Below are 288,358 nucleotides of genomic sequence, written 5' to 3'. Positions count from 1 at the left end.
TATTCACATTTGAAGCCGGAATCAGAGAGTTTGGACATTTTTTTCTTAAAAAGTGACTCCAAATGATTAATTGGTTATCAAAATAGTTGTTGATTAGTTGACACCTAATTGATTAACCGACTAATTGTTGCGGCTCTACAACAGATGCTGATAGAAAGGGAGTCAGATCTGACCTTTGACTACATTAAAACTATTATGTAGAGAAACTACAAAGCATTCAAAAAGCAGGCATCTCTGCCAGGGCTGCAAATAACTAAAAAATGTTATTTTAATTTAAAAAAATGTTTTTCTCTCTCTCTCTGTATCATACATCAGAATACATATAAGGACAGGAAACCATAAGATGTAGCAGAATATTTTCTATAAAATCCAGTTGAGAAAATAACAGAAATAATACAATGTGCTCATCTTACAATGTTAATAAATCTGGATCTACACCTGGATCCAGATCTTCACTAAAATTGAATCACTTGTTCCTTGGCTCACGGCCTAACCTTCCACCACATCTCAATAAAATCTGTCAACAAGTTTTTCCAATACCCCGCTAACTTAAAACACAACCCCGTTGGCAGATGTAAAAATTACTGTAGCTATGACTGAAAGGTTTAAAATTAATTAGGACTTATAATTAGACTGAATATAAAACCTGTACAGTCATAAATAATACGATCAAACATAAAACACTTTCATCAAAAGCTGTGTGCAGTCGTACAGTAAAGGAATGTCAGTGGCTCTCGAGGACTTCTGTTGTGATTGTAAGTCCAGGTATCTGAGTGGATTTGACTGGGGATCTTTACAGTTATTACTGTGTATTATTGGTATCGCGAGGAGAGCAGACCTGTAAGGTCTAGCACCAAACATTATAATTTGCAGGTTAGCCAATTTCAAGAGGCTGGATGGCCCAATACCTTTGGTAAGCATCCCAGAGCAGCATAGAGCAGGGCAGAGCCATGCAGGAAGAAGATGAATCAAGTTTAATAACAAAGGGTTCTAATTGCCCCCCACAACCTCATACCCCCACCTCAGCGGTGAACTCTAATTACGGTGAGAACACACTGCACTGTCACCCAATATTAAGTTGTTGAGGAGCGGGCCAAGATAATCGATAAACACTTTAGTTGTGGAGGGGGGAGAGGCAGGGAACAGAGAGAAAAGAGAGAATGAAAAAAGTAAGATGCCCCTTCCATTCAGTGGGAACCATCAGCACCCAAAGCCCTCCAGGCTCATGAGAACGCCGTTGGGACGGTCAAAGAATGATTGCAGAGCAATAATCCTGAGCACCCTCCCCCGCCCCCCCAACACCCCCACACAAACACACACACACATATACCCCAAACACTCACTCACACGTACAAACACACACACACACACATACGTTCATGTGAGCTCACAACACAATGTAGAGCCCCACCTTCCCTATGGGCTGCCTGAGCACCCGTGTGTCTGAGAGGAAAGGTGAACACGGTCACCCTAATTACAGGGGCCCCAGCTCTCTCACACACTAACACACACTCACCAGGCATAACTAAAGACAGGCCAATTAGGGCGAGAGGGAGATAAGGGAAGTTTTATTTGTATACTAATTAATCCCCTGATGAAATTCAAAAGGGAGGTGGTGGAGGGGATTGGGGGAGGGAGCGGACGGGTAATTGTGTGTTTGAGAAAAGGTTGCTTTAGGTGCGGTTATCTGAGAAGCACAGCCTTGAGATAGTTGCCCCCTAATCCCGTGCTGAGCCCCGGCACAGCACTGCAAGGTCTCTCATAATTTGATCTGTTACATACTGTATGAAATGGCAGGCTCTGACAGTGAGATCATCAGCAGCATTTATTGTCTATTTGGTCCTCCCTCTGCTAACCATAAACGAAGTTGTCATGTCAAAGAGACTGTTTTTCTTTTTTTGGTCTAGTTTGAGCAAAAAAAATAAATGGATAAATCTCAGAACAGTAAGGGTGAACTGCCAGATTATTTGTTGAACAAATTCAGTCTTAAAAATATTGTTGCAAGCACATACAGTAAGCAATGTTAGTGGCTAAAACTTCTGACCACTGAAGTATGAATTAAAGTAGCTAAAAAGTTAATAATAAACCCTTTTCAGAGCAGATCATTTCACTTGTCACAGCAGGAAAAACACAAGTGTAACTAATAATTATTATAATTTAATTTAATTAATGATTGTTGTTCTATTAAGTGTCTGCGTAAGATATTGTAGTGAGCCAGCATGAACAGTACCAGGACCCTGGAACTGTGTCACCTGAATGGAATGCAGCCATAATTAAGGGTAATTAATAACACCTGTGCTTTTTCCTGCTAAGGCATGAACAAAAAAAGTCTACTGACAAAAACTATATTTTTCTCAGCATGTATTCTCATCATTAGTTTCAATATCAGCAGCCTACTAACTGTTGATTCTGTACATCATTGTTTCCCAACACTTTTTGCTTGCGAGCTTCTAAAGCAATGAGCAGTTTTTAGAGGAGAGTGTTTTCTTGTTATCATTTCACAAACCTTTATCTTCATCTTTTACCTTTATCGTGAAACCTGTCAGGAGTGGGTCCCACCTCCAATTAGGGTAGCCACTGTAGATGAGAGAATTGTGGAAGTTAGCATTTTCATGTTTTTAACATGTAGACAAGAGTTCAGTTGATCTACAGAAAATGAATAGTTAATTAAGTCAGTTTTTTCTTGTTCCATCTCCTTAAATAGGATGATCTGTGGCTTTTCTTTGTCTTATGAGACAGTGAAAATAACATTTTTGAGTTTTGGACTGTTAGTTGGACAAAGCAAGACATGTTTTGATGTCGCCTTCGGCTTTAGGAAATTCCAATGGTCATTTCTCAAAAATATTTGACATTATAATAATAAACAATTGCTTAATGGATTGATAAATGAAGAAAATAATCATAACATTAGCACTAAGGTACAGTACCAGTCAAAGGTTTAGACATACTTTCCCATTCGTATGTTTATCAACTTTCTGACTGTGTTTATCAAACATAGTGGGAGCCACAAGAAACTACAACAACATCAGCAACAACACATGTCAAGGCAACAACACTGAGTAGTTCAGATGAAGGCTAATGGGCATATGCGTAAGTTATTTTTGTATCTAGCCGACATCAGTAAATGGCTTTCCACACTAGCTGTGGGCTAAGAGTTGACCCAGCACTTTTCACACACACATTGCTAACCCAGGGTTAACCTAAGCTCAGGAGTATAATACAGACTGTACTGCTACTAATTGGAACAAGCGACGAATGTTTACATTCCTCAATGAAGTGTGACTGCTACATTGTTTACTTTAGCCAGGTGTCACACTGGCACCATTTGGCCCATGTTTAGTCCATTTTCAGGGGGATAACCCCGAAAACTCGGGTCTTACCCTGCTCAGGAGCAGGACCAGCAAGCCCTAGACTAAAGTCAGGGTTAGCCCACTTTGGAATGTACCTGCATGAAAGCTTTCTTAGCCCCGGAGCTAACAGCTCCCTTCGCACAGGGCTAGGAAGGATCTAACAACGCTTTAAGCCCTGGGCTAAGTGCGTGTAAAAAGCTCTTAAGTTTAACACTAGCATGGTGCTAAAGTTATCTTCATATGTGCAAACTGACACGCTTTGCTAAACAATATACAATGAAAGTACATATGTGATAAATACTGTTATAGCATTTTATGAACAACAAACATAAGCTTATTTTGCCAGCTGTAAGCTAGTTACATCGTAGGCTACTTACCTGTCTAGCAAACATGAGGCTAACTGACTCACTACTGAAGTTTTTCCAAAGCCCTAAGCTGCCCCCCGCTTTTTAAATGCTACAGCAAGGTTTAATCAGTGTTTGGAATAATTAAACCGATTTTATGAGTGCATACGAGGTGAAATGTTTGTTGTTTCTGGATTTTACCTTCCCGCGACTCGAGCGCGCGGCGGTGAACGTCACGTACTATGACGTAAGAGCATGCTATATCCATGGTGCATTTTTTCTCCCTTTCAGCAAAGGTGTAAAATGCTGTTTAAGTTTATTTTTTTTAGACATTTTCACCTATATCGGATTGTAGAAAATCAGACAGGAAACGAGGGAGGAGAGAGAGGGAAGCATGACATGCATCAAGGTTTTAAAGGGTTTGTAGCTTGACAATCATAGACTGAATATAAATAAATATTGGGTGCACATGTAAGTTTGATTTTTACATATAAACATTTATGAATCTTCTGCTTTCGTTGTTAATTTACAAGTCTGCACTGTGGTTGTGCAGCATTTCCATTAGTCTATTATAATCAGGGAAAATTCGTCATGGCAACACCACCTCTTATTGCTTGGAAAGAAAGGGGACCTAGAGTGATTAATATTAAGTATATAGGCCTGAGTGTAAGATATTATGAAATGTAAGATGATAGTTGTAGGAGTAGTCCATTCATTCAGACCAAAGCTATGTGGCTCAGCCCTGATCGTCTTGATTGACAGACAAAGACTATGATGAAAAGTGGAATTGAAATAAAATTGTCACTTGGAAAAATTGGGTCTTGGTGGTGACATGCAAACGGACTTGGAAAAAGGACATTTTGAAATAAAAATAGCTGCCATGAACTAATAAAAAATCATCATATTCAATGTTGAGGTGAGTTTAGAGACCACGAGTATATTACCCCATTTCTTCCACTTGTAAAAAAGAATATAAATAATAATAATAATAAATAATTTTGACTCATAATTTTGTCACATCATTTCTCAGAAAGTATATAATAATTATGAGACACCAGCAGGTCATATTTAACTTGTCATGAATAAATGTGTGTTCAGTTTTTTTCATGAATAAATCAGTGTTCAGTTTAATTGGAATAACACAAACTAAATAAATTAATAAATAACTGCAGTATCTCATTGAACAGGAGCAGATTCCAGAGTGGAGGGTCCATCATTAATACTCCGACTTCAACCATCTTAAGACATCATCATTAACAGTCAGTCTTAAAGCAGTTCTGTAAAGATCAACCTGGCATTCAGCTGCTTCTTCAGAAGCACCGTTTCATCCCTTATTAGAGATTAGCTTCACAGGGACCCCCTGTGACGTGTTGTCACAGTGAGCCATGTTGGGTTGGGTATCAAAGTGGATGCCCCGCCGAGCTTTAGCAGAGCTCCCTCTTTATTGTGCTCATAAAGCAGACCGCATGTGGTAGGATCTTCAAAAAGTCAAACAATCTCTGTGATTTGATGGTTAAGACATAAGACATTATTGTCATTGTAGGCATACAACGAAATTATGTTTGGTAACTCTCAGTGACCAGCAGCAATAGAGAACAAGATAAAAACAAGATAACAAGATAAAAACAAGATAATAAATAATAAAAACGGTATTGCACAACAAGTTAGATGTATGTAATAAAGTGCTGGAGTGCATTAGCAGCAGTTGGGGAGTGGGGTGGGTGGGTGGTAATATTTACAGTCCACAGTCCTCAACAGCTACAGTATTGGAAGGTGGGGGGTTGATAGAGGCTACAGCTCTGGGGAAAGAGTTGTTCTTCAGTCTGTTTGTTCGGGCTTTGATGGCTCTGTATCTCAGGCGGGTGTATTCCTCATATCTGAGACCAATTCTTTGCTGATTCTTCATCATTTTGCAAAGCCCTCTGCTTCAAATTGAATTTGCCAACCAGCAGATGAAAATATTAATGATGTAATAATTCAAGCTGAAATTCTTAGTATGTGCTATATACCGTGTGATGTTGAGTGGTAAAGGGAATGAGATATGACCCTAATCAGTGAACAGGAGACACATGCGTTCATATAAATCCAGTGTATTTTTACACTTGTGGCTTATATTTTGGGTAAACCACAAGTGTAAACTGGAAAGTTTTGAGATATTGTCCCAACACAGATTAAAATTCAATCAGTGATAAATCAGTTTTAAGAAAGACATTGATGACTGAAGTATTCCCACTGTCGCATCATACCATCAAGTGGAGTACACATTTAATTTGAAGACATACGTTAGATTTAATATCACAGCACAGTGAGAAAAATAGGGATGCAAAATCAGTTGACTCTCAACAGCCAAATAACTTATAGAAAATTTGGGTCAACTTTCAGATTCTGCCGAAAAACTTATAAAGATTTAGAAGAGTGATAACATTTATCTATGACCATTTGTGTGGATTCACTTGCCAGAGAGAGGCATTGGGGGAAGATTTGAATAATTAATCCAAGTTAAACCCATTAAGAATATCCATGTGGACACTTTTTTGATGTGAAAGACAGTGTATGATCTCAGGGTGCTTTCAGATTATATCTGGCTTTACTTATGGTGTCTGTTTTCCCCTGAAGCGACAAAGATCAACTGGCTCTTGTGTTAATTCTGCAGAAGTGTACAGTACAGAGGTCTTTGCTACGGAGTTGGCAGGCTAGCTCCCCTATCAGCATTTTACAGCTCTGCACGAAGCCCGAATAAGGTCTCTCAACAAACTAGGGAATGACAAATTATTCAGTATAGCTTTCAAAAAGTGTATTTTATAAGAAAAAAAACGAGGCATGCAAGAGCTCCTACTGTCAAATGACTGAGTCATCAGTTCAAAACTTCGATTCTTATTAATATCAAAAGTTTATCAGCCTGATAAGAGTATCCCTCAAAAAAAAAAAGCTCATGTGAGAATTGCCACTTCCTACTTTCTTATTAATTCATATGAAATTAATGTTGTTTACTGATTTTCTGCAAACACATCAGTCCAATCTTCATCCATCTGATAGGTTTCCCCTCTTGAATTTCACAAAAAAAAATATATTTGGAGGTGATGCAAACTCAAGCAACAACCACAGGGTCAAAAGAGGGTTGTGAGATCTCAGAGAAACATAAATCATCAAAAATCTCTCAGAGTACTCCACAGTGAGTACCAGACAAATAGCGTCCATGTGAGCATTTGAATGAAAGGTAATTCAACACAGAGCTTGTCATGGATCGCAAAGAAAAACAACATCTAGCCATTGCCTCCTACAGCATAAGAGCTGTCAAATCCTTTTTGTTTTTGCCCAGTGGTCACTTCACTTTTCAAGGCAGAGGGCTTGTCTAAGCCCCCCCACATTGTGAGTGAGAATCAGAGAGTAGGAGGTTTGGCGTGTGAATCAGGTGAAGCTGAGGCACACCTTTGGGGCCTGAGTGTTTCTCCCAACCCAGACATCATGCCTAGCCTAAACAAACACCCAAAAAGCATATAAGTTACAAATTAATGCTAGTCAGGCATGTTGCAGAGTAGTAGAACCAGTCCTTGTTCACATATTTGTGGCTGTGCAATAAAACCAACAGAGATTAAACACGACTGAGCCAAGCCTTGTGACCTCGCAGTGATTCCTTCAGCGGTTATTAGCCAGGGGCCACAGAGGAGGGCTCTGGAGAGCATCCCACACAAGAGCCAGCGACAAGCCCTGCACAGAAAAACTGCCAGGGAAGCACAATAAAGATAATTAGCCGCACCCGTAGCCCCACCACCATCACCACCAGCAGCCCCCAGTATCCCCCAGTTATCTCACCCCCTTCCTCTTAGACTGTGTTTAACTCATCCTCTCCATCTCCTCTCCGTTCAAACACACAGGATCTGTCAGACCAAGCATCTCATACAGGGAGTACGGTAACATCAACTATAACTATTGCTTTAAGCTTAAAATAAAACAGTGTGCAGTATTACACATTGAACATTAGCACTTAAGTTCCAGGCCTCACTGCTGAACCCTCAGTGTAGGTTTTATAAGAAGCACAGGATAAAATCAGTAAAAAAAAAAAAAAAAAAAAAGCAAGGTAGTCTGGTGTTTAGCAACCCATTACTGGACCCACGACACTCCACCATTATCCCAGCCCTTCAGCCATGTTAGTTCTGTCTGAAAACAAGGTGGTGTAATTTAGAATGCATTTCAGTGCAATTAAAATTTCTCAGGCACAATTACTTATTCCCCCAGTGGGGCTGCCTCAATCAGTCTATGTGTGTAATGGGTTTACGGCCTTGACGCGGCAAGCATGTCCTGCCTATCTGCCTTGTGCTCTTCTCAAGGCTGTGGTTATTAATTGTGGCTAAAGTTGATAAATAAAATCACCAGTGCTCTTAATGCTAATTAGTGTTTGAGATAATATTTATGATTTCATAAGCACATATTTCTCCAAAGGCTCAGGCATTGTGCCCCCTATCCATCGGTCATAGGCTGTCTTGGATGTAATCTATCTTTGGGGAGAGGAGAGGCCGAAAGAGGGGCCAGAGGAAACGCAGGCAGTAAATACTAATAGTACTTAGTGGGTACTTTGGGAGCAGGAGTATTTCAGGCTATTTATTGAGCTGGGCTACTAAAGCAAAGATACACTTTTGTAGAGAGAAGTATATGATAAATAAGATAAGAAATTTGGAAACGCTGTAACACTGTACTTTAAAATAAATACTGATTAAAAATATATCTTACAAGTATTACTTTTAAGAAGTAATGGGGTAACAGTAGATTTGTTTTAACAATTTACAAATGAGACAACAAATGTGGCAAAGGAAACAAGCTGTAAACTCACCTTGTAAAGTTGATATGGTGAACGTCTTAGAAAACAGTTTCTCATTTACACATCCAGCAGATACAACATAAGCATTGATTTGGAGTCGTGTTTCGGGCAACCTGATGAATGTAAATACAATATTTTACCTTCTTTTTGCTCTTGTTATCTGGCTTTTTAGCTGCTAAATGATCCACTATATGTACCAGCCATTTGATAATTTTATCTGCTGTTTGGTGCTGGGCATGTAGCATACAGTAGGGTAAGCAGATACTTTTTTTCAGAAAAAACGCTGACACTGACAAGAGCGGTGAAAGTGAACCAAAACTGTAAATTTTGGAGTTGTAAAATGAAAACAATGACCTGAAAGAGGATAAAATGCTAGCAGCTGAGGGAAACTGAAGAGTTGGGTGATAATTCGCTGTGGGTCCGCCACTATAAGTGACACCTTACACATAATAATGTGATCCATCGTTAATTTAAAAATATTGATAAAGCAGCTTTACATACATTCTCATCTGTTTAGTTTCAATTTCACCATCATTTTTAGACTTTTCCAGAGCAGTTTTGTATAGTTTGATCCATTGTGGCTCTCCAGTACTTTGTAGCCTGCAGTGTGCTGCTGAGATGATCTTGACAGGAACCGCTTCCTCTCACTTGCCCGGCGCACAGGCATTGAGAAGCACTTCAGCTACTTTTTAACATCACAACATGCTGGTGCCAGTGGCTCACTGGTCTGACTATTGATCCAAGTCACCACATCAAGGTGAGCATCAGTGCTGCAGAGTCCATTGTGGGACCTCATCCTGAAAGAGCGGAGCTGTCCACAGCTCTAGGCGATGCCCGAAAGAGTGACAAGTGCTGAAACCACTTCAAGGGGGCTAACAGTGCCCTCAGCCCTTTCTAGTCCCCGCTTCAAAGCTGAGAGCAGCCTCTGGCAGTTCACCCCCTCCTCTGTCTCCCTCCCCTCTCTCCCTCTCTATGGTCCTCTGGGGTAGCTGGTCCTATTCTCCTCTCCCAGGGCCATCAATGTCAAAGCATGAGTGAGTCCAGTCAAAGCTCGTCCCCCCCTTCAACACACACACTTTTTTTTTTTCTCCCTTTAAGTTTTCTCTCTCCCTCTGATGCACAGGTCCCATCCCTCTGCATGACTGGCCCTCTCTGACAAGTGGAAATCACACAGATCCTACTGGCAAAAGATGGAAAGTGAAGAAGACTTCAGAAACGTGTACCCTACAGCTATCAGTGTCCTGAACTCAAGAATGAAGACACCAAGCATATCTTCTTCGCTATATACTATAAAAACTAGTGAGAACATGTTCACAAAAAATTTAAAGGGGGGTTAGAAAAAAGGTTTTGCTGCATAGTGATTTTTTTTTTACTTTCTAAGATAAATAAGTGATAAAAAAAGAGGGAAAAGAGGGAGCTTTACTTTGCCAAAAGGGACCTTGGGTTTTGCCCTGTGGGCATGGCAGCTTTCATTTTCCTCTTTCCTCCGTTCATATTCCCAACCGGTTTCCTGAGTTATGATTGAGTTTCACATATTGGAGTTATATCTGGCAGCCAGACTTGTTTATCTGCTGGGGCTGATAACTGCACTGGCCTGAGTGTGAAGCAGAAAGCGAGGGGAGGGAGATACAGAGAGACAGACCACTCATATATTCTCATCTCCTCCAGTCTTTTCTCATTGATTTAGCATGTCTTCATCAACAGTCTGACCCAGGTACAGCTTTTTTTCTTTATCTCAAACTCCAGCTTAGACCTCTGGTATGGACTCAACGGGAGCACCTGCCTTGCGTGTGTCAGTCAAAGCAGCCCAATAAAGACTAAATGAGGACAAGGACATAATTTATGTGGACATATGGACACCTTATTAAAAATGTTTTGATATATTTTAATCAAAAAGCTGTATTTCAGATGCGAGATTAAAAAGTTAGAGTTTACTCTCTATCTCTAATATCCATGTATTCTTAATAAGAGTTGCAGATTCAGTACAAACAGACATGACTTGAGTTGAGGAGCTCACCCAGGTCAGTGGGATGAAATCAGAAGAGAGTCCAGGTTTTTAGCGCGAGGGCATAACTGGAAAATCGAGATAACAGGTGACGGGGTTGCCAGGGGAGGGGCAGCACACAGTTTGACTCACTAATTATTTCACTAAAACTACGGTGCCACAACATCTTCAAGACAGATTCTGTCAAGGACTGGCTGTCTGTTGAGTCCAGTTGAAAGGAAAGTGAGACAAAGAGACTTGGGGAAGATTGAGAGAGGGGGAGAAAGGAAAAGGAGGACTGAGGGAAAGTGAAAGAGAGAGAGCAAGCAGTGCTTGCTGGACCCTGACTGCGTGCAAGGCCTCAATTATTCATGCGGCAGTGCACATGTCAAGAGCTCACAGACAAGCACAACAACAAGGCCGAGCGCAAATCAAACAGCGCATCCGTGGGCAATGCCTACAATGCACCTGGAGGAACACACCTCGGCCCATTTCTCTGTTGTTCTCAGATAAACAGAGAACAAGGCTACCTGAGCACTGCCTGATTCTCCTCAAGAGCCAAACAGCTGCTGGAATAGTTTGTGTTTGTTTGTTTTTTCCAGCACTTTATTTACCTGCTTTTTTTTTGGCAGAGATGTCAGCGTTTGCGCAGTGGGTTCCATCTTTTCATGGCTCATTAGCCCACTGTTTCATTCACTTTATTTCTCTCAAGTGGCTATCATGCCCTTAGTGTTGTGTAAATCCACTGTCTTTCTTCGCTGGTCCCCAACATGTCTACATTAACTACGGCTGAGGTTTGTCTCCTCGAGTGGTGGAGGTTTAACAGATGGCTCCAGCCTTCCATTCTCATCTTGTCTAAGTTTATCGACCACTGCTGCCCTGTCTACTCTATTTCTTCTCTCCATATTCTCCCAAGCCTTTTCTCAGCAGTCATGCAGACTTTTTTTTAAATATGATTATTGTATTGTTCAAGTCACCGAAAAATAATATGGCACCAGAAACTGCAGTTAATCATCCAGGAAATACTTCACTGTGATATAGTAGCATGTTCAATGAGTTGTAAACAATTATCATACTATTTTTTTTAAAAAAAAGCCTGATAAACATATTGAATTAATATTTTGTTTTCTCATAGTTAGTTTGACACTATATTCACGTTAGTGGTTTTCTGTTTAGGAATTGGTGTTATTTTGCCTTAACTAGTCAGTACATTTCAACAAGTCCTCCAAATTAAACAACAAAATATGCAATTAGAATACCTTCCAAAACTGTCACAAATCACTGTTGAAAAATAAATATGTTTTATGATGTGACAATACCATGTTTAAAGCTTGTTTCAGTTTACAAACAAGGATCTTCTGTGCTAAAGTCTTATGTATTGTTGACCCGCTCGTCCACCCTGACCTAATCCATTTGTGGACATTGTCGTTCTATAGTAACATCACCTGATTTTGGAATGAACCAAATCCTCTCTTCATAATGCCTGTGAGGGGTCTCAGCAACCTCAAAGCCCTGATCCACTGGCACATTCACCCAAGGGTCAGCCTTTTAGGGCCCTCTTTGACTGGCTCCCTGCTGTCTCTGACAGGGAGCGCTGACCTCAGGTCTGCCCCAGGCACACTGGATTCTGGGATAGCTGCCCCCAATCTATGGGAGGACTATGAAGCTACACTGCCAGCAGTTTTTAACTGCCATGTGTGCCTGTGTGTAAGAGCTACTTTGGGCAAAAATATCTAATTTCTCATGCAAACTTGTTTCCATAAATGTATATTATAATAAAGCATAAACACTCAAATTTCAGGAAAAACAGACTACTGATAATCTACTTCTCAAATTAATATCTGTGATATAAATTACTTCCTAAAAAAATCCCTGGACTTTCTCAATTGTATTTGCAAGGCCCTGGGAACAGCTTTTCACAGCTGAAGTCAACTTGTTCTGGAGACATTACTCACTACACTTTCCTACAATACTTAAAATACATTATTGACCCAATCCCTCAGTGTTCACATCCTCGTCTGAATTTTCACTGGCCTGACAGACATTAAATGTATATGGCACAGGTTTAACCATCGTTCTGATGTGTTCAGCTGAGCTGTGAAGTGGCTCCGGGAGACAAAAAAAAACCAAACACTTTCTTGAGGCATCTTTTTACCAGTCATTGATTCCCATTTCTTCCTTAGTAGGGAATTCTAACCTGCAGTAATGCAATAATCTAACATATTTCCTATATAGAGGCGAACCACTCAACATTAATTTAGAAGTATTTTCAAAGTAGGTTTATTTTACTGTGAATTTCACTCCAGTTTCACTCCTTGTTTGCATGGTCATTCAACATTAATATATGTTTTTGTGTGATACATGGATGGATTTTGTTTTGGTTTGAGCTGCACCAAAAGGACACTTGGAAAGAAGACTGTGACAAGTGACATTTTTCTTTCATATTTCATGTTCAACAGTAAGAAAATCTTTACGGGAAATATACCAACAATAGCATGGGTTCAGTGTGTGTACAATAAACCCACAAAGGAACACTGCCACTATTTCTGATTCCAGTGTGGATTGATGTGTTTGTTTATTGATACAACAAACATCTGGGACTGACTGAGGAGTTTGTATTAGCTAAGGGCCTTCCTTGAGTAACAATGATGTGTTTGAGAGTCATCTTTACCCACTGTCTGTGCAGGTGAGTGTTTCTCTTTCCATCTACCTGCAGTATGGATGAGTCATCTCCATCAGAGTAAGGAAAGGAGAAGACAGGGGCAAAATAAATACAAGCACTGGTATTGTTTTGGATTGGATGCCATACTGCATGTTTTCCCTACACAGAGATTTATCAGCAGGTTGATTTTCTTCCCTTAAACCCCAAACAGCCAACCATAGTATTCTCCACAGAGGCAAATAAGAAAAGTAAATTGTGTGTAGTGTGAGTTGAAAATTACATTGTGTTTATGTTTTGACATTTATTGTGAGCTCTGCACACAGGTTTGACATCTGCTCAGATAGTTGATGGGTTAATAAAACAAGACAGGCAAAATGACTGGAAATGTGTATAGAAATCAGGACTTTTGTTAATTTATGAAAAACATAAGGGAGAAATGTTCCAGCAGGTTATAAGAGGAGGAGAAGAAGATTTACATCGGATTAGTATCTGCCCAAATACTGACCTTATGATATTTTTTGACAATGTTGTAAATGTTAGTGTTTTTGTCGGTTTTTGGTGGGCTGCTGATTCAGTTTTTATTGCCACAGTGTCCCTGGTCATACTGTACCTTACATAAAATTAATCCAATGAGATCCAGGTAGTAAGGTATACAAATTTTAAATTTGTGGAAAACAGAGCAATGGTATCAGTTCAGTAATCAGTACCTGAATATTTCTGATGAGGTGAGTTGTCAGAATAGTTAGGCCCTATCTGGAAATAAGAAATTGGACCAATGACCCCTTACTTCTAATATTAGACAGCTAATGAAGTGCTTTCTAAAGTTCCTCGTAACTACTGGCTGGTTTCAAATTGATTTACTAAACCAGGTTGCACCATTATAACAGCAGAAATGTCTTAGCTAGTAAAGACGTTAGTGATGTGTAAATCTGTAGAGGTCTCTGCAGCATTACAAGTTGTAGCAAAACGTCCAAATTTCATGGGGGCAAATGAACATAACTGCCAATCCTTTGTAAATAAAGGTATTACTTAGTTTTATTTATATACATATTTATGCATTTTATATATTTATATAAGCTTACATGGAGAAATGTGTGTTTATCACATATTTTAGAATGAGTGGAAAAGATCTGATTATGCTAGCTTACCTGGTGTTACGTCTCTACGTTATTTAGTCAAATGTAATAGGCAAAATGTTTTTATAATGTGAGGTGTTACTTTTGTGAAATGTAATTTAAAATCTTCGCAGTTTACATCATTACTTAACAGCATTTTATTATGTGTCGGGTCAGATGTTTCTTTTACTCCTCACACTTAACGGGCTATATATTAGCAAGCTAATGTTACCTTTGTGATTCAGTTCAATAAGCTAACCAACAGTTAGGCTACACCTCACAGTTACTGGGTGTAAATATTCAACAGCTAATCTCTACATAGGGAGCTAGTTTATGTGGTGCAATACGTTTTAAGCAAGTGATGTGTAAATCTCCACTGACATCAGGCTATAGCTAACAAGCTTAAAATTCACTGTTTTCAAATTCACTGAATTTGCTGAAGGTGGAAAGTTTCGCTGAGTTAAAGGAAAGTACCTGTGAGCAGGATTTGTGACATCACAACTAGTTTGGAGCCAAACAAGGGCCAGTATACAACGTATACAAGTGTGACATGGAAACTTGAAGCCTCCCGTGCACTGAGAACTGACTTTTCATTGAAATAGGAGACATCTTGTGTCCAACAGTTAAACTTTTTAAATGAAAAATATTTGCATATTCATAGATTCTGGATTTTTCAATGAGAAAGAAGGAGTAGATATTTATTTATTCCAAGCAGATGATCTTTATATATCCTAAAACATATCTGGAGGGGATCTTTAAGTTTGAGCTTACAAACAGGTGGTGCAACTGGCTCCTTTGTAAGATATGTAATTACACACAAGGCCAGAGAACCGATATGTGTATTTTTGCAATCTTAGCATAGATTTTGTTTCCTCATGATCATTATTTTGTGATCACGATGGTTCATTGAGAAAGAACAGTGGTCTTTGTGATCACAAAATATGTTATTGTGATCTGAGAAGGACAACTTTCAGATCACAAAGACAGTTTTCACTGTACAATAAACAAGTTTATTGGTATAAATCAGAAGAAAACAATCTTCATCTGCCTTCTGTACAATTCATAGTAAAAATAACCTTTTAATCTCTATTGTATTTCTCATTGTTTAGTAAGTATAAACACCTCCTAAAACACACGATGAAACCTAAAAGCTATGATTAAAAATTGAAGATAGAAGGATGAGCAGCTTACACTGAAATTATGAAAATGTGTGGAGCAGTAATTAGCAGTCTCTGTGCACTGCCAGGCTAGAGTTAATCACACCCTCACTGAGGTGGCATTGGCCGGATAAAGATGAACACACACACATACACACACAAACACACACACACTCGCAGCTCTTTCCCTCATCTCTGCAAGCAAGCAAAACAGACTCACTCTTCCAAGTAAACACTGTCGGCCAGGTCGGTCTGCTGTGTGGACAGTGAAAACCGGCGCAGCGGCATGCTGCCCTGCAATGGCACCAGTGACTGCTTTATCAGCATCCCATAATTTATGTTGTGTTAATTAGGTCCCTGTGGCTGTGGCTGGCTGGTAGCAGTGGCTGGTCCCACGAAGGGGGGAAAGGATGGAGCGAGAAAGAAAAGGAAGGGGTGGTCCTCACAGACATAGTCGCATTAACATGCCCTCAGCAATGGCACCAAACTGAGATACAGGCATGTCATAATTAATGTTAGTGAATTATTAATGCGGCTGTCCTCGACATGTTTGTGTGCTGCGTGTGTGCATGTGCAAGCCCTTGTGATTTTGTATGTTTACCTGCAGCCTCTCTCGACTTTCCGAATAAAACATTCACTCTCATGCTGCCTTTTCACATTCTTCCAGTGATGAGGACAAATGTCATCATCTGGAACCCGGAGTACAGCTCAGCTGCTGTAAGGCCCCAGCTCACCCGTGCTATCCCGCTCATTAGCTCAGGCCGAGGTCAGGGGGTCAGGCAGGGTAGAGCTGAGGCACCGCGGTGCACAGGGGCCGACACACAGGCAGTCCAGCAGGCCCCGCTACTGTGTTATTAGCTCGCAGTCTGCTGCCGAGGGCCTGTGCAGGTCGCACACTATGGTCCACTGCAGCTCCTGTGAGGATACGAGTACACAAATATACACACACACTAAGCTGTGAACAGTAGAATACAAAAAAGAATACAGTCATGGAGAATACTTCCCAGAAAGGGGAGAGGAAAAACTTGCATGCACTCGCACTCACACGCACACAGAGCCCACATAAAATGGAAAGGCTGAGTGGTATTAAGATCCATATTGACAGAGTGGAATCCCATAAGCACTCCGGTTCTCTTCGTATGTCAAATATTCCTCTAGGTGCAGATCATTCAGTTTTATTACCTTGCTTTAAAATTCAATTGCACTCGAGATTTAGGTCTTTTGGTGGAATAAAACACACACACACACACACACACACACACACACACACACACACACACACACACACACGCACACACACACACGCATACATACATACATATCCACATTTTTTGTAGGTATTATTACTGACAAAGTGGAATACATATTAAATGACCAATCCTTTTCCTTTGTGACCACATAAATTTGAGTGAAGTCCATCAATATATTTGAGGAGTTAAATATATCCTTTTGTGTGTTTTTTAACTGATCATAAGCCTGTGTTATTGCTATTTACTGATTCTTTAACAAACATTATTGATAAAAATAAGCCTTTAATGGCATCAGAAAATGATTTAGTTCTTGTTGACTGTTAGTTCATATAATAAAATACCTGCCAATCAATTTGGGGAGTGTTATAAGGGGGAGTTCCCTCCCGTGGAGCTGCTTAAAATGAAGAACCTGGGCGATTTCTGTTATACATTTTCATTATGTGTGTAGATAATCTGATCTATATTGCTTGTCATTGGAGAGAAACCCAGTCTATTTTCATATATTTCACATTCAAACCTTTAGAACAGTCTGCACAACCTGACCAGAAGAGCCATGGTCACTGCTGCCGGGATCTCATGTTCCTTTAACTTATGTAATTTCATTTGATCTTGCATCGAGTGTTGCAGCACTTGTGATGCATTTCAGAAAATAAAACAGTTTCACACCCAGTCGAATACATAATTTATGCATCTGAAGCAACAAGGGAATAAATACGCCTTTTGAACACACATTACAGAGGCACGGCCTGACAAGTAGCAGTTTTATTTTTCCTTCTTACGTACTGTATATAGAATGTAAAACTCCCCCTCAAGACATTTAAATTGCTAATCACCACATAGCTTTAATATCATACAGACAATAAATAATTTAGACAAATGTCCAGTCGGCATAATTCATTAACTTTTGCTCAAATCCCTCTTTATTTCCAATCTGTCCAACCTTGAAACACTTTAATCCAGCAATGTTAAATGAGATAAAATCATAATTATGGCAGCAGTGCCTGTTATTTAAACCAGATCAAGGACAAGAAGGACTTTAGGGATGGAGGGATGTAGCATGGATAGTCATGTAGTAGTAGGAGGAGTAGGGGAGGGCTGTAAATGGGCCAAATCCACCTAGACCCTTGACACTTTGTAGAGGGTGTTCTTTAAATGCGTAGACCATGAATGTCTTTATAGACTAAAAACTAACCTTTAAATTAGCAGACAAGAAAAGTACAAACACAAATTAAACAAAATTACCATTTCAAGACAGTTGCAAATTGTTGTAAGAATCTGATCTATTTGTATACACTATGAATTTGTAACAAAATCACAAGATGCATTGATGCTGTGAGCCCGAGAGGCCTTTTGTATTTACTGTAAAACAAACATCCGTACAATTTGTCTGATGGCACTGCTGGAGCCGAATGCAACCCAATGCAACACTATTTACCAGTTGTGCATTACCATTGGGCACTGTCCAAGCATTGGAGCATTTTACGTCACCCTTGCATCAGTGAGCTTTGAATAAAAAAATAATGTTTGTCTTTTCTCTCCTGTATGTGTCTTGAGCTTCAAGTGTAAGGAAGAAGTAGGTAATGTGTAGTGTTTTGACCAAACACAATGTGCCATAGAGTATCTACAGTATGGCTCTATGGTCAGGAGTGAAGGAGTCACTGGTGGAAGGAAAACTGTTATTTGATAGCAGTCTAGTGTGCGTCCAGACGACTTTGGCTGGGTGTGGGTGGCGTGAAGAGGTGTGTTTGTGTGTGTGTGTGTGTGGGGTGGTGGATGGTGGCCAGAATAGCTGCCGTCTGTGTTTGTGCAGCAGCAGGCCAAGAGGAGCATACCTGCGTCATAGCCACAACCTTCAGTGCCCTGCCCATGCCCAGCCACCTTAGCCCGGCAGCAGAAGTACAGGAAAACCACTGCAGGAATAACAAGTCCAAGATGTTGGATAAAATCAAGTCTCTATCCACAAAAGTCAAGAATCAACATGAAGAATGTCAATGTTTGTGCAGAGAGAGAGAAAAAAGACATCTTAAAATATACATTTATTCAGAGCCTGTGCGAGATCAAACAGCAAAATTGATCTGCTCTTCCTTCAACCCTTGCACTGCTCCCTCCCCTCAATTCCCCTCCTCACCAAGTATCGACTTTTCCGCAAGGGCCATCGCCATGACGACTCCTGCATGGCCTGCTGTCGCCTCTCTTCAGGGCAGAAGCCTGACTATTATGGGATAGGGTTCATTTGATTGCCTTGGGCAAAGACGAGTTGGACCAGTGCACAGAGACTTGTTCACACTCACACAGACACACACACACACACACTCACATTCACACAATCATAAACTTCTCAACTGGACCCTTTTGTCTTACAGTAGTGAGCCACAGTTTCCCAGGGGCCCCTTCAGACCACAAACTATGGTCTAATCAAGACTGTGAATGTGAGCCAAACTAATGCTACAATTCTCCAGGATCCTCTTGCATTGATCCAACAGGAAATCAGATTACTCACTGTGACCCATCAAATCTAATTAATCGAGTATTGGTAAATGGACTGGTAAAACAACTGTCTGCATGTATATCCTTAGAAAAAATTACCTTTTCTATTAAGGGGAAACAAGAGCTATTTAAAAAAGTGTTCCTTTTATTAATCACCTTGAACAAACAGGACTTTGAAACTTGGAAAGTATACTGGGTCAGCCAAGTGAATTTGGAGATGATTTCCTCACTTTATTTTGACTGTATGGTAGGATGAAGTTGGATATTGGTGAATATTAGCTGCAGGAAAAACATTTTTTTAATCTGTTTTTATTTAATTTTTAATATATCTTTATTTTACTTTATATATTATTTGTCTTGTGTTTGTTTATTGATATAATTCTGTATTGTTTATGTTTCTTGAAAATAAAGAAACTGAAAAAAAATGAATTAATCAGTCTGTTCCTTTAAATTGCTCCTTTGCAGACACTTTTTTTTCACAGTAAAGAAATGTCAGGTCTCTTCCAAAGGCATTTTATCTTACAGAAATGATTTAGTTCAAGTTTTCAAACATCAATAATTTCCTAAAACAGATGGGTACTGTAGTTTCTAGCAAACATTGCATTTGTTTAGAGCTATTCTCAGTTATGGATTCATACACATTTTGTGCTTTTATGAATCGGTACAGTAGCAAGACAATATAAAATATGTGGGATCGACTGAAAATAAACCATTACCCATATTCATCATAATGAAGGACCATGTTGCCCAGCGCAATAGTGTGGCTTCTCAGCTTTTAATAGTTTTGAATGGAGGTCTATGACAGACAAATAATCTCTATCAGGCTTTGACTACTCAGGAAATTTAGGATGATGTAGATAATTTCATTGTTGGTTTTGGTATTTTCTTGGGATTTATTGACAATAAGAAAAATATAACATATCGTCAGCCTCATCCTTAAAAAGGTTAATTGAAAGTGACGTCTTATCTCACAGTAACAATTCAAATCAATGGTATTTATAGGTGTGAATAGTTTGGACATTATTGCCAAAGTCAAATGAAGTATGTAACATGGACAAATAGAAGAATTTCAATATATACACTATACCTGAGTAGTTTATTCACACATAAAAGAAAGACTGTGTGTCAAGAAGCTAAATGTTAATACAACATATGCCAAATAAAGTCTATATGAGACATGCTTTCATGTAAATGTAAAAGAAAGTTTTTAGACAGTGAGTCAGAGAGTTATTGTCACATGTGACACTCAAAACATCTCGATTTGAGACAAGCTGTGACACATCGTATAAGAGTAACTAGTGACTGATTCTGTTGTGAAATGCAGAAAAATTAGTGTAAAAAGAAAAATTATATAAAAAAACAAAAGATTCTTAACAAATTTATCAATCTTACAGGGAGTGGTCTTTACGGGAAGTTAATTTTATTCTGCTGTTGAGACTAGTTTCGAGAACTGGATATCCAAAGTACAATTCATGTGGCACCATAAGTGAAGAAGTGCTGTTTTGGCTGGACGGAAGCTGGGTTTGGTCCAGTGGTGCAGATATGGATGCAACAGCTCCTGTGGAGGCAGAGCTCAAATTGGTCAGAGAGGAGGATCGATACCACCAGGAACAGATAGAGAGAATGATGGGCATCCCAGGCATCTCACTGAAGTAAATTACATTAGAAACTCAGACACTGATTCATGATGAAAAAAGTAGAGGGGAAAAAACCAGCCAGAGGGAGTTTTTTCAGGATAAGTCAGCCTTTAAATTTATGGACAGAAACATCAGACTATCATTTGTATTAATCCAGTTTTGGTGGATCTTTTGGGGGTAAAGAATATTTAAAAAAAAAAATGTTACTGTAATTTCTTTGTTTGAAATAGACAGTGATGTAACAACTACATTGAAAAAAGCTGAATTTGTAATCCTAAAACCCCTTAACCCTTAAAAATTGGCTATGATTGGCTATACAACTAAATATAATGTTCCCTTCAACATGATAATAAATATATCTCTGCAGTGTCAACAACATCAAAGGACCTCTCATGTCTGCCAAAGTGGTTCGTGGAATATGGGCCAATTTTATTTTATATTTTAAATATAAAGAGTAAAGAGCGTCTGTGCTCCAATTCCTTGACCTAAAGCTCCTCCTCTGGCCAGAGCTCATCAAAATTTCTTTTTAAAGGCTGTCTGCTGGTGATCATGATCCCTGGTTCTCTGTAGTCCGTCATGTTGGGTATCCACCTCTAGCCTCTCGTGTGATGTGACAGTGTAGATGTAGGTGACCAGTGGGTGGCCCCGGCAAGAGCCAGCCCAGAGGTCAGTCGGTGACTGTCCCTACGAGGCAGCCCTGCTGCGGGTCACCTGCTGCCCGCTTTCCCTCGTTATTTATCTCTCCCTGACAGTTCATTCCTCTTCCTGTCAAAGCCCCTCCTCTTCCATCTCCCCATTTTCTCCTCTCCTCTGCTGAGTTTGGCACTGGTCCTCTGATCCTTTCGCCAATACCAGCTACCCGGGCCAAGGCGTGCTGAGTCGACCCCTTCGCATCACCCCCGTCCAGGTCGTATGACATCCAGCTTCAGGGGCCTCCCTAACGATGGGGGCCGGGCCATGGGCCTATAAGTGAAAGTCCACAGTGTGTGAGTTGCTCTGGCCGGCTGGCGGGGCTGCTCTCAGCGGTCCACCAGAGGGGTAATTACTTCCCCAAGTTGGGCTTAGAACTGGACTTCTTGCCCCCTCAAGTCTCTGTGGACTGGCCGGGACGCAGCACCCCCTTTCATTAGGAGAGCAGCTTATGGAGGGGAGAGCCTCGAAAACAGACAAAGTGAAGGCCTTCTTTGGCCGGTGATAAATTGGTTCGCCTCGCAGACAAGGGGGGTGGAGAATGACACTCAGAGGACATGAAGGGGATGAGGAAGTCACAAATACAGTGCAGGAGAGGAGGGATTTTGCCGATAAAAATATCTTAAGCTGAGGGTACAGAGGAGATGAGACACACGAGCTCCATTTGCAACCATACAGTTTTGGCCTCTATTCTGGGCTTATCAGCCAGGGAGCACACATCAAGGACAGAGCCCAAAGTGTGAAAAAGTGGTGGGCATTAACATCAATGTAGCACATGGTAATCACAGGAAAATAATTGCTATCATCTTCACTCTGTCATTTAGACACGAATATCCCTAAGCTAGTTACAGGTTTCTGTACCTTCCACTACCTCCCAGTGATCATAGCCAGTATAAAGTGACATGGTAAGGAGAAAAAGGAGTGAAGTGAACATGTAATTAGCAAGTGGTTTCATGTAAGTGCTCTTTGATTTATAATTCAGCATAGTGAGAACCCCTGCTACCCAAGGCTAGTGCTCCTCTGAATTAACGCTGCGACTGGGAGAGTCTGCAGCAAGAGGGGGGAAGAACCTGACTAATTTGTGCTCTGTTTGAGGTGGGTTTAAAAAGGGAAGGAGACGTGAGGTCCATACCTGCACCTAGTAGGCATTAGATCATAGAGTATGGCATGGAGAGGTGAGATGAACTGTTATATAGGCGTCTCTTTTTCTCTCCCTTTCATATAAACTGATTAAATGAAATTATTGTCAGAGTTGTAACTGACTTTGCAACTGAACTTTAAACAGAAAAGTTTGATATGATGAGAGTTGCTTCTTTGTAATGTGACTAATCTTTAAGATCAGCAGTAGGTGACATATACTGTTTTCATATACAGTTTTCAAGCGTAACTTGTGCGTGAGGTTATTTTCTATGGGAATTGAGCAACACGATTCCCACTTTAACAGCATCTTTGATAAGGGAGGCTTTTCTGTCAGCAGTGGCCTCGTTTTCTTCCGCTCAGCTTGGTACATACTGGATTCCCTTTGGTTCCCCATGGGTCCAATGATCCCCTGATCATCCTATATTCTGACGCCCTTATAAAGCTAATGTGCTGATTTTACGTTTTCAACCTGCCATGATCCCCCACAATCCCCTCTGTTCCCTCCGGTTCTGCTTTCACACTCAAGTGAGGATCGGCGGCCGCTTTGATCACAGTCCCCCGTTAAAGGTTTAAAACGTCTCAATTCCTGACGATTGTTGGGGCCTCTGTGGTTTACTTTAAGCATTTCCCCATGCCCCCTGTCCAAATTCACCGCTAGTAAATGAGGTACCCTCTCTCCCAGCTTCCCATCCCAGCGCTGCTTTCAAGTTCCCCCGTTTGGGTGCCGCAGCTGTAAGCCCTAGATTTTGTCTCCTCCATCTTTGTCAAGCCCATTTGCCAAATACAAAAAAGACCCAATAAGCTAGGTCTTCATTGCTGCTCTCCAAAGTAATCCCCAGATCTCCCACTCTCTCAAAAATCAATGCAAAGGTTGAGATGAGGTGAAACTCCCTTCTTAACTCATCGGGCTGGGAAGTGATAAAGTCTTAGGATCACTATTTTTGTAATCGTTGTGGCTCCATGATGAAACTAATTGTCCTATTTCATGCAGCCTTGCTGCTTTTCAAAATGTCCTTCATCAACACATAGAAGATTGTGGTACTGTGATGGTAGTCCTAAAACAAGTGTACTGTTTCTAAAGTAATTTTTGACCAAGAGGTTGTAGAAAGTCTCCAAAACAAAGTTACAGCAACAGAGCTGAGTGCTAATGGCTACCGTGTTAACAAATAACTGCCTACATACACATCAAGCAGCAACACCAGCATCCTATTGCAGTCCTCTTTCCCACCACCTGTCGAATATCAGCCCAACATTCACTCACTTTTTAGCTGATGAGAAAAATGTCTGGGTCACTTTGGCTTATAGTTGATCGACTTTCTTCACCAGCTACTCATTCACTCTGGCTCTCTGCCATTTCATGCAGAGCAGGTATCATACAGTTGGCTTGTGTGAGCTTGTTTCCTGGAAACAGGTTCCCACAATTCATAGTTCAATTACAATATACGGGTACAACATATGGACTGGAAAATATAGAAAATATTAAGGTGAAAGTGGCTAAAAACTACAAAGAGCTGAAGATTTGGTTGTTGATTTCTTTTTTTTTTTTTTTTTGTGGGATTGGAAATAATGATGAACTTTTCATTTTACCTGAGTCACCTGGTTAATTAACACCACAAATCTTGCTTAGTTGGTGTTTTAAACACTAAGATTTTTAATATTTTGATATCACCTCAGACATACCAGTTAGTCAGTTGTGGTTAAGCCAAACCAAAGTGCTGCCTCTGCATCACTGAGGTCTGGTTGTAAAAGAGGGCTAGTGCTGGGACAGCAGTAAATCTGCCAGCCAGCCTTGGCTAATGTCAGCCTGATGGAGGCTCCAAACCAGTGGGGTGGGATGTTCCGCTACAACCCTCTGCCCTATGGTCTACCGTCATAATTAATATGTTGTTGTATCAAAGTTGAAGCATTTGCCTCCGAAATGTCCCGCGCTCAGCCCCCTTATTAAAGACCTGACCTCCAAGCAGCTGAAGGTTGCTCTGCAAACTTGGCACACCCCCGAGTGAAAACATCTGCTTTCCTCACAGGCAGGACCGCCACGGACCCCATGTCTCAGCTGGTTCCCACAGCCCAGCGAGAGAGCCCTTCCCTTGTCCTCGTACACTGACCCCCACATTTATAACCCCACCCCCACCGCCGCTGAGACCCCTTAAGCCTTGGGCCCAGACCTGGACTTCTCCATCACTTTCACCCCTCCCCTGTCCACATGTAGTGCTGTGCCAGTGTGGTCACTTTACTGCTGAGAGGACTGCTCCTGTCTTGTTATCCCCACATCACAGCCTGTCGAGAGGATGGGAGGGTGTGGGGGGAGGAGGGGAGGGAGGGAAGGCATGGAGGGAGAGGGGGAGGAGGCATCTGCGCTGCTCCCACAAAGCGGCGACTGTTGGAACGCTGACAGAAGCATCTGTCATCCCCTGCCTTCACACACTCACCTGCTGTCCGAGGGCCTGACTCTTTCTATCTTCCTCCTTCGCTTTCTCTCCTCCTACCTGCCTCCATGAGCTTTCTTGGTGACTGTGAGAAGCTCTTGGACGCCTCCTTTAGAAATCCCATACACTATACCTTTTCCCACCCTTTGCTTAACGCATTAAAGCCCTCAGTGTGAGCCAAGATTTCTATTATATATACGACTGTGCTGGTAAATTTGTAGAAAAAAGGCTGTTGTAAAAGGTTCAAATATATGTTACTTTTGTCATATTCTAACCCAACAAAATTTACTTTATAAGGATCATCTTTAACAAACATCTATACAGAAGAAAATGAGCTTCTGCTTCGCCAAGTCTCTGGCAAATTAAGCAGTATTTATTAATAAATATTGCTATGGTGTTAATGAATGTACTGACCTGTCTTGCGACTACTTTATCATTCTCCAGTGGCACCCCCGTCCATTCCCCTAACATGCTGAAGGGTTGCCAGCAGTAAGGGGAAAGATGCCAGTCCATGTGTATGACACACACATAAAACACACACGAGCTCAAGGACACCATCGCTCATTCAAGTCTGGGAAGGTGCCCTTCAAATGATGCCACACAGGAGAGTGCAAAAAAAACAAAATCAATGAAATTTGAACTGGAAAAAATCTTTTTAGATTTTCATCAGCATTAATATTTAGACTGAGAAATATCAGAGGAGGTTACTTAATGATGAGGTTTCTTCCCTTTTTTTTCCCAGTTAAAGAGTTTTTGGGGGGAGATTTTCCTTACTGGAACAGATTTTTGAGCTATATAAATAAAATTGACTTGACATGACTTAAAGGTTGTTTCTTAACAGCATATTGAAATTGCAAATTAAAATCGCAGGAGGCTACTATATTTGTCTGTGCAGCAGCTCTGACTGTTACCCATCTGAGAAGTCTCATTGCCATGATGGCCAGAGGGCAGCTGTAAAGTAGGGAGGTGATTTTGAATGGCGCTGGTCATATATAAAGTTGCCTCTCTCAGTGTGTGAGAGAGGATGCCGCAAAGAAGAGAGGCAGGTTAACAAATGAGTGAGGAAGGATAGCAGGACTTTGTGGCCCTTAGAGACAGAGTGAGCTGGGATGTTCTGCCAACACCTCGTCTGCCAGGGTGAAGGATACACACTCACTTCCATGTCCACACACACACACTGTCATCTCTCTGTAGCTGCATCCCTGGCCTCCGCTGGCCGCGTGTCTGAGCAGGAACCCCACTAAGCTGGCTGGGGTCCAACACCAAGGTCTCTCACCTCACAGGCTGGGCAGGGGGCCCTGGTAGCTCCTGTGAGTTATTCCTGGGCACGGACCTGGGTTCCACCTCTCTCGTCTCCTTTTGTCTCATCCGTTCTCCTCTGGCCCATCCTCGCCTCCTCTTTTCCCTTATCCCCCTCTCTGGGACCCTGTGGCTGAGGAGCCTGTCCTTCAACTATCAGCATCATCCGTTGTCTTTAACACTTACACAAACACACACACACACACACACACACACACACACATAGACCTGCATTTATGTAAGCTTGCTCATGTATCTGTGTGGCCACAATTGTTGAGGTCACCTTCATATACTTCCACCATCTGCACTGTTTTATTAGTATATCAAACTTCAGAACCTGTTAGCTGACATATGTAAAGGTTTTTTTTGTCTTGAAATTTCACTGACCTGCCAATAACTCGTGCTGTGAAGCAAAACTTTACTCAAACCCACAGATTTGTATTTCAAATTCTGGCGGAGATCCCACATTTTCAAAAGACATCAAATCTGTCAGACTGCATTTTGGGGGAATGTGTCTAAAATGATGAACAAGACATGTCAAATATTTTAGTTTAATGGAAAGGTGCAGCCATAAAAACATGGTAATTGTGGATTTTTAATCTTTAGTCCAGTGCTTTCATCATATAGCTTTAATTAAAAGTTGAAACAAGCTGATAATATATATGTAGTAGTGTGGAAAAACAAAATGTTTATAACATTAAAGTTACTAAAAAGACAAAGAAAACTTCTTGACGTTAATGTTCCTTTACATTTCCCCTAAAAAATGTTAATTTCAATAAAGATAAAAAAAAAGATGTATAGAAGAATATTGAGTCTTGATTGAAATTAGATTTTCTGCAGGTTATAACAGAAGTAGTAGTAGTAGTCATATAACAGGAGTTTGTGAAGATATGGACCCATAGATAAAGCAATATAGTTGATCAGCTGTGGAAAGAGCTATTGTAGATACATTACATTATATACAGTGTGCTAAATGCTACTGATTTCCCTAAAACATCATTTTTTTAAATGGGTAAAACATAATTAGGCTTGCTCTTGAGTTTATTGAGCAAATATAAAATAAGACAACCAGGATAAGAACCCATTACTTGTGCTGTTGTAGTTCATTTGTGAGGCCTGATTCTGCCACTAGAGGTCCCTAAATGATAAGCAAACAGATGCAGACGTCTCTTTTTCAAAAGATGTCTATATTTTTTTAAGTGATTAAGAAATCTTACAAGAAAAATATGTTAATTATGAAGTCACGCATACACATACATTTTATTGAAATTTGGTTACAGACCTGACATGTGTAGAAAAAAAAAAAAAAAGACCAAACAAGATCAGTTTCTCTGACAGAGCTGTTAGCCATGTTGTTTTGCTCACTGATCACCACAAACATAAATGTAGACCTGCATTAGATCAAGGATAATCTGTGTTATAATTATAGACAGCCTCATAGTGAGTGGCAGCCTCAGCATCAGTACCAGGCAGGAGAGACGGGCAGCAGCAGAGCTCCCACTCTGATCTTATTTTCAGTTACCAAGAACATCTCACAACCACAACCGGACACATCAGTAAACTTACATTTTATTGGTCAAATATCTTTAGTAGAGAAATGACGTTTGTGGTGTGTTCCTAACAAGCTTCTACGGCAACGATATTGTGCGTGACTGTTTATTTTCGTTAAATTATAGGGTGAGAGCGCATGCGTAAAAGTTGACGCCCACTTTTTGCGGCCCATATATCAAAATACTCGATCTTTGTAACTGCGTGATGCTCGGCGTGTTTACTTTCACAGATACTCGCCCCTTTAACTAAAAACACATTTAGCGCAATCGTTAGTCATCAAAACAACTTCTTTTGTTAAAGTCATAGTTTCCGCTTCACCATGAAAAACACTACTAGGTATTTTTTGGATTATTTATGCGACATGGGTTGAAATCAACTATCTACGCCCCCCCCGTCCTATCAAATAATGGTACAGCCTGCCGACGTCCTGCGCGGGAGCGGAAAACGTGCTTCAGACTGTGCGGAAAAGAAGCTGTGTGTTGTCCTGGGAAATATAGTGCTACATCAACGCTTTACTAAAGAAATATTAATATTCAGTCTCCATACAGACGTCTGAACACACCACAGGTCAGTGAAGACGGTTGTTTTGGCTGCGTTAGCATTAAACAGCCGGTTAGCTTGTGTGTTTGTTGATGAGGCGCTCTGCTCTGCTCACGTCCTGTTAACTTTTAGCTTTGAGGTTTTGGTGGGTGCTATTGAAATAAGCCGTAGCACATGTAGTGATTGGGTGTTGTGCAGGAGTATTTTTGTCATATTGAACGTGACTGTCATGTTTGAATGAACTGTGGACTCTGGAGGATGTAGGTGGTGGTTAGGGGGAGGGGCACCTGCGCAGATGCACTCCAGACAGTGCAGTTTATGTGACTAGACGAGCAAATAGCTGTGTTAACGTGTGTGTGTGTGTGTGTGTGTGTGTGTGTGTGTGTGTGTGTGTGTGTGTGTTTTCTTACTTGTCTTTATTTTCCAGGCTTCTTACACATTCAACATGGCTCGAGATTGGAAACCTGGTGATCTGATTTTCGCCAAGATGAAGGGATATCCTCACTGGCCAGCAAGAGTAAGTCTATAGATTAAAGGACTGGTTCACAATTTTCAAGTCTGTCTTAAAAACAGTCAGGTGAACAAATGAACACTGAAATGGTTTTTCTTGCCATAATCATTCCTCCTGTTCATACTGGCCATTAGATGATCCCTTCATCATGCACTTACCATGTAAGTCACGGGGGACAAAATCCACAGGCCTCCTTTTGTGCAAAAATGTATTTAAAAGTTAATCTAAAGCTAATATGAAGCTTCAGACATCCAAATGAGTCAAATCAAATAGATATCTTTAAACGTTACAGTCTTTTTAGTGCCAAATTCCCCTTTTGATTACTACACAAAGAGGGAATTTTATGCTAAAAAGACTGTGAATGTGGCAGATATCCACTTGATATGACTAACTCAGACTGCTGAAACCTCATACAAGCTTCAGATCAACTTTGAAATGCGTGGACACGCTGTGGATTTTGCCCCCCATCACTTACATTGAAAGCACATTTGAAGATCGTCTAATGTTCAACATGAACAAGAGGAATAATTATAGCGAAGAAAACCTCTTTCACTGTTCATTCAGGCACCTCACTGTTGTTTTAAGACAGACTTAAAAAATTGTGAACCCCTCCCTTAACCCTGTAATTTAGGGCAGAGAAAGACAAAATTATTTATACAGCAAATATGACAAGTAAACTCAGTGTGCGTCATTTTATGAGGAACACCTGTGCAATCTAATGTAATCCGATACAGCAGCTCTGCCATAAATTCTACTTTTACGAAGCTCATACATTTTCAGTTATTGTTGACATTGTCAGACATTATTGAGGTTGCAGTGGGTTGTGGTGGTGGTGTACTGGAGTGCATTGAATTGAAAAGTATTCTGAATATTTTGCCCCCCCATGTATGTTAATGAAGTAGACAAAATGAAGTGCTCGGTGACTGTTTATGCAAACACCCACCTAACCCAAAGTCAGCAGATAACCTCACACCTACCTGACCACAGACACATACAGAAGCTCATTATCAGCCTGAGAAAGCAAAGGGTTTCCTGTTTGCTTTTGACTGTGGGCTTTCTGTGAAACTTCTGAAACTAGAGAAAAACTTTTCCCAGAGCCAAATGTGACATCCTCAGAAAGCTTGTTTGGACAGACCAGCAGTCCAAAACCCAGACATATTCAGTTTACAATCATATAAGACAAAAGAGAAAACCTCACGTTTGAGAAGCTAGAGCCAACAAGAACTTTAACAATCAATTATCAAATTATCAGCCTTTATTGTTTACTTAAAATCTGGTTTATCTTATCTCTCTGACAGATTGATGAAGTCCCAGATGGTGCTGTGAAGCCGTCCAACATCAAGTTCCCCATCTTCTTCTTCGGCACCCATGAAACGTTAGTAACTGACCACTAACAGCCTTTGTTATCTCCTTTACATTGATGGAGTTTGAGTTCATCTGGTTGAGCAAAAACCATTGAAAATATTGTAGGACAAACTTGATATCAGTGGTTATATAGTCAAATAAATCTGTGATACAGAAAACTGTATTGCCAGATTTACTTACTTATTCTAGTTTTTCAATTTAGTGATAAGATTTTACTTTACTTGCTCAGCAAAAGTTTTTAGATTGTACGCACTGAATGTGTACTGAGCTGTCATTCACTGGATTAATTGGAGGTCTTCTTTTTAAATACATAAATGTGGCTGAACAAAGTTACCTGTTTGTACTGTTGAACCATCTCAAAGTAAACACACGCTACATTTTTGATGGGTCGAAAGTATTAAATGGACAAAACATTCTTGATTATCTTCCAACAGTGCATTTCTTGGCCCAAAAGATATCTTTCCGTACCTGCCCAACAAAGAGAAGTACGCCAAACCCAACAAGAGGAAAGGCTTCAACGAAGGATTGTGGGAGATTGAGAACAACCCAAAGGTTGAGCTCACTGCACCCAAGGTACATCCTCTTCCTCACCAAAGACATTTTTTAGTATTTATCCTCAATAAGTTGGCCTTAGACTTGGATTCCCTGCACCTCAGATGTTATAACTCCCTGAGTTTTACAGTTTTTATATCTGAGTGAACTTGTGTTTACTTTTATTCCCATTTACCATCCTAAAGTTAAGGTGGACCACCTAAGTATTTTATTTTTTCAGCTGAGTTTATGAAAACAAAAACTTAATTTTTGATAATAAAATGGAACTTTATTTCACTAGATTGCAGCTATTTACTGGAGTTTTTAGACTTTATAGTGTTCTCCACAATATTCAGCAGTGGTGAACAAAGTTGACAGTGAAGAAATTAACAAGAAGTGGGAAAAAATTTAAGTGATTTGTCCAAAGCAGATATTTGTGAGGGAGTCAAAAAATAGGAAGAACATTTAACACTTTACGTAAAAATGGCCGTCTTCAAGCCAAAAGCCCAGAGCTTCAGTTGCCTTTTTCATCAGTGTTGAAATTGTTACACTTGTTCACTTGAGCACATTTCTTAACATAAAATATTTACCAGGAAGAACCTTTTTCATCCTTGTCCAGCATCACTTTATGCTATTTTCCCTGGTTATTGTATTTTTGACAAGTTGTTTCATTTAATCAATTTATTTATTTGTTCATTTTTTGTTTAAAGCCGATTCCTCCAGAATCTTTCACTGAAAAGGATTCTGACACCAGTCCAGAAGGTGAGGAGGACGCGGACGACAAAGAGATCAAATCCAAAGTAAGTTTTTGCTTTTCAAATCTGTCAGTTACAAGTAAATATTGCAGTAAACAGTCTCGGTGCTTCACTGCATCGACATGCTAGTGGTTTGTACCTGTGTTGTCAGCTTCTTTCTTCTTTTGCTGTCCCTTCTCTAATCTCTGTCTAATGTTTGTCTGCTTCATACTGAATTATCAATGCAGGCCATAGTTTATAAATTAACTGTCCTTCTGTATTGATAGATGGAAATAATATTTAAAGGTTTGTATGCTGAGAGTAGTATCTCAAACAGAAGGATACTCCCTAACTTTTCTCCCTTTTAAGACTTGTTTATCCCCACCACACTGCATCCTATGCTGTGTCTTGGGTGCATTCAGGTTCCAGGAAGTGAGGCTGAGCAGGAGACTGAGAATGAGGAGGAGGAGGAGGAGGATGAGGAGGAGGAGGAGGAGGAGGAGGAAGGGTCTCTGATCTCTGAGCAGGGTCCTCAGAACCAGGATGTACGTACTTTGCATGCTGGGATATCACAAGCGGTGTAGGTCGTCTCATCCCCTCTTTGTGGGAAAGCATGTGACACTTGGTGGTGTTGAATTGGTGGTTTGTTTCTGTTTGAGTCAGATTTCTGTTGGCGGCCACAAACTGATGTTGGTGACTGATATCTTGATTAGAGTGTCTGGGTTTGCTGTGTTCATGCCGCTGAGGTGATGATTTATGGATAGAAAGAAGTCCCTGTGTTGTCAATAAAGATGATTAAGTTTGAATAATATGAGGTTATTGGGACATTAATGTGTTGTGTGATTACAACAAAGATAATGGAAAGTGTTTTTTTTTTTCCTCTCTGTTTCACTGCTCTGAGACCACCCTGACAACTTGTGCTTTCCGTTTCCTGCCTCTTCCTGTCCCTATACTGCATAATACTACTGTGTGCAATGAGCTGACATTATTTTATTTTTGCATGGCTTTCTGTGTGCTTTGGAGAAAGGTAAGTTGTGACCGAGTTAATGTACAGGTATGTATTATGTACTTTGTTCAGGATGAGAAGGGCTCCTTTTCTATTTTTGACATGTCTCCTCACTATCTGTATATTTTAACTAACTAAATTGTGTCCCAAATTCCCTTTAAAATATAAGCAGGTTTTGAGTAATCAAGTATAGAAATCATATGTACACTGTGTCCTGCAATGCATTGAGGAAATTGAGGAGCAAGTCACAGCTGCAAAACATAAGATTAATTGCAAACGGTGGTGAAACGGCTCCAGAAAGATCTTGGAAAACAAGAAACTATTCAGTCTTCAGGAAGACATTTGGCTTCTTCTTTGTTTAATCGTAAATGATAGTTTGATTGACGCTTGACAGCTGTTAATATGAAACTGTAAAGTATACAATTTCCTGTATGCTAACTGCAAAAACCACATATTAAATTAATACATAGTACTTAGTGTGTACAATTTAGAACGTAGTCTGTAGGGCTGCAACTAACAGTTGTTTTTGTTATCGATTAAACAGCCAATTATTTTCTCAGTTAATCGATTAATCTTTTAGTCTATAAAATGTCACAATTTTCCAAAACCTAAGTGAACATATTCAAAAATGTTAACTTAGGTTTTAAGTTTATTTTTTTATATGACAAACAAAAGCATTGTATACACATTTGACAGTGAAATTTTGGGCTTTTTGCTGGAAACGTGACTGAAACGATTATTCGATTATCACAATAGTCGCTGATTAATTTTCCGATGATCGACTAGTTGATGAGTTGTCTCAGCTCTAGTAGTCTGGCAGTAGGACACAGGAATAGTTAATGAAACACTGGCACAGTTAGTACTGCACAGAGTATAATATCACAGTTATACACTAGATGTTGCTAATGATCCAAAAACACAAATTGTTGTTGTGAGGAGGATAAAGGAACTGATTAAATCATACAAGAAGCACTTAACGTATGCTAAATTGTCCACTTGTCGACATTTTTACCCAGTTTTCATTGTGTTCTCTTGCTGATATATTAAAGAGAACCAGAGAGACCGTTAGAAACGAGGGTTGTAAACTGTAAAAACTAATGAAAGCTGTCACATTTTAGGGCTCACTCCAGAAAGAGTCCACAGATGTTCCTAAACCCAAGAGAGGAAGAAAGAAAAAGGTCGGTAGAACCTATTAATGGCTTTACTTTCATCAAGACAATAATGTATAACAGTAGTTGATTGGAAGCATTTTAAAGAGCTGAGTTTTCTTAATTTCTTCAGAGTGACGCTGACCAGGAAACCGAGAAAGAAGATGCTCCTGCTAGTCCTGTCAGTCCTTCAGGTAGGCTTTATTCCCCTCGATGTTCATTGCGTTGTGTCATGAAGAAGATTAAAAGTTCAAACTGAACTTTGCGTGTGTGTGTGTTAACAGGTGGAGAGGCTCCTAAACGAAGAGGCAGGAAGCCCAAAAGTGAGAAGTTGCTTTTGCTTCAGCAGCAGGACCACCAAGGCTCAGGAAGTGAAATGTAACCACATGAATACGCACACACACACACACACGCACCTGTTATGGAAATGTCTCCCATAAGTCAGTGTTTCAGATACAGAGGACATTTTTAAAAACTGTCACAGACAAGTTGACCAGGTGACAGACCAAGTTGACAGACAAGGTGATACTATTACAACCATCATAATTACATTCTCTGTATATTGTACTTTCATTCCCTCTTATTTAGGGACTCTGTTGAGTCAGACAGAAAGAGGAAGAGGGCAGCAGAGGACAAGTCCAAGAGTGGAGAGGAGGAGAAGAGAAAGAAGAAGGAGGACAACAAAGTAAAAGATGCTGAGGGGAAGGAGCCTGAAGCCAAGAAGAAAAAGCAGTCCAAGGATGACAGCTCCTCTGGCTCCGATGATGAAGAGGCAGGTGTCCCGTCTACGCAAATAATTTCACATTTTCATCATGTTGAATATTCTGTATCAGGCTTTCATTTACATCACTTTCATGTCTTTTAATCTCAGAAAAACAAGGGCAGGAAGAAACAGCAAAACTCAGAAATAGACAAAGAGGTGCGGCGGCGGAAAGCAGAAGAATTGAGAGAGTAAGTTTTCTTACAAACGCCACAAGCTGCCGACACCCAAAGTGATGACTTCATATTGTCTGAACAACCGCCAAAAATACAAAAGTGTTTAATTTAAGATGATATGTAGCAGAGAAAAGCTAGGTAGTAACCAGCAAATGTTTCACTTTAGAAGTGACTTAAACAATTACTTGATTATCAAGATAAATAGTCCACTGTGTAACTGCTGCTTTACTGTAAAAGACATCATGATAAGTGAAGGCAGCAAACAAGCACAGAAACTTGCAAAGAGGCAGAAGCACTTTGATGGTTATGCAGCGCTGACTTTATGTTTTAAGCTGACATTTTGGCAACAGAATGCCTTCTTCAGAGTTTCCAACTGTTGCTGAAATGTCTGCTTATGCAATAAATTCAGTGCTGCATAACCGTCAAAATGCTCCTGCCTCTTTGAAAGTTTGTGTGCTTTGGTCACTGCCTACACTTATCAAAATAAATACTTTCATTTTTTTATAAATAAACTACATTGAAATTGAACAAACTCAGTAAGAGAGGAATGGATAGATTTCTGATTTGGTGTCTTGCAGACCAAACAAAGATGATGGAAAGAAAAATGAAGAGAGGACAGGAGTCAAGAAAAAGGGTGAGTACTGTTGAAGATGGAGGTACTCACATGGTACCAGTCCGAGGCAACATAAAAGTCTCCCGTTTTACTATTTGAAGCCATTAATGTGAAAAATATTGTGAAAATTAAATTCAACAATGCAGTTGAGTTGAATAGAAAAACAGGAAACACCAGCTGTGAGTTTATGTGAAGTGATCAGATGATCATCAGACCTATTAAACTTAATCTATGGTAATCTCAATTAAGACCATAAATTAAAATGAGCGCTCGTTATGGTACAATCCCATAATTAATCCTTCACATTCATCTAGAAAAACGCTGCTTTGATGTAGCTTCTCAGTTGCTCACTGACACAGATGTTAGTAATTGTATATTGTTTTATGGTTTGCTTATGTTGACTTGAGCCGACATTGACAACAAATGGTAACATGTTACTTCAGTCAGTTAAAAACAAATCTGCGGTTGTATAAAAAGCTGTTGCATATCCCAAAAAGAGATTAAAGACCCTGTTTACGCTTGGTTTTAAAATGCATCGTGGGCGATCGGATCACAAGTGGACAGCGTTAAATACAAACGACCACCAAGACGCATTGTGATCCGATCACTCAAACCACTTACCGAGGTGGTCTGGTACACATTTGACCACATATCTTTTGTAGTATAAACGCTGATGTGTCCTGATGGATCCCCGACAAGGACGTAACAGGAAAATACATCATCAATGCAGGACGTGGTGGTTGTTTTGGTGACAGCGCACCAACGCCAAATGACTTTGTCCTGCCAATCTCAACATTTGGAATAGTCTGTACATTTATATTAGTTCCTGAAACATTTTTGTTTTCTTAGCTAGCCCATACGAAACAACACGGTAACAACTGTGCACGGGGCCCTTTGACCTGTGGTGAGTGGTCAGCTGGACACCTTGGAGACGCTCGATAGACACAGGTGTGAACAGCGATGTGTCTCGGCTGTCCACTTGTGTTCGGATCACCGAAACACATTTTAAAACCAAGTGTTAACAGCCTCACAGTTATGAAACGGTTGACTTTGAAGTTACACTTCAGTTTCTGTTGCTAACTGTGTCTTTCATAGAGATGGAAACTAAACCATGTCCATTCGAATGTTGTATTTTCTCTTTTCTTTCCTACAGAAGTGTCGACTGACTCGAAACTCCAGAGACTGCACAGTGAAATCAAGATTTCACTGAAAATCGACAACCCTGTAAGTTCTATCATGAATACATCACATCTGACAGAAGCCCATCTTTCTCTACTGACAGCTTTGTAAATCGATGTTGGTCCATTTTTCCTTTCATATACTAAAGTGACAAAGACAGATGACATCTCAGTTGTTGTCCATAAAAAGTATGTAACTAAAAACATTTCACAATCCAGTGAATAACACAGTGTCTGGTAGATTCCTGTTCCAACTTTAGAAGTATACTTTCCTCTTCATGATTTTCTTGCAGTATTTTACATATACCGTCTTTAATTTGTTTAAAACTGTGATAGCATCATAACCTGAATCACCTTGCGACTCCCCTCCTTGATGTGACGACTAAACCCCTGAACTTAGTCACAGATCCACTCCCTGTATTTTGATTATCTGAGGTTTATGCATGACCTTAACAGTATAAACACAGTAATACCGTGTTGACACAATTTCTAAACAAGCTAGTTATTGACTTCAATTTACTAAAACTGGGCCATGGAGAGGCCTCAGCAGTGTGAGAGTCAGACGCTATATCCTTGACACAGTGTTAATGACCCCAAACTGACTCATGGGCAGCAGTGTTATATAGTTATGACATTAAGTGACAAAAACAAACAGAAAATATTATCCATATTACAACATCTTTTACATGTAGACTATCATGTGTGATCAAAAGCAGAAATATATTTCCAGTATTATAGTATTCATGCTTTACTGCTAAATCTGGATTCTCTAAGACTGTCACTTGTTCTGGGGAATAAAGTTGTTTTGTACCTTTAAAGGTACCCTGTGGAGTTTTGTCCTCTAGTTGGGCAGTTGTTGGGCAGTTTTTTTCATGAGTGGGTCCCTATTTTGTTTGTCACGTGCACACGAGGACGTGCGTGCGCGCAGGTGACATGATACATGTTTCTGTCAATGGTTTCACACTATTCCACTGATCTACGGTTAGTGGTAATGCACCACCAAAGGCAGGAAGGACTTATGTAACGGTTTTTAGACAAAGCAGCTTCACAAATGATTAATGAGGAAGGAAATGGATTTGATATGTTTGTTAGACCGCAGGAATACACACAATGAGTTTGGGTGGTTAACACAATGTACAATAAATGTAAACACAGCTTAAGGGTTTAACTACTTAACTTTACTAGTTGTTTGGTCCATAAAATGTCAGAAAATGGTGAAAAAGGTTGATCAATGTTACCTACAGCCCAATATGACGTCCCGACCAACAGTCCACAACCCAAAGATATTCAGTTTACTGTCATAGAAGACCAGATAAACCAGAAAATACTCAAATTTGAGAAGCTGGAATCAGAGAATTTGGATGTTTTTTTTTCTTAAATGACTCAAAACAGTTAATCGATTGTGAAAATAATTGTAAATTTATTTAATAGTTGGCAAGTTAGCTCTTTTTTAATGGTACTTAAGTAGCTAAGTTGGATAACACACTGTCTTTCAAATGGTTTTTAATACACCGTGGTAAAGTTTGATCATTTGATGCGTCTCTTCAGCCCCGTTATTGTATCTGTTGGTTTTATTTTATTTTTTTAAACTTACATTGACATCTAAATTTATCCTTCCTCCCCTGCCACCTTCCTGCTTGGCCTGTGGCCCTTCCTGCCCTCCCACCCATACTAGGATGTGAAGAAGTGCTTGGAGGCTTTGGATGAGATTGGCGCCCTTCAGGTTACGACCCAGCACCTGCAGAAGCACAGTGAACTCATCGCCACGCTCAAAAAGGTAGACTCACTGATCAATATAAAGAAAATGGCTTCAAATCTAAAGATTAAAACAAAACTAGAGTTCTTTTATGTCTTGTGAAGGTAGTAAGAAGTAATGCATGTTTTCTGTTCTAGATTCGCAGATTCAAGGCCAGCCAGGACATCATGGATAAGGCCACCATGTTGTATAACAAGTTTAAGAGCATGTTCTTGGTTGGAGAGGGTGACTGTGTGCTCAGCCAGGTGCTCAACAAGTCTTTGGCAGAGCAACGACAGCACGAAGAAGCCAAGAAAGGAGCACTGAAGAGAGTGGAGCAAGCCAGAGAAAACAACTCAGGTACCAGAAATCATAGATTTGAGTGCTTTTTTTTTTTTTTAAAGCTGATAGCTATCTATCTTCTAGTTGTACTAATATGATTTATTCTGTAATCTCTACACAAATGTCTCACACATCGAATTTTATTTTGCTCTTAATGCAACAGATACTATTTGTCATGTAATCGTTATATCCATGGAAGACTGCAGAAGAGAGAAGGCACAGATAATAAATCAAAGAACAGTTTATTCCCAACTGAAAGTCTGTTGACTAATAACAAACACATAAGTTGCTGTCAGATGTTCTGGATAGTCATTTTATGTCTGCAACAGTCATGGTTGTATGCAATGTACTAACAGGGTATGATTAGATCTATGGATGTTAAAGGGAAAGGGCAGATACACGCAAGGCGGACCTATGTGAAGCAGCTTCTACCTTATTGTTGATGTTTTCGGGGTTTTTTTTTTTTTATTGGAGTGCAATTTCACCACAAAGTTTGACATCACTTTTGTTCAGCCACTAATAATTTCACTAACAACAACTACATATACAGTATATGTCTGTTACTGCTTCAGCCAAACACACATTAATGTACAGCTGCATGCCAAAATCACAATTTTTCGTCTCTTGTTGCAATCACTGGGCAGTGATGTATGATTCATTATCTATCGCAGTAAACCATCTGAGATATGAACTATTTATGTTTATTATTAGTAGTAGTAGCAGTAGTGTTGGTGGTGTGAATGATCAGTTGTTGCATAAGAGGTAAAAATGTTCAAAATCTGTAGATGATGTATAACTGTAAGAAATGTTACCAGTGGGTTATTTTTAAGCTGGTGCTACTACAGCACATGTCAAATGTTATGGCCGTGAGAGAAGGTTCGGTCAGTTGAAATTACATCATGAGGCATGTCTGCCGGTCGTTAGTAAATCAATTATGATCGGCTGAGTCACTGATCCAAACCGATCAAAGAACTGAGACATTAAAGCTCTGTGCTTTCAGTCAGCCTCTCGTTTCTCCTCTCCAGGAGGACGTCATAGGATCTCTGTGGTCGGCATTCTCAATAGGAACACTGACTGTAATCAGAGGTCTGCAGCCACATCCCTGCTTTATTGACTCACTTCACTGATGAACATACTGTACTTCCACCGAAATGACTTCCTCTGTGAAAGGTCTCATTCTAGAGCAAGGCATGCCGAATGGATGGAAAATCGTATTTATCTCAGTATGGTTTGAAGCTAGACATGTGTCATCACATGCTCCTGTGAGTTCTCCTCTCTGCGGTGGTTTAGGTTGCGTAGCAATGTTCTGTCTGAGTCTGAGTGTCTCTGTGAACTGCCTACAGACAAGATGATGAACGGTGACATTAGCCCTGAAGAGAAGAAGCAAGAGACCGAGGGGGAGAAGCTTCTGGAAGATGCCTCGGCAGGAGAAAACCACAGGTAGTTTAACCAGCACCTACACAGACAAACACTGGTTCATCCATAGGTTTTTGCATTGGAATAAGTCACTGTTATCTGACCCAACAAGATAATTTTTAGTTTAGATTCTATCACTGTCAGCGGCATGTTTCACAAACACACTCTTGCTTCGTGACATTCAAAATCAGCCCTCAAAAATATATGAAACTAGATTTTATCTGTAGTTTTGTATGTGATTTCCCCCCCCAAAAAATATGTCACGATACTTTTCAATACAAATTTTAGCTTGAAACATGAGAATAAGACTGGCACTATTCTATATTTTCTCAAACAAAACAACAAAAACAGCAAAACCAACAATGTGTTAGTCCATCTCAATAATTCCCTACCTGTGGAATCTCATCGTTTTCTGATTTGTAATCAGTATATCTGAATTTGTCATTTATATTAATACTGTTGTAGAGTAGATGTTCACTGTAATATAAGAGCTTGTCACCAAGGGCAACAGCATGGCTCACTGATGCAATTTTAATAGTTTCTGGACATCTATGGCACAAAGGAATAGGTTGTAGACTGTAGCTACATGGCACCTGTTAGTAGGATCAATTCATTGTTGGGTTCGGTCTTTTAATGGGATCATTGACATCAAGAAAAAACAGAATATAGTTATTCTAGCACAGTACACAAATATCTAATTATTAAATATGTTTTACTGTTTGTTTTGACTGCAGTCCTCCAAAAGCTCAGGAGGAGTCCACTTGAGTGTCCAACACGCCCGAAGAGAAGAGAAGACATTTGCTGCTGTACTCATACGACCTTTGTCCAAACTGGGCTCACCAACTGGGATGTCCAGTTGCTTTTCATGACTGATAATGTTTTCATGACTGATAACGATCACTGGTTTCTAGTTCACTTACTTTTTCACCAGTGTTGCTGCTCAAAAGTTTCAGTATGTCAAACTGCTCCACTCCCAAAATTAAAACTGACTTGATATTTTATTTTTTTTTACTTGTGTAACCTTTACCTTTCAGACACCTTATGTTACATACATCGCCACATCTGTTGAATTGAGTGTAAAGAGTAATTACGTGTAAATCTGCAGCACTGTGAACTTCGATCTTGATGAGCATGCTTACACAGAAAGGGTTAGTACCATTTGGTCCCATTTTTCAATTGGAGTAGATGGTTTTGATTGTACTGTTTGTTTTTTTTTAATTACATTTACAAAATCATCAGCTTGATCTACATTTTACTTACAGATGATCTGAGGAACAGAGGATTAGCTGTAGTTAGGAGCACCTTTACCATGTCTAATAGTGGCTGTATGAACGTTCTCTAAAACATGTTTTCTAGATGCATAATCACATAAGATGCACAGATGGAAAAATCTGGAGTTTGCCAAACATTTGCCAAGATATGCTTTATTCTCAACCATGTTCAAGTGTCTCTTTTTAAATCTGTTTCTCTTTTAAACGTGAGATGTAAATAAGAGTATTTTTGTGCCTATCTGATGACCTGTTTAAGCATCCAGTAATAAAGTAGTACATATAGTATGTCATGTTGTCTTTAGTCATGTATTCATTAATTGCACACAAAAAGAAAATCATATGGTAATGTCAGACTTGGAAACGACTTTGGGGAAAAGCAAACATTGCTGCTGTTTGTATAGAGAACTTCACAAAGATTTGTCTGCATTGTCACCTGAATAGAAGAGTCTTAAATTCTCTATTGATACTATTAATACAGAACTACAGTAACTATTAATACATTAAAATAACATCCTGTTTTGCACCAGGGGATTATTTTCCATGAAAAACTTTTCAGTATCAACAGGGTGTCTGCAGTGTTCACCTAATTAAGTATTAAGACTTTTAAATATCTTTTTAATAAACATAAAATTCAATTTAGTTCCCATTTCATGTTCATCAAAGAATAACAGAAAACCAATTGGGACAATAAGGCCTACAATTATTTTTTTATTAGCTAATATGAGGCTCCAGCCATCCAATTTAGTCAAGTGAGTATCTTCCTTACTGAGAGCATTTTAGGTACAAATTTCCCTCATTTCGTGCAGCTCAACCAGGAAACACAAACAGGAATTTCTGTACAAAAGAAGGCTCTAACTTTGGAAGATATGTATTCAACTGATTTGGACTGCTAAAGCTTCACATCAGCTTCAGATAAATCTTTGAATACTTTTTTTGCACAGAATGAAGACTGTTGAATGAAGACTTTTGCCCCCATCACATTCAACAGCCATTTAAGAAGAGATCTTAAAATGGCCAGTATGAACAGGAGGAATGATTACAGCAAGCAAAGCTGCTTTCAATGTTCATATGGGCACATGGGTATTGTTTAAATGCAGACTTGGGAAAATTGTGAACCTGTCCTTTAAGTCAAGTTAAGAATGTTCATTGCTTGTGCGTTTCCATGTTCAACAATGCGAATAAGCTTTCCCATGAAAAAAATTCACAACCCAGTAAAATTAATCTTCCAGTAAATCTTACTTTATTTTCAAACAGAAAAGTATAAAATTAAAGCTCCATTGTGCAAAAACAGAAAATATACATTCCTTTAGAAATATAAAACATTTAATATACAACATGAAACCACTGATTTTAGCAGTTCACATTAGTTGAAGGCACCGTGGTCCACATAGGGATAGGCGAAGAAATCTCCCAGCTTGTTGCCACTGGCGTCATAGTGCAGCATCCGGAAACACTTGTCACAAAAGAGACACGGGACACTTGGAGCGAACTGGTCGTTGGTAGTGATCCATCTGGAAAAAAAAAAAAATTTCATATGACGTCAGTTATGTGTATTTGCTTTTAAAAAGGAAAAGCTGTCATATTGTTAACATTTTTACCAACCTGCCAATGTAAACGTGGCAAACGGAACACTTCTGGGTGAGGACTCGGTGCTTGTGAGTGAGAAGGGGATACAGCTTCTTATCCAGGCAGTCATTCTTATGGGCCAGTCTGCAATGTGTAGAGAGAAAGAGGGGGGGGGGGGGGGGTAATCGAGACCATTTCTTAGAAGCTGTGAATGGTGAGATGACAGATTTGTCTCACATTCTTGATATTAAGAACTGCTTTCATGTGTGGTTGCCCTGCTTACGCCAACAATGCATCAGCTCATAGTTATCATCTAAGAAAGTGCGATGAAATCAAATCAGCTATCAAGTCTGCGGGACGCTCGTTTAGCTCTGTCTTGTGAGAGCACTCGAATCCTGTCTGACAACAAGGTGCTTCATTTCCAAGGCTTAGCAGTAATAATACAGAGAATCAGAGAGTATCATGTTTCACAAATTTTTTAAAAAAACATCACAAATTGTGGTAATAAACCACCATATATAATTGTAGTACAACAGTAGAGTTTATTAAGGTAAAGGGTATGAGCTGGGTTAATATTTTCAAGAGCACATGGATTTCTGATTTGAAACAAGCAACTAATTCACAATTAGTTGCAACAAGCTGAAATGGTCCTGGATTGTTATATGGCTATTTTAATGTGGCAAATTTGTACTTTACTGATGAAGTTCAAGTTCATGAACCTGAAAACTATCACAGAAACTATTAGAACATTAGTGGAACAACAGAAAATCAATTAATCATCTAAGTAATTTATTTAATTCTCATTTGCTAGTTGCAGCTCCTCAAATTTGAGGATGTTCTACTTTAGTCTGCTTTATATTATTGTTTATTTTATTTTACCCAATATCTTTGGGTTTTTGACTGCTAACTGGACAAAACAAGCAATCTGAAGATGTCAGTTTGGGCTCTGGAAAACCTTTTTAACGTCTTTTTTACATTCTGCAGATAAAATAATCAAAAACTAATTGCTATATTAATTCATGAGAAAATTGATAATTAGCTGCAAACTCACTGAAAAGGGCATTTAAATGGCGCAGTATTGAAGCTCAGATTCTAGGTTTGCCTCGAGTATACAGTAGGTGTGTCTCATCGCAGCAAAAGAAATCTTTGACACTGTTGTGACGAGTAAACAGCTGTCAAAGTGACACATACTAGATGTTGGTTACAGCTATACATGTTGAGTGCATAAATTGGCAAAATCTCTGACAGCAGACAAAGTTATATCATTTAATGGTATGTACCGTTATCGCCCACATCTAAATCTAGGTGCACAAACGCAAGCATAAAGTTTGACAAATTAACAGTGAATAACCATGTTGGTGGGGCGGCATTGTCGATTCATCAGTTGATTCTTTTCTCAATTAATCAATCAGGTGTTTGGTCTATGGAATGTCAGAAAATGGTGAAAAATGACGATTGCTGTTTCCTAAAGGCCAAGATGTAACCCTAAAATGTCTTGTTTTGTACCGACAAACAGTCCACAACCCAAAGATATTAAGTTGACTATCATAGAGGACTAAAGAAACCAGAAAGTTTTTCTTTAAAAAAAAATGACTCAAAGCAATTAATTGATTATCAAAATAGCTGCCGATTAATTTTACACTAATCAATGCAGCTCTACATGTTTCATGTCATTCCCATTTGACAGATGAGAGGTGATCAGTTTAAAAACAGAAGTAGAAAAACAGAAGTAGTGCCTGTGATGTCACCTGTAGGCCTCTGAGGAAACATTTTGAAGCTTTGGGTTTATATTTATTTTGCTTCCTACCATCATTGTCAGTTGTTTGCTGCCAGAAAATTGACAGATGGGTAAAAGGTGGAAGTTCAGGTGCAGAAACCAACCAGCAGTCAGTGTGATCGGTGGAGCCACCTTGTGTCAGATGTTTTCAAATTTTGCGAACATCTATTTTTAAGACCAAAAGTATGTTCCATTTAACTCTGTGTCAAGAGCTTCTGATTTGATCAATACTCGATATCAAACAGCCACACAGATATTCTAGTTATCTCTCTGAGACGGTAACATTCATACTTATTGCACCTTCGAGTAAGAAGTACATTAGGTTTTGAAATGAACAGCAACCTGACGTCTGTGATGATGACGAGATGTTCGCAGTCGCCCTGATGACAGTAGAGGTAGGGGAAGCCCACTTTTACTCTCAAATCCACCAACCGTGTCTCCTCCATCTTGGCTTGTGTGTAAGGTGGGAAGTTGCGAGCCTTTGCCCATTCAATCGTAGTCCTGTAGAAACACCCAGAAAGTATTCATCACATTAAACTGAGATCAGTCTTAAGTTACAGGTAGCTTCATGGTCATCTCTTTAAAGAGGCTAGAGAGATTTCTGCACTGATGACTGAAATGCACTTTCGATGACAGAGCGTCTGTGTGAATGAGACCCCCGTACATAATTTTAATTAGGGAATAGATAACTGTAAGAGTGTGACTTTGGTTTGAACTTTAAAGAATGTCTGAGAACACTTTCTGTTTTGTTTTGTGGCAACACTGCCATATCAACTCTCCAAATCTTTCCAGGTTGTTAGGTCATTTCCTTTGTGGGTATGCATGCAGGTCAAGTACAATGTTCTGCCCCAAATATTTCTAAACACTGTCTCTGTGTAATTATGAACATGATTACTTTAGTAAATGTGGGCATAACTCCAGTTGGCGAAGACATCTTAATCTGAGCAGGAGTCACAAGGCATCAAAAGAGACTTAGACGCCTGTTTGGGATGTTAATAAAAGCACAACAGTGAAGGATTTGGGAATAATTTTGTTAATGACTTCCACTACTGGCCAACACGTGATACATGTTTGCGTATTAGCTGTAAGCCCAAAGAAACTGTTTTATTACAGTGGTTGTAACTGGGCTGGACTGAAAGTGATGTTTCTCCTTCCACATTTGGCTTGTTTGTTTATTTGAGGAAAATGATCCAATGTTACATATTTGTGCGTGGCAAAACTATGTGAACCTCTAGGATTATCAATTCATTTGAAGGGGAAATTAGAGTTGGATGTTTCAATCAATGGGTGACAATCAAGTGTGAGTCTGGGAGGCCCTGCCTTATTTAAAGAAGAGAAATCTGGGTCTGAGCACAACACAAGTTTGTGGAAGTGTGTCATGGGTCGGACAAAGGAGATTTCTGAGGACTGGAAAGAAGAGTTGTTGATGCTTAGCAGGCTGGAAATGGTTACAAAACCATTTCTAAAGACTTTGAACTCCACCAGTTGAATGTCAGGCAGATCGTGTACAAATGGAATACATCAAACACCATTGTTATCCTCCCCAGGAGTAGTCAAACAACAAAGATTACACCAAGAGCAGGCATGTAATAGTCTGAGAGGCCACAAGGGATCCCAGGGTAACGTCTAGGAAACAGCCTCTCTTGCAGTGGCTACAGTGAATGTTCATGAGTTCACCATCAGGAGAACATTGAACATCAATGGTGTGCATGGCAGAGTTGCAAGATGACATTGCTGCCGTCTGTGGTTTGCTCAAGACCACATGGATAATCCAGAAGGCGACTGGAAAAATGTTCTGTGGACGGATGAGACCAAAAATGAACTTTTCAGCTTGAATGACAACAATTGTTTGCTGATGAGTAAACACTGCATTCCAGCATAAGAACCTTAACCCATCTGTGAAACAAGGTGGTGGCAGTATCATAGTTTGGGCTGCTTTGCTGCCTCTGGACCAGGACAGCTTGCAGTCATTGAAGGAGCCATGAGTTTTGGGTTGTACCAGCAAATTCTACAGGAAAATGTCAAGGTATCCTTCTGTGAACTGAAGCTCAACAGAAAGTGGGTCATGCAGCAAGACACGCCTAAACACACAAGTTGTTCTATCAAAGAATGATTAGAGCAGCATTTGGTTGAAGTTACTGCTGCAAAAGGGGGTCACACCAGTTACTGAAAGCAAGGGTTCACATACTTTTGCCTCACACAAATATGTAAGACTGGGTAATTTTCCTCAATGAATAAATGAATAAGTTTAATGTTTTTGTCTCATTTGTTTAATTGGGTTCCCTTTATCTAGTTTTAGGACCTGTGTAAAAATCTGATCACATTTTAGGTCATATTTATGCAGAAATAGAGAAAATTCTAAAGGGTTCACAAACTTTCAAGCAGCACTGTATATAAGGAAAGGAATACGGAAAAGCTACACAAAAAAAGGAGGAGAAACCTCTTGAAGAGCAACAGAAGAGGGATCTGTCTTCCAGGAAAAAAGAGGCTAAAGAGGAATTTCAAACAGTCATGGAAAAGATGATATAACTGATGATCTGTCATGTAGATAGGAGATTAACATTACTCAATTAATCAGGATGTAAAACTTACATGCTGATGTCCTGACACTCGGGGAATCGCATGTCGTTGTAGAAAACTCCTTCGAAGAAAAAGAAAGCTGACTTGAAGTGATCCTGGAACAGAACACATGAAAATATTACCTCTACATTTTGCGACTTAGTCTTCTTTGCAAATATTGACTGAATTGCATATCACATAGCAAACACTCTTCATAAGTATATAAAATTCTTAGATGAAGAAATGCAGTCACAGTTAATGCACAGAGATCATTTGCCCTGAGCGAAGACATAGAGTATGACGAAATGATTAAGTTCAGATCTTGCAGAGCACTTCGGAGTCGCAGATGTACATGTGCTCACTTTGCTGATGAAGTCTGGAGCCATGTCCGGCGTGGTGCTGAACTCTCCGCACACTTGCAAGTCACTGACGCAGCAAATGGCGTCCCGGAGGTCTGCCAAGCTGTGGGAGCCCGTCATCAGCAGAGTCATGTGGGGTCTGACGTAGGTAAACTGAGCAGGGGGGGAAATGGAGAAATGGACAGTGACATTCAGTAAAAATGCCTGTAAAAGACTGAGATTTTGATGGGTTCTGTCACACTGAAAAACCCTGAGAAAGGCGGATGCTCACTCTCTTAAAAATGGCGGGGTAGTAGACGTTGATGGTTAGAATGACTTCTCCTTCAGGAACCATATCATCCGGTGCTTCTGATTTCCTACCGACAGTTAATCGCTCCTGGAAATCACACACAGAAACAGATACATGATGCATTACTGTTCAAATCTAATTCAAGCTTTTGGTCTTATTGAGCATTTCAAGAATACTCCAGCGCACCCACCAATTCATCCGCGTAGAGGTCGTGTCTATTCTTGCTGATTTTTAGTGAAGCTCTGTAATCTTGTCTCTTTTTCCTTTGTCTGTTAACAAAATCACAGAGCATTGAATTTTGATTTGTTTACAGGCTGTTAGTTAATACGACACATGGTGCTGATTGAAGCAACCGAAGAAGAGACATACACCAGTGTTGTCAGCATCGGGTCTGGAGGTACGACATCTGTGTCGGGCTGCTGATCCTCAGGATGACAACGCAGTGAATCAAGACTTGAAGAGAAAAAAAACACAAAATCATATGTGCACCAAACTGTATTCACACTATTAATCATAGTCATCATTAGTCACTAGCTATCAGATAGATTAAGGTTATTTTTTGGAAAAACTTGCCACTGTGTTCTTGCAAGAAATTTAAAAAAGAAAAAAAAATTTTTAAAAGTCTTGCTTTGTGCTGGTAAATTTATTTACAACATGACCTTGATCAAATGTATAGATAAGCATTACACCATTTTGTATGTATACATAGATTCTAGGTCAGTTAGTGAATGAAACACCTTGAAAAAACATACATTTTACCATACAAGTAGGTAATAAGACAAAGACGGCATTATTCTCTGTCAGAAGGTTAGTAAATGGTGATTAAGGGCAAAGGTGCTAATATTTGTTGTAAATCGGACTCTTACAATATACATTAATAGAGCACTACAACAACATCCATATTCAACAAGTGTCCGTGACTCATAATCTCATTAAATACTGTTTTTCATTCTTTGAATAAGAATAAAATATTTCCAAATTGGAAGAGTATTGCTGGTCTTTGTATGTATGTTTACTTAGTGGATTTGTGTTGTTCTTTTATGTGTTTCTCTCTATGTTTGACCCCTTTTTTCCTAAAACTCCTGTTACATTTCATGATATTGTATTTTAGTTGTGCCTGATAAGGTGCTATAGACTACTTTATGCTCTATATTGTTCTTTGACTATAAATCATAATTATATTTCTTATATATTTATCATTAATGTTGATTCAGATTGTCGATTCTGACACATCATAAAACAGTGATGTTTTCTGAACACACGTGAATAGAATAGAAAATGACGACAAAATTGCAATTTTTTACCCCTGTATGGTTAAACATCTGTATGAGACACAAATAAATATTAGCTTTTTAAAAAAACTGTGTTACCAAATGTTGTCTACGAGCTAAACGTTAGTTAAACGTTGGTGTGACTACCTGCAGACGGCTTTCAGTTCAGTCATCGTCTCTGCACTGACACCCATCTCTTTAGCAAAATTAGCATGAAACGTTTCCTCGTCCTCCGGCTGGTAGGAGAAGTCACTCGGCCTCAGTCTGTCCAGCCACTCGTTTCTGAACGAGCCGATATGAAATGGTTGAGTGTTTACATCAGTATATTCATAATCTGGAATATTTGTGTTAGCGTCTGTCGTTTGTTTGGACGCCATCATGTTTCCCGAAAAGCTGCGCTGTGCGCTGAGGATAGTGGGTAATGTAGTTTTTATGACAGGTCGCAACAAATTACGAAAATGGTGGGCGTAAACTTCAAAATAATTAGGGACCGAGCCCAAAAGGCAGAGGACTACTGTAAAACAGTACAGTAAACTGTAAAACAGTACTACTGTTTTTCGTGTGTTTGTTTGTTTGTTTCTTTTTTTAGTATTACGGGACTTAAACCCTAAATTTGACCCCATGCTCGAAAAAAACTCACCAAATTTGGCACGCACATCAGGTCTGCTGAAAAATTTGATAAAATGTAAAAATTAACCCCTTAAGTGCCAAAGTGTGCTCTCTAGCGCCACCTATGTAACAAATGGCCGCCACGGCCCGTAGGAATTTCGTAGAGAGATCAAACCAAAACTCAATTATTCGTCTCATCAAGACCTACAAATCATATGCTGACATCCCTCCCCTGAATCCAACAGGAAGTCCGCAATCAGCCTTTCAAAATAAGACTTTGCCCCAATTTTGGACCCCGAACAAACGCTATCTCCTCCGAGGGCGTTAATGGTATCAGCTTCAAACTTTGATACATGACTTATGACACTGTGCTGAAAAAAAGTTGTTAAAAACTTTGTGATAACTCGAACGGTTTGGATTTAATAAGCCCTGAAAGTTGCAGTGCCACATCACACCTTACAGTGTAAAACAATGGGGAGGCAATCTATGGGCATGAACTTTGTGTCAAACAGAGGCTTCTGACGTCTAAACTATATGTCTGACCACTTTCAAACCTGTATCAATGGATTCGCCGCGAAATTTCCCACTTTAAACTGACTTTCTTCTTCATGTAATCCCAGATTGACTCCATGATGTTGAGATCAGGGCTCTGTGGGGTCCATACCATACCATCTGTGGCAGGACTCATCATTCTTCTTGTTGCTGAAAATAGTTCTTTATGACTCTAACTGTATGCTTGGGGTCATTGTCATGTCATGAATAAATTTGGGACCGATCAGACACCTCCCTGATGGTATTGCGTATTGCGTGGTATAATGGATAAGAATCTAAACATCTAGGGTGCCTAAAACTTTTGCACGGTACTGTATATATATATATATATATATATATATATATATATATATATAAATTTAACGTAGATGAACGAAATTTGATAGGCACATTTATCATGTCCAGACGTACAGGTCAAAGTCTCGTGACTTATTTAAAGTTCAAATGAAGTCTGTATCTAAAACTATGTGGAAGCAGTAAATGTTCAAAAAGGTGTGGGTTCGCTCACACTCTCCATTCCTTCTAAAAATAGACTTGATGAAAATTAGAAAAACAATTTGTTTTACACACAAACTCATCAAGAGTTTTCAATTTACTAATTGAAATTCAAGTTAATGGGCCCAACACTTGCATGATTTTGATGACACAGGTGTGAGCAGGACAGACATGTCTCACCCTGCAGAAAATTCTCATCCTGTCAATCAATCTTGTATGTACGTTATGTATATATATATATATATTGTATATATACACAGACTCACACACATAAAGCCACATGTATGTACACACACACACACACACACACACACACACACACACACACACACACACACACACACACGCGCGCGTATGCACATACATATGAACAAAGACCTAGTTAAAAGCTAATTATAATTTAAAATTATCCTAATTTTATGCTAAAAGCATTCTATGATTCCACTAAAATGGTATTTAATTAATATATATATATATATATATATATATATATATATATATATATATATATATATATATATATATATATATATATATATATATATATATAGTACTGTGCAAAAGTTTTAGGCACTAAAAGTAAAGTGAGAATGCTTACAAAAATATTGCTGTAAATTGTTTTAATATATCAATTAACTTCTTACAAAGTCGAGTAAACAGCAGAAACCTAAATGAAATCAATATTTGCTGTGAGCAGCTTTGCCTTTAAAACAGCAGCATTACTCCTCGGTACACTTTAACACAGTTTTTCATGGTAACTTGCAGGTAGGTTGTTGTAACCTTCCTGGAGAAAGAATGTTCTTCTGTGGATTTATTATTTAGGCCATCTCAGGTGCTTCTTCATGTAATCCCAGATTGACTCCATGATGTTGAGATCAGGGCTCTGTGGGGTCCATACCATACCATCTGTGGCAGGACTCATCATTCTTCTTGTTGCTGAAAATAGTTCTTTATGACTCTAACTGTATGCTTGGGGTCATTGTCATGTCATGAATAAATTTGGGACCGATCAGACACCTCCCTGATGGTATTGCGTATTGCGTGGTATAATGGATAAGAATCTAAACATCTAGGGTGCCTAAAACTTTTGCACGGTACTGTATATATATATATATATATATATATATATATATATATATATATATATATATATATATATATATAAAATATATATATAAAATATATATATAAATATATATAAATAAAATATATATATAAATTTAACGTAGATGAACGAAATTTGATAGGCACATTTATCATGTCCAGACGTACAAAAAAAAGCCTCTTGGAGCCATACCCGAAGTCCAACAGGAAGTAAGCCATTCTGAATACACTATAAATTTTGCAGTTTTTGCCATTCGCAGGCGTTGTATTTTAACGACCTCCTCCTAGAGATTTGACCCGAATATGACTTCAAATTTCGTCAGTGTTATCTAAAGACCTTTGCAATCAAACTTTATCGAAATATTGAGTTTCCCTTTTACTAGACTTTGTCCAGTTTGCGCCAAATTTCACGTGCTTGATCATTGCTGCTTGCAGCTTTAATTGATTATATATTTTACCGACCTTGAACTGCTCCTTTTTGTTTGTGCAGACTTTATTACGCTACATCACCTATTAAGACCATTTCTACGAGTGTGCATTCAAAGAAAAACAGGCAGAAATAAACTTCAAAGAGTAGAGTGCGATTCAGCAGGAGAAATGAGAAAAAAAACCCCACCAGGAATAATTAGTTATGCAGAAACATCACATGCATGCGGATAATCAGAAATGGCAATGATCGCCAAGTAAAGCACTCCTTGTGCTGGAGTGGAGTAAAACCATTATCAGCTGGACGTGGAGCAGCTGTGGGGATTCGTCCCTAGATGATCTAGCCCTTAGTCCTCCTCTGCCTCCCCTTGCTCTTCTATCTCCTGTGCTTGTTTGACACCTGTCCACCAGGTGTCCTCAGTGTTAACTCTTGTGTTGTGCGCACGTCTCGTCAGCTGCAGTTGCATCTTAAAAAATCTCCAAGCATGTAATGTGCGCTTTCATGCTTTAGTCAGCTGAGTTGTCTTGCTGGACCGTTATACCCTGTCTAGCATTTTAACTCTATACATTTCCCCTTTTCTAACAGGACAATTACATTCAGACTATTTAACTACAGTGATAATTTAATACACGTGTCCAGTTATTAAATCAGCTGTGTTCTCTTCACACTCATTAATTGGTTTCACTCAGTTGCGTCAGCTTGTTTTGATTAATAAATTCGAGGCCTGCAGGTGGGTTTATCTCAATGAAACTTGGATATAATGTTTCTCGTAAAGGTTGCTCAGAAAGTGCAGAAATTGTCAGTTTGAGAGGATAAAATATCTTTATATATACCTCTGTGGTGTTGTGTGCTATGAAGAGACACATTTGTGGGCTGGCTCTGAGACATTAAACACACCCCCGTCCAGCTCCTTACCTTATAAATGCCACTGGAGGTCAAATGATCGCTTCGTCTCCAAGTGAAGAGCACTTTTCGAACAGAGGCCGACGAAACGCATTTATTCTCTGATTTGGCGACGTGTGGCGTTACTTTTTGTTATTTGACACAAATTCCAACATCAGATGGAGACGAAAGACAGTTCACTACAACAGGTAATGTTTTGCTGCAACTTCTTCTTTGATGCAATGGCCACATTTAAGTTTTCTAATAATATGATTTTATTTATTGTTAGCTTTTATCCTTTAGCGGTGTTTTCATGTTGTTTTCATCATTCAGGTGTAAGATAATTGAAGGAAAGCAAGTTGTTAAAAGTTGCCAATCCTGTCAGTGCAGGGTCAGCAGGTTTAGTCAGTCCTCTGTTCACTTGCAAAAACCTCAAATGTTGCCAGGTTTTCTTTTACTGGCCAATTAATTTACTGTGCAGTTTATCAGACAGTCCTACAGCCCTCAATAAGCTCTATGAAGTCTAATGGGGGCATGTTGACTTGGATGTCACGTTTTCTACACATTAAGTTTACACTCAAAAACAACAAGCTAAATCAATTACAGGTTTAAGCAGGTTAACGTGATCTCACCATTTAGTTCAATGGTCCAGTTTTGTGTAAAAAAAAAAGAGTCTAAATTTAGTTTTTCTTTCTTTCTTTTTCTTTCTCTTTTTTTCAGATGGATCCAAACCATCCCAGCGAGGGTGCACAGTAAGCTAAATTAAAATGCAGTTCTTTTATATAATGGGTTTTTACAGGAATATGTGCATGTCTTTTAGTAACTGACACATAAGGCTAGGTCAAAACCTATTATATGACTGGATCGTTCATGGTAAATATGTACCTTGTGACCAATTTGTTCAAGGGATAGTCAGTGGTGGTGTCTATAATGTGAATTCCTGGATTTTAAATGTTCATCTGCAATTTTCTGTAGTGGTCCCAGCAGGGGCGGAGCAGCGATTTTAAAAGTGTGGGGGTTCTAGAGGTGGGACATGAGCACGGCAACCCCCTGCCTTCGAGCCCTGTTCCAGTCTCAACATGCCAAATCAAAATGAATGCCATGCATTTAAACAATTTTCTCTACTACTGTAGTTGTAACCACTGCTTCAGCTTACCATAAAATAATTACTGAAACCATATGAGTTTAACAACTCAGCAGAGTTTATTTAGGGTCTCGTAGCAGTTTACTACTTACATCCAGTTATTTGTATGAATTACTGTACTGGAGCATAGCTATCCTTATTATACTTCAGATAATTACAGAACATCTTTATCCTACTTCCTTACATACCTTTATAGACATGAAATTAAAGGAAACTTACACTTCCATTAAAAAATTGAACCCTGGTAACAAACCAGTATCAGTAAAGAGTCAAATCAGTAGAGTCATTTCTGAGTCTGTGGACTAGTACAACCTAAACTGTCTTCAATTTTTAAAAAACGTGTCTCTTTTAGTAGGAATCCAAAGGGGACCTTTTAATTGTCTTTAACTGGGGAAATTAAATACCAAAAGTTGTCCAGGAGGTTTTGTATCAGCAGCTGTCAGTTCCTCTCCAACAGCCACAGGAAACAAGCAGTCCCTCTTCATCTGAAGTCCACCTCAAAGCTAACAGGAGAAAATCACAACTGATCAAGATCATGTTGTAATCACACAGTGATTTGAGGCTAGTGAGTGCAGAGAGTGAGCAACTAGCTCTCACAGGTCACAGCTATAACCATCTGAACCATTTTTAAGCTCAATAATAAATAGTAATGTTACTGTGGTCCGACATTAATATACAATACAAACTATAGCTCATTTTAACTTGTATTGAATGCAAAACACACATTACTCCCTAACACAAGGAGTAAAACTATGACATCTAAAGCAACACATTCCTTTGACATTTAGCTTAAAATAGCATGAACTATGTGAGTTTACATTCTGGACACAGAGGTAACTTGTACATATTCTTGCTAAAGTCCGCCTAGCATGGTGGCTAATTAGCGATTATCTTAACTCACGATTAGCGATTAGCATAATAATAAACATTTATTTGGTCGTTAAGACTTTACCATAAGGCAGGCAACACATTGCCATAAGACAGACAGATGTTACATATCTTAAATATGAATGCTCACCTTTGTCTATGACTATTTAAAAACGACAATAGAAGTGACTTTAAAAAACAAATTTGCCACCTGGTTTACATTTAGGATGGCCTATTTCATTTATGTTCAATGATGTTAGCTGAGCTGACGCATCACATAACAAGACAAAATGGCAAAAGAAAATTCTACATTACTAACTAGTTAAACAGCTATTTCATACCTCTAATCTGTTATCCTATAATCTGTTATCACAGCCAGCAGCGAGTAACAGAAGCACCGTTGCTAAATGCCCAAAGTAACTTTACTATACTTCAACTGTTTACTCTTCTCTGGCCTGGTGGGTTGGTCAAATAGCTGTGATTGGCTGGATGGCAGTTCAATTAATCTAACTTGACCAACAGGTTTTTCATGTATGGGAAACTGTTTCGTTTCATCAATGACTACCACAGGAAAAAGTGGGGGGAGGGGGGGCTGGAATTATGTTTCTGTGAAAGTGAGGGCGTCACAACACCCGTAACACCCACGGCTGCGACGCCCCTGGGTCCCAGTAATATATGTTGTTAAAGTGTACTGTAGCATATCACATGACATGGTTGATGCTTATAATAACCAGGCAATGTTTCTTAAGAAACAGAATCCTATAGAGACATCCTCACAAATTACACTATGATAAAATCTACTCATTGTAATGTAGATGCATGCACACTAGAGGTCAGTAAAGATGTCTGAATGTTGCCCTCCTCAAACAACGCATGTAAATAGTTTAACCGTCCTTTGCTTTATCCAGTTAAATATGAGCTACGGAGGAAAGAATGAAATTATCTGCACAAGCAAATATAAAATTGAGACATTTCCCAACTCAGTTTAACCCAGTAATCCAGAGCTTTATAGAAGAATATGAAGGAAATCCTGAAGTTTTCCAGAGTGACATTTGTCTGGGATTTATAATCTAAAATATTTTTTGATGTCAGTTGTTCATGTGGGGGCCAAACAATAATTTGCCACTGTTTTCCCCAGAACACCTCAAATGGATTTAGAGACAGCATTGAAGGAATGCTCCACCGCCCTCGATCTTTTTCTGAACAATAGGTTCGCTGATGCACTGGCTCTTTTAAAACCCTGGTAAGTCACTGACACTCATAAGAAATCTCCAGATTGTGCATGCCCATGTGCAGCTATTTCACACAACTGGTTTTTCTGTTAGTTAGAGGAATTTGATTATTTTTCTAATCATTTATTACTTTATCACTTGGCATCTGCATTTTGTGTAAAAAAACAAACAAAAAGAAAAAACTATTGCATTTGTCCCCTTTTTAGGAAGAGTCAGAGCATGTACCACGCAATGGGATACAGCAGCATCTTGGTGATGCAGGCAGGCATGACCTTTGACCTGAAGGACATGGATGCTGCCATGACGTCACTGAGAGAATCCCTGCAGACATGCCAGAGGTATGTTAGAGCAACAATACTGTAACAACATGTCAAGTATAGGTTCTTGCTTCCTTTAAGTTTACAATTCAACATTGGGACAACATGTGGTACAATCCTGGGTTAGAAAATTGCAGATAAATGCATTGATCACCATGTTGATTGCTGTTGACTCTATACTGTGTGTTTTGCTAACTTAGATTTAGAAAGAGAACTGGAATAGTGGAGACTCTGGCTAACCTGTGGTATAGACAACCAGGTGACAACCTGACAGAAGGTGAGTAATCTCCCACTATCTGCTGATTGTACAGCATGCTAACATACAGAAAACTCAAAGGAATCTGAATTGCAAATTGGACAATGATGCCATTTGAACCCAATGACCAGAATTTAGAGATGAGAGATTTTTTGGGGTGGGAGATTTTATACCTTTATACTTCTCTTTCCTGCTATATTACCAATGTCCTGTTTGGCTAAGTGGTATTATTTGCCCTACATTGTCTTACAAACTTTTACTCCTGTTACTGTGGATGTTGGTTTACCCTGCATACTGATTACAAACTGTTTTAATAGGGCTGCAATTAATAATAATAATAATTATTATTTTCATTACCATTTAATCTGCAGGTTATTTTCTCAGTTGTTTAGTCTATGAAATTTTAAACATTGAATAAAAATACATAGAAAGACATAGACATAGAAAATCGTCACATATGAGAAGCTGAAACTAGAAAACGTTTATAATTTTTGCCTTACAAATGATAAACAATTATCAGAAAAATTGCTGATTACTTTTCTGTTGACTAAGTGATTAATCATTTCTGCTTAAATATTCAAGTTCACAATGACACTAAGAGAAAATGCAATTAGTTGTGGCCTATAATAAATGTCAACATGTAGGCTGTTTTTTTTAAAAAAATATATATTTTCAATTCTGAATTGATGTTTGTTCAGCTATATAGCTGAGTTTTGTGAATACTTTAACAAAATGGCTCCTTCATCTATTTCTTGTAAAACTAATTACGATTTTTCACTAAATATGTGATTTAATTCGCCTCAACAGAAGAAATGCATGCAGAGCTGTGCTACGCCGAGGTTCTGCTGCAGAAAGCAGCTCTCACATTCTTAGACGAGAGTATAATCGGCTTCATCAAAGGAGGCATGAGAATCCGAAACAGTTATCAGATTTACAAGTAAGAGGCTTGGAGGTGACTTCTGTTGGGGAAACGATGCATTTATAGGTCAATGAGAATGCACATTTAAGTGTTTGTTTGCTTGTTTTTTTTTTAATCGTATGTTGTGTCTCTAACTAGGGATTGCCAGGCCATGGCAAGTGTCACAAATGAGGTGGATAAGCTGAAGAACACACATGTTCATTTCAGGGGCGGTGTCAGCATGGGCATTGGATCATTTAATCTGGTGAGAGCTCACACAGGACTCCATTGATTTTTAAAAAAAAAAAAAAAAAAAAAAAAAAAAAAAAAAAAATCATACCAGATCTTAAAGCCATGTAGCTATGTACACTATTTCAAATAGCAATGTCAGCACTGTTTTGTAAAAAAGTTGTATCATTATTAACTCATCCACTGGTCACCTTTTGTGTTATCAGATGCTGTCTCTGCTTCCATCCAGAGTCCTCAGACTGATGGAGTTTTTGGGTTTCTCAGGAGACAGGGTGGGTGTCATCAGTCTACATGCAAAAAATGGAACCCATGCTTTGTTTCAGTAAAAAAAACTTAACATGTACTAAAGGTGTTTGGTACTGGTGCACAAGTAAATGTTCTTATGTGAAGTCCTAATAATTCCACAGGAGCTTGGTTTGTCAGAGCTGAGAGAGGGAGCAGCCAATAACAGTCTGCGATCTATCCTCAGTGTCTTGACACTGCTGATGTTTCATCTCTACATTTCTGTGATTCTGGGTGAGAACAATATTCTGTCCGGATGCTGCAAGTTTTCCTCCAAATTCAAAGACCTCATTCTTTTTTATTTGCAATTATTATTTTGGGGGTTTGTATTGATCAAAATCTCTTTTTTTTTTTTTTTTTTTTTTTTTTTTTTTTTTTTTTTTCTTTTCTTTTTCTCTACCCTCCCTCCTTGATTTTCCTCCTCAAGGTACTGGTGAAGGAAACCTTACTGAGGCTGAAGCCCTGCTGGAGCCTTACATTAAAAAGTTCCCTAATGTAAGCTTTGTGTTTTTTTTTTTTTTTTTTTTTTTTAGAGTATTATTTCTGCTACTTACACATTTTAATTCCAGTTTATATGTTAAACAGCTGCAATATTTGTATAATAATGTGTGGTATGCCTCATTTAAAATTCAGTAGTGACACATTGTAGATTGAGGTGTGCAGAATCTTACAGTTAAAGCGCTGCAGCAAAACAATTTCCAAACATTGATTAACTGTATATGTAGCATCAATAGGAGTTTGATTGTATTTTATTGATTCTGACCGAGGCAGAGTTCCAAATTTTATGGTTCCCTTTGTGAAAGGCACTGCTTTTCAATTAATTTGTTTGCATCTTGTCCACAGGGAGCGCTCATCCTTTTCTACATTGCAAGAATTGCTTTGCTCAAAGGAAACTTCACATTTGTGAGTTCTGCCGCTGTGTAACTGAATGTGTCCGTAGCATCTTAATTTAATCTCAGTTCATGTAGCAGTTTTTGGTAGAGATAAACTGAAAGCTCGTACATCTGGGTTTTCCTTTAGGCCCAGGAGAAGTTCCTGGCATGCATCGAAGCACAGGAAGAGTGGCGTCAGATTCACCACCTGTGTTACTGGGAGCTGATGTGGGCCTACTCTTTCGAACAAAACTGGAGGGAGGCGTATCGTTATGCTGACCGGCTCTGCAAGGAGAGCAAGTGGTCCCAGGTAGCTAATTTAACCTTTTCTCCCTTTGCCATGTTATCAAATTTCTGATATATTAAGTTTTTTTTTTGTTGTTGTTGTTTTTTTTACCTCTTCTGACAAGCTGATTTTCTCTTTTCTTGTAGGCCGTCTATGTTTTCCAGAAAGCCGCCATCTTGAGCATGCTCCCAGAGGAAGAAGTAACTCAACTGGGAGAAAATGTGGTGGAATTATTCAGGTGTGCTAGGCGGAGGACAACAAAAAATGTATCAGTTAAAACAATAATGAAATGCATTAATCCATTAACTTTGAAACGTGGTTTATAGGAAGGTGGATGGTCTCAGACTGAGGATTGCTGGGAAGTCGATTCCAACGGAGAAGTTTGCGGCAAAGAAGGCACAGCGATACTCTTCCTCTAACCCTGTGAAACTAGTTGTCCCTGCTTTGGTGAGGACATGTTCACACTGATATTTTCAATGAAACATGTGTGATCAAACCAGTACTCAATTTTAAACAACAACAATCATCTTTATTTTTTTGTTACAGGAAATGATGTATGTGTGGAATGGATTCACAATAGTTGGCAAAAGACCTGAGTTGACTGAAAGCATCTTGACCACCTTAGAGAAAGCAGAGGAGCAGCTCAAAGATGATCCAAGTGAGAGGAACAGCATAACTTTAAACATTTTAAGGTTTTTTTTTTTGTTACTAAATGTAACTTACAGTATGTTGTGTCATGTGTAGACCCATCAGAGTATCATCTGGATGACCAGTGCGTTGTCCAGCTGCTGAAGGGCTTGTGTCTAAGACAGTTGGGGCGTCTGGTCCAGGCCGAGCTCTGCTTCAATCAAGTCATTTCCAGGTGAGGTCACAACATGGATCACTTAACACCTTTTTAATAGAGTAGGAGTTAACTACATGAGGTTGTTTAAAATTAATGCATTGATTACATCTGTAATAGCAATAGCTATAGCTATCACAACTGGAATATGTCTTATTTCTTACTGTCTACAAAGAAAATGTCATCAGAGCTATTTCTGCATAGTGCATCTTTATTGCTTTCTTTTTAAATAATTAAATGAATGCACTTCTTTAAAAAATTAAATACTGTTAAGCTAATATTTTTGCATCATAGCATCAATCTAGGGGCTCTTGTAAGTATTCTAATTTAATATTCAGTCTAATAACTTACATAAACCAGTTACTTTGTTTCTAATTCAGAAAAATAACCAGTATGTATGATTACCTGAACACAAAGAACAGTACAGTTTAGTCTTTGTTTGGGCACATAGTATTTCCCATTAGTTGGGCCATCTTATGATTAATAGATGTGAAATACTCAATACTTGAATATGTGGAAAATACTGGCCTTGGTAATTGATTTTGGCTGCCCTTCTGGATTTGTACTTATTCATCAATTTTAAGGTCAGCTATTGCATTTTTATTTGGATTGGTCAAAAATTTGCAAACTAAACTGCTTTCCACATTTTCTCTCAGCAAATAATGGCCGTCAATCAACCTGGAACATGTTTAAAAATGTACTATACATGACACACTGAACTTATTTCTCTCAAACACCAGTCAACTGCGATAGCCCTTTGCATCTGTGACAAAAGCTGAATCTAATTAATGTCACATTTTTATAATATAACCCAAATGTGTTAACTCCATTTTTTTTTTTAAGAGTGCCTCACCGGTTCATATTGTCAAAGGAGCTCTTAATTTCCATCCTTCTCCGCTATTCCTCTGTCTGGACACAGTTTACATCTAAACAGACTCTATCAACTTATGTCCTACTTCAATGTTAAATGATCCCTTTCTTGAAGCATGTGAGCAAATCCTGTCTAAATGTAAATCATGCATATTTTTGCTGTCAAAATATTTAGTCACATTGTTGACACATGATTTGAATTGTATAAACTGTTTTCTGGACAGGATGAATGGTTGAGACTATAGTACTTTTCCATTATTACTACCGTATATTTTTTAGGCCTAACATTGATGTCACCTCAATGTGGCATAGAAACAAAATGTCAGAATTGAATTCTACCACAGTTCTTGTGAGTAGTTAAACCCATTAAAGTGACTAAATTTTTTTTTTTTTTTTTTTTCAGTGAAAATTATATTAAGCATGAGAACTACCTGGTGCCATTTACATTGTATGAGCTGGGCCTTTTGCACAAGCAAAAAGGCAATATCGACAAGGCCATCGCCATGATTGAAGATGCCAAGTAAGTGTTTTCACCCCATCCAGAGTCCTTACAGTTACAGTTGGTTCCACATAATAAAATGTTTGAATTTCTTACTTCATTTTGAGAAGACATCATCTAGAAGCAAAGGGCCTGGATGAATATTGACTGCCCAAAAGCAAAATTTGGTTCCAATTTTAATGAACATGTACAATGCTGTGTTGTGGGGCAGTTGTAGTTAAAAAAAAGCCCCTTTTTAAACTGGGTTACTTAAAGGAAGGGTTTGACTTAATGGGGAATGCGCGTATTTGCTTTCTTGCTGACTTAATGACAAGATCAATTCCACTCCTGTCTTCATTAAGTATGGAGCTAGAGAAAGGAGGCAGTTAACCTAGTTTAAAGACTGGGAGCAGCTAACCTGGCTCTCTCAAAAGCTCAAAAATACTCTTACCAGCACATCTAGAGATTTTACTTTCTGTGGATCCCCTGCCCTTGTTGCAGAACAGTTATTGTGTACAACAGATTTTATCACTGGGGTGCTCCTTGAAGAATGTGGAGCTGAATGTGCCCACACATGCAGGAAGCTACTTTTTGGTTATAGTGGTATCTCTGCTACCATATTACACAAACAGCTAACAAGTGATATTTAATTTGTAGGATGAACTACAAAGACTACAACATGGAGTCGAGGCTACACTTCCGCATCCATGCAGCACTCAACACCATGGGTTCCTTTTCAGCCAAACTTCCACCTTCACGTACGCCAGCTTAAAAGACCCCATGGCTGGAAGCTCAAATATAAAAACCCGGGGGTAAGCCCGTTAGCTGCCTTCAGCCCTGTGACTGTACTTGAAATCCCCCAGATGGACACCTTGCTATAAGCCCCTTGATAACAGTATACATCCAAAAACCTGTTAGCATGGCAGAGCAGAGCTCTGAAATGCAGCCCTGTGAAATTTTGTAATGAAATAAATAATGTAATTTTAAAAACATCTTGCTTTTTAAAATCTTCAATAATATCCCGCTTGAGACTGCTCCACTTGTCTTGCTTGGGTTTTTATTCATGATATTCACTACATTTCAATATTTTAGGGATGATGTCAGGTACAGTTGTTAAAATGGTCCTGTTCTAAATCGAACAACCTTCTTGTAAATAACTCTTGATTTTCTTTTTCCAGTGCAGTGTAAATCTGTCTGCTCTGAATAAGATATTTACTGAATAAATCTTATAAATCAAACTGTCATGTGTTTTATTAATATAATGGTGATATTTGTGTACTAGTTTATAACCTTAACTGAAATACAAAATTCAACAGCTTTTTCAAAACACTTATACAGTATTGAATGATGAATTAATGTTGTTCAAGCAAATGTATACAAGACTTGATTCAAAATGCATCCTTGATTATACTATTTAAAGGGAGAAATATGCAAATTATTGCAGGGATGTAATGAAAACTGCAAGTAAGTGGGAGTAGCTAGACTGGCAGTCTAATATTTGCCTCAGCACACTGGGGAATTGTATATTGCTGTACTGTATCTGGTGACTGAAATGTTATTTTCATCCTGCTTAGCATCCATCACTGTGTCGGATAGTGAGAATATGCAAGTATAAGGCACATGCAACAGTACCATGGATGACTTGTTACTAAATTCCCTGATTAGTATTGTCTCTGGCTGAAACTGTGCTCTTAGTTAAAACTGGGATAAAAATGTGAGGGTTCATTGCAAGAAGCAGTTTTCTGAGTAACCTTGCTGAGAGTAAAACCTGGGGGAAATATTTTTACTCCTCTCCATGTTCCAGATTTTAGAGGGAACAATGTTTACTCAGCACAACTACCCAGCTAATAAACATGCTTCTTCAAACAGGCCCACGCAGCAACACCTGTAACTATAAAGTCAGTTTTATGGGTCAACTGCCACACAAACCTAATTTACAGCAAAAAGATAAACCTAACCTAAACTCACCTGTCTTAGTCATACACATATTTTAATAAATGTCAATTACTTTAATATTTTTCCTTTACAATCAAAAATACTATCATATATACACTCACCGAGCACTTTATTAGGAACACCTGTGCAATCCAATACAACAGCTCTGCCATTGATTCTACTTTTACAAAGCTCATACATATTTGATGACGTCATCAGAAAAGTGATAATTCTACTTTGTGTTTATTATTGAGGTTGCGGTGGTTAAAGGGGTGGACAAAATGTTAGCAGAAAGTAGAATCAATGGCAGAGCTGTTGTATTGGATTGCATTAGATTGCACAAGTGTTCCTAATAAAGTGCTTGGTGAGTGTATACTTTATGCATGTGTAAGAACAAGAAGAAAAACATACAGTCAGGGAATTTAATAATAAAACTGCACAAATAAACCATAAACATGATTTACAAACATCAAGGCATAAAAATCATTTCATTTCAACAATAACCACCTCTTAACATACAAGGCACATTAGCTAGACAGATAACTTAAATTATATAATATAATAACATAAATAATAATAGAAAATAAATACATTTTAAAAACAAATTAATAATAATAATAAGTCTGTACTCTTTCATAGTTTCTCCAGAGGTCATAAAATAGTTTCAGTTCTTCATAAACTCTGAGGAGAGACGATTTCTTTTTATTAGTCTCAAAGCACTGAAACAGAAACAAAGTTTCATTTTCCTCCATTTAGATGCATGGATGAAAAATTTCACCTGGAGTATCAGATTGTTCAATATCAAGTCACTCTTAATGTCCTTCATGTCAAGCATGAAAAACACAATTCTTTTGTAGCTATATAGATATGAAATTCATCTCATAAAATAAAAAAGTTAACAGTAGTACATAAATTGTTATCTTTACATTCAAAATATGTGATAATATTTTTATTATCACTGAGGCAACAATAGAACAGATGAGTTACACTTTCCTGTTCAGTCTTGCAGAAAATACATTTGTTATCAACATCTAAAAATCTTGAAATATACATGATTGTTGGATATACGTTATGTAATATTTTCAGATGTATTTCTCTACTTTTGTTTGTGATGAAGAATCTAAAGGGAACAAGCCAGGCTTTGCAACAGTTCAAATTCAAATTTTGCTTTGTTGGCAGGAATGTCACAACAACAATATTGCCAAAGCCTCAAGAATCAATGAATGAAAAATAACATTAACACAACATTAAGATTGATATATATTAATTATATATATACAGTATACCCTATGCATGTATTTGTGTGTGTGTGTGTCTATGTCATTCACTGTCCCTCAGGTTGTCGCATGTTGATACATATTGGGCAGTAAGATATGCCCTGTCTCCTTCTCCTTCTCTTCGGAGTATTTTTTAATTTTGAAAGGTCATTAAGCTCTTAGAAATCTGAAATCACAGCGTAGAACTTGTTAGACGTTGCTGCTGTCAGTGAAGGTGACCACGTGGTGTGTGTGTTGGGTGATCAGCTGACCCTGCCGGGGGAGGAAGAGGAAAGAAAGATGGAAGGGAATAGAGACGAAGCAGTAAAATGTATAAATATAGCGACGAAAGCCCTCGAAGCCGGAGATAAAGAGAAAGCGTTGAAGTTTCTCAACAAAGCGGAGAAGCTATTCCCAACTGACAGAGCCAGAGGTAACAGCTGTTTAGCCGACCAGAGCTAGCTAACCTAGCGGAGGAGTAATACCGCGGAATAACCAGTAGTTAACGTTTCTTAACATTACTCGCTGTTTAATCTCATTGTGTGTCACCTGTTGATTATTGTACATAGATTACAAATATTTGTATGACAACTGGGTCAAGAAATAGTGGTATGAAGCAAGTAAATCCTAGTAAGAGAAACATCCGAGTAAGCTAAGTTGTAGCTAGGCCTAGCGTCATGTTAGCTAACATAACTTGCGCTTCGCTCCTGAATGTCGTGGACTTTCTTTCTTAGTATATTGAGGTTATAAATGGTGAATTAAGTGACTAAGTGTTAGCCTGTAACTTTTAATAGCTATCAGCGAAGCACTGTAATGCTCCTGAATACCAACAACCAAGGCTAGCTAACCACATCTTTTAAACGTCAGTCCACTCAAACCATCCTTCATTCAGTAACGTCGCTCATTTTAACGTCTCAGAGACAAGCTAGGTGACCCTTGAAGCGTCTTTTTTGTAAGCTGTAATTTTACTTCAACTTCAAGACATATGTTGTGTAAAAAGGCCGTGGATTTGTAGAGATGTCTGTGAGGGCAGAGCAGGCAGAGTGAAGCCCGGAGAGAGATGTAGGGCGAGGTGTACATGCTGTCCAGGCCAAACAGCCTTACTGCCAATCCTTTAATTGAATGATTTACCTGAAGTATAGGCTAATCCTGGAGCCACAACTGTCTGTGAGATTACAGTAAACAGGTGTTAAGTAAGGACAGGATTGACAGAAGTGTAGTGGATAGTAGTGCTAAAAGGCTCTGTATTATATTCCTGGTGTATGAGCAGAGATAGGGGTTAATCGTTTTTCAAGTCTGTCTTAAAACAACAGTCAAGTGCCTAAATGAACTTTGAAATAGGTTTTTCTTGACATAATCATTCCTCTTGTTCATACTGGCCATTAAAAGATTGCTTCATAACGCACAAACAATATAAGTGATGGGGGACAAAATCTACAAGCCTCCTGTACAAAAATGTATTCAGAAGTTTATCTGACGCTAATATGAAGCTTCAGCTGTCCAATTTAGTCAAATCAAGTGGATATCTTTCAATTTTACAGTCTTTTTAGTGTCAAAGTTCCTCTTTTTGTTACTGTTCTTCCACCGCAGCTCAACAGGGAAACACAAAGAGGGAATTTGATGCTAAAAAGACTGTAAATATGGCAGATATCCACTTTATATGACTAACACTGCTGAAGCCTCATATAAGCTTCAGATCAACTTTTAAATTCATAAAGAGACTGTGTGGACACACTGTGGATTTTGGCCCCCATCACTTACATTGAAAGCACATGTAAAGTGGATATTTTAATAGCCAGTATGAACAGGAAGAATGATTACCACGTTCTCTTTCAGTTTTCATTTGGGCACCTGACTGTTGTTTTAAGACACTTAATATATAACCAGTCCTTTAACTTGCATGTAGTTGACAGCTGCAGTTGTTAAAATTTTAACTCATTGGTTGAAATGGAAGCTAGCAAGATTTCTGTGTCCCTTTTCTGCATGATTATGTATTTTGGCGTTAGTGTGTACAGTATAAAGAACACTAATCACCCAAGCAGCCCACAGGAGGTTATGGTTGGATGAGTTTGCACCTTGAAAAACAGAATGGCATGCAAGAAGAGCACACGTATGACAACCAGTTTTCAGTGAAAATAAGCAAATTCTACATAACTGTTTTTTTTTTTTTTTTTTGGTGCAAATCCTAACGTAACTTAAAATGTTTTTTTTAATAGGCACATGCACACTGGACTGTAGGATGTCCAATGAAATTAAATGTGAAGTGACAAGCATCACAAGACTGTGCAAAACAACACAAATATGTAGTATAAAAAGGCAGTACACAAAAGAGAAAGCATAAACGGTTTGCTTGTAGCTGTTCATATCTTTATCGTTCTTATTATCTTAATCATTGGGTTTGCTGCTGACACGAGAGTAAAAAACTACTGAGTTTTCATTGTGATAATCAAATTTTGCACCTTTGCCTTTGTCTTGGTAATTGGATGTATCTGTGCCTGTCCCTGGTGTGGCATTGCCGCATTGGTGTCCTTTTATTAAACTTCAGAGCAACTTTTCCAGATCGCAAGTTCATTCCATATAGAGAAAACACAAAGGAATGATGTGACTTCTTAATTTACACAAGTAAAACTTACTTTATATGCATTTTAATTATTCAAAAATGTCCCGGGGGATGAAACAAAGAATTCTCAGAGCAATATGCTCATGTCTCCCAACCAGAAGTTCTGACACACTTTTTAATATTTAAGAATTCACTGATATAGCAAAAAAACACACTCCTCGGACTGAAATTTGAACCTTTAGTCAGCAAGCAAGGAAGCAGTGAAAACAATAACAGGAAAACATTAACACAAGTTGTTGTGCAGTCTGTTAGTACCTGGTATGACTAGAACTCTGTCGGGCTTTGTCAGGCCTTCTGCATATACAAGGTCACAGGAAGTTGCTGGCAACTAGCACAGAGAGGATTTGCATGTGTATAAGTCTTGCATTGAGTGACCAAGGAGTTTGTTATATTCCCTGATGTTGCAGTCAAGGGGTTACCAAGACCAGGCAGGTCAAACTTGCATACCAGCATTCCTCATGGAAGCTTAGTGCACAGTAGCCATATGTGGGTTGTGCTCGTATCACAGAGCAAGACCATATTTGTCGAACTGTCTTTGACTTATCTGGCATCAGTGAACCCACGAGTTTCCATTCAACTGTGAATGTGTTCACGTTAAAGAGGGAAAATTGTAACAAGTTTCCAATGTCTTAATATATGAAAATATAACATCAAAGGGATTTTATTTGATATAAGACTTAACTATGGATCACTGTGGGCAAATTAGCTTGTTGCAGCTTCAACAATGTACTATTCAGCATGAGAAGAGCTGCAAAGCAGAGCCATAGAAATACTTAAAGTGTATACGATACACTGCTGACTTTATCAACATGTTAAGCAGCCTAGAGCGCATTGGAAAAGAGGGATTATAGTTGTGTAAGAAGGACTAGTTGTGTGCTTCTGTTTCATGTGAACGAACTGTTATGATTGATAATGCATTGATAAACAATACAGAACATTATAACAGTTAAAAGCATCTGGCTGCCAAAGCTGCTTCTGTTGCTGTAGTAACTTAGAGTATGTTTTTTTTTTTCATCACTGACCATATTTTCTACACAGATTTTAACCTTGAAGTTGAATTTAAGACTACCGTCGGGAAACTGCAAATAGAAACAAAAATACATTCCAGCAACACATTAAGCACATTTCATGTGTTGTTTTTTATGAATTAAAAGTCATTGCTACCTGTCATAAAGGTATATGGGCATATTTTGTATTTATACAATCATCATTCCTTATGGCTGCAGTGATGGGATAATGCAGTAATCTAGATTATACAAGTTACTGTCAAAGAATTGTGGTGTAGTTAATATGCAACAGTAATTTTATTGATCATTGACAACTTTGTAACGGTCAACTATCTAACCGCTGGTTGGGAGTTTGCAACTAGACGTGCTACAACATTTATTTTATCTGTGATATTTTAAATGTTCACGGAAGACAAACTGGGCCTGAAAACAAATCGTGTTGGTTTACACTCTTTTAGAATTCACATTATAAAGCCCTCAAGTTAGTTGGTGGGACATTCGGCTTTTCCTAAGTGTTGATATCGTTCTTTGACCTTGGCTGTGTAGCGCACAGTAGGTCACCATGTTGAATTACCCTGATTGTAAGTGAGCTGCCATCATGACACTACTATGCTAGGTTTTTATCCAGAGTTAAGTTGTTAATCCACTGATCTCACTTCATTGGTATTCACTGGCAGGACCCTGCTGTACAATCATATTGCGTTGCTTTACATGGGGATGATGCATGATTTGCTACACAATCTCGTCTCGATAACACATAACATGTCAGTAATTGAAAGAAAATAAATATCAAATTTGTCATGTGTGCTACTCGGGGAAAGACGACAAAGGCCTAAAGAGATGCTTTTGCTTCTGGCTTTAGTGTGTTGTGTGCAGACTGGCCCACTGAAAATGATGATGCCAATGCGATCTCTGTGCCCCAGTACTTTCACCAGGAACTGGGCCACAATGTTGAGTTTTAGCAAGACTCTGCTTGCTTCTTGATTAGATCTACTTACAAGTCATGTCTTCTACTGTGGACTCTCAGGTTTCTCTGTCTGATGATTGAAGCCAGATGTAAAAAGCACTTACTTGTTCTTAATTTGGCTCTGCACACATGCCAGATAAACAGAAAAAAATCGATTTTGTTGGGCGCTCTCCTGGCTCATGTTTAGCCTTTTTTTTGTCTTTAATGCACTAAGCTTTAAATCGAGGTCTATTTCAAGTATTTGACACTGTTCCAGCTGGCCCTTGTTTGTTAAAACACTGCGATTCTGTTTTAGACTACTTGAAAATCTGTGATCTTTTAAACTTTGTGGGTGTTAGCGCTTTGTAAAGCTGTGCAGTATAAATATATTATAAAATTTATGGCGGTGTATTAGAAATGGAACTGAATCATGATCTTAAAATCCAGCAACATGTGTGTTCATTAAACGCCTTGCATTAAAAATTGTTGGATGCTTAAACACCATATTGTCTGATTTTCTGCTGTCAGTTTGCACCTGTAAGCAATTGCTGCCCTGATGAAGACACTAATGTGTATTTCAGAATAGTTTGCGGCAGATTTACTTTAGGTAATCATTGACCGTTTGTTTGCTCTTCAAGCCTTTTCACCCTAACGTTAAAGCTTTTTCGTGTATAATGACAGTTTTCACTTAAAGAGGTACTGCACATTGACTAATGCTGACGTAGAGTCTACCGTTTGGGAGTTCTCTGTCATGAAATGTATATAAATGGTAGAATTTTAACGCCCACATCCCCCAGCCCCCACCCTTGAGTCTGTGAAATTGTGCAGCCTGCTTGCACTTATTTTCAAATATATGCCGGTTGACAGCAGCTAACAGCAGCACTGACCTGCTGGAGGAAATTTCCTCGTCTGTGAACGTCCACGGGACGAAACGCTGCCGGCATCCACAAAAACAGCAGAAATCCTCTTCGCAATTCGTCTATAACTCTCCAGCTGTCAGTTCTTGCAGTTATCAGCTAGTAAAATCTTGTTTTTAAAACGTTATATCGTGGTGTAACCGGAGCTCCGTGCGATAATTTGTCATTTAATTTATCTTTAGCTTATGACTTTCTCCTCTCTTTTTCAGGTTTGTTGGATGCATTAACGAAGAATGGGAGCTCAGCGGGTAATGGTGCATATCGTAGGAGACCAGCAGACAGCTCGGAAAGCTCCGGCGCCCAGACAGAAAGGGAAAGCCGAGAGTCTGGAGAAGCCGACTCTTCGAAAGGTTTCACCAAAGAGCAGGTTGAAGGTGTGCAAAGGTGAGAGCTGCACTGTACTCAGTCTTCATTGTATTCACTGTGTTGCTTTTACCACTGGTCAGTAATGTAATCTGTTCCTCTTCAGTTGAACGTTTCGGTGCTTTCCTACAATTTGTCACATGACAGCAGCACTGTTTCTGTCACACATGTCACACCTTTGTAGTCTCGACAGTGTTGTGCACACACACAGCTATTACTATAGGAACCTCTTGAGCTTGGTGTCTTACCCGTAACGGCGACAACGGTGACATTTAGCAGTGTGAGCTAGAAACCAGGAAACCAGCACATGTGCTAATTTTAAACCACAACAGAGAAAGAGACTACAGAGAAAAAAAGGCAGTCTTTTCCTTTTACCTACAGCATATACCATCCAATCAGATCATAAAAAATATGCAGATGGTAACTAGAGTTCATGTAGAGGTGAAGCATGCTGCTGTACTGGTTGTTTCGCAATCCAGCCTGTGTATTACAATTCAACGTAGGCATCCACCCTCTCCCCTGGTGTCTTGATACTAAATCCTTTGAGGGAAGCTTCAGTGTGTTAAAATTGCATCATGTCTTCTGAGGAAAAAGTAAGGCTTGTTGTGTACTTTGTTTACATTCATGTCTCAATTTTGACCTTATCAGTAGCCCTACTCCCTTCATACATTATAATGTTATAGTTTTAAAAGCAAAATATGACTCCAAAGTAGCTTTAATTAAAAACTAACAATGTGTTACTTGATTTTTTTTGTTGTTGTTTTACACATGTGATATTTTCATTTCATGCAATATATAACGTCAATTTAATTGAACATCAGTTTGATTATACTGTGTGATTTTTCATGAATTTGCTATTATGTGATTTTTTTTTTTTTTTAAACTATGGTTATATCACAAAATTACTTGAGCAATTCAGCCCAGCAGTAATGACTGGTTTAAGGTTGGAACAGGTGGAACAGACCCGTGTGTAATCCTCTGCAGACATTCACGCTCTGTGTGCAATTAATAAACACACTGGTTTAATCTCCTTTTGATCTTTCATAGAGATTGTTGTCATTTCTTTAAAAACATACTGGCATGGTATAAGGAGCTTTCATTTTTATTCTGTGTAGTGTCAAATTGAATTAAAAAAAATGAAATATACAGTGTCCACTATGCGTAACAATCTCATTGGGTCATATTACAAGCATTAGTAGGATGGATGTACAGTAAACATGTCGAGAGGCTTTGCTAGACCAAATTAGGCAAACCACCAGGGATGTAAAGACACCTGCTGTGGCATCAGAAGCTTGGTAAAGCTATGAAGCTATTTTTTTCTGGGTGACGTGCTTGAATATCAACATGTCACTTTTTAATGACAGTCTATGCATGCATCTGTTGGTGACAGGGAAAGAGACACTGAACATTGAAGGCAAACTCTAAGGAAGAAGACTGCAGTCATGATGTAGAGACTTTGTCACCTGCTTCTAAAATATAATCCACACTCGCAATCCACTCACTTTGTCTGCCTCTCTTTTAGAATAAAGCGGTGTAAGGACTACTATGAAGTGCTTGGTGTCAACAAAGAAGCCAATGAGGATGAGCTCAAGAAAGCCTACAGAAAACTAGCGCTTAAGTTCCATCCGGATAAAAACCACGCACCTGGAGCAACAGAGGCCTTTAAAAGTAAACCTACCTGCCAACTCTGAATATCTCAGCTTTGTATTTTAATATCTAGAAAGTGGTTTCTCTGCAACTTCTCCTTCTCTCTTTCACATCTCGACTCTGTCTTCCTCCAGAGATCGGTAATGCATATGCAGTGCTGAGCAATGCGGACAAAAGACGGCAGTATGACCTGACAGGAGGGGAGGAGCCGAGCAGCCCGGGTCACACACACGGAGGAGGCTTTGACTTCCACAGGGGCTTCGAGGCCGACATCACTCCCGAGGACCTCTTTAACATGTTCTTTGGAGGCGGCTTCCCCTCCTGTAAGTGAGCACTTGTGTTCAGAGTTATTTATTAGTATCACTTTTAATTGTCCTGTTTGTTTGAAGGAGTTAATTCATTTATTAGCGATTTAATTTATTTTCTGCAGATTACATGTAGTAGACTAATATGTTATCCTTATGCACGTTGACTTTCATGGGATCAATCAAAGCCTCAGGCATAAACAATACATTTGCAAATAAAATGTACTTTTTTTTATTTTTAAAGAATGGCATTATATTTAACAGACTAAAGCAGGGGTACTAAAATACACTTAACAAATGTCTTAACAAAGTTCCAGTAAGGGTGCATTACATAAGATTTCAGTGCAAAAACAGCATTTCTGTATTAATGAGAGATGTGTCATCTTTGTTGTGTAACCAAGACCTTAAACTTAAGCATAAAAAGGTGCAACGGCCAGGCAGAGGCACTCGTGTTCAGTAGTGAGTTCTTCACTGCATTTATGGCTGAAAATGTTTGATTTCACAATTACCCTGCTGGACTCTGGTTCAACTGGCTCAGTTCTGGGGTTCTTACCTCTGTGTTTCTGGAGTAGTTTTGTTCAAAACAGGCATGTTCAGTGTCGTTGTGGCGTGTTGCATTCCCACTCTTCCTAATGGCCACTGTTTTCATTATAAATCTAGCACAATGGTCTTGTACTTCCTTCAGGCAAAATCAACTGAGAAATACGCATTGTATTTCAGTCCAGTCATGCATTTTAAATGTGTGTTTTTCACTGTCAAACTTTCTTTTTTAGCATCGGCTAGTTTTGAACAAACCATTTTATTTTTATCAACTGGAGCTCCTACATTCTACATCAACCTTACTAACTCTGGTGACTAGTGGGCAGCTGAGTGATGACAGCTGAGGTGACGTGATAGTGGTGTGTCACTCAAAAGCAGTCCGGTTCAGGTTGTGGATAAATTTTGTTCTCGGTCCAGATTAAATTGTTGTTCGGTCCAGATCTGGACCAGATTCTGCCTTTTGAGTATACATGGACTAAAGAGACATTGGGTGGTAGAAACTTTCTCTTTAAATGCACTAAGAGTTTAATTTGTGACAAAAAACACTTGCACCTCTTTGTCGAGTTATGTTAGCAAAATAGCAAATTTTCTTGGTGTTGAACATTTCTATGTTCAAAATCAGACCAATAGATATTTTCTTAGAATGACTGGTGCATCTTTTGTTCGCACCAGCCCTTAAATTACACATCAAGTTAGATTGTATGGTAGAGCACGATGAACATACATGTATAGTCTTGAGCAGTGATCCAATTGTACTTTGTGACGTATTCCATAACATTGTGTCTGACCTCAGTCATAATATTTCTCTCTACAGCGAGCGCACACACCTTCACCAACGGCAGGGCGAGTTACAGCCATCAGACTGATTACCGACAAGAGAGAACAGAAGAAAGGGGAGATGTATGTAGATGGTTCAGATTTTGTACTTTTTTTTATTTTCAAAAAATTGTATAATTGTATTGCATTTAAGGTTATGCAGCAACAGAAACCACATGATATGACTGAACAGTATTGTGTGTGTGTTGTTGAAACTAAAGTATTCATTGTACTGTGTTTGTCTCCAGGGTGGTTTCTCAATGTTTATCCAGCTGATGCCCATTGTGGTCCTGATTTTAGTGTCAATACTGAGCCAGATGATGGTTTCCCCTCCACCCTACAGCCTCTACTCTAGACCGTAAGTGCACACAGACACACACACACACACACACACACACACACTTGTCAAATATTTAGTGGTGTCTTACTTGGGGTGTTGTTTTCCCATCTTTATCTAATCTTTGAAGTTACCTTCAGGTTTCAATAATTTGTTGGAGATGACTGAAGTTATCAGTATTTTCACAACAGTTTGTGCCTTCTCGATCCCTCCCAGGTCCACGGGTCAGACCATAAAACGGCAGACAGAAAACCTGCGCGTCGACTACTATGTCACAAGAGATTTCAAGTCGGAGTATAAGGGCTCAGCGCTGCAGCAGATTGAGAAAAATGTGGAGGACGACTATGTATCTAATGTCAGAAATAACTGTTGGAAGGAGAGACAGACCAGTGAGTAAACGTGTTCAACAGACATCTTCACATTTTATCTTTTCAGTAGTGCTCATTATCATGAACAGTTCATATTTTTATTTAATTTCTCAAGGTTTGTTTGCCTTGATATTTGACTCCAGTGAATCATAAATAATGTGTATACCTTCTCCCTTCATCAGTCACATTGTTTTTCTGCTTGTCTCATCCAGAAACAGATCTGCTGTATGCTGCTAAGGTATACAGAGACGACCGAATGCGCAAGAAAGCAGATCTCATGACCATGGATAACTGCAAGGAGCTGGACAGACTAAATAACCTATTCAGAGGCGGATGAGTTGGATGCTTTTAGATCATATAAATGTATATGAATAGATGTGTATGTTGTTTTTTTAAAGAGAGAGTCTTTACACTAGGAGCAAAAAACTTACTGAAATAATTTAGCTCTATTGTTGAAGTTTTAAAATGTCCCTCTCCTCATATCCCCCCCACCCACCCCCACCCCGCCAACTTCTCTCCTTTCTCACTTCAATCACCTTGTTGCATCTTAATGGACCAATCTACACACATTGTAGAAAGCCCCAGACTTTTTCTTTTTTCTTTTTTTTTTTTTACTCTGCTTTTCTTGTGTTTTCCTGTGGAAACGAGAAGGACAAGGACACTTGATTGTAAAGCCATTTGCTTCGAGAAGTGACAACCTGAAAGGCATTCCGCACAATCCAAATCGCTGTCTTTAAGATCAACAAACAGCCTTCGGCATCATCTGCTTGACATAAATATCAGATGGGAGACTTTATAGGTTCATCTAGAGGTGCTGTCCTCTCTCCAAATCCATTTTCTTGAAGAACACAGAAAGAAAATAAGGAAATAAAAGCTTTCCTACTCACCTCCAAGTGTGGATGAAGATCAATGGATCATGAAGAGTTACCTGTGATTTTGCTACTAGGGAACATTTTATGTTGTCCACTCTGAAATGTGAAGTTGGTTGGGACTAAACGTGGAAGGACATTCAAACGGTTATACATAAAGAGTTGTACATTTTCATTTTTGAATGTTTGAAGTTTATGCAGTTATTTAAGTAACTATAGAAGAAACAATGATTTTCTTCAATGCTCGCCTAATCATTTAAATAAAGTCAAATTATTACCATAAACTGGATACATTTGTTTCTCTGATTCAGACATTAAAGGGTTGGTTCACCCAAATTACCAAAAAGGCAAACATATTTTCCCACTTACATCTAGTGGTATGTAGCCATGCAGATAGTTTTGGTTTTATTTGGCCAAGTTTTGAAATGTTTGGGAAATGGGAAATATTTCTTTGGTACAAAGTAGTTTGTATGAAAACTGCTGACAGTGAGGTTCCTGTTCAATGTGATTTGTTAGTGCTGGGGGAGCGACAAACAAATTAACATTCAGCTCAATGGCAGAAATCTCAAAGATATTTCAAACCCGAGACAAATACACTAACTCACTGCATGCCTATTAAATCTGTTTCTTGTAATGTTGGTAAACTCACCCAGATGTTGAATGTTGTAAAAAGACAAATCTTGAAATCACTAACCAACATGAACTTGTTTTTAAAAAAATGGAAAAATATGCAGCAATATCAGACATACTGTATACCTGCAGTAGATATAATTATCTTTGAACCATGTTCATAGCCAATGTTCTGACCAGATTAGAAGTGTTTACTGTGATAAAGCATAATTATTTTCTCTGGCTAGCTTTTTAATCCTACTTTGTGAGTCATGCATCTGGGCATCATCATTTTAAAAAGCGAACCTCATCTGTGCCTGTGTATTTACAAAAACAGGAAACCGCATGGAGACACTGAATATTTTTGTCTTGAGTTGGGGTCATGGCCACAACCCACCAATCTAGAGTAAAAAAAAAAAAAAGAACTGTGTGGCCCACATTGATGAGCACTCCATCAACTACTACTAATCAACCATTGGTGGAAGAAGTACTCAGATCCTCTACTAAAGTAAAAGCAGAATCACCACAGTATATACTCCAGTACATGTACACGTCCTGCATTCAAAACCTTAGTTTAAGTAAAAGTACAAAGGTATTATCAGCTAGACTAAATGTACTAAAAATATAAAAACTAAAAGTACTTAAGGCACATTATGTAGAATGGCTCCTTTCATAATGTTATGTTTATATTATTGCTTTATAATTACTGGTGTCTTAACGTGTAAGCATTTGAATGTTGCAGCAGGTCTGGGTGGAAGTATTATAACAACTGTATATTTTGCCACTTAGTTTAATCCATAACAAATCATGTTTATAAAATGATCATATGTTTTTTAATGTAAGATCTTAATCTGTAGATTGAAAATAGTAACTACAGCTGTTGAATCAGACACAGGGAGAGATACTATGAAACTTTTTTATAATCATTTAAATGAATGGAAATGTCTAACTGCAGTTTTTGTTCTGAAGGAGATTGATTCATTTTGACTTCATCTGCATGCATATAATCTGACTGAGAATAGAAAGATTTAACAAATATATTTTGGTACTGTTGATGGTCTGGGGAGCCTGGAAATGTGACCAAGTATGTAGGTGACCTGTGGAACGATGACCTTCAATAAAACCCAAATCTTCATAGCTGTAAAAATACATTGCTGTGTGTGTGTGTTGTTTTTTTTTACAGTGCTGACATCAAAATTTCCAACATGTATTCTCAATTATTCTGTTAAAGATACTATATCTTGAATTTGACCTCAGAAATAATTTGGGGGGAACAAATTTTTGAAGAATATAAATTTTAATTTAATTTCTCTCTAAATGACAGAAAAACAACAAGAATGTACACAATTAAATGATATGACCACACTACTGAAAACACAATTCAATATTTACGTTTTAGCGTTGCAACGTGTGACATCATCTTCATTGGTTTATCAGGAGTCACGTGACTGCGACAAACCCGGAAACGAAATCCTTCAACTGCGACGGGAGCTCTCTTAATACATTCATGGGCAAGTAAGCAGACAGTACCTTCTCGGTCGTCTTAACAGTGTAATGAAAACAAGACGTGACTCTTGAAATGCCATCAAGACGACGTTTATGCAAATAATTCAGCCTCAGTTATACAAATGCGCCAGGAGACGCTGGTGTCTGGCTCCGTCGTCAGGTGGACTATGCACTGTAGCAGCCACATCTGTGTTTTCCTCTTGGCTTTGTACACCTGTGGATGTCTCCCACATGTGTCTGCTTACAAACAAGAACCAGAGACTCCAGACTGGAGGTTGACTCTGAAAACTATTCGTAACGGAATACACAAAATCGACACGTATCTTAATGCAGCGCTGGACTTGTTTGGGGGCGATGACGGGCTGTGTCATTATAAGTGTAGTGATGGTGAGTTTTCTTTCTTCTTCCTCCTCTTTAAACACCTTTCTCTGACACACCTAAACATCATCTTATTATTCACACTTGTCCTTTCCCCTGCTACACCAAGTCCAAATGAAATGTGTAGTTTATGTAACAGTTGGGAGAAAGAAGATACGCATTATCTCCCCTGGAGTAGCACAGTAAGCTATTAAAACGTCTGTACTGTTGTGGTTAGAGATAACTGACGGTGGCAGAACAGTAAACATCCTCACCTTTGCTCCTCTTTCACAGGTTACAAGCCGGTGCCTCGTCCCGGGTACAAGCAGCCGCCACCCAATGGGTGTGGCTCCCCACTGTTTGGATTTCAGGTAGTCTGACAGAGCTCCAGAGGTTGGAGGTTGTGTATATGGTACACAAAGTGGGTCACCATGTACACATCATGCCAAACTAAGCCGCTCCTGTACAGTGTATAATGTCCTCATATTTTAACGTGACAGTTTGTATTGTTTTTATTACTGCAAATTACAATATGTGTTCATAATACACACTATACGTCATGTTAGAGTATAGAGTTAAACCAATGCATCTGCTGATATTATTGGTAGATATTAGGTTCAGATATATCTGTATCAGCATACAGTACTGTGCAGAAATTTTAGGCACTAAAAGTAAAGTGACAATGCTTTCTAAACTAATGCCATTAATATTTTTTTATTTATCAATTAACTTTATACAAAGTTCGGTAAGCAGAAGAAACCTAAATAAAATCAGTATTTGGTGTGACCATGGTTTCTCTTTAAAGCACCAGCACTTCTCCTCAGTACACCTGCATACAAGTTTTTCAAGGTACTTAGCAGGTAGGTTGTTATAAGCATCTTATCTCAGTTCTCGTCATGTAATCCCAGACTGACTCCATGATGTTGAGACTGGGGCTCTGTGGGGGCCATACTATCTGTTACGGGACTCCTTCTTCTTCTTGTCACTGAAAAGGGTTCTGTATGATTCTGGCTGTGTGTTTAGGGTTGTATCAAAACATCATTAGTGCCTAAAACTTTTGTACAGTACTGTATATTTCAACAGTCAGAGCCAAAAGTATACTTTAGGTATTTAGAAACAGTGTACTTTTTCAACTGTAAAATTTCACTCACAGCATCTCTTGGTCACAGTTCTTCAAAAAGTAAATTGAAGGAATTCTTAGTAAAAATGTTTGGTTATGTTTGATACATTAAGAAATGAATATTGGATATTTTTTAAACTCTCAAATATCAATTTTATTATAAACAAATATCCAGTATCAGTTAGGATCTAGTAAAAATATTAACAAATAAACAAATGAATACCATTTAAATTTCTAATATATTCATACATTTGAGCGATGTGAGGTAGAAGAAAGAGTTGTTTTGTTTATAGTAGAAGTTAAAAAAGAAACCTACCGAGACTAAAACACTCACAGCTTACACTATCTTCTGTCATGTCTGAAATGTACATTTTACAACTAACTTATCTCTGAACCTTAATAAAATATTTTGCATTTGGAGAGATGAATGTCTCGCACCTGCAGTATCATTCTAGTGTCAGTCTAAACAGTCAAAGAGTAAACGAGCCGTTGTCTCCAGTTTGACATAGGCATCCCGTCCATGACCAAATGCTGTAACCAACATGACCGCTGCTATGACACTTGTGGACGTGAGAAGCACGACTGTGATGAGGAGTTCCAGGACTGTCTCGAGACCATCTGCAGGAATGTGCAAAAGACTCTGGGATTGGCCTACAGTGTCCAAGGTGAGAGACTGAGCTGCAGGGTTTAGGCTAGATGCAGAATGAGACGGAGGTTACATCCTGTGATCAAAATCATATTTATTCTAAGATTAATTTGGAATATTAAAAAAATTTAAAACATGTTTAAATAATTTTTTTGTGTCCCCAGTATAATAGGTATTAGTATTAGTATTATAGTATTTTTCACAAAATACATTTTAACACATCATTGTAGCAAAAGCACAGGCGTAAATAATGAAATTAATCATGGCTGACATACATTTAGCTGCCTCAGTTTCAGGGTCCTGGTATTGTGCATGCGGTTCAACATTCACACTGTCATGACTTACTGGGGTTACGTTCACATTACATGCTGGCCCAAATCCACCAAATATTTTGCCTCCAAATTACTCAGATCAGATTTTTTCACAGAAGTGTGAACAAAAAAAATCGGATTTTTTTTCATATCAGATTTTCTTTTATGCATGCGACTCACATTTCTGTTAAATCTGTGCATGTGTGGCAGTTGAGGACCTCAAACACATCACTTACAAACATGAACGTGAACCAAAACACAAAAAGAACAGGTCTGACTAAAAAATCTTGAGCATTAATGCCTGTAATGTGAACGTAGCCTGGGAAACGTCAATAAAACACCCTTAATGTTCTTAGCGACACCCGTGCTTTTCCTACTATGACAAGTTAAAATGTCTGCTGAGAAAAAAAGTCCACCAGCAGCTCATTTGCTTAAAATTATTTATATAGACAACCAGAAACATGACATGTACACTTTAGGTCTGTATTGAGTGTATTTCAGTGTGGCTCAGGGGTCAGAGTGGGTTAGTCATTAATGGCAGGGTTGGCAGTTTGATCCCTGACTTCTCCTGTCTGACATGTCGAAGTGTCCTTGAGCAAGATACTAATCCTCAGTTTTCCCTCGGGGGGTTATGCCAGTGCCTGCCCTTAGGGTGTATGTGTGTGTGTTTGTGTGTGTGGGTGAAATAGACGCATATTTTAAAGCACTTTGGATAATAGCATTATTTATATGCAGTAATTTACCAGTATCAGAACAAGATTTAATTGGGTACTTACAAATAATATGTAATACATTTACACTCATGTAAAGTAGTTTATAATCCTAATCTAATTAGCAAAATTTATGAACGACGCTATGTTTCAGTCATAGGCCTTTGTAAAAAAAAAAGAAATTAGACTTATATCTTCTAAAATGAAATAATACATTTTTGCCATGGGTCAAGGGTAATATGTGACGTTTCCTGTGTGTTCATGCAGGCAGCTGAATGAGTGTAAGAGCTGATATATCCAGCAGAGGGTGCAATAGACCTTTATTTTAAAAACTGCAAATCTGAATTTGTAGTCTGTGGTATCTTGATCAGATTGATAAATTATTTTAAATTACAGACTCAAAAAAAATCTTGTTCATAAAAGGGATTAGAAGATCTGTTTAAGTCTGATCATGATTAAGGTTTTGGAAACGCTTAGATATTTGTATTTAAGTGCAAATTTGAAGTTTTAAGTGCATTATTAAACCTGCCTATCAAAACTGTACACTATGTTTGTGATTGCACACAAAACATTTTAGATTCACTTTAAGGAAGATGATAAAAACAAATCCTTGCAGGTACTTGTTTTTAAACCAACTCAGCTTTCCCTTGCCAGATGTTTGCTCATGTTTTTCCCTTTTCTTTCCACTTGTCAGCATGTGAGTCAGCGGTGACTCTGCTCTTCGACGCTGTCATGCACTTGGGATGTAAGCCATACCTGGACAGCCAGCGAGACTCCTGTGTGTGTCAGTATGAACTTAAGAGGGAACTGTGACACCCACCACCACAGGAAGCCAACTTGTGGACTGCACTAATTTAAAAGCACAACTGACAAACGGACGCCAGCAATAAACTCCTTGGTTCAGTCTTGTAGATTTTCTCAGGAATAGAGCTTGTTTGACACTGATCTGTGCTGCTCATCTCGCATTTATTGACATTTTGAACTGTATCCATCTGTTAGACAAAGTGAATGTGTGAATTTGTTAATATTTTTTGATGTGTTTGTGGAGGAGAGGAAACAGGGTGTTCAGCTTTTGCATACATGGACAGGATCCAGTCTGTGATGCTTTGATTTATGAGTGTAAATTCCTAATCATTTTCCTGAACGTTTCCTTGTGAAGAACTTTGTACTTGTACTTGTACTACAAGTCAGCTGAAAGAGAAAGCATGGCATTTCCAACACTACAATTACTAATACAAATAAAAATACGTTAGGCTGAAATGGAGTTTCCCTTCCAAGGAAGTTCCCCTGAGAATCAGAGAAACTCCACTAACTCATCACAACTAACAAAAGGACCTTTGCCTTTATTTTCCCTTAATTAGCAGCAAATTACAGTCTTTCCAGGAAATAATTGGGAAATTTTGAACAGTAAAGCCAAAAATTACTACCCTGTGTCTATATATGTGAAAAATCAATAAGCAAGTAAATACTGTCTGTTTCTACTGCACCTGATGCAGGTCTTGGTTTTGTAAATCCTTAATTTAAAAAAATGTATTGGTATACTCAAGTGATACAAATGTGATAAGAATGTGGAGAAAATCTGTATTGAAATGTCATTAAAAATAAACATGGATTTATTGGTACACCTGTGCGTTTGGTGTCGTCATCAGACATTTTTGAACAAACTGTATTTTTTGTGAGTGGTGCTAACACAGAAGCCCTCAGAGTGAGCTGTGACTGGACTTTAAGTTATCCCTCATCTAAAACATGAAACATATTTCTCTATTATGTGTTTTGAAGTTAACGGCACAAGAAAAGGCCTCTAAAACCGACGTCTAATGCGCCTTTTCTTCGGCTGTATTTTGCTTTTATTGCTCATGACTTAAATTATCAGAATACGTCGATGTTTTTACGTACCGCTGTTGCAATATGGCAAACACGGAAGTCCAGATTGTTGACTTTTGATTGTCAGACGGGATAGCCAATCGTGTGCTCCTGTTGTACGATTTAACCAATGACATTGAGGAGGGGGCGTAGCTAGATCCTGACATATCTGTTGGTTTGACAAAGCAGATTCATTTTTCAGAGGTGTTGGTCGAAGTAAAGACAACCTGTAGACATGTCTAACACGGCAGAAGACAGCTGTGCAGGTAACAAGTTTACATGTTTGTTTTCATTTAAAGCAGACTTGTAAGTCATGGTATTTTAAATGAAAAAAAGAGATGTTTACTATTGTTTACTATGGTCTGATTTGAAAGCTGTCACGCCTTTTCTTGAACTTTTCTGTCTCTTCAGTCAGTCACCGAGTTAGAATAAGATGTGAGGCAGCTTTGTAATGTTTTTAAAACTATTTTCAATGTCAGGACTCAAGTGCTCTTCCTTTTACCTTCACAGAAAGTGTTGCTAAACGCACCATGACAGCCACAGACAGGGCAGGTAAGTGCTTTACATTAAGTTGAATACTATTTTTTAAAGAAGCTTGTTTAATATTATAAACGTTGTTTATGAAAATGGGAGCAAAAATATGAGCTAACATCAGAGCAAAAGTGAAACAATGATGAAGCTGTAACGTTATGTTTTATGGCAGTGAAGTCAGTTCCTCAGACAGGGTCACATTAATCATCAACTCAAATGGCTTTGACTGTTACTGTGTATCATGCAGACAGGATATATTTCCTCTCATCCTTTGTCATTTAGAAACTTATCAGCTTTGAACTGTATAACAGTGCTTTCAGGTTGAGTAAAAACTGAGGTATTCAGTTTATTAGATGCAACTAGTTAAAACAAATGCAGTCTAATATAGCAACCCTGCAAGAAATCCTACCTACATGAAGATCCATTCCATTTTTGTTTGAACTGTTTTTTTAAGATGTTGATTGAACTTTATGGTAATTTATTGAGAGGTGTCTCCATCATTTTATCCATCCAACGTAAAAGAATAGACTACATACAGCCTCCAAAATGACCATACAGTGAAATCAACACCTCTCTAAGACAGTTTCAACAAAAATTGAACCTTCCAACCTCCATAAAGTTGTTACAGGGCTGTTGTCAACTGAGTATATAAACAAAAAAAATCACCACACGATATATTTGCACACTGAGTAACAGTTTTAAAAAGTCAGATAAAACCCTCCAAGCCGACAAGCCCTGACCTACCCAGAGTCTAACCTACATATCTGTAGGGTGGGGCATGGAGGTGTCACTTTTGGCCTCTGTTCTTTTAGCAACCTTTGCCATCTTTCTCCAGCTGTCAACCAGCTATTGAAGGCCACGAGGACTCTAAGCTTAGGGGACAATGGCTGCTTGACCTCTTACCAGCAGTGTTGGAGCCACTCATGCACCTGTAGTTGTACTGCTTAACAAAGAAGCAAAAGCCTGAAAAGCTCAATCCTTCTATGTCCTTTCGGCAGTGTTTGTGATCTTTAAAAAACCTGTGAAGTCACTTGTCAATTACTATCATTTAGTAATTATATTCTACAGGTTGCATGGGTTATTCATGTTCATGCATGTGTTTTTTTTTCCAGTAGAATGCAGTGAGAACCTAACAGAGACTGATGCCTTCATAGGGTAAGCTTTCGTGCTGTTTGTGTGGTTATCAGTTTGAAATTCTCGCTTCCTGCTAATATTCTCTTCTGTGTTTCTGTGCTCTTTTTTTTTCACCGTAAAGCAGCCATTTATCTTTGGATCCTGCAGAGGAGTACAAGATGAACAACAAACGTAGAGGTCTTGCTCTCATCTTTAATCAGGAGCGCTTCTTCTGGCGCCTGGGGATGAGCGACAGGCATGGGACCAATGCTGACCGCTACAACTTGGAGAAAAGGTATCACCTCCCATTCAGGTGCTTTAGGAGCAACACTTGATTTGGAATAAATGTACTCAGCTCAAGAACTTGTGCGATGACTGGTAACCCTTTCTAAGAATTTCCAGTGCTTCAATCCTCCTCTATTTGTGTTTTATTACACGCTCAACTCATTTCACCTCTCTTTTAGGCTGAGGGAGCTAAACTTTGATGTGAGGGTTTATGAAAACTACAAACAGGTGGAAGTCTGGGAGAAAATCAGTGAAGGTAAGCACATTCATGATCACCTACAACACTCAAATCACTAAATGTATGTTTAGGAAGCAGCACTACAGAATCGTTACTACAGTTTAAATTCTTGCATATTTTCTTTGTCCTGCATATGCAAAGATAACTGTGCCAGATCCAACAAATGATATGCTGTAGTATAGTCCAATCTGACTCATTCAACAATATCTGATATCCCACCAGCCGCAGAAGCCGACCATTCAGATGCGGACTGCTTTTTGCTCATCTTCCTGAGCCACGGTGAGAATGACCACGTTTTCACCTACGATGGCAAGATCAGCATCCCGGACATCACGTCTCTGTTCAAAGGAGACAAGTGCAAGAGCCTTGTAGGAAAACCAAAGATCTTTGTATTACAGGTATGTGCAAAAAATTCAAACCCTGTCAAATGCTTTACTTGGAAATCCAAAGTTCTTAAAAATGTAGTTGTCGACATGTCCATCACAAGGCATGCCGCGGAGACAAGCATGATGACCCAGTGACAGCTGCCTGTGATGCTGTGGACAGTGAGTTGAAGACGAATGAGGTGGTGGTGGATGCCAGCGCCATCCACACCCTCCCTGCCGGAGCTGATTTCATCATGTGCTACTCTGTGGCTGAAGGTGAGCCAGCCGGGATGTTTAAACTATTTTATTCCAGATATTTTAATCTCTGTGATTGTCCTTTTTGCTGCACACTCCACATCCATATTAACTGTCCTGTCCTGTGTCGTTTCTTAAGGCTACTATTCCCACCGGGAGACCCTCAATGGCTCCTGGTACATCCAGGATCTGTGTGAGCTGCTTCAAAAGTATGGGAATTCCCTTGAATTCACAGAATTGCTCACGCTGGTCAATAGGAAAGTGTCAATGAGGAGCGTTGGGAACTGTAAGGACCCGAGTGCAATTGGGAAGAAGCAAGTACCTTGCTTTGCTTCAATGCTGACCAAAAAACTATACTTCCGACAAAAAAAGTAACCGTTTCAGACCTCAGTCATTGAATGAGCTGGTTTTATATTAATACTTGGGAAACTGGTGCTGTTCAAGGGAGATTTTGAAAAAAAGTTTGTTGCTCATGAACAGAAATTTACATGTGCACTGAACAATCAGCTAATTGGCAGCCTTAATGTTTGCAGAAAGTCTGTGGTTATAAAATAACAGGGACAACCTGTATTCACATGCAGTTGTGGAAATGTGACTATTTCTGGCTTCAGGCAGTTTCTCTCTGAAACTTAATGTAATCCGAAACCCTGTTTTCATTTGTCATGGTAAGTTTCTTCTGGAGAAACCAGATTTCTTGGCCAAGCAATACCTTAATTATGTTTTATAGTCTTTTTTTTATTAACGGTTGGGCATTTTTGCATGACAGAGAATCAGGACAGTGAAAGTTGACTGGAATTAGTAAAAGGTATAGGGGAACTCTGATAACTATCCATCTGCATGTTAACATGTTATCTTATCTGTTAGCTGCCTCAACCTGATTTCTCACAATCACTCTGTTTCATGTATGAATGTAAGCACAGAAGTTATAATGCAATTCAATACAACAGCCCAGCAATAATTCAAAGTTAGGCCAGTGTAGTGGAGGGTCAGTATCAGCTCATTACATCTATATGTATGAATTGACTGATATATGAAATATGGTACAAAGCATTTGTAGTATAGCAAGAACATTAAAAGATTTTCCAAAGACAAACAAAAGTCACCTCAGCAACATCATAAAAGTTACTTTACTTATTAAGTCAGCCATTACCCTTAAAGGGAAATGTGCAGCGGGGCCATTTCACACAGAAAATTCCATGTATTTAATGAGCGTTAAATATATAAACTATTGTTTAAGCCATCTACTGACTAAATTGATCATGAGAGGAAACGCAGGATCTGGGTGGTTTAGGACTCCAGTTAAACAGTTAATGCACACTACATATTTAAATAAACAGACCAATATTTACCATTTTTTAAAATTTCCTAAATAACCAGAATTGGCCCCCAAAAATGAAATACTGTCTTTGTAAAGACAATAGTGTATAATGTTTGTTAATTGTGCCAGAGAGGTGTTGACTGTAATTTACGTTATTGGATTGGATTACATTATGTTGTGAGGTGTTCCTGTTATTTTGTTCAACCACTGATGATCAGTACACATTTTGCACTTTCATGCAATTGCTTTTAAACTGAAGAATTATCATGGACCACATTCTGTGTTTGCTAATTTTCATTACCTTTTGTCATTTTTAATCCAGTTAAAACTACAGTGGTACCACACAAATCACAAATGTTCTCTTGTTCTGTAGCTGATTTTCTTTTTCCTTAACAAGCCAAGAAGACAATAGAACTTGACATTTCCCGGTAGCCTTGTCAGGCCAGTCTGTCTTAAAGTCAGTTGTATGTTTATAAACCAGACAAATACTTTCCAATGTATTTTGCGAGGCAGGTGACATAACAGCATGATGACCAGGTAACGATTTTGTTTACATCAGGGTTTAATACACCAATGATCAGGCATCTCTCACAACAGATAATGTAGGCACCACACATGCTGTTTGTCTTCAGGCTCCATCAAAAAGGGAATTCATGTTTGTGCTGTTCTTTGTGATGTAGCAGTTTACAGTACTAAATTTAAAAATGCGTATTTGCACCCAAAACAGCAACAAACACCAGTATGGAAAGTACCTCAGGGAGGAGGGGTGTCCTTTTTTTTTTAAACATGTACTGTGGACCTAAAACACTTGTAAACTGTGTCACATGATCCATGACTCAGGAAAAACAAAGCTACCAGCATACACTGATCCTGTATTTTTGTAGTCATACTGTTGTGTCTTTGTACAATAAAATCTTTGTGATATTTGAGTGCCTGTTTTGCTCTCTGTGGAGTGATTTTTAAAAATAAAAAAAATATTCTCTTTCTGGCAAACATATTTATGTGATGTTTTTACTTCAATTGTGCTTTGAAACTGGATACAAACCTCAATCATTCTCAGTCAGCTTAGGGTAAAGTCAAAACACCTTTTGATATTTCCATAATAAGACAAGCAGACGGGAGAGTCTCCCAGTGTTCAGGAAATACTTTTTATTTCAATAGTTCTCAGTGTTATACACCTGGCAACATTATCAAGATTGTAAACAAAACACCAAATGATATGGATTCCTGTTTAAAAATGTGCCATTATTAAAATAAAGCAGAAAAAGTGTTTTTGCTCTGGAGATCTACGTGTGAGTGACGACGTGTTCATGGCTTGGCTTCGTTCATGGCTTTGGCTGGATCTGTTCCAGTGGTAGCTGAAGTTGAGTTGGATACCTCAGACGTTTCAGGTCGTCCTCCACCTGACAGAAAGACAGTCACACAGAACTCCATTATTAACAAATAATCCACTAGGATTTCAAGAAGGCGGTGGATCATAATTGTTATAGCCTCTTTTAATGATGAATGAATGAAGGTGCACTTTTTTAAAACACTTCTCGTTTCATTAGAACTTGTTTTTTGCTTATACATAGCTCTTATCTTGAGAAAGTTTCCACATTACTGGATATGAATGCTGGAAAGTGAGTCACTGGAATATTTCAGATGTTCTAGCTTACATTTTTAGGTGTGCTAGTGACATGGCAATGTCAGTGGGTCTGTCGCTCCACCACTTTGGTCCAGACCGAAATATCTCAACAACTATTAAATGGATTTCCATGAAACTTTGTTCAGAAATTCAGGGTCCCCATAGGATAAATCCTACTGACTTTGTTGATCCCCTGACTTTTCCTCAAGTGCCATCATATAGTTTTTATTTGTGGCTTGGAGAGAAATGTTTCGACAAGTACTGAATGGATTCCTATGAAATTTGGCACACATTCATGTTCCCTTGAAAATGAGTTGTAATCAATTTTTGTGTTGCTAAATACTGGCAAAACTTCTGACAGTCCCATTAGCCTGAGTTGGATTTTTGTGCTAATAGCATTACAGCTAGTATTGTCCTTTTCAGCCCTGCTAGCATTAGCATTTAGCTCAAAGTGCTGCTGTCCCAGAATGGCTGTAAATTCTTAATCTTGTTGCTATTACACTTAATAGTTCACAGTTAAACTGTAGCACATGTGCAGTTTACATGCTCCTCTTGGGTTTGTGTGCTTCCAAACATGTTAGTAAAGTGCACCGTGACTCTAAACTGCCTGTAACTGTAGCTAATGACTCAGCTAATGTGGGAATGTAAATGTAAAGTGAACAAACAAACCTGAGCCAGTTCATCCTTCAGTTCATTGTATTTGTTCACGTTGAAATTCTTCTTTCTGGCCCCCTTATAAAAGTAATGCAGGAACTGTCTGTCCTTAGCATCTGGATACACATAATCCTAATGGAAAGAAAAAAATAGGATTGCTATAAATCTGGGAAGATATAAAAAAAAAAATATATGCAAACATATGCATGATTTTTAGCTTAAAGCTAACTGGACAGTTTGTTAAATCCAAATTGTCTACAACTAAAGAACAAAGCTGAGGGGGGTCTCATGTCCCTGACACTTGCCTGCTTTGTAAGGACATAATAGCTGAAGGCTCCAATGCTGGTGGCGTAGGTGATGAAGTAAGTGACGGGCTCCATGACGTCCCATGAATAGACCCACCAGGTGAGCCAGGCCAGAGCACCGCCCTGCACAGATAACAGGGCCATGCCGATCCAAACAGCCTTGGATGTGTGGAACTCTGCTCTACGGGACAGCTGTGCCTTCATCTGTACAGTAATAATATAAGGAGAGTCAGGTTAGCAGCCAATTCGTAGAAGCCTGTCCAATAAAACTAACAACTGACACACACCTTCTCCAGAGGTGACAGCTCTTGTTTGAGTTTGTCCATTCTCTCAAGCAGCTGCCTCTCCTGCAGTAGGTGGTGTTCAGGCAGGTGAAGCGCTGTGTGCAGCAGATGCACGACATGCTTCATGTCCTCCAGCTCCATGGCATGTTCACTGGATGTGCACACTGCAACAGAGGGCACAACAAGGTGGATGAGGATGAGAAAGTGAGAGGAGTCATGCCTGGAGAGATAATCCCTCTTATTTATCAGCAGGACTACATGTAATTGAGAAGCACACAAAATGAGGATCATTTACGCCTAGAGAGAAATGTGTTTGTACCCTTTTCAGGAGAGGAGACATTATAAACTGCATCATTGATGACGAGCTGGAAGTCCTTGTCCAGCAGAGCATCTATCAGTGTGTTGCTGGCGACACGCTCTCCATCTGTAAGAAGAGGACAAATGACCAACCCAGTACTTTTATTGCAATCACATAACTTCATATTAATAGCAGAGTAAAATGGTTTTCTAACTCACATCACCAATAAACAGCCAACCATAAAAAAATAATCATAGAACACAATAAAATGCAAAACGGATCACAACTGCCTGAGAGGAAGTCGATAATACAGTCCTTTTAGTGCCAAAGTTCCTGTTTTTGTAACGATGCTTCCACTGCAGCTCAACTGGGAAACACTGACAGAGGAAACACAAAGAGGGAATTTGATGCTAAAAAGACTGTAAATGTGGCAGATATCCACTTGAAATGATTAACTCAGACTGCTGAAGCCTCATATAAGCTTCTGATAAACCTTTTCATACAATTTTGCACAAAACAAGAGCTGTAGAATTGCCCCCCATCACTTACATTGAAAGTGTATTATGAAGGGATCTGTTACTGGCCAGTATTAGCAGCAGAAATGATTACAGCACGCAAAACCTAAGACAGACTTGAAAAACCTGTCCTTTAAGGCTTTAACCTGTGATGAGGGGTCAAAAATAGACATTGTTTCATTTAAAAAAGGCTGACCCATTTTACTACAAATGTCCCCAACAATTGACAATAAAGGCACATTTCCAATAACTGCTCTGTACTAAAAAGCAAAATACAACATATTATAGTGGGCAGATTACTGCTGCTACACTGAACCGTCTGTTATTCAGAGTCGATTAACTCTTTAAAGCCTTTAGGGTTAATTTTTGAGCAATTTAGCAACACTTCAGTTAATGGTTTGTTAAATGATATTCTGCAGGCATCAGGTCAAACTACTCAGCTTTCCCAGCTTACACCTAACCTGCCAAACCAGTCTGCAACATAAATAGCTTCAACCAGTCTGACAACACCCACAGAATGTAATCAAACTGGTGTGTTTACAGGCAGCACGCGTCCTACCTTGGGAGAGCACAGAGGCGGCGGCTCCAGGGTCTTCTCTCTGCAGATCATCGATCAGGTCTCCCACACTCATCAGCATAGGCCTGAGGAAGAACAGACACTTCTCCTTCCTGGATGGCAACGGGACCTCAAGAACCAAACGGCCATGTTTGTACTTCAAAGACACATCTGAAACAATCAAATCAGAGGGGGGTTTCAGAGGGTTGAGCTTGCATTTTTATGTCTCAAGGCATATGTACATATCATTAAATTTGTCTTTTATCCAGCAGTAGGGATGAAAAGTCAATAAAGGGCGTAGCCATGTGACATGTAGAGGTTTAATTTTAATGTGGATGTAGTAACGGTATATTACCACTGGAGGGTGGGAGTGTACTGCAGAAAAGAGCTTGACAATTTCCAAGTAGAGGCCGCGTCTGTTGAACCTAGAAAGAAAGACAGACAGAAAGGGAAAGAAAGAAAGAAGGAAAGAAAGAAAAAAGAAAGAAAAGAAGGAAAGAAAGACAGAAAAGAAATATCAGCTTGTCAGTTATAAGAGTTCATAAGTGCACCCCTCCCTTGGTAAACTGTCATGTTAGCAGACATCGGAGGGTAAACAGAGCCCAAACATCCTGAAAAGAAAGCTGTGACAAAGGATCACTTACAAGTCTGCCAACACGCAGCATCAATTGAGTTTTCTGGGCTTTGGCTCAGCTCTGAGAGTGCTTTTACGCTAATATGAAATTCTTCTATTACACTCACTTCCTTTTGAAATGCATTTCAATCCCCCTGCTTAAACCTTTTGTAATATGAACCACCGTTAGTGCAGATTCTGCTGATTAAACTGGCTTATTTTTGCTGATGTATGACTTATCATGAAATTTTAGGCTGTGGCATGTGGTGCTTAATGAAATGCCAGTGTGTCTCTATAAACAGTACTATCACTCTGCAAGACTGCGTGTCACGACTATAATCCTGATAATGGAGAAACACATCTGAAGGGAACAGCTCATTATTCTAGTCAGCAGGAGAACTTCTCTGTCCTGCACTTGACATTCCTTGGGCGTAGTCCTTTTACTTTCTACTCAATAACTACGCCCACTTGGACGTGCATGAAGCCATAAACACAAAGAAAAGAATTTTAAAAAGGCCAAAGTATAATTATATATTATATATATATATTATATATTATAATATCAGCAACAATGATACTTATATGTTCAGAATATGAAGTGCTATGGTTAGACGTAACTAGAGCTGCAAATATTGGTTGATTAATAGAAATTGGCAACTATTTTGATAATCAATTAATTAGCTTTAGTCATTTTTTAAGCAAAAATGCCAAGAACGAGTTCCAACCACTCAAATAGGAATATTTTCTGTTTTTGAAACTGAATATCTTTGGGTTTCTGACTGTTTGGGCTAAACAAGACATGGGAATGTGGGAATTTATAAAGGGCATTTTTCACTATTTTCTGATGACTCATAGACTGAATGGTTAATTGATTAATCTAAAGAACATCTAAACAGATAAATTGCTAATCAAATTAATCATTTGTGGAAGCTGTAGGCATAAAAACAGTCATATTTAGAATATCAATCCTCCCTGTCAAACACATCCAGTTAGTAGTTTCCTACTAAAAGCTCTGAACACGCACTGCATCCTCCTGTTGCAACACTTAGGCCTTTCAACCACCAAGAACAGATTTGACTCTGGTGTTTCTTATTTAGCTGAGAGTCAGAGAGGTCCCACTTGATAACACCTTTCTCCAACTGCCATCTCGAGGTGTGGCAGCACTCCCGCCCCTTTGTCCTCCAGCTAGAAGGATGTTCAATCAATATTACATTAAAAGAAGGGCCAAGGGAGTCGTCCATTTTTATGGGTAGAAAAGGAAGACAAGCCTTGAGAGTAGTGGAGAAGAATCCAGATGTGCAGTCCCACACACTCCACTGTTCTGGAGATGGGGCTTTAATAGATAAAACAACATTAACATACAACAATGAGTAACTGTCCACAGGAGGCTTTTGCCTGAGTGGTAACCTAAACTATGAACGACTGTGGCTAAAACCAGGAGGTGAAACAGAAAGAAACATTATGCAGCTTAAAACAGTTTTTGTTACCTCGGAATTACATAATAATTTGGATTTAAAGTATTTGTTAGATTGCTAATGAAGTAGCGCATCAGACTGTGAAGGACAACGTGATTTTATAAATACTGTATGTCCCCAAAAGAGCCAAACATAGTGATCCCAATGAGACAAATTTGAGCAGCTCAGCTTGCATGAGATCTCCAGTTGTTATTATACAGAGGCTGTCACACAGCTTTTCCATCAACGCATCAGTACACCAGCTCTCCATGGACAACAGAGAATAGGAAATTTTTAGGGGAAATAAATGAGAACAGATCCACGCTGTCCCTGAAACCTGAAAGATTCTTGTTAGTCTGTGACTGCTCATAGTTGAACCCAGACAGCAAACACATTACCAGCGTGTTAAACGGCCTGGAACTGCATAATATATGCCACCCCTACAGCTGCAGCCTCAGCGCTTCATTAAACAGAGTGGTGCAAGCGCTGGCTGCCAAAATACAGTGTTGGCGGGGAATAAAATGCTTATGCCATGTCACTGTCATTAACAAACGATTCATGTCAGAAGCAGTTTAACAGTGGAGTGAGTCGAGCAACATTTGCACTGTGCACATTGGTGCCCTATTAGGAAAACAGCAGATCTGGAGCTAAGTATCAAGGGAGAGGCCAGACTATTTGTCTCTTTACTGAATAGGAGTGTGTGTGTGTGTGTGTGTGTGTGTATGTGTGTGTGTGTGTGTATATATGTGTATGTAAGATCATTGACCAGAGTCAATTCAACAGCTGACTGACTCCAGGCCATTTAGTTATATGCTATGTGCACACGTACCAATACCGTTGTAAATCAACAGCACCTGGCTACTGTGGCACATAATGCAGCTTGAGACCTCTGTGATGAATCACAGTCCATTTCCAATGCCATACTCCTGATCCTGAGTTATTACTGCCTGTGACACACTGCATTATAAATACTGACCCCTTTGGTTCTCTCCATCAACAGCACATGCAGCAGTTAAATGTGCTATTACAGAAATAAGAGAGAGCAGAACAACTATATTAAAGAACAATTTTACAGCAATATTTTCTATATTTATAGTGAGCAAAATCTATACGTATTTAGGGGGAGGAGTGTTATGTGAAGGATAATTTCTAGCGTTAAGTTTCGAGCATTGAAAAGCAAAATAAGTAAAGTGTTAACAAGACTAAGAGTCTACAGCCATGCTAGCAGCCCTGTGAGGCTGTACTTACTTAGGTACAGCAGTGTATTGAGCTTAATGCTAACATCACTCTCCTAACATTCTCACAATTACAGTTAATATATTGATGATTAGCAAATGATTTCTACAAACATGTTAGCATGCTAACATCTTCTAATATTGTCACATTTACTAATAAACACAAAGTATAGCTGACGTTGATGGGAATGTTAATAGTTGTTCGGGTATTTGGTGTAGGTGCAAGACAACTTCAACCAACGCTCAACAAATCCATTGCCACATCCAATGATCTGCTATTGGCAGAAGTGATGTGGGCGCTGAAGACGATGGACTCACATTATTCGTACAGCTCATGTGCTAACACAGGTGAGCTTTTCAGAACTATGTTTCCCAACAGCAGAATAGCGGCCAAATTTAGTTGTGGGGAAATGAAGTGTGTGCTCCTCTCCACATTTGGAATTGCGCCCTAAAAACTGCTTGTTGTCGGTGAGGTGTCCGGACAGAATGGTTACATAATGATGTTCGATGAAAGCCTGCACAAAGCTTTCACACTCAAACGGATGGATCTGCACATCCAGATGTTGGGGGGGGGGGGGCAGGTGAAAACCTGGTATGTAGGCTCAGAGTTCCTAGTTCCTAGCAATTGCTCAGGACATCGTAGAGTGGATGCAAAATATGCTCTCTGAAACCAGAATGAAGAACCTTCTGCAGTTGTCAATGGACTGGCCTAAAGTAAATTGTGTGTGTTTTTGATTTACTTCAATCTGAGCTTGTCCAAAAAATATCTGCTCATGCTCATGCAGACTGCACACTCTCCATAATGCATTCCGGGATGGATACAGGGCAAGCTGATGGGAAGTGGACCATACCCTCTCCATGCAGTATTGGCTCTTTAAAAACATCCCTGCACACAGAGAAGACTTCATAAAAGTCACAGGGTGCAACACACCCATGCTTAAATTCTGCCAACACTGACAGGTTGAAAGTGTGAACGTTTGTGAGAGAGGACTGATGCTGTGGCCTCGTGTGATAAACTACATCGATGCAGTCTCAAGAGGAGAATTACCAGAGCCAAAGATCAAATCTTTCAAGGAAGTCAAGAAAGCCTGTGCAGATTCACTTTTTCCAGTGACAACATAATGTTATAATGACCTATGATGAGCTAGTCAGCAATCACTAAATATTTTTTGTCTTACGCTTTATTCTGTCTGCAGGGCTCATAGACCGTTTCATCATGGAGAAGAAAATGAAAGAGGCTACCTCAATTAACAAAATCCTTCAGGTGCCTTTTTATCAAGCAAGCGAACACAACGATGCTTCTAAAGTTGGACATTGGGTTTGCAGCAGAGACAGCACTCGGCAAACTGAAAAGTCAGAAGAATATCTCAGAAAAGCAGATGCATGAGATAAAAATGGACTGTAATACTTTTCCTCACTTCACTCCTGCTCAAGCTTGTTAACAAGACACCTGTGCAATACCCCCTTGTTAGCAGCATGCAATGCCTAGATCCGAGACAAATGCTTGCAAACAAAGAGCAGTGTGTGCAGAAAATGAAGCAATTCTGAAAACCCTTGTCGCTGCAAATCAAGTGCAGGAGTCAGTATGTGATGATTTCTTGAGAGAGTACAAGCATTCTGTGATTTCTCTCTGGTCACTCCAGGGTTTTTGATCCCACCTCAGATAGAGTGGACACTCTGTTTCATGAGACCACTGGCTCTAGCACTGGATTCAAAAGACTCTGGCATGTGGTGAAGTGGCTCCATGCCGCATTTTTGCTACACTGCTTGTTTTCCTGTCTTAGGACATATCAGACTGGAGCAAGAGCCTCATTGTTACACCCTATGATTGCTTCATAGGCCTACCTATGTTAAACTACTTAACTAAAGTCATGGAAATGGGGTAAAATATTGTGGAAATGTTTTGAAAATGTATTGTCAAAAATGTGTGGCAACCCTGATTTAAAGTTTCAGTTCCTATTCCTTTTTACTGCTAATTTTAACTGAAATTTTGTGCGTTAGTTAATATTTTCACCTGATGTGAGGAACACAGACATTACAAGACTTGCACATAAAAGCAAGAAAAGCTCAGCTCTGACACTGTTATAAAACTATCCATTACTGGAATAGCACAGAACATAATTAATCAAGTGTCCAACCTCTGAGCTACATATAATCTAATTTTCCATGGGGGTTACTCCCATGAAAGGAAACTGACACACCCATAGATCATAGATAACAGATAATGGGTTAAAGACTGAACCGCCTGAACAAGCCCATACACGACAAACACACACGTAACACGCAATCTCGTCACAAGATACTCATATAGCCTGCGGATAGGAGAGGGCCCTATCACATGATGACTAACATCACCACAGCTTCTCAACTGAGCATTTGTCTGATTATTATCAAAATAAAGCAAATTTCCCGATTACACAATTAATCAATATTCAGAGGGGTCGCTGTCTATCTCGTTGCCCTTCGCAAATTTTGGGAGGCAGTTTTGGAGCTGCAGGGAAAATGCAGCACGCCTGCTCCTCATCATTCAAAACAATCAGCTGAAGGTATATTTACCCCTTAAGCTATGCATTTCTTATTTATGCCATGCCAACAAGCTAAAGGAAGAGAGAGAGAGAGAGAAGACATGGAGTGAAAACTGAGCAATATGGTGACAAACTGCCATCGCCCTCCTCCGCAGTAAAGCAGCCCGGGGCTTCCTGCTCGAGCAATGATCAGGGTTATCATGGTGACAAGCAGCCTCGTTTTTTTCCCTGCAGGTTGCTCCATTACGAATTCTGTCACAACTGAGCCATGGCCTGTTGCATCTACACTTCCTAAAGATTTCTGCTCCCACCTTCGTCAAGGGTTTGATACCATTAAGCAAGGAGGAGGCGACTTTTCCGCAAATGTGATCCTAACAGAATGGCTTTACAGTATCTTGCTGGCATGACTCGAAGCAGGACGAATGGGAAATGTAAGAGTGTGATAAACGTCCTAAAGGGGTGAAAGACGAAGGTTGCCAAGAGGAGAAATTGAATTACTTCCTGCCTGCTGCCATAATGGCTAAGAACAGCCAGCAGCCTATCATGAAAATGATTTGCATTGAAGCATTTGTCTTCTGTTATCCAGATAATGGTCCAGTTGAGTTAGGAGGGCAAAGACAAAATACAGGGGGATGGAGATGACTGCAGGACAATGGCATGAAGGTATTGGAAAGACAAAGTTTGTATGAGTATGCCACAGCATCATGTAAATTCAGGAAGATGAGAAATAAACCAGGGGGGAAAAAACACCTGGATAGAGATGTGAGGATAAAAAAACAAAAACCATGGATATATTACCCTAAAAAATGAGCCAGATTTAATTTATTTAATGCATGCCAGGAATGTGAGGATGGCCTTTAGTCAAGCAATTTTGATAAGTAGAGCCTGAAAGCTTTCTAAATACAGTAGTTATTCTGCCATGAGATGAAGATAATTGTCTGTTTGAAAGAACTTCTGATCTGTGACTTTACTGCAGCCAGGATGGGTGGTGCAGGCAGAGGTGGGACTTTTATTTATTTATACTGCACTTGTGAGAGTACAACTTTTGTTAAGACAGTAAATCATTGTTCATCACAAGTCGCCATATTTATTACTGACTCGCAACACACTGAGACAATCAATCTTCAGTCGGCAGACAGTACTTTACTCTGCAGCAGAGCGTAACACAAAGAGGGAGCTGAATACTGAAAGGAGGGAACAAAAAGGCGGGACACTGATTGAGGAATTCATGTGGTGCAAAGATTCAAAACAGGCATATTTAAATGGAGCAACTTCCAAAGCAAAATAACAACTTCCCTTCCTGAATTAAAATGCAAAACTGCCACAAAAACATTTCTTCTGCCAACTTGGATGAATCATATTTCCCCTTTAGTCACACATAGACAAACAATGCATCATTGCAAGGTTGGGACAAGAAGTGCACTCAATGAATAACTAGTTTGTAGGATTAAGATCTTGAACTTGAACTTGAACTTGAGTAAGGAAAGGTTTTCAAAATACATGCAATTGTGTTGTTTGACAGTTATATTGTCAGGCTGTTTTTTTGCCACGTTGAAGTTTATACTCTCACTACTTCTTATCACACTACAGTGCTATGAACCTTAACAGGGTTAGAGTGGGATTTTTATCACTGAAACACTGTTTCAGTTTCATTATTATCACGCATATTAACACATTCCTTTGCCAAAAGGCTTTGTGTAAATATCTTGTGGCTCTATGGTTGTAAAAGTTGTTTAATTTGAAGAATTCAACAACACATTTTTGGTCTGACCTGTGTCAAACCTGTTGTTGACAAGGCAGCATTTGACTTACTTATGTATCTATCTCAACCACAAGGGTAATAAACTGAAATGTCTTTGCATATGTGTTCATGGGATCAATAATGACTTTGCTCAAGCACACTGCAACATATTTAAATATCTCTGTGACTGCTGATATAGAACAAACAGGTAACGGATCAAATATAATTTATGTAACTGTTTAGTTATGTTGTGTTGACTATCAGTTTATTAACATCATTTTAAACATTTATGAAAGACTGAGAACCAAGTGTCCATTAACATCTGAGGCCAGATGCATAAACGATGCGTATGTCACAAATCACACTCTTTACGGCAATATCTTTCGTAATTTGACGACGCTTTGTGTTCTTCCGCACAGTCGGATGTAAGGCAAAGGACGAAGGCAAGACGACATAAACAAACATGGAGGAGTGTGCACAGGAGTTGGGGAGCTCGTACCTAAGAAAGGGGCTAGTTCTGTCGTATGGACATGGTTTGGGTATGAACAGTCTGACACGGACCAGAAAACTAATTTTGCAAATTATGCCTCGGACCAGTCCCCTCGTCAAACTCAAACACCACTAACCTCTTTTACCACCTACGCAAAAGTCATATCAAAGAGTACGGGGAGAGTCTACGGATGAGAGCCACGAAAGTACAGCGAAGTGCTTATAAAGAAACCCCAGACTGAGACATTGCAAGAAGCTTTTGCCCCCGGCACACCATATAGCAAAGATTCACGGAGATGGAAGGAAATAACGGCTGCCATTGCAACCTACATCTGCAAAGACATGGCCCCAATTTACACGGTCGAGAAACGGGGGTTTAGTGAGTCAACGCAAGGTACACAACGCCAAGCCGAAAACACTTCACTCAACTCGAGTTGCCTCGTTTATATCAAGAGTGCCGGGCCAAAGTAGAGGAGGAAATCCACAAGGTGTTTAACTATGCTATAACTACAGATATGTGGACGAGCTGAACAACACATCCATATATGAGTTTGACTATACACTTCATCCGAGACACTCTGCAGTCGGTGTTTACAGACAGGCTATTTCCCAGATGACCACAGGGGAGAAATGATAGCCAGAGGTCTCAGGGAAGCTCTCGAGTTGTGAGGTCTGCGTGAGGAACACCTAGTCTGTGCCACCACAGATAACACCACGAACAACATCCTTGCACTTCAGCTGAATGACTGGACACGCTTACAGTGTTTTGGCCACCGTCTTTATTTAGCCATTGGTGAGTGTCTAAAACAACGTAAAAATATATTTCTCTAATTATAAGCCATATAGTAGAATTTTGCTGTCTTGAATGTCTATGTTGTTATGTGATGTGCCTGTTTAAAGCTTAGATGAATGGGGGTGCAGTCTAATTAAATCCCGTTTTAAGTGGGCTGTTTGCTACCAAACAAATCAGTATTTTTCCTAAACCCAGTTGTCACAAATGTTATTTACAGCTTAGTCTATCAATTTAAATTAACCAATTATAAATGGGATAAATGCAAGATGCATTTTAGACCAGCATCTTAGCATCAGCAGGAGGATTCATGTAAAATGTGATAAGAAATAGGCCTTTCCATGTGGTCACTTTATATAAAATAATTATTCATTGAATTTACAGAAAATGTGCTATATTGTGATGTGTATCGTTATCAGGATATGAAATGACCTATATCGTGATATGAGATTTTGGTCATATCGCCCAGCACTAGGCGTACACATGTTTTTCCTAAGCGATCTGAGGGTGATGCGATGAGGTGGAGATGAACTATAAGGTGAGAAACGGAATCTTTTAGTAAAACATTGTTTATTTAGGTTGATAACCAGCTGCACTGACCATGTGATTTTTTTTTTTTTTTTGGCATTTACACAGGTATTTGTAAAATACCAATCAAAAGCACATTTTAGGTTAACACTGATTAATTACTTTTGTGTTTAATTTTATCATTATTTTAATTTACACAGAAGTCAATATTTTATTTTGCTCTTAATAATCTTTTTATTTTATTCTTAGTTGTGTCACACCTTGTTAAGTCAGTTTAGTGACTTAGCACTCATACAAACGAATCGTTTGTATGAGTGCTACAAACGAAACGTTGATAACACCGCCGATGAAGGTTTACAGGTCCATGTGATAAATGAATGATATGGATGCTATAAAAGCTCGCACAGCTGCGTGTAATGAAAGCTATTCTGGCTGTTGGAGAACCTTGCCGTTGCAACACAATCTGTGAAAGTGCACTTCTTCTTTCCCATTTGTTTCATTGGCAGCTGTACAGACTGGTGGGCAGCAGGCAAATTGATATGAAAATGGCTGGTTCAGGGCTGGAAAAGAGGCTCGTGCACGTGCGCCCAGTTCCCCAGTGACTGAGATTCATAAAACTGAACCATGCATACGCACGGCTTTATAAATCTGATGAAAAGAATGCGTATGCATATTTCTGGTTTTGTGCATACATACAATTTTAGTCATGATTCTACGCAGAGTTTCATGCATCTGGCCCCTGGTATTAACATGCGACCTGGATCTGGATATGTTATCTGAATTATTACATTGGATTACCTGGTGTTAATAAGCATTATTGTTATCTCTATATGCAAATTAGATGGGTGGAGATGGTGAGTTGATGGAAGGGAAGCGATGCTGTTGTGGGTTCTTGTAAATTAACAGATGACAACCCTGTGGACAGGTATAGACTCATTCATCTAGCATGGTGCTGAGCTAGAGCAGGAATAATGTGGAAAATATAGAAGGGATGACTGGTTTGTCTTCATTTATTAGTTCTGTTATACATTTAAATCTGTGAGCAAACGACACATTTTTCATTATGGCTTCCTCAGCTGTTCCTACTTTGTCATAGTCAGCGGTCAATTGCAGATCATGTGACACAAACATTTACATTTCTCAGTCTGCTGTGGGGTTTGCTTAATTTTCAATTTCTGAGGAGGAGCTGTCTGTAACTTTTGCTTGAGATAGCAGGAAGAATGCAGAGTTTTTCTTGTTGGGCGGATTAAGATTTAAATCGCATTTCACTGTACTGTTGCTCTGTTGAAGAATTTTCTTTATTGAGCAGCACTGGTCCACAGTTCAAGACCTTGATATCTACTGAGTGAAACACTAGTCTGAAAGACTCCCCATGGGTTAGGCTATATCCACGTGTTTCTTCTGGGAGTTCAGTCTATTCTATTTCTGTGGATGCTGTCCTAATAAAAAACTACCTGGCATGGTTATGATTGACTCTGGGAAATAGGCAGGCCTTGCTAGAATGAAACCTCTTCCATCTTACAGTGTAATGCCAGTCCAGATGATGAAAGGTGCAAGACAGCAGATGGAACGAGCTGTCAGACAAATATGTCAACCCTTTCAGTGACAAAGTGATGATTGTCGCAGCTGTCTTGACATTCTGTGGTTTACCATTGCTCTGGAATAGCAGATATTTTTCTCTATTTGGGACATAAAATGTTCTTATTATTTCAGCACACTCGCAGTACCAAATATAAATGCAAAAGACAGGCAATAACAGAAAAACTATTTCCTTTTATTGATTCCTGTGTGGAAACCCACCTCATTGCTTGAAGGAATAGTTATATATTGGGAAATAAGCATGTTTGCCATCAAACCCAGACAAATTAAATGATCCACATCAACTGTCTCTGTGCATCAAAGTCCAAAAGGTACAGTATGTCCGGAGCATGTTTAACCTGCTCCAAAACAACATGTGTTTTCATCGCCATATGTAATGCACTTTGAATTGCCTGTGTTTGAAAGGTGCTATATAAATAAAGCTGCCTTGCCTTGTCTTTAAACAAAAACTGGAAGTAGGAGGAACTGCTATCCTAGCTCTGTCAAAACTGGAAAAACTCTAAAGCTTTCTTATTCACATGTTGTGTCTTGTTTGATTCCCACATAGTCACCTACCTGGCAACCCCACAATGAGAGCAGAAGTTTTAATATCATGAGTGCAGCCATCTTGCCAAGCGGTTTGCATAAAGGGCCCAAAGTTATAACTGCTCCTGAAACTATGACATCCCATTTTAAGAGGTATTGCATATGCTCAATACACAGCACATACTGTGTATAAGACAGCTTTGGACATAAATAGTAGTTTCCCCACCTTCATCCTGTCAAACCTCATTAATTTAGTACTGAACCTCATACTGGATGCACAAAGATGAAATTGATATAAATTCTCTCATATGACTCAGGACAAAAATTACAAATAAATGTATTTCTCAAAATGACATACTTTTTCTTTTATCTCACAATGCATCCTCTATTCACTTTGATCTACTACAGGTCAGTCAAATTTCTTTTAGCTCTCTTGCCCTGCTTCATATTTCAAGCACCCTCATTTTATGTTTCACGGTATATCATTACAGCATTGACTGTACAAAAGAAACAAATTATCAACAGCACCACCACTTACTGGCATAAAATCAAAACTCTCTATACTTTATCTGCTTTAAGTGTTTGCCTTTGCAATCTTTTGCTCAAGGCAGCACAAAAATTACTGCAGATGTTAGAGCGCTTTATCTCCTGTGAACTCTCAGTGGGCGTAATTGGCTCATTTTATAATTTTATAAAAGAAATATGACATAGGAGAATTGCCTTGGCTACCGACACAAGAACATATCTCACTTCTAACCAGCTCCTGCCATCAGCTGCTCACACAGCCCAATATTGCTCACACTGGATTATAGCTGCTGTTTTAAAAGGCAGGTATCAAACCAGTGAAGTGGCAAGGATTGGCAAGTTAACCAGATCTGTGAGGGAACAATTCAAACCTGTCAAAACTGATTGTGGACACTGCACTTACTAGTATTTTGTCAAATATCTAAAACTAACATTTTGTGTGCAGAGGAGGTCACTAGGAAGACTATCCCAGCTTCTGAATTCACGGAATTAAACAGGCACTGAATCAGCCCTTTTTTGACTGTTTTAATGCGATATTCCACAAACATCCACATAAAATGCACAACATAAAAGCAGCGTCTTTAGCTCAGTTTGCGTGGGAACATGACAATGTGTGTGGGACATAATGAGCATTTTTCATGTTTGGGGTGTTTTTTTATGTGTCTAACAAGGGTCTACTGCTCAGAGGGTACGTATAGGTTTGCTTATGCCATTTGAAAAGAAGAAAACTGCAGCTCCTATTTTATATATGGTCCAGTCTAAAAATAGAACTCATCTTAGTCAGTCTTCCATGCAGGCGTGAGTCATGACCCATCTAGATTTTTTTTTTTCCCCTCAAAGTGTACGCCAATGTCCACTCGATATTTGAAAACTGTCATGGCAAATATACCCTGTTCTCTCTGCACTAGCAGGCAATTGAGGCATCCAGTGGGGATCGTGCTGCTCAGGATTTAGCTGACCTCTGCTATTTCTTGCCATGCATGATAAAATTGATCATAAATAAAGAAAATTGGTCATTTAAACTGACCCATTTAACTACTCATCAATAAAAATTTTAAGTCAAGCCATACCACAAGAACCTCATGATCATGCTCTGACACAATTTGGGAGTCACCTTATGTAGATTTTCCCACCTGCAATACATTCACACATGCATATATGCATTTATTGATTCGTGCAGAAAGACATTTGACTTGTATCTTTAGTGACGAAGTAATAGAAACAGATCTGATGATGCACAATACTGACATAGGATACCATAAGATATCGATCTTTATCCTGAACATGCTGAAGGCTGCACAGTATAGCAATGCTGGTGATGTGTGCAGGGATTGTGTAGAGCAAGGCAAGTCTCTGCTTAAAGTTTAGAAGTATAATTAGCAACTTAATCATGGTCGCTCCCTCCAAATGGCTGACTGAACAGCATCCCCACAGGAGTAACAGGAGTTAGTGATGAGATAATGTTGTAATGATAAGTCATGTAGTCATGTTTAGCCTACCTAAACCACAGTAGAGTTGGGTAATGCACTTGAATAATTAATGTGTTTTTCAGTTGATCCTTAGTGAAAATTACAGGACACAAACATAGAGCTATAGTGACAGAAACAGACACCCTTCTCCACACCCATGAATACCTCTAAACAGACAGAGGGAGTGTGGAATTTTTTTTTACCATGTTCAAGCACTTCTCCAACATTTAGCTTCAAATAAAAACAACAATATCAGGTTTATGTGAGATTTTAGAAACTGGGGTTAGAAAACTAGGCTGCTGTTACAGAGAATAGGTAGAAAAATGCCCTCTTTCAGCAGTGCGAAAAATGGTCTGAAGTTAGCTATTCAAACCGACCAAATACACCAAAGTACAGTGTGTTATGTTCGAAAAAGCAGGAAATTAGTTCACCAGGCAAAGCCCGTCAGCCTAAAACTGCTGTATAGTATACTGTATAGTTATCTAACGACGAATTGCACGCTTGCCAAAATATTAATTTACCTTTTGAAGAAATGTAGCCGGACGAGTACTTTTGAGAGTGCAGTGAAGAGGCTGAAGACTTCCCAAAAGTCTCGACGCAACTTTGCCGACCATCCGAACCGAAGCCATCGTCAGCCGTCAGTTAAACCGTGTTAGCCGTATGGTTGAAGCATTCCGGGTGAAGATACTTCCGATATGCGTGTGCGTCGGAGCCCGGTGTACCAGGCGCAAACTGGCTGCTGTCTGTGTAAATATCAACAGACGAGACGACGGCTGCGGGACAGAGGGAGGCGCAGCCCAGAGCCTAGCCCGAGCTGCATACCATTTCCTCCTCAAAACAAGCACTCCGCTTCTTTTGTCTCCCCCTTTTTTCTTGTCGTTGATCTGCTTTGCATGAATCAGCCAGCAGGGAACTTCAAACAACTGACTTCTGCTGTTCAGACCTGGTGAGTGAAAATAGACATTGCAACCAAGCACCCGAGGACAAAAAATACAGCAAAAGTGCCCACACAGAAGAGCAAACATGTTTAAATGCCTACTAAGGTGCCTGCACAAAGGAGAAAACATACCAAAGTTATGAATGCCTGTCTTATGGGTATATCAGGATGAAGGGCCCTATAGTACATCTATATATATATATGACAGTCTGGAATGAAGTGCCCCCATTATTGGTGTCCTTTCAGTGGAAGAAAGTGCGATAATGCCCTGTAAAGTACCCCCACAAGCAAGAAAATATGATTGCCCTTTAAAGGTGCAGTGTGTAGGATTTAGTGGCATCTAGTGCTGAGTTTGTTGATTGCACCCAAGCCAATTACCCTCCCCCTCCCCCTCCAAGTATGTTGGAAGAGAGCTAAGATGGCTGCGAAACTCACAAAAAACGCAAAAGGCCCTCTCTGGAGCCAAAGTTTGGTTTCTTTGTTCTGGGCTACAGTAGAAACATGGCTGTGCAACATGGCGGGCTCTGTGGAAGAGGACCCACCCCATATGTTGATATAAAGGGCTCATTCTAAGGCAAGAAAAACAATGATTCATGTGCTGCCTTCAAACGGAACTCGTGAGCTTGTGGTTACGACATGGGAGGTTGAGTACACGATATGCTTGGCATTCAAATGGTTAAGTTGTGAGAACACTGCTAGGCTGCATGGACACCAAAAGACTCCTCATTGTTCTCTTGTCATTCTTCGCTTCTTTCCAAGAAATGTTGACTTGCTTTGTATTTCAACGCCATGCGGAGGCACAAGAAATGAGACGACAAATATGACAAATTTTTATATATATATAAATTAACCATTACTAAATGTCACTAGAAAGTCTGGGTGTATTATAAAATTACTAAGAAAAACTCTATATGACTAAAATTACAATATATTAACTTACCATCCACCAAAAAGTGAACTTCCACGGCCTACACGTCACAGCTTGTGAACTCAGAGATTTCAGAAAATTTCCACTTCCAAAGTCGTGAATACCACAAGAGGAGGGCGTTCATATCGTTCTTATCATGAACACGGTAAACATGACCCCATTTGAAGGCAGCATTATTTTAAGGTGACTATATAGCAAATAAAATATACTTATGAATATTGGGCTGCCAAGTCTGTTCCGCTAGATGCCACTTAAGTCTACACACTGCACCTGAAGAGGATGTAATGTACTGCCCTATGAATTGCCGTTGTAATGAGGTGAGGTTCTGTATGGGTTCCCTTCTAGTGAGAAAAAAAATAAATAAAAAAGGAAGTGCCATTTAGGTACCCTAAGTCTAACATACTGAAGTGCAGAATTGGGTGCCCACAAGTAAGTGCCCTCTAGGTGTCCCCACATGTGAGAAAACATGATGCCATGATGAGTCCCCTTTTAATGAATAAAAAACAGTGTCCTAAATGTGCCCTGTAGGGTGCAATGTATGGGAGAAAAACATTGTCAAATGAAGAGTATATTCTGAACCACCCTATATAATGTTAGTCTTAATTGAGGTTGTAGCTTTTTTACCAAACATGCATCATTCTCTGCTGATGGAGGTCCATTGAATGTATCAGGTGCCCTTTATATTTTGTCACCCCTGTCCTTCAGACAGCTGGAGTCCACCACTGACAATACTCCCTGGTTCAGTGATTAGCTGACCAAAGGTGTGCTAAATGGTAAAACAGTAGCTATAACTTCTGTTATATCTTACATGGTAACCATATAACTTGCTTAATGTAATAAGTAGTAGCCTAATAAAGACCCAATATTCCTTCCATGTGTCTCTTTCATGACCTCTCCCCAGGTGTCAAGATGGAGTTTGAAATGTTCTTTTTTTCTTTGGATGGATTGAGTATTAGATGTTATTTTTGTTATAGTTTCTGTAAAGATTTTGACATATTAAAAGTAAGGTTACTGATTTATTGTTTGAGTGTATTTCTGCTTATACCACATTTATTCATGTGACGCCTCTCCCACTGCCTTGGAGCCTGTCTTCTGGATATTTGCTGACAGTGGATGGCTGGAGGGTCGTCAGTGTAATATGGTTCCTCTGTGCCTGCCAAGTTATAAAAGCTAGTCCATGTGGTCACTCTCTCTCTCGTTTTCCTGCTGACATCCACTCTGCATCATCTTCTTTTCTTTTCTTTTCACAGGCATTTATGACCAATCACAGGAACCTTAGAAACAGCTGTAAAACCTGTTATATATTTGGACTGCTTTTCTCCAATCAACCTTCCTGAACTAACTTCAGCGATTTCTTCAACGAAACCATCAACCTGTCTCTAAGACCCCATCCCAACTAGGCTGCCTAAGGAAGTTTTACCCTTAGCTAGTACTTCTTTACTAGATATGATCAATCTGCCTTTATTAACAGGCTATGTACCACAGTCCTTTAAAGTAGCTGTAGTTAAACCTCTTCTTAAAAAACCTACTCTTGATTCAGGGGTCAGGGTCAACCCTAACAATAAACCTATATCTAACCTCCTCTTTCTCCCAAAGATCCTCAAGAAAGCAGTCGCCAAACAGTTGTGTGACTTTCTACATACCAATAGTTTGTTTGAGGATTTTCAGTAAGAACTTTGAGCGCATCATAGCACAGAGACAGCACTGGTGAAAGTTACAAATGACCTCCTAGTTGCATCAGACTAAGGACTTCTCTCTGTACTTGTCTTGTTAGATCTTAGTGCTGCATTTGACACAATTGACCATCACATGGCATTAAAGGAACTGCATTAAGCTGGTTTAAGTCCTATTTATCATATCAGTTTCAGTTTGTACACGTTAACAATGAATCCTCCATGCATGCAAAAATTAGACACAGAGTTCCACAAGGTTCTGTGCTTGGACCAGTACTATTCACCTTATATACGCTTCCTTTAGGTAATATTATTAGGAAACACTCCATAAATTTTCATTGTTATGCAGATGACATCCAAATATATATATCACTGAAGCCAGATGAAACCAATCAGTCCAAGCAGTCCTTAAGGACATGAAGACTTGGGTGACCTGCAATTGCCTGCTACTAAACTCAAACAAAACTAAAGTTATCATGTTTGGCCCTAAACACCTTAGAAACACATTGTCTAATGATAGAGCTACTCTGGGTGGCATTGCCCTGGCCTCCAGCACCACTGTAAGGAATCTGGGCTTTATCGTTGATCAGGATATGTCCTCTGACTCCCACATAAAACATATTTCATGAACTGCCTTTTTTCACATATATAATATTGCAAAAATCAGGCACATCCTGTCTCAAAAACATGCAGAAAAACTAGTCCACACATTTGTTACTTCTAGGCGGGATTATTACAATTTCTTATTATCAGGCTGCCCTAACAAGTCTCTAGAAATTCTCCAGCTGGTCCAGAATGCTGCTGCATGTGTACTGACTAAAAACTAGAAAAAGAGAAAATTTCAAGAGACTTCTTCCATTTTAGCCTTGTTGCACTGGCTTCCTGTAAAATCCAGAATAGAATTTAAAATCTCTCTCCTCACCTTCAAAGCCCTTAATGGTCAAGCAACGTCATATCTGAAAGAGCTCATAGTACCCTATTACCCCACTAGAACATTGTGTTCCCAGAATGCAGGCTTACTTGTGGTTCCTAGAGTCTCCAAAAGTGGAATAGGAGGGAAAGCTTTCAGCTATCAGGCTCATCTCCTGTGGAACCATCTTCTGGTTTAAGTCCAGGGGGCAGACACCCTCTCTATCTTTAAGACTAGGCTAAAAACTTCCCTTTTTATTAAAGCTTACAGTTAGGGCTGTCCCAGGCTTGTCTTGGACCAGCCCCTAGTTATGCTGCTAGGCCTAGACTGCCGAGGGACTTCCCATGATGCACTGAGCTCCTCTCTCTTCCTCCCCCTCTCCATCTGTACACATTCATGTACCATTCATGCATGTCACTAACTTGGCATTTTCCCTGTAGTTTTGTGCTTTGTCATCTCGCAGGAAACCTTTGGCTGTGGACCAACTGCTGATGCCTCATTGCTGCTGCTATTATTAGTCATTTTTGCCCACTGCTACTGCTATTATTATTAGGCGTATACTATTATTATTGTTGTTGTTATTGTTATTATTGTTGTTGCTGTCTGTGTCTCTCTCTCCCCTTCCCTCTTTCTCTACCCAACCAGTCCAGGCAGATGGCTGCCCACCTAGAGCTTGGTTCTGCTCAAGGTTTCTTCCTGTTAAAGGGGAGTTTTTCCTTGCTGCTGTTGCCAAGTGCTTGCTCATGGGGGAATGTTGGGTCTCTGTAAATTAAAGAGTACGGTCTAGACCGATGTGAAGTGCCCTGAGATAACTTCTGTTGTGATTTGACGCTATATAAATTAAATTGACTTGACTTGACTTTTGGTTTTGCACTTTGTTCTAAACACCTTGTTTTGTTAGCTTTACTTTTAATACATTATATTTTTTAAAGTATACTCTAGTGTGTCACAATTTAAAAAATGCTATATCTAGAAATGATAGGTACAGGACAATCCAGATTTCTTTAAGAAGCAATAAATTAAATTAAAAAGTATATAAGATTTTAAATAAGACAAACAAACCTATAACCCTGTAGCATTATATGATTATAATTATTTATAGTCAATCCTGTAGGATTATAAATAATCAAAATCCTATAGGAGTATTAAACCTGCATTCTCTGTAATGGCCAGCTGGGGGCTACACCACTGGCTCCGAAAAGAAGTCTGATTGTGTGGAAGTCTATGAGAAAATGACCCTACTTCTCACTTAATTTACACACTCTAATGAGTTTATGGTCTGAATCACTAGTTTCAAGTCTTATTCAATAGAAGATGATGTTCATTTAGTAAATTATGGTCCCATTTAATTTAAATTTGACAATAAAGCAGGGTATGCTTTAGGGCGTGGCTATGTTGTGATTAACAAGTCGCTATGACAGCGACAACGTTGATTAGTTAACGTAAACGTGGCATAACCCCAGATTCACAAAGTGTAGGCATAGCCATGGCCGTAGCTGTCGTTATTCAGTGTGTTTTCAGTTCATAAAAGTTAACTGTAACATTTTGGTCACCTAAAAAGTCTAAAAGACCCTCTAAGGAGTTCAGGACGTTCAGTTTTTCCAGTACGTACATTTTGTTTTAATGGTCTTAAGCCCATTTTTCGCTAGCGAAAATTAGCATTAGCATTAGCATTATCACAGATAACCATAGACTGTAAATGCACTGTGCTAACCAAGCTACCAGCTAGTGTTACGTCTGGGACACACTGGATGCATGATCCTCATCAGTGCGTGTGCGTTGCTGAACTGCTTCCAGTGTGGACGCTGCAAACGTGAGAGACGCACATACACACACACACGCGCTGCTCACGCATCCAGTGTGTCCCAGGCGTTACGGTCAGCTCCACCCTCTTGTCCAAATATAGTCACTCATCACTTCTGGCTCCAAAAATTCAAGATGGCAACGGTCAAAATGCCAAACTCGAGGCTTCAAAATATGACTACACACACTAATGGGTGACATCACGGTGGCTACGTACATTAGTTTTATACAGTCTATGGTTTAAACACACAAAATAGATGATTTAAGAAAACTGTCAACATTTAGCACCTACTATTGCAGTACAGCCGCCAGTGGAAGCAGGTGAAACGTTTCAGATAGCCGGGAAGAAACAGAAATAATTTACCTGCATTCAACCAAAGTAAGTTGTGTCTTGTGTCTGAATGCACTCAAACGTTACGTCAGCTTGAATTTTCATATACATTTGTTGAGAAAATTAGCACCAAATGTCTAAAATGGGTGATTCACTAGCCAAACAGAAAAACATGGTAAGACAGACTACACTGTTTCCACTTCACGATGAAATCAGTTGAATTTAGAGGCTTGAGAGGCCTAATGGATTTTTTGGCCAACTAGGGTCTGCATTAAAAGGAGAAAAAACAACTGACATATTATCACCTAGTAAAGTAACATTAGTTGTGGCAGACATGTTAGCAAACAAATACACATCCAGCAGACAGAGCAACACAGTATTCATTTTGAGTGTTTCTGGCAACTTGATGAATGAATGTCAGTAGAAAATGTATTCACCTTTTAGCTCTGTTGTGGTCTCCACCAACTTCCAAGGTTGAATATTTTTAGCTGCTAAATGCTCCACTGTGTTCACCAGCTTGTCGATCACTTTGTCTGCTGCTGGAAATAAGGTTGATGAGACTATTAAGACAGAACCAAAAAGAAAGTTGTGGACTGTGAAACCAAAACAATAAGTCCTAGAGGCATCTTTATAGAACATAAAAAACAGACAAAGAAAAAGATTTTGGCTTCTTTCTTGCCAAGTTCACTTCTCAGTCTCTTGTCTGATAACTGCCTTTCACAAGCTTTATACTAAAACCTGTCAGACAGTGACGTCTTATGCTTTGTTTTGGGGCCCTTTTGAAATTAAAAACGTGCAAGACACAACAAAGTATGATATCTCAAAAAAATGGGAAAGTGATCTCTGTGATCAAAACATTCATGAGTCATTGTTTTAAGGTCCTATTGTAGATCATATGTTAAAGAAAAGTAACCTCCCTCAAAGACCCCTATTGGTCCCTAGTCCTCACCTGGAGGAACTAGACTGACCTTACCGTACTTAACTCTCAGGAATGAGTTCATAGAGTAAGATTTATCTCTAAGTGTGTGTCAAAAGGAGCTGAATTGATTGTTACACAAAGTCCAAAACATTATCTGTGTATTAATAAAGTTTTCTTGTATAACTATTATTTTACTTGTATAACTATTTAAATATTTGATTGAGTAAATATTTAATTGTACTAAGATGTAAGTGCCTGTATCTGTGCTTATGTGTATGATTTAAGCATATGAGAAATGGAGAAAAAAGTGTTTTCAAATTATTTGTTTGATTATAGCATGCAAACAAATATTTTCATTAGCAGAGAGTGTATGCATCATTACATTTAGTCAGTCTGATTGGTGACTTGAATTTTTTTATACAAACCTTCCCTGATTCATGGGTATAGACTTATTAGTTCTTTGCCTCCACACTAATCAATGAACTCTCAGCTGTGTGATCAATAAAGGAGTAATTTGCTAATGTCTTATTCCAAAGTATGACCAGTCATCATACAGTGGACATTTAAGATAATACACTCTTGTACACATAATTATGTATACTTTTGTGTAACTTATCATACATACAGAATACTGCAATATAATCTATTGTTATTAATGTATGTTGTTTTGGGAAGTAATTATTTGTAAACCTGTGTTTCTGTAAACCCTCATAAGGGACCGAAAGGAGTAGTTGTACCACAATGCACTGGTGCAAAGTAAGACTATAATAAGAACATTCCTCTGAGTCTACCTAGGCTAAAAAAAATACCTCTCTAAAACAAAGTTGAGGGTGATAATTCATAAGAGCTGTTGTTCACTTGTCTGATTTCTGTCCTTATGCCATACTCCACAGACCAGTGTACTGAGTCCTGTAAAGCTGCTGAAAGTCATCAATACTCCCAGAGAGACGAAGAAGGAGAGCGATGAATGAAAGGCTGGATGCAATCAATACTCTCCTGGCAGGGAGGTTAGATTTTTTCTTTTTGGAAACTAACCAATTCTTTTACAAACTTACATTTGTGTATCATTTTTTATTTACAGGGAAAAGTGAGTATATAACAAAATAATGTCTAAACAACAGTGTCTTATTAGTATTAATGAGCGTCAGTCACCACATGCAAGCTAGCCTTGATAGAGACAAACTAATGAAACTGCAGACAAGATGTTCTGCCCAGTTACTGTTGTTTTTCTTTTTTCTGGTCAGCCATTATCCATCACCCCCATGCCAGATTTATCCTCATATTGGCCACAGGCTGACTGAGTAAGACTGCGTTCAGCTGTCCAGCCAAAGTTATTTTTGGGAAGTGTGCCAAGTTTCTTTTTCTAATGAGTTGGCTAGTGAGCTTTAGGCCAATGAGAAAAGCTATACTTGAATAACAAAATCTGCTTGCACAGAGATTTATGTGCAAGTTAATTATTGAATAGCAAGGTGATGCATGCAGTAAATCTATATCTGTGATGACAGAACTCTTTAAATCTAAATTATTTCACTGTGTATGTTTTTTCTGTAGACTTAAGTGTCAATCAAATTATAATTCTAAATGGATTATAAAGATTAAGAATCAAATATCTATATTGCAGGTTGGATGTCTTTACAGCTTTATGGACTCCCTGGGTTGCTGGGATTGACAGCAGACTGAGACAAACAGCTTGATTGGTGAGTTTGTCATTTTCCCTTTATCATGTGGTCGGCCTTTATTGTTCAACAGACAATCCTTAATCTGCTAAATTAATACATCAATTATTTTTAATGGCACAAGCCTCACCCTCATGAACTTGTGATTACACTGCCACCTTGTGCCCTTCAATTAGCATAACAAAATCATATGCACAATGATAATGATGAAAAATATTACAGAAATAAGCACTCTGTACATCTACTATAGAGGTACTGAACACACATATATAAGATAAAATCAAAATATAGTATAAAGCCATATTTTTGAAGTTTTGTGGTTTAAATTAGTGGAAAGGTTGAAAGAGCAGCCCTACAGTACTCTCGTAATACGACTTGCACCTTGTGGATATCTGGCACCATCTTGTGGTATCAAACAGTCACACGTTCGGCAAATGATATATTTTAGTGACATTGAAATGATGTAACAATACCTGAAATACCAGGCTGACCAAGTGACTGTGTAGTAACAGTCATGCTGTATTGATATCACACACATACACACAGCTCATTGTCAAAACATATCTTACATCTTAAGGAGCATGTTGTGAGCTCCAAATATATTACAAGCTACAAAAGGATGATGTGTTTCAAACTAATTTAAGTTTTGAATTTTAGTCATAATATTTCAAATACCAGTTTTGACAAACACTTCATGCAATTTTATCTGCATATCACTAGGACTGCAGCTAACAATTATTTTCATTATCTGCTGATTATTCTCTTGATTTGTTGATTAATTTCTTGGTCTATAAAGCATCAGTAAATAGTGAAATATTCATGTTACAATTTCAAAGGAGTCAAAGGTGAAGTCTTCAAATATTTTGTTTTGTCCAATCAACAGTCCAAAACCCAAAGATATTCAGTTTACTGTCATTTATCACAAAGAAAAGCATTGAATCATCACATCTGAGAAGTTGAAAGCAGCACATTTTCTGCATTTTTGCTTAAAAAAGACTAAAATGGTTAATTATCAAAATAGTTGCCGATTAATTTCCTGTTGATCGACTAATCGATTATTCAACTAATTGTTGCAGCTCTAAATATCAGATTAAATCCAACCTCCTGGATTTAATGTTATGAGATTGTGCTACTCACACAGACAGACACAGGCTCAGAGACGAGTTAACCATGAATTTTTAACATCTGCAGGCTGAATATCAAAGGCATGTGAAAAATTATAGATGAACCATGACAAGTCAAATCCATCTTAGGTAATTAGACAGGATGAAACACATAGAGAGAAATACAAAATGCTGTAATACTCATATACATGTTCACCTACAGTATACTGTACCTACAGTATGTTACTTAGTGTGTTCAAAGTCACCTCATCAGATGTCTCAACAACAGTACAGGATGAGGTCTCCTGTGGTATTTGGATAGTAGCCATCCATTTTTTAGCAATGCTAGCGACATGGCTCTATGGATGGCATTGTCGACCTGTCAGTCGATCTGTCAGTCCACCACATTGGTGAAAAACTGAAAATCACAACACCTATTGGACTGATTGACATGACATTTTGTACAGACATTCATGATTCCCAGAGGATGAATCGTACCGTTGATCCCCTGACTTTTCCTCTGGTGCCACCATCAGGTGAACTTTTTTGCCTTTAGTGAAATATCTTGGCAACTATTGGATGGATTGCCATGAAATTTTGTACAGATATCCATGATGCCCAGAGGACGGATCCTAATGACTTAGGTGATCACCTGACTTGTCTTCTAGTGACACCAGCAGGTGAGGGTTTTCACTTATCCTGTGAAATATCTCAACATCCACATGATGGATCAGCACAACATTTTGGTGAAAGCATTCATGTTTCCTGGATGATAAGTCATTCTGACTTTGTTGATCCCCTGATGTTTTTCTCTGGTGCCATCATGAAGTTGACATTTGTGGCTTTGAGTGAAATGTCTCAGCAAGTATAGGACGGACTTTTCATCAGGTCAAAATTTCAGTTTGTTTGTGTTGACCTGAACTTTTTTTTTGAGGTGTCCTTATATACAGTTTTATCGGATACCTGCCTTTCACAAATTTGTATTTTTTTATGTGCCCACGTTACAACATAGATTAATATCCAAACCTGTGATATAGCTGAGAATGTGTATTGTGCATTTTTATGTGTGTGTGTGTGTGTGTGTTGGCTGAGCAGAGGCAGTAGAAAGTGTAAGGCTGTTGTTTGAAGTGCTTGAGAGCGCAGAGCTGAGGTAATTGTGTCTGACGGGTGGTGATAATGATGAGGCGCAGATCAGATCAGCTGCAGATCCCCTGCCTCCAACCCCCCACTGCTCATCTTCACTTTTCCCTTCTCTCCTAATTGACCGGGCCGCGTCTCCCCCGAGCCCCTTTGTTATTATTTATTAATAATTCATCTCTAAATAATTCACACCCTTGGACCCGCAGTGTTAATTGAGCTGGGTGGGTTGGCAGTGTGGTGGGTGGGTGCATGTGGGGGGACTTTAAAACTTGGGAGGAAAAGGGAAGTGGGCCTTCCTCAACTTGTAGGGCGGCACAAAAGGGAAGAGGTTCGTTTTGTTGTGAATAGAGTTGGAGGTTTGGGGCAAATGGACACTACAGTTGTGTGTGTGTGTGTGTGTGTGTGTGTGTGTGTGTGTGTATGTGTGTTTCAGTGAGAGTGAGAGAGGGGAATGAATCACTTAAGTTTATTATGATTGGAAGCAAGGGCCTGTTTTGTATGTAAATGGTAGGAAGGGAGGTTAATAAATTAATTTTAATATTTAACTGACATTGCATTGAAGTGACAAAGCTCTTAGATTCTTAGAGTGTTCATCAACTCACACATAAATACTTCATCATTTGGAATTTACCGGAAAGTACAGCTGAAATGATTAGCTGATTGAAAGTAATCAGAAACTTTTTTGATAACCGATTAACCATTTTAGTAATTAGAATTAGAAATTTGCTGATTCTAGTTTCTCAAATGTGAAGAGTTGCTGCTTTCCTCTGTTGTAAATTGAAAATCTTTGGGTCTTGCACTATCGGTCCAACAAAACAAGACATTTGAAGATGACAACTTGGCCATTTTTAATTTTTTTCTTATTTTTATATTTAATTAAAAAAAGCAATATTTTATAATTGATTAATCAAGAAAATAACCTGTATAATTCATAAGAATTGATAGTTGTAGCCACACTGGAAAGCACAGCATAAAATTGTACACAAAGACTTTGTAAAAACTAATAAGTGAATACAACTGTGAATATAAAGTACAGCTATATGCCAATATTAACTTATTGGAGATAAATTGCAGCGGCATATATGTCATACAATAAGAAACAAGAAACTGTAGTACAGAAATGCCAAATATATGTTTAGGATAATGTAGAAACAGTAGATAGTTAATCTACCAGAAAATACTAAAAAGTTTATTTTTCAACTGTACAATGTACCTGTCAGTAAATACTTTGGTTACAATGAATTGATAAATTTAAGGGATCCTCAGAAATGTTTGTTGCTATATCATTAGGTGATTTTCTAAACAGCTTAAAGGAGGAGGATCATACACAGACTTTCATAATCTCAATCATCGCAATCAAATGTTGTAGTTTATGCCTTCATCAAGGGCCAAACAGGAATAATGTGTTGAAAACAACTTTATATACATTTTCACACATCATACAAGGCATCCTATAGGATAATTACATCATCCAGTGATCAAGCCATCATCAGAAAAGCATAAATTTGATGATGGGGGTTGAGGTGCTTCTTTGATTTTCTAAACTCTAAAATATCGATATCAGTATCATTGTCAAAAATACAGTATAAATTGGACTATAATAAGATGATGGTTGGTTTTGTTTACAATTATGATACAAGTATAATTAACTGTCATAAAATAAATACCAATAAATCATTAACTAAAATGTAATCACAACATGAGATTTTCATATATTTATAGTAATACGAACAGCATGTGGTGGTTATTGTGAAGCTGTTCTGGTAACAATCATACATTCAGCAGCAGAGCCGTCCAGTAGAGGTCAGCATCAGATCACCAGAATCTCTGCCACAAACAGTGGGGCTGCTTCATGTGTTTGCAGAGCTGCAGTTAATTTGGAATCACATGCTTTGTTTATGTTAAATTATTCATGCAACCTTTCATTAACACCCTAAACAAATACAAATTGCACGGCATAGAGGGAATCATAGCAGTCACACTGTGCCAAGGAATGTTTTCTTAAGAAAATGCCTGCTTGCTGATTTGTAAACCTGCTTACTGTATATTATTACTAAGAACCACACATCCTCACCAAATCCACTGGCCGGCTCTTCTCGCTTTCTGCTTACTAACTAGTTTGCAAGTGATTAGAATACATAAAATATGAAAAGGTTAGATTTTAGACTTTTCGTAGCCTCTGGCTGAATAGCTCATCACACTGAAACCAATGTTTAAAATTTAAGATAAATCTTAGAATTGAAAATGCCGACTGTTTCATAACAAGTTACAAAATCATTCTCTTTTTTTTCCTCCTGTTCTGTCTTCCTCTGACTCAAGCATTGGCACTGTGTCGAGTCGCTTGGGCAATGCTCGTCTTCTGAGCATTGCCTAGTTGCTAAATCTCTTTTAAGCAGAGCAATGTATCAAAAATCAAAGCAACTCTGAACCCAGTCTTTTAAAAGTTTAGATTTTTTTGTTGGGGGAAATTTCTGGGTTGGGGAAAAAAAACAAGTTGGTGTAAAAAAAAAAAAAAAAAAAAAAACTCCCCAGTTTGTGTTTCTGTAGGGAATTGTTCATCTGAAGCTGTCGACAAGGTCCATACAAGTCTCCTGCTACCATGGAGCATACAGACTGTCTTTCATGCTGCGGTGGTTTGGGACCAGAGAGGAAGGGCCAGCAGAGAGGAATCTGTCTAGCCGAGCTCAATGTGTACGCAGCATGTATTTTTGTAGACATCGCTGTAGACTTCACTTAATCTAAGAGTACATCAAAGCATCCTCTGCTCCTCTTCTCCAGCTAAATCCTTCTCTGGTCCTTATTACCAAAGTGCTCATAAATGCCTTTGGGGAGTTGAGAAGACGAAAAAACACAAACAAAAAACAAACATGTTTGCTTTTATCTTTCAAATAACTATTTATGCTGGTACAAATGAGCATTCTGAGAGGGGATCATATTGTATCATATGGGGTGAAGATGTAAAGATCTGTGCTGACTGAAAAGAACAAAAGGAAGATGGTGTGAAGCAGGGTAAATTGTTTCTGTGACGTTAGCCGGAACGTCATCATCGCTGGTAGATTTAAGAGGGCTGCCAATCTCCGAAATGTCGCTTTTTGATTCATCAAATGGTTTCAAAAAGCGCCAGTGAACATGAGATTAACAAATGGCTTGCACCAGTCTGTTTTTGATTTATTTTTGATGGCCCTGATGTGAGCATGGAAGTGAAGGGACTGGTTGTATACTCCAGTGGACCGTGAGGCCGGGGCCGGGGAGTAAACAGGCTCTCAGCGGCACATGAGTCTTTCCATCAGGATAGAGAGTGTAACCCCATGGAGATCCTAGAGAGTTCTGAAGCCAGAGATGGTGAATAATAGAACAAAGTGAGGATGAGTCTTCTGAGGTTCCACTGCTCTTCAACATCCCTCCATCGCAGGGAGAAGGGGTGTGTTTGAGAGAGAGTAAGCTGGAGAGAACACTGATAGTTGCAACTTCTCCGTCTGTCCTCACTAAACTACGACGAAAACTAAAGTTACCTGACATGTTTTTCTCTCATCAAGTAAAACGCACCAGCACATAACCAAAACTTTGCTTGAAAAACAGTTGTAATTGTAAACTGGCTCAATGACAGCGTCACAGAATGACAAAGTCTGCATTCATATGACAGCATCCAAACCTAATCCCATGGGACTGTGGGGGCCCTTCTCTTTTTTTTTTTTTTTTTTTTCTTTTTGCTTATGAAAAATTCACCACAGCCACCCCCCTACGTCTCTCTTCTGTGCGTCTCCAACACCGAGAACTGACATGCGGTAAACGGAGAAATATTCAAAGGCAGGCTGGGGCTGCCTGTCTCCCACAGGGGTCTCCTTTTTACCCCCTCATCACTGCTGAGAAATCAAAACTCTTTGGACGTCACATAGGCCGATTGAAGTTCAGTGCCTGCTCTGGAGCGGTCCCTTGCCCGATGATGGCAGGCTTCATTAGAGCTGTCACTCAGGCCCTGGCGACGGGGCAGCGCCTCAGGGCACCCTCAGGGCCCAATCAATGTTGGGGTCCCCAGGAAAGCGCCATCAAACGGCCCTATAAGACGATGCTGTAAACCTGCATTGCCGAGTTTCACGCTCATCCCCCACTGATCACATGATTAATAGCACAGCTCCACACTTTGGCCTCTATGTTTTTGAACTCTGATGCAAAGCTGCGGTCTTGTATTTTTAATCATTGACTTCCCATTGGCTCGGGAATGGAAATGTGCACCCTGGAAGTCTATATAGGAACAGTCTTATTGCAACTCTAATGATGAAGGAGAATGAAACTTCTCTCACAAACAGCTCCCCAGTAGTGGCAGTGGGAAGCAGGAGCCAGTTGTTATTTTTTGCCTCATTTCAGTCTACGTTCCCAGTGTGTTGCAATTACAATGAGTCACATGATGCAATGAAAATAAATGAGCCAGTGGGTGCTTCTCTGTCCAACAATCTCAAATCCTGGAACAATGAGATATCCACGAAATCATGGTACACAATTCAAATACAGGAGCAAACAAAACCCAAACAAAACAAAGCAAACGTCTTTGAAGAGCGAAAAACTCAGACTGCCTAAGTTCCTTTCAACAATATACAGAGTGCAATATTCTCAGTACCAGTATGTTATTCAGAGCGTTCCTCCAAATATTTGGAGAGAAGGAGGAGAGATGAAACGGGTATAGAACAATGGGACTTTGGCTGTGTTATGGCGTTCGTGCACCTCGCCCCGCCAGCCCTTTGTAGTGTGTGTTGTGTAGTGTCCGCGCCCCCCAGTTGGTCCCCCGCTTGTTCTGAGTCCAGGTGGGGTCTCAGTCCCCTCCCGCTCCCCTCCCCCCCCCCCCTATCTGCCTATTTCGCACACACCTGCTCCATCACTCACACACATACACATGCACACACCTTTTTGTTTCCAGGCATCGAAGCGCTGATTAAAGCGTCAGTAAGGGCTCCTTTGCTATTCAATTGCATTTATGTAATATTTTTCATTTAAAGCATTTTCAAAATGAGTTGTTAAACATCAGTCTTGGATCAGGACTGCTGCATCTAATCCAAATCTGACTTGGCCCATAAAATAATTTACCATTCCATAATGTTAATAACACTGAAATATTCTGTTTGATCAGCTTGGTTCAATTTAATAACATATGAGAAGGTATTTTGAGGATAAGAAGTGTCTTTACAAAAACTATTAATAAAAACTTAGTTGTATAAAAACTCAGCTGTATTTAATATATACATATTATATATACATATTAATTAAATCCATATATAATTGATCATAAACAACATCAGTGCTGTCAAGTGCTGTATTTAGATGAAGAAGGATAAAGGATGTTGCTAATTTATTCAGGCTGTCTTCTAATGGAAATTGGTAAAATATTCTCTCTGGACTGTAACACTGAACAACTTCCAAAAGTTGGGCAGAAAGTTTCCCTCATTTTAAATTCATTTCAAATGTAAAAAGTTGCCCTTAAAATGCCCAAAAGCAACACATTTGAAAGTGGTAAGATATCAGTTTCAGTTTATCTCACACTCACATCAAATCCATGAGATAAACCCTTCACTGCATGTTTCCAGCTTTCCTCTTCCAGGGTGTGCTGTAGTACTGAAAACAGACCACTGGGTGATGCTGAGATGTACGCTACACGAAAATGAAGTTGTTGAGTCTGGAACAAAGACAATAAAGTAATGATTTCTCTGTCAGATATTTGGCTTTGGGTACTGAGCGCTGCTCATGTTCTTAGTAAAGGGTGATCATTAACAAGTAACAGGGACTGTAGACACCTTTTATCCAGCAATCAAAGGCAAATAACAACAAAAACAAGGTCTGACCTATATTCATTCTGCAAAAGCATCCTGAAGGAACGACAGGTACCGGGGCATCATGCACCCTCCTAGCAGTGCATTGACTCCTTATAGGATGTGAAGAGTGCACAGACTTGTCACTAAAGCCAATATGATCATCCTCTGAGGTATTTTTTACTTTTGTAAACATTGAGAAGTAACACCTTCCAACACATGATCAATAAATTCAGCTATTCAATATTAAATTTAAATCTCTCCTTCTCTCTCTCTCTCCCTGTGGGGGAGTAGAGGGGGTGTCTATGGTCAGCGTGTAGAGTCTGTGTCTGGTGGAGGTAATCCTTGGTGATCTGCCCTAATCTGTCACAGATACGCAGCTGAAGCGCAGAGAAGCTGTTAGAGGAGAGCAGAGAGGGGGATGAGAGTCAGAAGGGTGGGGGGGGGGGGGGAAGAAACTGGATTATGGCAGTACGTCTGTATTAACTCACTGGCCTTATCTCTTAAATGCTGTGCAAAAACAGCTTTGGCTTGTACACAGGGAATGGTGCTGTGTATGAGCCTGGATGTACAGTATGTGTGTGTATACGCAGGCGTATGTGTGTCATGTGAGTTGAGCTTATTTCATGCCAGCCATACAGGCCTAAGAAATAAGTGTCCCTATTATAGAGAGGAGTACGCCCAGTGCCACCTTGTGCTAGTTCATATCCTGGCCCTCCCAGCTCCCTGTAACCTGACAGCCATTCCCAAGTGATTCAGTTTCCATTTCTCCCACTTTGGTTGGGCACAGCGACCAATTTGCTTCTTGGAATACGGTTTCTCGATTTCCAGACACAGATATCAAATCTCCCTTTGTCCTCATATCTGAGACTTATGTGCTTTTGACATAATTTTTCCTGTTGAAACCACATACAATTATGGTTTACACGGTTATTGTGGAAAAATAACTAATTGTCGGTTGTCGGGGATGAAACTGTCTCACATGTCAAGTCGCGCCCTGGTTTGGAGCCTGATTTACGCAGCAGCACAGGAACACACGCATCCTTCTCACTCATAAACACACACACACACACACGCTCTTTCTCGCATGCTCACAAACTCAAAACGCGATCACAAACAACTGTTATAAAACTGATGTTGATTGATAGTCGATGCGACTCTCCCTAACACAAACAGTCAGACAGCCCAAAGCACGCACAGTCTTGCACTCGTGCAGTCCCTCAACTCCAGTCATGGGAGGGTCACCCCTTGGCCCTCAGAGAGAGAGACTGTGTGGATGTTCTCATGTTTATGTTTGGGAGATTAGCAATGATGAAAGAATGCCTTTTCAAGTCTGGGCTAGAGGGGCCTCTGTTCAATGCCCCACCCTTTCACCATACGCACGCACAAACACACACACACACACACACACACATACACACACATACACACACAAACTCCTGCACGTGTATGAATACATAGGCATATACACAGTCAGAGTAATTTCGTCATCAATCCGCGCACATATGTTCACCACATCAAAAAATTTGCAAGATTGCAGATACATTGCTTCCAAATCCATGCCTGACATTAATTCAGCTGTGTCTCAGGGTCCAGGATCTCTACCGAATGTGAAAGCTGCTCTGACACTTCACCCTCATCCATCGTCTTCCCTCTCATCTTCCCTTCTTCATCGAGCCCCAATGAAAGAGCCTCATTGTTCTACTCCTGCCTGTATGTGGTCTCTCAGTTTCTCTGATTCTCTTCCTCTTGTTCGCTCAGTCTCTCTTGCAGCCATATGCTTGGCCCTCTTTAGTGTTTCTTCATCTCATCTCCTTGTGGTGTCATGGATTATAATTTGACTTATTCATTTTTTGGGGGTTCCCGTGCCCATGCCAAGAGACAGGCCTATAACGCTCGATCTTCCTTGTCATTATCCCCCCACGCCAAACCAAACAGAGGAAGTTCTGAGGTTTAAAGCTGTCTCTCTCTTACTATCGGTTGTGGATTTGGATTAGGGAATTCCTCAGTTTGAGGGGACAACATGCTCAGGCAATTTGTTTTCCATTAGTTGTAATGTAAAGCAGGGTTTTCCAAACAAAACATGATAATCATTGGGCAAAGCCTGGACCGCATCTAGGCCTCTCCCAGAAAAATGATCTAAAGACTATTTGGTCACAGTCCCATGATCCTTTTCACTCTTGAACTATTCCATTGTCTGAAATGCATCAATCACAGGTTTGTTTGACCAGGTATTACAGGTTCTATTGTGTAACTTTTCTCCTTTATGCAAAGCTGATTCTGTTTTCTTTGGCTCCTTGTCAAGGCCCCACATGACAGTTTCACTCACTGCAGAGATTGGTGCTTGGGGAACAGCTCATACTATACGCTGGAGTTCATGCTTGTCTTTAAACTGACTAAACACTTTGATATTCCTCGTTTTTATTACCCAGTGTGGTGACTGTATCCAGCTACCTCCTTTTTGTCTTGGCAAGTAAACCATTCATTCATCAAATTGTTGGAACCACAGATGTAATTGAAGTTTTTAGTGCGATCACTGATTCTGGGGGGCCCTGGCTGTTAAGAGGCAAACTCCCTCAGGTCTTACACGCTGAAAAGTGGAAAGCACCTTTTCAGGTGAAGTCATGAGAGAGGAGTTTTGCGGTGGCAGATTGAGGATAGGGGAAATAGAGGTGTGCTGTTAGAGCGTACTGGAAAGTACTTAATTAAGCATAGATCCAGATGACTGTTATTATCTCCTGATTGGCTTGATAATGTGTTAGCTACAGGGGTGTGTAGGGAGCACTGGAGCCAACATCCCGATCATGACACGTAGAAGGTAAGGGTGAATAAAAGCAAAGGACAGATAGACATATTAAGAAGGTATAAAGGAAAGCAAAAAATGAAAAGGTGCCTTACTGAGCAGTAAACCTAGAGGCACTGGTCTAGCTGTCTGTGTGCAACATGATATGACCTCTGTGACAGCTGCTGACACTGCTTGATATGTAGACTCAGAGGTTGTGGAACCAGTCAGGAAACTATGGGAGTGTAGATAGTTGTGTCTGTGTTGTGGCGGTGTGGGGTCGGGGTTGGCATGCTTATCCAAAAATGCCGCAAGGCAAATTATACACCGTCCTCCATTTTTAGAATTGTTACTTGCAGATTGAATTGCATTCCTACGTGCCCTTCATGCCAAGAATGAGACTTCTTTTGTGTTGTACCCGCTGTCAGTCACTGTCATGGCACTTAGCGACACACAGGAATGTGATGTCACGGGTAGCTGACCTATCAGCATGCCATTAATACAGATCATTAACACTGTATATCCAGGCAGCCTGCTGGCAGCGGCCTGCCTTCTCTGCTGCTTGAGAACCGTCCACCAGTATTTGTTTGAGGCACAAAATAAGGGAACAAACATATTGACTCAATCAGTATTGTCCTCATGAAACTTGTATGAAGTAAACATCCTGGATGTATTACACAGTATATGCTTCAATATACAGCCTATAGAGTGATCAAAGCTACAGACTGCAGAGCCAGTCCATATGCAGGACAGGGTATGTGTTTGGACAGTGAAGCAGTTTGTTGATGTAGACGTACTGTATTTGTTGTACATGGGGAGCAGATGGCACTACCGTTGACCCCTCCGTGTGTCTTCCTGTCCCCTAGCTGAACCACAGCATGAGGGGGCCCTTATCTGGTCAAACTGGGCGGTGGGGAGGGGAAGGCTTTGAAGGCACGCTTGTGTGGCGATGCAATCAGGCAGACTGCTGTGGGGCCGCAAACCCACCCCCCCCACTCCCCTCTCCTCCTGTCCAATACCCCTCTTTTGCTCTTCTTCTGCTTTTCGAAATCATAGAGAGATGCTTATAGAGTGCTCCGAGGCTCCATGGGTGGTGTTTGCAGAGCGGAGGCTCCTAGACAGGCCTTGGGAATTATGCGGACGGTAGAGTCCTTCCCATTCCCCAATCACGAGTAACATCTCAAGGAGAATCTCTAAGTGATAAAACACTTACAGAAACCCAAGAGATTTGTTGCAAATTTTCCACCCTGGACAGAAAAATAAATAGAGATTATCTTTAGAGACAATATGATCCCAGTGGTCCCTCCTGACTCTACCCTCTGCATGGAGGACACAGATAAAGCCTCTCAGATATTGAATGAAAAAATGTAGACTTCTGAGATGGATAACATGTACTGTAAATGCAAATGGATGTACTGTAGTTCTTCTAGTCAAAGCTAATAGCATTGTATAGCTGTTTCGGTCTGCTGTCAAAAACTGTGTTTGTGTGGGAATATGGGTGTGTCTTTCAGTCAAGTGATTTTGTTGATGTTATTGCACTTAATGTCTGTTTGCTTTGGCTGGTAAAGTGGGAGAACAGTCTTCTTTGAGCTGTCAGTCAGGTGTCATCGAAGCTTCGGCTGTGAAATGTCTCTCGGGCCAAAGAAAGCTACTGCTCCCAGTTCAAATGTGGACGGTCGTATATAAGAACATTTGCATGTTAGCGAAAATGTATGCCAGCTCTCCTAGATTTTTCCAATTATTCTTGTGATATAAAAGACATAATTTCATCTAGCTAACCACTTTGATGCTTTCATCTTCTGCTAATATGTTCCACGCTAGCATTGTAACAACACTCTACCACTCATAGATATTGATTTGGATTAGGCTCTGTCACATTTGGGGATTGCGTAAATGAGGCTTCTTTTTTTTTTTTTCTTTATTCTCCCCTCACTCATTTTCGTTCCCCCTCTCCCTGTCACATCTCCATGCTGCCTCCTCACAGGCTCTTTGATGTGCCTGCTTTAATTTGGAGCTTAATGGAATCTGTGGCACTGCTGTGCCTATCGGTGGCAGGATCACAGATCCCAGGGTTCATTGCGGCATGCCTCCATTCTGGTGAGTGGGTGTCAAGATAGCCGTGAAACAATGGAGGAGGGCCTGTAGCCCTAGGAGACAAACAGCATTTCCAATGCAGATCGCAGAGTATCGGAAGCCCCGGTCGAGGTTATTGCCAATGTGTTTCACTGGAGGAAGTCCCATCTGTAACACCGTGTTACAGACAACTGTTGACTTCACAACACAGTATAAATTAAAAAACTATAATTAGTAGGTAATACATGAAAGCTTAGAATAACAGTTATAATGGCAACAATAACAACATCAGTAGCCATAATAATAGCAGCTGTGAAAATGATTTGGTGACGTTACATGTCATTCCTTATCTTTTTCTCCCATCTCTCCTTTATGCTGCAAACTATTGAATAAAGGCAAAAAAGTCCAGACAATATTTTTTTAAACATGCAAAGAGAGAAATCACAGATATTGATACAGTTATACAGCATCTATGAGTCCATGCAGACACATACACACATATACTGTAAATAAATGCACATCCCTGCACCTCTGCATGCATTGAAAGTACAGGAAAAGTGTGTGTTTACTCATAGTACATAATACAGATATGTGCATGTCTGGTTTGCTGTAAAATATCCTGATTTTGCAGCACATTTCTCACTGGCAACAGATTTATTTCCAGTTGAGCTACAATGAAAAAAGATAGACATTTTTATTGGATCATCATTAACACCCTTCATATATGATATGAAAATACATCCTATGCATACAAATACAAGTTGAAACTAAATTCACAGCCACTTTCACAAATCTCAACATACAACTTGTCTCATTCCTAAATGTCGGAGCGATTCAGGAGTCTGGACAGTCACTCTCAGTCAGCCTGCATCTGTTTGAACAAAACAGCAGGAATTCCTCTGTGGGATATACTGTAGCCATAATTTCTGAAACATTTATGTTTTGTAGTTAAACCTCCTGGCTTATATAGCTACATGTGTGCCCTCAGATGGTGAGAAGATCATGTTGATTTATCCCTTTGTGGCACGCTTCTTTTTCACCCGCCCTATAGTATAAAGATTCAGTTTATAGATTTTTTTAATTGGTCCTATTTAACCCATTTGCCACCTTACTGTGCATCACACATTGTTTTTAATTCTTACCAGTTGTCTCCTTTGTAGATTTTAGCCAAGGAAACTGTCAATATTCAAGTCTAACTCATAATTTAGACCATCAGGCTCAAAGTCTGGACTGCTCGCAGACTAGCAGTGCGACTGAACTTAGAAGAGATGTCAAGGATTTCATACACTGCAGTCCAGACTACAACTTTCAATCCGTGAGGGTTATAAATCAAAGCAGGTGGTTTCCTCCCCAAAAACCTCTCCACAGGATAGAGTGCTTGGGGGCAGCGGGTTATGAGTGAGTGATGATAAAAGTACGGCCATAAATCAATTTTTCAGCCTTATCAAAGGCATATTTCAATCGCTGTATGTACCGTTTAACTAGCATGCAAGTTAGAAAAAAAAAAAGGACAGAAAAAGAAGGAACTTCCATCTGTGTGTGGAAAGAAGACAGGATCTGGGATCTAAGGCCTGATGAGAATACGCCCTCAGCCATGCATTTGTACAGTATTCAAAGACACTGGCAGTCATGTTCAGACAGTATGCTAGCAGGGGGAAATCCCCCAGTACAGGGGCCTTTATCTCTCTTCACATACTCAGCTTAATGAATTCTGCTGCATGTAATGGCACATACAGGAGCTGTGTTGGAGGTGCTTTGCCTCTGTCTTTCATCCATGTTTGTATTTGATGTGTACTTGCTACAGTAGATCATTATATTGCAGGGAGAGTTGTTTTTGGCTTTGAGGTGTTGCCTTTTGGTGGTGGATGTGTTGCTCTCCTGAGTATAATGTAATCTGCATCACACAGAGGTCAGGTCAAACATTAAAATTCCACACAAGAGTTTACTCAAAATTAGAGACATGTATGCTCATAATCGATGAAATGTTAATGCAGTCTCATTTTGGCTGCATCAACAAATTATGAATGAATACAGCAATATGAAATGCTGCACGTTTAACTCGGGGTGTGTGATTGAGTTTTCTTGTGCACTGAAATTAAATCTTGCCAAACATTTCAGCGATTTCGTGCATTCACATTTAATATTTTGAACAAGCTTTGGTCAAGAAATTAAATATTTTTTTAAACAGTCAAAGTAATTAATTCTCTGAAACAGCTTCCATTCCTGTGGGGTTCAGATTAAAACACTCTACTGGAGCTGATTTGAAAAAAAAAAAAAAGTATTATTACCAGCTTCTGCATTTATTTGATGTCTGACAACTCCACATACAAAGACGTATATTACATTTGACTTCAACGCAGTTCAAAGTAAAAAAAAAAAATTTTTCTCGCTTACAGTGGAAAGAATACTCCTCATGCAGATCAAAACAGAAAAGTTAAATCTTAACTTTGGTCAAACTCAAATTCCAGTACACCCGCAGGCGTCTAAACAAGATTTGCTTTATTCGTGTAATGTAGCTTATGCTACATCAAGTTAGAAATCAGCCACTCCTGGACCAGTAGCCGCTGCTATAGTGAGCTCTCACTTCCTGTCATCCCTCTCATGTCTCTCTGAATGAGCTCAGTGATATTTAAGAGCCGTGAAGATAAAGGCACATGGCTAAATTGCTAATACCATGAAGCAGTTTACTGGCTTGGACCATGCTCTCTTGAGGCTTTGATGTGCCGACATACAAACCTTTATGGCTGCTGGTGGACACACCACCTTAGTCAACCCACGCTTCAGGACTCAAGTGTTTGCGCTCCTGCTCGTAAATCGATGTGTGCAACAAACCCAACAATGAACCTGCTTTATCCGAGCTGTCCGAGCTGTCTGTTCCATTCAAATTTGACAGATGAGGAGGTTGCGAGGCTGCAGCCCTGGCTCTCTTGGCCCTACCTGTGCAGGAGAAGCCTCTCCCTCTGATGTCTGTCTGTAAATTGACTTGCCTTTTCAGGCTTTGACCCTGATGTCTGATGTAAGACCCAGACACCCACACATCAAAGGGAACTGGGGGGGTGGGAGAATGGACTTCTATTTTGGAAGAAATATTGACTTTAGGCATTGAAGTGATGAGGCATCCAGCTTTTCGTATCCTATGTGATATTACAGAATCTAAAAATTGATTTTTTCTTTAAATCAAACCATCATAAACTATCATGGAGAAGGTACAGTGTTTTTGGTTGCCAAAACACGAATTGGATCTGTTTTGCATTATTTGGCAATTTCTCCTGGATGGATGTAAGATCAAGACCAGTAATACGCTTATTTTGTTTTTATATGCTTGGAGTTTTGTGCTCTGGTTTATTTCATATGGTTTATTCATCATTTTAACAGTCCACAGTGCCGTGGGGAGACAGATGAAAGATGTGCGAAGACGTCATAATTTTTTTTTAAAAATTGAAAATGGTGAAAAATGTCCTTCACACTTTCCACCAAGAAGATGTTTTTAAATCGCCTATTTTGCCAACCAACAGTCCAAATCCAAAACATATTCAGTTTACAAAGATGAAAAAAATGTACCACCAAAAAACCCCCACCAAAGACATATGTGCATCCTTTACAAAGTAAAAATACTCTACTATTTACTGAGGTAAAAGCAGAAAAGTATTATCAAGAAAATCTACTTAAAGTATCAAAAGGACCCTGTTTGTATTACATTATTATATATTATACTATTGGCTCTTATTACTGATGGCTTTAACAAGTAAACAGCATTGTGCTGTGGAGATGGAGCTGGCAAAAGTGGAGCTCATTTCAACAACATTGTTTTACTGTTGGGCAGTTTAATCTTTAACAATGCCACATTTCGGTTTAATGATATTATATGTATTGTATGTTAAATCTGCAATGTATCATCTAAGTATAGTTGTCAGAAAAAATGTTCTGTAGCCAAAAGTAAACATTTCCCTCTGAAATGTAATGGAGTATAAAGTAGCAGAAAATGGAAATATTCAAGTACCTAAAAATGTTCCTTAAGTAAAGTACAACTACTTTCCGTCACTCCATTTGAGAAGCTAAAACCTACAAATATTTGGCAGTTATGAAATTTTGTGTCAATCGACAAAATCAATCAAACGACTAAAACTTTCAGCACTAGTTTGCTATACATACACTCTGAGTAGACATCTTTATCTGAATAACCAAAACCAACCTCCTGCAACTCTGAAGCCAGAAATTAATTCTGAAAGATATTATATTCATGTAGACACCCTTCCTGCAAACATTGACATTTTTCATGTCAGGATTTGGAGTTTGAGAGGCTGGATTGAGAGTGGAGGAATATTGAGCTGGCCTCTCCTCCTCCTGCAGCCCAGTATCAACAAACGGGACCCAGCTGTAGTCACTAGAGACAGAGGCCACCTGCTGCTTATCCTGCAGGCCCACTCTGCTGCAGCATAAACATACCTGCACTGCTTTGGGACTGGGACATCAGGGAGAAACTGCATACACACACACACATACACACACACTAAATGCAGTGCACAGAACCAGTTCTTGAGGCCTACAGGTGCTGATTTTACTGATTGCTTAGGTCAGAACAAGGATTTGCTTCGCTGGATTCCAGTAAAGACTTCAGTGAGAGGAGCTGTGGTGAGTCACACACACTGCCAGGAAAGACTGAATTGGCAGCTCAGTAGTGTTCGTCTTGTTAACATGCAGTTAGCCAACACGTGATTTTAAAGGTTAAGTCATGATTATGATAGATAGAGATATATATATGTATAAACAATCTCACAACAATTAACATGGAATGGTTTTTATCAAAAACAGCAATTTTCTTGGCAGTAAAGGCATTTTCTTCTTCTTCTTTTGCCTGAGCAACTGATGAATCACCTGAACTAGTTTATAGGGTAATTAAAAGTGGTGAGACTGCAGCCGCCTCCACATCTCCACCACTAGTGCCACCACACACACACAGTCGGAGAGAGCTAGACTCAAAAAAACGTAACAGCACCAAAGATAACACTAAAGCCCCTGATGACGAGTCTTTACACACACACACACACACACACAAACATGAGCACACACATCTAATAGTAATACCAAAGCTCCTGATGATCTTTGTTGTGAAAAGTTAGCTGAGACTCTATAGCCATCTTCAAGGTTCAGTCAGCCGCTGTGCTCAGAGAGGAGTTTTGCGGGATGGAAAAGCATTTAAGCTGGATTCACAGTGGGGATCTCCACAAAGCACGCTCAGAAGACAGCAAAACCGAGTATTATACAGCTTTCTTTGAAGAGTGGGAAATACCAGTTGTTATGTTTCCCCAAAATAAGCAGCGAGGCACACTGTGGGTTTGTACCTTCAATTTTTCTCCTTGTACAAATAAAACTAAACATGGGGGAAACGCAAACACACACAGCCATGCATGAGCACACAGGAAAACTCTTTTAGATTCAGGGGCACATTGTATACATGGAAAAACCTCTGATTTACTGCACATGTACACATGTACACACACTACACACACATGGCAAACCGCTTCCTAACCCTTTACCGCTAACTAGAGTGTAGCAACCTGAGAGTTATGTCCCTCCTCTGACTGCTTCTCTCGTAATCGTCAGCTGGCTGCAGCCTCAGCCGCAGTGCTGCCTTGCTCAGGAGCCTCCGGGAAAACAGGCCAACCAGCCACCTGTGAGGTTGGCTGGCTGGCCTGTTGCCAGGACAGAAAACAGATATGAAAGCTAGTACCTGTGAAGGCGTCGCACTCTAGTGCAAACCATACACACCAACACTTGCACACGCACACACACAAAAGGGAAGATAATTCCCTTGCCCACATGAAAGCGGGAGGCGGTGGGCAGAACGCCAGGCAGCGCTACCTGGAGACAAAGGAGCAGCACCTCTGGGGGGGGGTTGATGTTCATCTGGGATTCAACATGCTGATGGATCCTGCCTGTAAGGGGGAGAGGGAGATTGGGCTTGTGTGTGTGTTTGTGTGTGCGCACGCAGATGAATATATTTGAGCCTGCAAGCGATGTGTGCTCCCAGCATGCTGCAGCTCCGTAGTCTGCAATTAATCTCTCCGACATCAGGCATTCCCCCAGGGGGGCCAGATTTCTCTCTGCTGCTACTGATCTCCGCCGCACAGCGGGCCTGGGGGCGTGTGGGCGGTCTGAGAGCTCACCCAGTCTACTCAGGCAGGAGGAGATCCACCTGAGATGTGAGCATTGGCAGAGCTCACCTGGTTTGGCATGGTAGATAGTGTGATGTAAGATTAGTTTTAATCGTTGGCTAATTAAGTGTAAAAAAACAATTTAAGTAATGTCATGACATGTTTAGTTTCCTCATTATTACGAGTCATTTAACTTTATGGTTTTTAACTGACCCGCTTGTTTAAACGAAAGTTTTATGTTTGAAGTACAAATACAAATTGTTCTCAGTTTCTTTTTCTTACAGTTTCTTTTTTCAGAAGCTAAGACAAACAGCCCAGATTTTAGTTTGATGACAATGCATTTTGACATTATCCAACGGGTTTTAAAAAGGCTTTTATGAACCCCTCCAGTTTGATGGCGTCTCAACTTTGAGCGTTTCCTTCAAATGATCCGACAACATGAGAATCACCAGGATTGGATTTATTCAAAACAAAGTTTTTAAACATTAGCAATGAAAGACACAGTTGTAAGAGCAAATATGAATCCAGTTGTACATCTTTGTACTGTATATATTATATCTTTTATGTTTTGAAAATCACATGCAAATTGCAAAGCATTGCTGTCTACAGAATTAAATAATCATTTTTTAAAAGTAGAGTCAAAATGAGATTGAGCAAAATATTGCAGTTGCGTATAATCAATAAGTAAAACTATTATATTATTACTATTATGATACATGTAGGCGATGTTTTCATTTGTGGCTGCAACTAACAATGATTTTCATGATCATTATTTTCTCCATTAATCAATTTATTAGTGGGTCCCAAAGCTCAAGATGACAACTTTAAATTGCTTGTGTTGTCAAACCAGCAGTTCAAAACTCAACTGTATTGATTTTATTATCATTGAAGACTTGAAAACCAGCAAATATATATAATCGTTTCAGCTCTACTCTCATTCTTATGATATGGTATCAGTGGTAGCTTGATACTGAGAACTGTAAGGTCTAAAATGTTTTAAAATTAACTTTCCACAGGCTAAAATATCAGTGATCTGACCTTATCACCCCTCTCTGTTTAAAGAAATTGCTTTGGTTTTATGGATGAGCTGTGCAAGAGGGAAAAATGACCTTTACAGAGTTACATAATCTGAACAAGAGTAAAAAAAAAAGGATGATTCTCTGGGAAACAATGCACCTTTCTGCTTTCCAAGCCTCTTGGTTCTGTTTCACGTATAGCACAGCTGACTGATAGCACCGGTGGAAACGGTGGCACTGCTGCTTCTGCTGGTGCCAGATAATCCCGTGTTTATGTTTGCATGTGTATACTGAAACATGCACAGTGTCACTCCACATCAGTACAAAAGACCTGTGATGTGAGGATTACCACACTGAAACCACACGGCGCTTTTGGTTTCATGCGGTGGGACGATGGCGGGCTGGTGCACACCACCAGCCTCTACACTGTCCTAATGATGTTGTCTGAGCACTGAGGGGTGGGGATGTAGGGGGTGGCGAGGGGGGAGCAGGGGAAAATGGGGGAGGGGGATGTTACTTATCTCCACTGCTCCGCAGCATTTCTCTTAATTAAAACTCCTATCTGTGTCTTTGAAGTTCATAATGAGTCAGTTTGGTTACGTGGAGGAACAGGGAGAAAATAAGGCCAGGGCTGATATTTATGCTGTTATTTCTCCACCTCTGATTCCTCCTGGTATTCGACACCATATTGAATGTATGTTATTGCATGTTTTGCAAGGGAGAAGGGTATTGTTGCATTTGTTGTAGAGTCTCTTATTTAGTTATTTACATGAAAACAACCTAGAGGAGCGACGATGTAAGAAATGAGGCTGATAAAAAGGAGCTAGTGCTGCTCATTTTTTCATTATGGGATGTGAATGGGTTTAATCTTATCACTGGCTGCTCCTCACAGCTTGTGCTGATCTCTCTCTCTCTCTCTCACTGCACACTCCTGCTTTCACAGGCCTTTCAGATTACAGTCAAATATTACAGCCCGTGACCAATCTCCAATTAACCAAATGTTGTAGGGGTATAGTATCACCCTTGGCTCCTTTCATGCTCCTTTAACGCCTTTTCAACGGGCTTGAATATTTTTCACTTCTGCACTATGAAATATCATTCTGTTAAAGCCTCCTTACTCTTCCGCACGGCACCAATGGAAGCTTAACCTAAATAAATCAGTCTTCCTGTAATGTATTCTAAATCAGCTTGGAATTAATTGAACCTCAAAATTGTATTCCAATCAAGTAAATTACCACAGCATCCCAGTTTTGAAAGGCTGACCAAGGAATTTTAGTGTCTCTAATTTTCGTCGCAAACTACCAGGCATAATCAAGCATTAAATGAGCTGATCTTTTGACAACATGGTCTACATGCATCTTGCTGGTTTACATGCATCTCCTTTGTTTGCGTTTTGACGTGCTTTGGCAGTGGCATCACCGTGACGTTTTATATCTCTCCTCTCTCATGTCGATTGCTTCACCCTTGTGTCCATATCCTGTCAGTGTTTTAAAGCAGATAGGAAAATAATTAGAGGCTAAAACGCTAAGCATCACGGGTAGGATAAATCACAGACAATAATGACAACCAAGATGCAAACTGCTCTGCCAACATTTGCATTTCACATTGATGAACAGATTGAAGTATCTCTGGCTGGGAGACTGTAAATGTTTTTTAACAGTGTGCGCTGTGATTCTTGTTGACCTGCATGAGTTGAAAGATAACAAAATATTTCTTCTCCAAGTATCTGACAGTCTGATTTTTTTTCTTCGAGTCCCTTTTTTTCCCACTTTTTTCTCACTAAGAGATCAACCTCACAAATAACCCGAAAACTTTCGCTCACTTCTCTCCTAAACTCCAGTTGTTCAAAGCTGGCATCTTCTCTGTTTTCTCTCAAGAAAAGAAATCAGAACCTTCAAGTCCAGATACACTGGGTGTGAAACTCCAGATAGCATTTTATTTATTTCTCTATTTTCTTCTTGAGTTGAGAGAACTTCAAAAGGACACTGAGATAGTTTGAAGCACGTTTGATGTCACCAGGGACAAATATTGCAGCTAAGACTGTTGCAAAGTTTGATGAGGTGAAAAGCTCAATATGAGACTTACTATACAGTATATGTCTTGGGGGAGAGCAAAATTGTGTCTTTGTGTTTGAAATTAGTTTGGATTCAATTTATAATATGGCTGAATTGACTTTTCAAATAAGCATTTGTCTATTTTTTTTGAGACATCATGTCAACTGAGACAGTCACTGTAATCAGAAAGGCGGTTGACATACTGTATAGCTCTGCAAAGACTGAGCTCAAAATGATTAATGCAGGAAAAGGGACTTTTAGAGTTCTTTGGATTTTTGGCAATAGATTTCCTATTTGAACTGACATAAAATATAGTTATTGGTATGTGGCTCTTAATTGCTATTTTAATTGTTTTCCACAAGTTTTTCACTGGTTCAAAGGCAGATTTGATCAGTTGGAGCCACTGAAGTTTCACATTTTGATTCTTGAACTGAATTATCTTTTATGATGCTGTAAATTTACAACAGTCTTTGAACAACGTGTAGAGTTTCTAAATTACTCTTAATCAAGTTCTGGATAACAAAGCTTTAAGGCTGATGTGTGTATGCTAACAAACATTTTTTGGCCACTTGGGGGCAGGGGAACAAGCTGTAAACACAACATTGTTGTTACGAAGTTTTCATGGCGAACATGTTAGGACACAAGTCAATTATTTATGCATCCAGCATACGCAAAGCAACATTAGCATTCATTTGGATTTGTGGTTCTGGCCATCCAACAAATGTAAGTCCAATATTCACTCTCCGTTTAGCTCTGTCTTACAATTACAATTATTTTCAATCAATACAATTACAATTATTACAATTATTAATCTTACATAGCCATAAACTGATACATTACCTCATCCCTATGCATCCTGCATCAGCTGTGTTTAATAAAAGAAAAATGGTATTAAAAATAAGTTGCGTCTTTCTTTCTCTCGCTTCCAAAACAAATGTACGTTCTAGCCAGATCAAGATCTTTACGACACGAGGCGGTGGTGCTCATGGGAAATGCAGTTTTCATTCTGGGAAAACACAACTGCTTTTGTCCACAGGGGCCGCCAAAATCAACACAAAATGAAAGTTTCCTGTAACTTTAAAAGTGCAATGTGTGACGTTCAGCCCCACTAGATGTTGCACTAGAGCAACAGCAGCTCAGAGCAAGACAAATGTGCGCGTCATTTACTCAATAAAGCTGGGGGGAAAAAATGGCATCTGAACACACGACTCATGAAACTCAGATCAAACTGTCAAACTAGGCAGTACTGATCAAATATGGATCAATATTCTGTTAACTGCATTGCCTGTTGCAATGTTTCCAGAAACATATTTTAGTGTACTGTTTAGCTGTAATATGGGAAGCTTTGTGACCTAGCCACCATGTTGAAGACGGTTGCGGGGAGGACAGTGAGGGACTCAAATGAACTAACTTGCACTGTCACATGCACTAACATGCACAATCACATGCACTAATGTGCGTCTGGACCAGCTTCCAAAACAAAGAACAGTGAAGTTCGAATAACAACACTCACAGAGGGAGTGTGACTTCATTCTCTGCTAAGGACGTGATTACTCTACTATATCTTTACATAGCAAATAGTTGTTTGCTGACATCTAGCGTGCCTGAATGTCATATATTGCACCTTTAAGATAAAAATATTGATTATTGCAGCTTTAATATTATTAACTTTGAGCTCAAAATTAAATTTAAAAAAGATGAGGAACAGAAGAAACCAAAGTTGATGTGTTTATCGTTGATATCTCAAAGGCCAGGGCTCCAGCCAATACCACATTTTCCAGCACCTCTATTACTGACACACACAGCCCAAGGCTGGAAATTGCCTTTTTGTGTCCAGAGGCAGAATTCAGTGGAGCATCTTGAGAAAATGCATCTGCAAGGACACAGAAGTCCTCTTCAGGTCTAAACCTTTGATCCTTAAGAGACCCCCACCTTCCTTTTACCCCTTAGGTACTGGCATCAGTGTAATTGAAGATCATTACCAACCCACAATGCAACCCTCTCAGCGACCGTCTCCATAATGGAAATGAATTGTGTGGCGCAGAGCAGCTCACAACAGCAGAAAATGGAAGCCAAGAGGTAGAAGGAGCGAGGGACGTATTCCAAATTGAAATGAAGTGGAAATATCCTGTCCGTGGTGCCATTGGTTAGCCAAGGAGCCGAAACGAGCAAGATTACTGGCTTACATTTGTAGCTCCTCAGTGTTTTTGTTTTGTTTCGCTGAAGTGGGGTGGTATAGGGGGGTTGTGTGTGCACTTCAAAAGAATTTGTAACAAACCTAATTCATCTGAAGCGTAGGATGAGCTGGTAAGAAAGATGAAAGATGAAAGTGAGTTGGCATGGAAACAGAAAGCACATCAGTGCTCGCTGGCACACAAAAGGGCTGCCTGTGTTGCATGTTGCATTTCTGCGGGAAGGGATCCAGAGAGGCTTTAAGTGCTATCATGACCTTACAAACAAAATTAGCCAATTATGACTAACTAGGGTGCTCAATTTCCACTTTTTTATGAGACCATGCTTATCATGTTTTTCTCTATTTTTACAGAGACCTATAATCTGGAGCATAGAATCAACATTTTTGTTACACACCTTCGAGTATATATTTTCTCCACACTTGTTATGTTGGAGTGTGCTGATCAACATGAGAGCAAATCCAAGATTTCCAAAACACCTATTAAACTCATTCCATCTCTGTTTCACTCTTTCTTCCAACCCATCTGTCCCCATCTCTGTTGTTATCACTTTTCATCTTATCTTAGACACAGGTGAAGTATTAATTGGAAAGCAGTGAGAGGCCATATATCTTTTTTTCCATTTGATCTCAGGTAGGGGATTTCCACAAGTTGCTAGTGCACAGACCTCCAGTGCTGCTGCTGCTTCACACATACACATACAAGCACACACATGCATGCACATACACGAACATACAAACCTAAAAAAACACACTGAAGAAAAGTCACCAGAATGCAATAAAAAAGTGAACATCTCAGAGAGAAAGTTTTTCTGCTAACTACAGCAGCATTCACAGAACAAACAGTCCATGTAAAAAAAAAAAAAAAAAAAAAAAAAGAAAACATTAAAGCAAGACAATCATTTCCAGAAAAGCAAACATTGTACAAGACTGTTGCCCCAAAACATTTGTGGTCAGAACATTTGAAACAAAGAGGACCTCTAAACAGGTAAACCGCCAGGACACAGTGTTTACCTTTTCATGTTCTCTCTCCGCAGAGGAGTTTGATCTTTTTCTCCTGTATATCCCGCAGTGTCACAAACACAATGCAGTGTCTCGTAGCTTCAAAGGCCCATTGGTGACAGGTTCAGGGGGAAAAGATCAAATATTCATTTCTAAGACACAGAATGGAAATTTAAATGAAATACAGTGAAAATAGGAAAATAACTGCTTGTGTCACTCGTGACAGGGACTCACTCGTGAGGGAAAAACCTTTTGGCTCTCTCGTATTTTTAAAACATTGTTCGTTGTGGTGACAATGGCTGTTTTTTCTTAAATTTGCTTGCACGGAGAGTTTCATCCTTAAAATTTGTTCTTTGTTCGTAAGTCAGAGAAACAGACAGACAGACTGAGAGCGTGATTTTAGTTTTTACTTCCATCTAAAAACCTTTTTCATCCCATTATGAAATCTTGGAGTTTCTCTCTCCTCACTGTAGCCAGCTTTTTGTGTGAAAGATCGCAGACTTGTTTTGCCCTTAATTAAAACTTTTCAGTTTGTTGCTTGTTATGGCACCAAATGTTCCCATCATATCATCATATTAACTGGCAATCCTCTCTCGGCTCACTTTTTCTGCTCACTGCATACCATCAACAAAATATCCCTCTGGGCTTCCATGGCACGCCCAGCAAAGAACTAATTGAATTAAACTGCATTAATATGACATAGTGTATGTCCTTCCAACCAAAGAAGAACATCACTCTCTAATGCCCTCATGTTTATGATTATACGAGATATTGATTCCAGCACTTAAAAGAGATGTGTGCGTTTTATCACATCACCCAAACAGCTCTCTCATGATTGCTTGTTTACAGCGAAACCCGTCTAAATCGTAAACACAGATAGCAAACATATGCATGCAAAAATTCCCACAGCAATTTGAATACCAATCCTCGGCAAACACCCTTTTACTCTTTCTATGCTCTTGCGGAGGGAGCAACTTAATCTCTCTCCTTTTAAAGGCGAGCCGGGTTGTCAACTGAAATATGGGCGGGCTGCGAACCGATTGCCAGCCGAGTGTTTCATCAATATGACAATGATAACAACGGGGTTGACCTCATGAAGCTGCCAAAGCCAAACTTCATAGAGGGAGGAGGAGCTCCCTCCACTTCTGTTGAGTGTGTGAAGAGGTGGAGGGCTTTAGTGGATTATTGTGATCCCTGCCTGGCTGGCACACGCAAGGGAGCGTCGGCGCCGAAAGTCAGGATATAAGTGAGGATCCGTCACTGCCGTCATTGTTTTCCTGATGTCACTTTTTATTGTACATTTTGATTTAAATTTGAGCTTCATTGGCCACAGGTATGGGTAAGATCTCAGTTTTCATCCTACAAGTTGCAGCCCGCCTTGTAAAACTCAAAAACAGTAAAAGCAAACACCATAACAGTCAAGATTAATTTGCCTCCTCTTTTTCTCCTGCCTTCTCCCTTGTTCTCATCTTCCCCTCACTGCATTATATCATTCCTTCTCCCCCTTACATTTTGTGTATGTGTGGATGCATCTGAAATGTGAGAGACTTGCTCCAGCAGTGGGGAAAGAGGAAGGGAGACCAGCCGGCACATGTTGAAAGGCATGGCTGCTCTTTAATGTGGCTCCAGCTCGGGAGTCCTGGGCCTAATGAGGTGCTGTGGAGCTCTGCCGCTCTATCTCACATCGCCTACCCACGAGCAGCCCACATACTGCCACTGCTGCACCATTCAGGATCATTAAGGAGATGCTCCCAAATTCCTCCAGGGACTCTGAAAGAAAAGAACAAAAAAAAAAAAAAAAAAAAAAAGAGTCCTCAAGATTGGCACACAGGAGTTTGGGTGAGAACTAGGCTTCAGTTTGCCAGCAGACCCACCCTACTGTCAGCACACACACACATTTACACACAGAAGACTCATCTTTGACCAGAACTAAGCAGCAGCCCTAGCATTTGTCTGAGTGAAGAGAAGTGCAGCAATGGTATGGTTCCCCTCTCAGACATATAGTATAAGAACAGCAGAGATATAATTTAGATTTCATCAATTTTGATTCTGATTCTGCTTATTGATTATGGTTCTTTCTGATTCTCGGCCTATTATCTGAAGAAAAGAAACGAAACATTTTGAAAGCCACAATAATTTTCAGCAGATTTGAACACCAAATGGATTTTATGATTATTTTTACTTAGAGTAAAATAAAAGTTAACATGAATATTTTCTCCCTGTATATGCAAGTTGTTATGACTACTGACTGCAACTAACATTTCTTTTTAATATCAAATAATCTGACAACATTTTTTTTTTCAATTAATCAACTAATCATTTAGTCCAGAAGATGTCAGAGGATAGCGAAGGTTTCTGAAAATGTCACATTTTAGGGTTTAAGGTGGTTGTTTGTTTTGTCCAACCAATAGTCCAAAATCAAAGGAAATTCACTATTTACTATCACATACGATAAATAAATGCAGCAAATCCTCACAGTTGAAAAGTTGGAACTGGAGAATGCTGAATGACTTGAAGAAATTATTTTTGCACAGTGAAATATTTCTGTATTGCTACTGTCTGTTTTGAGGCTTAACTACACTTTTAGAGTGCTAGCTTCCATCTGCCATAATGTAAACATATACGTGTGTTGACACATTCATAACCACTGATGTAGATGAAAGTGCATTAGGCCCAAACTTTCTTTTCAGATATCAGTAAGCATGCTTCATAATGAATCCTTTGTTTTTATAAATTTTAACTGATTCACGTTCAGCTCAAAAACTTGAAAACTCTCTCTTTCTTTTGTCTCTGTCATAAATGCACTCAAGCTAGACCCACAGTAGATGATGAGTTAAGGATGAGTATCAAAAATGATAAAATAAATGATAAATGACATTATCTCATCTTTGATCTCATTAGGGCTTGAGCAGTCCGGTGTTTATCAGTAAGTAATAATATGGACATCAATCTACCTTTCGGTAAAAAAGATGCTGGTTTGTAAATATCATACATGTTTGATAGTACGTGCAGTGCAGGGCTGAGTTTCCAAAATAGTAATGGAGGTCACTGAACATGGACACATGTCCAAAATCTTTTGTCCTATATACAGTATATACTATAAAATTTGTCATTTATTTGAAAACGTTGCACACTACTAGTATAACTTTGTCGTCATCCTTGACCCACAACATTGCTCTGACACTGTGAAGCAAAAAAATAAACTGTTAACCTCAGTGTATAGATTGGTGTTGGTATTAATTTGAAGACTTCCACAAATGTGTAGATGTAGCTAAACATTGTGGTAGTAACTAAAAATTCTTGGTACCATGAGGCTTTTGCTGCTAAGTTTTCACAAAAATAACAAAAAAGAGAGAAAAAAAACATAACTCCACACTACCTTCTTGTATTATGGTAAGTCTGAAATGAAGTAAACGATGATTGCATCAGCTTGATGTGCTGTGAATCATCAATACTACAGAACTTTACACTATCTCAACAACAACAACATCAAAGTCTGGCAGTGTAAAAAGTAAAAAAAAATTCTGAGTAGAAAATATTGCAGTTATTTTTCAAGAGTGTGCCCGCATGTGTATGTGTCTGTATATGCATGTGATGCTGGTGCTGGTGCTGTGTGACAGTGGTATACGGCCCAACGAACAGGATGAATAATCCCCAACACCATCAACACCATCAAAGGATCCTCAACTAGGGAGCTCAGGCCATGACAGCGGCACATACAGCTAGTCTCCTAGCCTGTCTCATACCCCCTGGGGACAGCAGAGGCCGAGGAGAAAGGGAGAGAGAAATAGAGAAATGGGGGAAAAGACGAGAGAAGAGAAGGGAGAAGGAAACGAGAGGGGAAATTGGAAAGAGAGAGAAAAGTGGAGAAAAGCTAAAAAAATAAATAAAGAGAGTTGGTGGTTTAGGGGAAGAGATGATGTGAGCTGCAGTATGTTCACATGTAAGGGCTATTCCTCCAGGTGATGGAGACAAAGTGTAGTAGATTGTGTTATGTCGATTTTCTGCATTAGAAATTCCAGACAAAAAAAGATTCCACCATATATTATTATAAAGAGACTTTAAACATCTTGCTGAGCAGGCTTTTCTTTGTGATTTTTTTTCTCAGTGATTTTACAAGGTTATGTGCTATTCCTGACCCTGGATTAGCCCTAAGCCATTTCACAGGTGCTTTTAACTCCTTAGCAAATAAACATGCTGCCTTTAAGAAATACAGGGTAAAAAATAGATCGAATCCTTGGTTCACACCTGAAATCTCAGAGATGCTAAGGTTAAGGTATGCAGCATGGGCAAAACATGAGGCTCAAAGTCCTCTATGGATTAGCAGATCTTTAGATAGTTGAGAAACAAACGTGTCAGGGCAATTAGAAATGCTAAGTCATGTTATTTTGTTGATACCCTGTCCAATTGTTGTATTAATCCAGCAAAATTTTGGAAAACAATTAAGTCACTAAATCGTGGTCATGCTTACTCCCAACCCAAGCATCTTTCTCTACATTCTGTCCTTATCTCAGAAAAAGAACAAATCTGTGACATTTTTAATAGTCATTTTATCTGTTCTGGTCACCTGTTTGAAAATCCAAATCTATCTACAAATGCCTCAGTCAAGGATGGGAGCAATTGTAATAGAAATAGCCCTTTTGGTGAAAGATTTTCCCTTAGATAGTTCTCTGTTAAGGAGATATTTGATGCCTTTTGAGGCCATTTAATGGCCTCAATTAACCCAAAAAAGACTACAGGAGCAGACCTCTTGAATGCAAGACTTTTACTACTGGCTGCACCTATTATAGCTTATCCTTTACCACACAATTTTAATCTCTTATATTTCTTATATCCAGGAATATTCCTAAAGTGTGGAAAGCAGCACATGTACTGCCTCTGCATAAAGGCAGTGACACCAGCGATACAAATAACTGCCCAATCTCCAAACTGTCATGTTTAGCTAAAATCTTAGAAAAGCTCATCAATAATGAAATGTGTCAATGTCTACCTGAGCACTGCATTTTAAACCACCATCAGTCTGGTTTCAGACCTGGACATAGCCCTTGAGAGCAGCATGTAAGGTAGTAAATGATATAATTTGTTCTCTGGATAGGAATATGTTATATTTCCCTGTTCATTGATTTGTCCAAAGCATTTGACACAGTGGATCACACTGTTCTTTTGGATAGACTTAGATTAATTGGTTTTGACACAAATGCTGGTTTCACAATTATCTTACTGGCAGAACTCAAGCAATAGTTGCGGTTGGTCATCAATCTGACTTCCTTGAAGTTACAAAAGGGGTGCCACAGGGCTCAATACTTGGTCCTATCCTGTTTGCATTGTGTATAAATGACCTGGACTCATTGGTTAGTAACAGCTCTATTCATTGTTGTGCTGATGACGCATTTTTTAAAGTCAGATTTTTTGGCTGTTTGACATAAAGCTGAGCTACTGACACAGGCAAAGTGCTCCCAAGGGACTCTCAATAATTTGTTGTTCCCCTTCTCATTTCCACAAAATTGGAAATAAATGAAAAGTGCAAATCAAGAATTGCCTTTGAAGTTCTTCTTTACACATTACACGCTGTGCTGTCTCGGTGTTATGGGTGTGTAAATAGGTAGAGGTCCGTCTGCAATGAAGCGATGAGTAAAGTTTTAGCTCAGTAGTCAGCACAGTCATCCATGATCTGGGAGACTCCAGTTCGAGACCCGGTGTGGGGACCTCATTCATAAGGTAGTTTATTCATGAACACTTATTGTAACACTTTAATTTTCTAAAATGAAAAGTGTAATAAGAACAAAAACAGGATTTTTAAGCCTCTTATTCAGCTACCAGTGAGACAATAGGATACTATTTTCATACCAGATGCCAAAACACAGTGTATAATACTATAAAGATGAACTACAAGGAAGGACAATTCTGGTTAGTTATCACGTCAACAAACTTTTTTATCCCCCATTTAGGTGCTCTTCAGATAAACAGTATGAACTGTTCACCTTACAAAGTAATCTACTACAAATGTGTGCTTGCATGTAGTTGATTCTCTATTACAGTTGTTGAAGTTGCACTGCACTGGTATAACTTTTTTTGGTGGATGATCCTGGGTTTTCTTTCATGCAGTGCTGTTGTTTGAGCACAGCCTAAGCAGGTGTTCAGACTGAAATCAGCCCTGCATTAAAACAACGCAAGCGGCTGCGGTGGTGGGGGCGTGTTGCCTCAGGTACTACTGAGACATGAAATACAATCCAGGAAGTCCACTTTGAGAGAGCTGCATTTTTTCATGCAGTGCTGTTGTCTGTCTGGATACAGCCTAAAGCTGTCAATTTCCAGTGTTGGGCAAGCTACTTGGAAAGTGTAGTGAGCTAAGCTACCATTTACTCTACATTAAATGAAGCTCCACTACACTGAAGCTATGCCCCAGAGAAATGTAGCAAGCTAAGCTACAGTAACCTGGCTAAAGTAGATTGTTACATCAAAGCTACTTTTTATTTTGTATTCTATTATTATCATTATTATTATTATTATTATTATTATTATTATTATTATTATTATTATTATTATTATTATTATGTACTGTACTGTACTGTACTAGTAGCTATATCTACATAAATTTCAAGCAAATAATTTTGACTAACCAACATACTTTGGTTTGTAGAGACTTGCATTTTTGCTGGTCAAAATTAAAAACTACAAAAATAATATTTTAGAGGAATCTAAACATTTCCTCTGCCCTCCCCCCCATGCATATGATATTTAATATTTATCTTGACAATGTCAGTCAAATATGCAATATTAATGTTATCAGTCTCCCATCAAGAAGAACAGATTAATTGTTAATATTTGGTGATAACCATCTGTGGGGGTTCTGTCATAATTTAGCGTTTGTATATTAATAATAACATTCAAGCTCAACGACTTATAAACTTCAACTTCTTTTTGTCTGTTGATTATTGTCGGTCCTAACACCAGCCTATACGCACGCTACCGGCAACAACTGGACTGGTGTGCGCAATGCACCGTAGCGAAATGTGTGGTACACTTTGTAATGACAAGAACAAATAGTGATTTGCCTATTCTCATTTGTGCGCCTATCAGATGGAGCATGCGCAGAGAGGGGGTCGTGTGTTAGGTGAGCTGCATGGGTACAGACAGTGTCTCCTTTAAACATGTGGTTAACTGAAGTAACGTATATGAACAATCTCTTTCAAGTTAGAATGTGGTGTTGTAATTTAAGAACCCACAGAACAAACAAAACATGGTGGAAAACAAAACAGAAAATGGATGTGGAGAGAAAAGACGACTTTAGTTAGCAAAGAAGACTAGCCTCCATGTTGGATCATGCTAGCAATGTAAGCTATCCAGCAGCAGAGGACATCGTTAGCCTACTTACCATGGGACAAAGAGGACCTCACGAAGTGAAAATGGAAGGATTACATCCATCCAAGATTTAGGCAATGTTTTGTGTCGCACCAAGCTGCAATCGATTCTGACAAGAAGAGTGAAAAAATAAAAGTGTCAGCATTCTTCCATTTTGTGGGTGATGAAGCATTGCAAGTTTATAATAACTTTGCGTTTCATGCTGATGCAGACAAGATGAAGCTGGGTAAAATAATTGAGAAGTTTGACACTTACTGTATACCTGAAAGAAATGTGACATTTTAGAGGCACAGATTCTTCACGTGTACAGAAAACGGGACAATTGATCAATATGTGGCTGAGCTGAGGAACAGAAGCAAGACGTGTGAATTTGGGGGGCTGAAAGACTTGTTGATAAAGAGCAGACTTGTGTGCGGGATTCCAGATAATACTGTAAGGGAGAAGCCATTGAGGGAGCAAGATTTGGACCTGGAAAGAGCAATAACACTTTGTAGAGCAGTAGAGACTGTGAAAACATAAGCAAAATAACTGCTCAGTGAGAGCTGCAACGTGGATGCAGTGAGAAAGGATGCACACAGAGCAGTCAAAAAGAAGAGCGCTAGCAAACAGAGACATACAAGGAAAGACGTGGTTGATGTGGTACACAGCATCCTTCCAAAAGATGTCCAGCACGTGGTAAACCATTTAACACGTGACACTGAGTAATTCTATGTGGATGTAGTGACAAAAAACAAAACAGAAAAAAAGGACTTGATAATGACTCTGAAAGTGAATATACATATGCATATACATATTGCAATGAAGCTGGACACCATAGCTCAAAGTCCATTAAATTAGACTGAGAACTAAACTGCATGCAACAAAAGTGAAAGTTAGAGGGTACTGAGGAGCAGCAATACCTGTGAAAGGAAAATGCATGATGAAAGTGCCACACAGGAACAAGAGAGCACACACTTGCATTCATAGTGGTGCCAAAGGATGTGCAGGCCATACTATATTTACTTGCCTGTGAGAGACTAAACTTAGTAATGAGAGTGCTCGTTGTAGAAAGTGAAGGAGATACAGACTACAATGAGCTCATGAAAGAATACAGTGACCTATTCCAGGGTGTTAGCTGTCTTCCTGGGGAACACACAATCAGGGTGGATAAAAGAGTGCCATCAGTCATTCTCCCATGTTGAAAAGTGCCATTTGCTCTTCAGAAGTCACTGTAAGCAGGGTTGGAGGTTGGAAAGCCTGAAAGTGATCGAAAAGATTGATGAGCCGACCGAGTGGGTGAGTTCCCTTGTCGCTGTGGACAAAAAGAATGGACAGCCCAGAGTCTGCATGGATCCAAAAAATCTGAACAGAGCAATAAGGAGATAACACTTCAGACATCCTATAAGAGAAGAAATAATGTCACAGTTCGCAAATGCAATGTACTTCAGCAAGCTAAATGCATCATCAGGATTTTGGGAAGTTATGTTACACATCTAACAGTCCATTTGGCAGATACAGATTCCCTCGATTGCCATTCAGCATCGCGTCAGCGCCTGATGTGTCTCACAAGACAATTCACATGATCTTTGAGCACCTGAAAGGAGTGGCCACATGAGTGGATGACATCATAGTATGGAGCAGCATGAAAGCTGAACATGATGAGAGACTGAAAAATGTCCTAGAAGCAAAAAGAAAAGCCAACTTGAAGCTGAATAAAGAGAAATGCCAGCTCAAAGTGAAGGAACTGACATTTGTGGGAGACATCCAGAGCAGTGAGGGCGTCAGACCAGATCCCAGGAAAGTGTCAGCAATTGAAAACATGCCAAGGCCACAATGCAAGAACAACATACAGAGGTTTAATGGAATGATAAATTACATGAGAAAGTTCATACCCAACCTCTCCAAAAGGATGGCACCCCTGAGACAGCTAATTGAAAAAAAAAATGGCCATGAGAAGTCATGGAGTGACCTGAAGAAGCTGCTCACAGATGAACCAGTTCTGAGGTTTTATGGCCCAACGAGACCCATGAAGATTTCATCAGATCCATCACAGAGTGGGCTCGAAGCTTTTCTTCTGCAGCAGTATGATGACTGGCAACCAATCACAAACGCATCTCGCTCAATGACAGATGTGGAGACGTGACACACACAAATTGAAAAAGAACTACTCAGCATAACATATGCCTGTAAAAGATTCCACCAGTTCATGTCAAGACAGGCAATCATTGTTGAAACCGACCATAAGCCACTGATTGCGTTGTCCCAAAACCCACTCAATGACTGTACTGAAAATCTAAAGAATGTGATGTACACCCTGGGTAAGCTGATTTACACAGTCGACATGTTGTCCAGAGCTGTTGACGTGAAGGAGCTAGCAAACACCAAGATGATTGACGACGTGAATACTTGTGTGGAAATGATCACAAGTACACTGCCTGAGGCAGATGTGAAGATGGATGTCATAAAAACCGAGACAAACAAAGATGAAACTCTAAGAAGACTGAGCAAAACCATCACAGATGGATGGCCCAACATGAAGCTACTGCCCACCTGACATCAGAGAGTACTGGGACTGCAGAGCAGAACTGTCAGTGGTAGAAGACATCATCTACAAGGGAAATAAAATACTCATCCTGAAGAGTCTGCTAAAGAAATGCTCAAGAAGATCCATGGAGGACATTTTGGGATTGAAAAATGCGGTGAAAAGAAGAAAAGTGAGGTGAGGTGACGTACTGGCCATGGATCAATCAAGATGTGACAAATGAGGTGTCAAACTGCATGACATGCCTGAAACATCAAGCAAGCAATCCTGCTGAGCCACTAAAGCCACAACCAGTGCCAGACATCAGAAGGTAAGCGCTGACCTATTTGTTTCTGAAGGGAAAGACTACATTGTGGTTACAGACTACTATTCCCTGTATCCAGAGGTCTGTAGCCTTCACACTACAACAGCAGAGGCCATGGTAACATTCATAAATGCCATATTCTCCAGACATGGTGTGCCAAGCAAGGTCTTCACAGACAATGGACCACAATTTTCCAACACGAGTTTCCAACACTTTGTGGAAGAATGTAATTTTATGCACACAACGTCAAGTCCTTACTACCCACAGTCTAATGGTTTAGTGGAAAAGTCAGTCCAGACAGTGAAGAGGCTGATGCTCAAGGCAAAGGAAAGTGGAACCGACTTCTACCAGAGCCTGCTCGTGTACTGCACAGCACCGCTTTAGTGTGGTATGTCACCAGCACAACGCCCTTGCGCTGGTTCCTTTCGGGACGTTGCCTGAGATCAAACCTACCCATCCAGGAAAACCTGCTGAAAACAAAGGAGAGGGAGAAGGTGAAGAGGTTCAAGGAACAGCAAAAAGCAAAGCAGAAGTTCTATTATGACCACAGACCCTACCTGAACTTCAAACTGGTGACCATTTGAGGATTAAAGACAAAACAAGCACATGGGCAACTGTTTTCGGTGAAATCCAACCAAGGTCATACACCATTCAGACAGAAGACACTACTGTTCTGAGATGGACTCGTTGAGATCTTCTCATGGGACCAGCCACAGCAGATCAGAGGACTGATACTGCTGAACAACCTCAACACACACTTGGGAATCCATCACCTGAGGCACCAGCTCGAGTTCAAGAACAAACCCTCAAAAGATCCTCAAGACGTGAAGCCACCTGAGAGACTCATTGAACAGCTTTAAGGACACTTGCTTGGTTGTAAGGTTATAATGTTCTAATCTCTCATTATGTATTACTATAGTTGAACAAGAGTCAAAGTTGAGTTGAAAAAAGTTATTTTCATAATATAATACTCTTATTTTAAGAAAGGGAGATGTAATGAGAGGAGCAAATAGTGATTTGCCTATTCTCATTTGTATGCCTATCAGATGGAGCATGCGCAGAGAGAGGGATTGTCTGTGTGAGTTAGGTGAACTGCACGGGTGCAGACAGTGTCTCCTGTAAACATGTGACTAACTGAAGTAACATACATAAAGAACAATCTCATTCAAGGTAGACTACAGTGTCGTTATTGAAGAACCCACAGAACAAACAAACAACACTTAGCTCTGAATATGAAGTGGTCTTAGGAGAAGTGTGCATCAGTGTGGGTTAAATATAGTGTGTGTTTGTATATTTCAAATGTGGGACACACCTGACTACTACCTGAGTGCACACTGAAGTGCTCAAGACTACAAGTGTGGGTGTTGTGACGGACTCCATATTCCTCTGCTGCAGAGACATCGTTGGCATCAGCCCAAGGATTGGTAAGCGATGTCACTGTCATATGGAAGTGCCTCTGTTGGCTACACATACAGGTCCATGTATTGCAGTGGTGTCACATACTGATCCTTAGCTGTTTTCTTTCAGACCGCAGCAGAAAGCTTCACTGCGCTTGAGCTTCAGAAATGCTTGGGAAAATGTAGCTTGTATGGATGCTGCCGCACAACTTGATCAGTAAAAGGGCTTTGCTACTGAAAAGCTATTTGATTCAGAAAACAGCAACACTACCACGACGCTACTGAGAAATGTAGTTAAACTAGTAACGCTGCTACTTACAATTTACAATTACTTATTAACGCTACAATTTACACTACTTGTAGCGAAACTACTGCGCAACACTGTCAATTTCGCAAGAAGGCAAAGGAACGTCCATCAAAACTAGTTAATAAACTGAAACACTAGTATAACATGTTGGGAACTGCATAGAGACGTTAAGTCAGGATAGTAGTTGTCATCTGCTGCTCATGTATGACCAAGCAGTCATTAATAGCCAACGACATCCCGATAACGATACTTGGTCAGGCAGGGAACAAAAAAGTGTAAATTCTGATTCCTGTGGTAATTTTCTCAGAACTCAGCTAAGGTCATGGTCAGTCAATCTGAAATGAGGGATGAGCAATTAGGGGCAGTTTCATTCAATACAATTCCTTTGTGTTTCATTCATTGTTAATTTCCTCTCTCTCTTCATCTCTACCGTTCACAACTCTTTTCTCTTTGACTTCTCTGTCTCTCTAACGTTAAATACTCTCTCCTCTCCTCTCCTCTCCTCTCCTCTCCTCTCCTCTCCTCTTTGCATCAGCCTGTTACTAGCCTGTCAGACTGGGGAAATACAGTGGATCACAGCTGGCTCGATGCCCATAGATAGAGCAGCTCCCCAGCGTCCTCACACCACTGCCTCAGATCCCGGGCCAATTCTCCTGCCCCGCCTCGTAGGTCAACCTTGGCTGCTCTCTACACCCTCACACTCCGTCCCCTGAGCCGATGCCCATCCCACCACCCCTGGCACAGACACTCCTGCCTTCACTGCCAACTTTTTACACAAACCAAAGGAGATACAATGCTGTGTTATTGTTCAGAGATGGACACGTAATTAACCTTGGACCATGGGTGTTTTTACTCCGTGTCAAGACTTGTGGGGAGGTACGGAAAGCAGGTTAGCTAACAGGCAGGAATGTTAGCAGTGCATGAGGGGGGCTAAATTAATGAAAAAGCCATCCATTAACCTTTGTGGCTTGCTGGCTGCTCACTCAGCCTGGGATTCTGGATGAATCACAGCAATATAAACTGCAAATAACAGGACTTAGACAGTGTATTTATACCATATGTAAGGGTAAGCACACATCACAGCCTCTGCAAAGACCACACCCACGCTTTGTCTTTACCTTTTGCTACTGAGTGGCTCGTGAATCGTCTGAGAAGGTATTACAGTTAAATTTAGATTTGCATAGTCATAAGGCTCAAACACTGCTTTCAACATAAAGATAGTTCTTGTCACATGACCCTCTAAGCTTTCCCTCCCCCAATCTGCTACTTCTATGACACTGTTCATCAGCAATTACATAAAGCCCTTACTGCTGCTGCCGATGTTGGGCAGGATCTATTCACATGCAGATGCTACTAAATCCTCTTCTTGTTTTGTTGTGTACATGGCTCATTTTGTTTTGGCCCCCCCGCCCCCTCCCACAGCTCCCTCTTCTCCTGTGTGTGTCTCCTTGTTTGCGTTTATGGCCAAAAAACAAGGTTAAGCCCAAATGTGGATGGTACAGAAATGTTAATTGGTTGCATGCTCCATATAATCAACCCTTGCACGCTTTGGGTGACTGTATAGATGACGACTGATAAATATTTCATTGTAGGCGTGAAGCTGTATGTACAGCATCCCCCCATGCGCTCAGTGGCATCTCTCTTTTTAAGAAAAATCAGCTGAACAGTAAGCCTGATATATTTCTCTCAATTCATCCATTTCTCCCTCTTTTCCTTCTCATTCTCTGCCATCTTGTATTTAAAAAGAGGCTCACAGCTGCCCTATCAGCAGGGGCTCCCTTTCATCATACGCTGTATCCATTGCTCACCATTTTTTTCTTTCATCGCCCTCACAATAAGTCAGGAATCATGGCGACATTACGCAACATGCTGTAACACTATTACCTCATTGTCACATTTAAGCGTTGTCGTGAAGGCGGGTACAGTGTCTTCCAACACCGCAATCCAATAAATTCAAATGTCCCCTCACATGAGAGAGACAAGCTGTGACTTCCTCCTGCTGCCAGACAACCGAGTCACACTGTGGCTGGTTGGCCATCTCTAATTATTTCATGCCCCTTGGTTCGGCATGTACAGGACGACACGGCATAGTGTTGGAGAAGAATGAGGATGATTGACAGCCAGCCCCCATCCCACAGGAACTCATTAGGCTCCCTGACTAAAAGCTAGTGGGCACGCTCATGCTGCTCTTGCCTTCTTCTTCCTCTGGTCCTCCTTTTAGTCCTATATTCAGTAAGTTGGAAAAAGAAATGCCTGAACTCAGCTGCAAGCAGAGAGTGAACTTACTGTGCTCTTATCTCATCTGATCAGAGGATCAGCTCAGAATAAAGTTTTTTTTTGGGCTCAGCTCTCTTTCATTTCGAGTTTCTTTCTCTCTGCTCATCTCAGCCCCTATGATTTTTTTGCATTTTGGTTTTAGAGCGTTCTCCCTCTTGCTCGCTGTCTCTTGCGTTCTCTTTCTATTTCTCTTTGGCCCTCTTTTCTCTGCCTCTCCCAGGGTGATACAAGGCAGTGGTACGGGTTCTAAGAAGCCCTTGAAGTGTTGGCTCCTCTGAGAGTACTTTAAAAGGCCATTTCATCATGTTCATGAAGCAGCACTTGAGACTAAGCTCAAATATGACTTATGTGAAACTAGCATAAACTCCCTGGAAAGTTTAGCTGCACCCTTTACAGTTACAGTATATACCACTTTTCTGTGCTGTGGATGTCAGCTCTTGCTGCTTGTTTGTAGTCTTGCAGTTGGTTGTCTTCAGATCTTCCCATATGTACATAATGTTTCTAGTTCAAGGAAAAGGCAAAGTGAGTTACTGAATGGTGATAGGCATTAATTATGTTCAATTGTAACCCCGATCTGAGCTTTCTGGTTTCCAGAACTATTGAATCACAGGCCTCAAACACCATATTTCTTCACCGAAATTGCAGACCGGAGAGCGTGGCGTGCAAAGACACCTACTTTTAGACATCCAGTCAGTGTCCTGACTTCACTGGGCTTTGTGGAGTCACAATTATGACATGCCAATTAGACAGAGATAGAAAGATGGATGTGCAGCTCTCCAGTTTCTAATCCGCTCCCAAACCGGGAAATCTACAGACCAAGTGCATCCGATTTGGTTCACTTTCTGCCCTTCATTTAAAACATCTGTCATCAAACACAGGCCTGAGTGTACGTATGAATGAACACAAGGGTAAGAGTCTAAATTGTTGGCTCGTCTAAAAATGTCACTCAGTTAAGTGAATTGTAAAATTCATGACCCCTTGAAGAATTTGAGTTGACTATAACAAGTAGTGTGTTTACATTGATCCGTTCTTCAAAATGTTGTTTTTGTGAGTTTTACGAAAATAACATATAGTGTCTTCCACCTGTCCAAATTTGCATCTATAGTGCAAATTTTATTTTGTGTCCGCATAGCCTCAATGGTCTGTATGATGTAAATTTTGTCATCTGCACATGTTCGCCAGAGCCCGTACATGCTCATGTGTTTGGCTTTGCATTGTCCAAAACTAGACACAATTCTCTTAATACTACATTAAGTGTCTGTATGGCCATGCTCACACATGGTTGTTGCCACAAATGGTCTGTGTGTCGAGCCCACTGTCATAAATTTTGGTCTTTGCTTCATTAATTAAAGGTATACTATGCAGGATTTGTTGGTTGCTGTTTGTAAACACACAGCATTCAATGTTGGCCCCTCCTCCCCGGCTCCATGACAGAGAGAGGGAGCAGCGCTGGCAAGAACAAAGCCATGAATCAGATAAATAAAACGTTATTATCTGATTGTTTAATGGCGGTTACGTTCTAAAGTACAAATAAACCTGCCCAACACACAACCCTGCGGGAAGGTGCCACATTGCCGAATTTTGTGTAAATGCAGAGCTTCATCCTGTCCGCTGTGGCCTCTCTGCTCTGCGTGCGTGTAGCTCAGCCTCTCCCTCGGTCAAACAAACACACAGACCTGCAGCTCTTCATAAATTCATGACACAGAGACATAGAGCAGAGCAGAGGAGAGAGACAGAGCAAGCGATGTAACCTGGTCACTACACTACTTGTCCTGACCTCACACCCTGCGTGCTGTTATTGGCTGGGGGCTACACACCCACTGTCCAAAGGTTGACGCCCACAAGCGTCCAAAACACAGCAGAATAATAAGAAAATACAGGCAGAGGGCAGGGTCTCTGCAGATAAATACACTACCACACACTTCTAGTTTGTGATAAGTGATGATTTAGAGGGATTACCTTTGTATTTATTTTTTTAGAAAAATCCTGCATAGTATACCTTTAAGGAGGTGAAATTCTCCCAAAATGCAGTTGTATTGTGACTTAAATTGGTTAGCACCTGCTGTCTGAGAAAACATTCGGTTTGACTAGATTGTTTAATTCATTCATTCATTTACCACCACCATACAAACATACTTGTCTGAACGGATGCATTTAGTATTATTTAAACTGAAATTTATGTTGTTTGAATTTACAGTGACCCAACTCTGTTCACTAAAGCTGTTTGCTGTTTCTGTCTCCCAATTAGTTTCCAAACACATCTGAGCAAGTTCCCATTTGAGCTCATGCAATTCAATGTAGACAATTACTTCTCCTACTTGCAGTGTAGCACCAAGACTTTAAGGCTCAACAGCTTGTTGTGGGAGCTGGGGTAAATATGCTGCTGTTTGAGGAAATGTTGATGGTGAAATCACACAGTTTCATCTGCGATTAACATTATTTACGACATTGTTTGGTCTTGGTTTAGCAGTAAGAAATTAATGATGGATTTTAGGAGGCCATAAACACAATCTTTTTTGGTGCCAAGCCAATGGTTAAATATAAATTAAGAAGAAAGCGGAAGATCAATGGGATTTCTATCACTCTCAAATCCCTGTTGCTTTGTGTTTTGTTTGAAGTCTCAAGTGAAGAGCTCATTCACACTAAAATCAAAGACCTGTCATCTTGGTTGCAGTAAGAGCAGATAATATCATGGTACAGGATTGTGGGTATGAGTTCGTTATTAAGCCTTTATTGTTGTTTCCACTGGGAGGTTTATTTGAACTAGTCTTTGACTCTGTTGTGCTCTGCCTGCTGACCGACATCTTTAGACCACTTATTGATTGTCATTAGGGACCAGTGAACAGCCCCTTGGGATTTTAAACACATTTCTAACAGATTCTGCACATACAGTACAACTGACTGCTAATGATTACCAAGCAACACAAATGGGAAAGACTTGCTTTTTGAAAATTACATAAAACAAAAAGGACTCTTCATATGAACTTTTATGGTGAAAATCAATCAAAAGCCTTCTTTTGTATGCCTACTTCTTAACATTTTGGTTGTATTTTACATAAATATCCTAAAATATAATAATAATCCTAAAATATTACAAAGTACATCATTAAAATGACAAATCAACATAAAATCCTACAAACTGCTTTATTCTTGCTTTGTTTGACTATTTTGACTCCACTTACTAGGGAGAGCTTAGGTCAGTGATAAATCTCAGTTTGTATAATTGTTTTAAAAATAATTACATGTATTATGAGGCACTCAGTTGAGTGACTCACTAAACATTTCTTAACAGAGAACCCGGAGCAAATACTGATGTAACATAATGAAACAGACTGTGTTTAACCTGGTTCCAACACTTTTTTTACTTATTGTACCACACTATATAGCCAGTATGACAACAGCATTGTTTATAAAGCTTCTGTTCTCTACTCACTATGGGAATACACACAATGATACCTTGGAAGTCTTAAAAGACTCAGCCATTAGACAGGACACTTAAGTATAGAGCAATTTTTTTTGTAATAAGATTATACAGAAAAACTGGAGAAACAAAGAAGAAAACATTTCAAATCCCTGATGTTAAATTATAGATCAATAACAAATATATTTTTTCCAAATAAAATGTCTTTTGGTTTGGTAACTGGTTACAGTATATCAATGCACTTGAAATTTCATTAAAAGAAAATGTTGGTTGTATTGTAATAGTGTCATTCTTGCCGACAATACTTATGACAATAATTAATGTTAACTGTCGGTATATATACTGTATGTGACGATGTATATCAAAATCCCATTACATTTGTTTTCTGGAAGACAGCTACTGGTGGCTTCAGGTACCAGCAGGTGTACATAAAAACTCCAACTGATAAGACCATTACAGATTTTTAGAGAATCCCACCACTCCACCCATCTCATGAAGTAAAACCGTCCTCTTCTCCATCACTTGGTTTACATTTTGAAATCAAAATGTAAAGTCAGGAATCAGCTTTTGATTGTAATTTTTAAAAAATTCTTATCTCCTATATGGGTTACATTTATATGCAACTATTTTGACTTTGAAAAATATATTTGGGGGGTATATAATTGCTTTTCTTCAGTTTTTTTTAGTGATATAAAATATCAGCAAAAATGATCCATGACAGTGTTTTCAATTGTTTACAATATCCACTTGTAGCAACAAAAGTATGCTTAAAGACTACTAAAATAATTTTCTTAAGGTTAGGGAAAAGTCATGTTTGAGTACTAACAATGTCAGTGTACTAAGCAGGACATAAATCCACACTGCCATCAGCAAAGCAAAATACTACACACTAGAGCTGCAACAATTAGTCGATCAATTTCTGTCAACTGACTGATCAATTAATTTGACAACCATTTTAATAATTGAATAATCATTTTAGTCATATTTTGAGGAAAATTTGCTGGTTGCAGCCTCTCAAATCTGAGAATTTGAAGCTTTTATGTGTCATACATAAACTGAATATCTTTGGACTGTTAATCAGACAAAACAAAACATTTGAAGACAACCTGAACCTTGAACTTCAAGAAATTATAACAGGCATTTTTCATTATTTTCCAACATTTTATAGACAAAATGATCAATCATCAAGAAAAAGTGCTTTAGTTGCAGTCCTGTACTACAAACATCAACACTTACTTTTTGCTGAACTACATTAAATCACTTGTCTTCCTGTACTGAAAACTCCAGTATTGTTTAGAAAATCACACAAAATATCGTGTGTTTCTAAATGATACATTTTCACAAGAGACATGGTCCTATCGATGATTTCTTGTGATGCTGTGGAGCAGGATGTGGTCATGGCAGACGTAAAAAAAAAAGCGTTACAGGAGCATATTGTGCGAGCCTTCACTTATATTAAACATGTAAAGCCATAGAGGAAACCCACACGCTACATCACCAAGAGTAATGAGATGAGACAAACACAAACCACAAGCAGCAACAGAGAAATTCTAGTCCTGTCAGACGTCACGACAAGGCCACTGAATGTAAATAAACACTTGTGTGTGACAGAAAGAAGGCGAGAGAGTGTGTGTATTGCTGTAATCGTGTGCGACCATGGATTTTAATTGTGCTGCGCCCAGAATGTCTCGACCAATCGGATCGCTTACTTGGGCATGCTTCAGGGTGACCGCAAAGGAACAAAAAACAAATGCTGGGCAAACAAACTAGCCCTGATCCGAAGCCACCGAGCCCATCCTGTCTTAGCAGCAACAGAGCTGTCACGCGGCTTTCAGGAACAGACCCCCATTCCTCCACGCTTTCTCCTTTTAGATTTTCCTCTCAGGTTTTTCCTTTTAGCCCCATTTTTTCCCTTTTACTTTGCTCTCCTCTTCTTAACTTACTGTTGTCTCTCCCTCTCTTTCTCGATACTCTCCTTCTCCCTCCCTTCTTCTCTCCCTCCGTGTCACTCGGCCCATCTGGGCTGTCTGGTAGAGTTGGGAACATCGGTCCCTGTCAGGGGAGCTCAGTGGGGCCCTGTTGAAGACACAAAGGGCGGATTACTGCAGCTGCCAGTCACACTAAGACCCACACAGCAGCTCTTCGGAGTCTATACCAGTGTCCTCAACCCTCACACCCAGCCCTATCACAAAGGGACATCATTAGCTCCAGCACAAAGGAGCCCCCTGCTCACCCCGTCTTAAGCAACACTGCAATCAGGCTCACAAGTAGCGTGATTAGTGAAGATAATATGCATGTGTAATGTATGCTAAGGCAGTGTCATCTGCTCAAAATAGGAAGGGTGTGTTTGGAAGGGGGCTTTGTTTTTGGGGAGCATCTTTTCACCACGCTCACAAATGCGAGTTCTCTCACTTTTCAAAAATCTTAAAACATCAATATGCCCTTTTTGTCTGTTTTTGCATGACAGCACAACATTCAATCACTTTTGGTTGCACAAGTAGGAGTGCGATCATACATTATAAGCATCAATATAAATTAGATAGAGTACGAGATTCCAGATTCAACAAATACAAAAAGTTTATGTTTACGTTTCTGTGTCTTTTTTTTCCCTTTAAACAATTTTTGAATCATTTTACAGTGTCAGAGGATTAAACTTAACTTCTTGAAATGATCATGCTCGACCGAATGGATATATTATATATTAACCAATTTCAATTATACATCAAAAAGGTGTGTTTTAATTGGACTTTCCAGGAGACTTTCACTCCTCGTCTTGATGATGGCATGTGTTGAAAATGTGTTTTTGTCTCTGAAATCATTACATTTGATCTTAATTGCAAGAACAAAGACTCCCCCACCCATCACTCTCTCACCATCAAACAACCACAACACACATTGTTTCCTTTTGTTTTTTTTTTTTCTTCTTCTTCTCATTCAGTAATTTCTCGTATCATTGAGGAGAAACAGTTGTGCGATGTCGTGTTGGAGCAAGATTATTTTCATTTTCCCCCACTGTGATCCAGCCCGATCCCCTATGACAGATCACACTGAGCATCTGGCTTGATCTGTTAATGCACCGAAGCCAAGCAGCACGCAGGGTGCCTAAAACACACATTCAATGCTCCAACACACATGCTGGGTTGCCAACATTGTCCGGCATGGTTATAGTATTGGCTGTACTATAACTAATAATGTCTCCATTCAGGCGGTTTGGCCAGTGAGAACACTGAAATCAATGCAAACATGGAGAACTGTTTTCTTTCTTTCTGAGCAATATGAGAATGTTTTGCTGTTCTGTCTTTGGCCAAGTTATTCCGCTGAAACTCTGCATCCAGACTGCATAATAACGATCAAAGGGTCAATAGTTCTGGTGCTCATGTCGATGCTCTCGATGCACGCCTTGAAATCTTAGTAAAATGTCTCCCTGAGTGGATGTCTGTTGGGTCTTAAATACCAGGATGTATACACCATGTATTTTTCAAGTACTAGATATGATGGAAGGCACGTGTCTGCAATGACTTTCATTTACCGTAACTAATAAAATTACAGTACCTCTTGTTAGAAATGTTTTGCACATCTTCCCCTTTTATAGGTTTGTTGATGAACTAGACTTTTCCATATCAATTGTTTTATCATTGACGAGGGGAATTCTCATAACATGTGAAAGTCTTTGAATTTGTTGGATTAAAGCAAGGAACAATTTAAAAAATGGGGCTCGAAGGCTCGATAAAGAGATTCGGAATGCCTTTTAAGTCTGAACCTGGACCAGTGGCAGTCTACAAAGAGAGGAAACATTCACATGTTTTATGTGTTGTGGGAGGGATTTGTGTCTACGGAAATTTGTGAACATTTTCAGTGTCATCTCCGAAGGATTGGCCTCTCTTAAATCATCATCTGGGTGTTCTCTCTCTCATCTCTCTCGGTCTCTTTGTCTTTGCATCTGACATTGTGGTGCCTGAAAGTGGTGACCCTAACAGCATTGGCATTCCCAGACATATCAAACGTCTAGGCAGCGACTGTACTGGACGGAGATGAAAACAGAGAAATGCACAGGGGAGCCTTGTTTATGAGCATCACTTCAAGTCAAAGCCAAGGCAAGTCAACAGGAGCACTGAAATCAGAGGAGGACAAATGACATTAACAGCAGTGGGAAAGCACAAACACTGGAAAAATCTACAGGGGCAGTAGGTCACCACACCCTGAATAAAAAAGCCTTCCTGATACATTTTAATTGCACACAAAGAAATTTGGGAAAAAAGTAGCATGGATGTTTACAGAATGTGGCATTTCTTTAAGGTGTGGTGGCACTAAATCTCACTCTCGCAGGCCTTTCATGACTACACTTTATGAAGCAGATGGCAGGGCGAGGCAGGGCAAGAGGGATTTTGGCACAGCCTCTTCACTATACATCCTCTGGGATTTTACTGTTTCAAATTTGGCTCAAATTGGGGTCATGACTTGGGTGAGACTGAGGCCAAGAGTTCAAACGCTCTCTTGGCCACATCATTTTAGCATAATAAAATTAGCAACAAGACAAAACAGGTTTACAGTAGACTGCATGTCCCTGGCCCCCCATACTACGTACATGCATACATCGCACCCCTGAAATATTACCTGCAACCACATGTTGGAGCGCAAAGGAACTGGGAGGGGAAAATATGACATTTCCACTTTAGAGTCGGTCCAGAAATGAAAGCCAGTTATAGAGAGACGAGGTCTGCCTTTGATCTCGACTCCCAGACCGACAAGAACAATAACACACTCATTTACCAACACATGAAGTCATGCATGCACACAAACATAAACCTCAACACACATTTTCCAAAATCTTTTTGAACAATGTCTCTACACACAATTACTCACACACAATCCCAGACAGAACTTTTAAATGGGTGTTGGTGTATGTGAAACAAGACAAATAACTTTTTTTTTTGCTATTTTCAGGATAATACAGATTTTATTGATGTCATTTGAGATATTACATAAAGTAAATTTCAATATTAGTAATCACCACTTTTAATCAGAAATAATTAAAGCAGTGACAGGATAAGTAAATCACTTTTGTCTACTCAAGAATATGGCCATTCTTTTTTCTCCTTTGCCTGAGGCCTGCCAAGAAGAAGTGACTCATTTGCAACAATTTCTTCATGTTGGGAGACGTGGGGGAAAAACCCTTAGACAAAGGAAAGAAATGAGTTGTTTCCCCACTCCGAAACAGAGTCAAACACAGCCTTCCTAAAAAAAAAAAACACTCATCTGATGCTTTTTAAATACAGCAAAGGAGTGGAGCCAAGGTGCCTAACTAAACCCGTCAAATTGGCAGCATGTGCCTGCGTCTGGAAATGCTTTCCTCTCTAGTAACAACTCCGGGGAATTGTGGACTTTTCCTCTTGTGAGAATAGAAGAAATCAATCAGCAGGAGTAAGTATCACACTCCAGTGGTTTTAACAGTTATATCCTGGTGGTGTAAGCTGGTGAAACAAACAAGAGAACTGGCGTGCTCAACTCAAATGTCTTCAAAGTGTAACGGGTGCCGACCCAAAAGGCACGAAAATAGCAAATGAAGTAGTCAGCACTCGCAAATAAGTATGTAACACTTTTAATAATGCACAGCAGCAGAAGGAAACGGACGCGTTTCAGCCCTAGGCTTTCCTCAGCGTTTCTGAGACATATGTGGGTGTGACCCCTATTAAACAGCAGCCAGGGACCTGCTAGTGATTAACAACCAGCTGATACAGATCATCAAAACAACATCATCAAAAGACAAATAAGCAGTAAGAAAAATTAAGTCATAAGAAGAAATATATCACATTCTGTTAATACAACAACCAGATAATTGACCAATTCATTTATACACTAAGAAAACGCATGTATGTACATATGTAAACTCATCATGTGTATACCATCCATAGAAAATATAAATACATCAATAATACTCATCTGTATTCATAAAAAAACAAGACAAAAACAATTGATCATTAAAGCCTCTAGGATACTCAGTCTGTAAGGAGTGTATCTAACAGGCCTCTCTTTGGAGAAGTGTAAGCTGGTGCGCAGAGGAAGTCAACTACCAACCTGGTTAAATATTTCTTGCTTGGGCTCTTCACACACACACCCTTTCCATCTGTGGGAAACATCATGGCAACTAGTGATGGGACTGCACAAACTGATCCAAGGCGTCCCGGTGGCCTTGTGGTTATGATGCATACTATGTGGTTGCATCATCCCCTGTTTAATTCTAGTTGATTCAAGCCTCTCCTCTCTTCTCTTTCCTGTCTGTATCTTCACTGTGATCTATCTAAAAAAAAAGGCAAAGGCCAAAAATTAATCTTAAAAAAAAAACATAAGCACATTCACAGTGATAAGCTATCTAGGGTTGGCTCTAAATTGGAACTGTCCCAAATTTATAAAATGCGAGGATTCATTAAGAAACGTGCTTTTTGATTTCACTTATTGATTCTTAAAAGCTCTTAAAAGTTTGAACTTACTTTCATTTCACACCAAAGGACGTTCATGACAAAAATTTACTGTAGCATGATGTAAGAATGCAGTGTTTTTGATGTCACAGCTCAAGTCACCATGCTACACAATAGTAAAATTAGTGCATCCAACACAAGAATGAAACAAATGAAATGAATGAACAACAATGGACAACATGTTCTACCTCCTGAACCACAGCTGCCACAAGTTTTGTTCGAAAAGTGAAAAATGTCAAAAATTTAACTTCTGCATGGCGCATTTACTTAATTTTAACTTTCAACCAAGAATAGAGAACTGCATTTGCTGCTTCCATGTCAATTGAAAATGACATCAAAATACATCACTCACTACTGGTTAGGGAAACAAACTAAATAACCCATCCTCCCAATAAGATCATGAACACAATATCAGGCTGAATTAATGAAGTAAAGCAAAATTACAGTTTAGTCATTTTTATGACAAATGACTGCTTACCTCAGCCTAAATTTGCTGAAAATAAAGTTTTAAAAAATATATATAAGATATTTTGGTTTCTTTTCTTAGTCAGATAATATGCCAACAATCTGAACCGGATATTATAAGAACTGGAATCTAAATCAGAATTGATAAAATCTAAACAATCTTAACCTTCTCGCATCCAGGTGCAGTCACGCACAAGGTTCCAAATATGTTCACAGGCTTCCGCACTCACAGACACACACACACACACACACACACACACACACACATTGAGTCAAACCAGGCTGGCTGTGTTTACTGTTTAGCCCTGCGTGTTGATGTGATGAGACACCCAGGCTGATAACACAGGGCCAGAGGTACTGCCGCTCCGTGTTTGATCTCAGGCAGCCGAGGCGGGCTGAGGCTTGGCGACGGGCACAGACAGAGGAGCGGGGTCAGCGAGGTGTGCTGTGTGCTTGATTACAGACTGGATGGGGGCCCCGCGACCTCTTAGCAGGTCAGCTCTGACCCCTGACCCTGACACAGCAGGCCCTGACGCAACGCTCAATGCTTTCTCCAATAACACAGTGGGATGAAAGGAGTAGCTGTGTGCGCTGAGAGGACTGGACCACTTCCCCTTTGGACCTGAAGAATGCAGCACAACACAGCAGCGCGCAGTGGAGGACGGCTGGTGGAGAAGCTCGGCCAGTCTCTGGACATATGTAAGGCCCTGCACAATGAAAAAGGAGCCTTGTCATGCCTCTCTAACCTGATCAATTATAACTTGCCCTTTCCCACTGCGTAACTGAATGAAAAGCCCCTAAACTTTCACTTACTGTCGGAACAAATGTTTTTTAGTCACTCTAGAGGTGTGGCTCTATGGCAATATTGGTCTGTCGGTCTAGACTGAAATATCTCAACAACTACTTGACAGATTGCAAATGATATTTGGTGCAGACATTCAGGTCCCTTGAGGATGAAGCCTACTGACTTCACAACTTTTCCTACAGTGCTTTCACATATCCAGAGAAATATCTTAACATCTACTAAATAGATTGGCACAGAAGTTGGTACAGATGTTCATGGTTCCCAGACAGTCTCCTAATGACTTTGGTGAACCCTGACTTTTCCCCTAGCGCCACCATAAGGTTTACATTTGTGGCTTTGAGTGAAAAGTCTCGACAAATGTGATGAAAGTTGGCACAGACATTTTTGTATCCCTCAGGATGAATTGTAATAACTTTGGTGATCCCTTCGTACAGCACACAGAGTTGCCCCTATCAACAATAGAAGTCCATGGTGCCAATTGGCAAGCTCAGCAGATTTCCGTAAATTCCTGCAAACTGAGAGTCCGCTGCAGAGAAGGTGGCCGTCCCAGCTGGGTGAAGTTTGTAGGTAAACACCCTCACCATCAGTTTCCCTCAAGGCACCTGGGTCAGCCAAGTGTTAATCTGCCCATTAGTCTTCACAGGTGACAGCAGGACGGGGCTGCATGTACACACACAGTAGGGAAAGACTGCCTGTCATGATATTATATGCCCCAGAGGATTTTTCTTTTGGCTGCAGCGAGGCAGCACCTCCAACTATTGGTGCTTTATGGACACACTTGTGTGTTGAAACAGTGTGGAAAGCCAGACAGGAGAAGGAGATTGTGTCTGTGCATGTGCATGTTTGTCCAATGTTGTCTAGCAGTGATGGCGGCATGCAAGCACTCAGGTTTTTGAAGTTTGGAGAATGTAAGTTAATACCGTCTCGCCTGTGAGAGTGAGCCAAGTCTCAGAGGAAAAGTGATCCCTAACTCTCCCTCTCTTTCTCTGAGAAGCTTACTCAGTGCCGATCTCTCTCTCTTCTGTCAGCATCACTGACTGGTGAGGAGAGCAGGGTGGAGTCTGGTGCCGCTTGGCGTGAATCACTCTTTATCTCTGTGAGTAAGACAATAGAGGAGTCTGCTGATTGGATTTGGTAATCTGTACGATGTGAGGAGTGGATCCTCCTGAGGAACTTGTTTTTCAAGTACATAATTTCAGATGTTAAAATGCTAATCATTTTTAATTGTTTTAATTGTGATGTTTGTTATCTTGCCTTTATTCTTGGATTCATCGCTTTCTTTTTACATACTGCAGCCTCTCCTTTCCAAATTGGACACATCCAAAATATATACATAGCATGACAAATTCCCCCTCCTTTTCCATCAAGGAGATAATTTCATTTTAATGACAGTTTGTCTGAGACAGCCTCCTGACAGTGTTGCCATAAATCAACAGATCACACGTCGGCCCCTCTCTTCCTTCACCTTACCCCCAAGACACTTTCCTCCCCTTCAAGACAGTGACTCATCTTCCACCAATCAAAGAACAGCACAAATAATCACTCACCTTGGACCTCCCCCGGTTTTTGATTTGCACGTTTGATAAATGGTGTCTTTTTGCAGCTTTAATTGCAAGCTCTTTTCATCATAATTTGATGTTTGTTTCCTGTCGTTTTCTTGGAGATGGCAGCGAACGCAGGGCTATAATTTCTACATCAAGGAAGTTGTTATGGATGACTAGCAGGTGGAATAGACAGCAGAGAAGGGATTTCACCATTGAGCTCACCTGGCAAGTGAATTTAGGAGCTGATATTGACAAATCATCACACAGAACACACGCAGACACAGAAACACACACGTACACACGAGGCACAATGAGCGAACTCGAGATAATTAGGGTAATTTTTTGTTTGAAGTATTATGCATTGCAATGAAAATAGAACAGAAAAGATGAGACAATAATAGATCTAAAGAGGACCTTGACTGAATGCTGTTCCAACAAAGAGCATTTTGTTTGACACAATTCATATTGTCTGCTATAACTGATATACTCTCGCAACTTTATAAGAAGGGGAAACAAACATCATATAAAACAAAATATGCTAAATATGCATTATGTTCATCAACATGGTGTCTCACCATGATGTGTGGACCATTAATATATTTATTTCCTCCTTCGGATTGACTACCGGTCTTTAAGGAGGGAGATAAGGAATCGAAATCCGCTGGTGATAAATTATGCTGTGTGTATAGATATATTCCTTCCTTATATAACATGCAAAATGTAGTATCTAAAGTGAGAGACAACTGAATTCAGGTCACAGCGCAGCAGGAAATCTTCCTTTTCATGTGAGATCCAGAGGGGTCACTCTTATGAACTCATTAGGAGAGAAATGCTAATGTAGCTCTGTTTTTCTTCTTCTCCCCTCCTTCCTTATCTCTCTTTTCTCTCCACTCCAACTTTCCTGGTTTTTTATTTTAACAACCGGAGCTGCGATACACAGAGTCTCGCTGGAGAATATACTGTATTTTGATGTCAAGAGAAACTGTGTTCTGACAGCGTCTTCATTAGAGAGGCTGTCGTTTGTTGCCTTGTCATCAAGTCGCTAAACTCTACTCGTTACACAGCAAACAAAAGCCTCATCTTTATCTACGCCGGCTTATTACTGATGAGCTGCTGCTCCACCGCTGCAGACAATATTCATTAAAGAAATGAAAAAGAAAATCTATATTGCTCAGTGAAATATGTACATCGCTGTAGTATCCCGGTGAACAAATGACCCCCTCCTCTCAGGCTCTCTAATCAAGAAGATGGACTTCTCTGCAGTGGTCTCATCATGCAGCAGAGGGGCATTAAATAATGAATCTCTCACTCACCCAAAGCTTCCACAAATTGCACAAGACCAGAATATGAAATTACAGTAAAATGTAGGTTATTTTGGACATTTTTCCATGTAGCCAATGAATCAAATTGAAGTCTTCATCGTTCTTAATTTGTGTTTTCAGTACTTCATTTGTTTTTCTTGTTATTTTAGTGGCTAATTTTTTTAGCCAGCAGAACTGCATTATGTAACATGTGCAACAACATCAATAACAGGTTAAAAAACATGAAGTCGACTCCCTGCATTGATTTGTTTTACTTCTTAATCCTCTGATATTTTCACCTTCAATACCATCAGTCAAATGTTGTCTTTTATGATTTGTTGGGGTATCTGGAATATCTTCTCTTTTTCTTAAAAAGAATGTGTCTGTTTTGTATGATTCAGTTTCCCATTTTTTGTTATTAGTTTCCAGTATTTCTTTGGTCGGACGTGGAATGACATCTTGATTAATCTTTGCGTTTTGTTGACATTAGCTTTACTTCCTTGTTGTTTTTATTCCCACAGACCCCACTAGTGTATGTTTAAAAAGAATAAAAAAAATCGCAAAATTGACCATTTTTTTCCCTTCAAATATGTATTTTTTTTTTGTTTGTTTTCTTTTGACCTTACTGTGTTAAAACCCAGCATATAAAAGAGTATTGCCAAAACTGGTCTTGCACATCTGATGAAGATGACAAAATATGGGAAAAACAATAAAGCATTGTTAATTATTTATTGTCTTTTTGTCTGTGATGACTGAACAAAAATTCATTCACAGACAAAGGAATATACAGTATCAGTGTTACTTATATTCAGAGTCAATTTGGACCCCAGCCCTCCCTGCGAGACACCCAATAAAAAATACTGCTACAAAACTCCAATAACAGAAATTCAAATTGACTTATTTGGGATTTTGGAGGGGCAGAGCTGGGTAAAAACTACTGTCAACACAAATCTCACATCTGAAAATCCATCAGATTTAACCATTTTTACAGCACAGCATCTCTGAGACCCTAAACACAAGTACTTTGTCATTTTCTGTAACATGTTATCAATTTAAAATTATGTTTATAAGCAATTCTCATTCAATTAGGAAAGGCTGTGGATTATAAGACGATAAAACAATGTGAAGTATGTTTTTCGAGCTGTTCTCCAGGATCCCAAACATTGCTTTGAGGTTAAGGCTAGAAAACAGCAATGATTGAAATAAGTCCAGGATTTTATCATTCTATCCGTGACAAAGTCTGATATGTTGTATTTTATAATATATTAAAATGCTAATAACCCAAAACCAAAGCCAAAAACCAAACATGAAGCATCCAGGGCCTGTGATTTATTTAATCTGCTTCATTTGGATCTCTTCACTCATACCTCAGGCCCTGCAGGCCTGCACTGTCTCTTTTTAGTATCTTAATAGGCCTATGATACCAGAAATCTTTTTTTCCCTCCATTCTCCAAATTTTACGATTTCAACCGAATCCAAGGTGAATACAGGAAAAGACACGGAAGAAAATATATTTCAAGGGAATGAGGTTGTTCCTATTAGCGTGGTTTTAGGGTGGTGGTGGTGGATGTAGGTAGGTAGCATCATTTCAAATTGTGCCAGAGAAAGAGTGGCGGCTAATTAAATTAAAGAAGTACTGTAATGAGGCATGAACCGACAGTTTCTACAGAGTGGGAAGGAAAACAGCCACCTTGTATCACAGATTTTTTTTTTTTTTTTTTTTTTTTTTTGGCTGGAAACAAGAAATATAATGTTAAAGGGTTTTTTTTAATGAAAGGTTTGGTTGTTCGGGTCTGCCTGTGTGAAATCTTTCTAATTAACTCTCTCTCTCTCTCTCTCTTTCAGTGCGCGTGTGCCTGTATCCCGCTTGCGTGCGTGCTCGTGCTTGCTTATGTATGTATATGTGTGTGTGTGTGTGAGTGAGTGAGTGTGAGTGTGTGTATGTGTGTGTGTGAGTGTGTGTGAGTGAGTGTGTGTGTGAGTGCACGCTTTCCGCTATACTCTGGAATGCAGCCAGTCTCGGCTCTTTTGAATCCACACTCGGCTTCCAAAACCCCAAAAGCCTTTGATCTTTTTTTTTTCCGCTGTCTCCTTACCCGGAAGAGAACCCCTTCTCTCTCTCTCTCTCTCTCTCTCTCTCTCTCTCTTTCTCTCTCTCTCTCACCCTCTCTCTCTCTCAGCTGGGATGAACGCACACGTGGAAATGTTGGCCCGGCTCCACACTCGGACCAAATTTAGTCATACAAAGGCGAGGGAGAGCGGGGAGGAGGAGGAGGAGGAGGTGGGAGGGAAGGGGGGAGAGGGAGGAGGGAGTGTGGGGGGGGGGGAGAGAGAGGAGGGGAGGTGGGGGTGGGTGGGAGGGAGGGGGGTCGGGGATGAAAGAGCCAGCCGCTGCAAGATCAAAGGCAGCCGCGGCTCCGCCCCGCTAACCCCACCCCCGCGCTTTATAAAGATCTGCCTCCCCATCCCAACTTTGATTCTCACGCAATCTCTCGCTGCTCAGACAGACACAGAAAGCACGCCACTTCCACTGTGTGTTTAGTCTCTTTTTCCTTTATTTCCTCATGAAATATGTGAGACTCCAACACCCCAATTCTTCTTTTCTTATGTTCGTTGCCTGTCTGTTTTTCCACACTTTGCATTATTAATTAATTACTTTATTTATTTATTCAGCACGTGTGTGTGTGTGTGTGTGTGTGTGTGTATGTGTGTGTTATTTTACAAAAAAGAAAAAAAAAACTCAAACGACTTGAGTTTTGGCTTGCTTCTTGTTTTGATGTGTATGTATGGGGGTTGATAATGAATGAATGAATATAGTTTCATCTTTCCAGTCTTCCCATATTGAAGGTAACGTAGCAGATGAGAGTTTTAGGCTTAAATCTTGAGATTTTTTTTAGGGGTCAGAAACATGCACGAGTTTAAGGACCCTTTGGCCTGTTATTTCAATTATTTCGATACCATAATATTACAGTCTGTTGTCATCCCGCCACTGTGGCAAGATATATTTACTCATATATATATAATGCGGCATTATTTTTCTGAATATGAGTGACAGACTTTTTTGTGTTTGCACACATTTTAGAACTAATTAAAAAAAACTTGGAAAACCACAAGTATGCCTTTGATATTGCCTACACTGATAGAAAGCAATTTAAAATGCGATTAAACACACACACACACACACCTGCTTTTACAAATAAACACATAAATCTATATGTTCATGTATAGCCATATCTACACATTTTTTTTTACAAATCAGAAAAGACCTAAGAATGTTTTTTTCTTCTTCTAATGTGGCCTCAGTTGATGTTTTTTTCTTTTGATATTTCTTCTGAGAATAACGCTATTGCCAATTCTTGCGTTTAGATTAAATTCCACTTCTCCTGCCTCTGCCAAATAAGCTTCAGCTTGTCTTTTTTTCTCTATCATATTATCATTTTTATTTATCGTGATTGTTTTAACCCATCACACTCAGTGCGTGTGTCAGCCTCACCTCTTCTTCTTCTTCTTTTCTTCTTCTTCTCCTGTCTGCCCATTTGTTGTGAGCAGCTGAGTATAAATCTCTCTCTCAGGAGGAGTGTCAATCGGTGCGGTGTCAATCAGAGCCTCGGCTTCCCTTTCATCTCTCCTTCCTCCCAGTGACTGAGAGAGAGAAAGAGGAGGAGGAGGAGGAGGAGGAGGAGGGAGCACAGCTACATTACCAACACACACATACACACACTGGTTACATTACACTGTGGAAGCACTGCGGGAGCAGTGGGAAGTCGGTCCACGGCGTTTCTCCTCTCTATCTTCCTTTTTTTGATTGTTTTATGACTTTTGCTTTAATCCCTCCTCATCCGACCATCACTGAGGATGTATTTTTAAAGCATGAAAGCGATCCACCGCGTTGCTTGTCTTCTCGTCTAAGTGTTAAAACTGTGTTTTCTTCCAGTTGCACATCCATCAGTTACCTTTTCACCTCCAGACGGTGTTTTGGTTTTGTTAGCCTCCTGTTTTTTTTTCCTTCACTTTCAAGGACGCGTCAGCTCTTCACTGGACCACCGAGGAAATATTTGTTCTCACTTTTATAAATGCACTTTTTTTACGTTGAGACATTTCTACAGGACCATATCCGTCGGTCGGTTGTGTGTGTGTGTTGACTGAAGTGATGAGATTTTAACTCGTGGTTTGTCTCCCTTTTTTTTTTTTTTTTTTGGTTTTCCCTCATGACATTGAGGCGTGCACCGGACATTCATTCTGACCCTTTACATCTCAAGTTTTTCTGGTCTGACTTTCAGTCCTCCTAGTTAAACTTTGCTGGTGAAAAAGGACGCCGACATAAGCCGCACTTCTCCTGTTGCTCCGTTAAAAACACACCGGCAGCGTGTTTGCGCACGCCGCTTCCTCTCCAAGCGACTCGCGGTCGACGCTCCGGTTAAACAGAGGGACGTTTTCCCACTAGGTTTCGGGGGATTTTGGTGGGGAATTTTCCCTCTGCAGTTTGGGACAGTGCTGGCGTGTGTGTTGCCCTTAGTTTTCTTGGTGAAACAAACAGAGTAAAAAAAAAATAAAAAATAAAAATGCCACAGTTATCAGGCGGCGGCGGAGACCCGGAGCTGTGCGCCACAGACGAAATGATCCCGTTCAAAGACGAAGGAGACCCGCAGAAGGAGCAAATCTTCGCCGAGCTCAGCCACTCGGAGGAAGAGGGAGACCTGGCGGACATCAAGTCATCTCTGGTCAACGAGTCGGAGAGCAGCCCCAACAGCAACAGCCACGATGTGAGTGATGTATGTGTGTGTGTGTGTGTTTTCACTCGTGGTGAGTGATGAGGGAGAGAGGAAGGTGTGTTATCAACTCTGAACTCCATCAGAGAGAGGAAGCAGCCTGCAGCGGCCTGTAAACAAAGTTATTTTATCCCCTTTCAGCATTAAAATATCTGCTTTTCATTTAGCTGTCAGCACTTTGATATGAGAGACTCTTAGGTTGTCTGAACAGTTTTTCTACTTAAAAAAAAATGGATGAAAAATGAACAAAACAGGCCTAAAAATTATTCTCCATCCTCTGAACACCCCTGCTCATATCATAAAAGTGTATCTGAGGCTAATATAAAATACAAGCTGACTTCAGGTGCATTTACAGCCTCCACTGTCTCGCTGGGTGTATTTCGTTTTCATAAAAATGAATAGCTTTAATGATGCCACTTCAAGTCTGCAGAGCCAGGTGTACAAGCTTCGCCTCCTCTAAATATTACATCCTAAACAGCCAATAATCTCATGAGTGGATACACTAAAGGCCTAAAGTGTTTGCTCGACCCTCTGAGTAGTCTATGAATTTGTCGGTGAAATTTAAATTGGAAAAAGTATAAAAGATATTTTAAGATGTAAGCCTAAGAATCGGGGCCTTGTGTGCTGCCAGTGACAAGCAGGCTAATAGCTGTGTTTGCTTTGGTATAACCCTCAGCAGCTGTAAACACCAGCACATGAATCTGTTCAGCACATGTGGCTTAAAACCTATTGACAAACAGGATGATTAATTAACTTACCTCAAAAGTCCTGAGGAAAAAATAGCATTGAGTCATTTTGCTGCCAGGATGTGATGTTTGTATTTTCATATTCCTGCTAATTCCTAATATTATTTTTGGGCTGGATCAGAAATTATTTTAGCATGTTTTTAAGACTGAGAATTTTACTAAAACACATTTACAGTAACATTTATTTAGCTTGTTCTTATCTGATCAGATTAAAGATATTAAGAGGCGACATGGCAGAGAAATTGTGAAATGTATAAATCTGTATGTGAATGCATTAAAAATCTCTACGGAAGAATTATTAATGATGCATTTTTAATATTTCTAAAATTATTACAAAGTGATCCATTCTCACGCTTAATATTCCAGTGACACAGATGGGATTTTATTAGCACACACACACACACACACACACACAGAGACACAAAATGTACATGAAACGTCACAGGTAAAATTTTGTTTTTCATTTTCTTTCCTGCATCCATCTACCCGTGCACTGACCTCGGGATGCAGGCTGCAGCTTCCCTATCACAAAGTTTAGTCGGCTGTTTTGTCATTAACCGCAGTGTTAATTGAATTTTGGGCACATCCTGAACGAGACGATGCACATTTCACCACCAAATGTCCTAGAGACGCACAAGACAGAGGCTGAATGTTAATTAGGAATCCAGTGAAGTTCCCTAGCTCAGCTTGAAGCCATCCTGAGGGGTCTGAACACCAAAAAAAAAAAGAAAAAAAAAAAAAAAGAGGTCCTCTTCCCAATTCTGATTTGAAAAGAGAAAGAAAATGGATGTGCGAAGTGCAAGGGAGTTTTCTTTTTTTTTTTTTTTTTTAAGGGTGAAAACTGTCTGCACAATTTCCTTGTTTTTATAGGATGATTTTATTTCACTTTCCACAAAGCTTTTGAAATTATAACACAAATACACTCTATTTATTTGAATTTAAAAGGAGGCTTAAACTGAGAGATGAAAATGAGAGTGGACCTATGGTATTGAAAACAAGTTAATTTGTAAGCTCCTTAAGGACATGAAGCTTAATTAAGTGGTTCTTTTGAAGCTTTGATGCAGGCTGCTCCATCACCCCTCTATAGATAGTGGTGTCTGTGTGTGTGTGTGTGTGTCTGTGTGTGTGTGTGTGTGTGTGTGTGTGTGTGTGTGTACACACGAGTGTGTTCTGCACACTGGGACGGCATTTGTCCCAACAGTGTTTGTGGGTGTCTGACCGTATCAGCATGTCTGTGTGTGTAACTGTGTTTGAAGGCCCTCCTAATTGATTCACCATCATTTCTTTTTCTTTTCTTTTTTTTTTTTCTTCTTCTTTTACAGGCAGCTAGACAGTCCCAAATACCGCAAGATTCATATCACGAAAAACACAGAGACCATCCGGATGATGGTAAGTGACACAGCCTTAAGCAATAGCTTGTTAAATCAGCGTGCTTTATAGGACAGCGTGCCTTTTAGGCTGCAATAAAACCCAACTGCTTCAGATTTCCAAATCATTCGCCATAGCTTGAGAAGTTGAGGTGAGGGTGTGAAGAAGCGCCACCTCGTTTTCCCCCCCAACACTGTTGCACTGTTGTTCCCTATTTCTGCTGTTCAGAGATCATCATTTCTAATCCAAGTCTAGTCAGAACATGCTATACCTTCATGCTATACCTCATAGATGAGGGTGCCTGCAGAAATGGAAAACAAAGAATACTTGAAGGGAGAATTTTTTTTTTTCTTTTTCTTTAGGGAAGGAATATGCACTTTTTGCTCATGTCTTAATTTAGGAGTGATCATTATGACACACATGGCACAAGCTACAATTGAATATAATTCAAAATCACATTTCTATATGGCTCTTGTGTTTCTTATTATGCAATTACCCCAATAAACCATTTCCCCAGCTCTCCGGTTGCACTGTCACATGCAACATGTTGCTGCCGCTCGGGGCTCCTTGCTCTCTGGCTATTGTAGCCTGACCCCGCTGCTGCATGTCATTATTAGGACTTTGAGGAGGAGTGTGTCTCCTCTTTGTTCCCCTTTCACTCCTCAATAGCATCCCCTCAAACCAAACACTGGCTTTCTTCACAACAGGATCCATGTTGCCATCAGGCTAAATACCACAAACACTCCCCCCCACCTCCCCCCCAACCCCCCCCCCCCCCACCCTTCCTCACCCTCCCACCCCCCCCGGCCTTATTACGCACTGTGCAGTTGAGTGGCGAGTGGCGTGTATTGAGATCTCTTGTATAAAGCCCCCCTCTTAGGTCAAAGGCATAGAGGAACAGTTGGGGCGTCTCCTGTTTTGACACAGTCTGTATGTTCTTCTAATTGGTGCTAATTGGCACAGAGGGGCTCCATTGTTCCTCTGTATAATACAACCCTCCTCTCCAAGACGGGAAGAAAGGGCACAAACAAAAGGCTGAGGCAAAATAGGGCACGGGTTAAAGCGATCGACAGCGATATCATTACCGCATCAAAACAGACGGGCAAACTTTGTGTTAGGCTTTCTCGTTATTACTTAGCTGATAAATATGGACAGAAGAACATTAGAATTTGTCATTTTAAAGATTTGTTTATGTGTTTTTTTAAAAGAGAAAATGAGTTTTGCTGATGATAATAAAATTAGAAATAACTTGATTAAGTCATTGAAGTTCTGACCTTTTAGTATGAATGCTTTATATATCTGTGAATCTCATGCAAACGCTCAGTAAATTGTCTCTTTTCTACCTTTTTTTTATTAGGAAAACATCAAGACATGTACAGTAAAGGCCATCCGTACTCGGGTTATCCAGGCTACATCATGATGAGCAACATGAACAACGACTCCTACATGAACAATGGCTCCCTCTCACCGCCCATGCCCAGAACGGTCAGTACTAGCCTTTTTTTTTTTTTTTGTTTTTGTTTTTGTTTTTGTCTATCAATTAAACTCCCGACATTGTGATATGAAATGCTGTTGTTGTAAGATTTTTGAGAGTGCAGTCATTAAAGAGCACAAAGGTGTAAGGCTTTCTTAATTTTGCAAGGGAAGGATATGAATTTAGTAAGATCAAGAATGATTTTTTTTTTTATCAGGGATGAGAAAACAAAGCAAAAAACAAACAGTGAGGATGATGTTAGAACAGCATAGATTTAACTTTGCGCTGCACCTGCTCAGGCTAATCTCCAATCCAAGTTCATTTCTGGGTTCACAGTTTAAAAAAAAAAAAAAAAGAGATTAAGTTAGATGACTAACTGTAAACGCTGTCATAGCAAAGCCGCATATTGTGGTAAATGTTACCAGCATCCAGTCACATCTTGCTCGGATTTCATACAGAGTTAGAGGCAGAAGACAGCAGGCGGCCTGTTGCTTTACCTGCTCACAGACTCTTAGAACATGACTGGAAGGTCTGTTGTACGAAACTCTCTCCTTTTTAAAACAAATTATTTATTATGTTGAAAATCACTGATGTTATCAGTTATGTGCACAATCCATACAAAGTAACTATTAAATTGCAAAAAAAATATGAAATTAAATTGCACGAAAGTGTTGCAGTGCTTGTAAAAGAATTGCAATAGTACTGAAATCTCACACATTTACTGTTTTGAGCTCTTGTAATGTGAGGGTTTACTTGCTTTTCTCCATTTTCAGTCATTGAAAATGAAATATTTTTAGGTTTGAACTGTTGGTTAGACAAAGTTTTTGTGATATCTCTTTAGGTTCTGATAACTTATGATCGGTATTTATCACTATTTTTATTATCTTAGAGACTAAACAATTAATAAATGCTTTACTTGAGATTTCAGAAAGTGAACATTTGCCAATATAGGTCTTTCTTCATTGCTTCTTTTAGAGCACTTGGATAGAATTATTATAGTGACATACGAACAGGGATAAAACAGCGTTGTTTATATCTTACTAAGATTTTCAGGTAAAGTGCATGCACTTTGATGTGTTAGCAATTTAAAAAATTAACTTTAGCTGTCCAACACATTTAGTTTGGAATGTCAATGTTTAATAAGAAAACCATCCCTGTAAAATCATAAAGATTTGATCAATTTCAAATCAAAGAATTGCTGAATAAAAGGCTGCATTTCAGGAAGAATACAAATCTAAATATACCCTTCCGATGTTTGTAACGTGTTGCTGTTTTGTTGTGTCTCAGTGCGATACTTATCCTCACGTACCAGCATTGTTGACACCTGTCCCCTTGACAACCATATGTGACCCTTAGAAACCAAATGCCTGCCATACTTTCCAGAAGATTAACATGAGATATACAGTATTTCTCATCTTGTTAAAATCTTAAGTGATGCATGTCTACATGACCCAAGTAAGCCCTCTAATTAGCCCAGCATGACTGAGAAGGCCTGGAGGCAAACTCACGTCTTAGAGGCTGCCCTGCAGAGGAGTTAGTATAGTACCGTCCAGGGGTGGCGTGTGTTGTTGCAGATATCGTCGTCCCTGTAACGGTATTAATTTCAGGCCAGCTGCAGGTCTCTCTCTGGCGGCTTCCTGTGTCTGTCCCGTTTGCAAATTTCTCCTCTCAAGACAGACATAAAACGCAGGGCACACCAGCAGCTGTCCACTCTAATCCTGTTTTGTCCATGCACATGTCTCTGTATCACACTTGGGGAAGACAACCAGCCTCAGTCTGGCTATGGTTTGGTGCCTCCATACAGGAAACAGTCACACATGCTGCAGAAAAACCAAAAGCCCTGGGTTGTTTGTGCCTTTGCGTTGCATCTGAGTTAATTTCATCAGGGCAAGGTTGTGAAATGTGAGTTCTGTGTTATTATAAGAATCGACTTTCGGAGGCAGATGTGATTGTCGGGGGCAGATGCCACATGCTGTGTGTAAAGGATCTTCATTCACACGCAACTCTATCACGGAATGATGTTAAAATTGCATTGCTTCCCCTCTGCCAAAGTTGCAGAGGGTAAAGGTATGTGACATTGTGGAGCAAACGTGATCCCGATTACCTCATGATTCGCCCTCTTCAGTTTACAAATAGAACCGTTTATGAAAATGTTGGGTATGATGCTTTCCAAATTCTCTTTTTATGGCTTGTTTTCTGGTCAATTTTATCAATTATTCCATTGTACACACTGAAAAACTTGAAGAGGTCTGTATGGAGACCAGCTGACTGTATGAGAGGAAATTACCCCTCACTGCAGATGAATTAGGCCAGGCAGTTAGGTTGCGTACTTGCTGCCAAAACTTTTAAAGCCTCACTTTCATTTCATTTACCATGGCTGCTTTTTTTTTTTTTTTTTTTTTTTCACCCAATTTTCCCCCTCATCCTGTCTTCAATAAAACGGTAGTCATTTTATATACGTTTCTCTCACTTATCCAATAAAAAGAGCCGGGGCTTGGTGGAAGGATCACGGAACATGAGTCCTCTGGCTTTCTCACTGATGTCAGCTTGCTGCCTCTGCTGCTGGCCACCGCAGCCACAGTATCTGCAGGCCTGGGATCGGTTTTCACCGAGATCAAAGGCACATTCTCTTTCATTCTCTTCCATCCCCAGCCCCACTGCCGCCCCCAATCCCAGTAGTTTAGATTGATTTCCATTGACCATGACATTCCTGCACATGCTGTCCAGTCATGATGGAGCTGTTGGGAGTTGCTGATTGTCAGCAGATTTTAGGAGGTTCAAGCTTGAGAAGTCGCCTCCGCCACAAGAGCCGAGATATTGGTGTGAAGATGCCGGATTGTGTTCAGTTACATATACTCGGCCACTTCAGAGAGTCACCGGTGTGCTATGAATACGCTAATGTTTATGTAAACCTATAGCTGTTTTAGGATGTGGAGTCTGCAGGGCTTCCTGAGTGAAAAGGTCAGTTGGCGAAGACTGTTTCATCATTATGTGATGTGCCCCTTCCTTGAAAGAGGAAAAAAATGCATTGTGTTTACTGTACATGATGCTTGGAACTGGTTCCTAATTAGTATGTAACTTGAAGTATGTAAGGTGAAGCAGAAAACATTATTCACCATCTTGTCTAGATTTACATGCACACAAAAACAAGTTATTGAGAGAAATCCGGTGAAAGCAGGTAACTAGCTGGTATATTTTAAGTGTATTAGTGATATATATACAACACCTCACCTTGAACTATTATTATAATTTCTCTGGTCAGAGCATTTGGACTGATGACACAGTGAGAGGATTGGCTCTGTATTGAGAGATGTGCATATGTAGTTGAATTTTACAGATGTTGTTGAAATCGACTAAACTTCTTAATTAATTTCAGGTTTAGTCAGACCCGGGATTTAACTTTTAGAAATCACACAACTAAAATGATCTCTCCTGTCATCTCATTACAAATATATTACAATATTTTCTCTGTCCTGTGTCTTTTTAAATATGCACATGTGGACGCGTTAGAAACCCATGTCAACATGTTTGTAAGAAATCTGATTTCTCCAGCAGAAATCTATCTGTGTTAATCAAGTTTGTCTTAATCCCTTACCCTGATTATGAAAACCATGTTGCTTATTTACATGATGACATTAAAGAAAACGGGTTACTTTTAGAAAGCAGACCATAATCTGGTCACTTAACTGCAATAAGCACACTAATTGTCTTTATCAGGATGAGTGTTTCCCTGTCAGTGCCTGGAGATTTGCAGAAGCATTAGATAATGTGAAGAGTCTACATGTAATGATTCATACTTCTTCTTCTGTTTTTAAACTTTGAGCTTTTGGTGTGTAAAACTGAGAAAGATAATGGCGATGATAGGGGAGGATTGTGTGCTCTCTTGGCTTCTGTGTCTTTGTGATTATCTGTATTGACAAATGAAACATGCTTTTTACAATTTTTGTCAGAATCATCATAAAAGCTCCCCCTAATGTTTATGAAGTATGGTCTTCAAAGCACTTAAGGTGTCATCACGTCGGGTTTGACGTGTGGAAGAAGAGAACCTTATTGCTTTGAGGAGTTTATCTTTGAGTAAGTGGCCCTTTGGCTTTCCACGTTCCCAAACTCAAGTCAGAATTTGGAAATGACAGCTTCTAAATAAAGATCACTACGCATGTGATAGGCAGTGCATATTTTTAAATGACCTGAAATCTATTTGCGGAGCATGTTGCTGCTGTCACGTAAACACCTACCTTTCGCTGAAAAACCACAAAAACTCCTGTTTTACATGCTCTACAATAGGTTTAAAGAAATTTTACGAAGCCTGAGCTCATAACATCCCACCAGACCGCTTTGAATAAACTCCTAAATGCATGGTTGACAAGATAAAAACATGGCTGTGTGTTCTTAGCTCTGAAATGTTGATAGTGCGGAGATACAGTACAAGGTTTTCACCTGACTGTGAAGATGTGCAGGTGATCTCCAGCTGTGTTAGAACTGTCTCATAGTCTTGGGCAACAGCTTGAGGAAAGGAATGGATAGAATCGCTGATTTTTTTTTTTTTTTTTAAGCCAAGTTTTGCTGCCATGGTGGAGGGTGTTTAGAGAGCTCCCTCTCTTTTTGCCGTGCACTCTTTTTCCCTTTGGACCGTCAATTGCAGATCCTCATGGCGAGAAAGAGTGGGTGTTGGAGGGGGGGGGGGGGGGGCAGTGCTGCACTTTCCTTTGATGTAGTGGGAACGTGACGGATCTGCTAGCCAGTGTCTCGCAGCGTGGAATCACTAACCCAGGCTTACCTAACGGGATTTGGTAGGACCGCTCTGGTGTCCCTCAGTGCCATGTGTGTCCTGAGCTCATGCCCCCAGCACTACCGTGGAATATCCCTGTTAAAGAGAACACTACATTTACCAGCAGCCTTCCATGTCCACACTAAATGTTCTATATGGCAGCTTATAGCACCTTCTGTAGGTTTTTTTTTAAAGTCTCACTACAGGGTGGACATGCTGCGTGAAGTTCACTGGAGTTGAATGTAGCATTTTGCCTTAAAGCAGCTGGACTCCATATGATCACTTTTCATCCCACTGTCAGCTCATATCATTTTCTATAAGTGGTCTCCAGTACGGTACTGCCTATATGTTTATATATTATAAATTTTAAAATATAGTAACTGTCAAAACACAGTAATATAATCGTCTTATTTCATGCCATATATACCAAATCAGTAATTATCTTCAGTCAGGCGGCATATGTATCAAAGAGTCACGCTGACATCGATGTCATCTGTTGTGCAGCTCTATCAAATGGTGAAATATGTGTGTACACATGAAGGACAGCACCAGGGACCTCACACAGAAGAAACACTTGGCCCCTTAGACTCTTTGTAGTGCCGCTGGGTCTCTCGGTGTTTTATAAACAGCGCCATTAACGCCAAGGTTTCTTCACGTCCCCCACTGTATGGTGATGCTGGTTGACACATTTACTCCATATGCACGGTGCTAATGATGCCATGTGGTTGCAATCACCTGATCAGAGTGTTTCATCTTGTTAAATGGAGCTCAGCGGAGTGATTGTCTACCCAGACCTACAGATATGAGTCGTTGTGTTAGATGAGAACCAAAAATAAGACGATGAAGGTTGAAGTTTCTGGATGATTTCTTTTTCTGGGTAGTGTTAGTGCATGCTGATTTGATATGGGAGAGTGTAAACATTCAGTTGTTTATCTATATGTTTAGGCTCCTAAACATATGATAAATGGATGAAATTGTTTTCATTTTATATTCTGTCAGTCATCTTTTATAATTTGATTAACATTTACAAGTTTATTATTATTATTATTATTATTATTATTATTATTATTATTATTATTATTAATGTAACACAATTAAAAGGAACACTCCAATGATAAAGCAGTGTCATTACACCAGATAGTATTAAACAAATTTTGTGAAATGGAGCGAGCAACAGATCTAATCAGAGACCCTCTGACTATCTTATTTCTGTCTGTGACCATTTTAAAAATGAGTGACGCAGATGAAAGCCAGCTATAGACAAAGTTAAAGTCGTTAACAAGTGTTCAAAGCGCTGAAAATGTGTGTTTCTATATGTGTCTGAGGAAAAGCAATCGGGAGTGTCATGGTTGGTGAGCGTGACACGCAGGCACACACTTAACCCCTGTTGATGTTTATTTTTGGGCATGTGTTACTGCTCAAAGCAAAGCACTCATAGATGATGACACTTTCTTCGCTCCCCATCCTCCCACTGAATTGGATGAAGCTTAACCAATCAGGCGGTGCTGCCTGGAGCCAGCCAGTCAGGCTTCCATGGACAGACCCACAACACCTGCTCGGAGGGCTTCACTCTTCACCAGCAGCCTGCCGCTGATCTCCAGGGGTCAGTGGAGGGCCTCGCCAAGGTTGTCCCTTATGCGCAATTCTGTTTGAATGGCCTGGGTGTGGACTTCCTGTAAGGGTGGATCAGAAATGGAGTCAAGAGGGCAGCATGTGCATGTGTAGTGTGTTTTTGCCAATTCGTTGTGCAACTCCGTCTGTTATGACTGTGCATAGTTAAAAGGGATAGTGCCAGAGATGTTTTCTTGGACTTCTTGGAGAATTAGGCCCCAACTCTGCTCTGAGTATGCTCCAAATTGAATACATCTTCAAATCATGCTTCAAAACTAGTTTTATTGTTGTTGTTTGTTGTCTAAAAATCTGATTAATATGCCCCTACAGCATGAGTTTCACTTGATTGACCCGGTTTAGTCCTCAAGCCATGATTGAAGCTTGACAGTAGTCCCTAAAAGCTAAATCACAGTACCTCACTGTTTTCCTGATACAGCCATAAAATGAGTAAAAAACATGAATAGCTTGATTGACTTCATCCTGACAGCGTGTAGGTCAAATATAGAGGCGAGCAGTGTTCCAGCTAGTAAACTGCAGCAAGGGGAACAATAGGACCACAGGAGTGAAACATGGGTGCAAATCCTGCCGGCTGTGTCCAGACTTCAGAGAAGCAGAAACAGCCCACACTTTGTCCAGCTAAGAAATAGAGCTATGATCAATAGCTGCTCTGTTGTATGAAGTTGGTCAGTCTCTGGCGCGCTCTCTCCCTCCCTCCTTCTCTTTGCTGTTTCATATTTTTCAGAAGCTCATTATTTCTTTCTGCTGTGGGTGTGAGTGCTAAAGAGGCTCACATGCAATGTGTATCTGACAGCGCTGAAATATTAATGGTCCCCAGTGTAGGAGGTTGGTATAGGGCCTGCATAGTTACAGTACAAAGGGTGCCTTCTCGCCACCAGGCTTTATTAGCCAAGCTGTTAAATGAATAGATGGATATAGCTTGCACTCTTTCTTCATGCCTCCTTTTGTGTTTTCGCGCTAAACATCAAACCACTTTTCTTTTCGTCTAGCAATTTCCAACACATACACTAAACGGGTATTAGACGCAGACACACATGTGCGCGCGCACACACACACACACACACATGCACACGCGTGCACAGACGTAAGAGCTACACTACACTGTTGAGCTTTCTGTGGGAGGACAAAGAGGAGGGCTTTGCTATCAGTTCATTTTGTGTGGTCTTGGCCATAAAAAACACCCTGTTCTTTGACTGTGAAAAAAGCCTGTCTTTAATTTTTGGGAAACCCATAAAAGTTTGTCGCTCCTTTCATATCGGCAGCGGAATTGAAAACAAATGCTACATTCTCCCCTCCTCTCCTTTGAACTGGCCAATTATGGAGTTGTGAAAATAAAAATCAGTCTGTAGATCTCTTTCCCCCCCTCTCTTTTCTTTCCTTCCTTCTCTTTTTCCCCCCTTCTCTCTCTTTTTATTCCTTGTTCACTTTCTTTTTTTTTTCCTCCTCCCCCCCCTTGTTTTTGAAGAAACCGAGGGGGATCACTGATGTCAAAGTCAAAACCAAGAGCATTAAGAAAACTGGCGAAATGCAATACAGCTGCAATCCGACATGACGCTAGAAAATAGGGCTGAGGAGCAGAAAGCCTCTCTCCCGTATTCCCAGGGCGCGCAACTGCTCCCGGCCTTGGCTTTGATCTCTTCAAAGCCTCCTGCCTCCTACTAGATGGAGAGTCTTGGCTGCCGCTCGTGAGCGCTGGAGAGAGGCAGGGAGGGAGGTGGGGAGTGTTTTGGGGGGGGGAGCCGTCGTCTTTTCCTTTCCAGGGCTGAAATCAATCACGGTGCCGAGGCAATTATGTGTAATTCAACCCCAGCCAGATTAGTGACTCTTGTTACCTGAGCGACCGGAGCTCTGTAATCTGTGAGACACACCGGCCTCACCAGCAAAGGAGTAGCCAGGAACAGGCGAGGGCACTTGAGGGAAAGGAGGGGATCGAGGGGAGAGGGGAGAGGTGCTGAAAAGCAGGCTGCCATGCTGCTGTCCAGCAGAGCAGAAAATCAGAGTACAATGGGGTGATTACAATTGCAGATGTAGCCATATTTATGACGAGGTAGATAGAGAGAACAGAGAGAATGATGAGTGCTGATTGCCATGGAGCTCGCTAGTTAGTGTGCTAACGAGCCAGGTCGCTTTTGTGTTAAAACATGTGCGTTATGTCACCTCCACTGCGGTACCCGTCCTCCCCCACCATTCGCCGCCCTGTCCCCCCCCCCCCTCCAGTGCCATATCTCTATCCCTCATGCCCTCCACAGTCGGCTCTGAAATGCAAGCTTGGCCAAGGCTACTGCCCCAGGCGCCCAATTTACTATGGCTGGAGAAAAACTCGGTGGCCCCAAGTCACAGAGGAAAACAGCAGAGCTGAATGCTGCTCTTTCCCTGCTGCTGCAGTTCGTCTGATCTGTGCAACTGTTTTAGTGTCTTAACACACAGCAGTGTTACCATTTACACCCCTCTGCTTTTTTTATGTGGCTTACTGTGGAGATTTATCCCAATTATGTTTGCTCCTAGTTTAGGCAAATCTAGAATGTGGTAGGAGTCTGATGCTCATGACTAATACCACGTAGCGTACGTTATGAGATTATTTCTTTGTATGACTTTTTTTTTTTTTTAAAGCATATGATATCGGGATTTTAGAAACAGTTAATTGGAGGTTGGTTTGAGGGCAAAGGAAGAATTGCAGAATCATTTTATTGGGCCAGTTAATTGGAAATATATGATTGCCCTGGCTTTGATTCTTCCCCTGCGCTCTGTCTGTACCCGCTGATGTCACAGGGATGAGAACAAGGCTTTGTTTTTTTCCTCAGCAGACACTTGATGCAGGATGATGAAACCCACAAAGATATCTAGCAAGAATGTGTTTGTTCATCTGATGAGCTCGCCTTGTGCTCCATGTTTCTTTTGATCATCGGACCCCTCGGTTGGTGATGGAAGGCACTTATTTTCCTCATGGGATGTACACATTAAATAAATTAGATATACAATCCTGTTACAATATCACGTAGTTGATGAGGACCTTTTTATGTCTGCGATAGTTTTAACAAGACAGACTGACAGGGAAGCGGAGCTGACTCTAAAAATATAAAGGTCACGCTGAATGGATTATGTGGCATCAATGGAGCCACCGTCCAGCTCAGCAGGAGCCCTTAAATCCACTAGCAGCCATAACCCTCGGCTCAGGGGCCAGGTGACGCTTTTCATGTCCTCCAATGGAGAGACATCACAGAGGCATCCTCTACTTTGAGCTGCCCGTCATCAAACAATGCATCAAAACATCAAATCAATCCACCCCCACTGTACCCCTATCTTTTGAGATGAAAGATGCTGAAATGTAAGTGACCACTGCGCCCCCGCACCTACAATCTACATTTTCCATTCTCCCGTCAGGACACCTCTACTTCCACAGTGAAGCAACAAAATAGCAAAAAGTTGTGTATGACTTTGGTTTAAAATGTTCAACAGTTGATATCAGACCACTCACACCGTTGGACTTTTTTGTGAAAAGCTTAAAATTAGTTATTAATGTAAGAAAAGGAATACTATAACTACCCCGGCAACTTCAGGCCATCTTCTGCTGCTTGCAAACAGCAAAGATGCACAAACAGGATTGTACACAACTTGAACATAATATGTTAATTTGCCGTAAGGTGACTAAATATAAGAAAAGAAAGTTTCACTTGATCACCCACATATTGACTGTAGACACCTAAAAATGATCACAATGGCTCAGTTGTCCCTCATTAAATAAATCATACATTTTGCAATATCTTGCTTTGGTTAGTTAAGATTTTAAAGACAAGTAATCACATTTAAGATATAGATGTATGTTTGCTCCCTACTGCAGCCAACTTTTTGTATTTTCTAGCATATTTAGCTTATAGGTTTTGTGGTCAAATATTATTTTGACATTCACCAGTAATTGCCATTCAGAACTACTAAATTAGAAAGCCTGAAACTAACGATCATTTACATTATTGATTAATTGGACAATTATTTTCTCAGGTAATTGTTTTTTCTATAATGCATCAGAAAATAGTGAAAAATGCCTGTAACAGTTTGCCAAAGCTCAAGGTGACCAACAGTCTAAAACCCAAAGATATTCAGTTTACGGTCATATATATGAAAAAGAAAAGCACCAAGTCTTCACATTTGCGAAGCTGGAACTAGCAAATCTTTGGCATTTCTGCTTGAAAAATGGACTTAAATGATTAATCCATAATGAAAATAGTTAATGATGAACATATTGATTAATTATTTTAGCTCTACCAAACTGTTATATCCAAAAGAAGAAACTTAGTTCAAATAACTCAAAGTTTGAGCACATTCAATCTAACACTGCTTTCATAATAGACAAATTAGATTACATTCAAACATATGAGCTGTCCACTATCAATAAATGCAGCTAAGAGCTGAATTACGACCACAGTGTGTGCATTGTAGGGCTTATCATTCAGATTTGTGGCATCAGGTGCACAAGTCTGCCCTATGATGTTGCTGTAACCATTATGCCCCGAGCCTAAGGAGCTCCTTTTGTGCTCCAGAAATTCACCATTACCATTTCTTTAGAGGTATCAAGGGATAAGCAGACGATGTCCGTTGCCATGTTGTACATGGTCATTGTTTTGTTTGTATTAAAGCCCACAAAACCTCGCCACAAAGCTAATTGACGGGGCGGAGTTTTCACGTGACTGTTCAGATCCTTAGAGAGGTTCTTGAAGTGTTCCCTGCTTCTTTGGGGATGGAGAAAAGCCATTTGTTTGGAGGGGATCAGATTTGAATAGCTTTGTGCTTTTCATTCAGATCTTAGCAGGGGCGTGTGCGCCTGCCTAGAAAGAAACCCTAAAATGTGTGGTTTGATTAATGACTAATTCCAGGCTGAAAGGCAGTTGTTGGTAGTCTTTACCAGTTAATCCCTTAAAACGTGGAATCACACCCAAACAGTGGGCTGTTGGTATTGTTGTATGGTCCACAATGTGAAGGAGCCTAAAGGTTTGCAATGTGATCCACAACCATGAATGCTTCTTAGTACTCTGGTGTGAGGCTTACCTCGTTATAACCTGCACTAAAGCGGTCATGAGATTTATTGCAAAACCACTTCGTCAAGGTGATTGTCATATTGTGCACAAGGATCATTTTAGATGGGGAAAAAAAAGTCTATATAATGTCTGTGCATAATGTCCATGTGCATAACGTCTATATCATCAAGAGCTAAAATGCATTGAGGTGAAAAGAGCATTGATCATGTGACAACAGGGTCAAAAGTTCAGATCAAGGCAAGGACACAGGTGTCATGACACCTGAGGCAACAGTGCTTCTGGTGACCTACAGTTTTCAAAACATTACATAACCAACACACTTAATCTGTTTACAAAATTATGGGAAAAAAAAGGTTTTAATGTGGGTTTTTGTTTGAATTTGTTTTTCATAATATAAATCATCAATGGCACCTGCTCACTAAATGAGCATTCTCTTTATTCTTTCTATTCTTACACATTATGTGGGTGGGTGTGCATCTGTCTGAGTGAAATACAGAGGGAAAACTAGGTCAATACTCTACAGCTCAGGCAGAAGCAGCTCTCATTCAAATCACCTCCCCATCCACATTTTCCTGGTGTGTGCCATTGAAAACCTTCCCCACAAACACGGCAGCGCTGCTCCGGCTTGCTCACCAGTCTACCTTCGTCCAGCCCTCGTCGGCTAGCTTGCACTGCTAATATTTACCCCTTCCGTTTCATAGACGTAATGTGTATAAATGTTGCACTGAGTCTCGCTGGGGCTTAGTGAGAAGAGCACTGTCTCTAGCTCCCGTCTCCACAGGTAGAGACACACAAAGACCCCCACCAGACTCTATTTTTCCCCTCAACGCTGAGCTCCCAAATCCAAACTGACAGCCATTCATGCCCAGAATACCTGGGCGAACGCTGAGGTGGGTGGGTGGGGGGGGGGACACTATCTAGGTGTAGCAGGCAAATCCGCTCTTGTTCGACAGATCTATGAAGCTTCTGCATAAGGCAACTCATCAGCACTTTTCCCCCCCCATTCTGCGCTGCATTTTCTCTCCCTCTTTCTCTCCGTCTCTGGTATTGTGCAGCGGCTAAGGTTTTAGTGCACTAGCCGCACAAAGTTAGCTTGTGCTGCGATTTTATTTGTGTACATCTCTCAGGGCCTTGGAGTGTTGTTGTTGAATGTGGATGTTGGCACCAACGTGCTGCCTGGCATGAATGTAGCTACTCAGCAGACCAGAGCTGGCTTCTAATGATAAATCATGCAGTGTGTTAATGCAGCAGCGGGGTGGCTATAAATAGTGCTGGAGAGGGATGCCGATTGATTCAGGAAGAAAAATAAAGTGTGCTCCAAACATTTTCTGCTTGTGGTCAGCTTTAAAGGCTGAGTTCAAACATAGGGCCCCTGAGATTTAAACACACAGCTGGTCAGGTAGATGAACCTATGACGCAGCTAAAAGCTTTATGACTCAGTATTTTATACAGTTTGACACACTGACAGTGTCCAGATATACCAGGTAGGTGTGTTTGTCTCTTTTGTGCTACTGGTGTTGATATATAACACAATTCTGCAAGACTGCTGTCTTCCAAGGCATTGTAGGGATTTTCAGTTAGCATGTCTCACTCGGGGGAAAGTGATGGCGCTACAGAGAGCAGCCACGTCCTTTGTGGGGGTATAGATGCCTAGTGGGTGCTGAAGTTTATGTGCGGTCTGCCTTTGTGTATGTGTTTGCGTGTGCGCTTGCAGGCCTGCTGACAGTGGCACTTCAGCAGAATGTTTGCCCTTTCCTCAGTCCTTTGATGTGACCAGGTCCTGCTGTGATAATGAGCCCTGTGCCCCGCCGCAAGGTGAACATCCTGCAGCTCGCCCAGGGCTCTGCCAGAGCAGCGTCCCAACCCCCAACACACACACACACACACACACACACACACACACACACACACACACACACACACACACACACATACTGCAAACACAAGAATGGAAGAGCCGACCTCACTCGGCGTTGATCAACTTCCACACGGTGCTCGGATAGTGCGAACGCGACAATGCTTCATGTGGCACAGAAACATGTCAGTCGCACAATCTACACCAGGAAGGCTGAAATCAGTGTCACAATATTGATAAGAATATCTTGACATATATCACAATTAGCGCTTCAACTAATGATTATTTTCATTATTAATTAATGTATCGATTCTTTTTTAAATTATCAATAAGTTGTTTTGTCTGTAAAAGTCAGTATATAGTGGAAAGGGCCTGTCAGTTTCCCAGAGGCGAAGGTGACATCTTTTAAATTCCTTGATTTGTCCAATCAAGAGTTCAAAACACAGAAATGATTTCATTCGAAAATAACGATGCAAAAACTGAGAAAAGCAGCAAATTCTCAAATTTGAGAATGTTTTAGCATTTTTGCTTGATAAGTGCCTGAAACAAATAATCAATTATCAAAATTGTTTAGATTCATTTTTCTGTTGATTGACTGAACATACGTGAAATCACATAGAAAATACTCCAAATGATGTTTAATGCATGTAACTGTGGTCTACTGCTGATGTGTTGCATCAGACAAAATATCTTTCACACATATAAACAAAGACCATAATTAGTAAATTTCTAAGTTTTTAAGTACAAATTGCCTGGATATAATTTTGTACATCAATAACACCATATAATCATATCGCCATGGCACGATTGCACCAAAAGGCGATATACAAAAATGCTAAATTATTGCCTAACCCTCCTCTTTAAATTGAAACCTTCATGACCTCTTGCACGACCTTTTTTAAAGCCTCGACTCCTTGAAGACTGTAGTCATTCTGCTTTATTCCTTGTGCTTAACTTACTGTGGCTTAACAGGGAAGGAAAAATAGCAACTGGATCAATTCTAATGTTCTGTTGCTCTTCCTTCACTTTTTTTAATAGCTCCGCGACATATAGAAATTAAGAGTTGAACACTTTTAAAAAGCGGATAAAGTCTTTTCATCTGGAGCAGGCACATTTCACACAAATTATCGTCTTTGCACGTTCAGAATGTCAGTATGAGAGCTAGCGTGATTGGTTTGCTCGGAGCACACGCTCTTCATGCCAGCTGAAGGATGATGGGTAATCCACCTCGTCCTTTTCTGTTCTGCTGGTGGTGGTGGTGGGAAAGAAGACACTCGGCTGTTAATAGCTCCTTTGTGTTCATATGTAGCATGTATGTGTTAAATTCATTAAATGCGTGGTTATTGCAGTCTCTGATCCCTTCGCCATGTACCATGACTGTGTTTTACAGTACGTCTCTATGCCTTTTTGAGTTGATGTTTTTTGTGTGTGTGTGTGGATTCCATGTTTGTACAGTGGCATGTGTCGGTCATGTGTGTTAATGTGAAGTTGTTTGACGTATGGTTTGTGCGTCTGTGTGGGTGTAACGGTGGTATTTAGAGGACAGCGTGACAAGTTCCCCCGCATGATAAATTTACGCCGCAACTTAGCCGCTGAAACCATAACATCGAATATGTTGTACATGCCTATTTTTGCTATGCGAGTCATTCGCCAAACATCACTCTGCTTCGAGTTTGTGACGTTCCGTATCCCTTTTGTGTTTTTCCCCGTTTTTACCAACTGGCCTCAGCCTTTAGTGTCACTGCTTCCCTTCAACTGTCGGACTCAGACTAGCACGCAGGATTTATGATTAAAATGAAAGGAGGAGGGAGAAGGAGAGATTGGGGGCTTCACAGATGTAAATTTCTCTCCAGGGCAGGCTTTTCCTGTTATTCGTAGCCTCCTCCACTCCTGTCCCTGTGGTTGGCTTCGCTTGTTCGTCTCATTACCCCGGGCGCGTGGCGCTCCTTCGCTTGCTGGCGGCCCGGCTTTCTTCTCCATTAATTGGGTTTCGTTACATTAAGCCCCCTGGCCAAAGGGCCACCCTGCCAATAAAACATTCCATTTTTAGCACTCTACTCGAAGCTGGTGGGGTTCAACCCGCTCTGCGAATGGTAATTGGTTATTTATTTAAGCTTCCTCAGGTTGGTCTCCACTGGTTTTGGTAAAGAGGGAGGGGAGGAGGGAGATACAGTCTCTTTCTTTCCTGTGCTGTAAAGCTACTATGGAAGACTGTTTGCTCACTTTTGTTGGGAAAAGGTCGGACAATTTGCACACAAACACACCTGAGAGTGAACACCTGGTCTGAGGTTGGCTCTGTATGATTTCAGTAATTGGGCACACCCTCGCTTCAGTCGCCAACTTTGAGGCTTTCCATCTGTAATCTTTTCCTCTTTATGGATACATCGTCAGTGGAAACAGTAGCCAAAGACTGTATTTAAACAATCAGAGGAGGGTGTGTGTGTCCTCTCTGCCAGTGATTCACAGCTGCTTTAAATGATTTCCTCAGGTAGGAATTGTGTCATTTTATTGGCGCTTTACAGCAAAAATTTGATGATACAGTTTCTCATTTTTTCCTCTGTTAATATCCCAGTCCTTATTTTCTCTGTGCATCCCCTCCCTCCAGAGTGCAGAAAATCCCGTGAGTAGGTGAGGTTGGGTTTTGGAGGAGAAGGGGTGAGAAGGGCTTCTTAGTGAAAAGATTTAGCAGCATGGGAACCCACAGCCACTGCTCGAGCTGCCATCTCCCCAGCTGTTTGTGAAACACCTCACATGGTTTCTACACACTTGATTGTAGCTGCAGGCGCGAAGAGTCCTCATTGCATATAAATTACAGAAGTGGGAAGTGATTATTATAAAATTCCCGCTTTCCCTTTTTTCCACTCCACTCTGCAGAAGTGGTATAATTGAGTGGAGTACAAAAGCCATGCTGTGAGGGGAGAGAGGGATAGAGATGCTAAAAAGGCAATATAGCAGGAATAGTTGCTCCATATACCACATAGACACACTTAACAACACACACACACACACACACTCTCTCATGCTCAGCAACCATTGCAGGATGTTGGTGGAATCTGACAGAAAACAAGCTCAGACACCGGTGTGCCGTCAAGAAATCCTCCCACAGAAAAAAAAACAAAAAACGAAAAAGAAACAAAAACGAAACGTTCATTTCCCTTCCCCACCCCCAATTTTATACTGCACGCCAAGTCACTGGCTCCCCGTGCTGAAACACACTGGAGTGTCTCCTCCATGGAGGGCTCCATGCCAGCTCCAGTTCCGCACAATGAATTTCTCTTAAAACCACATCTGAGGGGTTCTTTAAAAAGGCCGGCCAAGCCTGGATATGAAATTCCAAATGGAACGGTTTTCTTTTCAATCCTCGCTGCCTCTCCTCTTTCGCTCTCCCTGAAAAATATGAATAGAAAGATCCTAAGCCTATTATTTCTCCTATACAATAAAAGGGACCTCCAATATGGCCGCCCTCCATTGCGACATCACTGCTTCTGCTGCTACTGCTGGGGTCGTTTTTTTTTTAGAATGAGGATGGCAGTGAGAGGGGATCAGATTGCTGTGACATGTCATGACCCTAACGGTTGCGGTCAGTTGAGTGTCTCCAACTACTTCCTCCAGGAAATTGGTAAAAGGGTGTCGTGCCTTTTCGTGTGTGAAGCTGCCAAGAGCTGCAAGCCAACAAGTCTCCACCTGGAAGAATTAAAATGGAGGCTCCATGGTATCTGTTAGCACGTAATGGCCATTACTTTGAAGAGAAACAGTCAAAACATGTGAGGATTTTGCTTCACCTTGATATATATATATATATATTTCTTTTAGAGTGATATCCTTTTCTTCCCAAAGTAAACCATGGGTAGTTAGGGCATGCAGCTTGTGTAAATGTGCACCCAAATAGCCATAAATTCTGTATTGGTCACAGAGGCCATCAGGTTTTTGCCTGGTGGATTTTACCATAATAGAGGCAGTTTATTTGCCACAATGGAGGCAGTTTATTAAGAAGTTGAGGAAAAACAGGATTTGACAGCTGCAACTGGGGGAAAAAGCACAAAAGAGGGCTTCTCTTCTATGGCAGAAGCCTCTAGCTTTCATGGATGCCAAAGAGTCAATTGCCATTTTTTTTGGCTGTATCTTAGTTTATATATGTGTGAACATGTACGAGTGACTAACTTTTGTTTCCACTCACTTTTTTTCTTTCCGTTCTCTCCGCTACAAGTTGGAGAAGACTTCCAGCTAAAATGATAATCCTGCAGGTTCTTATCTCATTCCCACAGGATAACAAATGGGAGTGGAGAGGCGTAAAATAATATGGGCGAGAATGCTATCATTTTGCCCCTGGTGTAGGCATGTCCCAGCCTCCTCGGTCCTGGTGAGCCCTCCTTAAGGGTTAGCAGCCCTGCTAATAAGCCCTCCCCTCTGGAGGATGAGGTCTGACACTCCCACACTAACAGATTATCCCGTCACCTTTGACTCTTGCTGACCTGGGTCAAACAACCTCACTCACCTGGGCTAGTGTTAAAATCCTCTGCACCATGGCCTAATTAGTTTTAAGGCAGGATTTGTCTTGTTTTTGCTGAAACAGGCGGCGTGGACAATGTGGAGTAGCGGGTAAGAAACTTGTGGTAGATGATGGCATATGAGGCACATATAAAGAGAAGAACTGGGCAAGAAATTGGCCCTGGGAGATGAGATTCTCAGCCTGATAATGAGTCTGATGTGGATGATGCTTCATGTGGTCGAGGAAATCTTTGGACACACACACACACACACTCCACACATAGTGCACTTTGTGTTCCCAGCTAGGACATTCCCAGAAGGTGGGGAGAGTGAGGGGAGGGGGGGGGGGGGGGTCTTAAGTTGAGTGTGGTGCCAGTCCGTGAGAGGTTCGGGGAAATGCAGACATTCCAGTCACCCCTGTGTCCGAGGGGTTTTGTGTATATGTGTGTATGTGTGGTGGGAGTGTGTTAGGAGGGGCAGCAATCACGACTTAGCACTGCAGGAATGTCACCTTGGCACACACGTCAACAAAGTGAGAGTTAATAAAGAATGTTCCCTTGATTATATCGTCTCTTCAGTGTTTTATGCTCTTACTAAATTTAGATGAGTGTCTTCAACAACATTATTAATCAGGCGACTGTTCCCATGAGAGCATCTGATTACAATTTCACAAAACTCTTTGATTCAAAGCTCGTGAGAGCCGCTCGGTGTAAGACGTGTCTCGCCCAACATTGCACTGATGTCTCTCCGATTAGCCATATATCCTGTGGAGGTGATATTTTGACTCCAGCTCAGCTCTGGGCTCAGATTGTGAATAGTAGATTTAGCATGGCTAAGCATTACCATGTGTTCATTGCTGCTGAAGCATGTAAGCGCTGTTGGCTGGGGGTTGGGGCCAGGGTTTTTTGGGCCTGGCTCAGTCTATTTTAGTTGTCAGGAGGCAGGTCTCTTGAGTCAGCCGGGGATGGGGGGCCTGTGGCCAGGCCACTGTTGACGTGATTACCCCTGCATTAAATACCGCTGCAGACATCTGTCTCACTCGCGCTCTTTCTTCATAGCCAACCCCCCTTCTCCTCCTCCTCCATCCCTCATCTCTCCTTCCCCCGGCTCTTGCTCTGTAATGAACTCCCCTTATTCACCAGCTAATGACTGCCTTTGATCTCCCGCCTAAGACCTCTACTCTGACTCTACCCTGCGAGTCTCTCTTTTCTCTCCCTTCTCTTTGCTCTATTGCTCGCTCGCTCCTATTCGCTCCTGCTCTGTTTGCGTCGTTCTCTCTTTCACTGTCTCCAAACATGCTCATGCACCTCTTTGACTTGTTTTTCCTCCTTTTTCTTCTGGGAATGGGGTTTTTCAATCCTGCTGACCTAGACATAACAATGTTTTAAGGTGCTGGGCTCAGACTAATAGAAGAAATATTTTTTCATTACTTTTTTTTTCTTGACCATACTATTAAGCTTCACCCGCAACCGACCACCCGTACAGTATGTGCCGTACCAGTCCCCTGATCATGTGACAACGAGAAGGAGGAATATTGCACATGGAATAAAGCAGTGGAATGTCATGTATAATGTCATCATTCTCTCATATTGTTCTTAAAATCTCCCTTTTTTTAAATTTTTCTCTGCAGTCCAACAAAGTTCCCGTGGTGCAGCCGTCCCATGCAGTCCACCCACTCACTCCGCTGATCACGTACAGTGACGAGCACTTCGCTCCGGGATCCCATTCTGGCCATCACCCCCAGGATGCCAACAACAAACAAGGTAGAGACTAAGCAAAGACAGCCACACATGACACAACACTAACAGCTTGTACACCAGGTGTGTGGCAGCTCAGTGAATCACAAACAATAATAAGTGATATTTCATTACTGTGATGTTCTCAAAAATATGGAAAGACGTGGGCCGTCCATAGTTTGACATCCCTATCTCACTAATATCACTTATTACAAACATTAATAAGTGAAATTTTTCTCATTATTCACTGAGAGCTGTAATGTTTTCATTCTGTGTGTACTAACAGAGCTTGATCGATGTTCTTGTCATCCTTTTGCTTAACAGAATCAAAATAGTGATAATATTTTCATATTGGGCAACAGTACCTTCCTGTTTTTCCCATCTGAGCCCAGTTAAGTGAGCAAGAGAAAGACTACTAATTGCAACAAACATAAATAACATAATTTGTGATAGGAGATAGTTTTTGCATCATTCCCACTTCCAGCTTGATTTAATTTCATCGGCAACTTAACTGAAAGTCAGAAACCAGTGACACTGCTGCATGAAAAGTAACGTTAAATTGATATCATTCTGTACTGGACTTGTAATGGAGACTTACCAGTACCAGATTTTGTCAGTATGAATTGTTGTTATTTGACCTGGCAATGAAAAGGTTGTACATTGCCTAAAGAAAGGGGGTTAAACTGCATTCTTACAGCTTCCTATTGCTTTATGCTGAAGTGATTTTGTTCAAAATATTGCAATAATGCTGAACGGGTGAACTCAGTAAAACTAAACCCATACCTGAGTGTATTATTGCACCCCTATCTGCAAACACAGTATCACAAACCAAAATGTGTCACAGCAAAGTCATCCTTCCTATCTGCTCTAAACATGAACTCATTTGAAGCAGCCTGTGGGACGGCGCGCTGTGTTCTGCCCTCTCCCTCTGCACTCTTTGCCTCTCACTAACAACATCAAGCTACGGCTCTGACAGCTGCAGAGGAGCTCTTCAGCAGTTTGGACGAGCTCCTCAGCCCCGCACAGCTGGAGACTTTGGCAGCTCCTCACGAATACGAAAAGACGTGGGCCCTCCGTAGTTTTGTCCCACACCTTTTCTCTTCTCCTGGCTTTCTTCTCCTACAGCTGCCAGTTTGAAAAGCAGGAGAGGGATCAGACAGGATGTAGGCGATGATGAAGATGATGATGAGGCTGGGAGGTTCTGAGGGACTGGCTATAAATAACAATGTAGAACTGAAGAACAAGAGCACACAGCGTAGTGAGATGAAGGGAGTCAGACATTTAAAGAAACTGTGCTCCACATATGTCAGAGGAATCATGCATCAGACACTTTTTTTTTTGTTGGATATTTTTCTAATGAAAGCAGGAAAGAACTGTGTTGACACGGAATCGAGCAATTAATGCATACGATTTGTCGTCATGTAGAACGATTTATGAAGTAATGTGCTCCATTTTTTACTGTTCACGTTGGTCTTGCTGGTGCGTAGAGATCCACTAAGTTTCTGACAAACTGAAGAACAGAAAGCGCCCCTGGAGGTCTTTTTCTTGCTGTATTTGATCTTTGCACTCACAGCCCAACAGAAATCCATGTCCAAGCGATCCGGTTGCAGAATTAGCTGCAAATGATTTCCCTAGGCATATTCATGTGTGTGTATACCAGTCGAGCTAAGCTGAAGATGCTTAAAATTAAATCTCTCTTATTCTCTTTCGTGCTGTCCCTCTCTCTCCGTCTCTCTCCGTCTCTCTCTCTCTCTCTCTCTCTCTCTCTCTCTCGCATCGACCAATTGCTGCTCTGCCTTCCTTAGTGGGCTCAGACTTTGATCTGCTCGTTAATTATGAAAAACAATCATGGATTTTCTCATTATGAGCTCTAATATGCACAGGGCCGCAACGCAGGATGGAAGGTCGAGCATGGGGCCTTTTTACATTTAAACCTTATTGTACTTTGTTTAAAAAAAAAAAAAAAAAAAAAAAAATAGAAATATAACATGAGAACGCCGATTTGAATTAAGATCATTTCCAGGTTTTACAATGAGAATCATGTTAGTGTTGCTTGTTTTGAGAGGAAATGCCAGTGTGAAGCGTTGTTGGGTGTCAACGGGAACGTGTGAATGGGGGGGGAGGGGGGGGGTGAGTAATTAGCCACCTTAAGGGTGTGAGTGACAAGGTTAACATGTTGGGGCTCCCTCCTCCTCCCTCGCCGCCTCACCCCTTGCCTCCTTCCCTTCTGCCCTCGGGAGAGCCCTGAGGAGTGTGAGGTGGTGGATTAGTGGGCAGGGGGTAGTGCTATGCGCGCTATGAATCCAGCGTTGCAACATTGGCTTTGCAGATATAAGCCCCCTGCTCGTCCTGCCTCTCCGAGGAGGGAGGCCCCTTCAGACCACAGCCTGGAGAGAGAAAGAGGAAGAGAAAAGATAGAGGCAAGGAGAAAAGGCTGGCTCCAGCAGGGATTAGAGGATGCTGCTAATCTGGAGGCATTTGCCCTCTTTACTTTGTGTGTGTGTGTGTGTGTGTGTGTGTCTGTGTGTGTGTCTGTGTGTGTGTGTGTGTGTGTGTGTATGTGTGTGTGGAAGCACACGTGTAGGCACATTCCACTTCTCCATGTATGAACAGTATTTCCTGATATTCTGATTTTCTGTAGTCTCTCAGTCATGTCTTTGACTTCATTTAAAATCCAATAGATGTTAGACAATAAAACATGAGTCATTGCAGATTTTGTTAAATTTTACCCGCCCTGTTCTTGCTAAGTCTTCTTACAAAAAGAGACCTCTCGACCTTGAAACCCAGTAGGAGCAGGCGAGCTGGAGATGGAGGAGCTTAGTACTGAAGATCCACCGACAGTTAGTCCAAGTCAATCCCGTGTCTACAGGGAGAGCTGCAGCCTCTGCCACAAAGAGGGAAGCCTCAATTAACCAGCTTAAAGGCACTGAAACACACTGGAAAGGACTTTAGCAAAGCGGGGAAAATATGATCCTTTTCTACTGGTTGATAATATGAGGTCAAGAGGCATGTTGAAGCCCTGTGAACTATCCTTGACTTGTAGTAAGAAAGAGAGTAATAGGTTTTTAAAACACTTCTTCTTAACCAACCACAGCTCACGATCTTCTGGAGTTTGCTCAGTTGCCATGGAACGAAAGTCTAGAAAAAGCTAGTAAGTATTTTGTCAAACTACTGTTTCTGAAATCAAGAGTAAACTTTCACAAATTGTTGTTGACCATGTGATGATGGGATGTTCTGATCCAACTTTGCTCTCCTGATGTAGACTCCTACACAGTACTATACAATGCCAGTGCTAGTTCTTCCCCAAAATTAAAAAAACTGTTTATAGCACTGCTGTGAACTCATTGGAATCATTTTTTATGTAAGGTAACATGAAGGCCGGGAGTGTTGTGGCTCAAAATGACAGAATGAATTTAACTGATAATGGAAACAATTTGAATACTATAATGACATCAATAAAGAAACAAATTAATGTGGATCAGTCACGTAATGGCTGATACCTGATCAGAACTAGAGCTGATCCTTATCCGGCTTATCGGATCAGTGCATCTTTAATTTTCTAGTGCTGAGAACAGTTTGAACATTTTGGAGACTCGTGTCAATAGCGATACCTGAGTTCCTGCACCAAAATCAAAACAATGCTTTTTTAAAAACTACTGTGAGGAATATAAACACGCATTTCCCCCTAAACTTTTTTTTTTAATTAAAAAAAAAAGACAAACACAGCATTGTTTAATTTCCTCTTAACACAATCAGCTGTAAAGGAATGTTGTAAAACTGGCAAATTTATCACTTCAGGAAATCAGAAAATATCTGATTATAGATTATGTAAAGAAGACCTTTTGGCGTTTTGATACTCAAGGCTTACAGGCACATTTTGGTTTGTACTCTAAAAGTATTGAGGCTCATTAGCCAGCCCTGTTGTTTCCGATATATATGCAGCCCGTGGATCTAACAATTATGTTCCATTGTTGTTTGTCTAGGAATGCCGAGGCATCATCCCGGACCAGACATGACCAACTTCTACTCCCTGTCTCCTGGAGGAGTGGGACAGATCACGCCACCGCTCGGATGGTGAGTCACAGACAGACGAAAGCAAAAGCAAGAACAGTTGATTCATGTAAACAAGGTGCAATTACTGCCCCGTCTCTTCATATCAGATGTACACTGACACTGCACTAGCTTTGTGTGCCGAACAGAGGAATGCTGGCCTGCAGCAGCAGCAGCAGCAGCAGCAGCAGCAGCAGCAGCAGCAACAGCAACAGCAGCAGCCGACACAGGGAGGTCTGCCTCTGGCTGTTCCTGCTGTGCTGCTGTGGCTTCAGCCACACCGCTCCTCTGTGTGCTCAGCACATGTCAAACACATCACAGCGTACGTGCCCTTGCATAACCATATGGCTGCTTTACCCCCATCAAAGCTTTCTGGAAGCACTTCTGTCTCTGAGGTTCTCTTCATGGTTGTGAAACACTTTTTTAGTAACTTTTTTCCTCTTTTCTTTCCACCTTTTTCTTTGCATCCTTGTCACTTGCATTTCTTTTACTTTTTTTCATTTTTTCAACATACCTTATCCTCTTTGTTTCTTCTTCACTATCTCTTTCTCTGTCAGTGTGATGTTTGTAAAGACAGGGCTTCAGGCACACACTGAGTGAAGCCAGATGGAAGGTGCAGGATTGGTGTCTTCATGCCCTCCCTCTCAGAACCCCTTAAATTTAAATAACTGCTATACATTATCCCATTTTTTTTTTTTTTTTTGATTTAGGAAACTTTCCCAAACTTGACATCAGTCACTTTCCTGCTTTTCTACTCAGAGGAAATGATGGATCCTTTGTGATAGTTTGTGCCTTGCAACAAGTCCCCGAGACTGAAGGAGCAGAGAGTTTGCAGTACTGAACATGAATATCATAACAAACATTTTTAAAAATCAGCAAAATGTTGATTGAAATGCACAACCACCACAACATGTTGAAGCCAATGTTGAAACAAATAAAACAAACTGAACAAATGGACTGATGACAAGACACAAGCTCTATTTATTATTCCAGAGGTGGAGTTTCAGCGGAGACGGTGACCAGAAATTAACAGCATGTCTAAAGAGCTTCTCTTGTTTAGCAGAACTGAAAGCAACTCAAATTGAAACCGTATTTTTAAAAATACTTACGCCCACAATAAGTTTTTCTGTCACTTCATCTTCATTGTTCTTGAGGTGCAGTGAGAAAACAAACACATCATTTTGTATTACTGAACATATTAGTCACCACAGTTCCTTGGGTCTTTGGATACACAATGACGTGTGGAAAAAAAAAAAAACATGTAATCCCCACTCCCTCAATCAACATTTTAAAGGACCAGTGTGTAAGATATAGTGGCATCTAGAGGTGACTGAATCCCCCTCCCCCTCCTACTCTCCTTCAAAGTGTGTAGGAGAACCAATAGTGGCCGTGAAACTTGCGGAAAAATGCGAAAGGCCCCCTCTAGAGCCACTATTTTGTTTGTCCGTTCTGGGCTGCTGTAGAAACATGGCGGTGCACCATGGCGGCCTCTGTGGAAGAGGACCCGCTCCCTATGTAGATATAAAGGGCTCATTTTAAGGTAAAACACAGCAATTCTTATTTTCATAGGATTATACACTAATTAAAACATACTTATCAATATCATATTCCATTCCTGCCAAGTCCATTCTGCTAGATGCCACTAAACTCTACACACTGCACCTTTTTAAATTTTACAGTGTTTTGTGATGGTTTGTGGTGATATTCATGTGGTCTCGTTAACTGTATCCAGCATAATACTGTGAGGAAGAGATTGATGAAATCAGTGCTTTTAAAAAAAAGACCCAGAGCTAAACGAACGGGAACACATGAGGAACCACAGTCAATGACGATATCCCTACAGTAGCATCATCTTTATCATGAATATTATATAGAGCAAACTTATTTCTAAATATTATCTTTTTAACATCCAACATCAAGCAAATATGGATGGATTTTTTTCTGTGTGTGTGTATACACTGTTGTAAGCATCTGATGATTTTTATCCTCACTGGGGGACCTGTAACATGCTGCTGACCTCCTTCATCCTCCAAATCAAAAGTATACGTTGTCTGCTGTTGTTTCAGGTTCTCACACCACATGGTGCCAGGACCCCCAGGTCCTCACGCCACAGGAATCCCCCACCCGGCCATCGTCAACCCCCAGGTCAAACACGAGCCTCTGCATGAAACAGACATCATGCACATGTGAGTCCTAGAAACACAAAATACCCTTCTCAAACACTCTTTCACACTTTTTAAGGCTTAAAAAAAAAAAGTGCTCTCAAGCCTCACTCCTCCGTGTGCAGTATTCTGAGACGACATACTTCCAGGTATTTGTGCGCTCCTCCACTACAGTAGGCCATTGCTGAACAAACCCTCTGTCAGAGCCTTGTTCTCATTCCCTTGATGTGAGCAGATAAGCAGCGAGGGCCGTGCTCTACTGATAACAGGCCTATGCTTCATTTGGCCTCAGGGATCACAACACACTTAGCCAGCAACAGATACAGGTCCTAGATTAGTGGTCAGATGAACTGAATTCACATCCCCACTGTGTGCAGTGGGAAGTGCTGTGAGCGCCCTGAAGTGGTTATCACTGATATTTCCATTATTCATGGCCATCCTTGTACCAAGACTGTATTAGTATCAAAAAGGTTATTAGAAAGTAAGTTGAGAGTGGGAGCAGACTGTCTTTCAGTGTGTGACTTTGAGCATTTGGTTTTAAGCGATTGCCAATGTGCTGTGGACAAGAAGGTTTGGTTGCCATTACTGGTGAAGTAATCTCTCCGCATGATGGGCTGCAACTGTACAACTGCACATGATTAAAGAGGCAGGGGCCCGTGGCGTGGCAACCCCTCTCACGCTGCCTCACCATTGGCTGAAAGCAACCAGACCCTCGCTGCTTTTGTCGCCATTGCGGCACCACAGTTTCCCTCCTCCGTCGCTTTTTATCCTCTCATTTCTCAACTATTCGAGATCCAACTATTTTGTTCCTTCTACTACTTCTTTACCTCCGCCCGTGTTGTTTTTTTATTTTTTGTTCCTACAGGAAACCCCAGCATGAACAGAGAAAGGAGCAGGAGCCCAAAAGACCGCACATCAAGAAGCCGCTAAACGCCTTCATGCTCTACATGAAAGAGATGCGTGCCAACGTGGTCGCCGAGTGCACGCTGAAGGAGAGCGCTGCCATCAATCAGATCCTGGGACGAAGGGTAGGTCACATAGTCGGTGTACCCTGATACACCAGCCTCCTTCTCGCTGTAGCTTATGTTTATTGATTGAGTAAAATCACCAAGAGATCACAGTCCAAACCATGGCTCTAAACAGGCTGCATGCACCGCGTTTCCATGCCCAATTAGTTTAAAAAGTACAAAGATTCCTCTCTCCATTAACATGCAGTCTTTTATGAACTAGTTGTGATTATTGTCATAATGATTGCCCCAGCCAATTACTTCCCTCTCAGCGCCACAGATACAGAATGCCTATCTAACTGACATTTAATCAAATTGGCTTTAATAAAATATGCCTGGATAATGGCACAGTTGGAAATGACAAAATTTGTTCCTTTTGAGGATTGGGAAAAGAGTGGAACCACAGAGCCATGTTAAAAGCCTTAACGAATAGGCCTGGCGGTTGAGGCAGCCAGCCACAGCAAAGCCTAGTTTGTGGCCTGCATAGGGTAATTGCTCGCTGACATAGTTTGAATAAAAAGCGCTGCTAAATTGGAACCAGTGTTTTGATATGAAATCAAAGTTTTTTTCCTTCTCTTTTACTCCTTCTCGCTGACTCTTGTGTATGTTAATCTCTTCATCATGTTTCCCACTTCTTCTTTGTCTCTCTTTTATCCCCCCCTCTTTTTTTTTTCTACACCAAACGTTTGGAAGTTGAAAAGGAATTTTTTTTTTTCCTTTTTTTACCAAAACACCAGCACACTTTTCTATGCAGGGAACATGCAAGTGCATGCCAGTAATTGACTGTATGCTATTTTTTCCCTAATCTCCTTTGTACTGAAACAGTGGCATGCTTTATCTCGGGAAGAGCAAGCTAAGTATTATGAGTTAGCCCGCAAGGAACGGCAGCTCCACATGCAGCTCTACCCAGGCTGGTCCGCTCGAGACAATTATGTAAGTATCAACAGAACAGATTTGCAGAGGTGCGCGTGCGTGTGTGTGTATGTTGGTTTATGTTGTTTGTTTATGTCAGCGTTGCATGACTTGTTCTTTAAATGGCACACAATGACACACACACTAATTCACACCAGTCCCCTCTATGCTAATGGTGTCCATTTGTGGCCCCTTTGTTTCAGCCTAATGTGTAATTCATAACACCGTGATTCACTGTTACATTACCATCCACACTAAAATGGATTGTAGAATCATGGACATTATTGTTGCCACAGTGAGTGAAAATTGCCTGGTAATGGTTATGCTAGTCTTTGATGTTCCATATCAGCGTGGAGCTCTGGATGTAAAAAAAAAAAAAAAAAAAAGCGCAACTGTTAGACTGAGTTGAGGAGGCTGCATCAGACATTGAACATTCAGCAGCAGCAACCTTTGCTCTTACAGCTGCCCGTTTTGTTTGTGAATGTGGGAGGTTCAGCTGGATTTTTATGATGCAGTCTGTTTTTTGGTGTGTATGCGTGCATGTGTGCTTGCTTGTATGTGGTTGGAAGTTGTCAGATCTGTCTCTGAGAATGTGGTGTGTATGAATTTGTGAGAGAGAGAGCACCAGCCTTTATTAAAAGTGTGGCTCCGGCACTCACATTCACTCCACCACCAAAGTGCTTTGTGGTGTTTATCTGCCTCCCCTCGGACACCGACAGCATCCCTCCTCCTTCTGCCTCCACAGCTCCACTGCCAAAATGCCTCGCTGAGGGGGAGACAGTTTCACAGCTCTGCTCCCACTGAAGCACGGAACAGTTAAAGATACACAACATCAGCTAGTGACAGTTAGCCCAGCTCCCATTTAATTTCCAGCTTTGTTAGTACAAACATATTTGACGGGTAGGAAGGGGGGAAAAAAAAAAGTAGAGGAACTGCTTTCTGCTTGGCATACCGAAAAGATAAAGGGAAACGATATGTTTAACGCAAAACACTTCTCCCAAGTAAATTTTGTGTCTCCGTGAGCTGTTCTGTGACCCCTCCCACAAACAAAATCTTTAGCTATATAAAGGCAGCACATCATGCCCGGAAACACCCAAAATAGGTAACACACTGGCATGGAGAGCGTGTAGCATTCATAGTTTTGCTGTGTACCCCCTCTCTCATCCTTTCTCTCACCCACTCTCACTTAGTCTCTCTTCTTCCCTGTCTGCCGCAGCAGTAGAAGGCAGATTAGCTCATGAATAAGTGGATTAGCAGACTTTGCAGCAGGAAACCAAAGTGCTGCTCATATTTGACTAGAACGACTCTACGCTGCTATCTGTATCTATAGTCTCCCCCCTGGGGATTTAGCATAAGCTATAAATCCTTACACACTCCCACCACCTCGCTGGGAAAAAAAAAAAAGTGGCGCTCTTCACAGTCGTTGAGCTAGTCTAGCCTAATTACATTGAGCACTTTTAATTGCACTTCATGTTAATGTTTGTCACTAGAGGGACTTCAAAGGTAGTAGTGGTTGGAGAGGAAATCTGACACAGACTGGTCACAACAGAAGGACAAGCTACCTCTGTGCAGTTGGGATGGCCATAACTCCAAAAATGATAGAAACAGAGATACTTAAAAGCACTTGAGAGCAGGAACAGCACACTTACAACAGATCAGGCTCTAGAGAAGTCCCATCCCTCTCAGCGTGGCGGTTTGCGGTGGACTCCGGAGTCCGGGGGATGCTGGTTGGATGCCCAGCAGGGGATGAGTGAACATGGCAGTCAGCAGCAGGATATCAGAGTGGTCTAGTGAGCGTGAGTGCTGGAGCCACACTTTATGTGTTCCTCTGTATATTTTTTAGGGAAAGAAGAAGAAGCGGAAGAGGGAGAAGATGCAGGAAACGGCCACAGGTAAGCGCCAGTCCTTCCAGTTCCTTCTCTTTTTATTTATTTTTTTTTTTTTTATCTGTCGCATCCTGAGGTTGTGAGTGTACCATCTTTCCATAGAATACACTTTTTACAGTTTGCTGCTGCATTTCTACTGACACACACTCTGTAAAGCTCTAAAAAAAACCAACTAATCTTTCAGTAGACAGAGGGAAACATCTACAAAACTAACAACAAGTAGAGACAGACACTAACCAAACCTACTATTACCTACTATCTCCATTCTGCCCTCAGTAGACCGGCTTGCTTATTTCTTTGCAGACAGTATATTCAGAGTCATTCATTTAGTTTTCCTAGCGACTTTCCTTGTATACATCCCCCCCCCCCCCCATCTGTTTGTCCCCTGCCTCTCTGTCATCCCCGTCTTCACATATTACACCTACTTTGGGATTAGTCTGTCCATTCTATACAACTACTTACCGACTCTGGGCTTTGCACTATTTGTTTGCCTGCTGCACTACAGTATGTCTTTCTGCTGACCTTGTTTAGCTGCGCTTTTGAGCCTCCTCTCAGCAACTCTAACTCTAATCCATTGAGAATTACATCTTAAGTAAAATGTCAGTATTTTTTTTTGGGTCTGTACACTGTGTAGGCCAAATGGACGGCTAAGATCTATGCCGCCCAGACACCTCCAATTTTTTTTTTTAAAAAGATGCAATTTTCTGCAGGTACAGGCCAGAGAATGAAAACGGCGTACATCTGAGAAAATGGTAAGACAAACCCCTCTATCCCCCTCCCTGTCTGGTCCAGTTCAATATATGTCAAGTCTTTTTAAACTGCTAAACACTGACTTGAGAGTATGTACTCACAGACTAATCCTAAAAAGGTCCACCCTAACCTCGCCATAGTCATTGTGTCAGTGGTGTTAAGGCCTGAAGAGGGATTGTGCTTTGTGTGGGCAGTTTGCTCAATGGGCTCAGCACAATGGGCATTGGATTTTCTATGTGTGTGTGTATGTGTGTGTGTGTATGTTGAGCTGATCAATTGTTTGTGCACTGGTGGATAAAAGGTCAGATGTTGTGTCAGCAGTTTATAGCTTATTTTTCTTCCATCATGTGTTAGAAAAATGTCTAATTAAAAAGGGGTTTTGAAAAATGTGGCTCATCCACTCTGTGTTTTCTAAACATGGACTAAATAATACATCTGAAAACAGTTTTACTTCCCCAGAACATTTTTTTTTACAGCTAGTGGAGGCTGAGACGTCAGCTCAGCTCCATATGGACTACATGTGTTGTGTCTCTCTGCATCTTTGTGAAGCAGAGCAGGATTCAGCAGCTTGTTTGGCAGGAACTTAATGAGATGCTATACCTTAATAAGATTTCATGGTATCTGGGGTTTCAGTGTATCTATAATGCCTCCATAACAAAAGGCACTCCGTAGTCGTTTTTTTTTTTTTTTTCACATGTGAAAGATATGTTGAGATATATTGATTCAGATGACATGTCAAAACCTTCACTGAACTGTCACCTGTCCTGTTTTTTTTTTGTTGAGAGGATTAACGTTCCCAATATGTGGCACAGGCAACTCTATTTCCCCTCTTTCAATCTTTTTCACTCTCTCTCTCTGGATCTTTTTTTCCGTCCATCTCTCTCCTTCCCTCTCCCTCCCGGAGAGCCTGGTAGCATCCTGTTATTCCGCTGCCTTTCTGCAGCAGAAAAAGCCGGGCAGATGTGACAAATCTGGTCTTAAGTCGAAATCACCCCAACCAGACAAAGGTTTTCCACTTGATCGATTCCTGACCCAGTGGCTCTCTCTGAACCCAGAAATTGGGCTGCTTTTCTTTCTTTCTATTTTTTTATTTTTTTTCAGCCCGTTTTCAAAGTGTAGAGAGCGAGCGCTAAAAAGCACTTTATCTCTGATCCAATAATTAGCAGCGCCTAGCCGCAGCGGGATGGACACCCTTGCTGATTCTCAGTGACAGCCTTAAACTAATATGCATAATACCAAGGATACTGCCACAACTCCCCAAGCCCTCAATTTATGCAGATCCCAAAGAGCTGGATTGAGGTTAGCTTGGTTTAGACGCCAAAAAAACATCTTTAAATGAACTCGTTTGTCTATTTCTTTTCATCTGCCCTACCCTCTACCCCATCTGTCGCTCCCTTATATGAAAAAATCTGAAAGGAAATTTGTTAATGAGTTAATTTCGGAGACACAATCTTGAACACCTTTCTGTGTGACAGTTCAAACAACACCGCATTTCTTTCTCCATGAAGAATATGCAGCATAATATGAAAGGCTACAGTCTAGGTAGATTTTATGAAGGGACTTAAAACATTTTTATATTAACATATTTTATGGTTCCTGCTGAGTTTTTCTGCCTGTGAGGCAAACCAGGAGTTGAGTCGTTGGGCAATGTTTTATGGCTTGATGTTGGTTCTCTTTGTTATCTTTAGCATGTCAAACACTGGGCCTGCCACACAGCTGGCTCTCACCACAGTGGAACAGCACTCTGAGAAGTCATTACTCTGACATTGTGAAATTAGGGTGTCTTCTCCCCCTCATCACTCCATTTCCCAGCTCTTTTTCTCACATTGGCTTGGACTGTAAATGTGCAGTATTTATCCTCTTTACTTCCCCTCACTGTTTCTTTGCGCCCGTCTTTATTTTGTTTCTCTCTTTCTTGCTTCCTCTTGCGCTGTTAGCCTTTTGTCTGACTAAGCCCGCTGATTCACAACCTTTGAGATAGTTATCTGGCCGAGACACATACATGCCCTCTAGGCTTTCTCTCCGTTTCAGCCACTGCACATTTTTTTCATGGGGGTGGGACGGCGCGGGGGGGGGGCTGGGGGGTGGGAGGGGAACACTCCTAACAAAGGTGGCTTTTTAATCCGGCTAGTGAGGGCCATAGAGTTGCAACTACTTGCAAACCGTCATAAAACTGCATGTGAGTCATCTTGCTCAGACTCATATGAAGGTGCTCTTTTGTTGACATGGAAAAATGGATGTCTTTACAAATCAAGAGCTTGTATCTTTAATCAAGTTATCAACATCAGTTTTGTTCAGGATCTATTTTCTTTCTTTCTTTAAAAAAAAAAAAAAAAAAAAAGAGAGAGAGTTAACTATTGTTAAAGCATGGTAAGTGCATCTTGGGTCATCTCTAACCTCATGTCCTGGTCTAGAAACATGAAAGAAAGTGTTGTTCAAGCAGCAGCTTTGGTGGCTAGTCTCTCCTACTCTCTCTGTCTCACTCATGGCCCGGCTCTTCTTCCTCTGATGTGTGTAGCCAGAAGTCAGCTGTCAAAAGACTTTGATGAGCGAGGAGAGAGAGAGAGAGAGAGAGTGTGTGTGGGTGTGTGTGTGTGTGTGAGAGAGAGAGAGAGAGAGAGCAGAGGGAGGGTAAGAAAAGGGCCAGAAGAAAATCCCTCATTCTGGAGAGTTCTGAGTTTACCCAGTCTCAATCAACTGCCACTCATCAGTCTCCATCTCTCATTTCTTTTCCCTTTCTCTCTTTATTTGTTGCCTCTCATCTCTCTTTCTCTCTCTCTCAGACCCTCAACACTCATCTCTCTTTCTCTCTCTCTCTCTCTCTCTCTCTCTCTCACACACACACAAACACACACGCCTGTTCAGCCAGCCACACACTCCGGCTGCAATTAGGCAAGATTCAGTGTCTGCCTCCATTTCCCGAGTCGTTTCAATTTGGCACCGAGCCTCTAGGCCACTGCGGCACAGCCCAGTGCCTCCACACCCCGCCTTATTAGTGACCTGGGATAATTGGGGAAGGGATCCGGATCGCAAAACTGACTCTGGGTCTCGCTCTGAGCAGCGCATGGGAGATGAGAGAATGTTTTTTAAACTGTGAAAAAAAAAAAAAAAAGAAAAAGGGGGGGAAAAATAGTTTGGGGTGGGAGGTTGAGGAGGAGGGGGGGGGGGGGGGGGAGAGAGAGAGAGATTTGGGCTTAAATCAGAGCAACGCCCCGGCTAATGTTTCTGTGGGTAGGAAATAGAATCGGAAATGTTCACCCCCACAGTCCTCCCGTTCTGCCACTCCTCTGACCTCCACAAAGCCTACTCTGTGAAGAAAAATGACCCTCTCAGCACTTAGTGTACGGACTTCCAGAGGGTGGCAGTATGTCAAACTTCATTTAAGTATAGCTATGTGGTTTGAGCTTAGAAGCAGCAATCTTTCACACTGAAGGGAGACTTGATCCTGGAGGGGAAACCCTTTTTGACACTTTTAAGGAAAAGGGAAAAAAAAAAAAAAAATGTTAAGAGGGGGTATAACCCTCTTACAGGTCTGCGTTCACATGTGAGAAAATGCAGCTATGTGCACCCATTGTTTAGACTGAGGCTTGAAATTTGTTTTGATTGAGTCACGGGCCTATTGTGTCGTGGTTTGGCCAGCTGCAGTAACAGTATGAGGGTCCAGTCTCTGCTGTTTTGTGATGTCTTCTCCACTTCCTCTCTTTCTCTCTGTCTCTCCACCTCACCCCCCCTCCACCTTTCACCCTCACCCCTGTGGCTCCTTGAGGCACTGCAGCCCCTCGGAGGAGGAGGCGGAGATATGTGACCTTATAAAACGCTCACCCCTTGTGAGATGCTTATCTCTGAATGAAAGGCCCCCAGGTAACAGGGGTGCACAGGCAGGAAGAGGGCAGCAGGGCCGAAGGAAGCGGTGTTTATTTTTATTTTACTGGCCATTGTTAAAAGAGGCAAAACCTCCAGCCCAGCATCTTTTTTTTTTTTTTTTTTTCTTTTTCAACCTCTTTCCCTAATTTTCTGCCTCTTTCTTCGCTCCTCCTTTTTCCGGCTCCTCTCCTCTGTCTTGACGGTGAATGTGAGTCGCGGTGGAGGCCTTTGAAGCGAGACCACAGCGCAGGGGAGCAGTCATTGTGCAGGCTCTTTGAATGTGCCGCAACCAGCACCCCCCCCCCTCCTTCTTCCCTCCCCTTGCCTCTCCTGCCATCCCCCGGCCTGCAGCGGCTCAGACTGAGCTGTGCGGGGGCACACGGCCAGACTTCAGCTGCCCGGGCCCCCAGCGATGCCGCCTTAGATGTGGGCAACGCCTCCCTCTACCTCCTCCCTCCTCCCACACCCTCCTGTACTCCCCTAGTCTCACCCACGCATGCCTGAGGTTTGGGGTTTTGGTGACTCCCCCCCCCCCCCTCCCTTTTCCCCTTTTGACCGCAACCAGACCCCACCCATTCCCTCTCTCCAATATTGCACACAGACACTGTCTTCCCTCTTCTTTCTTTTCACCCTTTTAGTTTCAGTCTCCCCTGACGGTTAGTTGCTGATAGCCCCTGTAGAAAAGATACGACCTCACCTGAGCTGTTTGATTGGAGGTTAAAAATTTCAAAGCTCTTTTTAAAGGGGGGGGGGGGGGGGGGGGGGGGGGGGGGAGGATTTCTTTTATGTTGAACTTCTCAAGGCTGAAGAAAATGCTGACAGTGCAAAACATTTTGTTTCTTTCTTCCAGGTGCCTTTTTTTTTTTTTTTTTTTTTTTTTTTTTTTTTTTTTATTGGCCCGCTCCTTTTATTTTCCCCTTGTGTCTTTAAGAGCGGCACTACCACAACTTTTATAGAGAGCAGACTGCTTTGAAAAGGTGTCACCAAAGCCAGCTGTGTGATCCAGACCAAGGTCACTGCCAAGACACTCCACCACACCAGATTCTGATCTAAATGTGTGGACATTTCCTTACTAGACCTCGCAGACCTACTTGTCTGAGCCAAAACCGAACCGAGCCCAGTGAATGATGAAAGGGGAAAAAAAAAAAAAAAAAAAAAAAAAGCTTGACATGCTGGAGCTCAGACTGAAATAAAAGCTTTACAATGCTGAAATGATTAATCAATAAATCAATCAGTGGTAGAATATTAGTTTCCAACAATTTTGATCATTTACAAACATATACGGGCTTTCAGCTGCTTTTCTGTCTTTTATCAAGTAAATTCAGTATCTTTGAGTCTTGGACTGTTGGTTATCTTAGACTTCAGGAAATTGTGATGGGCATCTTTAATTATTTTCTGACATTTTATTGACTAATCAGTCAACTAATCCAAAAAACAATCGACAAAAGCAATTATTCTGTGAACCAATTATTAGTAAAAAAATAGTGAGAATATTTTTGTCCCCTGACAATTAAAGCATAATTCCATTTTATTACAATTTAGATGTCATTTTCTTAATTTCCTTGATCATTTCTTTGGATAAAAATAAGACTTTACTCATCACTTTTATTGCTGAGATCTGATAACGTGGCGAGATTGCTCAAAAGGAGGATGATTGAGGAAGAAATGTGCAGTGAGATGATCAGACAGGTTGTACACAAACCCTCAAGTTAGCCAAACCTAAAATTTGATCCTATCGTACTTGCGGTAAGTGTGCACCTACGCAGTGTCCCTGTGCAGTAAGAGATTACCACCATCATTTCAGGCAAACTCACTTTCACTTGTGTAAAAGCTATCTTATTATCTAACTGTGGTTATTGTCCTGTTGGGCAACATTGTAGTGATGTCACCACATTCCCAGATCTCAACAATTACTCTTTTGAGCGCATTGTTGCCATAACCAATAGAAATGATGGTTGAAACCACAAAATAAGACCTAAATTGCAATAAACCAGTGACTGATATTTATTTGCTTGTATTGGTTCTATCTGTCAGCCCCTTTGCTCTCAGTCTTTCCCTCCCTTTTCCCATCAAATCTCCCCTCTTCTCTCTGCCATGGTAAAGTCTGCACCCCAGCCTGCACTGGAGACACCTCTCTCCACTTGGCTTATTTTTGGAGTAATTTGTCGGCGGTGTTTTCCTTTTTAATGGCACCAAAAGAAACCCCAGAGCTCCGTGTAGGGAGGGAGGGAGCTGAGGAGGAGGAGGAGGGTGGGTGGGTGGTTGGGTGGGTGGTTGGGTTGGAGGTTAGGGGGCTATAAGGCGGGCGGGCCCCAGCTGCGGCCGCTTTGATTTGGCCTGGGAGGTGAAAGCGGCGATTGAGACGCGAGGCTGTGCCAGTTATCTTAACCTCCCACACTTCAAAAGCGGGGCGAGAGCTTGTCCGACTCCTTCCCCTCCTCCCTCCCTCCCTCTCTCCGTCCATCCCGTAGAGGGAAAGGAATTGGAGGAGAGAAGGGTGGGGGGGGGGGGGACCAAACCTTCGCTAGTCCTCTGAACAGAGGAGCGTTTCATTTCCTGCAAAAAAGTCCAGCCGGCATTCCTGAGCACTAATGTAGAGGGAGGAGGAGGAGATGGAGGGAGGTGAGGGGAGAGGAGGGGTCAAGTTGCTCCTGAATCCCAGTGTTTGTGTCGGCTGGACCCTGTGAAGCGCTGGCCTGGTGCCCCCTACAACCAACCACCACGCAAGCACACACCCCTGCTGTTACCACCAACCCTTTCTGAAACTTGCGCACACACACACACGCACACACGTCCACACACACTCACTTCTCGCCCGCAGCCCCTCAGGCCTCTTCCCCAGGCAGGAAGGCCAGTGCTTTTCATGTCTGTGGTGGGGGAAGGAAAAATGCTCCCCAGGAAACAGGGTGCAGTGCCGGGCGTGCGGGCCCGCTTTGAGATCCTGGGATGAAAAGAGAGAGGGCGGCGGAGGTAAATAAAAGCGACAGGGGCTCTCTCTTTCTCTCCGAGCGCCGTGTTCCTTTCAGTTTCTACTCTGTGCAGCTCAGGGTCAGCTCTCCTTGGGAAAGGTGGCCTCTGTCCTGTTCCCTTTTATCCACATGTGGTAAAGCAGTCTGCAGGGTGGTGTGTGTGTGTGTGTGTGTGTGCGCGCGTGTGCGTGCGCGTTAAGACTTTTGAGCGTTGAGATGCAGCAAGCAGCAGGGCTCAGCTGACTCCTCTCCTACAAAAACACACTCTTGGCTTTGCCACAAGGGAGAAGCAAACTAATACCGTTTCTTTTCCTTTTTTCGTCTTCACAAAACATCCATCTTTTTAGTCGCAGGAGGCATCCATCCACCAAAGTCTCCGCGTCTCCACTTTGATCACAGATTCTATTTGATGCTGCTCGGGTCTAAAATAACTCTCCTTGGCTTGTCAATAACTGAAGCTAACTCTGTTATGTTAGCTCAAGCCTGGATCACGGGAGGGAAAAGAACACTTTTGCTGCTTGACAAACAATTTCCCTGTCAGGGAAAGAGGCCAATTTCATGAGAGTCCTGTGAAGTGGATTGAGCAGTCAGGTAGCATTTTTACACGGCAGGGTCAACCTGCACGGTTCAGATAATTACTAACACTGCTCCATGAACTCTGCTAGTTTTAACCAACTGGGTCAATGTGGTGATCCTCCTGCGCTGAGAGTATTTCCTCATCTTGTTTTCCCATCGCCCACCTGCAGCGGCAGCCTAAATGTCAACCAGAAGCTACACAATTGGGTGCTCGCCTTGAGAGAGCAAGAGGAGGAATGAGTCAGTCAGGGGAGGGCAAAGAAGAACGTGGTGCTGCCAGCTGGGTCACGGCAACCCCCATGTTAGAGTAGATCAAAGCTGGCCGGCCCACATCCTGTCACTGACCTGTAACCCCCTCTGTACTTCAGGGCCTGGCTCTACATTGCAGCAAAGGCTTTCATTCAATCAGCTATAACACTTAAAAACAAAAAAATTATGATTGATTACATAGGTGGTAATGACAGATCATTTGCCGTTCCTTTTACTGGGTATTCATGCCTGCATGGTGAGACACTTTCGAGTCACTCTTGAGTCATGCCTCTGTCTGGTTTTGGTTAATGTGGCGGGAATGTGTGATCAGTGTTTTGGTGTGGGTTGTTGATGTGTTTCTAAAAAATGTTTTCTCCCCTCCCCTTCCACCACCAATGAGGGAAAAAAACTGCAGTTTTTCCTTTTGTATCCAGATGCAGTCACTTCATAGTTAATGTGGTTGACTGACCAGATTTTGTTTTCTTGCAGGAGGAAAACGGACTAATTTCTCCACATGCAAAGCGAAGGCAGCAGCTACGGGCCCTCTGCTAGAGATGGAGGCCTGTTAGATTCCATGAAGACCCTTAAATCTCCAAACTGAAGCCTCCAGTTCTCAGAGGACCCCCCACCCCCCTCCCCCACCCCTCTCTCCTACCCCACATAACCCTACTCCCTTTCCTTCAACAGTCACATGCCACCACCACCACCACCACCAAAAACACTTCCCTGTTTGACTCTACTCCCTTCCTGAAGGCGACAGCTGTAGAGACACTGAACTGAACTGAACAAGACAATCATGACGAGTAGGAGCACCCTCACAAGACCACGTTCTCTCACCGAAAACCCAGAACACATCAATTTGACGTCTGTGTTTTGTCAGTTTCTTTCCAATCAGCTTTAAGGCACTGCACTGAAAAACAGCAGCAATTTTGATGTGCGCACAAACTTCTCCCCTGCACCACCCAGACACTCCAAACACCTGTTTCTAAGTTATTGTAAGTTATTTGTCACCTCTGTTCCTTTTTGTATAGTTCATTAGGCCAACATTCACTCCCTGAAACCCCCCCCACCCTCCCTTTTCTCTCTCTCTCACTGGATTTTTGAGACCATTTGGGGTTTTGCCCGACCGACCAAACACCTCTTTTTAGACTGCACTAAGGAAGATGGAGGGATCTCATCTTGTCTAAGAAACGTCCTCAAGACGCCATTTTAGTTTGTTGATGACCAGTTGGTGCAAAAAAGGATCAACATTATGATTTGCTTTTCATTTTAGACTGAATTTTATTTTGAATGCTTTTTTGTATCTTGAACCCTTGTTTCAATTTCTTGGTGTATATTTTAGTGATTTTTTTTTTTTTTTTTAAATATTGTTTTTTTTTTATATAGTGGTATATATGAAAAATAAGCTTTGGACACAGGAAAGCCATTTTTCTTGTTGAAGCGTCTTGCAGAAAATTGAAACTTAAGGCTTCTTTTGATAACTATTTGTAACAAATAGTGACCTCGAGTCTTGCTCAGATGTAAAATAATGCTCAGTATGTGTACTTTTTAAAACTGTCAGGATATGTCAATTTTCTTGGTATTTTTGCAGGCAACATTAGGACAAAGGCGAGAGTGATAGCTCAGAGGCCTATATTTTATTGTTCTAAAACATGACAAATGAAGCAGATATATATATTTACCCCAGCACTTGGCAGTCTTTCTTTTATTGCAATGGACCTTTTGTCTTTTCTCTCTGGTAGCTAATAGTGTGGTCTTTACCCATGTTGTTTATTCCATGCAAGCATCTCTGTAATATTTTGATTTTAATGCTCTATTTTAGTATTACTTGATGAATTCCTCTTTTTTTTTTATTCTCATATTTTGGGTCACTGTCATCTTGGTGTAGCACTTTGCTTCCCAAGTGGTCATATTTGAACTGTTTCAACATGTTTTTGTTTTGTTTTGTTTTTTTAAAGAAAAATAAAAAGGCACCATTGGCTCATTTGATCACTCGTGTGGTGGAAAGACCAGAGCTAGAAGTGCCAGATGTAACAGTCTATGTGTCATCCTTGGAGATTATAATACAAGTGTCCATTGGCAGTAGCGCCACTTATTAGTGGTGTAAAGCAGGGGTAACACATTGGATGGAGCATGTTTTAGTCTTTGTGGAAACTTCAAAAAGCTTAAAAAATTGACAAGCAATTAAAACTCAGAAAGCACGCAATGCCCGAGGCTACATTCATACAACATTATTGCAGTGATAATGAAAAGAGAAACCTACATCATCCGAGTATAAAAAACAATTCTATTGGGTAACGAGTTGATTTCAGGGGTCATGTCCATCTTTTCTCTTCTGTTCAATATAAATTTTCAAGAAAACAGACTTTAACATCTGTAAAAATTAAGGCAAAAATTACATTTTTGAAGTAAACATTTTTTGATGAAAGAGGCAAGATCAAAGGAAAATTCTATTTCTGGACAAATCTGACCTGTGCCTCTTGAATATTCCTATTTCAAGTGTAACAGCACCACCTTGTGTTCATATTTGGTTAACAGCATGTTTTGGAGAAACCAAGTGGTGGTTGGTATGCTAAACATTCCCATAGTGTGTCCTGCTTTAGAGAAGAGGCTGACAAAGGATTCATAGCCATGTATTAAAGTCAGTTTTTCCTATAAAGCCCAAAATCACACAGATCATTTAATCTGGAAAATATTGGACACCCACTTAACCTTAGACTCTTCTCTATATAACTAAATAGCCCTTTAACATGGGCAGAAATAGCTGTAGTAGAATTACAATATGTTAATTGTAAAATCTAGTATACTAAGTAATAAGTAAACTTAAGTGTTTCAGGCAAAGTGTAAAAGTTTGCAATCTATCCTACTGACTCTTGTGGTTAGACATTCAGAGTACTCTGATAAAAGTTATATCTTCCATTTCAGCTGTTGCAGTTTGGTCTTTTTAAAAACTTCTAGCCGATGAGAGGCATTTGCATTGTATGTTAAGAATACATTTCATAAGACAGACCCTGGTATTTGTGTATCTGCAGTTAACACCTTTCATTACACACACAAAAATGAGAACAGGACACCATATATTTCAAAAATCTATTTAATCACATAATCTCTTCACTCATAAAAAGATGTCATTCAGGTACAGTGGATGTCCACAACAAAATGGACTGACAGACTAAGTTGCCCTTTAAAGCAGAAGGCACACAGGTTAACTCCTGATCAATAGTGTTATGTTGATCATTCAACATTTTTCCCTATTTCAGATCCTTACCACTCTTTGTTGGATGGCTTTATTTTCTTGAGTACTGAGAAGTTTCACAGTGATATCAATCCCTACTGCAAACTGAATTACTTGTACTTGTAGAATCCTTCTCCTGTCTTTTTACCATATTTGCCCTCTGCCACCAACTTGTTCAGCAATTCACTCTGGCCAAAAAGTGGGTTTCCAGGGTCCATTGCACTCCAACCTAATGATATGCAACAACAGAAAGGATTTAGTACCTCAAAATGGGGTTTAATAACAAAAAAATGTTTTAGCTTAGTATTTCTATGTTATAGTTTCACTTTAAAGTAAAGTAATATAACATAGTTTTACTCACCATCCATAATGAACTTTGCTGTATCTAGTCCTACATAGTCCAGGAGCTCAAAGGGTCCCATGGGGTAACCAGCACCAAGTTTCATGGCGATATCAATGTCTTCTTTGGATCCATGACCTGAAGAAGAAAACAGAAAAATAAAATGGTAACCACACGAAGCTGCAGAAATCAATCAATAACTTGAAAATAATAGTAAGTGATATCACATTAGAGCCTCAATGTTTGACGCGGTTCACTTAAACATGAATGCTTCTCCCTTTTCACCAACTGGAACATGGTGCTGGTGCCAGCTTGCAGTTGGTTCAACTAACAAACCTTCTAAGAACCGGCTTGCTTTCCACGAGCTAGAGAGCCTAGTTGTTACGTAACTGTACACGCCTCTGATTTCCTAGCAATGCTAATGCCAACTTCAAGCACTTAACATTCCAACATAGTAGGTGTCAGTAATGCATCGTAATGCTGGTTGCAACCTGCCATAAAATTGAAAACGGAAGCACAACAACAATGGTGGACTAAATCACAGCTGTACTTTCTCTCCTATGTACTGCATACGGCCCACTAAATGAATGATTAAGTATGCCATTACCAGCAGACTGATCACACTGAAGTATACTCAAGCAAGACATGACTGTATCACATGACTGACGGCCATTTCATCCGGTGTTACACCGAATTTGGTGACCAATCAGATTCTAGGACCCGCAGTGTTAGAAGAAAAAAGTGGCTTATCAATACCACAATGTAAAAATACTTTATCACAAGTAAAAATACTGCATTTAAAATCATACTTAAGTAAAAGAATTGAAGTATTACCAGCTAAATTTACTTAGTAGTAAAGTAAAAATACTAATTTTGCAGAAAATTGGGCTGCAAGTGATATATTAAAATGCTGCTTATGAATTGACATTAGTATTAAAGATGTACTTTGTTCAATGTATTTAATATATCAGATATATTTAATATATTAGATCACAGAATCTGATGGACCACCAAATACAGTGTAACACCAGCCAATGGCCCCTTCACATCTCTGAAAAACATTGCAGCAAATTTCCAAACTGCCGTTGTTTGGATAAACTGACTACATATTGGGGATCTACATGGTTACTTTCACACCTGAAAAAATAATAAAACTTAATAAAGTGACATATCAACAGCTTTTAGCCTGTCTGGACGCAATGCATTTGATTTTAGTTGGTCAAAATAATCCCAGCGCCAGCCCCTGACGTAAGTGGTTCTTTTATCTTAATTAAGTCTTGGTGCTGCTCTGGAACCAGGTTTCCTAGCTGAGAGCCGGTTCTTGGCTGTCAAAATGCAAAGAACTTGTTCGAGATTAGATGAACCAGCCATCGAACTGCTTTCATCGAAAAGGGGTGTGTGACACCAAAGAAAGGCCTGCACATCTTCTTTTCAATCCTCCCCAAAATGACAGATTCTTCTACAGTTGTATGTTCCCAATTTAAATTCCAAGTTAAAGTAGTTCAAGACACTTAAATGATTCTGATAAGAAAACTTGACTGGAGCCACTGATACCTCTCATAGTCATGCATGTATACATACCTCTCTCATGCAAGCGGATGGCCTCCATCATGTAAGGAACAAGTAAGCGGTTTACAATGAATCCAGGTGTATCCTGAATAAAGGGATATTGGATACTGCTGAGTGAGCTGTATTTTGTTAGAGACTACAGCTATAACATAACATCAGACAGCAAATCTTACCTTGCAGGACACTGGTGTTTTTCCCAGCGCTTTGCTGAAGTTCAGGAGGGAATCAAACGTCTCTTGGCTTGTTGCTGAGGTTCCAATAACCTGTGGAAGATAAATACTTAAGCAACTTTGATTCTAGTTTATGAAGTGTTACTGGCTTTATACAGGACTGGGTTGCACCAGCTGTTTCTAAAACCATCAGTAATTATGTGTGAAATGTCCTTCTTAAGTTCTTAGTAACTACCAACTAGTTTCAAACTCAGATTGCACCATTAAAACTTAATAAATGTCTAAACACTTTTGCTAGGAAACATCTGTCACTGTAGCATCAACAACTGTAACATAACTTCCAAAAATAAACGTTTTAGACGCCAAAAGATAAAATGAACTTAACTGTTAATCCTTTCAAGGTGTGACTTCGTTTTATTTAGTTTATATCTGCATACCTGGAGTAATATGTGTGTTTTAGAACTAGTAGTATTCATGCAGTTTAGTAAGAGGGAAATATCTGATTATGCTGAGCAAATGTTATTTGGTCATTTAGTCTAGTTAAGGTCATTGGCATAATTTGAGGTTTAGTGTGTTTTTTCCATGAAATTTAAAGTGCTGGGTCAAATTTGTTGACCATATTCCACATTTTGTCTTTTACTCTTCAATGTAGTGTTATACAGGTCAGATATTTGACAGATATAGTTTTTACTGTCCTGCAAGAAATTTGTTTTCACAACCTGTACATACACAGAAACATACAGATAACCACAGCGCAACGTACAGACATATACATGCAGACACATAAACACATAAAATTCATTCCCCCACCTGTATCTACACACATATACATGTGTCTACACACACACACACACACACACACACACACAGCTAACTCTGGATCTATACATTAGGTCAGCAAAGCAGTTTGTTCAGAGCTGCTATGGCAGAAGGGACAAAACTTCTCCTGTATCAATGGCCTGACGGCAGTAGTGTGAGGTTTGGTTTGAGGGGGTGATTGGTGTCGTTAGCTATTGTGAATGCGGGGCGTGTGATGGCTCATTCATGTCTGAGAGACTGGGTGTAGGGAAGTGGATGACTTTAGAGGAAGCACGTGTGATCCTGGTAAATTTATTTTTTTGTTGGAGATGGTTAACATGGTAAAGAAACAGGGGGAACAGTACAGCAGGATGGGTTGGATTATACTTTTGTAAAGCAGCAACAGGAGGTGGGGGGCAACAGAAAGTGCTGTGAGTTTGCAGATGTCGTGGAGTCTCTCCTGGGACTGTTTATGGATATCAGTGATGTGTTGATCAAAGCTGAGTTTGTTGTCTAAAGTGAGTCCAAGATATTTGAAGTTGTTGACCTCTTCTACTGTCTTGCTGTGGATGGAGGTTGGGTTCAGTCCAGTTTGAGGTGTGTTTGATGTGTTAATGACAAGTTCTTTTGTTTTGTCCACGTTCAGCTGTTGGTAGTTGTCAGTGCAGCATTGTGTGAAATCAGAACTGGAGTGTTGATAGGCTGTTATGGAGTTTGCAATTGCTAACGTTAGCTTTGTCGGTTGGTTCATTCAGCCAGCTTACAGTTCCACCTGGCAGTCAGTAGGTGTATATTTAGTAAAAACTCAAGTATATATATAAGAACTAGTTTGTGTGGTGCAAATGGTCAAATTTTGTGCAGAAAAGATAGTTTTTACCACACAATATGTGTTGTTATGCAGATTAAATTGTGTTGCCAACAAGCATTCACCTTTCTTAAAGTTACTTTTTCTTTTTCCATATAGATTAGCAGAGCAGCTAGTGTCTAGAAAAAGTGGTCCAACCACCAATGTTGTACTTTGAAAATTAAATGTTGCAGTAGCTGTTCACAGACTGCACAGCCAATGTGAAAATAGTTCTGTCCATGCACTTTGGAGTATCAGTCAAATACATGTAGTAGCCTACAGTTTGTACAAACTGTACAAAAGTTGTTTAAGTTGTCTATCAACAAGTAAAAAGCTGTTCAAAAATTAATTTTAAGAAAGGTGAATATTTCTTGTTGGCGACACCATTTAATTCACATACCAGTCAAAAACCACCTGCCTAATACAGTTACCATGAAGGGCTGTACTTGGTCTGCAACAATGTTTAGGTAGGTGGTATGTGCCAAAGTAACATCCACATGAATGCCAGGACCCAAGGTTTCCCAGCAGAACATTGCCCAGAGCATCACACTTCCTCCACCGGCTTGCCTTCTTCCAATACTGCATCCTGGTGCCATCTCTTCCCAAGGTAAACAACACACATGCACCCAGCCATCCACATGATGTAGAAGAAAATGTGATTCATCAGACCAGGCCATCTTCTTCCATTGCTCCATGGTCCAGTTCTTACGCTCATGTGCCCATTGTAGGCACCTTCGTCTGTGGACAGAGGTCAGCATGGGCACTCTGACTGTTCTGCAGCTACACCCTGCGATGGACCATGTGTTCAAACACCTGTCTATCATAGCCAGCATTAACTTTTTCAGCCATTTGTGCTACAGTAGCTCTTTTGTGGGATTGGAGCAGACAGGCCAGCCTTCGCCCCCCACACACATCAATGAGCCTTGGGCGCCCATGACCCTGTCACTGGTTCACCAGTTGTCATTCCTTGGACCACTTTTGGTAGTTACTGACCAGTGCATACCGGGAACACCCCACAAAACCTGACATTTTGGAGATGCTCTGACCCAGTCATTTAGCCATCACAATTTGGCCCTTGTTGAAGTCGCTCAGATCCTTACGCTTGCCCATTTTTCCTGCTTCCAACACATAAGCTTCAAGAACTGACAGTTCACTTGTTGCCAATATATCCCACCTCTTGACAGGTGCCATTGTAATGAGATAATCAAAGTTGTTCACTTCACCTGTCAGTATTTTTAGTGTTGTGGCTGATCAGTATATATTGAACATCCAATTTAAGGGAATTTAAAGCTTTTACAAGGACACCTATGTGTTTTGTTGCAAATGAGCTTCAGCTAGATGCCCTATGTACAGTACATTACACCTGTTGCATTACTCTTCCTATGTAAAAATGCTTACCTGTATGGTCTATGTTAAATAAACATATACAAATACAACAAATAAAAATAAATATAATGGTTTTTTTTGTCAGAGCCCTACCTCTACAAGCTTCATCATAGGGACTGGATTGAAGAAGTGAAGGCCGCCAAATCTGTCCAGTCGCTTGGTGGAGCTGGCAATGTCAGTGATGGGTAGGGAGGATGTGTTGCTGGCAAAGATGGTGTGTCTAAAACAAGAGGTAAAGCAAAAAAAAAAAAAAAAAAATAGGTAACACATAATATGGGCAGCAGTTAATAACAGAAGCAGACATGTGTTGTGCTGAACTTTTCATTTCATTGCCCTTTTAAGAAGGTTATCAAATATAATACAGCTGAGAAATCAAACAGAAACGAGACAGTGCTTACGCCGGTGCCAGCTTGTCAAGCCCACCAAAGAGATCCTGTTTGATTTTAAGATTTTCCACAATGGCCTCCAACACAAGATCTGTGCTCTGAACAGTAGCTCCAGCATCCGTTGAGGTTGACACATTGTGCAGGACTTTCTGAATGAACTCTTCACCCGCCTGAAACAAACCAAATGCAATATCTCCTGGTAGTGACACACTTTTCACCTTCACACTAACCTTATTGTTCATTTTATCTCAAGTGTGTCTCACCTCTGGCTTATCAGCAAACTTCTTCTTGACCACTCTTTTAAGGCTCCCTTCAATTCCTTTGACAGACTTCTTCAGGATGTTGTCAGATGTGTCCACCAGCGTCACAGAGTGGCCAGTTGATGCAGCAACCTTCCAGAAAGAAATTAGTTCAAGATAACTAGAAATACATCAATAAACCTGGTATATACAGTATATGTGATATTTTGTTAAACCTCTTTCTGTGTAATTGCTGCATGTATGTAGTGTGTTTACTTTTGGAAAGTAACAAAATTAAGCATACTCAAACAAGTTAGTATGCATACTAAAAAAATATTGAGTTTGTTGTTGATGTACATGACTGAACCACAATGCAATACACAAAAAGAAGTGGAGGAGCTACTGAGCTACAATGAATTAAAACACATTGTGAATGGTGACTAACAGCTTGAAGATGATCATGGAAAACAAAATGTAAAGTAAACATCTTTGGAAAGCCAATTTGCTTTCTCTTTGTTGCAGCTTTAGTCATTATTGCATGTATTGCATACTTTTCTATTAGTAAAAACCAGTAAAGTACATTAATTTTATTGTGTAAAACTACAAAAACAGTATATGACAATTAGTATATTATAGTTATACACAGTTGGAACATACTGGTATGAAATTAGAACACAGCTCAAAATCTGCACTAAAAACAAATATGGAGGGCGACACCTTGTGGCAAAATTTGGCATTTGTATCTTCTGAAAGTTGCTGCAGTGCATCTGAGCTGATTTATTTTTGAGTCTTGTTATGTCACACCACAAGGAAAAAGACTAAAGTGTGTTTAATGAATGACAACTGAACTATTTCATAACACAACCTCCTTATGGGATCAGTGGGTGATTGTGTTGTAAAGGTGAGACAAGTGAACCATTCATTATCAGGGAAATTTAAGACTTTAAAGACAACTAACATTAGAGGCTTTTATATTATGAAAAAGCCTAAATATGATAATTTAAGTAAAAAACATGCTGTAGTTAATGTAAGTTAATGATCCACAAAGTAAATTATTTTACAAAACATCCTGACATACTTTTTCATTCAAGGGAATGAGAAGTGAAGTGAAATGAAGTGTCTTTTGACTGGTACTGTACATTTGTACATGTACATAAGGCCTTCACAAATCTCAATCTGTGTTTTGGATCAGTGGTCCCCAACTGGGGGTTGAGACCACAATAGGTTGCTGGATTAATCAAAGGAGTCGTGAGATGATAGGACAGGATGGGATACTGAAAAAAAAACATAATTTGGACACACAAAATGGTTTCTCTTTTTTTGTCAAGCTTTCTTTTAATTTTTGCTTAATTTTTTGTGGACTACTGTGTTTTACCTCCTCAAGCTTCCAAAAGTTATTTAAATGAAATAAAATAAGTCCTCTTTCTTGATCTGCAAGATTAGTCGATTAATGAAGTAGTCAATAGATAGAAGATTAATCAGCAATTTTGACAACTGAATTATTGATTTGGTCATTTTTTTAAGCAAAAATGAAAAAAATAAGCTGGTTTCAGCTTCTCAAATGTGATTTATTGATTTTCTTTGTCAAACATGATAAGCTGAATATCTTTGGGGTTTGAACTGTTAGTCCAAATTAGACATTTGAAGATGAAACCTTGGACTGTGGGGAACTTTAACGGATCTTTTTCATTATTTTCTGACATTTTGTTGGCAAAATGATTAACCGATGAATCAAGACAATAATCGGTAACTTAACTCGTGACAATGCAATGTGTGAGGGGTCCCAAGTAGACTTTGGGAACCACTGTTTTAGACCATCCTTGCAGTTTATCTGTTAATCTAGTCCAGATTTGACATGTCTAAGACTTTTGATCTAGACCTGGTCTAATGTGGTCTGAATGGGGAAAAAACAGTGAAATCGCCCTTTTTTCTGTTTACAGAATTGTGACAATGGTTTAAACAGTCTCTAGAGTCGAATCAGGTCGTTGTTTGACAAGATTAACAGTGTTTTTATGATAAACATGGTCTAATGGTGTCTGAATGGTGACAATGCAGTAAAATCTTTCTTTGATTAAATCTATGGTTCACAAATCTAGAGGTGGGTTTTAAAGGTTAAAGCTTTTATGTTTCTCTCAACTGTCCTCTAGTCAAAAGCTAACTTCAGCGTCGTAATTATTGTGTATCAGCCTTTACCGATCACATATAACCTATGAAACGTGTTTGCAGCCCTTTGAGTTATATACAGCATGTCAGCTGGCTGTAGTGAAGCTATTTGCTAGCTTGGTTAACCAGAGCATGAGAGCGTTTCGTCGCTTACCTGCGCAATTCCTGCACCCATCTGTCCTCCTCCGATGATCGTTACATGCTTAATAACAACATTTCTAACAGCCGAAGAGGAGAAACCTCTGCAGATTTGGTGAGTGAAGAAAGCCATGATGTGCTTTCAGCTACACAAACAACCAGGCAGACAGAAGAAGGAGAGGAAGGTCGGCGGTCACGTGACGTCACCAACACTTCATGACCTTTCACACACATTGGTTAGAAAACAGGTGTACAAACTAAGGTGACCCTAAATGTTAAATGTTGAATAAAATATCCCAGGAAAAGATTCTGCTGGAGAATCCTTTAATTAAATATTAATCAAATATGCACTGCGTGGTCAAACTGCAGCCACTATGTTTGGAGTGCGCGATTGATCCGAAGTTTACGGTAATCGCATTAAAAGGAAGTAAATATTTAGCAGCAGCAATACAAACATTTAAAAAAAAACACAAAATCAAAAACAAACTCCAGTCCATACAAGTAAAAGTTCTAAAATATTATATATAATATTATTTCAACTTTTAAAGGGATGCTTAAAAAAAAGCAGGTTAGCAGGCTGGAGTTATGTGCAAAGTATATCCAGCTACACGAACCTGCAGTGTTTACACGACACACCCATTTTATTACATGATATACCCACTTGGTTAGGTTTAGGCATGAGGAGAGGCATGGTTAGGGGTAGTAGAGTGAGTGTGTCTTGTACCCTTATCCAAAAAAGGTGATATTAATTAAAAATATATAAATGTAAGAGGCAAAAATTAACATCAGGCAATTCAACAAATAATTTAAAGCAAAGCAAACAAACGAATCAAATCTGATTCAGCCTCACAGCAAGCTGCTTCTCTCTTCCCTACTCCATCTCATTGACCAGCGACTGGTCTTACACCTTCAGCCTCGACTAACATTGGACTGAAGTTAGTGAAGTTAGTACAGAAACACTTGTAATGTTGGGAACCAGGACTTAGTGAAAAAGGAGAGCAGCAGCCTTTTCACATTGAGGTTGAAGATAAACCATATCAACAAGTGTAAACAAAAACATCAATATACTGTAAGGTTGAAAATCAGCAAAAGTTGTGCCTCAAAGGCCCATTTTACTGTGAATGCTGTGTTGGTTGACAAGTACCAACTTGTAGTCAGTGTCTTTTCTAGCTTTGAGATAGTTTTACTGATTGGATTACATTATTCACTACCCACAGCCTGATTGTAGCTACACTGCACTGTATGTGTAGTATGACATATCATATAGTGCTTAATGCTCTTAAATGAAAACCTTGACCCCCGCTGGTGTACAGTGCCAGTCAAAGTTTGGACACATCTACTCATTCAAGGGTTTTCCTTTATTTTTACTATTTGTAGAACAATACTAACGTCAAAACAATACAATAACACATATGGAATCATGTAGTAAACCTGGAATGCTTATCCAACAGTCTTGAAGGAGTCCCCACATATGCTGAACACTTGTTGGCTGCCTTTACTTCACTCTGCGGTCCAACTCATGCCAAACCATCTCAGTTGGGTTTAGGTTGGTGATTGTGGAGGCCAGGTCATCTAGCCCTTACAGAACCTGGAGGTCTGTTTTAGGTCACTGTCTTGTTGAAAAACAAATGATGGTCCCACTAAGTGAAAACCAGATGGGATGGTGTGTCACTGCAGAATGTTGTGGTAGCCATGCTGATTAAATGTGTCTTGAATTCAGAATAAATCGCCAACATTGTCACTAGCAAAGCACCCCCACACCATCACACCTCCTCCTCCATGCTTCACAGTGGGAACTACACATGCAGATACCATCTGTTCACCTTCTCTGTGTCTTGCAAAGACACAGCTTGAACCAAAAATCTCAAATCTGGACTCATCAGACCAAAGTAGATTTCCACTGGTCTTATGTCCTTTCCATGTGTTTCTTGGCCCAAGCAATTCTCTTCTTCTTATTGGTCTCCCTCAGTAGTGGTTTCTTTGCAGCAATTCAACCATGAAGGATTCACACAGTCTCCTCCAAAATAGTTGATGTTGAGATGTGTCTCCTACTTGAACTCTAGGAAGCATTAAGGTGGGCTCTAATCTGAGATTCCGTTAATTGGCAATTTCTGAGGGTCATAACTCTAATGAACTTATCTTCTGCAGTGTATGTAACTCTTGGTCTTCCTTTCCTGGGGCGGTCCTCATGAACCAGTCTCATCATCGCATTTGATGGTTTTTGCGACTGCAATTGAGGAAACTTACAAAGTTTGTGAAATTCTCCGGATTGACTGATTTACTTAGTTGAGCGGTTCTTGACAGAATATGGATTACTACAGTAGTCAAATAGGGCTATTTGCTGTATATCAACACTACCTTGGCACAACACAACTGATGGTCTCAAATGCATTAAGAAGGTAAGACATTATTGCACCAATTAACTTTTGACAGGTTAACAGGTGTGCCTTACCTGTTAACTGAGAACCATGCCAGGTGACTACCTCATGAAGCTGGTTAAGATTTGCCAATAGTGTGTAAAGCCACCATCAAGGCAAACAGTGACTACTTTAAGGAATCTAAAATATGAAAGATATTTTGATTTGTTTACTGCATAATTCCATGTCTTATTTCATGGTTTTGATGTCTTCAGTAGCGTTCTACATTGTAAGAAAAACCCTTGAATGAGTAGGTGTGTCCAAAGACTGGTACTGTGCATATATATATATATATATATATATATATATAATTAGTAATGATGAACAATTTGGGATCAATTTGTTCTTTCAGTATAAAAAGTGTTAGATGATGATAATTAAGGGCACACATTTTCAGTGGCTCTATTTCACGCTGGTTTTGTACTCAAAACAAAGTCATTCTTAATCACTGACACTAGCATTTCTCAGCAAACAAATACAATTTGTGTCACAAGTGGCCTGCAGCCAGCAAGGAGAGAGAGGGGCTCCAAGTGGCTATAGATCAGTGGTGTGCATCATAAAACAATTAAATGATAAAATATTAGTCATCCAGCTGTTATTTTATTCAAAGGCATCTGGCACAAAATACTGAGCCTAATAAATCAATCAGCTGATTGACAAGAATGAAATCAACAGAATTTTGACCATTATTGATTGATTATCAAGTAGATATATAGATCATTTTCTGGTTGTAGGTTCTTAAATGAGTGGATTTATTGCTATTCTAGATTATATCACTGTCAATTTAACACCTATTTTGAGAGAGAAAAGCTATTTCAAGACATTGCTTTGGATTGGGGTAATTTCTGATGTGTATTTGTCATGACTTTTGAAATTTTATGGACTAAATGATTGCTTGAATAATCAAAAAATATATAAATGAAATGATAATGAAACATAATATGCAGTCATAATAGAATGAGCAAAAGAGACACATTCCAATCAAAAATACTTTTTATATTTTGCACACAAAATATCCATATCAACAAAGCACCCTGTTTACAGCCAGTCTGCTGAAACCAAGTTTGCACTGTTTCAACTACGAGGGCTCACACACACAGTGTATGGACAGGGTGCCAGTGTCAGGCCGAAACGTCCGTGCAGGGAAGGTGGAGGCACCCCCTCTGGGAGTCTGAATTTGAAGGCCTGAAGTAAGCTGGTAACTGTCAGGAATAGCTCCATCTTTGCCAGCTGTTCACCCATGCACACCCTGCGACCTTAGGGATACAAAGGTGAAATCATTACATTAAAGGATGAGTTCACAGTTTGTCTGTCTTAAAACAACAGTCAGGTGCCCATATGACGACTGAAAGAGGGTTTCCTCGCTGTAATCATTCCTCTTGTTCATACTGAACATTAGAAGATCCCACTCAAATGCAATTTCAGTGTAAGTGATGGAGGTCAAAATCAACAGTTTTAAAAGTTTATCTGAAGCTTATATGAGGCTTCAGCTGTCTGAGTTAGTCATATCAGATGGATATCTGCCACATTTACAGTCTTTTTAGCATCAGATTCCCTCTTTGTTTCCTCGGATAGTGTTTCCCTGCTGAACTGTGGCGGAAGTATACTAACAAAAAAAGGGACTTTGGCCGTAAGACTGTCATGTTGAAAGATCTTCTTGATTTGACTAATTTGGACAGCTCAAACTTCATATTAGCTTCAGAAAACTTTTTAAATACATTTTTGCACAGGAGGAGGCTTATGGATATTGTCTCCCATCACTTACATTTTAAGTGCATTATTAAGGGATCTTCTAATGGCCTGTATGAACAGGAGGAATGAATATGGCAAGAAAAACTTCATTTCATTTCAAAAATTTCATTGTTCATTTGGGCACTTGACTGTTGTTTTAAGACAGACTTAAAACTGTGAACACGTCTTGAACGTTAATTGATACATCAATGTTTCAGATATTTGGCTCATATGAGTGAGAAATAGCATACCAATCCCGAATGGTATGAAGCACTCCTTCCTGAGCAACTTTCCCTCATCATCCAAGAAGCGTGCTGGGTTGAAAGAGTCTGGGTTATCCCACATAGTGGGATCTCTATGGACAGACCATAGGTTGGGTACAATAATTGTTCCTTTGGGAATAGTGAAGCCTCTGAATTCTGCCAAAAGGAAAAAAAAACATGATAATAGCAAGGGCTGGGTACTGAACTGGGTACTTTTAAGGGTACCAACATCGGTGCTACTGAGAACCAATTCATGTTAGATCGGCGCCAAATTTTGGTACCTTGAGAGCGGGTTGCGTTGTGAATTCAAATAAATACAGGCTAGTTAGCTTCACTTAGTTAGCGGATAGTTAATCAGCAACGGTGGATAAATATTTAAAAACCCACGTTAAACTTTTAAATTGAAGGCCAAAGTTTGATGAGCAGCCCGTGGTCACCACTCCGGCCTTCTAGTCAGCGTTAGCCAGCTAGCATGGTGTTAGCAGTGTCCAGCTAATGAGACTAACAGACTAACACGCTAACCAGTTACTAAACACTGGTAGGCTCAGTGAGCTGTGGCTGTGGAGCGACTCGCTGTGGCCGGGGAGCAGTGAGCTAACCGAGGCCATGTCCTCCGCTGGGAGTTAACAGCTGGACTGGGATGCTCTCTGCTGAGCGGTGCTTCTGGAGGTTGTAGGGACGGGTTTGGGAGGGGAGAGGGAAGTAGGAAGGGGTTTTATTTTGTGTGGTGCGTTACAACAAAATGCTCTAACAAAATGTCCTAAATAAATAAAAATGTTGAAATTGGAGAAGTTTAGACTCATTTTTACAACTGAAATTACATTTTTGTTATTACAGAGAGAATAAAGTACTGAAAAAAGGTCCTGTTGGGTACTGGTATTGGTTCAAATGTGAACAGTACCCAACTCTAATAATGGCATTAATTAATTAATTAACAATGTTATAATCCTGAGCTCTGTTTAAGTTTACCTGTTGTCTTGGAGGTCATGTGTGGAATACTCAGAGGAACCACCACAGTCAGTCTCTGGACCTCCATGATAGTAGCCTCAGTAAAGGGCATACTTCCTTTATGAGTCAGAGACACAACCTGATTTCTGCCCACCACTTCATCAATCTCTGCTTGGACCTTATCTGAAATCAGAACAGTAGAAGCAAAACAACATTCAGTATTTCCCCCCTCCCAAATATCAATAATCAAGCAGATTTCCAATTTCCCTTTTTCCCTCAAAGTGTTTTCCATTCGGCAGAAAACAAAGTCTGTGGTCAACATTTGTTTGTTCTACATAAATTCCACCCGGAATCTCAGCTATAAATTTTGAAGTTCTACAATGTTGTATACGAATTGCATCCAGTAAAGTGAGTTGATTTGTGAAAATGTGTATATTAGTTATTATTAGTTGTTTTCTACACAGTTTTCTTTATTCATCAACAACTCGTAGAAATTCCTTTAGAAATCTGCCATAGAAACTCTCAGCAGAGGTAATTTTCTGGTTGGCTGATAAAAAGAGATAACTGTTTTAGTACTTCATAACTTTATCAAAATCAAGCAGAATCTGTTGGAGATATTTCAGCTAATGCAGTTGATAGTGTGCAATTTCACAAGGGTCTATGAGCAGTCTGTATAGTATGGACTGAATGCACTGTTTCTACTTTTACCTTGGACATCAGGATGTAAAGCCATGTAGAGCAGGACCCATAAAACTGTGCTGGTGGTGGTGTCAGTGCCTGCGATGAACAGTTCTCCTATTATATAAAAAAGATAGTCTTCTGTGAAGCTGCTGTCCTCCACTCCAGCAGCTTTCTGGGCCAACATCTCTATCAAGTACATGTCTACAAAATCCCGTGGGTTGTCACGGTCAAGTTTTTCCCAGTGCTTTGCAATAATCCTTTTTAGAAACAACGTAATGTCTCTTTCCACTTGTCGTAACTCCTTGAAGGCCCCAAATGGCAAGTAGTACAGCAATGGAAAGATATTGATGAGGACTGCAGAGCTGTTCACACAGATCTGCAGCCCACGCACCATTAGTTCCAGCAAGGTGCGGAACTCGTGGTCTTCGTGGTGGAAACGTTGACCCAGGGCCAGCGAGCAGATGACGTTTGACACTGCGTTGCTGATCAGTGGGGCAGGGTCCACGCCGGTACCACCAGACTCCTCATTCAGTCGCAGGAGTTCTGTTTTGATGGTAGCCAGGCCTTGAAGGATGCATGGTTCCAAGCTCAACTTCCCCAGGCCAAAGTTTCGGAGTGTGGTGTGGCAGAACTTGCGATGCTTTCTCCAAACTGGCCCATAAGGTGCGAAGACTATTCCTTAAGTTCAATTAAACCAGAAAAGGGTAGGTTTATTGCTCAGGTCATCAACCCAAACATTTAGAGCCTTTAGGTCAAGGTCTATTCAGACAGTTTTCATTCTTATCTCTACGAACTTGTCAAATTGTAACATACCTTGTGGTGTATTTTCATTAAATGTCATTGGTGTGCTTAAAGACAATATTAAGCTATGCAGATTGATTTTATAAGTTTATAAGCAATAAGGGCTAGTGGGATACAATTTGTATTGGTGTAGTTATAATCTCATGAACCATATTTAATCACACTGTACGTATAGAGGCACAGTAGAAGAATCATAATCATACACTGGAGAAATCTGAGTGTGTTTGTATTACATGTCACTTTGCTTGGGTCTGCATTAAAGTCTTCACCTTTTAAAAAAATACCCTCTGGAGGAGATCAAGAAATAAGGGTGTAAAATGACTAGAATAATTTATAAAACTAAAAGGCCAGAAGACAACTGGGCAATAATGATGTAAAATGATTCCCAATACTTATATATAAAAATTGGATATAATCAGGTAGAATTATGTATGCCAGTACATATCCTCAAACAGCTCAAAAACCTGGTTTGAAGAGTTTTGACCAACAACAAGTGACAGAGATAAAAGCAACATAATAATTGGTCATAAATTAGGGAAGGTGGATGATAAGGTGTGGCCTAAGCCGACCCAAGGACATAAAAACAATGCCCCAAAGAAAAACCTTTGGAGCGATTTGGTTCTTTGTAAAAGGTGCTACTCGTTCCCCTTTTCTTGCCGGCAATAAAAGAACACTTTGCTGTTTGGACCTCTGACTCCCTTTTTATTATTAAGAGAGAGTTTTTGCTCTGATACATTTTTCTGCAACAATTCGACACAACAACCTATTAATACAAAGTTATACTTGTCAGTAGAATATTGTCTGTTTCTGACTTAAATTCCTCCTTAAATCCTACATTTGATACTGTAGGCTGAGCAGTGTGAAAAATACTTTTGTTCTTGAGCCGGATTTAACAATGAGACTTTGAGATTTGAAATATAAAGTGTTTCCTTTTGGTACTGTTTTTTGCTCAACCAGTTTAATGTATAACGCAGTGGTAAATAGAATCTGTCTATAAGTTACAGCAATACTGACAAGTGTACTCTCAGTCGCCAGTAGTGTATATTACACACAAATGTAAAACTAACAGTCTACCACAACAGACCTGCAATAAACCCTACACCCACAAGGGTTATAATGTTCCGTTTTTGTTGAAACTGTTTATGAGAGGTTTGAGACTAATATTAGAAAAAAAATCTTTCCACAATTAACATTAAGTTGAATCAACACCTCGCTGAAGTTTAGACAATAACTACATTTATTGCACTACACTGCAGTAGGAGTAAACGGGAAACTGGGTATGCTTATGCATGTCTGTGCTCACCAGCTGATGAATGCATACACATATCGTTGAAAATGAATGAAAGTGCCCTTTAAGCAAACATTACCTTTGCGTTTAGTCATAATAACGACTGCAGGAAGATCTGGTCTGTCGGAGAACACCTCGGGATGGTTTGAGAGAGCATCCTTCACCACTTCATAGCCATTAAGCACAACGATCAGCTGACTCCCCACAAAAAGGCTGTATATATTACCATAAACGCTGGCTTGTTCCGTTAAAATAATCATAGGGGATTTGTTGTTTTTGTCTGATTCTCGTCCAAACCTCCTCAGGATGAAAGACGGAATGAGAAAACCGCCAAAGTTGCCGACTACCGGCAGCGGCTTCGGACCTGGAGGAATATTTGCAAAGTCCCGACGTTTCTGATAAAAATTAACTAAAATATACACCATCAAAGGTACTATTAAAACTACAATGTTTACTTGCGACAGTAGAAAGCCACTCAGTTGCTCCAGCCATGACAACGGAGCCATGGTGTCGGAGTAAAAATAAAATGAAATCGGTTATTTAACAATTTTATGCCATATACAGGATTACTAATAAAGTCTTCGTGATATATTTAAATGACATACAACAGGACGGGGCTTGTTATTTAACAGAGAAGTTCACGCTCTTCCTGTTTTGTTATGGAACCGGACGAGTCAACGTGGTACCGTTACTGGCTTCCTATTGGCTGATAGAGCAGTGGCCTGCTGTGATTGGTTTGCTTTGATAATGACGACTTCGGGCTTTTTAGCCCTTTAAGTTGTCTCACAGGCGCCAGCCTGGCAAAATAAACTAAACTAAAATTAAATAAAATTAAATAAACAACTGTCATGTCCAAAAGAGGGACCTTTGGTAAGGGCTAAATACCTATTGGGGCGGCTACCATAAACTTACATTTCAGGGATTAAATGTCCATAAAACTAATAATAATAGCAGTACTACTAACAGCAAAAAATATGGCATTTTTGAACAATCCCGTCACGTACATTAGTATCAGTTCAAAGGGGAGTAAAAGAGTAAAATTTAAATCACCCAATGATCTCTGGGACTTTGTCTTGCCATTTGTTCATTACTTGATCTCTCTCTTTATATATGACTAAAGCTGCATTTTAATCCACGAATTATGTGATATATTGTATAGATAGATAGATAGATAGATAGATAGATAGATAGATAGATAGATCGATAAATAGATAGATAGATAGATAGATAGATAGATAGATAGATAGATATTACTTCTTAGTATTTCTTAGTTTTTATATATATTGCACCTGCAAATTAAACTTACGGTACATAGGCTATTTGTTTAAACATGAGACACATGGACACATTAGGACAGAAGACAGAAGACAGTATTAAATATTTAATCCAACTTCAGCAATAGATTTGTCAAGTTTATAATGAAATGTCAGGGCTATACTGTACATATGAAATGCTGATCTATGCGCAGCTCTATGCATTGTTGTCCTTAATGTGGGTGATATCACATTAATACATAGATAAACATTAGGCTTCCACAAGGGTTTTCCAGAAAAATATATATTTCTTGCATCTCGAAATAGAAATTCTGCAAGGTTGAGGAGGCGATCCATTGAATGTAAAACTGTCCTAAAACTGTAAATAAAACTGTGGTATATAGCATAATGATCAACTTTGATGATTTAATGTAAGCAAAAAACACACTTAAGTCTTAGTATGGTTACATTTTAATACAATAGTACAATGTTGAGACTACAGCTAGGATATACACACTTAAGAGTACTAAAATAATACAAAATTAATAATAATCAAAAAAAATAATAGAAAAAAAATACACCAAGACTCATAAAGGCATTTTTGGTAGACCTACGGACATTTAACACACTAAGGCACCTTGTGACTTGAGTACACTGATATTGAGGTAAACCCCGTCATCAAATACAGTATGAGGGGGTTACAGAAGCAGATCCAAAATCAAGTCTTGCAAATACTGTGTGACAAACCTGCAAGTCAGTTGCTACAAATGGATTTTGTCTGACATTTACTAGGAGCTGACACAGGTATCATTTACAAAAACAATGACAACTCTTCAGGACTTTATCTCATAAATAAATTACAGTGGCAAAGAACACACAGAGACAATATGATTATCCTTGTAGATACATTTTTGTTGAAACATTTCTTTTATAGCAATGCATCTGGTTCCATTAAATTCCTGTCCAAGAAAGATTGACTGAATGAATACCACTTCAGCGGATTATCAAGCAACACTGCTTGGGTTATCAGGGTCCACTCACTCCTCTCGTGTGCTCTGTACCATGGAGTACTTCTTACAGGGGTTCTTAAGACAGGCAGGAGGCCAGGTGATGGGCCAGCTGTATGAGCACGGCACCGCGGTTTGGACGTTCTTCTCCAGGAAGTTGAACAGAGGGTTCCACCAGGTGTTAGTGAGGTAGTTGTTGGGTGAGCATTTCAGAGTCTGCACGAGAATAAAAGTTATCAAGAGTTACATCAGAGAAGGAAAAAAAATAACATCTAATCATTTATGCTGATAGTGAGATGCATTTCTCACAGACAAACAGTATATTAAAAAATTACATTAAATAGACTATGGTTTTCAAAATATGATGGTGTTGTCTTTCGTGATGGGGACAATTCTGTATATATATATACTGAATATATCCTCATACATGATCATATCTGCACTGAAAACAGTGGCCAATGTTGTGATTTTTCACTTGTTTTAACTTCATTGGTCATCTTCATTACGAAATTGTGGTGCATTGGTGAACAGATTATTTGAGGCAAATTTGTGATTTGCTATGTTGGGCTGCATATATAAAACTGACTTGACTTGACTTGACTTTAATGTAACTTGAAAGATAATTTAACGAACAGTTGATATGAGGTGGTACCACCTCATATCAACTGTTTACACTTTGGCCAGTAGAGGGAGTAATTCAGCATTTTGAAAAGCCATAGTGACTGTTCATGGGAATGACATCCAGAAAGTTCTGACACACAGTCCAAAAATAGATGTACTTACTATAAGTATATAATCATATGTAATATATAGACCATTTACTTTAAATATAAACTGTAATAAATTGCACTTGATGTAAACTCCTTGAACAAAATACAGCCATGTTTCATCAGACAAACAGTAAAGTCTGCCATGCATAATAATTTAAGTGTAGCAAGGTTCAGTGAAAGTGGTGGTTTAGCTCTGAACGCTTTCATTTGCTCTCTTTCACTCTAACACACACACACAAACACACACACACACACACACACACACACACACACACACACACAAACAGCCACTGAGGGTCCAGCTCTGTGTTCAGACCTGTAAGTTGGCCATGGTATGGTACCACCAGAATAGTCGGGAGGTGATAAAATAGGCCACGACCACATCCACACTGTAGTGTTCATGTGCCACCAGGATGCACACCACACCCACGGCACTCAGCAGCCAGCACATCAGATGGTACCACCAAAACGACCGTGGCGAGTCTTGAGAGAGAGAAGGAGAGACAAGAGTGTTGACGATATTTATGACAACATCCATTCGTAGTCTGTTGTTCCATGTTTCCACTGTCAAGAAAAATGTTGTCAGTGGCATTTCAATAAAATGTGACAGGAACAGAAGGATTTCCTGCAAAACACAGACAAACAGGCCTATAGCAAAAATCTTATCTGTAATAGTGGAAACTAAAACACTGCAATGTCTGCTTGTAAATCTCATCCAAACCAAATGTTTTTGCATTTTGAAAAACTTTTTTAATATGTACTTCATATTTTTTTTTAGCCAATTCTCCCATATATGTCCTCTGTTTTTTGGGGTTTTTTTGCCAACTGCACCATATATCCAGCATATTTACAGCAATATTCAGCTTTACAAGATATATAACAAATACATTTTGCCAAACTTTGAATATTTGAATGTAAAAGTAAAACAGTAATAGTGGCATCACATGTCAGTTATTTTGTTTACTAGCAGTCTCTTGAAGGTCCATTTGTAGCTGTATAATACAATGATGTGAACCATATGGGATGAGAATGGAAACAGACAATATCATTCATATATTATTCATGGGATATTCACATGAATTATTCCATAAAAGCAAACACACAAGAGTGTTGCTTTGAATACTCACATTCCTTGATGAACAGATAAGTGAGGGTGAGCATCACAGTGTGTCCACTGTAGAGAAAGTCTCCACACATGAGATGGGAGTTTGTAATGGACAGACCTCCACCTGAAATCAGTCGCAGAATTCGCTGGATTTTTGCCTGGGAGTCTCCGTGCAGCTGATAGAAAGCACATAGTGGATGCAATTAGGGATATATAGAAAAACATCAGATTGGTAGCAACTTGTGAGAGCATAGAGGTACAGTTAAAATTAAAAGAGGAATGGAAGGAGAAAAACTAAGATTTAACAGGTATTATCCACTTGACATAACCAAATCTTGTTCTCCTATACATGCTGCTCAAATTACTGATAACTCACCTCTTACAAGTAGAAAAGTTTTAATATACTGTGTCCAAAACATTTAAAATTTTTGGGAACAACTATTAAATTGTCCAGTCTCTGATCTTTCTGCACAACACAACCCAACAAACAGCTGCCAGGAGCGCATGTTTTTGATCAAACACTGATGCACCTCAATATTGTCGGTGTCCGGAGGCAGTAAAAAGTCAAAATGGCTTTTTTATAGCTGCCTCTCTTGCGTGGCTGTACAAAATGAGTCCCAGAGGGTGCATAAGAGTACACGGCTGAGCAATGACAGCTGATGCCCGCCCTGATTTTAGCGTGCTACTCACCTTAGGAGCACAAGTCATGTGCATGCCAGGTACAGGCAGGGTGGTGATGTACATAGTAACACAGCGGTACAAGTACAGAGTGCCAATGAGGAAGAAGAACCGCCTGCTCGCTATTGACCTGTAAATGGAAAATGTGAGAGCCACAATGGAATGAATGCAGAAATGTTGTTGTGCCCTGATTATGTAATAGTACTGCAAACACCCATCTACTTAAATATACAAAATACTGAAGCATGAGGACTGTCTTGCACAGTGTGATGAGTCAACGTGTTGTCAAATTGGAGTTTTATTACTGCAAAATGGCAATGAGAAGTCATCCCTAAAATGCTGTAACAGTGTTAAAAAATCTTGTTGGTGATTTGGCTTGCATTGTAATACTGCTTTCTAGACTACTCATGTTGAACAGTTATAGAGGGAGACCTCCATTGTAGAGAAGACATACTGTAAATACAATTTCATCATAATGGCTGCCTCAACAGGCTATAATGTGGTGCATTTTCTGAGCAGTGGAAAGAGACATGCAGGGCATAGACAAATTGCAACACATAACCACAAAACAGAAAACTATTTCATAGAACAAAAATACTGTAGCTTATACAACTTATTATGTAGTGAAATTAAATTTTCCTCTTTTTTAAATACAGTACTCTGCTGACACCACATTAAGCTGGAGAAAACACAACTTGTACAATAGGTAGTGCAAAACAGCCTTACTTGTATCTGAAGAAGAACAACTGGATAATCCAAATGACCAGCAGAACCATGCCATTGATTTCTGTCACTGTAAATGCCCACTTGACCCTGTCAATATAGTCAAAAAATTTATCAGGAAGGGGAGGGCTGCTTTCTTTGGGTGGGACCCTCTCGTGGACTATTGTGATGACGACTGTTGTCAGGACCAAGTTAAAACCAGCATAAAAGAAGGCAATCAGTGTCTTCCACCATTCCATGGGCAGACGACTGACCTTGGACTCTGGCACAGATATCTTCACGTAGTCATTATGCCTCCCTATGCCTTTCCGAAATCCCCGCTTTGTATCCTCTCCACCTGGGGTGTGGACAGGACAGGTTTTCCCGGTGCTGGGCACGGCACCGCCCTCCATTCCTGGGTTCAGATTATGAGTGGCAGAGTCTCTCGTATCCACAAGCTCCTGTGATGCCATGGGTGCCTGCACTGTCCATCCACAGGCACACGGTTCCTCTGGGTTGAGGCTGTTTGACTGCCATGAGAGAAAACAAAAGGTTGGAAACTGACACACTATTTGGTTTGGAAAGCACAAGTACTACACTTGTCATTTACACAAGATAGAAAAGCACATAAGTAAACAGGAACTGCTTGTTTGTATTAAGAATGTCAAGTTATTGCGATGAGAAACAGGGAAAAGATGAACTCTTGTTTACTTTTGTTTCCAATCTTCCTCATCCAAGGGATTAGCAAAGCATGAGACTGAGCTTTTATTGATGCAATGTTCTTGCTGAAATGTCCAGACTGAAAAGCTATTTTTGAGTTTATAACAGCCAGCTAGACTAGATGTGGCTCTATGAGTTAATGCTGTGTGCTGTATTTTCCTTTCCCTGGACATTCACCAGAACCACTATAACAATTTTCTGTTTGGATGTTCAGTCAGAATCTTATTTTGGGCCTCCCTAAGTCTTTCCTCCCACACTGCTTTGGTTTTTTTGAGTTTGTCCTCAACAGTCTGCTGCTATACAGTCTGTTCATTATCTTATGCATCGGAGGAATTTGCACACTCATCGTAAAAGTTACAAACTGTGTGAATGCAAAAGCAACTAACCTAAAAACTAAACTAAACTAAACTAAACTAAACGTAATTGAAAGTTCCTGCTCTTCTAGGGCTTTTTTATCATATTGTGCAACACAATCTTTGCAGATGGAGTTTGCCCATGGGATTAGTAGAATTCCCATTTTTCTGAGCACTTTAATGACTATGTTGGAAAAGCTGAGAAAGATAAACTAAAATATAAATATAACAACTAGATAAAATAAAAGTAAATTAGGTAATATACTGCAGATTGCTGGAAGCCAGAGATGAATGATTAGTAATGACACTCAGAAGATAGAAGAAGAAGTTGGAGATGAGCTCGCACAATGTTTGTTCTTGAGCTCTTTTCAGTTAATGATTTAAGAGAGCACTATGGTAATGGCCATTTTCATTCTTTCACATTTAGGCTTCTACTTCCTTTAAGAGCCCCATTAATGGACTCGAGGATATTGCTATTAGCACTGAAATACATCACAATAACTGTCATCTGGGATGCATACAGACTGGCATGTTTACTTGTAGGAAAATCTGGAATTAGGACAAAAGATGGGATAGAAATAGAGGTTGGATTCAAGAGAGCTGCTGAAAGTATCATGTTCCTCAGGATCAATTTATGGGAAAATATTATTACAGCTCAGAAAGGCTTCTCGTAGAATACCCTCTGCCATAGCAGATTCATCCTCTGTTATGTAACTGATGGATGGCTACAGATGATAAAGTCTGACAGAATTTAAGGGGTCATAAGGTATAGTAATACTGACCAAGATGGCAAATAAGATCAACAAGAGCAGGCAAACAATATAAGCTAATTACAATGCCATGTTCTTTCTGTTGTTAGTGTGATGATGTTACATCTCTGTGGTTAGTTGTACTGCAAGGTGGGATCCCTATAAACATTATTTTGTTTTTTGTGATAAAATCAGAATTCACATAATTTATTTCTCTAATATTGAACAGCTCAACTAACTGCAAGATGAACAGCAGGTACAGACTGTGGTTATTATATTTCTAGAGTCAAATACTGTTGCAGCTTTATAGATAGTGATTAATGAAACACTATGAAAGCACCAGTAGTAACTGAACTGGGATATGGGGAAATTTTCTGACCACAACTCATTTCAAGTCAATTTTTTTTATATTTGTATATATATTTATATATCACAACAGAAGTTATCTCAGGGCACTTTTCATATGGAGCAGGTCTAGACCATACTCTTTAATTTACAGAGACCGAACATTCCTGCATGAGCAAGCACTTGGCGACATTGGCAAGGAAAAACTCCCCTTTAACGGGAAGAAACCTTGAGCAGAACCGGGCTCTAGGTGGGCGGCCATCTGCCTTTACCGGTTGAGTTGGGAGAGAAAGAGGGAGGCGGAGCCAGGAGAGAGAGACACAGAGAAGCACAGCAACAACATTAATAACATTAATAATAATAGACATATGACTAATAATAATAATAGCAGGCGCGGACGTCAAGCAGGACCACAGCAGCACGGGGTCTGCTACAACAGTCCATGGAACCTATGTGATGAGAAAGCACAAAAACTATGGGAAAGATGCCAAGTTAGTAACATGCATTAATGGTGCATGAATGCAGATGGAGATGGAGAGGAAGAGAGAGGAGCTCAGTGCATCATGGGAAGTCTCCTGGCAGTCTAGGACTATAGCAGTATAACTACGGGCTGGTCCAAGGTAAGCCTGAGACAGCCCTAACTATAAGCTTTATCAAAAAGGAAAGTTTTAAGCCTACTCTTGAACGTAGAGAGGGTGTCTGCCCCCTGGACCAAAACTGGAAGATGGTTCCACAGGAGATGAGTCTGATAGCTGAAGGCTCTGCCTCCAATTCTACTTTTGGAGATTCGAGGAACCACAATTAAGCCTGCATTCTGGGCGTGCAGTGTTCTAGTGGGGTAATAGGGTACTATGGGCTCTTTAAGATATTATGGTACCTGACCATTACGGACTTTGAAGGTGAGGAGATGGATTTGAAATTCTATTCTGGATTTTACAGGAAGCCAGTGCAGAGAAACTAAAATGGGAGAAATATGATCTCTTTTCCTAGTTTTTGTCAGTACACATGCAGCAGCATTCTGGACCAGCTGGAGAGTTTTTAGAGACTTGTTAGGGCAGCCTTATAATAAGTATAACTATAAGTGTGGACTAGTTTTTTGGCATCTTTTTGAGACAGGATGTGCCTGATTTTTGCAATATTATGTAGGTGAAAAAACGCAGTCCTTTGAAATTTGTTTTATGTGTGAGTTAAAGGACATATCCTAGTCAAAGATTAATGTCCTTAAGGCATGCTTGGAATTTAGTTAACTGATTGGATTCATCTGGCTTCATTGATAAATATAATTGGGTATCATCTGCATAACAATGAAGATTTATGGAGTGTTTCCTAATAATATTACCTAAAGGAAGCATATAGTGAGTAGTACTGGTCCAAGCACAGAACCTTGTGGAACTCCATGTCTAACTTTTGCGTGCATGGAGGATTCATCGTTAACGTGTGCAAACTGAAATTGATCTGATAAATAGGACTTAAACCTGCTTAATGCAGTTCCTTTAATGCCAAATAAATGTTCCAGTCTATGTAATGGGATGTGATGGTCAATGGTGTCAAATGCAGAACTAAGATCTAACAAGTACAGAGAGAAGTCCTTTGTCCGATGCAATAAGGAGGTCATTTGTAACTTTCACCAGTGCTATCTCTGTGCTATGATGCACTCTAAATCCTGACTGAAAATCCTCAAATAAACTCTTGATATGTAGAAAGTCACACAATTCATTGCAGACTTCTTGCTTAGGGATAAAGACAAGGTTAGATGTAGATCTATTGTTGGCTAAAACGCCTGAATCAAGAGTAGGTTTTTAAAGAAGAGGTTTAATTACAGCTACTTTAAAGGACTGTGGTACATAGCCTGTTAATAAAGACAGATTAATCATATCTAGTAAAGAAGTACTAACAAAGGGTAAAACTTCCTTAAGCAGCCTAGTTGGGATGGGGTCTAAGAGACAGGTTGATGATTTAGATGAAGAAATCATTGAAGTTAGTTGGATCATTGAAGGTTGATTGGAGAAAAACTGTCTGAATATATATCAGGTTTAACAGCTGTTTCTGAGATTCTTGTTTCTGAGGAGAAATCTATACCTGCTAACAGCAGGAGGTGATGACTTTTGTCTCTAATAGTTAGAATTTTATAAGAAGCTCATGAAATCGTTACTACTGAGAACTATAGGGATACATGGATCAATAGAGTTATGACTCTTTGTCAGCCTGGCCAAAGTGCTGAAAAGGAACCTGGGGCTGTTCTTATTTTCCTCTATTAATGATGAGTAATAGGCAGCTCTGGTGTCACAGAGGGCCTTCCTTCATGTTTTAAGACTATCTTGCCAGACCAAGCGAGATTCTTTCAGTTTGGAACACCATATCCTTTCAAATTTTCACGGTATTTGCTTTAATTTGCGGGTTTTGGGAGTTATACTAATCTTCTTTTTTAAAGGGGTGATGGAGTCGAGTGTCATTCACAGTGAGCCTGCAAAACTATCAACAAGATGATCAATTTGTGAGGGACTAAAGTCAGCATAAGAGGCCTCTGTAGTATTTAGACATGGAAGTTAAGATGCTAAGTGGGTTTATTTACACGCCAATTGAGTCTAATAATAAGATAAACACAGTGCTAAGGCTATCATTATCGACATCCACATGAATATTAAAGTCACCTACTATAATTACTTTATCTGTACTAAGGACTAAGTTTGATAAACTCTGAGAATTCAGATAAAAATTCAGAGTGTGGGCCAGAAGGATGGTACACTATAACAAATAGAATTGGCCGAAAAAGTTTTCCAGGTTGGGTGTGACAGACTAAGAACAAGGCTTTTGAATTGAGTTATAATTAAGTTTAGGTCTAGGGTTGATGATTAGGCTTGAGTTTAAAATGGCTGCAACTCCACCTCCTTGGCTGGTATCTCGAGGAATGTGAGTATTAATATGACTGGGAAGAGTGGATTTATTTAAGCTAACATATTCTTTATGACATAGCCAGGTTTCAGTAAGACAAAATAAATCAATATGATAATCTGAGATTGGATCGTTTATTGATATGGCTTTTGATCACAGATATCTAATGTTTAAGAGTCCACATTCTCCTATTTTGTTGTACTATTGCAGTGGTGGTGTTCATTTGTATAAGATATTTATGAAAAACTCCTCTTCTCTTTACTTTAGATTTAACTCATTTAAGTGGTCTAATTCATTTAAGTGGTCAGGTGGCAGACACAGTTTCTATGTGGTTTTGGGTGGGTAACTGCTCTAATGGAAACACAGGGAAGTGTGCAGGACTGCAGCTCTGCCTCCTGGACAACTATGAAAGCACCAGTAGTGATTGAACTGGCATATGGGGAAATTTTCTGACTAACACAACTGATTTGGATGGAAAAATGGAAAAAAATGAAAAAGTATCCAATAAGTCCTCAAACCTAAAAGACAAAATAGGTTGTTTGTCATTGCCGTCCACAATGACCTATATGAGCGTTTTCTGATTTGGCGCCCCTATTGGCAGTGCCTTCCAAACTACTTAAAAATGGATCATATGAGGCTTTATATGAGCCTTTTCCAATCTGCCACCTAAGGTTTGTTTCATTATAACCAACTATATCAATAAGGTTAGATAAAGATAATGACCACGGTTGAAAAAAATCTTTATTAAAGGTTCCCCATGGAGTTTGTGACCTCTAGTAGATCCATGGAGAACTTTTTTTGAGTGCATCCCCATTTTGTTTGCCTCGTGCTTACATGCATGCACATTTGCACGCAGGCAACACAATACACAGTCTTACAGGTGGCTGTAATGCGCCACGAAACACAGCTATATGCCAGCAAAGGCAGAGAAGAAGGAGACTGCAAGCTAGTAAACATAGATGTAAACAAAGCTGGATTTAAAATACTTTAAAAAGAAAGTTTTGCAAATGTTTTATGAGGCAGGAAATGGATTTAAGACATTTGTTAAATCACAAGTATACACGCAATGAGTTTTGGTGAGTAAAAGAGAATGTAAACACAACTTTTGTTTGTTTACAGGAAAACGCCACAGGATACCTTTAAGTTTGACAAATTGATCCTGACTCAAGGTCCACTCACTTTTACAGAGCTTTCAACCACATCACAAAGTCTTCATCAGCAGATGGAGTTTGGTCAGTTGTCTTGGAAATAAATCTGCTGGACTTTCCATCCATGTTGGCATGAAGAAGCATTTTAAGCCAACATGGACAAGAGGACTACGTGATCTAGTGGAAAGCTCAGAAAAAGCTTGCAGGTGGACTAGCTAGAGTTGGGATTGTTTTGTCAAACTATTTACCAGGTAAAGAAGGTGATGAATGTTCATGCTTAATTGGTTAAAGTTACTGAAATATGAAGCTTCAGAGAAAACAACTGTTGGTGGAGGAAGGTATGAGTGCAGTGGTCTTTGTGTCACCCTACTTTTGAGACAACGGTCATTGTTCACATGGCCAAAAGAGGTCACTTATTTTAAGTTTCTGTATAAATCACCAATGATGTTGTTTTTCTGGTAATGGAGGTCTTGATCTAGTTTTCAGTTTATTGAGAAAGTAGTTGTTGTTGTCCAAAACTGTTAGCAAGGCTAACAGTATAGCAAAGTTAATTCTGTTTTGTGGTGGATTTTTCCCTTAAAAAACCTACAACAAAAGTTGTTATGTTTTATATTTTCTTGTATTTGTGCGTATACTGTGACAGATCAGTGTGACATTCAATACAAAAGAGATATTAGGTACTTATTTTCCAGTGTTCACTGTGAGACTGTACTATGTGTACTGTACAAGGGAGGTCAGCAGAGTGCCTCCATCAGTTTTCCACCAGTCCCCCTCCTCCCCAGTGTACACTACACACTGTTTTCCCACCAGCCAGTGCACCCAGCTCTCTAAAGGGATTGGTGGTGATGGAAAACTGGCAGAAAAACCTATTCCACATGGTCACAGACTGTAATGGATAACTTGGCTGCCTCCACTCACCCAAGCTATTTCAAGAGAAGCCACCCAGTTGCTGTGAAGGCTGTATTTTACTCCAGGGGAACCAGGGCTTTGACTCCATTTTGGGGCCTTCATAATAACATGCTACTGTAGCTGTCCACTCATTTTCTTCTTGGCAGCATGTGGATTGTCTTCATCAAAGGGAAGGATAAAAATAAGTCACATCCGAGGTGGCCCAGCCCTCTAGGAACTGATGACACTACGGGGAGGAGTTGACTATATATGCTGTACATGTACTTACTGTAAAGAAAGCCTTGAAACAGAAAGTTTTGCAATACAGCATGTTTCAGTTTTAGTTTTGTTTTCCCACATTTGGTAATAAAAAATCTAAATATATCCTCAATGTATAATTTGATTTGATTATTTGATTATTATTAGTGCTAGAAATAGTACCAGTGGTGGAAGAAATATTCAGATCATTTACTTAAGTACCTTTACTTAAATAAAAGTAGGAATAGTAGTAGAAAAAAGTACTGAAAGTAAAAAAAGTAAAAGTATTTGTTATATAGAGAAATGACCCCTGGGTGTTATATTACTGTATATTATATTATTGGATTTTTGATGTTGATGCATTAATGTGTAAGTGATATTTAATTGTTGCAAGTGGCTCAGTTGGAGCTAAATTGAATTACTTTACACTGTAAATAAGTTTTGTCTAAAACAATGCATCACATTATACAAATGCATCATATGTTATCTACGTAAACTCTTCATCACCAAAGTAACTAGTATTCATACATAGCTGTCAACTAAATGTACTGGAGCAAAAAAGAGAATGTTTGACTCTGAAACGTATTGAAGTACTCGCATAAAGTAACATGAAATGGAAATAAGTGAAGTGCACATACAGTATGTCAAGACTGTGCCTACGTGGAGTGCTTGACTAAATGTTACTTTCTACCACGGATTAGCTGTAGCAGCAGTGATGGTAGTAGAAGAAGTATTTCTTGTGTTAATAGTTGATATTGACATCATAGTAGCAGTAACATTAGTACAGTAAGTTATATGCCAGTAAATATGTCATGACAATAATGTGAATGACAGAGGGCAATTGTTTGAAACCTTTGGTTTTATCACTACAATGTTCACTTCTTCACTCGAATCCTCGACTACTGTATAAAACTAGCTCACTGCCCACAGCTGTTCATCAAAAATACACAAATACATATTATTCCCTGACAGAACTGATAAATTTTGCTGTATTCCTGCAAAGTGATCCCATTTACAAGCCAAAATGGTCACACTGCATGGAGCCACCCTAACTCTTCTGGGTGCCTTAACCACATCTGGGGTGGATCCTGGCAGTAATGCAAGGTTCAGGACTGGGAGTCTCCCATGTCTCCCATATATTAAAGGGCGGTTGGGCTGACACATGTGATGAGTGCGGCCCAGCCAGTTTTGAAGTTTACTTTTGGGGTGTAGCACAGTGGCCCCCCACACAGTCATAAATACTATGTTCCATATGAAGCTACTGGGTGGGGCAACAGGTCATTGCATGTCCTGTAATTAAGCCCTCTTGATTTCAGTCAAAGCTATTGCAGTTGGAAACTGACAGCTGAATTATTATAATGAAATTAAAGCAAAGAATAATTATATCACAAGCATGCACAGTCTGTGTATTGGCTATGATACAGAAATAATGGGGGATTAGCTTTGAATGGTTTTAGAGCTTATGTGACAACTTGCCTTTTAATTTTCTGTATATAGCCTACCCTGTTCTGGAGCTGACATCATCACACTATAAACACGTAGGCTTCTAGCACATCTCTAATGATCCACCGAGAAAGAAAACTTTTTGTATGAATGTATACGAATATATGGGCCCAATAGCTCACTACAAATGAAAATTCAAACACAGGCGAATCTACCAGACTTCACGATGTATTTCAGCATCAACACTGATATAAAAGTTGAATGTCATCGGGAGGATAAAATCCTGTGTGGCCATAGCAGCCTATTACACATCACTTATTAATGCCGCAATTAACACGTTCAGCACAACAGATAGCGATAAGAGGATGTATTTATATTCACATGTTGCACAGTTTATAGCATCCTACCTGCCTTGCTCGGGCCTCCTAGTGTCTCTTCCTGTAGTTGCAGTTCCTTGAATCCCTGATGCTGCGCCCTGTTTGATCGCTGCTCCGCTCAGGCTGGACTGCTACATTACACTGCACTGCCACTCGCTTTTGAGGGAGCGCTCCTCCCCGAAGCCCTACATATTCTTAGATCCATCCATCCATCTGTATCCAGTCCCCCGCCTGGCATCCCCTTTAATTCAGAGTAACTGTCCTGTAATCAGCACAAGCATCACCCTGTAACTCTGCTTATTTAAAATAGGTGTTCTCTAATATGCGCATCTTGAACCAGTTAGAAGGATTTATGATTGTAGCTTAGTTGTTTGCATTTATTATGGAGTCACACACTATACTATATATAATATATTTTTTTAAAAAATATATAAAATATAAGAATAAAACAAAATAGGTCATCATAAGAATATATTTTTTATGTTTCTTATTTGGTTATTTAGCCACGAGTCATTACCACTCTAATAAAAAATTTCATATATATCTAGCGATAGCATAATACATTTCTATTTTATTTATTATTAAAACAACAACAAAAAAATCCGAATAATTAAATCTCTTGCAACCACGAACCTGCGCATAATAAGTACTGATAATAGATCAGTTGAGTCATTTAGCCCATTACTTTGGCCGACACACGTTAAAGGAACAAAACTGACCTCAGATCAGTGTTTTTTTCCGTTAACGGCCTCTGAGGAAATGCGTCACTCCGTCCGCGGTGACGTGGCTGCTGCTGAGAGAGCTCTTCCCGGTTCCTCCTGTGCCTGGCTTCTCGGCTCCGGGGCTCCTCCGTTCACAGGAGAGATACCTGTGCCAAAACAAAAAAAACCCACCAAGAGATACCTGCATTAATAAGCAAAGAGCCGAGCGATTTGTCGTTTTGTGTGATTTAAAACAGGTAGCCGGTTGAAATAGCCGCTGACTACTGTCGAACATGGACACGTATGGCAACTCGCACAAAAAACAGAAGCTAAGCAACGCCGCTGATAGCTGGGTGAGTTTTCTCTTGCCAAGTTGTGTAAATTCATCACAACGATTCACCACGTCCGTCCAACAACCCTCCATTGAGCTAAGTGGCCAGACAGCTAGCTAATTAACCTACTTAACGTTTTACTGCTTTACAGCAAAGCTAGCTTTTCTTATCAAACGTCGCCATCAGCGTGTGACTGAAAAGTGGCTAATCAGTTAACTGCTAATGCAGTTAATACAAGGGCATCCATCGTCTGTTTGTGAAATGCATGTGTGATAACGCCAATAGTTCAAGCATCACTTTCAGCAAATTACAGTTTACATAATCTATTTTTCCTTTTACCACTTAGATCTGCTGCTGCATAGTTGATTGATTTTTGATTTGATTGTTTTGCACTGTGGTCCTCCAACATACAACAAACAAACAAAAACAATAACACCAGACAAACGTGCATACATACAGAGCTGAAACATGTAGTTTAAATGATTTATGCTTTCATTCATTTAATTTTTCAGTCAAAGAGGTTAAACATTAGCTCATCCGAGCTTCTTAAATGTGAGAATTTTCTGCTTTTCTTTGTCATAATGGTGGTAAATGAAGTATCTCTGGGTTACAGACTGTTAGTGGGCTGTTATAGATTCTTGGAAGTTGTGATGGCCTTTTGTCACTACTTTTTGACATTTCATTAGGTCTACAACTAATACATATTTTCTTATGGATTAATCTGTCCGGTATTTCTTCAATTAATTGCTTTATCTATAAAATATCAGAAAATGGTGACAAATTTCCATCACAGTCTGTGTTGATGTCTTCAAATTGCTTGTGTTGTCAAACCAACAATCCATAACAAAACAGATAATCAGTTTACAATGTTATAAAATGGAGAAAAGCAGCAAAGTCTCCAATTTCAGAAGCAGAAATCAGAGTATTCAGCAATTTTTGATTGAAAAATGACTTAAAGGATTAAGTCTATTCGGCTATTAAAATAGTTGCAGATGAATTTACTGTCGATTGATGAATAGACTAACTGTTGCAGCCCTACATTTCCCCAGACAAACACATACTCTGACAAATGTGGATCTGCTAAGCTTACAAGCTGTTTTCTTAATATAGAACAGGCTACATATTACTGAGAAACCGTATTTCAAGGCCACTTTGGAGATGTGACTGATATAATCAACTTTTAGTTCAGCAAATCTACAAGGCTTGATCTGTTCATGTTGACATTCTATCTTTTAATTTAGAGTTTTATATAAATCTGTGTGATTCTTTAACTTGTGAAGAGGCTGAATTGACAGAAAATCTCTATCATTTCAGGGAAAGCAACGTGCAACTAATGTCACGTATCAAGCTCACCATGTCAGCCGAAACAAGCGTGGGCAGGTTGTAGGCACAAGAGGAGGGTTCAGGGGATGCACCGTTTGGCTCACTGGTATGTTGCAAGATGACAGCATTTACAAAAATACATTTCAAGGTGCTGTTTCTGCACCTTTGTGTCATTCCACAGCTGTTCCACAATCATGATGTTTTCCTCTGTGTCAAGGTTTGTCCGGTGCAGGGAAGACCACAGTAAGCATGGCTCTAGAGGAGTACCTGGTTTGTCATGGGATCCCTTGCTACACCCTGGATGGAGACAACATCCGCCAGGGGCTGAATAAGAACCTGGGCTTCAGCCCAGAGGACCGTGAAGAGAACATTAGACGTATTGCTGAGGTGGCCCGGCTTTTTGCTGATGCTGGGCTGGTCTGCATTGCCAGCTTCATCTCTCCCTACAGCAGGGTGAGTAACTCTTCAAAGAAAGCATCAGTGGCTGAATGAGAGAAACAAACAGATGAGGACAGGGATAAATTTGGGATGGCCGTAGAATTGAGAAGTAACAGGCTAGTGTTAAAATTCACATCAATTTTTGGATACTGGATACTTCATATTACATATGACAGATCTTGGATGATCATAATGACATTACTAGGCCCTAATTTACAGTACAGAGCAGTGTGGTAGGACTAGTACTGTCCTCTTGCGTCTGAAAACACAAATTTTGGATGTGCAGGGACAAAAAATCTGGGTCCTTATCATTTTAAACCAATCTAATGCTCAATGTTTTTCTTACACATCATGTTTGGCTAACTTCTCTTTGGCTAAAATCATGTGTTTACCTTACTGTGTGTTTGGTTATTGTCTTCCAGGATCGCCTTAATGCCAGGAAGATCCACGAGGCAGCCGGGCTGCCTTTCTTTGAGGTGTTTGTGGACGCTCCACTGGATGTGTGTGAGCAGAGGGACGTGAAGGGGCTGTACAAGAGAGCCAGAGCAGGCGAAATAAGAGGTAGAGCTTGTGTTTTTAGGGTGTATTTGCAGTGCATCATCAAATCCGAGGCCTAGATTTATGATAATGACTGATCAAAACTGCCATTGAGATCAAAACAGTGACTCAGTTTTATACTTGGGCTGGAATGCAATGACACGTGTCAAGATAACGGATCAAAATGTCCTTCAATGTTATGTGTTGAGGTTAAACAAAGAACAAAGACTGCAAGAGAAAACATTTAATCAAGATAGTTTGAGTTTGTTTCAGTCTGCAATCAGTAACAGAAAATAATTAGGTCATATGTATAAATATACAAATTCATATACACACACATACATAAACACATAAAAAGGAGGCAGATACTCAAATACCACAGTTGAAAACAACACAGTGACACAACTTGAAAGATTTCTGCAGTATGAAAAAGCTACAGGTTATTATGCCTGCCCGTTTAACAACACATCATATTTGACCTCAAAAGGTAACATCGAACAACAAAAACAAAACGATTTAGATATCCTGTACCCTGTCCTTCTATGCCAATGTTTATTTCTGCTCATCCATTTTTGTATTTGTTCAGTAAGTTATTTTTAATCTCACTAAGTGTTCTACATGTTTTCAGTTCCTCACTACAGCTGTTCCATAAATTCACTCCTTTGACTGAAATACGATATTTTACATCAGTCCTCACTAATTGTTTTTTGAACATGCAAATTCCTCTCAAATCATATTAACTTTCTCCCTTTTTGAACAACTTTTGGATACTTTTAGGTAATAATTATTTTTTTGCTCTATACGTAATTTAAACCGTTTTAAAGTCGCCCAAATCTTTAAATTTTAAAGCCTTTAATTTAATAGAGTGAGTTTGTTGGTTCTGTTTGTTTACAATTCCAATGGCTCTCTTTTGAAGTATGAAGATTTGTATGAATTTCCCCACACTTCCACACAGTAAATTATATATGGGACCATAAGGGAACAGTACAAGGTGTATAATGAAATTTGATTTAGAAGATCTTTGACTTTATATAGTATTGCAATTGACTTTGACATTTTAGCTTTAATATAATTTATATGTCGCTTCCAGCATCATTTATTTATCTATTATCACTCCAAGAAATTTAATTCAGACACTCTTTCACTTTCAACATCATTTATCATGTGTTTGCTTTGTGAGTTAAACAATTACCAAAGATAATATTATTTAGTTTTTACTGAAATTCAGTGTTAGTTTATTAGAGTCAAACCAACTCTTTTCATTTTCAGTTCCTTTTCCACTATATCCAAAAGTTGTTTCAAATTCTGACCACAACAAAATAACTTTGTATCATCTGCAAGTAGTATCATTTTTAATATTTTGGAAACCTAATATATATCATTTATGTACAAAATTCACAATAATGAGCATAACACTGAGCCTTGGGGAAGCCCACAAGTATCCTTTAATAGTTGTGAATCAAAATTATTCATATGGACATAATGATATCTATTCTCCAAGTAAATACTTAACCAAGATTGTGCTTCTCCTCTAATTCCATATCTTTGTAGTTTCTTCAATAATAAGTCATGGTCAACAATATTAAATGCTTTTTTGAGATCCAGGAATAACCTCACTGTATGTTATTTATTTTCTGTTACAGTTGATCTTTCCTCCACAAATTCTATTAGTGCAAATAAAGTTATCCTATTAGATCTAAACCCATACTGCTTTTCACACAGTACATTATGTTTTGTGATGAAATCATCTAGTCTTTTATAGAATATGTTTTAAGAGAGCTGAGAGAGAGAACTGCGAGAGCAGAGAACAGGTCTTTAATTAGAGAGTACATGTCTATCTCCAGACTTATATTTAGGTATGACTTTATCTGTTTTCATTTTGCTTGGAAATATACCAGCTTGTAGAGACTGATTACAAATATGTGTCAGTGATTTCACCACACACTCAATAATATTTTGAACTGTAGACATATCAAGTAGTAAGAAGTCTGTAGACTTCTTACTCTTTAATGTTTAAACAATGTCATCTGTCACTGCTGTCATCAGCAATGTCATCACATCATCTTTACTGTTAGGCTTAATAATCTCCTTAGCTAAATTAGGTCCAATATTAACAAAAAAATATTAAATTCATCTGCAACTAAATCCATATCATTAATAGTTGCATTATGCTTTGTTAGGAAATAGGTTGGGTAACCTGCTTTTCTAGTTCTGTTTTTAATAATGTCATTCAATACTTTCCATTTATTTTTAGTATTTTTGTTGTCCTCCAATAATTTGCTATAATAATCCCTTTTGCTGCATCTCATAATACTTGTCAGTTTGTTTCTATATGGCTTGTATGTGTGTTCTACTAATTTTGTTCTTCTCTATAAAAATTCTTCATATATATATATATATATTTTTTTCAAGCATTTTGTATGCCTTTAGTTTCAACTAATTTCTGTTTCTGAAATTACTGGCTGAATTTCTTTCTTTACTAAAGGACAATTTTTTTCATAGGGTGTTTTTATGGAGTACAAATCTATATGTTCAAAACTGTTTTAAGAGTACTCTGTTTACTCAGTTGACACATATGATACATTCACTGTCCATGTTCATTATTCTGACTTCTGCTTGTGATCTGTTTTATGTGTCATGTAAATACCCTCCTTTCTTGTCTTTGCTCTCTGTTTGCACTGATCCATATCATGTCAAATTACTTAGAAAATGGCGGTGACAATAAAACTGATGCATCACTGTCAGAGGAAGTGTTTCCCATCACATGGTGTAAAAAGTCACTTTTTTTTTTTTTTTTTTTTTTTTTTTTTTACAGTGCGAGGAGATCACAACCCAATTTCCTGTGTTCTATGTAATTTCTGTAGAGCAGATTTGGCCTTTGCGTCCCTCCTGTCTTAGGTAGTCAAGATGCTGTTTTTAGGCACTATGTGTCAGATAGTATCTCCTTCAAATGTGATGTAATTCAACCCCTGAACCATCCTCTGACTTCTCCCTCGTTGCCCATAGAACACGACAAATTCACTATTATTTAAATCACTGTTTTTTTTTAAACAATGGCTTGGATATTTTCAGTATTATCTGGAATATTAATAGTAAAACCAGGAACATGATGGAACTGGAACAAAAGTAGACTTTTAATATGCAAAGTTTTTTTGTGTATTTGAGATTGTGCATTCAATACTCAATATTATTTTTTAGGTTTCACTGGAATTGACTCAGAGTACGAGAAGCCAGAGGCTCCAGAGCTGGTGCTAAAGACTGACTCCTGCAGTGTGAATGAGTCCATACAACAGCTTATTGACCTGCTTCAGGAGAGGGTAAGAGAGAAGAGAAACATAGTGCTTGGACATGTTGTGAACAAATGCATCATGTTTAGAATCAAGTAATGTAGTTTTTATTAGCTATTAGCTGTGTCCCTTTTTATACTTGTTTGTATATTTGACACTGGAGAGAGACCTTGAAATTCAGACTTCTTTCACAAAACTGTGCCGTCATTCCCCTAGTTGCCACTAGGGGACAGTGAGGCCTAATATTTGTAAAGCTATCGATGTCCTTACCCTTTATCATGTGAATTATTTTAGTGACTAGTAAACCTTTACCAAAGCCTTGATTGAGCAGGTTGACGCTGTATTTAAAATAATTAATTTGATATTCTTTTTTTATTCTTCAGGATATAGTTCCTGTTGATGCTTCTTATGAAGTGAAAGAGCTGTATGTTCAGGAGAACAAACTGGACCTGGCCAAGGCTGATGCAGAGACTCTGCCTGCTGTACAGATTGGGAAGGTGCTTCTGTTTTTCTTTTTTTAATGTTGCCTAAGTATTTATAGAGAAACTATTAGACATACTATTCACTCATACATTTTACTGTATCCTTTTATTTTGATCTACATATATGCCGAGTTGCTGGTCAATATGTAACCTATATGACGGTGTGTGTAATCCCCAGGTGGACATGCAGTGGGTGCAGGTGCTGGCTGAAGGCTGGGCCACTCCTCTGAACGGCTTTATGCGAGAGAGAGAGTATTTGCAGTGTCTTCATTTTGACTGTCTGCTGGATGGTAAGATGTTGTTTAAACTTATTGTCTAACATTTCATTGAGTGCACTGCTGCTATACTTGAGAAAAGGCACTAGGTGGAGATGAGACCTCACAAAAGAAATGGCAGAATGACATTGATATAATGAGTGAAGGTGATTTATATGCATATTTTCAAGAATGATGGTCTTGTTCTGTGTATCATGATGGTGAAGTGATAAGACACTTTGCACCCAGGGCTCAGGAATACCTATGTTTTTAAGGCACTTTGGAGAAAATAAGTATCATATTTAGTGCCAGAGTACCTCTGTGTAATTACAGCAATTTATCATGTATTGTATGAAATTCCAAGAAAAAGTCAATTTTCATTTATTGTCCATATGACCACTCAACCCTCAGTTGTGTGTTGTAGTGCCAGATATTTTGTTACGCACACACACAATGAAATGAAAAAACATACAATAATTTAAAAGTTAAGATAGCCTGTTTTTCATTGTTAGGTTTTGACAGGTATAGATTACAACCGCTGTCCTGACTGAATGATAAAACATTCAAATTCCAACGTTGAGCAAAACCGCAGATGATTTGAATTTGGTGCCCGGAAAGATAGCTAGACTGAGAAACTGAACCGGCTGGACAGAAACCGAAATATATATTGATGTGAAAAGTCTAGTTTCCATTTTCCTCTGTTTATCCTGAGGGAGAGGGATGCAGAGGAAGAGGCTCCTGTATTGATTGACACACACACCACCATTTTCTACATTTTGACTTCCTTTCAGGGAATTGATGGTGAAAAAATGATATCACCCTGAAAAAATTGATCGCCCACACACTATCACTAAAACGGTTTGGGAAGCAGAAAACTGCATGTTTCACTAATCAAATAGTCTGCAAAAATAAACAGAGACCCAAAATTCAAGCTTGTCTCTCCCTCGCTCGGACGTTTGGCAGTCTTGTGTGTGCGTTTTATTGGAACCAGCTGTAAGCTCTGCACTGTGACAGTGGGGACCAGAGGAGGGTTGAGGGGGAGGTGGGAGCAGCAGTCAGCGTCGCCTCCTGTCTCCACACTATTTGATGTGATGTGATGTGAAAAGCGTGCCAGTCCCAACTTTTTCATCACACTGGACGGCAACAAAACGCTGTCAGTGCACGGCTCAAATTATAAAATGAGAATAGGTTCAAGATCCAGTTTAGCTTAAGAGGGTATTTTTCTTCTCTTGCTTCTAAAATTGCAGCCTTGAAGACTCACTGTAGCCTGTGGTTTAGCTGTATATTTCACATTTAGCCTGAAGGGGTACAAAATGGAAACTTAACTAGAAAGGTTGAGCTTTTTTTGTTGTGTGTATTAACCTTTGATTATTTGTAAGATGTCTGAGTACTTTGCACTGGGGCACTGTTGTTATTGGATCATTATCTGAACTATCTATTAAATCTTATCTATTAGTATAGCTTTAAGTGGTATATTATGCTGTTTTACTTTGCATACTATGACAAATCATTGGCCAATCAGGTTATTAACTCCCCAGGTATGAGTTTCACATTTCTGTTTATTTTTGAACCATAAAGATTAGTCAATTACTCAATTTAGTTCATTATCATACCTGATAGTAAACTGATTATCTTTGAGTTTTAAACTGTTGGTTGGGCAAAACAAGTTAAGTCAATTTGTATGTATATAGCCCAATATCACAAAATTGCCCTGGGGGGGGGGGGGGGCTTTACAATCTGCGCAATATACAACATCCTCTGTCCTTAGACCCTCGATATGAATGAGGAAGAATCTCCCTTCAAAAAAACTTTTAATAGGGAAAAAATGGAAGAAACCTCAGGAAGAGCAACAAGGGATTTGAATATGTTACCTTGCGTTCTGGGGATTTGGCATTTGTCTCTATTTTATGACATATTTACACAAAAAGATTAAATCAAAAATTAATCAGCAGATGAATTTATAAAGAAAATAAATAATCTCAAAATATGTTTTTCTTCCTCCCTTGTCATAGGTGGTGTGATCAACCTGTCAGTGCCTGTGGTGTTGCCGGTGTCTACTGCAGATAAAGAGCGTCTAGATGGTGCGACAGCCATGGCTCTGGTGTATGAGGGCAGGCGAGTGGCCATCCTTCGCAACCCTGAGTTCTATGAGCACCGAAAAGAGGAGCGCTGCGCTCGTCAGTGGGGCACCACCTGCAAGGACCACCCCTACATCAAGGTCAGTTCTTCAGATGACACATTTAGAGTCAGTGTGCCAATATTTATCAAAATGCTATCAAAAATCCAAAAGCTCCACCTTGGTGAAAGTATTGCAGCATCTGCAGAGCTCCAGATGGTCTTCCTCAGTGCACTATGTGATAAACACTCTGCATGTGAAAGCAAACTGCCTCCCTGGATTCAGCACTGATAGAACACAGATCCGAGCTGGCCTTTTCACTTTGCTTATGGAAAGACTGAATAGGTGGAGGAGTGGTGCTTTTCTTGCAGTCTGTCAGGACGCCCAGTGTAATCACTTGATCTTTTTGGTCCACCCTCATTTTGCAGGTGTTATATTTGGATGCTGAGTCTCTCGCTCAGCCTCCACCAAATGCGTTTCGAGATCGTACCGCTCAGCTGAACAGGCTGCGGAATCCTTGCCAGTGAATTGTTTCCATCTGTCTCCTATCGACTCCTCCTCAGGGGCTCAGGTAGACTCGGTGGTGAGATGACGTCCTGAAATGATCCTGCGCACTCTTGCGGAGAGTGGCATTGGCTTGTAGCTGGAAAAGAATGGAACTGTCTGTTACTACAGACAAAGATAGTTGTCAGATTGTCTTTTTATAACTCCATCTGCATGAACAGATGCAGTGCAAGGTTGCTTTTAAAAGTTGCCCGTCTGGCTAATTTTAAATCCCATTGTGTTTAGGATTAGTGCAGTTGGTCTGCAATTCGTATACCAGCAAAACTAATAGTAACTTCCATGGTATCTAGTGCTTTCACTCCCTGGGCTAAGACTTACTGTAAACCTCACTGGCTCATTTTAAAGCCCTTTGCTTCTAAAAATGCTCTGACTGCATGGAGGTGAACTTGAACACTAGACAGCAGCTGTCTCGGTATTTCAGCGCAGTTGGCAGTCATTTTTAATTTTAGCAGATGTCGTCTTTGTCTCACCTTGTTTATGATCAGATCTGGCTTAGCTTCACGTTGTAAGATGTATTAGAAGCTGCCAGTTTCATAAATTGGTACCATGACTCTCCAGTGTCAACACCTGATGTCTTAGCACTGGCTTTAAACACATGCTGAGTACTCTATATTTCCACAACTGTCATTCTTTACCCACTCTAGCCTGTCACAGCTGAACGTGTGTATTCAGCTTGCTGTAATTAAGGTGTCACTCATTAAAGAGAATGTGTATGTATACATAAGTGTATGTTTAACTCCCCGTGCCGGAGCCAGTCTGTCAACACACCTCTGTGCTGGTAGCTGCAACTTTTTCTTTGCAGCCAGAAACGAGCTGCTCCATATTACATGTAGTTAATCCACTTTTTCCTGTTTACCTGTCCGTCAGTCAGACAGGAGCCCCCTTCATCGGAAACTATGGTGTAGTGGTTGTTTATTTGGCTGGGGCCCTTTTTCACATGTGAAGTCTTGGGGGCACATATAATGGTTAAACAGAGCACATGTGTACGTGCAGACCTGCTCCTTTGATTTATCCACGCAGACATTATATTTTCCATTCACTTATGTAAGGAAAATAAATTGCGACTTTGTCTATGTTGATCTCTCCAAAGAATAAGACTGTTATGCATCTTTCGTGACTCTTCTCAGGCCAGCGGTAGACAGGCTGGATTAATTCGAGTGTGGAAAACAGATCACAACACGATCCTGAAAACTTATTACGGCGCCAAGTGGTTATTGATCACATAGCGTAGACACAGATCCACACCTCTATCGCTGACAACCTTCAGATTTTTGCGAACAGTTTGGCGGGTCAAACTGAAATCAATATGTAAAGTATCGATATCAAAGAGATTTAATATTTAAAAAAAAAATATTCACAATAAATTAAATGTCAATGAAAAAAGTGACATGGATTGATTTTTCTTTTTTTTTTTTTTTTTTAAATCAATATCCAAATCCGCTTTTTGCAATTCTGAAACACTTCAGGTGTCATTTGTGGCCTTTATTTTGAATTCTTTCTGTCTCTGTGCTGGTGCTGTGCTTCCTTTTATTGCCCAGCCTGTAGAGAATTGTCACTTTGTATCACATTAACATCGCACAGGCCCTTGTTTTCAGTAACTCTAGCTATGCTCTCATAAATGCCACAAGAGGCAGGAGAAAGATACTGCCTGAAACAATAGCAGCCTTTGCGTGGGTCCTGAGCACTTAGGTGACATTGTTAGATGAATCTTTTGAGGAGGAAAAATTCTCTCCAGTGTGGTCATGAGCTCATCAGCAGGTTTTATTGTGGAATACAATCTGATTTTGTCTCTGCTCTGCTATTGAAATTAAGAAAGAAAGAGAGTTGTGGCCAAATGCAGAAGAGTGGTCCTGCCAGAGGTTTGTTGACTGTTTAACGACACATAGAGACTTTGATTTACGCTGCTGTGTCCCTGTTGCAACTCGGTAATAACTCGATTTCAGCTTGGCCGGGTTCCAGCACAGTGAAGTTTTTATGGAAGGCAGTGTCTTAAGTCTGGATTACGTTTGAGTTTTGTTCACTGTCATGATCATTCTGGCTCTTATTTCAGATGGTGATGGAAAGTGGGGACTGGCTGGTCGGCGGAGACCTGCAGGTTCTGGACAGGATCTACTGGAACGATGGACTCGACCAGTATCGACTGACTCCCACTGAGCTCAAACAGAAGTTTAAAGAAATGAATGCAGGTTTGGGGCCAAATACCAGTCACTTAAGCAGTGATGACGTTTGATTCAAGGACTTTTAAAGAGACAGTAATGTCACAATATTTATAAACTGCTACCTTTTAGGAGAAGACATTCTGGGTTGTTCACTTACTTCAATACTTCTATTATTTCTTTGTGCTTTGGGAAAGAAGTGAGGGAGACACAGTAGGGAAGTCAAGAGACAGAACATTTTCATGTGATTCACCCCTGTATGTGGTTTCAGTGGCTGGGCAGTTAGCTGCTTGATTATCTCTGGGTATATTGTGGCATTTTGTTTGTCTTCTACAGATGTTCAGTTTAACAAACCCTCCTTCTCCTTTCTTTCTATTCAGATGCTGTATTTGCCTTCCAGCTCCGCAACCCAGTCCACAACGGCCATGCTCTTCTGATGCAGGACACCCACAAGCGTCTCATCGAGCGAGGCTACCGCCGGCCCGTACTGCTGCTCCACCCACTGGGAGGTTGGACCAAGGACGATGATGTGCCGCTGCCATGGCGAATGAAGCAGCACGCGGCTGTGCTGGAGGAGGGCGTCCTGAATCCAGATTCTACCATTGTTGCTATCTTTCCCTCACCTATGATGTATGCTGGGCCAACTGAGGTAATGATTATCAAGAATGCTGTATTTGCAGATTTCTGCTTGAGGTTTTTTTTTTTTTTTTTTTCACAAAAAAAGGCGTCATGTTTTTTTTTTTTCCAAAACTGACAGGGAATAAAAAAATGTGACTGCAGCAGTAAGTAATGACAACAGACACAGGGAGGAGGAGTGTCACATACTTGGTGTCTGCAAATTTTTGAGAGTGAAAAATGGCAGGAAATGGGGTTTACAATCGTCTTGAGGCGCTCTGTTTAGTGTTTCCATGCCATACCCCAACCTCTCCGTGTGACTGAGCGTAGCTGTGTAGCTGGGAGTCTTTTAATCATTCACTTGTGATAATGGGAAAGCTATGGTGAAAATTATTGAGAGCAGATTTGAGGCTGGTGGATGTCAGGCACTGAATTTATTCAGTTTGTAATTCTGAATTGGAGTTTTAGCCTGTGCCTTAGTATCATAGCTCTGAGCTTGTTTACCCATTAAAAACAACATATACCCCTGGTCTGCTTGTCACTCGAGTAATCAAACTGACTCTCCTGGGTTCTTCTTGCCTGAAGGTTTTTGAGCAATTCGCTGAAACGCTGCCATGTCCACCTTGAGCCGAAACTACTCGTTTTGTAAACCTAATCTAAAAATCGTAGACAAACTAGACAGGCAAGAACCTAATGGCAGTAGTATTAGTAATTTTCAAGACGTAATGTGCAGTTTTAGCAATTATTCATAATGAGAAACAGGAAAAGAGTCTCAGTGTTTACAGTGAACACAGACTCCCAAGGGCAGCAGTTGTTGGAGACTTGCTGGCTGAACTGTAGTGGTGGATTATATCTGCTAAAAAGTGAAAATTTTTAAGTTGCTAAGAGTTTTTTTGACTAGTGGTTAGTTTTCTATATAATGGCTGCATTTTTCAAGGCAACGTTACTATTCTTTTTACTTTCTGCGTTCTCTTATGATCTCCTCCCTCCTGCGTGGCTCCCTGTTAATTTTCTCTCTGTACTTCCGTGTCCTCTCTCTCTCCCATTCATTTCTCTCACTGAATTGTTTTTGTCTCCAAAAAGAGTTAAGTATCACTTGTTTTCATGACAAATTTTCAGCAAAAACAGCAGAAAATATTTTAATGAATGTAATTATTGCATTTAAAAACACTTATAATGGTCAAATAAGAATAGAAAGGAGTTACACAAATCTTATTTAATTATTTAAAATGCTTCTTAAAGAGACCTTGTCTTCTTATGTAACATCTCTGTCCTCCGATGTGACAGTAGAGGTGTCACACTGGTGGTTATTCCTGTCACACCAAAGGATGTTTCAGCCTTTTGTGTCAATTAATGACCTAATCTGTTATTAGCAGCTAGCAAGACACATTTGCATAATTTTCCATAATTATGTAGTTTAACATACAGTTTTTAATTAAAAAATATAGAATTTTGATATTACACCAAGGGACAACAAAAGTTCACACTCTTATAGTGGTTCGATAAAAGTTAAATATTTGAATAATTCTGAGACAAAAACCTACCATCTTCACACGTCATGGACTTCACAGTGGGCTTCAGTTGTGACCATGGATGCATAAAGAGAGCTGGATACAGTGTCGGAGGCGGGGCCCCGTTCATTCCTAATGAAAGTTGCTCAGTGGCGCATGAAGCCAAAAAAGCCACTTCCTGCTGTAAAGAAATTGCCTGGATGAAAACATACTGCGCACGCTTTATGCTCAGTAGAGACTTCGACTGGCTGAGATGGCTAACTTCTAGTTTAGCCCTCCAGCTAACTCGAATGGGGATAAAACAATTCAATTGCGCGGCTCTTCTAGACTTTTGAACTGTGATTGGACCGAATGGATCAAATTCTGATAGTGAAATGAGTCATTCCTTGGGGGTTGTGATGCTCAAAAAAATGTTTCCACTGATTTTATGTCAAATTTGCTTCACCTGGCGCTCTTCTTATATCCAGTTCTCTTTATACATCCATGGTTGTGACCTTGGATGGGGTCCTTCAACTAAATAAAGTTGTCAGTGGAATTGCCCAATTTAAAATCAGGATATGGTGTCACATGGGAGGACATGTTTCCTTTATTGATAAAAAGTTCCTACGCTTTTAGAAATATGTGAATGAAAAAAATTATTGCCATTTACAAAAATAGACATTTTTAAAATTATTCCTGAGCTATTTATCAACATTTTTAGCCTTTTCTTTTTAATTTAAAATAGTTTATTTATTTATTTTATTTATTGAACCATGCCTGAGACAAAAATGAATAAAAATCTAATATCAAAGCAGTTTTTACCACAACAAGTCCATGTAAAACAAAGAATGTTTAACCATTCACTGCATTGTAAATGATGAAAATATTAATTTATTATCTTGTGTGACAGTGAAAATGCCATTTCACGTCAACTACACCTATTTATAGTTTTTTTTTTTTTTATTATTATTGTTTCTCTTATTCACAGGTTCAGTGGCATTGCAGAGCTCGGATGGTGGCTGGTGCCAACTTCTACATTGTGGGTCGAGACCCTGCAGGCATGCCCCACCCTGACACAGGAAAGGACCTGTACGAGCCCACTCACGGGGCCAAAGTCCTCACCATGGCTCCCGGCCTCATCACCCTGGAGATTGTACCCTTCAAGGTCGCAGCTTACAACAAGGTCAAAAGAGCAATGGACTTTTATGACCCCAAGAAGTGAGTACCTGTTTATGTTGTCATTTCATTGTTTTAGAATGACTGTGATTTTTCAATTTTGTGCCTGCTTTTCTTTGTCACCCATCATTTTTCCTGCAGTCTTTTAATTTATTAGGCACATGGAATAGAGAGACAGTTTGAGTCTAAAGTGAAAGTGCTCACTCACACTAAATTATATCTTATTTGTAGTTCAGAGTAATACCTCACATTTAGCTCACTTAGAACCAGCAGCCTAAACAGAAATTAAATTCACTAAATTAATAACTCATTTAGCTTGTCTTGTTTAAAAAAAAATCCTTTCATCTACTTGCTTTCCTTCTTCGATCTACACCAAGCCAAGAACAACATGAATTGTTTTTCTTTCTTTTATACAGTTAAAAGGATTTGTGGCTTAATACACGCTTTGAAGTTGTTCAAAAATTACAGAGCACTGCTATTAATTAAAGTCTGTATACGGACACTGCACATGATGACTAACAAAAATCATGCAATCTCACTGCCTCTCCTTCAGATTCGATGCAGCCTCCGCCATCATGCAACCGTAGCTGTGTTTGGCTGGGAATGTTAAAACTAAATATGGCCAGACTAATCAAAAGATTTGCTTTGTTTTCCATGATGCATATTTATGACGTTGAGTCCAAACTGAATTGTTCAGAAACATCTAGTACATCTGTGGAAAGAGGTAATAGTGCTACTAAAAATAGTATATTTTAAAATTGAATCAACATTTAGTTTATCTACCCGAGGCTGTGAAATTATTACAGATTATAACTGTGAAATTATGTAAATCTGAAACACTTGAATCAGTCTGTGAGACATTTGTTACCACACTGTTTGAACTGAACGTCACCTTTTTCTACATTAGGATAAAAAACGGAACAGAACAGAACTTAATTTAAAATGAGGTTATATTCTGTTTTCAATACCAGTAACTGTCAGTCTACATTATTGAATAAAGTAGAGAAGAAACAGTAAAGTAAAACTGTTGTCATCGGTCTTAATTTGCTTTATTGTAACCTCATTGACCTTCAACGGACGTTTCAACACATTTCAGACTGATATGTAACATCAGTAAGCCCCATCCCTTAACTCAAATATACTTTACAATATTTTTATATGAAATCTCATCGACCCATTGACTCAATCTGCATTCAAGGCTAAATCTATGGAACAAATGCAAGAGGCTCACTGGATTTCCAAACTCTGTAGTCATCACTCAGCCAGATTTATGGCATTACATTCTCTCATGCACGCTGACAGGGCCTTGCCAAATTTCAGGAGGAATATGGATGCTCGGCCCAATCACCAGCAATACCCCTCAGTCTAAAGTGTAATGGCTCAGATCACAGCAAGCTGTTTCTAATTTGACACTGTATAAAAATGTTCTCTGAAGAATTTAGCCTAGAGCTCCTTTACCTCACACCATGTGAACCGTAATGTCTTCTTCACAGATTGTCAATGTTTCAGAGCCACAAGATGTGCTCCGTCATGTGATAGCAATTAGAAAATTTACTCCATAGGCAGAGGGACTTTGAGACCCTCTCTGAATGTAAGCTGAGTGGAGATAAGTGTAAATATCTGCTAACAAGATGTCTTTAACTGTCCTGCCAGTAATTTAAAGACGGGTCAAGTGAAGATCATCATGAGCTTGTGCCAGTACTCTGCTCGGCACTGGTTGTTCCCATCTTTTCTGAACCAGGTGAACTGGAGATCCAGTGAAAAGCCAGGAGGGAATAGACCCAAGAAGACCTTTTTAATCATTTTTTTTTTTAAAGTTTGGACAAGGGAAATCCACAATCTGATTATTGGAAAGAAGCTTTGTGACACTGTTTAATTTTCCAATCCTTCATCTAGAGCCGGCAGTTAGTTTGGTGGTGGGGGTTGTTTGACAGGAGTGTCTGGCACCATTAAGTCCTCTTAAAACCGGTAATTCAGACTTTCAAACTAATCTCAACTGGCAGTGTTAATGTGTTAATTTTAACTCCACTGCTATCCACTAGATTTGCTCACAATTCTGGCTGTTCACACCTACTGTATAAACAAAGACTTTGACTTCAAGCACCAAAGTGTAGGATTTGAAAAAGTTTGACTGGCAAAAACAGAAGTGCAGATCAGTGCAAATGCTTTAGATTGAAGACCCATAAAGTACATTGCACACTAAATTTTCAAGCATATAAATTGTCTACACCAACACAACTCAGTTTAAAGAATTCACATTCCTAACATTGATTTAAATGTCCGTTAGCTTACTGGATGCTTTTTAAAATCATCATTGCAAGTGTGTGCTGGTGTTACTGGATTGTCATAGTAACTCTGAGGCAACAGTGATTTTGTGAGGAATTATTAATAAAGCAGTTGCCAGATGTGTAAGTAACTAAGTAAAATTAATTTATTTACATAGTGCTTTTCAGACATTAGTCACAAAGTGCTTTACATGAGTATGATGCCACAAGAAATAAAGAAATACACAATCTGTTATAAAAATACACAGTGAAAAAAAAAAAAAAAAGTAAAAAAAAATAAAAATACACAATAAAACATAGAAACATAAAATGCCAACTTCTTACAGGTTAACCAAACACCTGTCTAAACGTGTGTTTTTATGGTCAGTGGTCAGTATATGAAATGTAGGGTTTGGTAAGTAAAATTTTCACATACAAAAACTTTTTTCACTGGTGGGATGAGCTTTGCTGTGGTTTCAGACTGCAGGCAGAAATGCTAACAAACTTCCACAGCAGCAGCTGGTCATTTTTGGATAAGCATCTTTTCAGTGATTGAAATATGTCTGTTACTCAAATTTTTCCCCTCTTTTTTTTCCTTTTTTTAATTGTAGCCATCAAGATTATGATTTCATCTCAGGCACACGCATGCGTAAGATGGCTCGCGAGGGAGAGAATCCTCCTGATGGCTTCATGGCTCCAAAGGCTTGGGCTGTGCTTAAAGAATACTATAAGTCCATGGAGAAGGCCTAAAGGTTGAATCACGGATGTAAAAACACGGGAACACAGTGGTCTCTACTGATGTTTAAAATGATGAATGTGGGGACCACTCGGCTACTATCGAAAAAACCACGCTCTGGCTTCTGTCTTTATGTCACTTTTACGCTCAAAGTGTTGGTCATCAAAATTGTCTCCGTTTTTAGTCTTACCACGGTTGTATTTTAACTATGTGTACTTTATTTAACTAAACTTACTTGGACTGTGAAATATGGTAGGAGAGGTCAGTATACTGTTCAGTTGATATTCAAGAGCATGAACAAAAAAAAATAATCTTATTAGATGTTTGTGTTTCACATTAACTTTATAACTGTATATTCTGATGACTGGTTGCAAAAATGTGTAAAAGACTGAAGATCCAAACCATCAATGACCTGTATGGAAAGTACTGTTGACCAGTACTTAAGCAGTAAAGAATGTTGAGTATTCGTGATGTCCTCATTTACAACGGTTACTGCACCTGCTAGAGTTTGTATAACTCACTACTGAACCCCAAACAAGTCGCTTTGTACTGTATGTTTGCAAGTGGCGGTGGCAATTGCTCGAAATTCGGTGTACACAAGTATTTGATGTGTAAGTTGAGTGCCTTGGTCTTTCTCAAATTCCTGTCTTCAGAAAGTGAATTCACATGATGTCTTGCTTGAATTAGGACACAGACACACACACACACACACACACTCATACCTGCTTTTTGTCCCACTTGTCTTATTGTTACACTGAAACGGTCCAGTAGTTCCAGAAACGATCTGCAAAACAGATCAGTATTAAAACAGCTTGAAGTGTTTTTATTAGGATTCACAACCCTAACCTTCCTAAACCTTTAGGAAAACTTTAAAAACATTTTTGTCTATTTATTTGGTCCTAACATTGCAACGTTTTATCTTTTTAACTGTGTTGTGCATGTAGTTTCGGTGCTTTAAGCATTTCTCTCAACAGTCTTGATATTTTGTTACATTTTCATTTGTATTTTTTTCCTCTTGGGTTGCTAATATTTTCCATGTGGTAATTCATTTTTAAGAGTTGGGCTGTATAATCAGATGGTTGATGGTTACCATCAAGGGATCAGATTTGTAATCTTCCTTGACCAATAAACCATTTTTAGCAAAAAGAACAAATTGTTTACTTTTGCGTTCTCTAAGCTTTAGGGTTTTGTTACACACTGTGCAGGGTATGTGTGTTTTTTTTTCTTTTTCAGCACACCAAAGAGTTTTAAATACATAACATACTTTCCAAGAATTCCACTTAATTTTAAATGACAGCACTGAATTGAATGCATTTTAGAAACTAAACCTACAGTGATGAGATGTCATCAAGTTTTAGCCGCCTGTGATCTCACTGTAACACAGTTTATATTCTGACATCTCAATAGCTCTAAATCTCCTCATGTCTTTGTGGCTAACCTGTTTCAAGTGCACTTTGTCATCTGCATGAACATTGCACTCTTTAAAATTAAATTTCTCCAATATCTTAGGCATTGCCTGTTGGAACTTGTGTGACCTCCCAGTTGGTCAATCAGCTGTATATTGAATGAGTCAGACCCTCTAGTGACCCCAATCAGTCTCAGACACACTCGCACACTGTATACAATGAGCTGCAGCTGGCTCCCAGATGCAGTGGTGCAGTGAAAGTGGAACGTACAGGGTTAAAACCAGACGGAGAAGAGTGGCTCTGTCAGAAATACCCTGGATACTTCATCTAATCCAACTTCCAAGATGTAATGAAGAGACCTGCCAGCAGCAATTTTTTCTACCTTTCGCCAGATCTTGTTCAATCTCAAATGGTAATCAAGCTGGGACCTCAGTACAACTTCAAAAGAAGAACTGTTTTTTCGCACAGAAAATGATCAAATGATTTCGGAGAGGTTGCCTTATGATTTTTGTTGTTCTTTTAACTGTCTGGAGCAGATCAGTGCTCTCTGGGTAATGCAGGTGTCTGTTACTATGTGTATCCCCAACCTCTTGATCTTATCTTGTGTTTTAGCATGCACAGTGTATTTTAGTTTTGGGTAAATTCTCAGCTTGCTCTCCCCATAATCAGATCTTGCTTTGAAACTTTTCATCCCTCTGAGGGTGTTGTTACAGTGGCACGCTGCCAGAGGAAAAGGTTGAAGGTGCCAGAAGAATTTGTAGTGCTCTGACTACTGTTTACATGACTTATGCCTCCACTCACCTGCACCAACTAATTTAATTAACTCAACAGGCTGCTGTAGAGAATTTAGACAGTCAAACACAACATTCATTACAGCCATTTTAACCAAAGTGTTGGTTTAGGATCCTGAGTCTGAGGCCAGAGTTTTACAGTTTGAAAATAGATTATCACAGAATTTGAATGTTGTTTAGTTATGCAGATGTTATTGGTAGATATAAATGTCACACATGACTTATAAAGGAACAATATTTTATATTCTTGCACTATGACTGTTAAAGAGATTTTCAACAGGGTTTACAAGACCTTTACTGTCTTCTCGGAAAGCACTTAAAGCCCCCCCCCCATTTAAAAATTGTGTTTTGCTTATTGTTACTTCACTTACAGGTTTAGTTTCACTGTTCAGAATGATGCATGTGCAGAGTTTGACACTAGAAAGCTGGTTTCACATCCGTCTACTGAAGGTGAGAGTTTCTCTGTGCTCACTTTCAATCAGAGTTTAAGACGTGTACCTACAGTACGAGCACAATTTGTGACATCACAAGTAGTATGGAGCCAATATTGGTCCAGGATCTAACATATAAAAGTGTTATGTGGAAACTTGAAGCCCCCCAGCACACATACACTGAAATTTACTATTCCAAGCAGAGTATTTTTTACATATTTCAAAACTTTATTTTGACTTTATTTTACTGTATGACTCTATTTCACTGGTGCTGTAGCTATACATGACCACCACTGTATATTATTTCCTGGTCCTTTCTCAAATACAATTAAATGCAACAATAAAACAAATAAATGAGGTGGTACTTACTCTGTGTAGTAATATTGCCTATATTTTTATTATAATTAGTACCAAATCTCATTCTTGTCAGGAAACATCCCAGGAAATTACAAAAATTAAAAAATAATGTGTTAGTGTGAGGGATGCCACTTATAAGAAATATAAATAAAAAGTTTTGTCTGCATTATAAGAGTCCCTGTATGCACGTTAATGTCATGTCTTGCTTTTTCTCATCTACACGTACATGCATGGAACATCCTACATGTGATGACATCATCGCTGTCTCATCCCATACCACCGAAAGGTTCTGCTCTTACATGGACTCCAGCTGCATTTATCTCCAATTTCCTTCCATCTGGTTTGAGTTCTATTCAAAGCAAGTCATGATAAAAACAGGCTTTACTTTGCAAAACACAATTCAGTGATACAGGACGAGGTTAACATTCAAGGAAGCCTGTGATCCTCAGTGATGACTCCGAGGTGTGTGGAGGGCCGAGTCAGCGCTCATCAGCAGTAATTATTTTGTGTGATTATCTGGAGCTTCATGATGACAGTGGAAGGAGCTGTCTCACGTACTGTTTCATAAGCTCCAGTAAAAAGTCGTTTGGGTTTTTAGGGCATTCTGACATATGGTTAACATACAGTATTGTTATACTTTGATCCTATACAGCTCCTATAAAGAAAACCTTTAGCCACTGTCTGTGTTTTGAAAGATTAAAATAAAAACTGCTTGGACCAATAAAAAAAATATTTTTTGGTTCCCATCTGGTGAATGAATCCCACACGACAGCAGAACCATGAGAACATTTCACTTGAGGTTTCATTTATCTTGTCCGCACATAATCTTCACATTCTGCTACTAAATGTTATACTATGTATTGTCTTAGATGCTTAGAAACATCAAATAATTGAGTGTGATTATTTGTTGACTCACCATAATATGATAATATGAATATCCTTTATAGCTTAGTGTTTGCTAATGACTCTCATCATTATAAATTAATGTTTAATGTTCATTGTAATGATCTGATAATATCATTGTCTCGTGATGTCATGATTAGACAGCCTACAGTGCACAGACAGATGAATGTGTGTCAAACACTTAATAAATCCTTTGATATTTGTGCAAAGTACATGATGGTAGCCAGACAATAGCCACAAATCACTAGTCATGCCACCATCATATATGTTGTACTTCTCCCTCACACATGCCATTGATATAAGATACAGAAGACACTCATTACTCCAAGATTACCACAGCCTGATAAATCCTATTGCTTTATGATTCTCTTGTCAGCGCACCTTGTCAGAATGAGTCTAGACAGCTTCGGGAACATTACCTCAGGAGATCATACAGATGGAGAGAGATCATGCATCAAATAATGATTCGAGAGCAGATCAAAGGAAAGCATCTGTTTCACAACCTTGGAGGACTCTGGAAAAGAGGAATTCCAGGCTCTTATACAACAGATATACCATCAGGCACAAAAGATGGGCTGTAAACCCATCACATCCTCCGCAGTTTGTACTGCCCTCCTCTGTAAGGGTCCCACATACATGCCGAGCTGAGAAAGAGGAAACAGTATATCTGTACCTGTCACCGACAGAGAGGATAGATAGCTATGTACAATGTCAAGCGATATAAATTATAGGGAACATGAAAGGACATGAAATGATTTAAAATTTAGCTTTTTGTTATCATGAGGCAGTGATAGGTAGATGTTAAAAACAACTCAATCCGTGAGAAACTGTGTTTTAACTCTGCGTTTAAATTGCTTAATTTTTTGAAATGGAGGGGAAGGGGGAAGGTGATCTGACTGTTTATGAAATCAGGCTTTACTGTGTAGGCTGCTTTAAAGATTTTACCAGATAAAACTGGAAAATGTGGTATGGTAACAGTTTAAACACAATGTTGGGTAGCAGGAAATATTTATAAATTAAAAAGAAAAAAGATCTATGCAAAATTGGCCTTGGATAAAAACCAAAAAAAAACCAAAAGCTTACTAAGGAAGTGCGCTGAATATGATTTATATGCAAAATGTTAATTGCTGTCAACTTTTACAATGTATGAAAGCAGCATGTGATGCACATAAACAGCTACACTATATACATATAACATATGACAAAATTAATAAACATTTCTGAAAATATGTTATTACAATATCCAGAGTGTCTATTTTCTGTGACAGAGCAGCCACTTACTGTGAAGGACTGCAGATGCCTGTGGGACCTTTTAGCTTGGATATACACTAACACACAGTCACACACTGCTTTATGGCTGATGAATAGCAGATTCACAGCGATCGATAGTCTTTGCATCCGAGTGACTTCACTGTGAAGGGACATATTGCTATATTTCTGTATGCAGACATTTCAGTTCAGTCTGCGTTCCAAATTCATTATTATGAAGCGTTTCAAGGTTTGTCTCTTGACTGTGTTACAGACTGTCATCCTGGTTACTCTGGTTTCTATCTTTAGGACAGAGTGTTTGAATTTTAACAAACATTGGATAGGACTTGATTGGATTGAATATTGGAGTAACTTTCTGTTTTTGGTTTTTGGATATATTTTAAATGGACTAAACCTCTGTCAGGCCCTTCAACATAATTCCTTTTTTTTCATTATTCACGCCAACTCCTAATTGGAATTCAATGGTTTGTTGAACCTGGACAGTTTATAGTGGTGAGTGTTTTTCTGCTGTATACCAGAACCTCTTTTAATACCACATTATGTGTGTTCACAGGTGCAGTTCAGTGGAAGAAGGACGGCACTGTTGGCATAAAACATCCCACTCAGCAGTTCACATCTTGGGCTTTAGGATTGTTTTATTGCAACAGAACATTTCTTGGTCAGAGACTGCAAAGAGAGAGAGAGAGAGAGAGAGAGAGAGAGAGAGAGAGAGAGAGAGAGAGAGCGTAACCCTGACTGCCGCCAGGACTTTAAGGTAGCAAAGCCAAGCCAGAGGTTTAGCAGATATCATGCCTTTGTGACGAGATCTGCCATGTGAGAAATGCAGTGAGCCTGTAATGTCTCAAACTGAATGAAGTTTTGGAATGAGTGCAAATCAGCCATAGACATATTTAAAAAAAAAAGACATGAGGTTGCTGTGGGATACATTATCATTACTGAGTAACCATCTTGCAATTCTGTACTTAAAGTTTTATACCGCACTGAACTCAAAGCCAACAAAATGTCTTATTAGTATGTATGTAGAGCAGATTTAACTACTGTGACTTTTCAAATTGTATTACATTTTTTAAATAACAACTAATTAGAGTTTAAGTACCATTATGTTGATTAAAATGTTATTGTATACATATTACTAAAGTACATTTACAATTGCAGTTTTGGTGGCTAATGTTTTACCTCAAAAGATGTGACTTCTTATCATTAGTTTCTTTTGTTCTCCAACAATCATATAAAACATACAAAACACAGTTTTATGATATTTTTGTGGAAACTCTGACGGTTTACCACTGAAGGCACTGTTTATTTCTATAATCATTCTAATTATTACAGATTATGAGTGATTTTATAACTTTCTGAAGTAACTCAGCTCTCCACTTATGAGTACTCCAATGTGCAGATCAGTTTTGGCCAACAAACAGATGATGTTGGGCAGTCAGCTATCAGCTGAGTCAGATGAATAATAGGAGTCATTTAATGCACTTCATAACTCTGCCGCCTGCATGTGTGAGATGAAACTTGGATGTATAGTGACTGTGAGAGCTTTCCTGATGTGTCTTAACAAGTAAGTCTAACAAATTACAGTGAAGGTTTTCCTGATATAGAGGAGATCAGTTTATTGTTCAGTTTCATCTTATACATCAAAACAGCTTTTTCAAATAATGTAGCACTTGGGCAAATAGTATCCACACTATTCAGAAAGTTTAATTATAACGTTGAGTAAATTATTTATCTGATTCATGTTGGCGATGACAAATTCAAAATAACTGCCATATTTTGGGATAGAACAGATTACATTCGGTATGAAGTTGTTTGTCCTTTTGGAAATAAGTGAGGCGAGAGTAGATCAAAAGGGAAGGAGATGCTAAGCAGATGAATCACAATGTTATTCAAACTTCACTATAGCTGAGTTGACTAGTGCATGGAGGCATCTGGACACAGAAATCAGTGGGTGATTTCCTTAGAGGCTGCAGGAAGGGCTCACAGTGTACAGTGAATATAACTTCTACCTCAGCTTCGGTAACACTGTACTTTAAGTCCTCCTATTTAGCATTCATAAACATTTAATAAATGGTCTAGGCAACACTATCATGTAGCTGTAAGCAGATATATGGATAGTTTAAGTGTTTATTAATGCACAGTATGCATTCTCTTATAAAGACATGTTTTATATTTTTACAACTGTGTTTTACTACATTGTCATTCATTATCTGTTTATAAACAAGCCTCCACTTATGGGTGTCCAAAGGAGGAGTTATAGTTCTTCACATATATATTAATAAACACTTAAATCTGCTTGCAACTACATTACAGTGTGTTATAAACCATTCATTAACTATTTATATACTGCGTATAAATCCTAGAGGGACTTAAAGTGTTATTGTAGCTTGTACCAAAGGCTGTCTGAATAAATGTAATATTGCATTTTCTGTTGATAATGTGAAACTAACTCAGTAAAAGCATGTCTTCATTGTTGTAGAAGAAACTAACAAATGAACTGATCCAAAAAGTCAATAGCATAAATGGACACAACATAGGTCAAGGCAAAGGGGGATGAAAAAGTCAAACATGGGATAAATTAAAGCTGTGATGCCCTTAAAGTCCAACTGAAATGAAATTGCCTTTTTTGTCTACTACAGCATACACATCTGCTCTGTAAATCATTTGTCCTGTGTTCTCCTTTGAGAAAAAAAATCTAAAATTAAAAGGGAGAAATTTATGTTTTAAATTCTTTGATTTCATGATTGTACCCCCTAGTTTTATATTGTTTAGATTTAATAACATTCCCCCATCCGATTATGTAGCTGGGGTCAGCTTTGCCAGATGGGGAATGTTAAAGTATCATCTCAGAGGCTTAAAATGATCATATTTTGAGGAAAATGATTGTACATGAGTCATAACAAAGAGAACAAATGGGCATAAATGTGTTATTTTCGGAAAACATGTATTTATTGAGATAAACAACTGACATTGCCTTCAAGTTTAGCCAAATTGTTTAAAAAGAAAATTAAAAAATGCTGACATAGTTATATGATGCATGGGAGGGGGTAGTCTGATTAGCTGGCAAGAAGTAATGAGAGAGCAGATTCGTGGCACAGATGTAGGATCCATATTTTACTATCCTGTTTGTGCCGGGAAATGAATTAAAATTAGATGCTGATTGACTGATTACAACTACCAATAAATATCACAAAATGATCAAGTTATTGTACATTACGGGACATATTTATTGTTCATCATACAGAGGGCAAAGTTATCAGACATATATGACAATTATTGCACATCTGGCATCGCTGGCTGGAATCCTTATTTTGATCAGTGAATCAAATCTTACATAAAGCGATAGCGTGACGTTCAATCATAGGCAGAGCAGACGGTCACACTGAGCCTGATTGCATCCTGCTACATAACACAAGAGACTCTGAACAACAACCCATATTATCTTTCCTGCTAAAATCTCCTTCTTATCTAACTTACAGACATGAACACACGTCCTGTCCTGCACCTCAGCTTGTTGAACGAGCCACCAAACAAACATTCACTAGGGAAAAGTGCACCGCTTACGTCACTTAGCAGGCTTGACAGCTAACTAGCTGCTCAGCAGCTGCACATTACACAGCGTGTAAACATACCTGAAAATGATGCTTTGGTCCAGTACAGCAGTATAGCAGCTACAGCAGTTTGTTTACTTTGTCTCCCCTCCATACAGTGCAGCACCAGTAGCCTCCCAGTTAATGTCAATCATGCAAACCTCCAACACGCTGGCTGAGACAAAAAGAAGCATTTCTGATATTTCCCCAAAGACCCTTTTTCTTCTATATAATAATACAATTAAATAGAAGATAGTATACAATACTATTGATAATACATTTAAGAACATCTTTTTTACTGCAAAGAGGGATGATTAAATGTGATTTCAGTTGTACTTTAATATAAGTTGTATGTTGTATGTTGTATGCCAACTGTACACCAAATAATAAGCTATTTATTTTGGCAACATTTATCAGCCTAAATTACACATATCAGCATTAGATAAATTAGTTCTGGCAGGACATAAAGTGAAGGATGACTCTGTGCTGAGTCAGCTGACAGATTGCCCACCGCATCCATCATATCTGACTGTGCTGATCTGGCAGAAAGTTAAAAGTCTTCACTGTATACTGATGATTGCTCATTGCTGTTCCTACAGCTGCTGTTGGCAGTATACTCCTCCACCTTTTTTGTTTTGTTTTCCTCAGTTGCATAAAACTTGCAGTGTGTTTATTTCTCTATTTACATGCTCCCTGCATGCTGTATATGGTGTTGTTATTTATTCTATGTTTATATGCCATTTTGTCACAAAAAGGAGCATCCTTGAGGACAGAACAAGACCGCCAAGTCAAAACAGACTGCTATCTCCATTTTGGAAACATATTTGTTACTGCCATGAATTTGTGATGAATCTTTTTTCCCTTTTATGCATGAAACAGAAATGTCCTCTGTCTTTATTCATTCATGAACAAACTGTATGGCAAACACATTTATCAGCTATTGATTGAACACAATTACAAATTATGCAGATCAGAGCAAATACTGCACAAAGGCATATATGCTGTCTGTTCCAGAAGATGTTAAATTAGTCTTTTAAGTAGATTTTAAAGATTAGTCAGCCAAGTGGCCAGCTGATTCCAGCATGTTATCTGATTTAGTCAGCTGCAGTACTGTTAGAGGTTAATTTCGTACAGTCCAACACTGTCTGCTATCACTTGTATAGAGTCACAAAATACATTCACTTTTATTTGTTTTACCAATATATATATTTTAGATTTGACTAGTTTGAATATATTATGAAATTAATAATACAAAAGACCTGATTACGTGTCAATCATATTGAAAATTTGTTTATACATAGAAAAACAGGGAGATAATCAATGACAGAAGCATGCTAGCTGGTATGATTTAGTTTTCACTGTAATAGAATCATCACAAGAAGTTACAGGTCTTTGCTTTATCAACTAATTGATTGTGTGATTATTCAACCCTATCTCCTTGATATTATGTCCATACAACCAATTATGTTACTTTGGCAAAGGTAATCACTGCCTGGATTATGACCACAGGTAATGTTTTTTTTTTTTTATGAATCAAGTACTGCATTTACCCATTGCTCTGAGTTCACATCCTGAGTGGTTTGGTTTGGGGAACAAAATCACTTTGGTTTAGGTTAGTGAAAGATCGTGGTTTCACGTAAATGTTAATGCTTCAAGTTACTGCTGACTTTTTTCTGTGTTAAACGAAGAAAACAATTTTTCACTAAACTTGACCAGGGGGCTGCCAGTGCTTAAACATAACCATAAAATGTTCAATATTGCTGTTGTTGCTACCAGTGGATATTGCAAGATTGTATATTTTGGTGGGAAAACAAAAAATATTTCACTCATATGTTCAGTATCAACATTTTTGCCAAATGTGTTAATTAACAACATTTTCTCAGTATATTGAGAGAAAATGTAATTCAGCTAGCATTATGTTTATAACAAAATGTGTTTGCTGTTGCAATTTAGTTGTATATGAACGTAATTTCTATGAGACAGGTTTGGGTGATTGGTCAGGGGCTTCAGTTAGGTTAATGATATCACAAGCCTAGACACTGGTGGTCCTTCATTGTTAATTAACTCATAGTTTTACACCTTAAAATGAACTTTGAGGTTTTGACTTTACCATTAACTTCTCTTATTTAAGATGAATAAGAGGTTTCCCTTTTTTCTTGTGTATATACAAAAAAAATTATGTTGAAAAACTTAGCAGGGAACACCTGCCAATATATTTGTGGGTCTGCATACAGAATTTCAAATCACTCTTTGATTAACAATCTAATCATCACAGGGTGTTCTAGTGGCTTGGGCGTTTAACCGCAATGTCAAGTGCAGCCAGAGACATTTGTTGTCCGTCATTCGGCGTCTCTCTCCCCTCATACCATGTCATATTTTTACAGTTGACTAAAATGCAGAAAAAAATACTGCGTCAAGTTCTCCAAGATGCTTTGAACAACCCACCTGCCAAGTACCTTGAAACATTGTGTGCAAGTGTACCAACGAGAATTGGTACACTTGCACACAATATTTGGTGTGGTCACACCAAGTATTGATTTAATTCAGGTTTCTTCTGCTTACTGAACTTTGTATGAAGTAAATTGATAAAAAACTATTCATGGCATTGATTTTGAAAGCATCCTTATACTTTTAGTGCCTAAAAAGTTTGCACAGTACTGTACGATCTCCAGGTCACTCTGTGAGAAGAAAGCACTAGAATTTATGCAATATCTACAAGTGTGTTGCAGAGATTAGGAGATGTGTTAGTCCTAAAAAGACTACTACTGTACCACACTTACTTCTCATATTTACCAAACACCATATGACAGCTGGTTTGCACAATCCAGCATCCATAGGCTGTTGACCCCTATCAAATTCTGTGAAGAATAAATCATGTGCTGCAGTTCACTTTGAGTTCATGAGGTCGCCTCATACATGAAGACATAATGAGTACCTGTGATTGACTTCCAGCCGCTTTTGCTTGCAAAAAAGTGATGCGGTTTCAGCCTCTCCTTGGCACAGCTCACTCAGGCAATCTCAAGTTCCCCCATATCATCAGATGTACTGCTATCCGATGCCATGATTGTATTTGTCTTGGACATTGTTCTAGCTTTGATCATAAATTGCAGTAATTACTCTGGGCCTTATCCTTCCCTCTGGAAACAATGCGTGGAACAGGAGAAGCCAGTGCGTACACAAATGCTGACACAGAGGCCTACATTATGAGGGAGCACCGGTGAGAGAATAAATAGCCTGATTAAATGCAGCCTTTATGTTTTTCATCCACAATGCACTTCGCAGCTCAGCTACCAGTGTGCAGCCACAGCATCAGATCACTTAAGTCCGGATGTGCTAATGAAACACAATGTTCTCAGTAATTGAACCAGATCTTTTTCTACCTTCACCTCCGCATTCCGTTTCCTTTTATCCTTACTGCACGTCTCTAAGCACAAATAAATAAATGAAAAGAACCTGAGACGTGACTGCAGGGAATTGTTCATTACGGACTCTGGAAAACAGCAGCAATCAGGACTAACAACAGGCTGCGTGACTCATTTTGGTCCCTGAATAGTACAGGGGCCACACAATTAATCCCCCACTTGCCACATGGCCTTTCATCTATTTCACTCAAACATGGTGTTTTTTTGTAGCCTCCCCTCAACAGGAAACAAACATGTTTCAATTCCAAGTGCGTACTGTGATAAAAAAATTTATAATTAGAATTCCTGTCATACTACACTGTAACTTCCTGGAATATCATCAACCTCCATCTCTGGGAATTAAACATCAGGCTGTGGTGGAACCTCAGTGTGGTTATCCAAAAATATGGTGACAGAAATTCCAGAAATTTATAACCATAAAACCTTTAATGATGTGAGATCTAACCCATTCAGTGGTGTTAAGACATGTTTTTAAGGCAAGGAAGACACTTATTTACTGATCATGCACAGTTCTCAAGTATGATCTGAAAATATGGCTGAACATATAACATTGAACTTAAAGAATATTGATCTGCTTTGTGTTTTAATTAGGTATCTAAGGGTATATAAGATAACTTGACTGATCCCAAGCAGGAAAATTGAAGTGTCACAGCTAGCAGCAAAAGAACAGAAAAAAACAGAAAAGATGTTTTGTGTAGATTAGTAACCTTAGTAACCTTCAAAAACCTGAAACATTTTATGCATCATAACAGTGCTAAATCAAAATACACAAAATATAAACAAAGTAGTAATTATAGGACAAACTGTATGTAAAATACTCACAAATTAAGTGAGGATGTGAGGATATTTGTAATAAATTATCAAACTCAAAAATTGCACTTGGGAGACTGGAATTGGCTGGAGGGTAAAGCGTCACATTGCCCTTCTTGAATGTAAGCCATTTTTTTGAAGAAAAGTCCAATATCTGTTACAGTTTTAACATGCAATGACAACCTGATAAAAAGTACATGTGCATGACCAAGACCAGAACAACGGTTGATCCATGCTGAGAACTCTAAAATGATTCCCCACATATTTCTCATTCAGCCACAAGCTGAGACATAAGATAAGAGAAGATGGACCTTTATTGATCCCCCGTAGGGGAAATTCAATATGACACAGTAGCACAAGGGAATGTAGTTAACATACACACTGATCTTATGTCAAAAATATGACTGGGATTTGACCATTGTTGCTGGGATTTGTGCCAAAAGGGTAAAATGGTAATCTATGGAATGCCATACTTCTAGGAATTTAAAACCAAATTCCACACACATTAGTTTGAGATAAAATGTTCAATATATATTCAAGACTATTTAATATTATTTAATGCAGGAACTCTAAAGCCTGACCAAAGGCAGAGATTCAAAATTAAATGACTGTTGACAGAGTAAATCTTTGCCAGTACCTCTACACAAGCTTTTCTTGACCGAAAACAAGACTGAATGCTATTTCAGAACCAACTCCAGCTCACAGTGAATTGTGCAACACTTGGTCTCTGTTGATTTCCACATTTCTTATTGGAAAACATCCTCAGTACACAGCGAGGGAAATATGCACCCACCAACAGTATCAAATGTGTATCCCGAGGGAGGTCATTACTTTATGATGTGGTATGTTCAGATGCCAACGTGTAATGATCCACCTCAGGATGGTTTGTTCACTGTCTTCTGCAAGTGAACACTGCTGTTCAACATAAATAGTCTTGACATTTCCAGGGCCAGGTTTTAATGTTGTTCACACAGTTCAATGCTGCCTTTGCTTGTTACCACATGAGTAGTGAAGAAGAAAATTGTGTTCTCAGTTCAGTGTTAGGTTCAGCAGTTTTGTTTGGAACTTTGAGTTTTTGTCATCACGAAAGCCATCGCAACTATGCCAGCTGATCAAAACCTGTTATTCCATTTTTGAAACATCAACAAATTTAGTTGCACAAATGTTTTTTTTCACTGAAACCAATGTCAGAATAGTGAAATGTAATTTGTTCTTTTCTTTGTGCTAAATTAATTGTGTGACCTGCCAAGGGACTGCTGATGAAAATGAACTGTAAGCTAACTCTGGTATAGTGTACATGGTCCCTTACAAATGGATAAAATAAATATCTACCAATTAGTGCTGATTTGGTTATTTTAAGGTCAAAAGATGTCTAAGTTAAAGCAGTATTAGTTTTTTTTTCTTTTGGGCCACTTGAGGCCAGCGGAACAAGCTGTAAACTAAAATAAAGTAAACTAAACTAAAACATGTTACCCAACAGTCGCATATTTAAACATCCAGGAGATGTGGAGCCACATTATGATCGATTTGGAGTTGTGTTTGGGATGTAAATCCAATTCACTCTCCTTTTAGCTCTGTTTTGGTCTCCACCAACTCCTGAAGAAAATATCTGGCTCTTTAGCTGCAAACTGCTCCACTATGTTCATCAGCTCGCTGCTAACATTGTCTGTCTGCCTTTTTGTGCTGAGCAGGTAATGTACAGTAGAGCATTAAAATATTTTTTTTGGCTGAAAACAGCTGCCTGCTGCAGCTGAAAACTATGCTGATGAGAATGGTGAGAGTGAACCAAAACAGTAAGTTTCTGGGCTGTGGTGCAGTTTTAAAACTAGCTTAAATTTGGCTGGAAAGTGAGTTTTATGTTTTTCAACAGCATTTAAATTATATATTATAGCTATATTCCTGTAAAGCAGTTCCTAACCACACGTTGAAATATAATAAATATGAAATATAGACACTGAAAGAATATAACAATGGTCATATGTAACCTATGTTTAAAAATATGTCACATTTCACCGTATGCAAACACTTTGAACTGCTCTGCACTTGCATAAAATGGCTCTATGTTTTTCCATGTTCTCTGTGGCATCTGAAATCAAACTCAGTTGTAATAAACTGCCTTCAAAATAATTTTACTGTACACAAAGGTGTAATTGATGGATAGAAATATAATTTTATTTACTGTTCCCCCATAAAGTCAAGCATTTATCCAGCTCTGTGTGGTTGGATTATTTTGCCCGCGGCTCAGTTTGCTCTTTCAATCCTCAGCTGTGTCACATGCATAAACCTCAACATTATAATATTATCCTGCATTAGCCTGGGGATAAGGACCTCCTGGAGATGAACACCCTGTCTGCTGATATACATATACTATAAATACACATACAGAGTAACATCATACAGAGTGTAAACAGATTTTAAAAATCATTGGAAATTTGTATTTTTTCCCCAGGAACTTAGTTAGTTTACTACTTTAACAACCCATTCAAAAGCTTATTCTTTTGCCATCACTGTTTTTTTAAACTTACACTTAAACTTTACACTTCCATTTGGCCCCTTTTCTGGCATGTTTTTGATGAAAACAGTGTTCAGTCTTGTCTCAGATATAACTTAATAAATTCAGATGAAACCTCATGATATTTAATCTGGGTAATAGGGGGGTTTAACCGTAATAGATAATGTTCTGTCATGCTCTTCAAGGTCATTGAATGACTCACTGATAGTAACACAATGAACTTACAGTAAAGTAAAAGTCATACAGAAGTGTTTTATGGAAATCAGGAAACAAGTGGAGAGAGAGACGGGTATGATATACAACAAAGGTCCCCTGCCGCACTCAAACCAGGGATGTTGCGCATATGTGGAACCATTCAGCTACGAGGGTGCTCCAGATATTTAAATGTAAAATGTTCAAATGAAATATGAAAATATAGTTAAAAGTTGATCCTGAAAGTATTTTGTGAATTATATATATCCTGATAACAGAACTGGTCCACTTACTAGCATTTTCTGGATCTTCAACCACATTTCACATTGATTGTCATCAATTAGTATGGAACTTCTGTTACATGAGGACGGTTGTTTATATATTGTATATATACCTCTGTCTCTGTCCTTGATTTTTCCCCAGCCATCCACCGACTCCTCTCCCAGTCGATGCTGTGACCAGTGTTGGTCTGGTATGTACAGACAACTGATTGTTCATTCAGTCTCTTGTCCAGGGTTGCTGCAATTTCACCAATATTGTGTTCCCCACAGTTGTTGCATGTGATGTTTGTGGTTTCATTGGGTGTTATGTTCTTGGCATTATATTTCTTTGCCATACGTAGTCACTTCTTGAAGTCTTGTCATCATTTTGAGGCGAGACTTCAGGAAGTTACTGCGTCTGGCAAAGAAATCCAGCACATAAATCTCATATAAACCACATACTGCTGTATTTACACTTTTGTACCGATTAAACAAGCAAGATATAACATGTTAATGTTAGAGGTGCTGGTACTGTACGCAGATTTTGTTACTTTTAAACAGAGCCAGTCTAACTGTTTCGTGTTGTCTTCAGTCTAAGCTAAGCTAACTAGCTGCTATCTCCAGCTTAATATTTAACAGACAGATGATGAGCCTTATTGATCTTCTCATCCACAGTTGTATGCAAAAGTTTGGGCACCTCTTGAAAATAAAATATTTTGGTGATTTTTTAATTGAAAAGGTGTAAACAGCCTCTCAAGGACAATGAACATAAAACACAATATTTTCAGCAAACATTAAGGCATAGATACTTTTTATGTCATAAACTGAACAAAATAAATAAACACATAAAACATCACTGTGGCATGTGCAAAAGTTTGGGCACCCTAAGAGTTCCTAAGTTTCAGCCATTGATCAGCTTGTTAGGCCTGAGGCATGTCAACATTTGTCATTAGGAAATGTCAGCTGGTGCCAATTTCAAAGCTTTACAAATACTCTGACTCTTCAGACATTGTGCAAACACTCAGTAACCATGGGTTCCTCTAAGCAGCTGTGTAAGACTGCCCACAATGCAGGGGAAGGCTACAAGAAGATAGTAAAGTGTTGTCAGCTTGCAGTTTCCACAGTGCAAAATGTAATTAAGAGATGGCAATTTAGGGCAACTGTGGAGGTTAAGATGAGATCTGAAAGATCAAGGAAACTCTCAGAGAGAACTGCTCGTATGCTGGTTGGAAAGACAAATCAAAATCCCCATTTGACTGCAAAAAAGATTTAGCAGAGTCAGGAGTGGTGGTGCACTGTTCCACTGTGCAGCGATGCACAAAAAAGACCTTCATGGGAGAGTCAGAGGAAGAAAACCTTACCTGCATCCTCATCATAAAACCCAACGTCAGAAGTTTGCAATGGAACATCTACAGAAGCCTGATGTGTTTTTGGAAACAAGTGCTGTGGACTGATGAAGTTAAAATAAAACTCTTTGGCCACAATCAGCAGTTTGGAGAAAAAAAGGAACAGCATTTCATGAAAAGAACACCTTGCCAACTGTTAAGCATGGGGGTGGATCTATCATGCTTTGGAATTGTGTTGCAGCCACTAGCACAGGAAACATTGCACAGGTGGAGGGAAGAATGGATTCCTCGAAATACCAGCAAATACTGGAAGCAAACATCATGTCTGTGAAAAAGCTTAAGCTGAAAAGAGGATGACTTCTACAAAAGGATAGTGATCCTAAACATACCTCGAAATCCACCAAATACTACCTCAATTGAAAATCTGTGGGTAGATCTTAGAAGAGCTGTGCATGCAAGATGGCCCAAGAATATTGCAGAACTAGAAGACTTTTGCAAGGAAGAATGGAAAAAAATCCCAAATATAAGAACTGAAAGACGTTTAGCTGGCTACAAAAAGTGTTTGCAAGCTGTGATATATGCCAGAGGGGGTGTTTAGTACTGTCTATGTAGGGTGCCCAAACTTTTGTACACAGTGATGTTTTAATTTTTTAAATTTTTGTTCAATTTATGACATAAAAAGAAACTATGCATAGTGTTTGCTGAAAACATTGTGTTTTATGTTCCATATACTAGAGATCTTTTTAATTAAAGAAATCACCAAAATATGTTATTTGTCAAGCTGTGCCCAAACCTTTGCATGCAACTTGTAACTCTTGGCAAGAAAGCAAATAAGTGTATTTCCCCAAACCTTTAAGGCTGTACCAGCCATCATCTTGAGGCGTTAAAGGGGACATAACATATTTTTTGTGATTTTCTGTCATTCATATACTGTAATAATGTTGATGTCTGTGTTAAACATGGTCAAAATTTGAAGTGCACGTACAGTACTAGTCAAAAGTTTGGACACACCTTCATGCATCCAAACTTTTTACTGTCTGTACTGTATGTACTTTTTTACTGTATGTAAAAATGCTGCCTTCAAGTCAAAAGCCAGAGCTTCAGCCTGCTCTCAACGCTCCATTTGAGGAGTTACCTCTCCTTCCCCATCAAACTGACGTTAGATTGTTCATGCATGGCAACAAGTGGCCATCTATTCTGTAGCGTTTGTTGCTAATGGCCCAGACACACAGCCTGTGTGAACAGTGTGTGTGTGTCGCAGAACCTCTTGCTTCTCACATCAGCACCCATGCTAATAGATTAGAGCAGCCACACAACCTGAGTGAGTGGCTGCTATGACATGTCATCTAGAGATTCGGGGTCTCGCCTATTTTTTACACATGGCACGCAGTTCTCAGCAAAAATAGACAGTGAAAATGATCTGTTGATAGTCATATTGACATCATACCAGCAACATTACACCTATGGTTTCAATGTCTATATCCGTTGAATATGTCACAGACATGAAAAAAAAAGTGCCAGCCTCTCTGGGAACTCTCTGGTGGGGAACTCCAGCGTGGAGAGTTGGTGATGCATGGAGCTTCTTTTCTTGACTCCTGCTCACTTTCTGTGATATTAGTTCAGTTTGTTAGTTAGTTTGTTTTACCTGCTTCCAGATGGAGATTTGGTGCTATTATTTTCCTTATTTGTTGTCCGTTTTCCTCCTGACAGTTGGTTTGGAGGTTTGTTTGTCAGAGTATGTTTGGCTCATTTGGGGAACTTGATGTCTGGAGGGATTTTCTTCACTCGGAGCAGTGACATTGGGGATAACTGGTGGAGTAATCAATATAACCAATAAAAAAAACGATTCTGTGTGAAGAGTGTTTGTAGCTGACACAGAAGTAGCCCCAACCAGACCCCACCATGCCCATCAGAAAGAAATTTCAACTCACATAATATTACTTATTTTTCAAAACTGAGCACACACTTCTTAACCTTTTTCTGTCTAAACTAAATGATATGAAACATTCTATTATTGATGGCCATTATCAAAGTCAAACTCCATGTAGAAAGATAGGGCTGGCAGTAGCAGCGCCGCAGCAGCAACGCTGTCTATGAGGACACTGCACGTGTGCAAGTTGCAGCAGTGCGAGTGACGCACACATGCTGCTCAGGTAGAGGTAGGCTGTGCAGATCTATTTGAGAAGTTTATAACTTGAGTAAAGAATGGGAAAAAGAATCCAACTTATTGTTTGTTTACATAGCACAGGAAGCTGGCCAATCAGAACAGAGTGAGTCCTTAGAGACAGAGTTCCTTAAAGAGACAGGAGTTTGTTTCAGTCAGACGCTGAACTGAGGGATTGCATAAAGAGCCAGTATAAGATAAATAAATAATCATGCAAAGATATTCCAGTAGAACCCTAGAATATAAATATAGACCTGGAAATGTGCATGATATGTCCTCTTTAAATGATTTGTTTGGGTAAATATACTGTGGTAAATACTATGTGATGAAAACTGAGCAGATTTGCTGAGATAACTCAGCCTACTAGCTCTGGAAAAAACTTGTAACCTGAGCTTAAATTGTTTTTCTTTTGTCAGACAACCCAACATATTATGTTTTCAATAAATGCACATACAACTAACCACATTCCCAGTGTAGCTTGAGATGTGAAGCCGAACTTACTGGCTCTCACTTCTTCTAAACTATCGAATTTAACCATTTTAATGAAATACAGCTTGTTTTGTGGTCATAAAGTAAGATTTTGAAGCTACTAATAAAATACATATCCAAGATTGTTTTTTATTTCTTATTGAGGAACATTAAGAATCATCAAGTGTTTAGTTGAATATTAATGAAATGGTTTGTCATGACCATTTCTCACAATAAACAGCTACAGTGACTGAAACCGCAGGGATCAATTGTGAGGATTTGTGATAAATTATATATCTATTGTGAAGACATTCAGACAGCAGGGTAACTATACACTACTGATGAAATGACACTGACTACTGATTCCAATGTTGTTGCTGACAAGTAAAACACTGATTGTCCAAAATGTCAGCCTTTTACAAATTAAGAATAATAGCTTTCTTTTAACTCGATGACAGTACATCTTTGACTTTACTCAGTGGGTTTTGAAAGGACTTTGTAAGTACAAAGGGTTGGGAATATTTCTCCAACCCAAATGTAAAAACCTCAACATTGATGTGAAAGCAGGATTACTTATGAAATTATAGCATGACAACAACAACATGCAATATGACACACGGAGAAAGGGCTTGCCATTCAACTAAAAACTCTCTTATGTTGGGTCAGAGGTTAGATTTTGGTGTGCCGCAAACTATTTCTTCATATTTTATTCTTTTGAATTGTCTGAGTTTGACTAGCACCAGACTGAATTATACTGCTGTGGAGAAGATTTAGCTATGATTACCGATTTAGTCATCACATGTTCACTTACATGAGGAAAAGGACAGCTTTCATATCCTGTTAGAATATATTTTGCTTCATTGTTTGCAGTTAACAAACAGACCCTAAACAAGCCATTTATTCCTTCAAAAATTATTCCAAATTCATGTTTAATTGACATCAGCTCAGTAAATTTAAGAATGCAACACCCGTCCAGTCAATTTAATACACAAATCCTGTATAGGGACTTGTACTACAGACGTAAGGGGGGAGGCTGGGTCCTTCTAAATTTTGATGGCATGACTGTTATTTAAATGGCATATTTGTAGATTCTTGCTTGTGTGATCTGAGTTTATGTCATGTTAGTTATTCACTGGCTTGTTTTACAGTCTAAGTGATTGAAAACTAGACAAGCAGGTGTCAGTGTTACACAAAATAAAAAATGTTTCCTGGAAAACATATTTCAGATTTCCTTTACAAGAAATAAACTGTCTTCAAAGTCAAACTCCTGCGCTGTCACAAACTCATAAGTTGACCTCTCTGTAACATCTGAAGCACAACACTGACACATCATCCCCTCTTGTAATTACTCTGCTGGCATCATAGAAGGATGTTTACATATCAGCCCTGTAATCTGCTTTGTAGGTTCAGTTGAAAATCTTTCTCTATAACACATGACTGGTGACAGTATTTTAAAATACAACATTTTACATGCTTCTATTGAATTCAGCTGTGAGAAAGGACATTTAACTAGTTTCTAATGATTTCTAATTTCTTATTCAATGTAATTTTTACACCTAAGTTCTCCATTTTATCCTGACAGCCCATGACACTTTTTGCTGGGGGCTTTAATGTAATAAGTGAAGGGATCCAATTTCCCATGGTCTGTAGCTATTATGTTATAAAAAAAAATCTGGGAAATGTTTTGAGTGTCATTTACATGCAAGAAAAGAGGACATTTTGTTCCTTACTGTTGCCCGAGGAATGGATCTTCTCTTTGTGCCGTGGTTTTCCTCGCTGACCACAGACACTTTGTTCACTTTCTCAAGGCAGAATTCCAACCAACGTCCACGGCATCTGCACGGTAACTGAGGAACAAAACATGTCCAATATGCATCACATCTGCCCCTAACAAGTCCCTGGGGAGGTGATGGGTCAACATGCCTCTCAGAAATTCCCAAGACCCCTTTAGTATTCGAGTATTGTCAAAACCACCATGGCAAATGTGGTTGTGCACCACAATTAGGGCCAACTGAACTTCTACCAAATATTGCAGAAGACTAAAGTGCATTCATGACATGCTCTCTAAAAATGAGAATTTGAATTGACTTTCTTTGACTGTGCTGTGTTTCTCTCGCTGCCAACCCAACCGCTGCCATTTAACTTGGTTTGACTCAATGCTTTTTAGAGTCTTTCTAAAGTTTTTGAGACAGTCAGTGTAAATCAATGGTCTTTTCAAGTAGCAGACCTCCATGAAGTCTAACATCTGCTATGTAAATATGCTTGCCCCACACAGCTCAGCTTCACATCACTCATCACGATGTGGTGTCATCTCATGCAGTCAC

The 288,358-nt window shown here is 39.7% G+C and overlaps 12 protein-coding genes across 28 annotated transcripts; 7 read left to right on the top strand and 5 right to left on the bottom strand.

The window, feature by feature from the left end:
- Positions 1 to 28,306: 28,306 nt before the first annotated feature.
- On the top strand, positions 28,307 to 41,519 carry psip1a (PC4 and SFRS1 interacting protein 1a). Of its 2 annotated transcripts, XM_044347101.1 has the most exons (17): positions 28,307 to 28,475; positions 28,876 to 28,965; positions 30,258 to 30,334; positions 30,759 to 30,897; positions 31,566 to 31,655; positions 32,012 to 32,134; positions 33,714 to 33,773; positions 33,877 to 33,937; positions 34,028 to 34,121; positions 34,332 to 34,515; positions 34,615 to 34,694; positions 35,258 to 35,313; positions 36,446 to 36,516; positions 38,146 to 38,247; positions 38,364 to 38,565; positions 39,891 to 39,987; positions 40,698 to 41,519. In XM_044347101.1, exons 2-17 carry the CDS (start codon positions 28,894 to 28,896, stop codon positions 40,726 to 40,728), a joined length of 1,539 nt encoding a protein of 512 aa, XP_044203036.1. In that variant the 5' UTR covers positions 28,307 to 28,475; positions 28,876 to 28,893; the 3' UTR covers positions 40,729 to 41,519. The 2 variants fall into 2 exon arrangements, with proteins under 2 accessions (XP_044203036.1, XP_044203037.1); XM_044347102.1 differs by lacking the exon at positions 32,012 to 32,134 and having other exon boundaries at positions 28,315 to 28,475.
- Positions 41,520 to 42,451: 932 nt separating this feature from the next.
- Positions 42,452 to 49,481, bottom strand: snapc3 (small nuclear RNA activating complex, polypeptide 3). The gene is made up of 9 exons (XM_044347099.1): positions 49,203 to 49,481; positions 48,154 to 48,237; positions 47,975 to 48,053; positions 47,767 to 47,871; positions 47,499 to 47,648; positions 47,170 to 47,252; positions 44,920 to 45,078; positions 42,837 to 42,944; positions 42,452 to 42,745 (listed from the first exon to the last, which is right to left on the bottom strand). The coding sequence occupies exons 1-9, from the start codon at positions 49,433 to 49,435 to the stop codon at positions 42,598 to 42,600; spliced, it is 1,149 nt and encodes a 382-aa protein (XP_044203034.1). The 5' UTR covers positions 49,436 to 49,481; the 3' UTR covers positions 42,452 to 42,597.
- A 3,534-nt stretch (positions 49,482 to 53,015) lies between these two features.
- On the top strand, positions 53,016 to 62,954 carry LOC122979558 (tetratricopeptide repeat protein 39B-like). The gene is made up of 18 exons (XM_044347098.1): positions 53,016 to 53,333; positions 53,845 to 53,876; positions 56,274 to 56,378; positions 56,574 to 56,705; positions 56,885 to 56,961; positions 57,748 to 57,877; positions 57,998 to 58,103; positions 58,294 to 58,359; positions 58,495 to 58,603; positions 58,797 to 58,864; positions 59,213 to 59,272; positions 59,390 to 59,551; positions 59,674 to 59,765; positions 59,854 to 59,974; positions 60,074 to 60,185; positions 60,272 to 60,389; positions 61,642 to 61,758; positions 62,374 to 62,954. Exons 1-18 carry the CDS (start codon positions 53,304 to 53,306, stop codon positions 62,486 to 62,488), a joined length of 1,752 nt encoding a protein of 583 aa, XP_044203033.1. The 5' UTR covers positions 53,016 to 53,303; the 3' UTR covers positions 62,489 to 62,954.
- Positions 62,955 to 65,123: 2,169 nt separating this feature from the next.
- dnajb14 (DnaJ heat shock protein family (Hsp40) member B14) lies at positions 65,124 to 75,931 on the top strand. The gene is made up of 8 exons (XM_044347096.1): positions 65,124 to 65,340; positions 70,607 to 70,781; positions 72,283 to 72,428; positions 72,542 to 72,730; positions 74,067 to 74,152; positions 74,317 to 74,426; positions 74,622 to 74,794; positions 74,986 to 75,931. Exons 1-8 carry the CDS (start codon positions 65,208 to 65,210, stop codon positions 75,108 to 75,110), a joined length of 1,137 nt encoding a protein of 378 aa, XP_044203031.1. The 5' UTR covers positions 65,124 to 65,207; the 3' UTR covers positions 75,111 to 75,931.
- A 1,752-nt stretch (positions 75,932 to 77,683) lies between these two features.
- On the top strand, positions 77,684 to 82,523 carry pla2g12a (phospholipase A2, group XIIA). The gene is made up of 4 exons (XM_044347097.1): positions 77,684 to 78,144; positions 78,409 to 78,485; positions 79,734 to 79,899; positions 81,596 to 82,523. Exons 1-4 carry the CDS (start codon positions 77,880 to 77,882, stop codon positions 81,712 to 81,714), a joined length of 627 nt encoding a protein of 208 aa, XP_044203032.1. The 5' UTR covers positions 77,684 to 77,879; the 3' UTR covers positions 81,715 to 82,523.
- Positions 82,524 to 82,941: 418 nt separating this feature from the next.
- On the top strand, positions 82,942 to 87,803 carry LOC122979554 (caspase-6-like). 2 transcript variants are annotated; one of them, XM_044347095.1, is made up of 8 exons: positions 82,942 to 83,030; positions 83,275 to 83,316; positions 84,411 to 84,450; positions 84,551 to 84,703; positions 84,873 to 84,949; positions 85,154 to 85,329; positions 85,419 to 85,572; positions 85,691 to 87,803. In XM_044347095.1, the coding sequence occupies exons 1-8, from the start codon at positions 83,000 to 83,002 to the stop codon at positions 85,924 to 85,926; spliced, it is 909 nt and encodes a 302-aa protein (XP_044203030.1). In that variant the 5' UTR covers positions 82,942 to 82,999; the 3' UTR covers positions 85,927 to 87,803. The 2 variants fall into 2 exon arrangements, with proteins under 2 accessions (XP_044203030.1, XP_044203029.1); XM_044347094.1 differs by having other exon boundaries at positions 84,408 to 84,450.
- A 200-nt stretch (positions 87,804 to 88,003) lies between these two features.
- Positions 88,004 to 105,489, bottom strand: LOC122979553 (calcium uniporter protein, mitochondrial-like). Its single transcript, XM_044347093.1, has 8 exons — positions 105,123 to 105,489; positions 91,464 to 91,533; positions 91,112 to 91,279; positions 90,059 to 90,163; positions 89,743 to 89,903; positions 89,456 to 89,659; positions 89,166 to 89,282; positions 88,004 to 88,272 (listed from the first exon to the last, which is right to left on the bottom strand). Exons 1-8 carry the CDS (start codon positions 105,228 to 105,230, stop codon positions 88,195 to 88,197), a joined length of 1,011 nt encoding a protein of 336 aa, XP_044203028.1. The 5' UTR covers positions 105,231 to 105,489; the 3' UTR covers positions 88,004 to 88,194.
- lef1 (lymphoid enhancer-binding factor 1) lies at positions 105,470 to 215,596 on the top strand. 14 transcript variants are annotated; one of them, XM_044347085.1, is made up of 15 exons: positions 111,035 to 111,231; positions 112,996 to 113,109; positions 113,724 to 113,799; positions 164,188 to 164,321; positions 171,844 to 172,035; positions 174,110 to 174,176; positions 175,513 to 175,640; positions 195,030 to 195,162; positions 198,230 to 198,286; positions 199,119 to 199,209; positions 201,252 to 201,371; positions 202,204 to 202,375; positions 203,180 to 203,287; positions 205,110 to 205,158; positions 214,050 to 215,596. In XM_044347085.1, exons 5-15 carry the CDS (start codon positions 171,889 to 171,891, stop codon positions 214,127 to 214,129), a joined length of 1,152 nt encoding a protein of 383 aa, XP_044203020.1. In that variant the 5' UTR covers positions 111,035 to 111,231; positions 112,996 to 113,109; positions 113,724 to 113,799; positions 164,188 to 164,321; positions 171,844 to 171,888; the 3' UTR covers positions 214,130 to 215,596. The 14 variants fall into 14 exon arrangements, with proteins under 14 accessions (XP_044203024.1, XP_044203021.1, XP_044203020.1 ...); XM_044347089.1 differs by lacking the exons at positions 111,035 to 111,231; positions 164,188 to 164,321 and adding an exon at positions 105,470 to 105,547; XM_044347086.1 differs by lacking the exons at positions 111,035 to 111,231; positions 164,188 to 164,321 and adding an exon at positions 110,614 to 110,653.
- A 1,042-nt stretch (positions 215,597 to 216,638) lies between these two features.
- Positions 216,639 to 225,226, bottom strand: hadh (hydroxyacyl-CoA dehydrogenase). The gene is made up of 8 exons (XM_044347077.1): positions 224,845 to 225,226; positions 222,552 to 222,680; positions 222,301 to 222,458; positions 221,996 to 222,122; positions 218,878 to 218,967; positions 218,717 to 218,789; positions 217,157 to 217,273; positions 216,639 to 217,024 (listed from the first exon to the last, which is right to left on the bottom strand). Exons 1-8 carry the CDS (start codon positions 224,959 to 224,961, stop codon positions 216,906 to 216,908), a joined length of 930 nt encoding a protein of 309 aa, XP_044203012.1. The 5' UTR covers positions 224,962 to 225,226; the 3' UTR covers positions 216,639 to 216,905.
- A 2,994-nt stretch (positions 225,227 to 228,220) lies between these two features.
- On the bottom strand, positions 228,221 to 233,649 carry LOC122979549 (cytochrome P450 2U1). 2 transcript variants are annotated; one of them, XM_044347073.1, is made up of 5 exons: positions 233,037 to 233,646; positions 230,896 to 231,546; positions 230,209 to 230,370; positions 229,228 to 229,395; positions 228,221 to 228,501 (listed from the first exon to the last, which is right to left on the bottom strand). In XM_044347073.1, exons 1-5 carry the CDS (start codon positions 233,461 to 233,463, stop codon positions 228,320 to 228,322), a joined length of 1,590 nt encoding a protein of 529 aa, XP_044203008.1. In that variant the 5' UTR covers positions 233,464 to 233,646; the 3' UTR covers positions 228,221 to 228,319. The 2 variants fall into 2 exon arrangements, with proteins under 2 accessions (XP_044203008.1, XP_044203009.1); XM_044347074.1 differs by lacking the exons at positions 228,221 to 228,501; positions 229,228 to 229,395 and adding an exon at positions 229,413 to 229,902 and having other exon boundaries at positions 233,037 to 233,649.
- Positions 233,650 to 234,663: 1,014 nt separating this feature from the next.
- Positions 234,664 to 248,447, bottom strand: sgms2a (sphingomyelin synthase 2a). The gene is made up of 7 exons (XM_044347072.1): positions 248,365 to 248,447; positions 247,676 to 247,907; positions 238,497 to 239,002; positions 237,783 to 237,900; positions 237,115 to 237,268; positions 236,304 to 236,470; positions 234,664 to 235,433 (listed from the first exon to the last, which is right to left on the bottom strand). Exons 3-7 carry the CDS (start codon positions 238,943 to 238,945, stop codon positions 235,248 to 235,250), a joined length of 1,074 nt encoding a protein of 357 aa, XP_044203007.1. The 5' UTR covers positions 238,946 to 239,002; positions 247,676 to 247,907; positions 248,365 to 248,447; the 3' UTR covers positions 234,664 to 235,247.
- A 7-nt stretch (positions 248,448 to 248,454) lies between these two features.
- Positions 248,455 to 267,262, top strand: papss1 (3'-phosphoadenosine 5'-phosphosulfate synthase 1). Its single transcript, XM_044347071.1, has 12 exons — positions 248,455 to 248,699; positions 249,993 to 250,107; positions 250,219 to 250,454; positions 250,862 to 251,000; positions 254,175 to 254,293; positions 254,647 to 254,760; positions 254,924 to 255,035; positions 257,012 to 257,217; positions 259,730 to 259,865; positions 260,216 to 260,484; positions 262,929 to 263,158; positions 265,992 to 267,262. The coding sequence occupies exons 1-12, from the start codon at positions 248,640 to 248,642 to the stop codon at positions 266,128 to 266,130; spliced, it is 1,875 nt and encodes a 624-aa protein (XP_044203006.1). The 5' UTR covers positions 248,455 to 248,639; the 3' UTR covers positions 266,131 to 267,262.
- The last annotated feature ends 21,096 nt before the right edge of the window (positions 267,263 to 288,358 follow it).

The sequence above is a fragment of the Thunnus albacares genome, chromosome 3, assembly GCF_914725855.1.
Source record: "Thunnus albacares chromosome 3, fThuAlb1.1, whole genome shotgun sequence".
Classification (NCBI taxonomy): domain Eukaryota; kingdom Metazoa; phylum Chordata; class Actinopteri; order Scombriformes; family Scombridae; genus Thunnus; species Thunnus albacares.
Note: the sequence above shows the minus strand (reverse complement) of the source record. Positions and strands in the feature narration are given on the sequence as shown.

What these genes read in the sequence shown, in the direction of transcription:
- LOC122979558 (XM_044347098.1), top strand. Translation starts at nt 53,304, where the DNA reads ATGGAGACGAAAGACAGTTCACTACAACAG. An exon ending in TGGGTTTCTCAGGAGACAGG is followed by an intron (nt 58,360 to 58,494) that starts GTGGGTGTCATC and finishes ATAATTCCACAG; the next exon opens with GAGCTTGGTTTGTCAGAGCT. An exon ending in AATGTGGTGGAATTATTCAG is followed by an intron (nt 59,766 to 59,853) that starts GTGTGCTAGGCG and finishes CGTGGTTTATAG; the next exon opens with GAAGGTGGATGGTCTCAGAC.
- sgms2a (XM_044347072.1), bottom strand. Translation starts at nt 238,945, where the DNA reads ATGGCATCACAGGAGCTTGTGGATACGAGAGACTCTGCCACTCATAAT. An exon ending in TTGTTCTTCTTCAGATACAA is followed by an intron (nt 237,901 to 238,496) that starts GTAAGGCTGTTT and finishes TTCCATTTACAG; the next exon opens with GTCAATAGCGAGCAGGCGGT. An exon ending in ACATGACTTGTGCTCCTAAG is followed by an intron (nt 237,269 to 237,782) that starts GTGAGTAGCACG and finishes GCTTTCTATCAG; the next exon opens with CTGCACGGAGACTCCCAGGC.
- dnajb14 (XM_044347096.1), top strand. Translation starts at nt 65,208, where the DNA reads ATGGAAGGGAATAGAGACGAAGCAGTAAAATGTATAAATATAGCGACG. An exon ending in AGCAACAGAGGCCTTTAAAA is followed by an intron (nt 72,429 to 72,541) that starts GTAAACCTACCT and finishes GTCTTCCTCCAG; the next exon opens with AGATCGGTAATGCATATGCA. An exon ending in TACAGCCTCTACTCTAGACC is followed by an intron (nt 74,427 to 74,621) that starts GTAAGTGCACAC and finishes GATCCCTCCCAG; the next exon opens with GTCCACGGGTCAGACCATAA.
- hadh (XM_044347077.1), bottom strand. Translation starts at nt 224,961, where the DNA reads ATGGCTTTCTTCACTCACCAAATCTGCAGAGGTTTCTCCTCTTCGGCT. An exon ending in TGGGTGCAGGAATTGCGCAG is followed by an intron (nt 222,681 to 224,844) that starts GTAAGCGACGAA and finishes TCTTTCTGGAAG; the next exon opens with GTTGCTGCATCAACTGGCCA. An exon ending in AAACACCAGTGTCCTGCAAG is followed by an intron (nt 218,790 to 218,877) that starts GTAAGATTTGCT and finishes CCCTTTATTCAG; the next exon opens with GATACACCTGGATTCATTGT.
- LOC122979553 (XM_044347093.1), bottom strand. Translation starts at nt 105,230, where the DNA reads ATGGCTTCGGTTCGGATGGTCGGCAAAGTTGCGTCGAGACTTTTGGGA. An exon ending in CGGCTACATTTCTTCAAAAG is followed by an intron (nt 91,534 to 105,122) that starts GTAAATTAATAT and finishes CTTTCTTTCTAG; the next exon opens with GTTCAACAGACGCGGCCTCT. An exon ending in CGCCTCTGTGCTCTCCCAAG is followed by an intron (nt 90,164 to 91,111) that starts GTAGGACGCGTG and finishes CTCTTCTTACAG; the next exon opens with ATGGAGAGCGTGTCGCCAGC.
- LOC122979554 (XM_044347094.1), top strand. Translation starts at nt 83,000, where the DNA reads ATGTCTAACACGGCAGAAGACAGCTGTGCAG. An exon ending in CGCTACAACTTGGAGAAAAG is followed by an intron (nt 84,704 to 84,872) that starts GTATCACCTCCC and finishes CCTCTCTTTTAG; the next exon opens with GCTGAGGGAGCTAAACTTTG. An exon ending in GTGCTACTCTGTGGCTGAAG is followed by an intron (nt 85,573 to 85,690) that starts GTGAGCCAGCCG and finishes TCGTTTCTTAAG; the next exon opens with GCTACTATTCCCACCGGGAG.
- pla2g12a (XM_044347097.1), top strand. Translation starts at nt 77,880, where the DNA reads ATGCGCCAGGAGACGCTGGTGTCTGGCTCCGTCGTCAGGTGGACTATG. An exon ending in CCCCACTGTTTGGATTTCAG is followed by an intron (nt 78,486 to 79,733) that starts GTAGTCTGACAG and finishes CGTTGTCTCCAG; the next exon opens with TTTGACATAGGCATCCCGTC. An exon ending in ATTGGCCTACAGTGTCCAAG is followed by an intron (nt 79,900 to 81,595) that starts GTGAGAGACTGA and finishes TCCACTTGTCAG; the next exon opens with CATGTGAGTCAGCGGTGACT.
- psip1a (XM_044347101.1), top strand. Translation starts at nt 28,894, where the DNA reads ATGGCTCGAGATTGGAAACCTGGTGATCTGATTTTCGCCAAGATGAAG. An exon ending in AGGGTCCTCAGAACCAGGAT is followed by an intron (nt 32,135 to 33,713) that starts GTACGTACTTTG and finishes GTCACATTTTAG; the next exon opens with GGCTCACTCCAGAAAGAGTC. An exon ending in CACTGAAAATCGACAACCCT is followed by an intron (nt 36,517 to 38,145) that starts GTAAGTTCTATC and finishes CACCCATACTAG; the next exon opens with GATGTGAAGAAGTGCTTGGA.
- papss1 (XM_044347071.1), top strand. Translation starts at nt 248,640, where the DNA reads ATGGACACGTATGGCAACTCGCACAAAAAACAGAAGCTAAGCAACGCC. An exon ending in TTGACCTGCTTCAGGAGAGG is followed by an intron (nt 254,294 to 254,646) that starts GTAAGAGAGAAG and finishes TTTATTCTTCAG; the next exon opens with GATATAGTTCCTGTTGATGC. An exon ending in AGGACCACCCCTACATCAAG is followed by an intron (nt 257,218 to 259,729) that starts GTCAGTTCTTCA and finishes CTCTTATTTCAG; the next exon opens with ATGGTGATGGAAAGTGGGGA.
- snapc3 (XM_044347099.1), bottom strand. Translation starts at nt 49,435, where the DNA reads ATGATGGCGTCCAAACAAACGACAGACGCTAACACAAATATTCCAGAT. An exon ending in GAGTGTCAGGACATCAGCAT is followed by an intron (nt 45,079 to 47,169) that starts GTAAGTTTTACA and finishes GTGTTTCTACAG; the next exon opens with GACTACGATTGAATGGGCAA. An exon ending in TGCCACGTTTACATTGGCAG is followed by an intron (nt 42,746 to 42,836) that starts GTTGGTAAAAAT and finishes TTTTTTTTCCAG; the next exon opens with ATGGATCACTACCAACGACC.
- LOC122979549 (XM_044347073.1), bottom strand. Translation starts at nt 233,463, where the DNA reads ATGGCTCCGTTGTCATGGCTGGAGCAACTGAGTGGCTTTCTACTGTCG. An exon ending in CATGACCTCCAAGACAACAG is followed by an intron (nt 229,396 to 230,208) that starts GTAAACTTAAAC and finishes TCCTTTTGGCAG; the next exon opens with AATTCAGAGGCTTCACTATT. An exon ending in CTTCATACCATTCGGGATTG is followed by an intron (nt 228,502 to 229,227) that starts GTATGCTATTTC and finishes TGTATCCCTAAG; the next exon opens with GTCGCAGGGTGTGCATGGGT.
- lef1 (XM_044347078.1), top strand. Translation starts at nt 171,835, where the DNA reads ATGCCACAGTTATCAGGCGGCGGCGGAGACCCGGAGCTGTGCGCCACA. An exon ending in GGATGCCAACAACAAACAAG is followed by an intron (nt 195,163 to 198,229) that starts GTAGAGACTAAG and finishes AACCAACCACAG; the next exon opens with CTCACGATCTTCTGGAGTTT. An exon ending in GAAACAGACATCATGCACAT is followed by an intron (nt 201,372 to 202,203) that starts GTGAGTCCTAGA and finishes TTTTATTTTTTG; the next exon opens with TTCCTACAGGAAACCCCAGC.